At 37.7% G+C, this 203,895-nt stretch overlaps 4 protein-coding genes and 1 pseudogene across 12 annotated transcripts; 2 read left to right on the top strand and 3 right to left on the bottom strand.

Annotated features, from left to right (window-relative positions):
- Positions 1-964: 964 nt before the first annotated feature.
- On the bottom strand, positions 965-30,135 carry INTS13 (integrator complex subunit 13). Of its 3 annotated transcripts, none has more exons than XM_041736783.1 (17): positions 29,609-30,135; positions 28,391-28,572; positions 26,361-26,435; positions 21,623-21,825; positions 21,176-21,256; positions 19,431-19,521; positions 17,962-18,090; positions 16,366-16,450; positions 13,618-13,707; positions 13,318-13,407; positions 11,529-11,707; positions 10,305-10,475; positions 9,906-10,060; positions 9,316-9,546; positions 7,303-7,442; positions 2,102-2,237; positions 965-1,326 (listed from the first exon to the last, which is right to left on the bottom strand). In XM_041736783.1, the coding sequence occupies exons 2-17, from the start codon at positions 28,556-28,558 to the stop codon at positions 1,287-1,289; spliced, it is 2,064 nt and encodes a 687-aa protein (XP_041592717.1). In that variant the 5' UTR covers positions 28,559-28,572; positions 29,609-30,135; the 3' UTR covers positions 965-1,286. The 3 variants fall into 3 exon arrangements, with proteins under 3 accessions (XP_041592717.1, XP_041592716.1, XP_041592718.1); XM_041736782.1 differs by having other exon boundaries at positions 28,391-28,626; XM_041736784.1 differs by lacking the exons at positions 26,361-26,435; positions 28,391-28,572.
- Positions 30,136-30,265: 130 nt separating this feature from the next.
- FGFR1OP2 (FGFR1 oncogene partner 2) lies at positions 30,266-62,341 on the top strand. Of its 3 annotated transcripts, XM_041736613.1 has the most exons (8): positions 30,266-30,571; positions 48,543-48,691; positions 50,484-50,601; positions 52,497-52,639; positions 54,947-55,060; positions 57,851-57,964; positions 59,762-59,906; positions 61,904-62,341. In XM_041736613.1, exons 2-7 carry the CDS (start codon positions 48,557-48,559, stop codon positions 59,897-59,899), a joined length of 762 nt encoding a protein of 253 aa, XP_041592547.1. In that variant the 5' UTR covers positions 30,266-30,571; positions 48,543-48,556; the 3' UTR covers positions 59,900-59,906; positions 61,904-62,341. The 3 variants fall into 3 exon arrangements, with proteins under 3 accessions (XP_041592547.1, XP_041592546.1, XP_041592548.1); XM_041736612.1 differs by lacking the exon at positions 61,904-62,341 and having other exon boundaries at positions 30,267-30,571; positions 59,762-61,782; XM_041736614.1 differs by lacking the exons at positions 54,947-55,060; positions 61,904-62,341 and having other exon boundaries at positions 30,269-30,571; positions 59,762-61,782.
- A 2,507-nt stretch (positions 62,342-64,848) lies between these two features.
- On the bottom strand, positions 64,849-66,993 carry LOC121480219 (annotated as a pseudogene).
- A 2,157-nt stretch (positions 66,994-69,150) lies between these two features.
- TM7SF3 (transmembrane 7 superfamily member 3) lies at positions 69,151-107,117 on the bottom strand. 3 transcript variants are annotated; one of them, XM_041736548.1, is made up of 13 exons: positions 106,905-106,971; positions 104,966-105,036; positions 96,416-96,564; positions 92,143-92,293; positions 89,477-89,597; positions 88,494-88,665; positions 84,425-84,602; positions 79,872-79,958; positions 77,580-77,660; positions 76,792-76,944; positions 72,978-73,075; positions 72,224-72,386; positions 69,151-70,745 (listed from the first exon to the last, which is right to left on the bottom strand). In XM_041736548.1, the coding sequence occupies exons 4-13, from the start codon at positions 92,219-92,221 to the stop codon at positions 70,483-70,485; spliced, it is 1,395 nt and encodes a 464-aa protein (XP_041592482.1). In that variant the 5' UTR covers positions 92,222-92,293; positions 96,416-96,564; positions 104,966-105,036; positions 106,905-106,971; the 3' UTR covers positions 69,151-70,482. The 3 variants fall into 3 exon arrangements, with proteins under 3 accessions (XP_041592482.1, XP_041592480.1, XP_041592481.1); XM_041736546.1 differs by lacking the exon at positions 104,966-105,036 and having other exon boundaries at positions 106,905-107,117; XM_041736547.1 differs by lacking the exons at positions 96,416-96,564; positions 104,966-105,036 and having other exon boundaries at positions 106,905-107,053.
- An 8,293-nt stretch (positions 107,118-115,410) lies between these two features.
- Positions 115,411-122,274, top strand: MED21 (mediator complex subunit 21). Of its 3 annotated transcripts, none has more exons than XM_041735344.1 (4): positions 115,411-115,488; positions 119,878-119,992; positions 120,490-120,590; positions 121,798-122,274. In XM_041735344.1, exons 1-4 carry the CDS (start codon positions 115,447-115,449, stop codon positions 121,972-121,974), a joined length of 435 nt encoding a protein of 144 aa, XP_041591278.1. In that variant the 5' UTR covers positions 115,411-115,446; the 3' UTR covers positions 121,975-122,274. The 3 variants fall into 3 exon arrangements, with proteins under 3 accessions (XP_041591278.1, XP_041591279.1, XP_041591277.1); XM_041735343.1 differs by having other exon boundaries at positions 115,446-115,533; XM_041735345.1 differs by lacking the exon at positions 121,798-122,274 and having other exon boundaries at positions 120,474-120,556.
- Positions 122,275-203,895: the final 81,621 nt, after the last annotated feature.

Raw genomic sequence — 203,895 nt, forward strand, 5'->3', positions numbered from 1 at the left:
GGGAGAAGCACACTGGAAAGGGAGAAGCATAAGAGTACAAAAGGATCCCAATCTTTGAAGATGCATTGTGAAGGAAACATTTTTGGATGAAGAAATAAACTAGGGATTCCATGTGGGCATGAGTAGAAGACACAAAAGATCAGAACCCAAACAGAATTAAATATAATGCAATAATTCAGGATTGGATTATAGCTCCTTAAATTTTCAGGCCTGCCCATTCTTGTGTAGGATTTACACATGGTGGTAAGGATAAAAATGGCTCTATCTTAGTGGAGAGGACAGGGCTGAGACCAACACAGGAGTTGATAAGAGAGAGCAATGTAAATTTCACTGGCTTGACAAGGGAGCCTGCCGAACCCTTGTTCAAACAACAGGAGTTTTAATAGAAAATACTGAATCTCTATGTTTAAACAAAGCTTTTGTCCTCCTCTACTAAACTCTCAAAGAAAAATGACAAGCCTAGAATTAGCATTCAACACTGAAACACGTTTCTTGTAGCATGTTATGAGCCTCTAGCTGAAGAAGCACAAGAAGTCTCATCAAACATACACCATACAACCACGACATTTCTGAGAGGTAAGGAGATCAAGATTCTATTCTGGGCTAAAAAACAACCTAGTATCTTTCTTTTCTTCTAAGTCTATGAAGTAATCTTTATGTTTTCAATATGAAAAGTCAATGGACAGTACATTTTTAGCAGGAAAAAAACCCGCAACATTATTCAAATGGGTAAACATAAATTCTGCTTTTAAAAGGCCAATACATACACAAAATAATTTAAAGTAAAATATAAAATAAACCAAAACAACATTCTTATTTGGAAAAGCATTGTATATGTTGCAGACTAACAGGAAGGATTTTATATCAAATATTGCAAATCTCACCTAAATCCTGATAGTTTTAATTTTTAAAAATTGTTAGTCATTAAATGAACTATCTTTCTTCTAAAAGAATACTCCCAATATTTTGCATTTCAGAAATTTTAATAGTTTTATTTGGCAAAGAGAAGCCTAAGAATTTTTTAAAAAACATTTCGAGAGGGAACATCCTTTTACCATAAAATAAATTTGTGTGATTTGGGAGGACAAATTTCAAATGTATATTTTTTGATATATGTGCCAATTTTACAATTAATACAAAAAAGATAAAGTTAGTTGAAATATTTTAAAAATGTAAAAACCAGTCCAGGCAACGTAACTATACAATCTTGCTGTAAAAGTACTTTTATCAAATTCTGCCCAAAATATGTATGCAATATAGTAAATTTTAGTTCTTCAAGTCATTCTTCACTGCCGGCTGGCTTTGCCATTTTCTGCTGTCTCCATTCTGAAAAACAGAAGGAAAAAATGAGCTGGTAAAATAAAATGTTCAGTAACTACTCATATTTTTTCTCCAACTTTCACACGAAATTAAACTTTATATATTCATAGAACAAAAGAACATCAGTCCTCTAGAAAAGGACTACAATTAGGGTCCCTCTGGTTACTCTGCCTCCCTTGTTTCGCAGATGAATGAAAACTGAAGCTCAGAGAAATAAACTAATTTTGCCAAGGTTTCATTTCAAAGGTCACTTTTTCTATGATAACTCGTCAAGCTTAAAGCAAAGGGAAAAAAAACCCTACCATTTTGCCAAAAATTTATTTCCTTTTCTGCTAAATAAACTCATTTACCAATACATTTTCAAGAGGTCTTCCAAAAAGGATATTAAAATAATCAGAACTGACACTTATTCAATTAAAATCAACACTCCTAATACTGTATTACTTGATAGAAAGGTATTTCTCCCCTTTTTTTTCTCCCCTATTTTTTTTGTAAGATTCAGTATTGTACATTAAGTGTTCCCCGATTTTTCCGTCTATGATGTCTACTGAGCAATGAAATGCTCTAAGGAGTAAATACTTTCAGGGTTCCAATCAATATAATCAAGTCTTTTATAAGTACCAAGAATCAAAGAAGTTAATTTTTTCTCTTTATAGGTAACATGTATCAACTTATTATATTAGTAATAAAAATTGCTGAACACAACAAACAGCAGTGTTTACTACTTTAATTTTTAATAAAGCAATTAGCAAAACCAGCTTCTACAATATATAATACAGACCCATTTTCCTCTTTAAGATGTTGATATAATTCAGCTCTGTTATTAACAGAGTTCAAACGTCCAGCAAACTCCTGATGTTTTCTGGAATTGGCAGTATTGATTCTATTACTCCATAGGGATAATAAAGACACTGGCCCTGTTACATGTAAAAGAAGAGGAAAAAGGCAGAATAATTCATTACTTCAAGATTTACAAATTAAAAAAACTTATCTTTAATTCCATTGTTCATTTTATATAATTAAAGCAATATAATCCTTCCTTTATTCTAAATGTTTAGGGGTCACCAAGACCCCAAGACTACTAGTCTGGTGATTTTCTGGAAGGATTCAAGTAATTAAACATAAAGTTATAGTCTGAACTAAAAATCACTGCTGCAACAGAGTAAGGATATACAGCCAGAGCAGTAACAGCAAAAGATACACTAAGCAAAGGACAGAAGAATCCACTTGCAGGCTTTCTATGCTCTCTCCCTACAGTAGGGGTTTACACCAAGGGCACAGTCCCTCCAGCAGCAAAAATGTAGCCATGTGTGCACAAAATTTTTGCAGGGAAAGCCCGTGTAAGATTCAGAATCCTGGGTTTGTTTGTTTTTAAAATGTTTTATTTATTCATGAGAGACACACAGAGAGAGGCAGAGACATAGGTAGAGGGAGAAGCAGGCTCCATGCAGGGAGTCCGATGTGGGACTTGATTCTAGGACTTCGGGATCACGCGCTGGGCCAAAGGCAGGCACCAAACTGCTGGGCCACCCAGGGATCCCCAGAATCCTGGGTTTTTTATTAAGAGCTGGACACAAGGGCATTCTCCACCAAACTACAATTACCAAAAGTCCAGACTGTCAGGTGGAAAGCAAGTGTTCAGTTCAGATGTAAGACCAAATAACATCATCATTTAGGGAACGTTTTAAAAGCCAATTTCCCAGATGCTAACCAAAGGCCAAATTTGTAACAAATTTCTCTTTCCTGTATAATATGAGAAAAAGGCAAAGCACTAGCACAGCCAAAACAATTTTGAAAAGTAGAATAAAGAAAACCCACTACCTGATTTTAAGACTCTGCTAATAGTGATCATAAAAGTATCATATTGGCAAAAGGAAAGACACACGGACCAATGGAACAGAAAACCCAGAAATAAACTCTCACATATAAAATCAACTGATATCTGATAAACATACAAAGGCAACTCAATGAAGAAAAAGTAGTCTTTTCACAAATGCTGCTGGAACAATTAGGACATTACATAAAAAAAAAAAAAAAAAAAAAAAAGAACATTGACTCATATCTTACACCATATGGAAAAAATAAAAAAAAACAAACTCAAAATGGATCATGGCCTAAATGTAAAATCTAAAAGTACAGAACTCCTTAAAGAATATGTAGGAACAAACCCATGTGACTTTGGGTAAAGCAAAGATTTCTTATAGATAACACCAACAGCATAACCATAAAAATTTTTTTACATACTGGACATCATCAAAATTGAAAACTGCTCTGCAAAAGTCACTGTTAGGAGAAAGACAAACCAGACTGGAAGAAAATACTGCCAAATCACATACTCAACAAAGCATTTGTATTCAGAAAAAATAAAGAATTCTCAAAATCCAACAAAAAACCCTCAGCCCAATTAAATATAACCACAACACCTGAATGATCCCTTTATTATTAAATAAATATGTACGGATGGAAAAAAAGGAATTGGAACGAGGCTCCATCAGTCATGAGGGAAATAGGGATTCGAACCACATCAGTCATGAGAGAAATAGGAATTCGAACCACAATGAACTACTACTATATAACCAATAGAAGAGAAAAAAAAAATTCCAACAATTGCTCTCGAGAATGCAGAACAACCGGAACTCTCATTAACTGCTGCTGATACAATGATACAGCCAGTTTGGAAAAATGAGTTGGTAAACTCTAATAAAGCTAGTTATTTCAATGGGATAAAAAACCCTTTGACAAACACACAATGCAGATGAATCTCAAATGCATTATGCTATGTTAAACAGGCCAACCTCAAAAGGCAGCATACTTTGTGCCTTTTTCAGAATGACATATTAATGAAATTATAAAGTATGCTGCCTTGAGAAAACACCAATGGTTATGAGGGGCTGGGGGTAAGGGGAGTGTAGGATGATTACAAAGGCGCAGTCCTGGGCAGCCTGGGTAGCTCAGTGGTTTAGCGCTGCCTTCAGCCCAGGGCATGATCCCAGAGACCCGGGACCAAGTCCCATGTTGGGCTCCCTGCATGGAGCCTGCTTTCCCCCCTCTGCCTGTGTCTCTACCTCTCTGTCTCTCTGTTTCTCATGAATAAATAAATAGAATCTTTTTTTAAAAACAAAACAAAACAAAACCCAAAGGTGCAGTACTAGAGAATCTTTTGGGTGATGGAACTTTTCTTATACCCTGATTGTGATGTGGGTTGTCTTGCAACTGTATACACTGCCTAAACTCACAGAATTGCACACCAAAAAAGAGGTTAAATGATTGCATATACATTTTCCAAAACTATATTAACAAAAGTCTTTTCTTTTTCTTATTATAAAACTAATACAGGTTCATTAGATAAAATTTAGAAAACAACATATAAAAGAGGAAATAAAATCATCCATAATACCACTGCTCTAACAACTTTAAATATTCCAGTCATTCTTCAAGGCCAATCTATATCAAGAAAATTACATTTTGGTTTTTCCGTTACTGCATCATACAAAGAGAGCTGCAAAGATTTTCACCAAATCTAGAGGGCTTGTTTGGAATAGCCCATGTAGAGTATACATCAGGCACAAAATTCATTTTGGAGAGTCTTGGGAAGTCATTTTCCAAAACAAATGAAACTCAAGTATATAATAAAAGGCCCATAAATTTTGCTGATCAGAAGAGACATGTGACTTAGGTTTTAAAACAGAATGGAAGAAAAAACAAATTTCAAGTACTAGCCTTGAAAGGAAAGTTACAAGGTTTGAAAACAGCAATTTGCAACCAAGTTGCTTCTCATTCGGGCCACTCTATACAGTGCCTCCTGTGTGAAGCATTAGCAATCTATTTAATTTAAAGTGACAAAGAAATAAAGTGAAAAGCGGTTTAAGTGTGTATACAAACTTCTTTTTAAAAATAAAATGGGGATCATGGTATAAATGGCTTTGTAGCCTGCTTTTTTTCCCTTTACCTTCTATTTTCATTCATTTACTCATTCAACAAGTAATAGCTGAACTTTTACTATGGGCCAGGAAATTGAGTGGTAGTAACAGAACAGTAAATTTAAAAAGCCCCAGCATTTTGGGCACCTGGCTGACTCAGTTCATAGAGCATGAGACTCTTGGTCTGGGAGCCGTGAGTTCAAGCCCCACACTGGGCATAGATCCCACTTAAAAAATAAAAAGCCCAATCTTTTAAAATGTTTCAAAGTAGTAGTAGAGGCAAGATGTCAAGCAATGTCAGTGCAGGACTCTAAGTGCTACCCCTGTGTAATCCTGGGATGCAATCGAAGCACCTAACTTAATTATGAATGGAGATAAGGGAAGTCTTTCCTGAAAAATGACTTAGGTTGAAATCTGAATGATACACATTAGCAAGAAGGAACAATAATCATTATTCTTGAGCTATACAAATTCCACCCTATGGACACTGTTACTTAGTTATTTTCTTACTAATAGTGTTTTGGTTGCTTGTAACTCTTTGCCACTAATAAATAATTTTTACAATTCTATTTTCCAAGGAACATCGAAGCATTGTTTAAATTAAACCTAAATTTGTCATCCTAATCAACTGGTATATTTTGGCCTGTAAGAAATAGAATAATTTATCAAGACATTTATTTATTTTCTAGGCACCTTGGCAAATGCCTGAAAGGCAAATACAAGATTGCTCTTGAAGAGACATGTGACTTAGGACATGTAACTGATTTCAAAGAAATCAGTTATTACATGCATTATATATATAGGAAGAGTATACAAAAAATATTACATGCATTATATATACAGGAAGAGTATACAAAAAATAAACAAGGCATTATATATACAGGAGGAGTATACAAAAAATAAGGCTTTTCCCTATGTCCAGACCCCAGGTGTTCTTGCCTTAAGAGAAGCATAGTGGCAAAAAAACAAGACAATCTTTTGTTACACCATTTGCCATTTATCCTAAAAAGACTAAATCTAATTTATCTTCAAGACAACTAAAGTCTACAATTTCAGGAGCCCCCAAACCCAATTCATATCTCTGATACCCAGAATTCCTTCAAGAAGAAATTAAGCATTTGAGTTGATAAATAAGAGATAAAATGAAATGAAAATATTGTGGCTTTTTTCACAATGAAAACATTACTTATATACCTTTACTGAAACTCACTCAGTGACACCACACTGTAGGCAGGTAATATTAGATATTTCCTTAAGTTCAGAAGGAGTTTAAGGAAAAGAGTTTGTCTTCAACAAACCTAGCATACTTAGTATAGAGTCAGAACATAAATGAATTCAAGTTTACATAATTAAAATTTCCTAAAATACAGACTTTACAGTAGAAGTGCTTATTTTCCAACGGCTTCTTTAATGAAGGTATGACACTACCTTTCCTTTAATGCCAACAAATAGATTTTTCTGCCTGTATTTTCCAAGGCTGTAAAGAGAATCTCCCAAACAGCATCCAGGAATAGTTTAGTAGTTCTTCCTCATATATGCAACAATATTAAATGACACTGCAGAAAACAAACTAAATTGGAAAACTTTTTACACACACAGTTACTACCATAGTTCTACTCTTTTTTTTTCTTTTTTTAAAAATTATTTTATTGGGGATCCCTGGGTGGCGCAGCGGTTTGGCGCCTGCCTTTGGCCCAGGGCGCGATCCTGGAGACCCGGGATCGAATCCCACATCAGGCTCCCGGTGCATGGAGCCTGCTTCTCCCTCCGCCTGTGTCTCTGCCTCTCTCTCTCTCTCTCTGTGACTATCATAAATAAATAAAAAAAAAATAAAACATATATTATAAAAAAAAAAAAAAAAAAAAAAAAAAAATTATTTTATTTATTCATGAGAGACTCAGAGAGAGAGAGAGAGAGAGAAGCAGAAAATACAGGCCAGACAGAGAAGCAGGCTCCCCATAGGGAGCTCAATGCAGGACTTAATCCCAGGACCCCAGGATCATGACCTGAGCCAAAGGCAGATGCTCAACCACTGAACCACCCAGGTGCCCCTCTACCCTACCTTTTGATTTTTCTACTGGTGGAGTTTCATCCATGTCGACAAGGGGCTTTTTGTTTGGAGGTTCTGGGGAATCAGGCGAATCTTTTATAATTTCAGCTTCAGCCAATTCTTCTTTTCCACGTTCCAGGATTCCTTTTAATCTTTTAGAGGGACAAACAATAAAATTTAAAGTTTAAATTTTAAAAATCTGACTGGTTCAATAATTAAACTAGACTTTGCAAATTAGTTTTAAAAAAAGATAAGCTGTCAGAGGAAACCTAGAAACTAATCAAAAGATAAACTTCAACCTAAAATCAGGTAAGAGAATTTAATGAATTAAATACAAAGTTTCCCTTTTCCTTCATCATAATAATGTAATAATTCAGTAATATAGTTCTCTGTAAAATAAAACATGGGCGGAAAATTTAAGTTAAAATTAAAGATGACAGAAATGTCATCTTTGGAAGAAATGTTAAAATCCTATTTCAACTTACAAATAAGATTAAGAAATCTACTACCATTTGTGCTCTAGTTGATGTGCTGTGGGAATGTATTCACATTTCACAAATTAAGAACTAAACTCCATGCTCATTTTGAGTTTCATCAGAAGACAGAAACTTTCAGAATACATAAAAGATCAGTGGTGTCTAAACAAGAATACTTTCCCCCGCCCCCTTTTTAATGTGAGCTAATTCTGTTTCAGAAGTTCAGCAGCCCTAAGAAAGAAATGAATTTCTATGGTCAAAGAGAATAAAATGTTCTACTTATTTTTGGATGAAATGATATGATTTCTAGAATTAGTTCAAAATATTCCCATGTGGGTGGAGTGATGGTGGGAGTGGTGAGGTGAGTGGTTGTGGAATATATGAAATAAGATCTGCCATGAATTGTTAAAAATAAATGAGTAACTATTTGTTCTATTGTTATATATGTTTGAAATTTTCCATAGTAAGTTCTGTTTTGTTTTTAAGGGACTTACTAATATTGCCATCATAGTATTTACCTGATTCTTTGCCTGATTTCTGGCAAGGAGATGTAAGACAAAACCAGCTGAAAAGTTATGATATTTTTATTTAGAAGCCTTTATTACTTTTAATGTTTTTTAAAATTTAACCTTGACATTACCATATAAATCACAAACTAAGGAAAAAGAGTATATTACTGAGGAAGGTTTTCAGAAGTAAAACTATGCTCTTCCTCTATGTTTTCAAGGACATCCTGTGTCTATTTTTATAACAGCACCTTCCCCACACTCTGCTATACTCAATGACTTACATTTCTATCTCTACCATAAGACCGTACGTTCTTCCAGGGCAATAATCTTACACTAAATGCCTGACTGGGGGGAATCCCTGGGTGGCTCAGCAGTTTGGCACCTGCCTTCCGCCCAGGGTGTGATCCTGGAGTCCCAGGTTCGAGTCTCACATCGGGCTCCCTGCATGGGGCCTGCTTCTCCCTCTGCCCTGTGTCACTGCCCCTCTCTCTCTCTCTGTCTCGTATGAATAAATTAAAAATCTTAAAAAAAAATAAAATAAATGCTTCATTGGCATTTAGTATTTATTGAACAAAGAAATAAAAACATGTCTGTGATATTCATAACACATAAAGTGAATAGATACCAAATATGGTATATTATGATTTTCAGAAGTTCATTAAGAAAAAATTAAACACTACCTTTGCCCCAACAGTAAAAAAGAATTACAACGTTTTTTTTTTTTTTTGCGAGAGTGCCTGCCCACAGGGGTAGGGTGGGAGGAGTAGAGGGAGAGGGAGGCTGGATGTGGAACCTGACAAGGGGCTCCACCTCACAACCCTGAGACCATGACCTGATCTGAAACCAAGAGTCAGATGCTTAACCAAATGAGCCACCTACGTGTCCCTACAACTCTTAACCCCATGACATTTTAGATTTTAAAAATGATAAAATCATAGTTAAAACAAAATAAACATATATTTAATGAATGGTTTGAATGTGCTATACGTAGCATGCGACATGCCAAAAGACACCATGGAACTATATTATCAACAAGTCACCTCTCTGAATCTTGCCAAGATTTTTCCTGTTCATAATCTTTCACTGCTTTCTCTGATTTGTCCTCTTTGTCCTCCCTCTTTCTTCCTCGTTTCTTTCGTTCTTCTTCTTCTGGGGGTTTGCTCCTACATGCCATCAGACATTCCAAGACTCTCTGATGTTTCTCCGAGTTGTTGATATGAGCTCTGACAAGAGTTTCTAATTCATTCCACATGATACGGTATTGTTCATCTCTGAAGTAAAGATTTAAAATAAGGTTCTGAGAAATACTCTTTAAACAATATTGAAGTGGCACTTGCTACTGGTAAAATAAACTAAAAGGAATCATTAAACATGGACTTTTTCTTCCTAAGACAGTTCACAATGTGATTCTAAGTTATAAAATCCAATTCTGCTATTCTAGATTTTATACCATCTCACCTCAATCATATATGTGTGTGTGTGTGTGTGTGTGTGTGTGTATATATATATATATATATATATATATATACACACATCCAACCATATAATTTACACATGGAATAATTTAGCTTAAAAAACAGTATATATCAAATAAATGGGATATATCAAGAAAGTAAGAAAAAAGAATTACCTTTTAGGGCCTTTTCCTCTTGTACCAACTGTGGAAATAGGTAGAGGATCATTTTTCCTTTCCATATCAACTAAGTTGTATATTGTTTTTTGACAGTTCAACACATCTTCTTCTGTCAAAGATTCTTTTACAATAACACTGGCTAATGGAACTACCTGTTGGAATTTTTTTAAGAAATAAAAAGAAAATCTGTCTTGAAAAACAAATATCAAAGCATCTAGGTAGAATGTCAACTGATTTTAAACATCACCATGGTGAGATAACCTATAACCATCATTTCAATTTTCTAATTCTTTAACTGTAGCAGACTCATATATTCCATTCTTTGCTCAAGAAATGGCATCTGTAAAGAACATATAACTAATCTAGAAAAAAGGCTGAAAACTATTTAATACTTACCGCTTGCATGTTAAAAATGGTGGTTTGTGAAATGATCATAGGCCAGTAACGGGTGTGTTTTTCTAACTGATCTTTTGCTCGTTCCAAAGGGATCTCAAGACTTCCATCGATTTTATATCTGGGGTCTAGAAAAGGAGTTAATCTGTTTTCCCTCATAAATTCACCAAAATCCTAATGATAACCAAATAAAATAAAATTAGAAACTATTTCCTAATGTCTCAGTGTGGATTACATGTAATAGTCTGTTCCCCTGATGTCTTCTGCCCTGTGACATGCAATAGTTTTTCCTCTAACAGCCCCTTAGTAATCTTTTTCCCTTCTTCTGAACATGAAGCCTATCAGCCTTTATTATGGTAGAGATGAAGAAAGCCTCAAGCACAAAAGCATTTATAGTTTTCTACTTTTTAAAAGCCCAGAAACGCTCATTTTTCTTCAATTCTATAGTTTTACTCTTTTATATCATATACAAAGGAAAAGGTTAAGCATAACATCAAAATGTTAAAAGTGGTTATCTTTGGATGATGGAATTATAGGTAATTTATAGCCTTTGTTTTTAAAAGACATCTGTTATATTCCCTAAATCTTCTACAACAAATACTTATTAGTTTTCTTATTAAAAAAGATATAAAAATAATAAAGAAAAGCCTAATCAAAAATCATTACCTACAGCATACACTTTTGTGACTTACAAAGTACGTTCCTATACATTAATCACATTTGATTTTCACAACTCCCTCAAAGTAAATAACCATGAAATACCAAATATAAAAGAGGGGAGGGGGACTGAAAAATTAAAATCAGAATAGAATTTCCACCCCAAATAGACACAACTTCCTCGTATATACCGTTAAGTGACCAAAATTTAATGTTATTTCAAAGTAGCAGCAACCAAATACTGAAATGTTTTTATTTGCCATTAAGTTACTAGAAAATAAACTTCCATCTGAAATATCAGTCAAATCAATTTCCATCCTTTCTTATAATTCCAGATATCAAGGCTATCTGTATACTTCTAGATATATACTGAATATAGAAGAAAGACTACACAGTGATAAGTAGCTCTTTTAAATATTAAAGAAAGATCACCTAATTAAAATAATAAATCAGCAACTTCTCCAAACCCCATTTTGTCACAGATCTTAGCATGTTAATAGGCATTCAATAAGTACTTGCTGAATGGTGACAAGAGTCAAAACACAAAATTTATCAATATTAGAATCTTACTGTGATCCGGTAGTCTGTAACTCTGCCTCCACATCCTTCACTAATTGAAGGTGGATCTTCTAGAATGGATCGAGAACTGCTAAGGACATGCAAAAAAATCTCTCCTCCGTGGCTACTAAGCATATGACTAATGACTTTGGAACCTGACTTTCGTGGCTGTTCCAATAAAACAGAACGACCTGTCAAAAGCAAGATTACTCTATCAGTGATGAAGTTCAAATAGGCTCTAATTTTTTCCCTTAATATTTATGCCTAGATTTTTCATTTCATTAAACCTCACATTTTAAGCAACATTGCTAATTCAGTATATCTGCATTTCAAGTCCTAAAAGTCTAAATTCTAGCCTTAGCTTTCTCTCTTGGTCACTCCAAGCTTACATAATTACATAGTTTTCCAAAATAAGTATAGTAGTCTCTGACTACTTTTTTTTTTTTTAATTCTGACAATGTCTTTTTATTTTTTTACTTTATTTAACCATTATTTCTTTTAAAAAACAAGCACATGCATCACTTCTTGCACAAAGGGTACTATCTACAAATTGGTGGGTTTTTTTGGGGTTTTGTTGGTGGCGGTGTTTTTTACTTAAGAGAATGTCCCAGGGGTCACTCTGTTAACAGTACAGAGATCTTCCTCATTTCATTTTGCAAAAGGATCCATTTCTGGGTGGGCCATGGCTTAATCTGTCCCCCATAGCTGGACACTTAGAAAAATTTTGTTACCAAGTTTTTTATTAGAACAGGAAGACTCCCTTTCTTCTGTAATCCCAGAATCTTTGGTTACATTCTTCACACATTATAAGTACATAAATTTTTTCTCCTGGACATCAAGAAGAAAAGTGAGACAACTGCTGGATAACTCTCCAATTACCAAAGCTACACAATATTTGGGGGAGAAAGCAGTCTCCATTCAATTCCACAATACCTCCTATATACCAACATGGTTATCATAACTACTTTCTATTTCACATGACTGAAGATTATTTATTTTTAAGATTTTATTTATTTTAGAGAGAGAGAGAGCACAGAGGGAGAATGAGAGGGAGAAGCAGGCTCCCTGTTCAGTAAAGAGTCCAATGCAGGACTTGATCCTAGGACCACAAGATCATGACTTGAGCCGAAGGCAGACACCTAACCAACTGAGCCACCCAGGTGCCCCTACCGATTTAATCTGAACTTCATATAACTGATAATGAAATTTTGCTTAATTTTGATCTGCTATATCAGTGGTTTCAAAGTTAGTTCATCACAAGAATCACTGGGAAAGCTATTAAGAATTTAAATCTAGTAAATGGACTCTAATAATTTTTAATTTTCACACAAGGAAACCACAGATTTAAAGTCCTATGTGAAAGAATCATATGGCATAATACTAAAAAACTGTTTATTTAGATTAAGGTAAACTGTGCAAAAAGAAGCCCATATATACTACGCAATTCAAAATTCAGTAGGCCAAAATAAATAGTCTGTATTATTCTACCCAAAAAACCAACTTAGACTTTAACAACCAAATTTTTAAATTAAGTATATCAAGTAACACTTTTTTATATACAACAACCTGAAAGACATAAAGTCATCTTATTTTTAAACATTAGTAAAACTGCTAAAAGGGTACTCACAATTATGTAACTTTAGAAGAGTTTTGGGAGATAAAATATCTCCCAAAAGATAAAATATCCCAAAAGATAAAAGACTATCTTTAAAGAGCTTTCTAGGGTTCAGATTTTCACATCTCTTACTAATAATTTCACTTGTATTATTCTCAGACAAAACAATTAAATATTGAAAATTACCATTTAGAAGAAAATTAGTAAGGCAGGAGGAAGGTCTACTATTTACGTCTACAGGTGAAATTCGGTAAGCGCCAGTACAATAGTGTAATTCTGAAATGGAAGAAAATACTGATTTCAGAGAATACACAGGAATATTTCCACAATTAAAAGAGGATAAAGAATGTTCATTGAGCCCCTAAAACAATGAAAACCAAAAATTCAAAAAGAAACAGACTAATGAACCACACACACACACACATACACACACTTTAAGAACTTTTGGTTTATTCTTTTCTCTTTCAATTTCTTTAAAATACCTACCAATGTTATTTGTCCTGGGTGTGCACCACTTTAATGTTATTGTTTCCTTAAATGAACCTTCTCTACTGCTGCCACCTATGTGGGTATCACCTTTAAGAATAAACCAGAAAAACATTACTAAATAGGTCACAATCTGCAAATTGTTTACCCCAGACTTTCAAAAACAGTTTAAACTCTAGAAAAGAAAATACTTTTGGGAGAACATTATTTTTATACAGTCTTCTAGAAAAATACCAAATGGAATGTGGATACTAGCTCTGATTAAAATAAATATTCAATTTCCCTCCAAAATTTCTCAATAATTAATTTTATCATTTCAGTCATTGCACTGGAAGTCAACAGCAAAAATTTCAAAAAAAAAATTTAAGAATCTACAACTGCTCTCCTCTAACACCATTAAATAAGATAACATGGTTAAATACTGAAAGAAAGCTTCAGGAATCTAAAATACATGACTGATCATACTGAATCCTAATGAATTCATGAAAGGAAACATAAAATGAAGGGTCTAGAAAGTAAATATATAGAAAGATTTAACAGTGAGCATGTTTTGCCTTAACAGAGTTTACAGAAAAATAGAGTGAACAGATGTTAACAAAATAATAATGAACAAATGCAAACTATAAAGTTGACAAAGCTTTGAAGATGTACACAGTACCATGAGCATCTGCACAGATATGTGATCTTATTTAAGACATCAGGGAAGGTTTCTTTGACAAGTGAGAACTAGTTTCAGTCTAAAAGGATAATAGAAAATAACTAAAGAAATGAAGGAAAGAGTATTTGAGCAAGATGCCAAGATACTGTAACAGGAGGGAGCATGAAGAATTTCAAATTTCAGGTCTGCATGGCTGAAACAGAGGAGAGGAGTACACTGCGAGGAGAAAGGAGGACAGACCAGGCAATGCAGGGCCTACTAAGAAATTTAAATAGCTGGGTCTTTATCCTAAGGCTAATGGAAAAGCAATAAAGGATTGTAAACTAAGGGGAACATGGTCAGGATTAGTATTATGAAAGCTATTCTAGCTAAACAAGAGTAGAGAGACGATTTAGGGGGTGACTATGGGATACTAGGTAAGAAATTAATAGGTTGGATCAGAGAGATGGTAATGATAGTAGAGATATAGTTGTATGGATGTATTTGAGAGACACTTAGTAGATAAAATCCAGAAAATGTGATGATGGGCTACATATGAAGAATGACAGATGTCTCAAAGATGACTGAGGTTTCTGCCTTAAATAGCTAGACACACAACAGGGTCATTCACTGATAGGGAACATTAGAAGACCAAGGGGGTGGCTCAGCTGGTTAAGCATCTGCCTTCAGCTCAGCTCATAATTGCAGGGTCCTGGGATTGAGCTCAGCAGAGTCTGCTTCTCCCTCCTCTCCCTCAGTTCCTCGCCCCCGCTCATGGTTTCCCTCTCATTCACTCTAAATCAATAAATAAAATTTTACAAAAAAAAAAAAAAAAAAAGACCAGTTCAGGGGCAGAGCTTGTTAGTTGTTTTGGGAATGTTGCATTTTAGGTGCCTGAGAGACATCTAATAGATGTAATTAGGCAGTAGAATATGTAGATTTGGAGCTTAGATAAGATATGAGGGCTAAAGTGTAGGTCTACCCAGCTCTAATGTCATCTCTGTAAAGCTTGCCTAACTCATGGAGGCATAATCACAGGCAAACTCTGTGTTTCCACAGCACCCTGTTCCTATTGCCACTATAGCATTTTACACATGGTGCCCATGTGTCATACATACAACAATGGGTGAATCAATAACCATCTTAAAGAAATATTTTGTGTCACAAAGAACACTCTTAACATTATTTGTTTTAAAAATAAATACTTTAAAAGTTGATATTATCTCACAGGTTCTCAGTAATTTCCACATACTATATTTTCAAAAACAAGTTCTTTACATTCCTTTGTTAAACACTAATACATCCCTTTATCTTAATAGTTTTTCTCATGTTAGAAATCTGTATTAGATTAATTTCAAGATTCCTTATGTATGTAACAAATGTTACGATTGGTTGAAGGTATTAACTTCAGAAAAGATGCATACAACATGGTCAGAGTCAACCATATAGCATCAACTTACACAGAAAACATTCCAAAGGATTTAACCAAATGCCAAAACTTAAAGGCAATGCCACTGAATTTTAGGAATGGATGGAATATTACAGTTCATCTAATAAGTATCTTAATTTATTAAAATGTGCAGACTGAAGTCTAGAAACAGGGATGTTGCTAGCTGATGGGAAAGTGTTAGCTAAAATTCTTACCTACTATCTCCAGTTTTCTCCTTCAAACCATGCTGATACAGTTGCAGAAATATATGATTTTGGTGATGAGATCACTGACTCAAATAATTTTTAGGGGAAAGAAAATGAATTTAACTTTAAATTTCAAGACTGAAATTTTTCATGCAGGCAAGCTGGAAGTCTATCACTCTTTTAAGTCAGTTCTTGTTTTTGCTTTCCCAAACTGGTTTGCTTGCAAAATAAAAACTATGACATGATTATCATGGCTATCTTTCTCAGTATTGGTTCCAGTAGCTAGAGTTCCTAGATCATTAATAGGTAATACTATAGACACTAGTTCCAAGGTCATTAATAGATAATATTGAAGAACAAGTTTGAAGAAATGTACTACTGTCCATCAGGTTTGCTTACTGACAAACTTCTCAAAGTTGTTAGTATGCTTTCATATGTTAGATTTTATAAAATAGTTTCTACCATCCTTTACTTACCACTTTTCAGGAAATCCACATGTGCATCTTTGTGATGAAGTAGCTCCACATCATAATTGGCAGATGTGTTAGCATGTTGTTCTTCCTTAAAGCAAAATTTAAAATAACTTGGTTTTATTTTCAAAATAATTAAGTTATTAATTATTCATTTTGCTTTTTGCTCAAAGTGAAGTAAAATATACCCAGCATTAATTAGCTATAATGGGACAGCTTGCTCAGTAATTAATCTATTTAAAGATGCAATAGTTTCCAAGGCAATGAACTCTACTTAAAAACTACTAGCTATATATGTAATAAAGTATTTAATGATTTTTCTTACATTACATAAGAATTAACAAAATGACTCTTCCAGAACTTTAGAGATTTCTTTTATGCCAAATGCGTTGTCTTGCTAATACATTTTATACATAAATATTATTAACTGAAATAGTTTACACAAATTAAAAGTGAAATAGTTGTTTAAAGGAGGAAATAGCATCTTTAAATACCTTTAGGAAATTAGCAAACATCAATTATATAAATTAGCAAATACATACTAATAAACAAGTTTAGTTACTTGTTTTTACTAATTACTAAGAACTTCAATATTATCTATTTACAAGAAAAAGACAAAGATTGAAGAGAGTCACACCAGTTGCACACAAATATGATCAAATTTAAAAAGTAAGGTATCTGTCACTCTCAGAGTATTTTTCTTGTAACCCAAGAAATTACATATATTAAAATACATTATACCATTTTACTTGATAATTGCTATTGTATCAAACCATTCTATTGGATAAGGCTACAATTTCTATTAAAGAGCCAGCCATTGGTATAAGGAGGAAATTAATAAAGAACAGATCATATTTCTCATGAAATTTAGTGTTCATCATATGGTGGCAAAACAATGAAACTGGACTTAAAGCCAATTTGAATTTTTAGGTATGATGACTACTTCATATTTGCAAACATAACCAATAAAATTAAATTCAACTCCACTCAGTAAAAATTCATGTGAAGCTTATTATGGGCCAGGCATTGTCCTGGTCCTAGGCAACTTAATGATAAAATAATGGAAATGAACAGATACCCATAGATTCCTAATAAAATCCATGAATAAAATCATAAGACTTACATCTTCAGTTTTTCAGCTAGAATATAATAAACTTTTTAAAACTATAAGCTATTTTTCCTTGTGAGATCTACTAGTTACAAACATTTTCATACTAGATGAACAAGAACAAAAATATAGGAAATAGAAGATCCACTAGAATGCACAAAGTAAAATCTAGTAACATAATCGTCTGGAAAAGAATCACAGAAAAAGTGATCATTTAAGACACAGATTATATTTTAATGACAACATAGTTTAAAAGCTAATATATAGTGCTCTCACTAGAAAGAAAAATAGAGAATTTTGTTCTGTGATCCTTTCTTTGTTGCTTTTCACTATGTACTGACCTGGTCAAAGACACTGAATGTGGGCTAGGCAAAATAGAAAATATGATATAGGGAGAAAAAATTAAGGTTCAATTAAAATAAATAATACGTGTCAAACAAATACTTACAAAGCAAAGCAGAGCTTTCAACATAGCAAGAAAAAGAGCTGCCTACCTTCATTGGAATATTTGTAATAGTAGTTGAAGCCAAGTCAAAATGTTGCTGTACTAAAATATTTAATTTGGTAGCAAGGTGCCGTCCAGCACGAACACTATGAACTTCACTGGTTAAAACAGGAGATAACTATAAAAAAAGTATTAAGAAAAAAACCCATAAAACATTAATATAGTGTGACTAGTATCAAATACTTTACTTCAATCTATAAAAATTATTTTTACTTTTAGAATCTAGAAAAAATAAAAAGGCCCATAAATTAACTATGATCATTATTTTAGCAAAACATTTTCATACACTCACTCAACAGATAAGCACTAAGCAGAACTTACTATGTTATCTGCCAAAACTAGGTGAGTTGTTAAATACAGCAGTAAATGAGCAGTCTTTGTCCTCTTGAAACTCAGAGTGAAAGTCTTTAAGTATTTATTTTAATTTATAATTTTTACTTCTATTTATCTATATGCAAAATGGATCTGAAATGGCCCACAGAAATACTGTAGAAAAGTAATTAATTTTGTGGAGAGGAAAACCCATGTAAATAAAACTACTTATTATAATAAAGAATGTGGAAATTGTCATGAACATCATATTTCATCACCAATAAACGCGATTAGGCAGATTAGGCAGCCAAAAGTTACTTACAACAAGGTAACAAACTTTCACTCAGTTCAGGGTATAAGATTTAATGTAAATAAGTTTTTAGTTAACACAAAGTAAAGCCAACTTACCACATTATCAAAAGAGGCAAAAGGAAGTTAACCAAAAAAAGGCTTATGCTGGAAACTACCCAAAAACACAAGGATAGAGCTAATGATCCTAAAATACCACCTAACCATAAAAAACTCAGACTAAGGTAATACTTCACGTTTATATGAACTAGGCTAAATGAAAAACCAGAATATGAACATACACATTTAATATAATTCTATAAATACATAAATCTATATTTCTAAACATACCAATTATGGAGAATATTTTATGATGCAAATCCATTTAAAAATCACCACACTCATCTTTTCCTTTAAAATTGTTCAAATTTATTTAAAAAGTAAACCAAGATTAGAAATTAGTTTCAGCCTTCTGTCCTCTGGCTATGTAAATTATCTTATTAGAGTCTATTTTTTGTTAAAAAGTGTATTGCCTTTCTAAAGATGAAAAGAACTTTCATACAATAAAAAGTCATTAAAGCAAATGAAATCCATTAAAGTGACTGAAATTTTAGGAACAATACTATGTATGGTTTTGCAACACATTTAAACTTCAACAGGCAAGCAAAACAGAAAACATTTTAACATCTAAACTATAACATAAAGAATCAGCGTAGGTGTTTTTCCAGAGACTGCTTTGAAAACTCCAAATATCTGCTTGGCAGAAAATGTTGGCAATGTGATCAGTTTTATGCTAACCCTTCCCAGTGTTTGTTAATAAATAACAGTGATCTTTCCTTCCATTACCTCTGCACTTACCTCCTTTTTAGGACGATCAGATACAAGGCTGTCTTCACCAACTGCGTAAGTATGGATCAAGACCAGTTCACACTTCTGAATCTGCATGAGACTTAAAGAGAAACTTTTTACTTAGAATAAGAATACATAGTATGTAAAGAATCCAAGTAGGTAAACAATTATAAGTTCAATATATCAAAAAGTATATCTCTATACTCAGATATTACTGTTAACATAAAAGCTAAATATTTATTTATTTATTTAATTTATTTATTCATGAGAGACACAGAGAGAGAGAGAGAGAAGCAGAGACACAGGCAGAGGGAGAAGCAGGCTCCACACAGGGAGCCTGACGTGGAACTCGATCCCAGGACTCCAGGATCAGGCCCTGGGCTGAAGGCGGCGCTAAACCACTGAGCCACTCAGGCTGCCCCAAAGCTAAATATTTAGAAAAACTGTAATTGTTATATTTGTATAGCAATGACCATTTAATGAATATATGAATTTAATTCTAATGCAAAAATGATACTTTGTGTTTGAAAAATAAAGGAAAATGTCTTATAATCAGAAATAATTTTTGATAACTGCCACTAGAGAAACTAAATATATTGTATATTGGTTTCCCTTTTACTATTATTTTTAAGGACAAATCAGACAATAATAACTGAAAATAATCCTGCTCATTAACAATAATACTAGTACTCCACTTAAGAAAATTAATGCTAGCTTGGAGCACCTGGGTGGCTTGGTCAGTTAAGCATCTGCCTTTGGCTCAGATCATGATCCCAGGGTCCTGGGACCTAGCCCCACAGTGGGCTCTCTACTCAGCAGGGAATCTGCTTCTCCTTCTGCTTGTGCTCCCAATTGCTCTCTCTGTGTCAAATAAATAAATAAAATCTTAAAAAAAAAAAAAAAAGAAAAGAAGAAGAAGGACGCCTAGGTGGCTCAGCATTTGAGGGTCTGCCTTTCTGCCTTTGGCTCAGGGCAAGATCCCAGAGTTCTGGGATGGAGTCCTGCATCGGGCTCCCTGCAGGGAGCCTGCTTCTCCCTCTGCCTATTGTCTCTGTCTTCTCTCTGTCTCTCTCAAGTATAAATAAAATCTTTAAAAAAAAATACCTCAATCTAATATAAACTCCATTTTTCAACTGTCCTATACTTGTCTTTAATAGCTTTACTTTTTTTTTTCTTTTGAGAGTGGAGTTGGGGGAGCATGGAGGAAAGAGGCAGAGAGACAGAGAGACAGAGAGAGCGAGAACCGTGAACCCAAAACAGGTTTCATGCTCAGTGCTGAGCCTGACACAATCTTGATTTCACAACTTTGAGATCGTGCCCTGGGCCAAAATCAAGAATCAGACACTCAACCAACTGAGCCACCCAGGTGCCCCAGCTTTTTTTTTTTTTTTTTTAATTATAATGCAATTAGCTGTCATGTTTTGATTTAGTACATATTAAAAAATGCTACCAACAATCTGTTCATTTTACAAATTTGTAACGCAAAGTATAAGAGCAAGCCATCAAACCAATATGTTTTACAAATGTATTATCTTATCCTTCTGATCACCTTTCCTCTCAAAAAGAAGTAAAATTTTAAAGTGAAAAAGAAAACGGAAAAATTTTCTTATCAAACATACATTTTCTGGCTAACTTGTAGAACTAGTAGAAAATTCAAGGGAATGCCACCAATTACTATTACAATTATTGGAATAATTATGATGAGATACAGGACTATAAAATGAAATACTGATTTGACTTATGATTATACTCACTGATCTGAATTTGCAGCAAGCTTGTTATGCTCATGAATTGTTTCCTGGACACAGTCTTCAAGCATTCGCACATGACTATCACTACAGCATAAAAAAACAAACTTGAATAAACAGAGAAAAACATACTATTCAGCTGTAGTACCTTGTAATAGAGACTGAAAATTACTTCAATAAGGACTGTCTTTAACATGTTCGTTCACTCACAATATCAAAGAAGCAGCTGAAAAACTAATGAAGAAAAAAGTCAAATTAACCTATATGATGACAATCTAAACAGCTTTCAACTGAAATGAGTTATATTAGAACTGGATAAATATGGCTTTAATATTAGAAAAGCACTTGAGATATGCTTAAATGCTAACATGCTGTTCCTGTTTTTTTTTTTTTAAACTGTAATAAGACATTAAAATTCTCTTAATGAAAGGATTATTCTGATTAATGTCTTACCTTTTTGCATTAGTAATGCAAATTATTCGTCCTCTATTTCCAACACGTTCTGCATTTTCCATTAGTAGAGTACGAGCCTCATGTTGGTATTCTGTAATTTTACACAGGGTTTCCACTGCTGCAACCAGACCATGCAGAATGCTGCAGCATTCTGGGTCTGCTCGTGGATTAGGAGGCCCAACAGCAGCTAATGCTGCCATTAGCTAAAGTAAAAGAGAAAATAATTATGTTGGCAAGAGTATGTACAAGTCAGACACCACAAGAAAAATATAAACCAATGTATCTTACAAATATGGACATGAAAATCCTCAACAAGATAGTAGCAAACAGAATCCAGCAACACATAAAAAGAATTATACACCACGACAAAGTGAGACTTATACTCCAGGAATGCGAAGTTGATTTAACATCTGAAAGTCAATTCATGTAAATATCAATAGAATTTTTCAAAAATCACATGATCATCTGCATAAACACAGAAAAAGCATTTTACAAAATCCAGGACCTTTCATGATAAAAAAAAACTTAGCAAACTAGATATAGAAGGGAACTTTTTCAAGCAGAAAATGGCACCTATGTACCCTACGGCCCAGCAATTGCACTACTGGGTATTTACCCCAAAGATACGGATGTAGTGAAACACTGGGACACCTGCACCCCGATGTTATAGCAGCAATGTCCACCACAATCAAACTGTAGGAGCCACAAGGTCCTTTGACAGATGAATGGATAAAGAAGATGTGGTATATATAAACAATGGAATATTACTCAGCCATCAGAAAGGATGAATACCCACCATTTGCTTCAACGTGGATAGAACTGGAGGGTATTATGCTGAGTGAAATAAGTCAATCAAAGGACAATCACTCATACATGGAACATAAGAAATAGTGAAAGGGATTATAAGGGAAAGGAAGGGAACTGAGTGGGAAAAATTAGAGAGGGAGACAAACCATGAGAGACTCCTAACTCTGGGAAATAAAGGGTTGCAGAAAGGGAGGTGGCCAAGGGGTTGGAGGTAACTGGGTGATGGGCACTGAGGAGGGCACTTGATGGGATGAGCACTGGGTGTTATACTATATGTTGGCAAATCAAGCTTAAATAAAAACAAATGTAAAAAAAAAAAGAAAAGAAAATTGCACCTATGAAAAACCTACAGATGACATCAGGCTTAACAGTGAAGACTTGATGTGTTCCCTCTAAGATCAGGAACAGAAGGATGTCTTCTCTCATTACTTCTATTCCACACTGTACTGGAGGTCCTAGCCAGAGCAATTAAGAAAAAGAAATAAAAGGAATCCAGATTGGAAAAGAAGTAAAATTATCCCTATGTTGCATATGACATGACCTTGTATGTAGAAAATCATAAGGAATTTACTAAAGACAATTAGAAATGAAAAGCAAGTTCAGTATATTGCAGGATACATAATCAATACACAAAAACAAATTGTACTGCTACACACTAGCAATGAACCATCTGAAAATGAAAAAAACAATTCCTTATTTTTTTTTTAAGATTTATTTATTTATTTATTCATGAGAAACAGAGAGAGAGAGAAAGAGGCAGAGACACAGGCAGAGGGAGAAGCAGGCTCCATGCAAGGAGCCCGATGTGGGATTTGATCCCCGGTCTCCCGAACCACATCCTGGGCTGCAGGCGGCGCTAAACCGCTCCGCCACCGGAGCTGCCCCGAAGAAAACACAATTCCATTTGTAATAGTACCAAAAAGAATAAAATCTTTGGAATCAAATCAACAAAGGAAATGTGAATTTTATATTCTGAGAGCTACAAAGCACTGTTAAAAGAAATTAAAGATCTAAATGAATGTAAAATATCCCATGTTTATGGGCTGGAAGACTTAATATTGTTAAAACCGCAACACTACTCCACTGAACTACAGATTAAACTTAATCCATGTCAGAATTCCAGTTGACTTTTTTGTAGAAACTGACAAGGTGATTCTAAAATTCATATGGAATTGCAAGGGTTGGAGAACAGCCAAAACAATTTTGAAAGAGAACAAAGTGGAAGAACTTTGCTTTTATGTGCATAAAGTTACTCTGGAATAAACCATAGAAAACTAATAGTGGTGGAGATAAACAGTGATTTGCTGGTAAATCAGCTCTCCAAAGTCAGAGGTAGGAGGTAAGCCCTAATTAGTAGTGTTTGCCAATATCTATGATTAAAATAAAATACTCCCATAATGGCAGATTTCATGCTTCACTAAACACAAAGCTGGTAGGAGTTGAACATACTCACCTCGTGGGCGAGCATAAGTGGGATCTAGTACCACTAATTGGGTCAGGGAACTAATTGGAAAGTTTTCAAGGCTTAACTTTTACTACACATGCACATATGTATAAGTGTACATATGTCCCTGTGTATGTATATATGTAAACTTAATTTCTAAACTATATAGGTATTATGTATTCATAAGAAGTAATCAAAAAAGAAAGAAAGAAGACTGTGTAAATGACTATACAAAGTCCCTGATACATAGGAGAAACTCAGGAAAAAGTAGCTTTTTAGGGATGTTGTGTTCCAGGGGAAAGTAGCAGAAAGCAAGCTTAAGTTTTGTACTCAGACAGAAATGGCCTGAAATTCTGGCTCTGCCTTTTATTACTGAGTCAATCTCTCCTAACTTGAAAGTGAAAATAATAATATAAACTGTTCCACATTAGCATAATACTTTCAAACTTTATTTAATCACGTCTACAAAAACTAGACCCAAACTCCTCAACTCTGACAATTTTTGGTGGTAAAATTTAAGATATATAGGATAGAATTATGTCCTGTAGCAAAAAGAGCCCTGGACCCATGAACAGAAGTCAAACAACCTTTGGCCCCTGTGGGCCTCTGTTCTTTCACCTGCACAACGAAGGAGTTGAAGCAAAGGATGTTTACAATCAATCCTTCTAACCCAAAAATTTGTCTTCCATCTACTTCACTTGTTACTCATGATTCTAAATGATTTTTATTTTTTAATTATTTATTTATTTATTTATTCATGAGAAACAGAGAGAGGCAGAGACACAGGCAGAGGAAGAACTCATGATTCTAGGGAAAGGTGTGACACTGATAACCAAAGCTAAACACTAAATGTGTTAACACAGACAAGATTATACATAATTTATACAAAATGTCAATTATTTTACATAATGTTACACCATAGTGATCTGCTATATAGTTGCCTTCCTAATTGGAGTTTCTCCTTCTGTTCACAATTTAAAAGCAATCAGTGATACTATGTGCCTTCACATTCAGAAAGCAGAGGGACGTAGCAATTCTCTTAAAATATATATACCATTATCAAATGCACAACTTTTACTGCACTGCAGAGGTGAAGCAAGGAAAACCTATACAAATTTGTGATTTTTATTTATACACAGCTAGAGAGGCTTCAAGCTTCCTTCAAAGAACCTCTTAAAAGAAGTGAAGCAAAATACATGCCCTTTCAAAAAGACAAGGCAGAGACAATGTACCGAATCCTTAATATTATTTTTTAAAGTAAAGAAAGAATAAAGAACATTGTGGAGTAATATTAATGCAAAGCTAAACCAATTAAAGCCTACTGCTTGAGTTACCTCAAAAGAATAAAATATTAGGTATGTTTACATACTATAACACTAATCAGTGTTATAGTATCAGGGGTGGCAGCCTGGGTGGCTCAGCGTTTTAGTGCCGCCTTCAGCCCAGGGCCTGATCCTGGAGACCTGGGACTGAGTCCCATGTCAGGCTCCTTGCATAGAGCCTGCTTCTCCGTCTGCCTCTCTCTCTCTCTCTCTCTCTCTCTCTGTCTCTCATGAATAAATAAATAAAAATCTTAAAACTTAAAATCTTAAAACTGAAGTCTTCCATCCAACTGAACAGCAAAGAACATAATCTATCACAAATCTCAGTATTCTTAAACAAATAATGTTTAAAAAGCATTAGGCCTAGAAAGTAGCCAGTTCAAGCAAAAGACAGTGCTCTAAGAAGTTTTTCAAGAAAAAAAGAAACAGTCTAAATTTCTCATACATTTATGATAAAAATATTGATAAGTTTTGTAGAGAATGAGGAAAAGCAGCAACAGATACATATAAAATTAAGCAAATTACAAAAAAAGAAATGATAAATTGCAAGAATAAACAAAAAGTTACACAAGAAAGGAAAGAATATGTAAGTCAAATCATTGTGTTTTACACCTTAAACTTATATCGTGCTGTATGTCAATATCTCAATAAAACCTTTAAAAAAAAAAAGGAAATAACCACATATACTAGTTTAACAGGGAATAACACATTATATAGGTATCATAATGCAAATATGCAATTTGAAATAAACAAAAATTCTAATAACACTGAGAAAATGGGGGAAAGGAAGAGGGTGGGCATAAGGGCATGGGTGACAGGAAAGATAAAAGTTAAATCTTCATTAACAACAGTAAAAAAATAAAGTTTTAATTGAGAACTCTATCAATAGTAGTAAAACTATTAGTTTACTACTAGTTACTACTAATAGTAGTAAACTATCATTTAGAAATATGGAAGTAAATACTAGATGAGCTAGATTTGAAAGTTTGCTTCTAAGAAGTGGGAAAAGACTGGAATGAAGATAGCTGTTTTTCATTCAGTATTAGTTTTTTAAAACATGTGCAGATACTATATTGATAAAAAATCTTTTAAATCACTTTCCAAAAAAGTATTACCACGTTTAGATAATTTTCAAAAATGGCCACAGCTCAAAACCTAACCATACCTCCTGCAAATTTTGGTCTTCTTGAGTCCAAGAATTTAAAACATGTGCTCCAGAGTCACTCACAATGAAATTCACCTGATAGATTTCAAAGACATAATTAGTATTCACATCCAATTCCACTCAATCACATCATATTTAAAATAATATGCAGTCCTTAGCGCTGGCTTGCTGATTCATTCATTCACTTTATAGTTATAGAATACCTAGTATATGCCAGGTACTATCCTTGGCACTGGGGATTTGGGAATACAGCGATGAATAAAAGTTGTATTGCTCACAATATGGGGAAAGTCAGGGGCTGGGGGTGGGGTGGTAAGTCAGGGGCTGGGGGGAAGAATACAAACAAATAAATGCACAAGATAATTTCAGTGAAATTGGTTAGCTGCTTTAGGTTGGGTGGTCAGAGAAGGGCTCTCTGTGGAAGTGGCAATTGACCCAAAATCAAATGACCAAAAGGAACCAGACATAAATAGAGCTGGAGACAGAGAATTCCTGGTACAGCAAACAGCAAATGCAAAGGCCTCTAAATCCTATGTGTACACTCAAAAGGGTGAAAGGGTCAGAGCTGGCAAAGGAGTGGGAGATAAGCTCAGAGAAATAGGTAGTAGCCATAACCCAAAAGGCACTGAAAGTCAAAATAGTGCATTTGGACTTTATAATAAAGTAAAATGCAAACAAAAAATACTATCAAGAAAGAGGATAATGCTAGTAAGGATATATTAGAAAATATATAAAATGATGATTGCTCCCTTTTGAAGGAGCGTGAGATTATTTCTTTCCCCCAGATTATATGATCTTATCCATGATCTTTTTTCCTACCATCCATGAAGTGAGTTTTACATCCCTAATAAATTTGATAAGTAGCCTTCTCTTGTAAGGCTTATCTGACAGGGATATATTCTACTAGCCGCTTTAGTTATACTATCTCATTGAAATCTTACATCATAGAAAGAGGTATTAGGCTTACATGGGAGGAAACTGAGGCTTGGAGAAATTAAGCAATATGATCAAGGTCACACTGTGACACACTAGCTAATGATACCAGAATTTGAATCAAAGTCTGCACCCTAAATTACTACTTATCCTCCCTATCATGTTCTTTTACCCTACATAATGCATAATTTGCAGAGGGACTAAAAACACCTTACGTTTTAATTTGGAACATATCTGAAGGTATTAGATTCTCTATGCTCAGCCTTACTGTTACTGCCCTGCCTGTCCTAGGCTAAGAACTGGCGAGGTCCCATCTAGGCTGCTCCAAATGAGACAAAGCAAATCATCCACTTGTGGCTAACCAAATGACTCCCAAAATAAAACAGCTGAGATGATGAAACCTAAAGATAATTTTCATATTTGGAATCTATCAATCTTCAATCTCTCTTCTTGTGGAAAAAAACAATTTCCAGTTAGCATTCTTAAGAGCAATTTCTTTCCAATATGGCCAAATCCTACAGCAGTTTTGTGTGCATTTGCTGAAACTGTAAGCAGCCAGCCTGCTTAGGTTCAAATTCTGGTTCTGCCTCTAAAGGGCTGTGTGACTAGGAAAAGTTTTTGCTCTTTACCTCGATTTATATATCTCCAACATGGCAATAACAAACAAAGCTGATATTCAGATGGTACATACCAACACAATCTGACACTGCCTACACCCAACATCCCTTGTGCTTAGCCCCGCAACAGTTCTCAACGGTCAGTGCCTATTTTATTCTGATTATTATATACTTTGAAAAATTTCCCAGTAATTACAGTGGCTACCTTACAGGACTGTTCTGAGACTTAAGAAAGTTAGTGAATATGAAGCACTTTGGAAATGACTGGTACGTGTAAATGCTCCAAAACTGTTAGCTGTTATCATTGCTGTTAGCCCCAGTTAGATGCACACAGCATAATAATTCCAAGGAAGAGTTCTACATACATACATTTTTTAAAGTAGCAAACAGTTTTAAGTCAATCTATAGTACATTCTTACATAAAAAATGTAACAAGCCCATCCCCCCAAATCATGATTTTTGCTTGTATTTCACACTCACCAGCTTTTTGAAAGGAAATATATCATACATTATTCTACAATATTCCATGGAAGATTCTACTGAGCAAGTCCACAATGATTTAGATATGGGAGCCAAAGGGATGATTCCTTGGGTCCTATTCTTCACCAGCATATCAAACTCAACATGCTGTCTGCATGATTCTGCCATATAAGGGCAGTGATCTACAACAAATACTGTTTTATGAGATTCAGAAAAAATCTTCATTTTGTTTTAACCTGTAAGGGATAAAACATATTAGCCGAACGTCTTATACAGGACACTTAATATCCTTAAATTGTTCCTAATTAATGTCTTTTCCTCAAAAAAGGTTTGGTAGGGAACACGAACAATCAGTATTCAAGGAAATTTATCCAACAAAGGACAAGATTTAATGAGGTCATGACCAGAAAGTAACTATCAATTAGAGGGATAAGCCACACCATATTAAGCTGTCACTCTATCAGTCACAGGCAAAACTACAGTCCATATATACGCTTTGCTTTTTGAATGAACTTAAAATTGGCAGGAAAAAAAAAACTGTTTACAAATAATTGTACTTGATTCCCTTCCATAATACCAGACATAATAAACGACAAATACTCTGAAATACACTTCTGATGATTCTTGCTACCTGACATCAGTCACATATAAACCCCCAAACACAAGTCAACAGTTTGGACTTCCTTCGAAAGTCTCGAGACTTCTGAAAAAAAAAAAAGGTTAAGGTGGGCCAGAAGGAACAGGAAAGAGGAGTGACAGCAAAAGGAAAGCCCGAATTATAATAAACCTCCCCTAAAACAACCGCATCTCGGGTCTTCGCATTAGGATAAGGACCCCCAAATGCAAACTCTCCCCCTTAGCTTTCGTTAACACCCCAGTAATTTATCATGTAGAACAGAAAAACTTAGTGGCTACCCGTCGCATTGCTGGGGAGGAGAAACTTTTAAACTTACAAAAACTCCCTCGCTTCGCTAATAAAACCTTACACCGAATAGACAATTCACATTCAAAAAGCACATGGTAAGCAGAGCAGAAGTGTGCATCAAAACGAACGGACTTTTTACGACCTAGCTATTTTTCTTCTGCTTTCAAACGCATTTCCCCTTCATGCAAACTCTTCTTTGAGAAACCTAAACACACTCTACTGGAGGGTGGGGGGGGGGGTGGAAAGTACAAGGTGAGTGGATAGGGAAGACCTCGGGATCGAGGTTCGCTTACTTTCGTGCCTGGTCCTGCAGTGAAAACGAACAGAGGCTATGGACCACAGCCTCTCTGCAAAAGGCTGCTGGCTGGGTGGGGAGGGTCAGCGCACAGTCAGGAGTGTCTGGTACCAAACACGGGGGACTATGCTTTCCCCGCTCATCTCCAAGCACACCGGTCCTTCCCAGGCTTCCTAAATGCAGGAGCGCGCGCGCGTGCGCGTGAACACAAACACTCACACACTCGGACTCGCGCGTGCGCAGAGCCCTCTTCCTCAGCCCCGCCAAGCTGCCCTTCCCCCGTGGTGGGCCAGACGCCCAGCTCGCAGAACAGGAAGAGGGCGGAGCCAAAAAAAAAAAAATGCCTCCGACCCTCAAGATTTTCTACCCGCTAATTTTCCCAGTAACCCATTGGGAAGATTGATCCAGGCGACCTCAGAGCCTCTCCACCAGCGAAGTACCAACCACAGCACCGGCTAAACCAGCCACGGCCCCTTAAGCGCAAAGGCCCTCCCACCCGGCCTCCCCTTCTTGGTCTCTCCACCCAGGTCGGCTTCCCTTGGCAAAACTCGCGACACTTTGCGAGAAACCAAGCTAAAGCCTAAGTAGATCGATGGGGCGGGGCCTAGAAAGGACCCGCCCCCACCTCTCGCGCATGCCTGCGAGAATCCGCAAGTACCATCTCTCGGCTCTGCACGCCCGCGGTAACGTGAGGCAGGGAGTCTCGCGAGGTTTGAGCGCTCTGCGCGCTCCGGTCGGAGGCTCTCCGCGCAGGTTTGCCGCGGGCCGGGGATGGGGCTGAGCTCCGCGGACCCTTGCAGTTCCCCGTGCGCTGACTGTGCTCGCTGGCTTCTGTGTCTGCTCGCTGAAGAAGCTGAACAGGCGAGAGGAGTCTTCTCTTCCCTTGGGTGCGTAGGTCCCTGTTGGCAGAGGCTTTGAGTCCTGACGCTACAGCTGACGGCTGCGAGGGATTGAGACCAGAGTAAGTGGAATACACCGAGGGACGAGAGCGGGAGTAGGGACTCGGAAGTTTCCTTCCCTGGGTCGCTCTGGGGCTCTGCCCCCCTCGCGCTGCTGGCCCCCCGCCTGGCCTCAGCCCTTTCCCTGCGCCGGTTACCTGCTCCGTGGAGCGGTGCTCCCCTTGCCCGGCCCCCAGCTGTGAGCTCCTCTTTCCGGGTCTGAGATGCGGAAAGTTTCCTGAAGCCTTGGTCCCTAACCTTGTCCTGGGCGCATCCTCCGTTTCCCTTTTCTTCCTGCCTGAGCCCACCTGGGAGCTTGCTTACCAACGAGGGGAGGGGAGAGGGACCTTTCGGGTTTCAGTTTACAGCTTTGCAGCATATTACATGGATGGGACTATTACCGTCTTTCTTGAAACTGCCCTCGAAGGAATACTCCTGGTTTTCTTCCTGCCTTTCTTCGGTGTCCCATCCCCGATATTGGTACCAGTGTTCGTCCTCCTGTCCCACCTGGAAACCTTCCTCCTTGATTCTTCATTTGCACTCGCACTGCTCTATTACTCCTCCTTTTACCAGAATTTTTGCAGTTGCCCAGCACCTCCCCCCGCCCCCCCCACATTAGTTTCTCCACCATCATCTTTCCATAGAATTATCATCCTAAAATTTGTTTATGTCACTCCTTTCCTAGGGTTACTTTCCCAGTAACCCTATTCCTAATGGAATGAAGTCTTAATTGTTAGGCCTGAATGATAATTCAGGACCTTTCACTGTTCCACTCTGTTTTATGTTTTAGTCTCCTCTTGCTTTTCCTCCAGATACCTTAATATCCAGCCATACCAGACCTGGCTGCCCAAACAGGTCATGCACTTTCACAACTCTGTGCCTCTGTGTGTGCTGTACCATCTATCTAGAATGCTTTCGCTCTCTCTCTCTCTCTCCCCCACTCCCCACCTATCAAGACCCAATTCACAGATTCTTGTCTTCTCAGACTCCCCCAGGTGACAGTCATAATAACCATTGTGCTTCCAGAACACTTGGAATCGTTCTTCTGCAATATTTATTAGGTTGTATTATTTGTTCATGTATCTGTCTCTGTGTCCATTTGAGATTAAGTCTGGAATCCTGGCTTGTCCATCTTTGTAACAAAAGCTAATTCAGTGCCTGGGGGGCATAGCGGGCATTATTTGTGTGTGTATGTATATATATGTATATATATATATATATATTTGTAAATATGTCTACATACTCATAATGTGATAGTTCTAAAGATTCATAAAAGGAGTCCTTAGTGCTCTTAAAATCACAGGATTTTAGAGCCAGAAGGAACCTTGTATGTTAGCTAAAGTCTCCTGACCTGTTTTGAATATGAAAAACTCTGTACCCCCAGCACAAAAGTAATTGTACTTTTTAGTATTTGTTGATTGAGATTATGCATAATGGAAAAAGCTGTGCTTTTAAATGATTTTATTGTATGCTAGTATCTGTCTATATTTGAAAAATAGAGAAAAAGTCATATGCGTGAGAAAAAAATATTTTAGACTAAGGATCATACTTGGTGTGTGTACATCCATGTAACTCTTCCAATGAGTCCTTGGCCCTTAGGTTATAAATAACTGGTTTAGATTAGGTTAGTTCCTTGACTTGTCATACCTTTTTGAACCTTATACATAAATGAAACTTATATTTAGCTACAATTCTAAGGTTAAAAAAAAAATCCTGTACCTTCCAACTTTAAAAATTTATCTTCCTCATAAAGCTGCTTCTTAAAGCAAACGTGTTTATTCCATCATTTTCAAAGATGGTGAAAATTTTCTGTGCTTTCAAATATAGTAATATATTGTATAAGATGCTTTTCGATGTATGTAATTTGCATACATTTTTCTTATTTCTTTAGATGAAAGGTTTGTAAGAAAGCTATAACTGTCTTTTTATTTTTCTGTTTCTAAATGTATCTGTTAATATTATCTACTAATTAATATTTGCAGCACCTGCCTAAACAGTCCAATAAATTTTTTAACTGAACTAGTTTGTTAATATTTTAAGACAGATTTATGGTGTATGATTAGTCACAGTATTTCTGTGTATGTCCATCTATATGGGATAGTGGATTTGTGGATAAAAAAGAAAAGAGAGTGACTTGAATTTCTTTAAATTTTTCTTGACCAAAATGTAAAACTAAACAGCTGGCAGTTGCTATCTTGAGTGGGTGATAGTTTCTCTTTTATGAGCAGCAGAATGTTCTGAACCCTCTGCCAGAAGTCTGCCAATATCTTGGGTGGCAAAGTGGGTGAGAATGCTGGCAGGGGAAAACCTGCTTTAGAAAAATTTCACCTATAATTTGGGCCTACGTATAGAAAATAATGTAAGTGCACTGTGACCAGTTACGACAAGCACTATAAATATATGCAGATAAATGGAAAACACTCCCTTTTTTACTGGAGTCTATTTTCAAATATTTAAAACTTGTTAGAGAGTTTGGAAAACAGTCTTCTTCCCACTCCACTTACCAGCCATTAAACGGGGAGAAAGTACAATGACTTTCAAAAAAGGTGGCAAAGTATTATGCATGTTATAAAATATTTTAAACTATTCTGTTATTTCACATACAGGAAATGAACATGCAGATTCTTAGAAACTCTGTGTCACTGTTTTTCTGAAGCATTAACAAAATTACACTTTCAATTACCTGATGGTTATAATTCCTTTTCCTGAATAGGTGTATTTTTATAGTTACAAAACAAATTTTAAATATAGTTCATTTTGACAGTATTTCATTATGCAATCTAGAGAAGGTTTTTAAAAGTGGATGTTAATTGTACTTTCAAAAACCCTGTCAGTAAACATTAATTGGTTTTATAATGAACTGTGATGCCTAATTAAAGCAGATGGTAGGCTTTTATTACAAGGGGAAATATTTGGAATTTTGGTTTGTTTGTTTTTTTAATCTTCATTTATACCTCCATTTATTTTCTATTGCTGGCTTCATATGCAGTTTTTCCAATATCTTGGAAATTCCATTGGTGAAGCAGGTTTAGGGAGTTTGCTTTGTTTATTCACTCAGAGAGACAGATGGTTTTTACATAGCTAAAAGTAAACAGGGTCCTGAGGATCCACCTTGGTTTCTGAGTAGAGCACTAGAGACTGAGGATCAGAAATTCTATTTCTGGAACTAGCTTGGCTTCTTCCTTACTGCATGGTACTGTCATTCAGCTCCTTACATATGGGATGCCTGAGTCTTATTTCCTTATTGATAAAATGGGAATAACACTTGTGCTGTTGACCAAAAGGATATAAGATGGTATATAAGAAATCTGCCAACAGTTTAAATTAATTAATGCCTAGGAGTTTGATCTAGAGTGCCCTGAAGGTCTAGCTATTTTTTGTTTTTTATTTTTTAAAGCGGGGGAAGGACAGGGTAAAGGAGAGAGAGAATCCTAAGCAGGGCTGATGCAGCTTGATGCAGGGCTTTATCTCGCGAACCTGAGATCATGACCTGAGCCAAAATCCCGAGTCACCAGTCAGGTGCCCCTGGAGGGAAATCAAGAGTCTGATGTTTAACTGACTGAGCCACCCACGTGTTCCTCAAGGTCCATTTGGAATGAATTAGGGTGAAGAGAAAATTAAGAATAAGTAAAGAATTTTGAAGGAGAAAAGGGTGACTTGGTATGTCAGATAGTAAGAGTATATTTTATAAGTACAACAGTTGACACAGCATAGTATTGTTGTGGAGATAAAAAGACCCAGAGGTAGAATAGAGAGCTCAAAAACATTCCCATACATGTATTGAAAAAACAGTTGTGGCATTAAAATGAGTGGGAGTATTCCAACCATAAGAGAGAAAAAATGTGACATGATAAAGATGTTAATTTTTATTACAATGGCAATTATATTACAGTACATAAATACCAAATCAATATGGTGTACACCTTATATAATAGTATATGTCAAATATATCTCAATAGGAAAAAATTCAGTGCTGGAAAAATGCACTGTACAATAAATGAAGACGGGGGCAACTAGTTATCACCATAAGACAAAGGAAATATAAGTAGATAGCTTCCTTACACTAAAATGCAAATAAACACCAGATGAGTTAATGACAAAGACAAAACCTTGGGGACAGGAAGTATATTGTAGTTTTGTCTTTTAGACAGTGCCTTTTGAAACTCTCTTCTTTCACTCAGCATAATGCCCTTGAGATTCATCTCAACTGTTGTCTGTATCAGTACCTCATTCTATTTTTTTTTTTAACCTCATTCTATTTTATTGCTCTACTACAGTTTACTCATTTCTCTGCAGTAAATACAGGAAGTAGTATTGCTACTACTGTAGTAGTATTTCTACATTGTTATATGGTAACTAGATGTTTAACTTGGTCAGAAGCTGCCAAACCATTTTCTGAAATAGCCATACCATTTTGCATTCTCACCAGCACTGTATGACAGTTCCAGTCACACTGTATCCTTGCAATACTTGGAATGTCAGTAGTTTTTATTTTCGGCATCTTAATAGGGGTATAGTGGATCTCTCTCTCTCTCTCTTTTTTTTTTTTTTTTAAGATTTTATTTATTTATTCATGAGTGACACACAGAGAAAGGCAGAGACATAAGCAGAGGAAGGACCAGGCTCACTGCGGGGAGCCTGATGTGGGACTCCAGGACCCCAGGATCACGACTGGAGCCAAAGGCAGATGCTCAACCGCTGAGCCACCCAGGCGCCCCTGAATCTCATTGTTTTAATTGGATTTCTCTCATAGCTAGTGATGTTGAACATATTTTCATGTGTTTATTTGCCATCTATATATCCTATTTGTTAAATGTTAAAGTCTTTTGCTTGTTTTAAAAATTGGATGATTTTCTTAATTGTTAATTCTGAGAGGTTTTATGTATTCTAGATAAAGTCCTTTGTCAGATATGTGGTTTGCAAATTTTGCCTCCCAGTCTGCACCTTGTCTTTTCAGATAGTCTTAACAGTGCCTTTCCCAGAGCAAAAGTTTCTAGTTTTGATGAAATCTAGTTTCTTAAATCTTTTTTTTAATTTAATTTTATTTTTTTTTATCAATGAGGCTTCTAATATGTCTAAAAAAAATCTTTGCCTAACACCAGGTCACAAAGATTTTCTCCACTTGCCATTTTACATTTAGATCTGTGGTCCACTTAGAGTTAATTTTTGTGTAATGTAAGAACTATGTTGGGGTTCATTTTTGGCACATAACCATTTGTTGACAAGACTGTCTTTTCCCCTCTGAAGTGTCTGCATCTTTTTAAAAAAAACAGTTGACCATGTTTCTGTGTGCTTATGTCTGACTATTCTGTCTCTGCCAACACCATGTCGTCTTGATTGCTGTAACTTTATAAGTCCTAAATTCTCCAACTTTGTTGACAAAATTCTTTTAGCTGTTCTAGTTTCTTTGCATTTTCATAGATATCTTAGAATTAGGTTATCAATTTTTACAACAAGGCCAGCTGTGATTTTGATCAGAGGTTGCATTAAGTCAATAGATTAGTTGTGGAAGATTGACAAGCCTGCTATGTTGACATGCCTACTATGTTGAGTCTTCTAATTTATGAACGTAGTGTGTCTCCATTTATTTAGGGCCTCTTTGGTTTCCTTCATTAGCATTTTATAGTTTATCAGTGTGCACATCCTATATATGTTTTGTTAGGTTTATACACCAAAATTTCATGTTATGAACTATTATAAATGTGTTTTTAAAATTTCGGTTTCTACGTGTTCAGTGCTGAAAGAAAAATTTGATTTTTTTTGCACGTTTATCTTGTATCTTGTGACTGCAGAAGTCACATATTAGTAACAGGAGTTCTTTTTTGTATTCTTTGGGATTTTTTACATGGGATTTTTTAATAATGATAGTTTTATTCTTTTCCAATCTATATGCCTTTTATTGCACCGGTATGTTACTGAATAGGAGTGGTGATTGAGGACATTCTTGTGTTGGTCCTGATTTTAAAGAGGAAATAGTCAGTCTTTCACTTAAGTATAATGTTGTCTATAGTTCTATAGTGAAGATGCCCTTTCTCAATTTGAGCCAATCCCTTTCTATTTGCAGAGAATTTTTATTTTTATTTATTTTTTCTTCAAATGCACCAGTTAGTATGGTGAAGTTTTGTTTCTTTTTCTTTTTTTTTTTTTTTTTATGGTGGATTGCATTGATTGATACTTAAATATAGAAATAGCCTTGAGTTCTGGGATAAATCCTACTTGGTCGTGGTGTATTATTCATTCAATGTGTTGCTGAATTTGGGTTGCTGATATTTTCTTGAGGATTTTATTGGATTGTGGTTCTCTGTCTCTCTTTCGGGAATGTGTCTGATTTTGGTTTCAGAGTAATGCTGGCATCATTTTATGAGTTTGGAAGTACTTTTTTCTATTTTCTCAAAGAGGTTGTAGAAGATTGGCATTATTTCTTCTTTATATGTTCGGTAGAATTTGCCATTGAAATCATCCAAATAGAGATTTTTTTTGCAGATTTTTAACTACAAACGTAATTTAATAGTTACAGGACTACTATGGAATAGTTATAGGATTTTAGTAGTTATAACTATAATTACTATACCTAATAGTTATAGGACTATATTAATAGTTACCTATTTTCCTCTTGTGTGACTGCAGTTTGTAGTTTTTAGGGAATTAGTCCATTTCATCCAAATTATCCAATTCATGTGTATGGAATTTATTATTGTATTCACTTATCCTTTTAAAGAACTAGGAGTCTGAAGTGATACCCCTTCTTTCATTTCCAACATCAGTAATTTATATCTTCTCTCTCTTTTTCCCCCTTTTATCAGTTTTGCTGGAGGTTTATCCACTCTACTTCCTTTTTCAGAGAATTAGGCTTGGTTTCATTGCTTTTTCTCTGTTGCTTTTCTGTTCCCAGTTTCATTGATTTCTGCTCTTTTATTTCCTTCTTTCTATTTACTGTGGAGTTTATTTTGCTCTTTTTCCTGGTTTCATAAGTTTGAGGCTTAGTTAATTGATTTGAGATCTTTTTAATTTTCTTTTTTTTCTTTTTAATTTTCTAATAAAATAATTTAATGCTACAAATTTTCTTCAAAGTATTGCTATATATGCATGACAAAATTTTGATATCGTGTATTTTCATGTTTATTTAGATGAAAATATTCTCTGATTTCCAAAAAGACTTCTTTTTTGACTTCTGGATTATTTATGTGTTGTTTAATTTCCAAGTGTTTGGAAATTTTCTTATGTCTCTGTTACTTAGTTTAATTTCATTGTGGTTACAGAACATAATTTGTATGATTACAATTCCTTTAAATTTGTTAAGGTTTGTTTTGTTATCTAGGATAAAATCTATCCTAGTGAATGTCCTGTCTGTGCTTAAAAATAGTGTGTATGCTGTTGTTGATATTAATTCAACCCACCTCATTGATGGTGTATGTCCATGCTTTCTGTATCCTTGTTGATTCTCTGTGTAAAAATTCAATCAATTACTGAGAAAGAAATTCTCTACATTCTAGCCAATTTGTATTGTATCTGTCTTCTTTATTATAGCCATCCTAGGGATCCATGGGTGGCGCAGTGGTTTGGCGCCTGCCTTTGACCCAGGGCGTGATCCTGGAGACCTGGGATCGAATCCCACGTCGGGCTCCCGGTGTATGGAGCCTGCTTCTCCCTCTGCCTGTGTCTCTGCCTCTCTCTCTCTCTCTCTTTTTGTGACTATCATAAATAAATAAAAAAAATAATAAAAATTATAGCCATCCTAGTGGGTGTGAAGCATTTCATTGTGGTTTTGGTTTGCATTTCCCTGATAAGTCATGTTAAACATATTTTCCTGTGCTTGTTAACACTGACTATTTTGATTAGTGTTTGTATAGTATATCTTTTTCCATCCTGTTACTTTTAACCTACTTATGTCATATTTGAAGTGAGTTTCATATAGATTATATATTGGTGGATCCTGTCTTTTTTTTTTTTTTTTAATTTCTATTCCAGGCTTTTTCTTTTCCCTTTTTCTTTTTATTGAATTATAATTAACTTGCAATGTTATTTGTTTCAGGTGTAGAGCATATTGATTCAGCAATTTCATACATTACTCATTGCTTACCATGAGTGTAGTTATCTGTTGCTATATATTGTTACATTATTGACTGTATTCTCTATGCTGTACCTTTCAGCTCCATGACTTATTTACTTTATAACTGGAAGCTTGTACCTCTTAATCACCTTTATCTATTTTACCCATCCCCCACCCCTCTGACAACCACCAGTTTGTTCTCTGTATTTAAAGTCTGGTATTTTGTTTTGCTTTGCTTTGCTTGTTTGTTTCTTTTTTTTTTTTTTTTTTTTTGGATTCCACCATCTTAAATTTCTTTCATCGCTGTTTTACAGTTTAGAGAATTTGGGTCTTTCACGTCCTTGGTTAATTTTATTCCTAGGTATTTTCTAATTTTTAGAACAATTGTAAGAGGATTGTTTTCTTAATTTCTCTTTTTGCTACCTCATTATCAGTGTATAGTAATATAACAGATTTCTGTATATTTTTGTATCCTGAAGCTTTTACTGAATTCATTTATTCTAATAGTTTTTTGAATATTTTTATTTATTTGAGAAAGACAACGCACAGGGGCAGAGGGAATGGGAGAAGCAGACTCCCCACTGGGCAGGGAGCCCAATGTGAGGCTTGATCCCAGGACCCCGGGAACCATGATCTGAGCCAAAAAAGGCAGACTCTTAACTGACTGAGCCACCCAGGCACCCCTAGTCTAGTAGTTGTTTTGGTGGAGTAATTAGGGTTTTCTATGTATAGTATCCTGTCATCTGTGTTTAGTGGCAGTTTTACTTCTTCCTTACTAATTTGGATGCCTTTTATTTCTTTTTCTCATCTGATTGTTGCATCTAGAGCTTCTTGTACTACGTTGAATAAGATTGGTGAGAGTGGTTATCCTTTTCTTGTTCCTGATCTTGGAGGAAAAGCTCTACAGTTTTTCATCATGGAGTATGATATTAGCTGTGGGTTTTTCATATATGGCCTTTGTTCTGCTGAGGCATGTTCTCTCTAAAATTACTTTGTTGACATTTTTTTATCATGCATAGATGTTGTATTTTGTCAGATGCTTTTTCTGCATTTATTGAGAGTGATCATATGTTTTTTATCCTCTCTTTTGTTAATGTGATATATCATATTGATTTGCAAGTATCAAACCACCCTCGTGTCCTTGGCATAAATTCTAGTTGATTGTGTTGAATGATTTTTTTAATGTATTGTTGAATGCGGTTTGCTGATTTTTTTTTTTTAAGATTTTATTTATTTATTCATGAGAGAGAGAGAGAGAGAAAGAGGCAGGCAGAGACTCAGGCAGAGGGAGAAGCAGGCTCCATGCAGGGAGCCCAATGTGGGACCTGATCCCAGGTCTCCAGGATCAGGCCCTGGACTGAAGGTGGCACTAAACCACTGAGCCACCGGGGCTGTCCCGGTTTGCTAATATTTTATTTAGGGTTTTTGCATCTGTGTTCAATGGAAATATTGACCTGTAGCTTCTTTTTTTGTGGTGTCTTTGGTTTTGATATCAGGGTAATGCTGACCTCGTGGAATAAATTTGGAAGTTTTCCTTCCTCTTCTATGTTTTTTGAATAGTTTAGGAACAGGTATTAACTTCTCTGGTAGAATGTTTGGTAGAATTCACCTGTGGAACCTTCTGTTTCTGGACTTCTGTTTTTGGGAATTTTTTGATTACTGATTGAATTTCATTACTAATGCTCTGTTCAAATTTTCTATTTCTTTCTGGTTAAGTTTTGGACAAACCTTCTATGTTGTCAGAAATTTATCCATTTCTTATAGGTTGTCCAATGTGTTGGTATATGCTTTTTCCTGATTTTCTCTTTTAATCCTTTGTATTTCTGTGGTGGTGGTTGTTGGTTCTCCATTTCTGATTTTATTTGAGTCTTCCTTTTTTCTTGATGAAACTGGTTAAAGGTTTATCAGTTTTATTGATCTTTTCAAGGAACCAGTTCCTGGTTTCCTTGATCTTTTCTATTTATTTTTTATAGCTTTTATTTCATTTATTTCTGATCTGATCTTTATTATTTCCTTCCTCCTGCTGGCACTGGGCTGTGTTTGTTCTTTTTCTAACTCTTTTAGGTATGAAATTAGGTTGTTTGAGATTTTTCTTGTTTCTTAAGATAGGCTTGTATCACTATAAATTTCCCTCTTAGAGCTACTTTTGCTTCTTCCCAAATATTTTGTACCATTGTGTTTTCATTTTTATTTGTCTCTATGTATTTTTTAATTTTTTCTTTGATTTCTTGGTTGACCCATTCATTAGTAGTATATTGTTTAACCTCCATGTATTTGTGTTCTTTCCAGAGTTTTTGTAGTTTCATACACTGCTGTGCTTGGAAAAGATGCTCGGTATGATTTCAGTCTTCTTAAATTTATTGGAACTTGTTTTATCACTTAATATGCGAACTATACTGGAGGATGTTGCATGTGCAGTTGAAGTGAATGTGTATTCTGTTTTGAGATGCAGTGTTCTGCGTATATCTGTTAGGTTCATCTGGTCTAATACATCGTGCAAAGCCATTGTTTCCTTGTTGATTTTCTGTCTAAATGATCTTTCTATTGATGTAAATGGAGTGTTAAAGTCCCCTACTATTATATTACTGTTCACTTCTCCCTTTATGTCTATTAATAATTGTTTTACATATTTGGGTGCTGCTGTTTGGATGCATAGATATTTACAATTGACATATCCTCTTGATGGATTGATTCCTTTACTGTTATGGAATGCTTTTCTTTGTCTCTTGCTACAATTTGTGATTTAATGTCTGTTTCATCTGGGGCACCTGGCTGGCTCAGTTGGTAGAGCATGAGACTCTTGATCTTGGGGTTGTAAGTTCAAGCTCCATGTCTAAAGATTTCTTAAAAATCTTTAAAAATAGTAATAATAAAGTATTTTATCTGAAAAATTGGCATGATTATGTTTTTCCATTTTCCAGCCTTTCAGTCTGTATATGTCATTAGGTTTGAAGTGAGTCTCTTGTAGGCAGCACTTTGATGGGTCTTTTTTTTTTTTAATTTATTCATGTGCAACACAGAGAGAGACAGAGAGGCAGAGACACAGGCAGAGGGAGAAGCAGGCTCCACGCAGGGAGCCCGATGTGGGACTTGATCCTGGGTCCCCAGGATCAGGCCCCGGGCTGCAGGTGGTGCCAAACCACTGCGCCACCGGGGCTGCCCTGGGTCTTGTTTTTTATACATTGAGTTACTCTGTGTTTTTTTATTGGAGCAGTTAGTTTATTTATATTTAAAGTAGTTATTAGGGGCAGCCCTGGTGGGTCAGCGGTTTAGCGCCGCCTTTGGCCCAGGGTGGGATCCTGGGTACCTGGGATCGAGTCCCACATCGGACTCCCTGTGTGGAGTCTGCTTCTCCCTCTGCCTGTGTCTCTGCCTCTCTCTCTCTCTGTCTCTCATGAATAAATAAATAAAATCTTAAAAAAATAAAGTAGTTATTGATAGGTATTTGCTTATTGCCATTTGTTCATTGTTTTGTAGTTATTTTTGTAGTTCTTCTCTGTTCCTTCCTTCATCTCTTGCTCACATCCCTTGTGGTTTGATGGCTTTGTTTAGTCTTATGCTTGGATTCCTTTATTTATTGATTTTTTGCATATTAATAGGTTTTTGGTTATCATTAGGTTCATATATAGTAACTTATATGTATGGCAGTCTGTATTAAGTTGATGGTTGCTTAAGTTTAAACACATTCTAAAAGCCTAAATTGGTATTTCTTCCTGCACATTTTCTGTATATGATGTCATATTTTAAATCTTTTTATTTTGTGTATCCCCCAATTTTTGTAGACATATTTTATTATTGTTGAGTTTTAATCTTCATATTTTATAAGTGATTTATCTACTACCTTTATTAAGATTTGTTTTTACCTGTGAAATTTTTTCCTTATTTCTACTTAGGGTCTTTTCTTACCACTCAAATAATTCTCTGTAGCATACCTTGTAAGGCTGATGTAGAGTTGATGGATTCCTTGAACCTTTTACCTCTCTTTCTTTTCTTTCTTTTTGTATATTTTTTTTATTGGAGTTCGATTTGCCAACATATACTATAACACCCAGTGCTCATCCTGTCAAGTGTCCTCCTCAGTGCCCATCACCCAGTCACCCCAACCCCTGCCCACCTCTCTTTCCACTACCCCTTGTTTATTTCCCAGAGTTAGGAGTCTCTCATGTTCTGTCACCCTCTCTGATATTTTCCGCTCATTTTCTCTCCTTTCCCCTTTAATCCCTTTCACTATTTTTTATATTCCCCATGTGAATGAAACCATATAATGTTTGTCCTTCTCTGATTGACTTCACTCACCATGATACCCTCCAGTTCTATCCACATTGAAGCAAATGGTGGATATTCGTTATTTCTAATGGCTGAGTAGTACTCCATTGTATATTTATACCACATCTTCTTTAACCATTCATCTTTTGATGGACACTGAGGCTCCTTCCACAGTTTGGCTATTGCGGATGTTGCTGCTATAAACATTGGGGTGCAGGTGTCTCGGTCTTTCACTGCTTCTGTGTCTTTGGGGTAAATCCCCAGTAGTGCAATTGCTGGGTAGTAGGGTAGCTCTATTTTTAACTCTTTAAGGAACCTCCACACAGTTTTCCAGAGGGGCTGTACCAGTTCACATTCCCACCAACAGTGCAAGAGGGTTCCCCTTTCTCCACATCCTCTCCAACATTTGTTGTTTGTCTTGTTAATTTTCACCATTCTCACTGGTGTGATTTACCTCTCTTTCTATTCTCAATGCTAACTTTGCTAGGTAGAGTATTTTTGTTTGCAAGTTTTTCCCCTTTTAGCATTTTGAATATATCATGCCACTTTTCTTCTGGCCTGCAAAGCTTCTGCTGAAAAATCAGCTTATAGACTTTCCATTGTTTATTATTGCTTTCATTTCTCTTGCTGCTTTTAAAATTCTCTGTCATTACTTTTAGCCATTTTAATCATTATGTGTTTTCGTGTATACCTCCTTGAGCTAATCTTGTTGGGGCCTCTTGGTGCTTCCTAGATCCTGGAGGATCCCCATGTCTGTTTCCTTTCCCAGGTTAGGGAAGTGTTCAGCTATTCTTCAAATAGATTTTCTCTCCCTTTCTCTTTTCTCCTTCTGGGATCTCTGTTGCAGATGTTATTATGCTTGATGATGTTGCTGAATTCTCTTACTCTAATCTCATCTTCAGTTCTTTTTTCTTTTTGATGTTCAGCTTGGTTGCTTTCTGTTACCCCGTCTTCAGATTGCTGACCCTTCTTCTCCCTCCCCTAATCTGTTAATTCCTTCTAGTGTGGTTTTTGTTTCAGTTGTTGAGTTCTTCATTTCTTGCTGGTTCTATTTTATATTTTCTCTTTGTTGAAGTTCTCATGAGTTCATTCAGTCTTTTCTCACGTTCACTGAGTATCTTCATAACCATTACTTTGAATTCTTTATCAGGCATATATTGCCTTAGTTTCAGTTAGCTCTTTTGCTGTTATTTTTGTCCTGTTCTTTTATCTGAGACATATTTCTCCATCTCTTCATTTTGTCTAATTCTCTGTGATTGTTTTTGTGTATTATGACAGTCAGCCACAACTCCTTGTCTTGAATATAGTGACTTTATAGAGAAGAGGTCCTGTGGTGCCCTATAGCACAATGTCCTCTGGTCACCAGAATCAGATATTACAGCAGTATCCCCTGTGTGGGCTATATGTGCCCTCCTGTCGTGGCTGAGCCATGTTTTCTCATGGCTGTTAGCGTAGTTGGCTGCAGTAACCTGCTTTGCCTATTGTGGGAGCACTGGGCAGGGTTTAGTCCCTGAGTTGTTGAGAGCCAGGGTGAGAATACAGTTGGCCGAGAGGTGGGCAGGGTCAGTAGTCAGGCTGTATGTCTGCAATTAGCCTCTCTATTGGTAGCCTCTGGCTGCAGCTGCACCATATGGCAGAGCATTCTTCCTGTACTGTCTGCTAAAAGACTTGGCTCCTGAAACTGTGGGCAAGCTGGTATGTAGGATTATCCACCCCCTTCCCAGGGCAGGAGTTTCTGGAATGGCACCATTGTCTGCCAGCGCTGCTTGCAGGATGTGGAGGAGCAGGAGCCTCTTCAGAGGGATGCCTACCAAGGTGGGTGGGTTGGAACAAGCAGATGGCAGGGGAATGTGGGGGCAGGGCATGCAGTACCAGCAAAGGTGGAGAGTATTAGCGCTAGTGCCTACAGGTGTCTGGCTATCTAGGCTAGGGGAGGGAAAGAGAAATGGCCCCCACTGTCACTTTCTTCTTGGAGAAATCTCCCGAATATCCCTGCTCCTCCAGCATATGTTCTGAAATTAGAAAATATATCTCCTGCCTATATACCCCAGGCACTTTTCAAATTGCTGCTTCTGTGCCCAAATTATTGGTTATGCTTGTCAGGCCACATTTTGGGTGTCCATGATGGAATCTTTGAACTTCTCTGTAGATTTGTTATGATTTTATTGTTTTATATGAGGCCCTTTCATTAGGACTTGGAGTCAAAGAAATCTGTTTATAGTATAAGATGGTTATATAATTATACTATATATACTAGTACATACATAGCATACTAGCTCATATGGTATTTTTTTTTTATTGTATGTCTCTCTTATTTTGGGTAGTGTCAAACCATCAAATAGTTAATGTATTCATTGTTTAATAAAGGATATCTGAGGAACTTCTTTTCCTTTGCAATATTTCAAAAAAGTGAATCATTCCAAAAATGATCCAGCTATTAGTATAAACTTACTTTTTTTTTTTTTAAAGCAAGTTATTCTGTCATAGCTCCACTTAAGTCATTTGATCAATTTGGCTTCCAATAAGAAATTGAATTTTATAAGAGTGAAGTATTTACTGTATGTCGAGCCTGGTATTGTCACTTTTTATGTTTAATATAAAACCTATTAATAAGCAGTAAAGTCAAGATTAGGCCCTAGAGAATTCAGCAGTTTTGTTTTGGGTTTGGACACCTCATGATTTATGGAAACACAATCATGAAATTTTCTTTCTGTAGATTGGTGTTGGAGTAAGTGTGTCACTAGTGGATAGTAATATGAAAAGGAGAAAGTAACAGCATTTCATAATTATTCAACTAGTAGAAAATATGGAGTGGTTGCAACATGACAACATCAGGTTTAAAGACCTAGTACAAGTTTGGAAGGTGCTTTGACCAATGTAGTTGAGGCCTATAATTGCTCTGAGGGAAAAAGGATGTCTTAGCTATTCAATTAAGGCATAGGATTTAATAGGCAATGGTGCTTTGGTACCATGTTATGAAATAATATCCCCAGAATACAGTATAACTTTTTCATATTTTAAAAAGAAAGATTTATGATTCCCTAGGAAGAGTCCATCTAGATTCCTAGGACTCTTCCAGTTAATCTGTCAGTCTCTGTGGATTCTTTTATCCAGAGGCATCTAGGAGCTTAGTTGTTTTTTGTTTGTTTTGTTGTTTTTCTTTTCCCCTTGCGGGGGTGGGGGGTGGCTGAGAGGGAGGCAATTTACTGAATTTTACACCATATAGTTTTTTTTTCATGTGTATATCACCTATCATCTAATTGTATGTAGGAGCCTTAGTACATTCTCTTTGAAAAAAAAATAATGTTTATTATATTTGTAGATGTTGTATTACGCAGCATAAAGACGTATTCTTCAGATAGAGGTCCCAATAATATTAATTACAGGTTAGGACCTAGGATTGTTAGAAGTTCTTAGTACTTGAGTTGTTCTTATTAAGCCAAGGTAAACTGTCTCTAAAGTCTTTTCCAGTTTTCTCTAGGCTTTTTCTAAAATTTGTTTTTTTATTTTATTATTTCCTTTGATCATCTGTTAGAACCCATCTTCTTTACTGTAAGACAAATAGTCTTTTTTTTTTTTTTTCTCTCTCATTACAAGTCAATTTGCTCCCTCCTCTCTCTCCCAGTTTTGTTTCTTTGATTTTGTTTCTTTTTGGTGAGGGGGTGTAAATAACTTCAGAATTTTACTCTGAAAGATCTCATGTTTCATAGTAGTGGGGTTGGTTAATGGGAGATGTGGTGGCTCCCATATGAATAAGAAATCTGTATTATTATCCATGTATAAGTTTAGGTAATTCTCCTTGGAAGTTTAGAGAAAGGACAGATGCTGATGTCTTCCTTGGAGCAGCATCTTGGACAGATACTGGATAGTTGTCCTTTGTGTTTTAGCCAGTATGAGACAGTTGTAACTTTTTTTTTTTTTTTTTTGACATCTGTAACTTTAATGACCCTTTTGCTTTTTGTTTTTTCAAGTACCTTTTTCTAAACCTCTCAGATCTTAGGAGATCAATCTTTTGATTATTTTATCTGGAGAGCCAGAAATTGTATTAATTTCCAGCTTGTTTAATTTTTAAAGCTCCCTGGAAATGTCATATTGAATATTTTTCTAAATTGGCAGTTTTACATTGTAATTTTTTCTGATTAAATCCTCTTATTCAGGTTTGAACTAATACAGTAGAATTTAACAGTCTTGCATTCTGTAACAAATTTCTGTCTTCCTAAAGTTGATGAAATTCTTAATTATAGCCCTTAGCTTGGATCCATACCAGAGTTTTAATTTAACTTCTATAGACCTGGCTTCTGGCCTAGTAAATTTACAGTGTGATTTTACTTTTAGAGAAAACCCTGAAGAAAGGATGGCTCATATAGAAGGTAAGGTAAAACTTACCTTACAACGAGAAAAATCCAGAGATTAAGTTTCAGAAGATTAAAGTCTTTGAAAGAGATTATTTTAAAATTAAGATTTTGTTTTGAGGTCTCAGTACTAATTGAAGAAGCTAACTGTTGAGTGTTTCGTATTTTGTCTCTTAATTTTTTGAGCTCTTCTTAAAAACATTATTTATTGATTTTTAACATACCAAAAATTTACCGTATGGCTGGTGTTCTAAGTCATATATTTTTTTAACCACTTAATAAGGAAAGCACAAGACTTAGGATTATAATACTTCATATATGAAGTATTTCCTCCAGCGATGCCTGGGTGGCTCAGCAGTTGAGCAAGCCTGCCTTGGGCTCAGGGCAGGATCCTGGAGTCCCATGTGGGTGGGCTCCCTGCATGGAGCCTGCTTCTCCCTCTGCCTGTGTCTCTGCCTCTCTCTCCGTGTCTCTCATGAATAAATAAATAAAATATTTATTTATTTATTTTTACTTTTTGGTAAAATCTTTAAAAAAAAAAAAAAAGTATTTCCTCCAGTCAGGATGCCTGACTGGTTCAGTCAGTTAAACATCTGCCTTCTGCTCAGGTCTTGACTCCTGGGTCCTGGGATGGAATCCTGTATGGGTTTCCCTGCTCAGCAGGGAGTCTGTTTCTCCCTCTGCCCCTCCCCGCTGCTTATGTTCTTACGCATGTGTTTTTTCTCCCTCTTTCTCTTTTTCAAATAAGTGAAATCTTAAAAACATTTTTTTTAAAAAGTAGTTCCTTCAAAAGAAGGACACTCTGAAGGACACTCTGACATAGCATGACACATAGAGACGACTTTAGCTGGTCAATAAGTGAGTTGTGAATGGTTGGTGTCTCAGGTCACTTAACCAAGGAAAGGCTAGAAAGGATCTCATAGCTAGCGACTGACAATCATGGACCACAGAGTTATGGACTAATAAAGTGATCTTTTTCACAAATATCAGGAGAAGGGAATGATCTCATGAAGAACACAATTTCTGTATAATATAAAATGTATTTACTTGATTTGTACTTTTTCCCCACTATAAATTGTTTTAAATACACGCAGATTACGTCTGCAAATCATTTATATATGCTCTAATTTTTTAATATTATAAATTTACTTTTAAGCTTGTGCCCTCCGAACAGAAGCAAAACCACAGTGTTCTTACATGTTTTCTCTCCCCAGTGAACAATCCTGTAATAAATGTAGCTTAAGAAGCATATCGATGTTAACATGAAACTAAAATAGTAAGATGATAAGCTGGCTTTGGTTTTGAGTCTTGATTTTAATTTTATAGGTATTCCTTTAGAAATGAGTTGCACAATTGAGAAGGCACTTGCTGATGCTAAAGCTCTTGTTGAAAGATTGAGAGATCATGACGATGCAGCAGAATCTCTGATTGAGCAAACCACAGCTCTCAATAAGCGAGTAGAAGCGATGAAGCAGGTTTGATTTCTTTTCTTTCTTGTTGATTCCACTTTGAAAAAAGCAGTCAGATATTTATGTATTGCTTGAATCATAAATTTCTGCTTAATGCTGTTTTTTTAATGTTTTATAAAAATGTAAAAGTAGCTTGATTTGTATATTTTAATTTTATTTTAGATTATCATATAATTTTGTCATGTCCAGGTGATACAGATATATATATGTATATTCTAAAAACCATATATTTGATTGCTTGTTTTTCTGGCAGAGTTGCACATTGGAGTTTAGAAAATATATTAGGTTCTGATATATTAGAGACCAATAATATCTTTCACTAATAGTGATATATTTTGCTCTCTTATTTTTATAATGTAGAAATGTTTATATTTTTCTTTGTAAAAGTACTTAGGTGATGTTATTTAACAACAGAATTTTCGAAAATGGCATAAGGCGATATCTGGTTTATGTATTATGCAGTTGAATTTGTACTTCCTACCTTAATTTCCATTTAGTGCTACCAATTAAAGAAAAATTGAAAAGGGTTTCAGTTATTATCCTTATAATGTACATAGGAAGTTTCTTATATAAGAATTGTATATAAGAATTTTCCAGTGGTCCATGGGGTTAAGGTACCATTTTAAGCCTACTTATGATAAAAATTTTCAACTTTAAGATAATTATATAGTCTCTCCTTATGATGGAAATCATTTAGGGGGAAATGTATATTCATAGCCTACTCTTGTGAAACTCATCCATTTTGTAAAAGGAAGCAACCCTGGAATACCGCTTTTAACAAAGCTATTGGAAATAATAGAGCAAATTTACTTGTTTTGTTGCCTTAAACAGATTACATATCTCCCTAACTGTCCAGCTTGACTCATGCATTCCAAGGAACTAATATCTGGTACTGAGTCATAAAAACAAAGGAGTTTGACAACTAAAGAACCAGAAATGTTATAATGAATACATTACTAAGTAGCACATCAAAATGCCTTGAAAATGAAGGAGTACAATTTTAAAGTTAGATTCACATTTATTTCTAGGTTTTTTATTTCTTTTTTACATGTTCTTTTGCTATTGTTATTGAGATATAATTCACAATACCAATAAAGTTTACCCTCCTAAAGGGCATAGTTCATTGGATTTTAGTACATTCATAGGTTGTGCAACCATAATCACTATCTAATTCCAGAACATTCTCCTCACCCCAAAAGCTTACCTCCATTAGCAAGCTAGGTATGCCCTAGCTCTCCCTTCCCTCAGCCCCTGGCAACTAATCTTTCTATCTCTATAGATTTGTCTCTTTGGGATATTTCATGTGAATAGAATCATACAATATGTGGCTGTGGCTTTTTGTAACTTTTTTAAATGTAATGTTCTTGAGGTTCATCCATATTATAGCATGTTTTAAGTTTTTTATTCCTTTTTATTGCTGAATAATATTCCATCATAAGGATATAGTGCATTGTGTCTATCCATTCATCAGTTGATGGGACATTTGGATTATTTCTATTTGGGGGCTGTTATGAATAATACTGCTGTGAATATTTGTGTCCAAATTTCTGTGTAGACCTATATTTTCAGTTATCTTGGGTATATACGTGGGGGTAGAATTATAGTCATCCTGCTATACATTAGATTCCCCAGAACTTACTCATCGTTTGCCCATTTTTAATACATCATCATTAAATTATTATTATTATTGAGAGTTGTAAGAATTCTTTATATATTCTGGATTAGGCCCTTATATATATTGAGATATATATTTTCAAATGTTTTCTCCCAACATGTTCTTTTTTGATCTTTTCATTAGTATCAGGAGGAAATTCAAGAACTTAATGAAGTTGCCAGGCATCGGCCACGGTCCACATTAGTTATGGGAATCCAGCAAGAAAACAGACAAATCAGAGAACTGCAACAAGAGAACAAAGGTGGGGTCCTGAGGTGGCTCAGTCGGTTAAGCAGCTGCCTTTGGCTTAGGTCTCAGGGTCCTGGGATGGAGCCCCACATTGGGCTCTCTGCTCATTGGGGAGCCTGCTTCTCCCTCTCCCTCTGCCTGCCACTCCCCTTCTCTCTCTCTCTCTTTAATAAATAAATAAAGTCTTTAAAAAATAGAATAAAGGTAAGATATATAATTTTAAGATTATTAAGAACATATAATTGTAAAAAACAAAGGAGTTTGACAAATAAAGCTAAAAACCAGTAATGTTATAATGAATTATGTTACTAAGTGACTCAGCAAAATGCCTTGAGAATAAAAGAGTAGGCTTTAAAGTTAGATTCACATTTATTTAAAAATTTTTTCATTTCTTTTGCACATACTCTTTTATTACTATTGAGATATAATTCACATACCATAAAATATACTCTTTGGGAAGGCATAGTTCATTGGATTTTAGTTAAAATTAAACTTGGTTGACCATTTGCTTCAACGTGGGTAGAACTGGAGGGTATTATGCTGAGTGAAGTAAGTCAATCAGAGAAGGACAAACATTATATGGTCTCATTCATTTGGGGAATATAAAAATAGTGAAAGGGAATAAAGAGGAAAGGAGAGAAAATGAGTGGGAAATATCAGAGAGGGAGACAGAACATGAGAGACTTCTAACTCTGGGAAACAGGGTAGTGGAAGGGGAGGTAGGCAGGGGGAAGGGGTAACTGGATGATGGGCACTGAGGGGGGCACTTGATGGGATGAGCCTGGGTGTTATAGTGTATGTTGGCAAATCAAACTCCAATAAAAATATATACAAAAAAAGGGAAAAAATAAAACTTGGTTGAAAGAACTATAATATACAGTTGGACTCTTAACTTGGGATCAATTAATATTTTTAAAAACAGGGAAATGGGCAACTAAATTTCCTTTTTGGTATCCTCATTTCTGGTCCAAATGCCCAAATCATATGTAGTAGTCTTTATCCTTTCCTACATATGAATGTCTACCTTACTTGGAGTCATCTTAGATTCCCACTCTCAATATCCAGTTTATGCCGTTATTACCTATGAAGTAACTCACTTTCTTCTCTACAGAACAACTGCTTTAGTCCCTTGCTTAGATGTTCATGGTCTGTTGCCAGAACTATCCTAATTGGCCTCAATGATTCCAGTTTCTTTTCCCCCTCTAGTCTGTCTCCCAACACAGGCATCCGATTCATTTTTCAAAGATCTCTCTGATCATGTTATTCTTTTGCTTTAGAATCTTCATTGTATACTTATTTCCATATCCAGAAGCTTTCAAAATCAATTCCAAGCCTTTTTTTCTGTCTCCTTCCCATCCTTCTCTTCTCCATGAAACCTTCTTGCTGTCCTGAACCAGTTCTGAACCCACCATCTGCTTTCATGCCTCCCTGTGTAGAACGCCTTTTCCTTTTTCAGCTCAAGGAATGCAAGTTCATCTCAATAATGTGAAACTTTCACCAATTTCTCCTCACTGACTACATACATATATATATATATATATCAGAGTTCTGATCTGGACTTTACACGTTGTATTAGAATTATATGTATTTGCTTTCTCTTCTAGACTGAGCTCCATGGCCTTTTGGGTATTCCTAATGTAGAGCGTTATCTCGTACTTAATTGCTATTCAGTAAATGTTTGTTGAAATAATTCTTTAAAAATGAGCTTTAAATGGTCATTTCAAAAGCTAATAAAGGACTCTATTTGGTGTGCATTATTTCTTTATGGCAAGATTCTTAGATGTTTTCTATTCAAAACACCCTCTTTTATGTTGCTTTTCTGGTAAATATAGTGGGGAAGAGAATATTTTGTAGATCTTTAACTCAAGTTTGAGTAAAATAGACTATTTTTCTTGTTATTCTTGATAGAATTGCGTACATCCCTGGAAGAACATCAGTCTGCCTTGGAACTGATAATGAGCAAGTATCGAGAACAAATGTTTAGACTTCTAATGGCTAGCAAAAAAGACGATCCGGGTATAATAACGAAGTTAAAAGAGCAGCACTCCAAGGTAGTTCATTTTATAAATATAGTTTGAAATGAAAAAGAATCACAGTTGATTAACTTGTGTTGAGGCTTTTTTTTTAAATCACAGGTATCTAACATGATATTGAATATTCATCTTTCTGACGTTTTCTGCCTTTCCTTATTTTTGTCATTTCTTGCTGCATATTTTGTTCGATTTACTCTCCTAACTCCTGTTGTTCCCTAGTTCTTTAACATATTTTCAAAAGTAAATTTTATTTGGGAAGTACAGGTAAGTGTATTCAATTCAAAATTATTTTATAAGGTAATCTGCTTTTAAGAAATATTCTAATTTGTATGTTGCCGTTTGTTGCAAAAACAAAAACTGAAATGCTGAAAACATTTTCAGAAATTTGAAACCAGCTCAAGGTAGATTTGTTTTCCTTAAGACTGTTTTCTGAATGAAGCTAATTAATCCAGGCTGTAAATAATACTGATTATGATGGAAAAAACATGGGTGGGGCCAGTGGGGAGGAAAAGAACTAACATATTAAGATTTTGGACCCCTCCTCCCCCAATCATGTATCACTTAACATCATTTTTAGAGACAGAGCTGAACTGGTTAGAAATTAGTGTTTTTCCCTTTGTTCATTTACTTATTGACATCCCTGTGTCTGTTTCCTTTGTGTTTGTCTCTGTGTTCATTAGAAACTGCTATGAAGACAAGTAGAATAATCCTTTTCTATTTACATTTTAAGCTGAATTTTAACTGCTGGTGTGAAATAAAAATATTAGTATATTGTGATTTCTAACTATTACCTGTATTGGATAATGGTGAGCTAACTATTATAACTAACATTATTTAAGAAATCATTGTTTTAAGACTTGTTTTATCTTTCTCAATTATTGAAACACATTTTAGAGTCTTTAATTCTTCCATCGTGGTGCTTATAGGTACTTTTAAATTATTAATTATTTCTATTAAAATTAAATACCTAGTAAATAGATCTTTGTGTTACAACTTTGCACATTAAGAAAGTTAGTAATAGATACCTTTTGTGTCAGTTGAATAATTAATAACTATGGGTTTAATGTTATCTAATTATACTATTCATCTTCTAAGCAAAAGGAATAACGTTGGATGTTTAAGTGGCAATCTTTTGAATACAAATTTATCTATTGTTAATGAGATCATTATAAAAACATAAATTTAAATGTATAGTGTTTCTTTTAAAGGTACAAAGATGAATTGACTTAAATTATTGGTTAAATAAATACAATCTTGAGAAATTCCAAAAGGCCCTTCTGTTTAAAAAAGAAACAAATTTCTTGAGATCTAAAGAGATTGCTCTACCAAAAAATGTTTAGTATAAGATACTGCAGGTTGCTAGTTCCATCTGGTAGTAGCTATGCCAGAAGCAAATATTTTCTAGAACACGATAGATTTTACCAGTCATTAGAGCAGTTTTATTATTAGCAAAGTTAAACATTTCTTAATATAGCTGTAAACCATCCTTTATTATATAGATTGACTTCATCTAAGTGCTGATCCTTCCATAAAATGACTGTTCAATTCTTGTTAATTCCAACTAATACATATTAATGTTTGTGATTTTGATTTTTCCCAAAAAGGAGACACTTCAACTCAAACATTATTACATTTGCACTGGCTTAGTTATTATTAATAATAAGATGAAATAAATAAGTTCCATTAGTCTGCCATAGTAATTTACAGTATAAAAGGAGATAGATACAAACATAATATATAAGGTAGGATGAATCCTAAAATAGAGATATGATTTAATATGGGAATACTAATGGAAGTAAGGTTAGGTCTCTTGAGGAGAATCTGGGAAGGTGTCAAGAAAGAAAAATCTATCTAAATCTAGCCTTGAATTAATTACTGGGAGAGGAAGGTCAACAAGCAGAAGTGGATGAGCAGAGAAACTTGTATTATAAAGGTGTAAAAATATGAGATTCCAACATGTGTTTAGGTATTGATGCTCTGATGACCCTAAACACACAAAAAATTTTATAACACATTTAAGAGTAACAAGCAGGGTTACACATAACAGCATTTTGGCATAAGAGATCCTCTGAGACCACCGTAGTACAGAATTTCACCCTCACTTAGAAGTTTTGAGCACAGATTCAAAAATCAACATAAAGTTTGAGAAGAATTCATTTTTGTCCAAATACTCATTTTTACATTATTTTTGAACAGCTGCCTTTTTGGAAATCTTAAAAAAACAAACATTTCAAACAGTTGGCTAACACGCATGAACTAACACTCATTCAGTTTTTAAATTACGGATAATATCCGTATTAACATTATAATGACTCTATACTACAGATTGACATGGTACATCGTAACAGCTCCGAAGGATTCTTCCTTGATGCATCTCGACACATCTTTGAAGCATCTCAACATGGACTGGAGAGGAGGCACTTGGAAGCAAATCAGAATGTACACTAAATAAAACAGTCAACTTTTGGGGTGTGGATGGAAGGGGGGAGGTCCATTTAAAACCTTCTTTGACATTGAATTTTCCTGCCAGTTTAAATCAGCAAATAAATGAAATTGCTTTTAAAAATACTGTGCTTTTGATAGCCATGCAAAAATATTCAGCATTGAAACTTTAATCTGTCATTAATTCTGTGTATTATATCATATACAGCCTGTTAGATAATTGCAAGCTTTAAAGATTGGTTAAGCCAGCTTTTCATTTTGTTGCTGCAAAATTTTATAAACAGTTTTCCTCTTTGTGGACGTCAGAGGTGTTTTCTTGGAAGTCATTTTAATCTGATTTCATAAAAATTTTGTTTGAACTATTAAAGGAACAATTTTAATTCAGTTTTTGATCGTTTGTAGTCCTTTAGTTTGAGTTCACAATAACCTAAAAATGCCTTTGTTTAGGTGTTACATGTATGTGTTAGTAGTATATGCTATATTGTCTTTTTGTGTGTATATGTGTGTGTGTGGCAGATCACTATTGAGCAAGTTGAAATAACCCTAAACAAAAGTTACAAATGAAAGGCATTTCAAGAAAGTTCAAGAATTATATTACTGATAATCCAAAGAATATGTTACTGACACTTCTTGCCTTTCAGACAGTTTTGAAAGCATAGGTCTTGGCCTCTTATGTTCATTAAAAGACCTATGAAATTTCCCTAAGGATTTTAGTGTAATAAATGAACCATTGAACTGGGCCTATAAAAATACTATTAAAAAAATCAGTAGAATTTCATTTTCTTCCATCTTAAAAGCAAAGAATGATTTGCTTCCTGTACTGTCTTTTACCGTAAAAAGACACTAAAATGATAAGCTAAAGAAAGTGTTGGTATTCAGAATTTTTTCTCATACCCTTAATCTGCTGCTGCAGTTACCGGTACTTAACTTGCTTTTAAACATTCTGCTCCCGGGAATCCCTGGGTGGCTCAGCGGTTTAGCGCCTGCTTTCAGCCCAGGGCATGATCCTGGAGACCTGGGATCGAGTCCCATGTCAGGATCCCTGCGTGGAGCCTGCTTCTCCCTCTGCCTGTGTCTCTGCCTTTCTCTCTCTCTCTCTCTCTCTCTCTGTGTGTCTTTCATGAATAAATAAATAAAATCTGAAAAAAAAAATTCTGCTCCCTTCCCAGAGGGAGAGATTTTAATCATTTTTTAAAAACTATTTCGGATTATGACAGATGGATGTTTGTCTTGATACTATTCTTGCTACCATAATCTAATCCAGAACTGCCTAATAGCACTCTCTGAAATGATAGAAATGTTCTTCATCTGTGCTATTCATCATGGAAGCCACCAGCCCCATGAAGCTGTTGAGCACATGGAAGTGTCGCTAGTACAACTCAGGAACTGAAATTTTAATTTTTTAAAAGATGTTTAATTTTATTTAATATTTATATAGCATCATGTTGGATAGTGTAGATTAGTCCTTTTATTTTGCCTTCTTTTTGCATATACATTAGCATTGTATAGGTGTCCCCGTCAAAATAATATGACCTGCATTTTTGTTGGTTAGAAAGTACTAAATGTGTGGTAAGCCAAAGATACTATTTGTTCTCCATATTTCTTCCACAGTTCACTAGTTTTGTAGGTTTTGCAGGTTCTCTTCAAATCCTTTTTACAAATAGGATATATACAATTATTTAAGAGACAAGATTATTAGGGAAGTTTTTAGCTTTTACATTTAAATTTTGACCTCAATATAATAAAATCACCCTCAACTGCCAGTGAACAATGGTATAGAGAAACTGTTCATTGAAAAAAAATGATTATTCTCAAATTTCTGTTGATTCTTAAACCTCGTGTCTTTCACTTGACTCTAAAAGCTCCTTGAAATCAGGGAATGTGTCTTGATAGGTTTCATATTCCTATTGCCTAGCATAGTGCCTGGAATATCATAGGTGTGGAAAAAAATAATGGCATGAGATTGGAAGAAATTTATGCTGTCTGCTGCACCAATACATGTGGCTATTTTATACTTAAATATTTTGAACAGTTTGTAAAGGCCATTTAATATTTAAATGCTCAGGGGATCCCTGGGTGGCTCAGCGGTTTAGCGCCACCTTGAGCCCCAGGGCATAATCCTGGAGACCCAGGATCCAGTCCCACATCCGAGCATGGAACCTGCTTCTCCCTCTGCCTGTGTCTCTGCCTCTCTCTCTCCCTCTCTCTGTGTGTCTCATGAATAAATAAAATCTTCTTTAAAAAAATATTTTAATGTTCAAAAGCAGACTTCTGTTCATTTTATTCAATGTTTATTATACATTATGCACCAGACACAGGCAAATATAAACAAGATACAGTTCCTACTCTCAAGGATTATAGTCTGGAAAAATGTCTAGGTTGCATTGAGATTAATTTTTAGACAAGGATAATATAGAAAAGACTTGTAAATCATGAGGACATTAGGGGTAAAGAGACTGTCAATTTTGTCTTTCCCATTACTTTGTAGTATATGTAGGTATTAAAAAAACTGTTGATCATTTGTGGTGTAAAGAATGTGAAATAGAGCTAGTGGGTTTATATTGTGCTGCTTATCTTTACTTGTAGCCCTAACAGAAATCTGATTTCAAAAGCACACTGATGGTCAGTGAACTTTTTTGTAAATATGTTTGATATAGTACCTTCACGTTAAATGGCAATGTAAGAATATTACATTCATATTAAGTGGCAATGCAGATTTTTTTTTAAAGGAGAGAATCCAAAAATAAAGTATTTCACTGATTTGCAACTACTCTCTCTTTTTTTCAGGAATTACAAGCACATGTTGATCAAATAACAGAAATGGCAGCAGTAATGAGGAAAGCCATTGAAATTGATGAGCAACAGGGTTGCAAGGAACAGGAACGAATATTTCAACTGGAAGTAAGTTTTAAATTGCAAATGTGGGTGAAAACTGTCCATACAAAGATTGATAGCAGAAAATACACCCCATTTAAAAATATATGTATACGCTTCTCTGGAAAACTGGTAATGTTCTCTTTCTTAACTTGGATACTGGTTATATGGGTATATAATGCAAGACCATTTACATAGTAATACAGAAGTTCAGAATGAGTAGTAACTTAGAGCAATATTCGAGAAAATTGATGTTTTGATCTTATGTTGCTCCTGTTACTGGGCAAATATAATTTTTAATTTAGTAATTTTAAAAATTTCTTCATTCTGTTGGAGATCATTATGATGCAGGGAAAATTTTTTTAAGTCCACAAATATTCTCTGGGCACTTGTATTTTTCTGGGGAATGTATAAAAACCTTTTTGTCCTTTATTTTGTGATAGCAAAAGCATAAATCGTTGTTGAACAATTTAAATTAGTGGAATAAACTTTCATACTTTAAAAGCTTCATTTTGAAGTCATGGTGGAGATATTGGTTATAAAGGGCCAAAATAAATTTGTTTCTAAAATAAGGGTAAGCAAACTTTTTCAGTAAAGGACCAGATAGAAAATATTTTAGGCTTTGCAAGCCAGTCATTCCCTGTTGCAACTACTCACCTATGCCACTGTAATACAAAAGCAGCCATACACACAAAAAAGATTGAGCTTACCTATGTTCCTGTAAAGTTTAATTTACAAACAACAGGTCTCAAGCCAGGCTGAATGTAGTTTGCTGATTCCCTATTTTGTACCATTGAAACAGAAAGTAAGCCTGAAGACAAAGTGGTTGAGAATTATAAAAGTTATTTTTAAATACCTGCTAATTGGGATCCCTGGGTGGCGCAGCGGTTTGGCGCCTGCCTTTGGCCCAGGGCGGGATCCTGGAAACCCGGGATCAAATCCCACGTCGGGCTCCCGGTGCATGGAGCCTGCTTCTCCCTCTGCCTGTGTCTCTGCCCCCCTCTCTCTCTCTCTCTCTCTCTCTGTGTGTGTGTGACTATCATAAATAAATAAAAATAAAAATAAAATAAATACCTGCTAATTTTGGGATGCCTGGGTAACTCAATGCTACCTTCAGGTGAAGTCATGATCCTGGGATCCCAGGATTTTGAGTCCCACATCAGGCTCACCACAGGGAGCCTGCTTCTCCCTCTGCCTCTTTCTCTGTGTCTCGAATGAATGAATGAATAAAATCTTAAAAAAAAATAAGTCCGCTAATTTCTTATAGTAACTAATCTAGAAAATAGTTATCAAAAAAAAAAAAAAAAAGAGTTATCAGTGCTAGATCGGGTCACTCTCTTGAAAAACATCATGATCACTCAGCCAGCCCTGCTACTTTCAAATTCCAGTTGGGAAAACAAACCAAACCAGATGGCTTGTCCTACATTCCATGCTCTCATGGAAAGGAGTAAAAGTACTAAAGTACTAAGAGGTTCTAGTCCCAGGGTATTATTCACAGGCTTTGTTGGGTTTATATAAATATAAATCTAGGTGTTATTTCCTCATTTATACTGTGAGTGTAAAAAATAAGGCAGTTTTTGAGATTCTATCCACAGTTAGAGCTGCATAAATAAGGCTTTGTACTGGTGGAAAACGCTGAGCACAATTACTACTTCTTTATAAAAAGTATTCTCTAGATTCAAGTTGTCAACTTCAACTGTATATATCATTTAATATATGTCTGCCAATTATAGAACTTTGTCATACTTTTAGGTTTGGCTTAAGATATGTTTGTATTCTTGTGGCTGTCTTGGTAATTATGTCTTTCTTTTTGTCCTCTTTTAGCAAGAAAACAAAGGCTTGAGAGAGATTCTTCAAATAACTCGAGAATCATTTCTGAATCTTAGGAAGGATGATATGTCTGAAAGTTCATCTTTGTCAGCATTAGTGACCAATAGTGACCTGAGTCTGAGGAAGAGCTGAAGAGCCTGTAAGTCCATGAGTTTCTTACAAGGCTCCAAATAGTCACTGGGACTGGCCTACTAAAGTCAATGAATTAACAGAAAAATCTGTCTCAAGCTACCCTTGCTTTATTTTTTTTTATAGTATGTACAGTGCACTGGCAATGACATTCTTGAGATAGCAACAAAAAAAAAAAAATGCATAGTTAATGGTCATAGACTTTATTCCAAAATAAAATTTAAAACAAACTCTTGTTAACTGATGAACAAACTAAAGATTTTCTGAGTGACTGCTGAACTGTCAAGAGCTTTCAGCAGTATAGGTGGCACTCTGGATGATACTTGGATAAGCATGAATATTCCCAATAAATGAATGGGAATTCATAAAATTATTCAAATTTTAAAATACATAGTTTTGCCTCAGTTTTGTGAATGGAAGATCGTCATACTAAATTTTATTTCACCTCCCTGTTTGGTGTCAGAGTTAACAAATAAGCTTATGTACCATGAGACTTCAGCTTTAATGACTGTGTGGTCTACCTTCCCATAAATTTAAGTTTTTGTCAAAATTTAGTTAGGAAGGCTGTAGGAATGTTTCATATGCACCATAAACAAGAGGTAATTTAATTTTAGTTAATTTACCAAATTAAAGTAGCTAACAGTTGTCCATAAGTTGCTTACATACATGAAATATTTCAGGAATGAAAGAGAAAGAATATTACTTTCTAAGAAAGAAGATCTTATAAGAGACATATTAGTAGGTTAAACTACTCCTTTGAAAGATTAAGTTTTGGTTCTAAATAATGAAGATGAGATTTTTCTCTTCTCTGGTTGATCTTTAAGGATATTATGTAGCTCTTTTAGCTAACAGAGTTGAAATGTTTCATATAGCAAGCTAAGTGTGGTAATTTCAAAGTAAATTGGGAATTCCTCTGCCTCATTGAACCCTTTCCTTAAAGGTATTCTTAAGAGACACAGAAAGTAAATTAAATTTTTTTTTAAATTTTGTTTTTTGGATCTATTCTTAAGCTCTGTCTGGTCCTCATAACCTGTACGATTTTTCTTACAATCTCTCAAGTCAAAAGGGCTGGGGGGTAGCGGGGGTGGAAATCTATGGATTTATAAGTATTTGTTTGATTTTTTTACAAAATATATATCCAGTATGTAAATTTTTAAAAGCCACTAGACATAGAAATGTACTTTAACCAATTGAAATCTAAATTTTTCTTATTTTGTGATTATAGAATAAAATAGGATAAAAGAAAAATGTCATATGTGATTAAATACACTCATTTCTATTAAAATTAGCACAATAGAAAATTCTACTTTTGGGTATGTAATTTGTTAAATAAATATTCACATGGTAATTTTGTGTATAATTTCATATGTTGGTAAAATTCAAAACTACTTTTCACTTTGGAATTTTTCTACCTTAAGTTTGGGGTAAGTGGGGCTGACTGAAAAGGGCTTATGGCCCAAACACTGAAAAGATTTCTTTTCTCAGAGCCTTAATTGATATTTTATAAATGAAGTTTTTTTTTTTTAACTTTTCTATTGGTTTTGGGGAAAGTATCTGTTAATTTGGTGGCACATTCATTCATATAGTTTTTATCCCAAGTTAGAATTAAAGACAATAAGCTACACAGTTGAGATTAAATCTGAGGCAATTCATTGAGGCAGCTCTATTACAAAATGTTACTTGATAATTATTTTTATAACAAGTTAATTTATGCTTGGTCTTATTTGGATATAATTTTAAGATCTTGGTGTTTAAAGACATTTACTTTGTTATATAGCAAGATTTCCATCCATACTTTTTTTTTTAAAGCAGAACCTTAAATTTATGTCTGAGAGTGTACTGCATAGGAGCCTATTTTATCAATAAAGATGAGTGGTTGAAATTGATATGGTCTCCAAGTTAATTTGAGAACAATGCTTACATTCTTACATATAGTCTATTTTTATGGCATCTTATCTCTTACCATAAAACTAGTACTTAGCAACAACTTCTATCTGTATTTCTTAGGAATTGGCCAGCAACTTATTCCTGATCCTGCAAGCCTTTTTATTATATGCGGTGGGTTTAAGCGTTTCCCCGCAAAGGTATGTCCAGGTTCTAACCTCCTGTACCTGTGAATGTGACCACATTTTAAGTCTTGACAGGGGTAAGGACCTTTGGATGAGATCATCCTGGATTTAGGATGGGCCCTATATCCAATGACTAGTGTCCTTACAGGAGAGAAGGAATTTTGAAACAGGCACAAGGAGAAAGCCCTGTGAAGACAGAAGCAGAGAGTTAATGCAAGCCTCAGGGCCCTGAGGTGCCACCAGAAACTAGGAGAAGGGTATGAAATGCTACCCCTCAGAGCCTCCAGAAGGGGCCGACCCTGCTTGATTTCCCCCTCCTTGTGCTTTCTGGCTCTCTCCCCTCCCCCCATCCCAATCTGTCAAATAAAATTTTTAAACCCTGCCTTCTTGATTTTTTTAGAACTGTGAGAGAATAAATTTCTGCTAAGCCACCCAGCCTGTGGTAACTTGTTATGGCAGCCCTAGAAAACGGATATTTATCATCTGTCCTCTATACTTTTTATTTATTTTTTATTTTTTTATACTTTTTTTTATATAGGAAATACAATTCTAAAAAACTGATTATATACAACCTCACAGATAAAGTATTTTCTTTTCAAATTGATATAAAAATTTCCAAGTCACCTTTAAAGAGTATTTCTAAACTGCCTTAATGATTAGAAGATCGTAGATCCATTACCTCAAATTTTTGACGGTCAGAGTAAAATAGGAGTTAATTTTTCAGTGGAAAACATCAATGAATAATTTCTCATTTGAATTTGAAGGGGCTCCCTTTTTACTTCAGTGGCTTCTTTTGTTCTTTTTTCTGACTAAAAATTAGGGAGCCCTCGGCCTCAGTCCTTACTCCTACTCACATCCTTGGTGATCTCATCCAGTCTCATGACTTTAAATACCACCTGTAATGCAAAAGACTCCCAAATTTACAGCTCTCATTAAAACCTCTCCTTAACCCTGGACTCTTTCAACTGTTACTATCAAAGAGAAATCTCAGACTCCACATGCTCAAAGCAATTTACTCTCCAGCCTCCATATTCCTCCCCATCTCATCTGATGACAACTCCATCTTTTCGGCCACAAAGGCCAAAAGATGGTAGCATCTTTGCCTTCACTTCCTCTTTTATCATACACCCAATTCACCAGCAAATTCTACTGACCCTCCGTTCTAAATATATCAGAATCTACCATTTCTCACCATCTACACTGCTTCCCCTGGTTAAAGCCACATTATGACAGGTACTACAGTGATCCAATTATATTCAACCTAAATATCATACAATAGGGAAATCGTTTATGTCTAGATTATTAATTTACTATCAATATCTACGTAGTGCATATGGCTTAAAGACTCTAGCAATGGGGACAAAAAATGTACCTAAATTTGCATAATAAAAACCTTAATACTGAATTGCACATATAATTACAACCATGTAAAAATCAAATGCATAGGGGAGAAATGTCCAGAAGCAAATAATATCTGTATACTTCCAACTAATTCTGTTGTTTTACATAAACTACCCAGTAAGTTACAAAAAATTGTGGCTTGCTGGCAACAGAAACTTTGTTTATATAGATATATCATAACTTATTCAACTTTTTCTCCTGATATTCAGACTGCAATTTTTATTATTAAAAAAATGCTTCCTTAAACATCTGTGTACATATCTTATGTAGTGTACCTATTTCTGGTGTATAAAGCATCAGAAATTTGTTAGCTTATGTTCCTTTTTGTTATAATTTATCTTCTACATAAAGGAAAAAATAAATGTATACCATAAAAATCCAACATACAGAAAATATTACAGTTCAAAGTCCGTCTCTCTCTTCCTACAACCTATGTCTTCCCAGAGGTAATTACAAGTTTCTCGTGAATCAGAAAAACTTAATCTATAAACTTTTTTTCTATAAATGTTTTTTAAACATATACACACATTTGGAATCTCAGATACACCTTGTGGTATCCTTTGCAAGTTTTTATTTCCATATGAGGAAAAAAGGAATAAATCTACATAAAGGAAAGAACATAAACCTACTGCTTTGGAATAACTAAAGCCTTCAGGGGTACCTGGGTGGCTGTTAGTTGACACGTCTGTCTGCCTTCAGCTTGGGTCATGATCCCAGCGTCCCGGGATAGAGCCCCATATTGGGCTCCGTGCTCAACAGGGAGCGTGCTTCTCCCTCTCCCTCTACCGTCCCCCTCACTCCCCCGCTTGTGCTTTCTGGCTTTCTCCCCTCCCCCCCATCCCTGCTCTGTCAAATAAAATGTTTAAAAAACCTTCAGAAAATTCACTATATTGATATTAGCTAAAAACGTTCTAATCTTGAAACACAGGATGTATGTGTGTATACACACACACATACTTCTTGAGTATCAGATACTGCTTAGGAAGGCTACATTTGGGCTTTCTGTAAAACTAAAAAAGAAGAAAGCTGGTTAGAATCAGTGTTTCAAGAACTTGTCCCTGTCACGGTCCATAATCCAAAATCTCAGCACATTGCTTAGGTCTATATGTACAATTCAAGATGAATTCGGCTAGTCCTTGGTTACTTGAAAATGCCAAGGATTTACTAGGGACATCTCAAATTTCAGCACCACTCAGTGGTCCGGTCACTCAGTGCTATTAAATCAAAGTTGATGTGAGATCAAGTGAATGAATTCCTCAAATGTTAAACTTCTAGAATATGTTCGTTTTAAGACCTATCTCTTAACTGGAATTTAAATTAAAACTTTGTAAGGGGGCAGCCCTGGTAGCTCAGCGGTTTAGCACCGCCTTCAGCCCAGGGCATGATCCTGGAGACCCCGGATCGAGTCCCATGTCAGGCTCCCTGCATGGAGCCTGCTTCTCTCTCTGCCTGTTTCTCTGCCCCTCTCTCTCTCTCTCTCTCTGTGTCTCTCATGAATAAATAAATAAAATCTTAAAAAAAAAAAAAAAACTTTGTAAGGATTTTATTCCTAGTCATGCAGACTATAGACCTATAGAATACAAGACGTTAAAAACATCATTCAATAAAATATTCAGTAGAGAATCCCTGGTATGTATCGTTGAAGGAATTCAAGGAGAGAGCTGGTTTGGAAGAAAAATAGCTCTACTTTTCTTTTTTTTTTTATGTAAAAATAACACATTTTATTTGTTTTAAGGCTTCTTTAGAGTGTCTTTTTACAGCTGTAGGAAACTACAAGTTTATAGGAGATTACTTTGAAGTCGGTTTTTTACTTTTGGGTGGTTTCCTTACTGGGGTTTGGAATCACTTTATTTTCAGGGGTTGTAACACTACAGCCTGCTGACCTTCCACAAACTTCTTTTTATGTTTAGAGAGGTTTTCAAAGGAAGTCTCTAAAATCTCCTTGTCCTGGCTTTCCGGAGATTCAGTGTCTACATTTTCCCAGGCCTCTTCAGGCTGCCCATGTAGCCATGGTATATGTAAACTGGGTTTTTGGGGAATTATGGCTTTTACCTCCTCAACAAAAGCCGTGGTGTCCTTTCTGAACCCCAAAGCCAGGACACATTTTAAGCCAATGACCAGTGCGAGTGTCTCGCTGAGACGGGGAACCTGACAGGCACTGATCTGCTCGAGCTCAACTGAATCAGATGTGAGGTGATGATGGCAGGCTTGGCCGACTTACACACGAGGACCAGCAGCAGCCCATTCCTTTCCAGAGCTCTGGTCACTTCATTAACACGGATGGCAAGCTGCCTCCTGACAAGCACAGGAGTCTACCCTGACCCTTGCTCATTATCTTCTGGTTGTTTCTCTTTCAGATCCTCGCTTGTATCAACTTCTGTGCTACATTTGTCTGGGCTTTGTTTTTTTTTTTTAAACTGCTTTTTCTTTTCCTTCTTATCCTCAATCTTCTGAAGCCCAAGAGATTTAAATGTGTCTTGAAGTGTCTGTAATATGAAGTGCGTGTCTTCTCTCTCTAGAATAGTCCAGCAGATAGTATATGGGTACAAAAATGAAAGACTGTCTTCTGTTGAAAAACCTTCAGGCATTAATAAGCAAGAGGAGAGATTTTTTTCAGAGAAAAGCCTTTAATTCTGTCCATGGTAGTAGTCCTCTAGAACCCTAGGCCCAGCCCTAGCAATACATATATTGCAGTTTTAAGCAACTTTGATATATGGATGGTCTCCTGCTCCAAATGAGGCAGGTAGTTTTAAAAAGGTGTTGGGGCACCTGGGCAGCTCAAGTCAGTTAAGTTTCTGACTCTACATTTCAGCTCAAGTCATGATCTCAGGGTCGTGAGATCGAATTCCACGTTAGGCTTTAGTGCTCACTGGGGAGTCAGCTTGGGATTCTCCCTCTGCCCCTCACCTTGCTCACACTTTCTAAAATAAATAAAATCTTTGAAAAAGAAAAAAAGGTGTTGTGGTTCAGTTCAATTGCTGAAAACGCTGGAGAACTGGGAAGCAAAGGCTAAACACTTAATATGTCTCAACCACTCCGTCCATCTGCATCATTTTTGATCTTCTACCGCCTTCCTTAAAGCTCCCATGCCCTGCCCAATGTGCCCACAAGTTCAGGCAGGCCAGAGAACATGCATGCCAATCTGGATAATAGAGAATCCATTAGCAGGAGGAGCCATGAGCCTCAGGTGACTAAGCCTTTTCTAATCCTTAAGAACTTCAAAATAAAAAGGTAATTGTAGCCATCCTTTAACCTCCTTCCAAAGGAGGGAATTCACCCTGGGGGCAGTGGAGGCAGGTATGCTCCTATAGAGGTATACTGATAGGACTCTGGAACAGAAGGAAAAGAATTTGAGGACCATAGCTTGTGGATCACTCAAGAGTTCTGACTCACCTGCCAGGGAACAACTGCTAAATTCTAGGGGCTGGGGAGGAAATGAAAAAGAAAGGTAAATAAAAAGGCAAGGTATGCTCTGTACAGTTTTGTTGTATAGATAAAATTTAACGAGGAAAGATGGACAATAAAAATAGAACTACCATATACTCCAGCAATCCCAGTTCTGGGTATATATCCAAAGGAAATGAAAAGATCTTTTGAAAAAAAAGGCTAATTCCCATGTTTACTGCAGCATTATTCACAATGGCCAAGACAGGGAAACATCCTAAGTGTCCATCAGTGGATGAATAGATAAAGATGTGGTGCATATTTTATATAGTTATATAGTTAGTTATATATATAGTTGTATTTATAGTTATATATATAGTTATATTTATAGTTATATAGTTGTATATATAGTTGAATACAATGGTATATATACCATTTATATAACAGTATTATTGAGCCGTGAAAAAGAAAGAAATCCTGCCATCTTCCAACCACATGGATGGACCTTGAGGGCATTATGGCAAGTGAGGGAAGTCAGAAAAAGGCAAACACTGGATGATACCACTTATATGTGGAACCTAAAAAAAGCCTGATTCCTAGTAACAGAAAGTAGAATGGCTGATTATAGTCAATACTGGAGTAGATCTCATTTTCACAAAGAGAATGATAATTATGTGACATGACAGAGGCAGTAGCTAACTCTATGGTGGTAATCATTTTGTAATATATAAAAGAATCCAGTCAAGACCAGACATCTTAAACTTACATAGTATTGTATGTCAATTATAACTCAATTTTAAAAAAACGACATCCTTTCTGGGTCAAAATGGGAAAAGCTGAGAACGGGAGTGCTGACCCCACCAAGCACCAAAGTGAAGGGCTGCAAGGACTGGCAGGGCACACAGGTGAGAAGAGACTCCACTGAGGGCTCTTCATAGAGCAGGGAAGGCCTCAAAGCTTTTCTTTATGCTTTTAACCCCACTACGTGGAATGCAGTCAGTCTCCTTGTGGTTTGGTTACTCCTACTCCTCTTCCGTGTCAGCTGAAATGTCATTTCAAGGAATTCTTCCCTGACATCCCAGATTTTACCCCCTAGTCCATTTTTTTGTTGTTGTTTTTGTTTTTTGTTTTTCCCTAGTCCATTTTAAATTCCACTGCATATTGTATGTCCTGTGTGTGAACTATTCTAGTATCTCTTCTCACACTCTACACCCTGAAGCAGTATATTTTGCCATCTTCCTAGTACCCAAGGCAAGGCCTGGCACTCAGGAATTTTACACATATTTATGTAATGAGTAAACGTAAGATCCAAGTAAAAACTATTATCATTGTAGGTGAGGTTTTCTGTTCTTGGGTTTTTGTTTTTGTTTTTTGTTTTTTTTCCTCATGCCAATATAGCCTGATCTAGACCTGCGAACCTCCCCAGTGTAATGATTATATGATAGTCCCTGGGTTGGCCCAAGTTACCACTAGCTTGAGCCCCTCATTTTATAGCGGGGCCAGAATGTCCAGAGGTCTTTCAGTCAACAATCAGATTAAAATGACTTATAAAGGGTATTAGTTTGCTAGGGCTGCCATAAAAATACCACACATAGGGTGGCTTAAACAATGGAAATTTATTTTCTCACATTCTGGAAGCTGGAAGTCCAAGATCAAGGTTGGTTTCCACTGAGGCCTCTCCTCTGCTTGCAGAAGGCTGCCTTCTCACTGTATTGTCACCAATTCACCAGCAGAAGAAAATTGAAAATAATCCATGGTTTACATTTTCATTATGATACAGTGTAAAGCACGTTTGGATGGGAAGTCAGTTATCCCAAATTTTGATCTGGGCACTATTATTGATAATAGTGGCTTCATATAATTGATTCCTTGGTCAAGAATTTCCTGATAGAAAATAAGGGGTCAGATAACATGATCTCTAAGGTCTGTACGTGGCCTAATAGTCTAGTAATTTCCTTGGAAGAATCAATTTTCTATCCCAACCTTCTACAGAACTCAACTGGTCCACAGCACTAGTTAGCTGGTGTGGTTTGGCAATCTGGTAGCTAACCTATAACAAGTTAATCAAAACTAAAACATTTAAGGAATAGTATAACTAAGTTTCTGGGAATACTACTACTTCCTTCAATTGGACAAACCTAAAGTGCTAAGGACACCAACACAAATTAATCCTCAAAAGACATCAGCCTTCCTTCCAACAAGGGATATTTTTTAACACTGCCTCAGATTTCCTTCATTTCCTATTATTTATTTAGGCTTAAACTGAATCTTTAAAATAAAGATTTAATTCTCCATATTAAGTAACTATACCTATGAAACTTCTATCATGTTTTTGTTGCTGTGGTACAAATACAGTTGGTAAAAAAATTTCATAAAAATTTAATAATAGATTTTTTAGCATTTTTTTCAAAATAGGTATTTATTATTAAAAAATTATACAAACTGACTTTTTATTACTCAAATCATGAAAAATTTTAAACAATTTGTCTCAAGCCTCCGAAAAAGTAAGTTCTGTCTTTACATTCTTCAGTAGCAGTCCATTTTGATGGTACAGAAAATAACAAACATTTCATGTAACTTTGTTAGAATATACAAAGATTTGGCAGAGGCCAGAATCCCTACAAGGATGTAAAATTTTTTTTTCAAGTTTTAAGTATTACTAAAGTCATATAAACAGGATTACGGAACAGTAAACACCTGTATGTGATTTTCCAAAGCAACAATGATTTAGTCTTGTGTGTTTGCACTTTGTTTCAGCCTTTCCAAAACACTTTTAAATGCAAAAGCTGAACATTTTTCAGTTACCTGAAACTTCAAAAATTTGTATTTTGAAAAAAGAAACCTCTTAAAAGCAGCATCATTTAAATAGTGGTCAACTCATAAATGTAAATGCAACCACAACTCCTCTCACTATGACTCAGGCATGTCAGAATCACCAGCTTACAATCCAGAGGCAGAACCAGAGGCAATGTCTCTTACAATGAAGAGAAAAGGCCAAGAGGAGTAGGTATGTAGCCCAGGGCATCCAGGTGCTTGCTTGTGGGGAGAAAGGGTCAAAACTGAAGGGCCTCTTCGTACAGAATCCAAGTTCCCAATTCAAAGCAGTTCCTTTAAATACCTAATTCCTTTTTGAGTCCCTCCTCGACACTAAAACACAGATGGTACACAGTCTTTATACAAAAGAGAAAATTTTTGAATCTGTGTTTTACATCAATGCTAATAACAACCAATTTAGCAGAACTATGAAATTCGAATTTCAAAAGGAGCCAACTGGTTTCCTAAGAAACAATTCTAATGCACTTTAAATTAGAAATCAGATGTCAACACTATTTTAAAAGGCCTTTAAAGGAAAAAAAAATGAGGCCATTATGTCCATATCAAAGTTTTATTATCTATATAAGTTGACCTATTTTCAAATAACTGACATAATTTAATATTTAAATTAGCATTTTATGCAATAAAAGGCAAAAACAAAGTGCCTAATGAACTATACACTTTGATTCATACAGTAAATGTGCATTTTACCACAATTAAAAATAAACAAAAGGGTACCTTCTGATAATATATCAATAAGGACACCACAATATTGTGCAAAGCACAGATAGATAAATAAGCCTGTTTTCTTCTCAGACTTGAACCGCAGATGGCTGAAGCAGACTGGTCATACACACCAAAGCTGAGGTGATGGCTTGAGTTGTACTTCAAGATTACACTGACTAAGCCCTCTGGCATCTACAGAAGCAGGGGTGTTCTCTCTCCAGCTGGCTGTTCCTTCTGGAAGAGTTCTTTGATCTGGGTTAGTCGGCCATACAGCCTCTCTCTCAATGGAGGGATGTGGTAGCTAGGGTCCAGAATGTTCGTTACCCTGCGCTCCCTCTCTCGCTTCCATAACTTGTATGGGTGAGGAGGAAAAAACGGTCGCCCTCTTTCTCTTCGAATCTGTAATGTAATTCCACTTACAGCAAGCATCCCCCATACTGCCAGGATAATAAAGTCTAAAAAAAAAAAACAAAACAGCAGAAAAGCAGTTTGAACTCTTGTAATTTAAAACCTAACATAGCTCGAATACAGCCTTCCAGAGTTTAAATCTGTCATTCTTTCTTGGCAATATTAGACTTTCTAGTGAGTTCTTCACTTACAAACCAAGGAACTTGAATAAGGAAGCTACAGTCTTAAATTTTAAAATAGGAATTTTCTATGATAGCCCTTTGAAAGTCCAGAGAGGCTGTAAAGGAATCAGTTGTATGGATCCTTGGAATCCCAATATTCTATGAGCAGTGCCTGTAGGAGTAGTTGTTTGTTGTGTTTTTTGGGGAGGTGGGGTGGGGAAAAAGCAGTCCTCTAGATATACCTCACAAACACATCTTGGAACATTAAATGCCACCTTGCTCTCTTCCCATTCCACTCAATACGGGGTGCCACGCCCTGTCACTCAGAGTGGATACAGAAATGCATGAAAAGATTCAACAAACTGCAACTGAGCTTGACAAAGCCTTGACAAAATACTGTGTTGTATGTAAAACTTCCAAAATACATGGATTTCAAGGTCTCTACCATCAACCTCATCCAACAAGGGCAGGCTCAGGATGGTAGAGGGAAAGATTTGTCCTTAAATATTCACAGCAATCATGACTGTGCTTATATATCCTCAATTCCAAGGAATGCTTTTCCATCTGCCATATTTTAACATTTCTGAAACCAATACATCCTACACTTGTGAACATTCCATCACTTTTTTTTTTCTTCAAAAGTTAACGGTGGGGGGTGGGGGGACAGCCCAGGTGGCTCAGCAGTTTAGCGCCGCCTTCAGCCCAGGGTGTGATCCTGGAGTCCCGGGATTGAGTCCTGCATCAGTCTCCTTGCATGGAGCCTGCTTCTCCCTCTGTCTGTCTGTCTCTCTCTCTCCCTCCTGTGTATTCTCATGAATAAATAAATAAAATCTTTAAAGAAAAAAAAAAGTTAATGGAGAACCTTTAATGGGTAGAATCTTAAAATTACAGAAATAATAACACTGATCGAAAATCACTTTTTCACTTTCAAGTAGCAAATTATATGCTTCTTTAAAGGAGGGAAACAAAGCAATAACTTTAAAAAATCAGGCTGTCATTCTCATCCTTCATCCCCAACCAAGCAGCTTTGTTCCCAGGATTTTTCTCGCCACTGGGAATTGACCAGGTAACCTAAGTAAATCTGGTTGAGAAATTTCTTAACAACAACAAAACAAAACAAAACAAAATTTCTTAACAAAGTTCATTTAGCAGATTTTTAGAAGTATGAACTTGAACCACCTTACAAATTTAAATTCTTTGTTCCTATGATCATAAGCTATCATTAACAGAAGGTTCTAATAGCATCTGTTTAGACTGAGTTTCCTCCTTTTGCCCAATTAACCTTTCAATCTAGTTACCAAGTGCTCTTGTTAGCACAGGTGGTGCTACTTGAGTATCACTCTAGTTCTTGGATTTAGTCTTACCATTGGTTTGAAAAGGCACATTTGTGAAAGCTCTGTGGAAATCAACGTTGAGTGCTCTCTTGAGTACATTCAAAGTGATGTAAGAAAGGCTTGTGTACAAGTAACTGTCAAAGGCCAAGACCACGGAGTAGGAGCCAATGAATCCACAAGTCAGTATGTTTAGCTGTGGAAGAGTACAAGCGTTTAGACATTGCCACTGGTAGAACGAGGAATAGTTTCTAACCCTCCTCATTAGCCTCAATCACAGGGAATCACTTCTGCTCCCTCAGTACCCATGAAATGGAACAAGTGTCAGAGCTGAATAAAGGTTACCTGGAAGGTTAAACGAAAACCACCTTCCAGACCCATAGGAAATTCTTAAAACACAGTTTACCCTAGTCATAGGAAATGTCTTCCCTATGAAAGAACTTCAATAATAAAGTCTAATTAGATGAAGAACACTTCCTCTGGAGAGACCGCTGAAACTAATGACCCATCAGGTTGTGCATTTACAGTGAGCCCAACCTCTGCTCCCACACTTCAAAGCACTGTTAGTGGTGACCTGCCCCACTTGATGAAAAAAAAACCCACTGTGATAATTGTAATCACAACTTCTCTTGCTTTCACAGAAACAAGGCTACTTAAAATTAATCATCTCCTAAAGATTATCCCATAGCTCTCCCTGATAAATAAAACATGCACAATGAGGCAGTAAGTGAAGAACTGAGGACCTGGGACAACAGAATGAATAAATCTCATTCGATGAAACACTTACTATTCTTAGGCAGCCCATGAAAACTACTGGAATGAGAACAGCTATACAAGAGAAGGTCACCCAGAACACACCATCGTCATGAAAAACCTTTAGGTTTCCTGAAAAAGCAAAAAGCAAGCAAGAGTCAGTAATGGTAAGTTTACCAAGGTCAATTTTATTTTCTCAACATCTGAACACAGACATACAGCGAAGGTTTATTATAACAACCAGGGAATAGGCTGGCAATTAGAAATGAATTCTGACTTTTTTCATTTACCTGCCAATAAAATCCCCTTTGAAGGATGTGTCTTAGAAGGGTTAGGGGTGGGAGGTAAATCAAGCAGCTAAATGCTCTGCATTTATTCCCAGGAAAACTTAGAAGACGCTAAAATAGTCCAAGCTCTTCTCTTCACTAGCTGTGATGCTGTGCTTCAGTTTCCTAACCCATAAAATGAGAAGACTGAACTACTTGATGTCAAAGCTCCAAATCATCCTTTCTTGCTCTATGGTTCTATCACTCTGATTTTATACTGCAAAGTAAAAAGTGCAGGTAAATGGCATTCAGAGCTAACTATATGAACTCCTACCCAGTATGAGCAGCAATATCCATTTACTTGATTTTTACCATCAATGCATTTCCTGCCCAGCCACTGCATCCTGGAAGAGGTGATTCCTCATGCATCAGAAAAGACAGGAGCTAACCACTCACCTGCACTTCTACTAAACTCTTCTCCAAAATGTGGCACACCTGCGGGTAACCTGGGACGACTATATTAGAACTCCTATTTATAAATTTAAATAGCAAGAATATAAGCCTGATAATTAATACTAGTACTGGAACCATCATTCAATCCACTTGGAGGTGGCCCTCTATCTTAAGACCCATAAATCCCTAAAGAGGGGGGAGTTCCATAGTAAGAAGAGGTGACCTTGGGACCCCACATTCTCAGAAAGTGAACTGCAACATGTTGCAGTGAGGTAAATTTATGGATTATATTCTGTAGTTTAACTGTATTAACCCTCACAAGATACACATGTAGCTTAAGAAAAAAAAAGAAAACGGAAAGGAATCCAGGGATTAAAAATAGTTGCTGTGGGGGTGCCTAGGTGGCTCAATCAGTTAAGCATCTACTTTTGGCTCAGGTCATGATCCTGGAGTTTTGGGATCAAGCTCTGAGTCAGGTTCTCTGCTAGGCAGGAAGCCTTCTCTTCTGCCTCTCCCTCCTGCTTGCGCACTCTCTTGCTAGCTCTCTCTCTCAAATAAATAAATAAAATTGTTTTTTTTTTATTTTTTTATTTATTTTTTTTTTAAATTTTTTATTTATTTATGATAGTCACAGAGAGAGAGAGAGAGGCAGAGACACAGGCGGAGGGAGAAGCAGGCTCCATGCACCGGGAGCCTGATGTGGGATTCGATCCCAGGTCTCCAGGATCGCGCCCTGGGCCAAAGGCAGGCGCCAAACCGCTGCGCCACCCAGGGATCCCATAAATTGTTTTTTTTTTAAATAGGTTGTTATGATGCAAGCATGTGAAGACTGACCCTTTCAGAATAAAGCTCTTCGCTAGTAACATCATAAGATGAAAACAGTAGGAATTTAATTAGATCTGAGAAGTGAGCAAATATTTTTCAAATTTTAACGCTTAAAAAATACAATTTTGCACCCACTGGAGACACTGTCCTTCAACAATGAAACAGTTTATAAGTGAACACATCAACTATTAAAAATTCTAACCAGGGATCCCTGGGTGGCTCAGTGGTTTAGCACCTGCCTTCGGCCCAGGGCGTGATCCTGGAGTCCTGGGATCAAGTCCCACATCAGGCTCCCTGCATGGAGCCTGCTTTTCCCTCTGCCTGCCTCTCCCTCTCTCCCTCTCTCTCTCTCTCATGAATAAATAAATAAAATCTTAAAAAAAAATTCTAACCAGTCATCCCTCCATCCTCCAAACATTAACAAAAAAGGGAAGGGAACTCATTAAATAGTTGATTTAGCACTTTTAGAGTAGAGCCCTGAATCTGCATTTTCAACAAACGTCCCTGTGAATCTGTCCTTTAGCCAAATCTAAACATTGCTACTTTGCATCAGACTATCTAGATAAAAAACTTCCTGCAAGGGGGCCCATAGGAATGAACCTGACTGAGGTTTGGCTAACATCAGAACAAAGGGCCTTGGAATGGTCAGTAAACATACAGCTTGTCAATTCTTTCTGGTCCTGGGAAAACAAATCTTCAGAGAGCCATCTATGCTCTGTAAAAACCTTTAGGTTTCCTTTAGGTTTTGAATGCAAACCACCATCATGCATTCTCAGTGACAGCTTCAAGAGACAGCTCTTCTTACATCTAACGTTTTCATCAACTTTAATCTGATGTTGATATACATTATAGAAGAACTAAACAGGATCACAGGAAGGAAGCAGCCTAAAAGAGTACCTTAGAATATAAATACTGTGGGTTTTTTTGTATTTTTGATAACAGTCAGGAAATGTAAGTTATTTTACAACCACAAAGTGAAGGGGAGCAGAATATGCCACTTCAAAATGTGTCACTTTAGCATGTGGATTATTTTGAGTTGAAGGCAGTCAAGACCTAGCAGAGTCAGGAAAAACTTTTATTGCTTCCTTAACTGCCTAAAAGAATTTACATAGGGAGGCTGGCCCAGAAAGAGAGCAATTACCAGTGATAACTATTTTATCTGAAATACTTAACTGCCTGACAGGGCAAATATCTAATTACCAAATATCTGCTCTTCTTATTTTCTTGTGAATTACCCTCCCCAAGTACCTACCCCATACCTTAGCCCAGGATGACAAAGAAGCTTCGACTGCCTGACTGCCTTTGGGTCTCATATTTTTAAGGGGTTCCTATACATACAAAATTAAATTTGTTTTGCTCTTGTTAATCTGTCTTATGTCAATTTAATTATTAGACCAGCCAAAGAATCTTAGAAGGATAAAAGGAAAATTTTGCCTCCTCTAAAAAATAAAACTAACTTACAAGTTAACCACATTCTAAAAACTGACAGAGGGGCACTTGGGTGGCTCGTGGTTGAGTGTCTGCCTTTGGCTCAGGTCGTGATCCCAGGGTCCTGGGATCGAGCCCCGCATCAGGCTCCCCACAGGGAGCCTGCTTCTCCCTCTGCCTATGTCTCTGCCTCTCTCTCTCTCATAAATGAATAAATAAAATCTTATTTATTTTATTTTTTATTTATTTTTTAAAAACAAAATAAAGGGATCCCTGGGTGGCGCAGCGGTTTGGCGCCTGCCTTTGGCCCAGGGCGCGATCCTGGAGACCCGGGATCGAATCCCACATCGGGCTCCCGGTGCATGGAGCCTGCTTCTCCCTCTGCCTGTGTCTCTGCCTCTCTCTCTTTCTCTCTGTATGACTATCATAAATAAAAAAAATAAAAAAAAAAAAGAATTATTAAAAAAAAAAAAGCAAAAACAAAATAAAAACTGATAGAAATTGAATGACTTAAAAAAAATCCCCAGAACCATCCCTGCACTACCACCCTAGATGACAAGTAGGTATGTTAGAACACCCAGGATTTGGCAGACAGTGAGTGAAGGTTGGCGTATAAGACAACCAGGAACAAAGCACCAGGTTCTCAATTCAGCTGTCATCAGAGCAGTGCCAAGTTTATCTGTGGGATATACTGAGCTTCTGCTTAAGATTCACTTTGTACTGGCCCTGCCTAAAGTGCTACATCACCAATACAAATTTCCCAGACTCTACAGGCAAGGCTCCGCAAGTCTCCGATGAGGCAGTATTTGTACCTAGAGAGCCCAAATAAGGTCTTTCAACCAAGACTGAACACAGAAAACATGACACCTCTCCTACCCAGTGGAGTGAAGAACGTCACTGAGGAGATGAGAAAGCCCAGCACTAATCCAACACACAGCATGCAGAACGTGAGGATTCCAAATCGCCACCACGCAGCTACCAAGAGGATCCCACCAACGCTTCCCGTGACGGCTGTCAGAATCAGACGGACTGCACAGAAGGAGAAGATGAACCTGATCAGAGGTAGCTTTTCCTCCCACATGCTTTAGACACACAGTACCATTACGAGAGCCAGCCTTAGTGTTTGTGTAGGTCAGTGCCCTGCAACCAGCATGGAGAGAGGCCTTCCTGTAGGAGGGGCTGGTTAGAGCTAGGGAAGCTAGCAGATCAGCTAAACCTCCCAGGCAAGGGACAGGTGTGGTTTGGCACAACCTATAAATCGGAGCTAAGGAAGAAGGGCAACAAGCATTCTGTTAGATATGACAAGGAAGAATGGATTGCGTTTGTTTTAATGTAAGGAAAATCTTGATATTTTGATTGTTATGAACCTCCTATCTTTAACATACCACATAGCTCGAAAACAGGTTTATAAAAAACATGGCCCTTCATTTCCCTAAGTATCAAGGAATTCACCATGCAAATTAAAAACCCAGAAGGGGAAAAAAAAAAAAAAAACAACAGAAGAGAAGGCCTAAATTAGTAGTCTAGAAAAGATGTTTCAAGTATAGGTGGCCAATTATTTACACATATAACAGGATATCTATCACACACAATACTGACCAAACTATAGAAAGAAAGAGGGATTATGAGCACCTTTCTTCCCAAACTGTATTATTTTCACTTACCATCATACTTAATAAGTGTTAGTCTTGTAATCAGTATGTAGAAGAAGAATCCCATGAAGATAAAACCTATGAAAAATAATTCTAGTAGCAAACCACCAGAAAAAAAAAATACAAGCTATGGTTAGGTATTCTTTTCACAGTGCAATTTAAATTTCTAACCTAAAAATATTATGCTTAAGCTTTCAGAATTTACACATATTAGGACATGCTGAGGAAAGAAATAAATACCTGAAATAGGAAAAAGTTGGAAGTCATTGTGGGTAAATATTACTAAATGAATACAATATTTAAGTATTAACTATTAGATATACTTTCTTGCATAGAGGTCAGTTTCAATTGGTAAGCTATCTTTGAATCTCATAGCTCATTTTAACACCTTCATACTTTCCACTAAAAACAAGAACAGTATACTTTTGTCATTGTGTCTCATCTGAAACTATATGCTAAATTTCAAGGTTACACGAGCAAAAATAAAATAAAAGGCAAAGAAAAATAAACTATTCCAAAGCAGAAAGTGACTTTTATACCTTCCTTTAATTCATCATTTCCGTTTTAGGATAAATAATTAATCACTATCTTCACCCACTAAAATACCTAGTAGTATCTTTGCGACCTTGCCTAGAGCTTAGCAATTAAATTCTTTGTTACAGAATCATTCTACAGTTTGAGGAAGTAAACATTCTTCACAATATTTACTACTCAATCAAGAAAAAAATATAATAATGGAGGAGTTATATATTTCAATTTTTTTTTAAGTCGGCTCTAGGTCTAGTGTGGAGCCCAGTGCAGGGCTTGAACTCATGACCTTGAGATTAAGACCTGAGCTAAGAACAATGGTCAGATGCTTAACCAACTAAGCTACCAAGGCACCCCACAATTAATAATTTAATAATTTATTAAATTTAACAATTTAATAATTTACAATTTAATAATAATTTAACATTTAATTATAACATTTAATAATTTAACATTTAATAATAATTAACAATGTAATAATTTATTAAAGCAAGTTTAAAGAGTTTGAGATCAGGACTATTTTCTTATGTTGTTATACTCCTTATTAATGAACTAAATATGGAATTTTTTTTTAGTAATTGCAAACATTGTTACATAGCAGCTCAAAAATTCATATCAATTCAGTTAGCATAATTTATGTAGTAGTTCCCCCCTCCAGTTTCTTTTTTCATGGCTTCAGTTACCCCATGGTCCAGAAGCAGATGATCTCCTGTGGAGATCAAGGTCAACAGTACCTTAATACTATGTCATAATTTCTACCTACATCATTCACTTCCCTTCATCTCATCATATGGGCATTTTATCATCTCACATCAGCATAGGAAGGGTAAGTGCAAGGCAATCAGATATTTTCAGAGAGAAGGACCACACTGATAGAACTTTTATGACAGCATATTGCCATAATTATTCTATTTTATTATGGTTATAAGAGTTACTGTTAATCTCTTACTGAGCCTAATTTATAAATTAAAACTTTATCATAGGCATGTATGCACAGGAAAAAACATACTATATAGGGTTCGAGTACTGTCCGCAGTTTCAGGCATCCACTTAGGGACTTGGAAAGTATGCCCCGCGGATAAGGGTGGATCACTGTATTCCACTCCCTGAATGAGTTTCACTGGAAAGACCATGGAGTTCCTGTTTTCAGTCTGAAACTCCCAGGGCTAAGAAGACACTTCAATCTATGTATACCATAGCCCTGCAGCTTTATTTATTTGAAAACATGGTCAATTACTATCATCAAAATCCACAAATTCTTACACAGATGTCCTGATTTCCAACCTTAGTTATTTTTAGTCAGCTAGCTGACCTAGCAACTGAAGAAGTTTGCTGCTCAAACCCAATTTTGTGGGGCACCTGGGTTCACTGGTTGAGCATCCGCCTTCAGCTCAGGGCGTGATCCTGGAGTCCCAGGATCAAGTCCTGGGATCGAGTCCTGCATCAGGCTCCTGCAGGGAGCCTGCTTCTCCCTCTGCCTATGTTTCTGCTTCTCTCTCTGTTGTCTCTCATGAATAAATAAATAAAATCTTAAAATAAATCCAATTTTGTTCCCCTCTTAATAAGAGGGGTTTATATTCCAACTTTAAGAGAAAAAGTTAAAATGCACAGCAACTAAGTAAAATCTTTATGAAAGAACCCAGTCACAAATCCATGAAGATAGCTGGAGATACACAGTTGCGTCATCTCCTTAAAAGTCATAAATTCTCCAGCTGAATTTAAGCAAAAAAGAAAACAACCCACAAGGCACATAAATAGCAACTACATCAGTAATACCTGTTTTCCAGAATCTGTGTCCAAAAAAACAAATGAAGAGACCAAGCAGGGCAAAAAGGGTGAAGAACACTTTGGTTGATACTCTTCCTAAAAAGAATGAAAATTTAATGGATAATATATCAAATTTAATGCCTTGTATTTAAAGCTTCATGAATAAAGCAAAGTGAGCTGACGATAATTTATGTAGTTATTTTAATTCATAATATATATAACAAATATATACATTATAAACCTACTTTGGAAATACCCTTGCCACCCCTAACAAATTTTATGTGGGCAATGAATATTAATGCTACTGCTATAACAAAAAGAGTAACCAGACGATCTATGCTTCCTAATGAGGTATGCAGCACTACTTGTGACATATTCTTAGGGTGTTGTGTGTTAGAACACACATAGTTCTGTTTCTTCACAAACTGTAAGAAAAAAGGAGGGCAACGGGAGTGAAAACTAGGGATTAAAAGAGACTTAAAAGACACATCAGCTAAATACAATGTATAGACTTCATCTGAAACTTGATTCAAATTAAAAAAAAAAAAAACCTGAAAAAACAATTGGGATGATTAGGAAAATGTAAATACTGGCTGTTAATTTGATGCTATTAAGGAATTATCTTCAATATTTTTCACTGAAACTTGTGTTGGTGAAACTGTGGCTGTAGATTTTAAAAACAGCACTTATCTTTAAGACACCGACACACACAAAAACTTTGTGAGGAAAATGATGGCCAGGGATTTGCTATTTTAAAAAAATTCAGTAACAGAGGAGGGCTGGGAGGCAGCGACCCAGGTGGGTTTAGAGCTGAAACAAAATCATGGCCATGAATCAAATCGTTAAGGCTGAAAAATTAGTTTATGAAAGTTCTTTGAAGTTCTTCATCATAAAAGATTTTAACCGAAACTCACATTAAAATAAAAAAACATGTACTACACTGCAAGTCACACATGAGCAAATTATTGCCCATCTTCCTTACATATACTGCTTCTGAAAAAAATGTAGCATTATAACTAACAATAAAGCACAATATACTTCATGATGCTAAAGAATTCCAAATCTCATGGTCCTTACTTGGCACTACCTTAAATATAAATAACATGAACTGAAAGATACAGCTAACAAAAGAGAAAAATATACTCACTAAATTCACCATCATGACTCCTTTGAGATAAACATAAGAACATAATCCCTGAACTAAAAAAGACAACAAAACGCCTATAGAATCTCATGTGAAAAATGTTACAAACCTACCACAGATTAAAACACATAAAACACTTAAGAGTGCTCAGATGGAGATATCAGAAAGACCTATACCCAGATAAGAAACACAGCCAGAAGACCAGAATTTGCAGGGTATGATACATACCCACACAGCAGCTTTTCTGAGAACAAAGTGCCCAAAAGAAAGATGAAACAAAAGGTAAGAGGCCACAGTCTGCTTATTTCAGACCTGTGGTTGATGGCTGTTCTATCATTTAATCTTTATACCACAAGCATAGAGATTGCTGGGATAGTTTTTTTCAAGTGAAAATCGAGTAGCAGTTTCCAGCAAGTATAATCATCAGAGTTATCAAGATCTTCCAACCCAATAAAAACTGACATGCACAGTTAACACAGTCCTCCATGATATTAGACAGCAGAGAGGAATTAAATGGAATCCACCATCACAGTACTGGGAAAGGACAGAAAAAAAAATGATACAGGTAAAGCCAGAGAGCAGAAGGTTTCATAAGAAGTAGACTCTACAGACAACACAAGAGACAAAATGGGCACTTTTAGGGGGCAAACGAAGGCAACGTGGTGAATGGACTGGGAGGATAGAAGATAGCCCAAGTAGAGTGGTCTTTAATCATCACAGTCTCACTCTAGGCTATGATACACAAGCCAAGGTTTTAATTAAAAGGCAGTGTGGATACCTTCTCCCTACTTGAGCTCAGGAAAGATGTCCTCATACAAATCAAGCTTGAAAATGAAAGCAACAATAGGACCAACATCACTAGCACGGGTCAACTCTAGGTTGGAGGTATAGGATCAGAGCTACCCTTCCCCTCAGGAGTACATGTAGAGCCTGAAACCCAGAGGAGTGGGAGAGCTTTCTGATTAGGAGGGGCTCTGGTGCAGAAGAGCTCAAGGGAAGGGGAACAGAGGAACCCAGAAAAGATTAAGTCTATCAGTGAAAACTATGGAACCTTTATCTGCCTGGGTTTCCTACACTGTATCTCTCCAGGGTCCTGAGCATGGCAGTGGAAGACTGGATGGGATACAGCTCTACCAAAGGAGAAGGAATCCTAGTCCCTGAACACAATGGATAGACTTTATTCTTTAGAGTAAAACTCCTGGAAAGTGCTATTTGGACCTCTAAATACCAGAGTGCCCAGGGCTCTATCCTTAGACCTTTTCTACACCCTCACTCCACAGTAAGGTCATCTAGTCCATGGCCAAACACATGGCTTTCAAGGAAATCTCCAACTCAAACCTTTCCCCTGAATTCCAGCATACTTATAACCAACTGACAATTCAACATGTCCATCTCAATGCTTCCTAAGGTTCTCAAACTAACATGTCCAAACCTGAACTCCTGATAGGTCCTCCCAAACCTGCTTCTCCAACAATCTTTCCCACCTCAGTGAATGGCAGTTCTAGTTCTCTAGTTGCTCTGGCCAAAATGGTAGTCCTGTTTTACAACTTTCTTCAACTGCCTCATCCAACCAGCAACTATTACTGGATCTATTTCAAAATACACACAGCCATTCACTGGCCTAATATGAGGACAATTTAACATGAAAATAATGATAGTAATGGATTATAATCCAGAGAATTAAGAATCCATTGGTTTATGTAAATTATTATCTAAATAGGGGAGAAGAGAAATCTCTTCCTTAAAAAAGAATGCCAAAAAAAAAAATAGAATGCCAACTAATAACTTTTAAAAGATGATGAAATTAGAAAATTGCCATTTGGCAATCACCTAGTAATGAAAGTTTCAGGCACAGATCATGGAATCCTAAAACTAGCAAGTGACAGCTTAAAAAGGGGCTATCTACTTACATTCAGAGTCTCACCCAAAAATACTTAAAGGGAAAATAATTACTTTACAATGGAGAAACCTGGAATATACCACTAACCAAATATCCAAAGTTATCACCACCAGTAATGGGACAAATAGATATCAAGTGCCTCCTAAGAAGGGCATAATATCACTTTTTGGTATTCCCACCAAAAATGCATAATGTGGACTTAATCATGAGGCAACATCAGACAAACTCAAACTGGAGGATGTTCTAAAAAATTAGCCTGTACTCAAAAAAGGTCAAGGTCTTGAAAGACAAAACCAGACCAAGGAATTGTCCTGGATTACAGAAGACCAAAGACACATGTCAGTTAAATGCAACACATGACCAATTTTTTTTTTTTATAAAGGACATTAGTGGAAGAACTAATGAAATTCAGTAAAATCTGTTGATTAAAAAGCAGTACTGTATCAAAATGAATCATGTGAATTTGATCATGGTTACATAAAAAATAAATATTTATGGGAAAAAGGGCTTTATGTCTGTGACTTACTCTCAAGTGGCTCAAAGAATCGTCTATGTGTATGTACATTTGGAAAGTGCACACTCATGCACTCTAGAGAAAGAATAAAAAGCAAATAGCACGTGTTAACATTTGAGAAATCTGAGTGAAGATTATGTGGAAATTCTTACTATTTCTGCGTCTTATCTGAGAAACTATTTCAGAATAAAACATTAAATCCACACACAGAATGATCTTGCAAAACCTCCTGTGCCACCATCCTATTTAAACCATTGTCCTCTCACCTGAATTACTACAATAGCCTGCTCATCGATCTCCGTCTCTGATCTTGCCCCTGACTTTTCTCATAAAAGCAGCCAGAGTGACCCCATCAAAATATGAGTGAGATCATGGCACTCCTTGCTCAAACCCACCAATGCCTCTCCCTTTTTCTCTGAATAGACGCTTTCACCCACACAGTGACCTACCAGGCTGCACAACTCTCACCCTTCTCCGTGTCCTCCAGCCACTGTTCTCACTGCAGGTTTTCAAACACATCAAGAAGGCTCTGGGCTGAGGGCCTTTGTTCTCCTGCCTGCCAGTACTGCCTGGACAATGTGCATGGCTCCCTGCCTCGCCTTGGGTCTCCACCCAATGGTGAGCTTTTCCGCATGGGCTAGCGTGGTCATCCCTCTCAGAATTCTTCCCTTGTTGTCACTTGTTATCTACCTTTCCTACTTAATGTTTGCTTCTTTGCACACAGCAGTTTCTCCTGTGACATATATTCTACAAATTTATCTTGTCTGTCTCAACTCCCCTGCTAAAGCATAAGCTCCGGGAGGGCAGCTATTCTGTTTGTTTTGTTCATTGCTGTATCCCTATGCCTAGAACAGACAGTGGAACAATGTAGGGACTCAAAAGGCATATGCTGAATGAATGAAGTCTAAACAAAAGCAGTTTTTAATATTCTTAAGTTCTGTATTGGTTGACGTAGATTTGCAAAGCCAAAGAAGAAATTCCAAAGTTCAAATCCATGTACTCACCAAGGGAAGAACAATTATCCTCCTTGGCCTCAAAGCTGCAAGCATATGTGTGAGCAGGAACATAAGCAGCAGATGTATTTAGAAGTGGGTCTCGAACAATGACATTATAAATAACACCTTGTCCTCGGAGGGAGGAGAAGGAAACACTTGTCTTATCATTAGCTGTTAGGGTAACCACCTGATGCCAAAAATAACATGTGATTAGCGTTTAGGTTTTTTAAAAAAACTATTCTATTATAACCCTACCTACACGTGATATTAAATCATAGTATTATAATTCTTGTTTAAAATATACACCAACCCATTTAGCTCTGTCAAAAGATTGTCCTACATAGTTTTATATGTGCTAATATAAGGAAGTTCTTACACAAAATGCTTCTAAACTTTTCGTACAGCATCAAATGTTAACAATTTAAATAAAACATGATATAAAGTATGAACACTTAGCACAAAATAAAAAAATTTGTCATCTGCTAGACAGTAAACAACACGATGGCAAGAACTATATTTATCCTGCTCGATAATCCTTCTTTCTTCAGTACTTAGCACAATGCTTGGCACAGAATACATGTTCAACAAATGTTAGCTATTATTACTAGCTATGGAACTGTCAACAGACAAGCATTTATTAACTTCTCACAGAGAGGACCCATTTATCTTTGTCTAACAGACTGCAATAAGAAAACATTCCACATAGTTATGTTAGGCAGTGGTCCTTCACTTCGAAACTTCCTGTTTTTTAGATGGATAATATATGTTATGGAAGAAACAAAAGCCCTATTATAGTCGTAATACAGTAATATGTTCCTACTAATAAAAGTTAGAACATTTAATGTTGGAGTTTCAGGAATAATTACAAACCTCTCAGAAAACTTCTACTGTTTAAAAATATTGCTTAGCCTTCAAAAATATGGGTTCTGGCAAAGGACTGGTCAAGTTCAACAAAATGTTAACATTACCTCCTACTCCCATTTTTATTACAAAACATTCAACCTTATAGGAATTTGAAAGAATACAATGAATAAACTATATACTACCACCTAGATTTAACAATTCTTAATATTTTATCCTATTTATTAATTCCTCCTTCTTTCCCTCTTTTTCCTGCTGAACCATTTTAAAATAAGTTAGATACCGTGACATTTCACTTCTAAATACTTGTAGTGTGCACATCCTGAAACAGCGTTTCTGGATGTGCCTATAATCACTGGGAGAATGTGTTATAATTCAGATTCTACTGGTAGAGGAGGCACCTGAGGTTCCACTTTTCTAGCAATCTCCTAGGTGATGCCAATGGTACCCTCTATCTATCACACTCTGAGTAGCAAGGTATAATAAGGATATTCTCTTATATACCCATAATACTTAACTCAGCTAAGAAAATCAATAATCTCGTATCTAATACACAGACTATATTCAGATTCTCCCACGTCCTTTTTTTTTTAAGATATATTTACCTATTTGAGAGAGCGTGTGCACACACAAGTGGGGGGGAGGGGCAGAGGGAAAGGAAGAAAGAGAATCTCAAGCAGACTCCCCACTGAGTGCAGAGCCCCACAATGTAGGTTCCATCTCACAACCCATGAGATCATGCCCTGAGCCAAAATCACAAGTTAGAGAGCTAACCGACTGAGCGAACTAGGTGCTCCCCACTTCACACCATGTCTTTCATACCTTTTCTCACCCTTTATCAACCATTTCATGCATGGTACTTACCTCTATATCTAGGACAGTACCTCCCATCATCACTTTCTCCCACCTACTCAATGATTTTTAAAGAGATTAAAAGCAGTTGTCTTTTTTTTTTTTTTGGATGGGAGGGGCAGAATGAGAGGGAGAGACAAATTCTTTTTCCTGTACAATGCAGAGCCGAATATAGGGCTCAGTCTTATGACCCTGAAATCATGACCTGAGCTGAAATCAAGAGTTGGTTGCTTAACCTACTGAGCCACCCAGGTGCCCCAAGAGCAGCTCGCAAGGGCACCTGGTTGGCTCATCTGGTAAAGCCTGTGACTCTTAATCTCACAGTTATAAGTTTGAGCCCCAGGCTGAGTACAGAAATTACTTAAAAATAAAATCTTAAGAGGTGCCTGGGTGGTGCAGTTAAGCCTCCCACTCTTGGTTTTGGCTCAGGTTGTTATTTCAGGGTTGTGAGATCAAGCCCCTTGACAAGCCTCTCCTCATGCCCCTTGTCAGGCTCCAAACTCAGTGCTGGAGTCAGCTTGAGATTCTCTCCTGCTTTTCCCTCTGCTGCTTATCCCCCACCACCTACCTGCTCATGCTCTCTCTCTTTCTCCCTGTTTTTTGTTTTTTTTTTTAAAGAGCAGTTGTCTTATAGAACATTCCACAGTCTGGATTTGTCAGAGTATGCTCAAAGGTATCCAACTTTTGTTCCTTTATGCCACATATTTCCTGTAAACATGAACTCTGATGACTGAATTCAGGTTAAACATGCTTTGCTAGAATACTTCATAGATGATAGTGGTGGTGATGATGTCAGATTGTGTCATATGAGCATACAATGCAAGCTAACCTGCTATCGGTGAAGCTCACTGACCACATGGATAAGATGTGGTCTTATCTAATGATCTACCTGTGATCTAATGACCATCAGATCATTCCACTGGAAAAGTAACTTTTCCCTTTGCAATTAGTATTAATGTGAGCATGGTGGAAATATCCTGTTCCCCAACAGTCTTTCACCTGCTGATCCTTGCCTGAATTATTTCACTGAGGGCAGAAAATGGTGATTTTCTAATCCTATTATTCCTTCTACATTTACTGACTGGAATTCCTCTGTAAATCCTTCTCTCATCAACAAAGATGAATTACATCCTTTAAAAAAGACAATATAAATTCCTTCCCTGGATGGATTTCCAGAGTAATTTGGTATAGGAGTCTCCTCTAATGATAGCAATTTGTAAACAAGTACAATGAATTTTCTTATACCAGGCTCCTTCTTAGCATGTGATCATGACATCCTAGGTGACAGGGCAACAATATGAGATCTTGCTCTGCAACAGACTGAGGCCGTAGGCTAATCATATATGCCTGTTTCAGCCACTTCCTTCTATATAATCTGGTCACCTATCAACCTTCTGGGAAGAATCAGAGCAGTCAGAAAAACTCTACCCACAAACCATTAGACTGAAGGATGAACTTCTATATTAGACTGCAATCAGATATCTTTTAAGACATAAATCCTGTCCTCCACAAAAATGATCTATAGCATGAACCTCAATTTTAATATGCATAGGGATCACCTGGGGACCTCAAAATGCAAATTATGATTCAGTAAGTCTGGGGTGGAGCCAAGGAATCTGCAATTCTAACAAACTCCCAGGTGATGCAAATGCTGCTGGTCCATACCCTACACTTGATATTCCAAGAATTTACAGGGGTTCAAAAGGTCAGAGAAAACTTTTGCTTCAAGTTAGAGACTTCTGAGTTTGGGTTTAAATATTAATGCCAGGGGTGCCTGGGTGGCTCAGTGGCTTAAGCAGCTGACTCTTGGTTTTGGCTCAGGTCATGATCTCAGAGTAGTAAGATCGAGCCTGAGGTGGGGATTTTACACTCAGCACAGAGTCTGCTGCTTCCCTTTCCCCTCCTCCCTCTCACCACATGCACATGCATGCTTGCTCTAAGATAAATAAAAATAGAATATTTTAAATAAATAAAATATTAATGACAATGTGTATACCCTTAAATGGTTTCTCATTGTTTTTTTCCTCAGAACAGTATAATTTTTATACTCGCCAAAAATTTTTATCTAATATTTACAGGAGTACATAGAAAAATCACCACCCCCTTCCATCCATAGCTCAATATTACCAGGTCACGTATGTGACAGCAACTAAAATGTAAACATAATTTGCATGCACCTCCGCAGAACCCAACATTACCTTGGGAATTACTAGCAAGATGATAACAAAATGAAAGAGAATAAAGTGAGAACCCCAGGAAGACCAAGGAAACAGTAAAGAAATAAGCTCCTGGTAGCTTCTCCCCTTCTCAAGTCTTATAAAAGTGTCAACAATCTGGCCACACAAATTATAAGAACCAGATTTACCTTGATAGCATTGGCCTTCACCTGAGGAACCTCAGCCATCCTCTGCAGATGCTCTAGCAACCCCTCTTGGGTGAGGTCATTCTCGGGCAGAAAATACTGATAGACATCATACAGCAACCTCCACCTAGAGTCCCGTCCTGTCCCAATGTCACACGGCAGAGGATCTGTGCCTCTAAAGTCAACCAACAAAACTGAACATCAGTCTCTTGTGGTGCATGTCCCATCTATAAAAGGAACTAAAAGCTCAAATTTCAAACTTCTGCCATTGATTCCAATTTTGGCATTATGAAGAAAAGTAGCATAGTGAGAGGCAGTATGGTTTAATAACCAGATGTCAATGTCAGTCAGGCCCAGAGTGACATGCCAGCTTTGCTGTTTGTTAGCTCTGCATCTGTGGGCACATCACATAATCTCAGCAACCCTTAGTGAACCACTCTGGAAAATAAGAACCACCACCCCTTCTTCCTAAAATTGCCAGAATTAAAGAACACAGAGCATTCAGCACTATGGATGAATGACAGACAGCATTCAAATGTTTCTCAATGTTAGCTATCATTACTATTAAAGGAGAAACTAAGGCAGAGTTTTAATTAAAAAAATAAAATCCTAAAAATAAATAAATAAATAAATAAATAAATAAATAAATAAATAAATAAATAAATAAAATCCTGACAAAAATATACGAGTGCTTCATGGCTTCAGAATGCTTTCCATATTCAAAACTCTTTACCGAAACTAAACGTACTTCTAAGCTCACAATAGAGAGTCAACATCTCGCTCTTCCTAAGAATGGAGGGGGACAGTATTATTGGTAAGTGGCAGCTCAAGTATTTTGCAATGCTTAAATTGCCTCCATTCCAAAAAAGATTAAACAATCCCATTTTACTAAAGAGAACCATGGATTTTGAGAGTTCACCAAATCTACACAACAGTTAGTCATGCATGTCCTAAAAGCAGTATTAGGAGATAGGACACAGACATACCTTGCATAGCCTAGGTTTGCTGGGGCAAATTTAATAGTTGTGTCAAAGAAATTATATTCCAAGTAAATGTTGGGATCAATATCTAAATCAAATTCCAAATTACAGCCTCCAGGGACAGGATCTGGATGAAAAATAAGGAAGTTATTCAACACAGAATTTTTATATATTCAAATGGTACTCAGAAAAACAGAACTCTACTTTTATAAGAACTTTCCATATAGAAGTTAAACATAATAGAGCTTCTGGTTTTGTACTACCACCTCATGAACTGAGGTTAAAGAGGGAAAAGTTAATCGAGGTTAAGGGCTTTGCAATAGAGGTCAGCAAGACTTTTCTGTAAAGATGATGAATGTTTTAGGCTTCACAGTCCTGATGGTTTCTCTGTGGCAACTACTCAACCCTGTCCTCAGGGCAGGAAAGCAACCATAGTCAATATGTAAGCAAAGGAACATGGCAGTTTCTAATAAAACTTGAAGTACAAAACAGGCTTTGACCCATGGTCTGTGTTTGCCAACCCCTGCTCTAGAGTTGAAAAGATTTAGAGATAGATATTCTTAAGCTGGTACCAAAAACTGGCTTTGAGGATCTCATGAACACTGAAATTGTATGTCAAAGGCTGAATGTGTGAATTTCTTAAGGAGAGAGGCTTTTATTAGATTTTGGGGTCTATAATCTCATAAAAAGAGCTTAAGAACACAGGGATAGAGGGGGAAAAAACACTACCAAGGAGTAAAGGAACTCCATAAGTAGTAAAGAAAGGGGTGTTCACTTTTTACATGTTTCTTTCAACAAGAAGAAAGATGGTGTCATCCTCAGTGCTGGAAGACTCTTTGTGTGCACATAAAAGAGTAAAAATAAAAAAGACCTCAAAAGAGCCCCATGACCATGCAGTGGAATAACATTTGGATGTTTAATTAAATACATATTTTAGGTATTTCATTTACATTAATAATGTGGCTAAAACAGCTCCTCTTTTCTTATTAGGAATCGTATTCATGACCTTAAGCATGACAAAACAAAAAAGTCACTTGACATGAGCTCAATTCTATGCAAACAACTGTCTACAGTGGACTCAAGTGGAAAGGCTAAAATAAGAATAGGTCCAGGTAAACCAATTTAAAGATCTACAAGGTCTCAACTTCATACACCCATCCAATCATTCCCATAGTTGGGTCCTGGTTTCTATCAACTGTTGGAATTCTGGTGGCTGACTTGCCCCAGCCAGATAGCCAGATCTGGAACCGGGAAACTCAATGTCCATATGTTTCAATGTTGCTCCTCTTTCATACTCTCCTTTTCCTGCATTTACAGATCTTTACCACACCCGGGAAAATGATATGCATTGTAATGGAAGCTCTACTGTTTCTAATACTTCTTTGTACACTGTCCTTGATGAAAACCCAGTCTATGATTTTCTATCAGGTCATTCCCGTTTGCAACACAGAACACTGTGTAAGAGTAGCCTAAATTTCCTCACCTCACCTTGACTCCTCAATCACTGTAATCTAGTTTTTATCCCCATGTGCCACTAAAATGATTCTCACTAAAGGCCCCTGCTGACTTTTCATTGCACCATCATACAGACACCTTCAATCACTTCCTTGACCTCTGCAATGTGCTATTTACCTCTCCTTACTTAAAGCAGAATCTCGGGCTCTTCTCTTGCCTCCTTGTCTCTGTAGCGTTATGCTTATTCCTCAGCAGTTAGCATCGCCGAGAAACAGTGCCTGATACAGGGTAGGCACTATGAAAGCATCTGCTATTATTTTTCCCCTTAAATCTCTAAGTTCATGCCTGGACCATCTTACTTACTTCTATGGCTTTTACACAGAACCTTTCAGGCGGACATCTAACCTCGGGTCTCTACTCCACACCCTTAAACTCCCTCCCTACTACACATTTCCATCCAGATTTCCTATGAGCATTTCAGATTCATGGTGTCTTGAAGTCACAATCTACCCCATCCCAACTGCCTAAACTGTCCAGTACCACAACTCTATCTCAATCCTATTTTGCATCACTATCTCCTAGTAGCCCAAATGGGAAGCCTACGCTCCTCCCTTGTATAATCCATGATCATTGGCCATTGTGTCTCATCAATGCTACCTCCCAAACACCTTCTCACTCTGAGCCCTTAAAGGTACACAGAGTCTTGACCTTGCTATGCCCTCTCCAAACTACTCCCCACACTGCTTCTAGAGTTAACTTTCTGACAGATGAAATGCATACCATTCCTCCGCTTAAAAACTCTTTATGCTCCTTCAGAGTAGAATGCAAACCTCAAATTATATACAAGGCCCTTCATGCTCTGGCTCCAGCCACACCCACCATTCTGCCATTCTCCAAATACTCTCCATTCTTCTTCCATGCCTTCCTTGGCCTAGAATAACCAGCTAAAAGTGTTAAGGACTGTTTCTTGCCTTTCTGTTACTGCTTCTCCAAAGGCTCCTTAAATTTTTCTTGAATTAAGGACTACATTCTCCTATACCCCTACCTGAGCTTTTAATCATCACACAATTCTTTGGCTCCCTCACTGCTAAAATCTTTGATTCAATATATCATACTTGCAATAAACACTTTTAAAAGGATTATATTTTCCCCTGAATTTTCATGAATAAGTTCCACATTCTGGAGAGTTAATAGGGAGTTGAAGACAGAAAGGTTACCTCTTTCAGAGTAGGAGAGTGGAATGGCCATGTTTTGGACAGGCTTAGAATCTAAAGTCTCCAAGTACCAAGTGCACATACTTTCCTCTGGTCTAAGAATGAAAACCAGTCCTTTGTCAGTGCCTGTTCCTGAAGTATTGGGAAGGAGAGTCTGCAATAAGATAGAAAAGAGTCATCATGAATAGGGAGTTGAGCAAAATATCTCAACCATTTAGTGCTGCCTTCAGCCCAGGGCGTGATCCTGGAAACCCAGGATCGAGTCCCACGTCGGGCTCCCTGCGTGGAGCCTACTTCTCCCTCTGCCTGTGTCTCTGCCTCTCTCTCTCTCTGTGTCTCTCATGAATAAATAAAATCTTAAAAAAAAAAATCCAAGCTGGATCTACTATGCATGTCCTATTCCAAGCCTTCTCAAAACAAGAAGGAAGAAACACAGACCTTCCTTATAAAGAATTCTTTTCATCTCTACCTGCAGGGACCCATGCATACACATGGAAGAACTAGTTAAATATATGACCTTTGATAGGAATAGCAGATGCACAGTGAAATTTCAAAGTTTTTCAATTCCCCAAATTAAGATTTACTATGTCAAGAACTAAGACTGTCAAATAACAAAACAATTCAGTAAAGAATCTGGTGTCCTTTATTCAAGGAAAACAACACAAGATTAGGGGAGTACAGTACCTTATAAGCAGTGAAGAAGTACCTGAGGGATTTGAGGCAAAAAGTAAGTTTCATAGTGTAGAAGAAGCAAAACAGAAACAGGGGATAATTGGCTAGGAGGTCAGGAATTTCCTTATAAGGAAGACAGTCCTATTCTCTTAGAGCTAAGCAAGCTAGAGCAGAGTTGGAGGATGGAGGAAGGTGACTGTCATGTTAGATTTCCTTGACAGGCGTTACCCATAAGTGCAAGCTGACTCAGGTGTAAATAGATCCATGAACTGGGCCAGGCCACTAAGGCAGCCTCCATCTTGTAAGTCCAATATATAAATTAACTTTAGCACTACGGGGTCGCCTGGGTGGCTCAGTTGCTTAACCATCAGTCTTCCCCACAGGTCCTGATCTCCAGGTCCTGGGATCAAGCCCAGCATCAGGCTTCCTGCTGAGCAGGAAGCAGACTTCCTGCTTCTCCCTCTCTCTCCCTCTGCCCCTCCCCACCACTCATTTCTCAAATAAATAAAATCTTTATTTTATTTTTTTTATTTTTATTTTTTTTTTAAATTTATGATAGTCACACACACACACAGAGAGAGAGAGAGAGAGAGAGAGGGAGAGACACAGGCAGAGGGAGAAGCAGGCTCCATGCACTGGGAGCCCGACGTGGGACTCGATCCCGGGTCTCCAGGATCGCGCCCTGGGCCAAAGGCAGGCGCCAAACCGCTGCGCCACCCAGGGATCCCCTAAAATCTTTAAAATACAAATAAACTTATAAAAAATAAACTTGTAAAAAAAGAAAAACAAAACTTTATCACTATGAAAGCAAAAACATGATCCCTGCCCCTAAAGAATTCAGCTTCTGGAAAGTTTCGTGTTTTTTTTTTTTTTTAATGAACTATAATCAACATATAAATTACACATACAGAATATCATTTGATAAGTTTTGATATACGCAGACACTTATGAAGCCATCATCACAATCAGGATAGTAAGCAAACTTAGTCTCTTCTCACTCCTTTCTAATCCTCCCTCACACCCCTCCACTCCTTCATCCCCTAATGCCATCCATTTGGAAAACTTTTTGAATTACAAAATACTAAGTTAAGAGATAGTAGATTCAGAGTGTTTTGTTAAAGCTAAGGAAACGGGAAGAAAAAAACACCAGATGGGCTTCAATTTGACAAGCGTAAGGGAAAATGATTCAAATACTAAATGACCCAGTGCAGTGTCAACAGTTTCAAAGAACCAAGTGCTATGATAACCCAAAAAACCAAAGTGCCATGCTTCTTCTAGAAGGGTAGAAGAAACAGGAACTGCTCTCTTCACATAGACCACTCATTTCTAGATCTATGTGCAATTCTGGTCATCTTCTTCTCAGTAGTATAAATACAGTGAGAAGTAAGGGCAGCCCAAGAAAGAAACATTATTATAATTTGGGATAACTAAGATCCGCCTTGCATGAAAAGTGAGGCCCAACATGCTGTTCATTCAGGCCACTTCAGTCACAGTAGTTTTGTCAACATTACTAGCTCTGTTTCCTCCAATGTAAAAACATGCATTATAAGTACTTTGTTGAACTGTTGTAAGAATTAAATTAATTATATGGAAAACTAAATGCTAACTAGAAGCCCCACAGGCTCAATGAGTTTCCAGAGGTCTCCATGAAATTATACAAATGTATCCATACAGTGTGATGGGTGTAGAGTTTCCAATTTTAGCAGATTCAAAGTCTATGGCCCCAGGAGAGCTTAAGAACCACTAACCTTGCAGCCCCTAGTAGGCATGCAAAAAATATAAATGCCTTTTTTCCAATCCTTTCTCTTCCTTCAAATGCTGTCTTCCCTGTGATGTTCTGAAGGTAATCATCTGTGTAGCATTTTATTAGGTCTTCTATGTAAGGGCATGAATAGCAAGTTTCTTTCTAAATTTAGTGCTAGAAAAAAAGGTTGGCTTCCCTGAGAAACTAGCATGGTTTTTCCTTCTAAAAAAAGATATTTAACATGCTTTGATTTCTGCTCAGGATGCAAAGAACTCAGACAAAATCTGAGTGGGGGTCATAAACACTGTTAACTCTTGAAATTAACAAAATGCATTCCTTCCTCTTCCTTGATCAAACTCTTCCATTTCTAGTCTACTAAATTACCAAACACACAATTTCAAAATTCATGGTAGGCGCAGGAAGGCAAGAATAAAAACATGCAAAACATTTAGTTTGAAAGATAATATGACCAATGCCTATAGAATATATATGAATTGGGGGATCTCTGGATGGCTCAGTGGTTTAGCACCTGCCTTCAGCCTAGAGCGTGATTCTGGAGCCCCGGGATCGAATCCTGCATTGGGCTCCCTATGTGGAGCCTGTCTCTCCCTCTGCCTGTGTCTCTCATGAATAAATAAATAAAATCTTTAAAAAAAAAAAAGAATATATATGAATTGGACTAAGACTAAGCAATATGAATTGCTTTGTTTAGCAAATTCCAGAGTATTAAAAGACAGGCTTATAACAAGATAGGCCGAGGACAAATAAAGAGCAGCATGACTTCATACAGAGTGAAATTCATTTATTAGTCTAAGGGGTCATATAGGCTGAATATAAATAGATTTATAAAAGGTTACTATAAATGGCAGATTCTTAATGGGTTAAGCTAATCCAGGGCATCTGAAAAACTTCCCAAAGGTGAGGTTGAGGTTGAAGGGGTTAGTGATGATCTCTAAAATAAGAATCTTGGGCAGCCCAGGTGGCTCAGCGGTTTAGAGTTGCCTTCAGCCCAGGGCATGATCCTGGAGACCCAGGATCAAGTCACGTCAGGCTCCCTGTGTGGAGCCTGCTTCTCCCTCTGCCTGTGTCTCTGCCTCTCTCTCTCTCTCTGTCTCTCGTGAATAAATAAATAAAATCTTAAAAAAATAAAATAAAATAGAGTCTTAAACACAGGAGGCTGAGCACAGGGCTAAACGACCTGAATTTTGGGCTTCTTTTGTTTCCATGAGACTTCACAAATAAAGGTGATCCTGCAAGGGTCTTAGTAAACTTAGTAAATACTATATGGCTGAACAATGATGGAAACCCAATAAATAATATTCAAAGGTAAAAGTCATTAAGGACCCAGCAGAGTAAGAAAACAAGATAAAAATCATAAGCTTAAAGCTTAACTGCAGCCAGGAGAATTTGGTAGAGGCTACTTTCCCTCCAGATTCAGCACTCTCTCACCCCTTCTTTAAGTAAGAGGTCCCCACACTCAAGAAAGGCCTTACACATTTACCTCTTAGCCAGTCTAAACCACTACCTTGACAGGATCCAATCTTGACTTTTTTCTTTTAAGGACATAGTGTCAAACATAAAGAGGCATCAAATTGAAAATGTTTCTACTGGGATCCCTGGGTGGCGCAGCGGTTTAACACCTGCCTTTGGCTCAGGGCGCGATCCTGGAGACCCGGGATCGAATCCCACATCGGGCTCCCGGTGCATGGGGCCTGCTTCTCCCTCTGCCCCTCTCTCTCTCTCTCTCTCTCTCTCTATCTCTGTATCATAAATAAATAAAATTAAAAAAAAATGTTTCTACTAAATACAAGATCCCAAAACATGGAACTGGTGTTTACAGAAATAATTTTTCATACTTACGTGAGAGAAAGAAACTGTTGTATTCTGATATTGTGAGTGAATTTGGAAAATAACGAAAGAGACATTGCTTGAAATATGACGCAAAATGGCGTCCTCTGGCCTGTTGAGCTCGAAGTATCTAAACTTCCCTATGGAAAATTCAAGAACACCTGTAATGGGAGAAACATTTCACTGTAACATTTGCACTTGTAATATCAATTTGTAGAAATCACAGACACAGCATACGTGTGCTAATTTAATCCTCAGAAAAAGCTGGAGAGATATATATTATTACTGCCCCTACTTTACTGATGAGGACAATTAAGCTTAAGGAGGGGAAGCAGCCAGTAAATAGTGGAACGGAGCACTAAAAATGTAAGAAAAGTATTTCAAAAGATGCAAACAATACTTAAAGTGCTCAAGATGTCCAAGATGCCAGAAACATTCCCCACTGCAAGCAGCCATAACAATTCCATTCAAAACAGACCCAGGGGCAGTGCCCGGCTGGCTCAGTCAGTAAAGCATGTGACTCTTGGTCTCAGCGTCATGAGTTCAAGTCCCAAATATGGCTTAAAGTTTACTTACAATTTTTTTTTTTTTTATTAAAAAGAGACAAAACAGAAGTGCCTCGGTGGCTCAGTCAGTTGAGCATCTGCCTTCTTTCGGCTCAGGTCATGATCTCGGAGTCCTGAGACTGAGCCCCACATCTGGTTCCCCACTCAGTTTGGAGTCTGCTTCTCCTGCTCCCTCTGCCCCTCCCTCCATTCTCTCTCTCAAATAAAAAAAAAATAAAATCTTTAAAAACAAACAAATGCAGGATGCCTGGGTGGCTCAGGGCATGATCCTGGAATCCTGGGATTGAGTCTCACATCAGGTTCCTGCATGGAACCTGCTTCTCCCTCTGCCTGTGTCTCTGCGTCTCTGTGTGTCTCTCATTAATAAATAAATAAAATCTTTAAAAAAAATAAAAACAAACAAAAAGAGAGGCCCTGAATTTCAGGATTTAACAACCCTAAGGAAGTACTAAAAATTGTGAGTACACTCTAATTAAAAACAGAACTTGATCTAGTAAATTCTGAAGTCAGCCCAGGCCATAGGGATACAGGGTGCTTCAATTTTATCCCACCAATTACTAGCTGTGCTATTTTAGGCAGGTTATCTAATTCCCTTAAAGCTCAATTTCTTCATTTGTCAAATGGGACTATCTTACCTAGCTTGCAAAGTTAAGGTGCCATCAACACTGACAAAAATCTCGAGTGCCCATACTAGGTACTTTACATACAGTCATGAACCATAGGCATTCTGGAAAAAGGAGCTTTTTGTTTAAGGACCAAGTCCAGAGTCCACACTATTTTATAATTTTTTTTAAGGATTTAATTTATTTATTCATGAGAGACACACACAGAGAGAGGCAGAGACAAAGCAGGCTCCCCCAGAGGAGCCCAAAGCGGGACTCATCCCAGGACCCTGGGATCACGCCCTGAGCCAAAAGCAGATGCTCACCACTGAGCCACCCAGGTGCCGAGTCCACACTAGTTTTGCAGCACCTCACGTAGGCCTTCCTCATTTGTCTTGTTGTCTTGCCTCCTCTTGTGTTTCACTCAACCACTCACTGTGTCCTTCTCCTAGCTGCACCTGGTTCTTTCTTTCATCAACCTAATTCTCAAACATTCCACTAAACAGGTTGCTTTTACTTGTGTGGTCCTGGACGCCCATCCCATCCTCTACCCTATAGTCAGCATCTCTCTGCAAAAATAGCAGAGGAGCTCCCAGTCATTACATAAGCAGTCAGGGGGAGGGGTGGGTATTTCAACTCTACAAATAGAAAAAAAGACTTAAATTTAATAAAGATGAAACAGAGTTAATGAGGTAAATTATAAGTCACCAGAGTCCCACTGTGCAACTATTGTCGTTTTATTTTAGAAAGAAGTTAAGAGTCAGTGGGTGGTAAAGGAAAACACTCTAGACATTAAACAATTTCAAACTCACTTTTATGTACTATTTCCCAAATAGGCTAATTTTCAATACTCTTTTTTTTTTTTTTTAACACAAGTATTCCAGCTAGATGATTTAAAAAAAAAGGGGGGGGGGGGACTATCAACAATGGCTAACCAAGAAAGCCAAGCAGAACATATAAATAATGCTAGCCTGAGATCAAAGGTTATTCTGTATAAATTCCCCAAACCTTGTGCTGTTATATTAGCTTCATAATTTTTTTTATAATTGATAGAAAAAAAGTTACTGGTGGCTATGGTTTATTTCTAAAACTCCAGGGAAAATTTTAATAGTGCTAACAATGACAAATGAAGATGGTATATTTCCTATTTATGTAAGCAGAAACACATTTTAAGTTTAATGTAGAACAAAACTCTAGCCAGAGTAAAATAAAAATATTAGGAAGTATTTAATAGAATCTAGAAAGGGAAGTCTAGAAAATGTGAGGGAGATTTTTTTCCTATTTATAAAGAAAACATTTTTACATTTTCCAGGCCTTCCCATCATTATGATTATTTTATTAGGAAATCAAATTATACATAAAATTAAGTGGGTCTCAGGAAATGGCACTAAAAACGTAGCACATATTATAATTTACTTTTGGTCCCATCTTCTGTCTTCCAAGTCTTTTAAAAATATCCACAAATTCTAGTTTGTCAAACTAAGAGTAGTATGTTTGTTTTCCTAGGAACTATCTGGATTTCCATCCTTTTTAACTGTTCAAAGCACCCAACTAATATTTTATTTTGCTTTTTTAAAAATTCCAATGTAGTTAACATACAGTATAATATTATTTTTTTTAAAGATTTTATTTATTTATTCATGAGAGACACAGAGAGAGGCAGAGACACAGGCAGAGGGAGAAGCAGGCTCCATGTAGGGAGCCCGATATGGGACTCGATCCCAGGACTACAAGACCACACTCTGGGGGGAAGGCAGGTGCCAAACCACTGAGCTACCCAGGGATCCCAACTTATCTTACAATATAATATTAGCTTCAAGTAAGGCACTCAGTTTATTTACCAGCTGCCTTTTCTAGTTACATTTTCAGTCTTTCATTTTTCTTTTTTTCCCCTTCTTTCCTCCTTTTCTCTATTTTACATATATCTATGAAGTACCTGTTCTGCCTATTGGGTACTGTGATCAAAACTGGGACGGGTAAATTCATAAATGTTATCCAAGGTTTCTGTAATGCTCACTAAATTTGCCCTTAAGTATACCTTAGAAACTGTTCAGGTAATCTATGTTTGTCCCCCGTTACACAGGCCTTAAATCATAACTCTACCCAAAAGCTTTAAAAACTCTGAAACAGTGATACCTGGGTGGCTCAGCTGTTGAGCATCTGCCTTTGGCCGAGGGCGTGATCCCGGAGCCCTGGGATCAAGTCCTGCATCAGGCTCCCTGCGCAGAGCCTACTTCTTCCTCTGCCTGTGTCTCTGCCTCTCTCTATCTCTCATGAATAAATTAATTAAATCTTAAAAAAAAAAAAAAAAAAGGCCCTGGAAGAGATTAAAGTTATCAACTAGCAGAGTCTTGGTGTAAAGATTTTCTTAACCTTTCCTTAACCTATCACACAGGGTTGTGAAAATAAATCGCAGTCAGAAATACTTTGAGAACCAAAATGTACAGCGTTTTAAAAAGACAGTAAGAGGGATCCCTGGGTGGCTCAGCGGTTTAGTGTCTGCCTTCCACTCAGGGTGTGATCCTGGAGACCTGGGATGGAGTCCCATGTCGGGCTCCCTGCATGGAGCCTGCTTCTCCCTCTGCCTGTGTCTCTGCCTCTCTCTCTCTCTTTCAGTGTCTCTCATGAATAAATAAATACAATCTTAAAAAAAATAAGAAAAGAGAGAATCAAAAAATATATTATTAAACAACTGATAAGGTAAGTAGGGGAGTCCTGAAAACAGGTATCACTGTGAGTATAGCTTAAGGGATTTTTCTATATACATTTCACTATTAATCAAATTTTTATAATGATGGTGAAATGTTCTTATCAGAAAGATGCACATTTTGAAAAAAAAAACTCCATTCTTAATGTCCCTAAAACACAGATTCTACCTCAAGTCTTCATCTCAAATTTATAAGAATAGCAACACACCCTAGACAAAATGATAACACTCTCCTAACACTTTTGTCACTTGTTTTGTTCTTCCCTTAAAATGGTACTATCTTTCCAGATAATATATAACCTTTATTACAAAAAAGAAATGTAGACAAAATTATTTCCTACAGCAAATATACTGTTCAGAAATAATCACTATTAACAGTTTGGTATACATCTTTTAGGACTTAGGCAGATACCATAATGAGTATTTCTAAATACATGGAAAAATGTAAATATGTTTGCTATAGCCCATTGAACAGGTCCTAGATATCTCTGCATATCAACAGAAATAATTCAAGCTTTACCATTTTAAAAATTATATAATATTCCATTCTGTAAGTAACCATAATTATTCAACAAATCCCCTACTGGGGAACATATAGGCTGTTACCATTTCAGCATAAAAAATAAGAAATAGTTGTCTTTGTGAAAAAGTCTTCTAGAAGGCATATATATTTATCAGGTGGTAAAACCTGTATGAGAAGGTTTTTGCTGTTACAGTGTAACAGATCACTTTTGACCCTAAATGATTAAAATACCTAAGAAGTCTTTTTCTCATTAAGAAAATTAGAAATGAAAACAAATAGTCCGTATGAAAATATATAATGATCAGGATCAGAACATTAAGTTATAGCCTCTGCTTCTGACTTTAAGAAAAACACCTGGCTACAACTTTCCCTTATTACTTCCTGGATTTTCAGAAGCTAAGGAAAGATGACATCTCACTAACCCCCTTTCCCAGTCAAATACCTGTAGTAGGAACGTGACAGATGCAAAGATAATAAAAGAGACAGTGTATTTATGATTTAAAAATCTGATCACTTGACAAAGTACGTAGGGATATTAAAAGCAGGTGCCTCTGGGGGTGTATTGTTTTTAAGCTTTTATTTATTTGAGAGAGCAGAGAGCACGAGCAGGGGGAGGTTCCCTACTGAGCAGAGAGCCCTATGTGGGGCTCAATCCCAGGACCCTGGGATAATGACCTGAACTGAAGGCAGACGTTTAACCAACTGAGCCACCTAGGCGCCCTATGGTGTATTTTAAATGGTTTCTTTTTTTTTTTCTTTTTTCTTTTTTTTTTTTTTGCACATTTCCTTATTTTTCAAATTTTCTATAGAACTTATAAGGTATTGGGATGCCTGGGTGGCTCAGCAGTTGAGCATGTCTTTTGCAGAGGGTGTGATTTTGGGTTCCTAGGATCCAGTCCCACTTCAGGCTCCCGTGCAGGGAGCCTGCTTCTCCCTCTGCCTCTCTCTCTGTATACGGTGTCATTATTAGAAGGAAATTCTTATACAGAATGGTGATTATCCACCCTGGCTGCGCATTACAATCATCTGTAGATGCTTTTTAGAAACTATTGCTGCCTGGGTCCCTATCCAACTGGTTAAATAAAAATCCAAAGGATTAGGGTCTAAGTGTCAGTTAAAAAACATTTACTGAAATAACATTCATACAGAGAAACGCACAAAGTGTACACTGTCAGGTTAAGAAAGAACATTCTACCATTTTAGAGGTTTTGTGGTCCTTTCCAATCACTAAGTATTCCCTCCTGCCTAGAGACACCACAATCCTAACTTCAAACCCCAACGATGGACTTTGCCTACTTACGAAATTTAAGTGGTATCATACAGGATGAATTCTTTTGTTTGCTTTTTGAAGATTTTATTCCTCCATTCATGAAAGACAGAGAGAGAGAAAGAGAGAGACAGAGAGACAGAGAGACAGGCAGAGGAAGAAGCAGGCTCCATGCAGGAAGCCCGATATGGGACTCAATCCTGGGTCTCCAGGATCACACCCCGGGCCGAAGGCAGGCGCCAAACCGCTGAGCCACCCGGGCTGCCCAGATGAATTCTTTTGTATTTAGCTTTTTAAAAATCAATATCATACCCATGAAATTCATCCAAGCTACTGTCACCATGACTTACTCATCTTTACAGCTGCATACTTCATAAAAGGAATATACCACAATTTATCTATTCTTCTGTTAATCAACATTTGGATTACTTCTAGTTTGAAGTTATTATGAATAACCCCAAATTTTTTTTTTGTACATGTCTTTTGGTGAGCATATGTACACATTTCTTTTGGGTAGAAGCCAAGAGTAGAACCATCAGGTAACAGGGTATACTTATGTTCTGCTTTAGGAGATACTGCCTTACAGTTATTTATCCCCACATGGTTTTGTCAGTTTACACACCTATTAACTCATGGAAAAGTATTCCAGCTGCCCAACTATCTCACCAACACTTTGTAGCATCAGTGTCTCTGTTGGGTGCATAATAGTATCTCACTGTGATTTCAATTTGCATCTCCCTAATTATTAAAGATGTTAAGAATATCTTGTTTTGTTTATTGGCTACTTGGATACTTTCCTGGTAAAAGGGTCTATGTTCAAGACTTTGGCCCACTCTAAACACAGACTGTCCTGAATTTTAGTTCTTTAAACATCATGGATGTGACCATTCTGTCCTTAAATCTTCTCCCATTCTTGTAGCTCATCTTTTCCCTCTCTCATTACCTTTAACAGAAGTTTTCATTTTAATGTAGTCAAATTTCTTGAGTTTTTCTTTTATGCTTAGTCCTTTTTGTGTCATTCTAACCCAATCTTTGCCAACATATTCTAAGATCATAAGAACACATTCCCCATGTTAACTTTCTAGACCTTTGTTTTACTTGAGACATTTAAGTTTAAAATCAATCTAAAATTGGTTTTCATATAGAGTATGAGACAGGGGGTCAAGGTTCATGTTTCCGTACGTATATCCAGTTGACACAGCAGCCGTTATTGAAAATACCACCATTTCCCTTCTACTCTGCAATTCTAGTTGTCACATAAGTGACCATGTGTTGGTTTGTTTCTGGAATCTTAATTGTAATCCAGTGGTATATTCATTTAACCTAACACCAATACTACATTGTCTTCATTTCTGCCCTAAATTTGTTTTCTCTTCAAGACTGTCTTGACTATTTTAGCCAGTTTTCATTTACATATATATTTTAGAAAGCAGCTTGTCAATTTACACACACACACACACAAAGCTGCCAGGAATCTGACTGGGATGGCAATGAAAGTATTATTTTAGGGAGAAATGATATCTTTATAACATAAAATTTTCTAATTTATGTAATTAGTCTAATTTTCTAATTTATGACTGAAATAACCTTCTGCTTATTTAGCTTCTCAATTTATCTCAAGAATGTATGTTTTTTTTCTGTAGAAATCTTTACATAGTCCATTATAATTACTCCTAAATATTCTATGTTTAGAAAATAGATTTCTCTATTTTCTCTTTTAAATTTCTAGTTGTCTCTTCACCAACTTGCCTTTTTAAAAAGTTCTCCAGGTGATTCTAATGTTCAGTCAGGTCTGAGAATTCCTAACACAATGTTTGATGAATTAGGAAAGGATAAATATATTTTTTCCTATTCTTGGTCACCCTTAACCTAACTTCCGTATGAAAATCCTTTGGCAGTATTACCTTGGCAGTCTATTAGCCATTTCACAATTTTTATAGAAGATTGCATATTCACCAAACCAGTTGTGGTTTGACTCTTGGCTATGCAGGGCTTTGTTATATTTGACACACTGGTGTCTAGTACAGTACCAGTCACACAGCTGCCACATAGAAAAGGTTTGGTGAATGATGGTTGAACTTTATGACCTCTGGGCCTCAGTCTCCCCAGGTGAAATGGAGGTCATGTACTTCATACATCATTTGGCTGTTGAAATATAAAATAGGAAAAAAAATTCTTAACTGTCCAATGCTACACAATAAAGTAGCATTATTAACTTCCTGTAGCTTTCCAGGACTTCAGAGACTCATCTCGTTATTAAAAAAAAGAAGTCAGGCATTCTATATGGCCCTACAAATAAACTAGAAGAGAGAAAAGGATTATACATACCCAATATGTCCATCATAAACATCATAACGAGAAAGAGACTTCCATGGAGCAACACGGAAAAATATTAAAAATCAAGACTTTAACAGTATAGTCTGGCTATGTGCATTTAATTTCAACTTATAAAAACAGACACAGCAAGAGAAGACATGTATCCAAAATATATCCTGAAGAAGTTAACAGGCCATCTGGAAAGGGATTCACTTTATGAGGCATAATTAGATCTTATGACTTTGTGAGTGGGAAGGAAAAAGCACATCAAATGATACTGCAGACAAATGGCTAACATGGATACATAGCACTGAGGCTATGGCTCTCCTCTACAAAACAATGGCTCTGCTTTTTCTGCCAAAGATATTTTTTGCCATCTGACCCATAGCCAGGCACTCTCAGGTATTTTTCATACCCTTCCTCCATTCCTACCCAGAGTCATTTTTCTTTCCAATAATTTCTTTCTAAGAGCTGCCCAAACCTAATCTTTCCCTTTTCTTTCCCAATCAGATCCTAAACTTGAACCTTAAAATTATCCAGCTCTATTTTGGTGTTTTTGTTTTGTTTTTACTAAAATTTACCTGTTTATGCTTTGATACAACCAAATTCTAGATCTGGGGAAATTAAGTCTTCATAATTCTCTTCAGATCAACTATTAAAAACAAAAGCAGTTCAGATACTTAAGTTGGCTGGCATTTAGTTGGCCTCGTCATTTCTCATTTATATCTTAGGAGTTTTCATTAACCCTAAAAGCTAAAAGGAAACAGAAATGTACACATTATCTTTCACATACTTTTAAAAGAGATCACTTACAAGGAACCACACAAATGGCCTGCTACCTTAAATTTACTACCCGCAAAATACAAATACTAGAAGGCCCACATGATATTCTGCTCAACTCCAATTACTATGGAATTCCATGTAAAGTACTGAATACAAATGCAAAGAATGACATATTAAATACAAAAGTACAGAACTAGAACAGATGTGGCTCACAGCCCTCCTGACTCAAGAGCCATGATCAACCACAAACTGAACCTTTCAAATTCTTCACCAGTTTCAATGGAGATAGCAGGATGCCTGGGAGGCTCAGTCTGCTGAGTGCCCTCCTCTTGGTTTCTGCTCAGGTCATGATCTCAATAGGAAGCAAGCTCGGGATTCTTCTTCCTCTCCCTCTGCCCCTCCCCCTTCACGCTCACTCGCTCATGCTCTGATCTTTAAAAAATAAAATGAGAATAGCATCACCATTACCTCCCTCATGAGAATTCACAGAATTAAGTGCAACACACCATACTAAGTAAAATATTCTTATTGGAGAGCAGCTTTGTTGAAGTGGAAGGACTATGAAAATTAAAATTGCAGCAAGACACACTTGGGTTCAAATATCCTCTGTGCCCCTATTAACAGTTCACCCATGTAATGAGCATCATCTAGGGCCTCAGCTTCATCCTCTGGCAAGTGAGGAGGATAATCCTCTCCTAGAGCTGTGAGGATTAGATAACAATGCCAGGGAAAGCACCTGGCAGTTACTGCACACAGTGAAATGTCAGTGCCCTATTATTATCGAGGCTATTTTTCTGCAAATATATAACTGCCCTTTTCAGCCTTAAGTCCTGGGCAATGATTCTATGATTCAGTTTGCACAAGAGCTTTTCTCAGATGAGCAGTTAGGAACACAACCACATTATTCAGAAAATACATTGGTTCAGAACTACAACTGGTCTCTTAAGCTCAAAACGAACGTGATTAACCTCATGGAAAAGCACATGATTATCATCAGCCTAGCACAATTATTGCTTCTTTACGGTTTATATTAACAAATCACGAGCTATTACTAAAACGCATTCACCGAGCATATGACCTATACTATCCAAAGTCCCATTCTGGGTTCACTTTTCCTTTCAAACTCCGTAGAGCGTTTAACCAATTTGCAAAGCATCTAGATTCTGGAGCGTAAAGAACCGCAGCAGTTTGGAGGAACATTATTAATAAAGTCCTTAGTTCTGCACCGAGCCTCACTGTTGAGTCTCAGACATACCAGTTGAGAGCAAAAGGGTGTTTTATTTTTTTAAGATTTTATTCATGAGACACAGAACGCGAGAGAGAGAGAGAGGCAGAGACACAGGCAGAGGGAGAAGCAGGCTCCATGCAGGGAGCCCGATGTGGGACTCGATCCTGGGTCTCCAGAATCACAACCTGGGCAAGGCAGTGCTAAACCACTGAGCCACCCGGGCTGCCCCAAAAAGGGTGTTTTAAGACGTTAAATTCAACCTACAAACACATGGCTGCTACCTAAGAGAGATTAAAAACGTGCCTGCACAGGAGAGTTCCTTAACCTTTCCCAACTCCTCCGCCTAAATTAGGAGGCTGATGGAGAGGCCTCCTGAGCAATGAGTTTCCTACAGCAGGAAAGGACCTTGGTCCAGTCCCGCCGGATCCGAACTCACCACCTGCCCCGCGACCCCGCCAGAAACGCAAGCCTGACGCGAGGCTGCAGAGGCGCGGCGTCCCTAACCTTACCCTCGCTGGCATTCCCGACGGTCTCGGCGCCACCGGCCACGCCGGGCTCGGACGCCAGCACCGCCAGCACCAGCAGCCGAAGGAGCCCCATGGCAGCCAGCGCCCGGCCCCGCAGCCTCGCCCGCGCTAGCCCGGGGCGCTCGCGCCGGCTCCCATCCCTGGCCAGGCGCCCCCGCCGCACACCTGCCCGCCCCGCAGCGCCCGCCCAGGGGTTTCCTGTTCCGGCCCCAACCCCGCAGCCCCGCTCCGCGCCTCTCCCCGCCCCCTTTACGTCACCGCCGCGGGTCCCCCCCCCCTGCCCGCGCCACCGGGGAGCACCCGGGAGCGGCTCCAGCCCGCGCGCGCCTCCTCCCGGCGCCCCCGCGGGGTCGCTGAGCGCCGCGCCGCGCCGCCCGGAGTCTTCGCGGGCCCGCGCGCATCGGTGGGGGCGGGGGGGCGAGGGACCCCAGGAAGTTCTGTGATGTAACCTCCACTTCTCACTTTTGTACCTTTACCACTTACGAAAACCACCGTAACCTTCTGTTGCGGCCTAACGTCTGCACGCTCCTGTGGCCGCGTTTAACTGTCCTTTGCAAAAAGGAAGACTGCGCATCCTGACCTCGAAACCCACCCGCAAATGCGGGGGACGGGGGTAGGGGGGTGGGGGGTGGATTTTAGTTCTATAGTGACGAGCTCCCCATATAAAGATAGAGTTTCATTTTCTCCTAGCAAATATCCTCGAAGACTCAAGACCTTACCCAGCTTCCTCTCTCCAATTTTCCACCTGTAGGCCACGTGGCGGGTGACTTGTGGGCCAATTGTGGGATTCGAGATACAGACTCAGTTATTTAGGGGAAGAGTCCTCTGTTTTCTTCTCCCTCCTCTTTTAACTTTTCATTTGGATGTTTTAATGAGCAACTATCTTGAAAAATACAAATTCAGTTATTCCACTACTAAACTAAAACCCTATAGCAATCACCATAATTTAAACAGGCACGACCCTCTTCCTGTTTTCCCGCCACCTGATCCAAAGGTTCACAGCTCTGGTACCACTGTCTATCCCATCGGTGTTTGTTCACTGTCCCACACGTCCTCATTCCTAGAACTCTCAATAGATGAAATCCCAGAATGATGATGATAAGAGCGATTACAATAAAGGTAGCGTTTGAATCAATGGATGCACTTAATAAACTGATAACTGATTAACTGCACCCCATGGGGGAGGCAGGATTAGAACTTTATCTCACCCCAGCAAAATGAAATCCCAAAGTATTCATTAAAAGCATAAGAGAGTTGGAAGAAATGCATGCTTATTTGAAGATTTATTTGTTTGAGAGAGAGAGAAAGAGAGAGCAAGTACGAGCAGGGGGAGGGGCAGAGGGAGAGGGAAAAATCGAGCTCAGCTGGGGGTCAGAGGCAGGGCTAATCCCAAAACACCAAGATTAGGACCTGGGCCAAAGTCAGATGCTTAACCAACTGAACCACCCAGACACCCTGAAATATATTCCGTTCACAAAAAAACAAACTTGAGGGATCCCTGGGTGGCGCAGCGGTTTGGCGCCTGCCTTTGGCCCAGGGCGCGATCCCGGAGACCCCGGATCGAATCCCACGTCGGGCTCCCGGTGCATGGAGCCTGCTTCTCCCTCTGCCTGTGTCTCTGCCTCTCTCTCTCTCTCTCTCTCTCTCTCTCTCTCTGTGACTATAATAAATAATAAATAAAAAAAAATTAAAAAAAAAAAAAACTTGATCTCAGAATGGAAGGAATTTCTTTTAAAAAGAGTTTATTTAAGCAAAAATCTATTTGAATCTGGAAGCACCAAGCAGGAAGTGGTTAGAAGAATTCAAGAGAGGAACTTTCTAAGCAAAAAAAAAAAAAAAAAAAAGAGGAGGAAATAATAAAGGACGATATTGATAGATTTGGCTACTTAAAATTTTAAATTGTATGAAAGTCGAAAAATACCAACAACAATGTGAAAAGTCAAGGGGCACCATTGGGCAACTGTTGGTTTGGGCTACAGTCATAATCTCAGGGTAGTGAGATCCACTTGTCTTGGGCTTGCACTCAGGAGCCAGCTTGAGATTCTCTCTCCCTCTCCCTCTGCCCCTCCTGCTCCTGCTCCTGCTCTTTCTCTCTAAAATAAATAAGAAGAAAGAAAGAAAGAAAGAAAGAAAGAAAGAAAGAAAGAAAGAAAGAAAGAAAGAAGAAAGAAAGAAATCAAGTTAATGACTGAAAAAAAATAATAAGAGGAGAAGAAAACCAAATGGCCAATAAACAAATGAAAATCTTCCAAACTCACTAGTAACAAAAACCACAAAAATCAAATTAAGACACTAGGGGTACCTGGGTGACTCAGTCTATTAAGCTTTTAACCTCTTGATTTCAGCTCAGGTCATGATTTCGGACCTGATGTGGTGCTCTGCACTCAGCATGGAGTCTCTTAAGATTCTCTCTCCCTTGCCCTCTGTCCCTACCCCCACTTGCACATGTTCTCTCTCTCTCTCTCTCAAAATAAGACTTTAAAAATCTATAAATAAAAAAAAATTAAGACCTAAGTTGTAAACATTTTAGAAGAATATCCAGTGTGGATGCAAGAGCTGAGAAGTAGACATTCTAAGATAGGACCAGTGGGAGTATAAATTAACACACTTTTTAAAGCATAATCTGCATAAAATTTTTTAAAAATATCCATACCTTTGGTGTGATAATTCCACTTTAAGATTTAAGTATGTATATATGTACAAATATTAGATATCTGTACAAAATTAGTGCATAAAACTATCAAGGTATTAAATATTTTATTTATTTGAGAGAGCACATGGGTGTGAGGGGCAGAGGGGAAGGGACAAGCCAATTGTGCCCTGAGCAAAGAGCACCACGTGGGGCCCAACCCCACAACCCTGAGATCATAACCTGAGTCAACATCAAAGGTAGGACACTTAACTGACTGACCCACATACGTACCCCTTCATCAAGCTTTAGAGAAAAAAAAAAAAAAACTAATCTAAGTGTCCAACAATAAGGAATTGATTAAATAACCCATAATGCATCTATGTAAGAGAATACTGTGTAGCCCTTCAAAAATCATGTTTTTAGAAGGCAACTGTTTGTGAAGTGTTTATGAAAATGCAAGTTACAAAGCAATAAATATATGTAGTATGATCTTTATTTTGTTTTCATTTTATTCATGTTTATAAACATACAAGAGTTGAAAAAAATCAAAATGTTTAAATAGTTATCTCTAGGTGATTGGATTAAGAATGATTTTTTTTTTTTAAAAGCAGGCTCCATGCCCAGCATGGAGCCCAATGTGGGACTTGAACTCACAACCCTGACATCAAGACCTGAGCTGAGGTCAAGAGTCAGACATTTGACTGAGCCAGCCAAATGCCCCAAGCATGATTCTCTTTCCACATTTCTGCACTTTGGAAAAATTCAACATTGAATATGAATTGCTTTTGAATTAAACATTAATTTTTAAAAGATATGTATAATTTTAAAGATTTTCTTATAAAAGCATTCAGGATATCAGTCTACCTTCCTGACTATGACACAATGGTTTTAATGATGTAGCCTCTGTCCATCTCTCCAGGTTCATGCTGCAACTAAACAATTTCTCTGTGTTGGCTACACTGAATTAATTCCAGTTTCCTGAACTCACCCCATTGTCTACCCCACCCCACCCCTTTTCTTTGAATTGCAGTTCCCTTTGCCTTCAGAGGACAACTGATGACAGATATGTCAGCAATCAGAAGAGGACTTTAGTACCTTGACTTTGAAATGAAATACTGTGACAGCTTGGGAAGAATATTGGCTGAGGTTCCTTGTTCATGTCCCAGTTCCACTGGAAACCTGTGAAGCAAATGGGCTCAGCAACTTTGCAGATGAGTTTGTCATTCCTGGGAATTGAAATGCAAAAACTGAGAAGATTCCTAAATCCAAGATATAGATAACTAGAGCCTTAACATTTGCTTAAAATTTTGAAAAGGAAGGAAGGAAGGCAAGCAACCTATCCTAGACTTTTTTATGAAACACAAGATCTTGAATAGAGATGGGAACAGGACTCCAAGGGAAAGGCAGTGATAGGGAGAGCTAGGTAATCTTGAATGGCTCCCGCGGACAACAGAGAATGAGTAAAGCGATAGTTTATTAAGCAAAGATACAGAGAAAACTCTCAGGAGTGAGAGGGGTCCCGACAGGGCTGCCACTGAAGGCTTTTTGGCTGGCCTTTTATTGAAAATCTAACCAGGGAGCCCTTGGCCTTGAGATTTCTCTGCGTTTTCCTGAGTGATTGACATATGGCTGTTTTTGCTGCTTTATCTCTTGTTTCCTTGGGATTTATGGGAGTCTGACCCTAGGCCTTTCCCTTATCTTTCCCTGCATAGCCTCATCTGTCCCTAACTCAGCAGCCCTTTGTGAAACTTGACTATTTATCTTATCCCACTCTAATCTCACCTTCCCTCTGTATTTTTTTTTAACTCTTTTGTTCCTGTGGGTTACATTATTTTGACGATACTTACTAAATTAAATGCAATAAATGTTTACTTTGTAACTATTATATGGAAATCATTCTGCTAGGAAATGTATTCATTCTGTCCCCAAATATGCACTCATCGGCTTCTATGTGCCAGGCTAAATGCTGGGTGCTAGGTAATGGAAACACAGAGACAATTTTAATGATTCCTGACCACAAGCAGCCCATGATAGTGAGTGAATTAGTCATATATGAATAATTACATCTCAATATGCTAAGTGCAATAACAGAAGTATAAGGAACAATTGTGGTGAACATTGGGAGCGATGAACTTATTATAGGGTTTCAGGAAGGATTGTATTAAAAAAAGAAATGTTTAAAATAAGGTGAGTGGATAGTCAACAAAGGAACAAAGAGAGTCTGGTATAGCAGATGCTTATTTGTGGTATTTTAGCCCAGTGCTTGGAATGTTTTAGATCTTTAATAAATTGTGACTGAGTAGGTAATAAAGGTAGTTAAGAGTCTAGAATGCTAAGTTAAAGAATTGTTAATGATTTTTTTTCCTGAAAAAAAAAAAAGTCACTACAGATCTAAAAAAATCAAAATACCACAAGATGGGCTATGAGTTGATAAGTGAAGCTGGGTGATGAATACATGAGTGTCCGCCTTATTATTCTATCTTTTTAAATATTTTATTTATTTATGAAAGACAGAGAGAGAGAGAGAGAGAGAAAGAGACATAGGCAGAGGGAGAAGCAGGCTCCATTCAGGGAGCCTGATGTGGGACTCAATCCTGGGACTCCAAGATCACGCCCTGGGCTGAAGGCAGCGCTAAACCGCTGAGCCACCTGGGCTACCCTTATTCTATTTTTATATGTTTGAAACTTTTAAGAATATGAAGCTTAGGGATGCCTCGTGGGCCTAGTCAGAAGAGCTTGTGACTCTTGATCTACCCCCACACTGGGTGTAGAAAGAACTAAAAAAATAAATGAACTTAAAAAAATTATATGAAGTTTAAAAGAACATACTGACCAAAATTATGTGTTTAAGAGATATGTCATACTGGGTTTCTGCTCTTCAAACCACATAATCCAGTTGGGAATGCAAGAACAGCAAATGAGAAAACATATGAAAGAGTGTCAAAATCATAAAAGGGAAAAAGGAGAAGTCCATGTGGACTCCAGTAATTCATAAAATTTACACTGAAAGGTTGAAACTGTAAAAGATAAAGAAATAGCAGCAAAGAAATTACTTGGATAAGGGTAAAGAATGAGGAAAGAGTGATTCTCAATGGGAGTAATTTTGCCCTGCAGGAGACATTGGGGAATATCTGGAGATATTTTGTATTGTCAGAACTGGAAGGGGAGTTTCCATTGTCACTTCATGGGTAGAGGACAGTGATGATGCTAAACATTCTACAAGGCACAAGACAGCATTCTAGAACAACAAAAAAATCTGACCTAAAATGCCATTAGTGCTAATATTGAAAAATCCTGAGCTAGACATAAGAGACTGTTCTGGGCAGGTGGGTTTTTCCCTGAAGTTCACAGCTTCAGGAGGTTCATAAGCCCCTTAAAAATATACACAAAATTTTAGCCTGGTCTGGGGAAAGGGTCATAGCTTACATCTGATTCTTAAAGGTGTCTATCACCAGAAGAGTCTTAAGAAACCTGAAAACCAAGGGTTTCAGGGACCAAGGATGAATAATGTGATTTCACTCAGAATATTATTGGGAAAGGCAGCTGGATCTGTTTGCTGTACATCAACCTGAGGTCTTAGTGGAGCTACTGAAAACCTGTAAGAAGGTAATGATAGGACAAAAGTTGTGTCGTACATGAGTTGTCTTGAAGTGGTTCCTCTATGCCAGGTGCCCAGGTTCTTTTCAATCAGGCCACAAAACGGTATTCTCCTTTATGGGCTCTCTCATTCATTCCTCTATACCTAACCAGGCACCAACTCATGCTAACATTTCCTTCAAAACAAACCTTTCCTCTTCTCTTATCAGAGTCAACATCCTAGTCTAGGCCCAACCCATTCATTCTTGGAACTGCAAAGCCCTCTTCCTTTTTTTTTTTTTTTTTTAAGATTTTATTTATTTATTCATGAGAGACAGAGAGAGAGAAAGAGGCAGAGACATAGGCAGAGGGAGAAGCAGGCTCTCCGCGGGGACCCTGATGCAGGACTCAGTCCCAGGACCCCAGGATCATGCCCTGAGCCAAAGGCAGATGCTCAACCACTGAGCCACCCAGGTTCCCCCCAAAGCCCTCTTCCTAATGAGCCCCTGGTTTATTCATCTTTGCAAACACAGCACCTAACAAACTTCTTGGTAGTGGCAAGCATTCAGTGAATTGTACTGCCAATTGAGGATGAGAAGAGAGTCACAAGACTACCCCATATTAGTTAAAACAAATTAGAGCTATCTCTCATTACTCCCATTATGTGGGAGTAGGTTACTCACCTGGAGAGGTTCCTAATTAGGTCCTAGCAGATAATGTGGATTGGGGATTGAGGGGAAGGAATGGTAAAGTACAGCTTCCCAGCTAGGACTAGGGCAAATGTGACAAATTGAATTTTCTTTCTTTCTTTCTGTTTTTTACAAATTGAATTTTCAATGGATAATTCCCACCTTCCCCCAACTCCAGTAGGATAATCAGGGATAATCAGCCAGATAGGGAGGGTGTATAAGTCTATCCCAAGTCCACAAACCAGTCATTTGCTGATTCCAGGCTTATTTCTTGTCACAGTATCCCCTAGCTATAACTTTCCTTAGATACCAAGTTCTGTTTTTTCTTTTCTTTTTTTATTTTTTTAAGTAGTCTCTACACATCCAACCTGGGGCTGCATGGAACATAGGTCCGGGAGATCAAGTGCACATGCTCCACTCACTGAACCAGCCAGGTGCTCCAGATACCAAGTTCCTATTATCTTCCTTCACACTAAATCCTCAATAGGTCTCACGGCTAAGTATAAATTGCACACTTTATCTGTTTAAAAATTGTCCCCTCCCTTACCTACACATAAGGCTAATTTTCCAGGAACCTCCTCCACTCTCCTCTCCACCAACCTTCTTCTGTTCTTCCTCGCTGTCAGAGGAGCGAGATTTTTATTAGTTAACTGCATTCACACCTTACCTCTGAACTCCAGATGCCACTCTTCTGCTACTCACCTTTGCCTATAAAAACCTTCCTTTTCCAACCTTTTTTTTTTTTTTTTTTAAGATTTTATTTATTTATTAGAGAGAGGCAGAGACACAGGCAGAGGAAGAAGCAGGCTCTAAGTAGGAAGCCCGACGTAGGACTCGATCCCGGGTCTCCAGGATCACGCCCTGGGCTGGAGGCGGCGCTAAGCCGCTGAGCCACCCAGGCTGCCCCCAACCATTTTCTTCTTACGCGGTCAATACAGCTCGATTTAGTGCTTAGTTGTTTTGGACGCTTTCCATCCCATGTGTGTCAGCTTCCCCAGCACACCCACATTCAGAATTAAAGCACGCACCCAGTCTTCACCTGGGTAGTCCCATCACCCCCTCCACCCTCCACCCCCACCCCCCAAAAGGAGACACCCTAACACAGCCAAGATTGCCTGGTGAATTTTAATTTGGATTTGTTGAAGTTAAAATCGGGATCGCGACCCCCAAGTATTCTTGAGTTGGTTGCTGTGTATATATTTGGTGATCCACCTGGAAATCCAACGTAACGTAAGTATTCAAGGCAATATTTAAAAACGAATATGCACGGGAAAATGGGGGAAATCACTTTTAAAAATTGCAGCATCTAACCATCTCCGTAAAATTGTCTATCACCCGAAAACCTCGAGAACGAGTCTGCTGGACCCACAACGAAGGAACTCGGAACAACCTCCCCCCCCCCCCCCCCAAAGTCACTCAAAATAACCTCCGCGAGGCGCCTTCGCGGGCGGAGCTGGCCGCAATACAGCCTCGCCAAAGTCCCACCCCCGCTCTACTCGCCGGGCGTGGAGGGCCGCTGACTCCACCCCCTCCAAGAACGCTGGCCTGTGATTGGCTACGACGCGTCCTGAAGCTGCCCAATAGCGAGCGAGCAGCTGCTTTAGCCTCCGGAGCTTGCAGGAGGAACATGGCGGACCGGCTCACACAGCTGCAGGACGCGGTGAACTCGGTGAGCAATTTTGCTCTGTTGGTCTCTGTCTTCCCCTTTCTTAAGGTAAAACGGGGGGGGGGGGGGGCGCGGCAAAGGGCCCCGGGAAAAACACACGAAAGTGGGGAGCGGCCTGAGGCAGGGCTTCCGCAGACAGCGCTGGCGGCGGCGGGAGGCGGCGCGGCGTCCTGGGAGGTTTGAGGCCGGCTGCCGGCTTCGCGGAGAGCTGAGGGAGCGGCAGCCTCTTCACCGGAAAAGTAGGGGATCTCTCTGTCAGGACACTTAGGCGTCACGGTCCTGTCCTGTTCTCTGGGAACAGTTTTATTTTACTGCCAGTCGCACTTCTGGGCTCACTTCTCTTTCGGGGGTAAGGGGAAAAGCGGCAGAAGCTCCTTTTTTCCCTTATCAGTGTTAAGCCGCGAAGGAGAAACTGTGCTCCTGACGATTGGATATTTTTTTGTTAAATGTCAGCCGAGAGTATTCCTGCGTCAGGACTTTGCAGGTTGAGCCTGGAGTGATGGTGAGGTGAGAAATTCTGTTTCCTCTTCGTTGGTTCCCAGAGACAAAGGGTCTCGTTCCATCTCTTGGCGCTCCCTGGCATCAATCAGTTTGGGGGAAAACTGACATCTTTAGGAGAGTGAATCTTCTAATCCTTGCATATGTTCCCATTTATTTAAGTCTTTAATGTGTCGCAAAAAGTCTACTTTCTGTTAAGGGTCAGATCTTGTAAGCCGACCCCCTTACTTTGATCCTTATTATTTTTTCCTGTTATGCCTGACTGGAAAGTACATGCGAACCAGAGGATTCATGTGCTCATGACCATAAAGAGTTCAACAGTTTGCCATTAGTTATATTTCTCATTGTCAATCTGTTTTTTTTTTTTTAAAGGTTTTATTTATTTATTCATGAGAAAGAGAAGTAGGCTCCATGCAGGGAGCCCGACGCGGGACTCGATCTGGGGTCCCCAGGATCACACCCTGGGCCGAAGGCGGCGCAAAACCGCTGAGCCACCCGGGCTGCCTGTCAATTTGTTTATAATTTGATATCCCAGGTCAAATGTCTGTAGAGAGAGAATATGTTGACTGGAAAATCGAAGTATCTGGTCCCTTGCCAGTTTTTTTCACACCGGAAGATAAGAAGTTAGGATTCTTGTTGCATCCATCTTGGTTCACTTCAAGTGAGGGGGGAATCGACTTGTGAAAAACTGATTTACTCCGGGCGGCCCCGGTGGCTTAGCGGTTTAGCGCCACCTTCAGCCCGGGGTGCGATCCTGGAGACCTCAGGCTCCCTGCATGGAGTGGGCTTGTGTCTCTGCCCCTCTCTCTCTCTCTCATGAATAAATAGTATTTAAAAAAAATAAAAATAAAACTGACTTACTCCGTAAATAAAATAAGACCTTTTAGGACTGAGAGGGCTAGCCCCTAAAGGTTGATGAAGCCTCTAAGATAAATTCTACTTTATGGTGACATGCGTGGGCTGCCAGCCAACTTCTGGGAGATATTCCTTTGAGGCTCTTCAGAATCAAATTGTAACGATGCTGCTGGGCACAAATGTTATTTTAGGAGAAATGTTGCATATTCATACATGTGTTGTAACCAGAGAGATAATAGGAGACAGTGAATATGGCCTTGACTCCAGGGTAAGCATGCTGATAATTGGATTTTGGAGAGAAATCTCTAGGTTAACTAGTGTGAATGCCTAATGTGTATGTAAGCACTCTCATGTTTACAGAAAAATACTCCTTGAGGAGTTTACAGTCTAATTGGAATGATGTCATGTACTCAAGACATTTAAATAATTCAAAAGTAGGATTTTGTTAGGTGGTTATAATGAATCAAGCGCCTTCAAATGTAAGTGCTGAGGTAAATTGGAATAGAGAATGATATGAACTGAAGTAAAGGAAATCTTCTAAGCATTGATCTGAACTGTAATTATTTGTAAAATTATTAAAGTTATTTGTTTTACCCCCTGAGAACTCCATGAGGGCAGAAGCTGTGCCTTTGTTCATTGTTTCATTATAATGTTTATTACAATGCTTGTCATAGAGTTGATTTTTTTTTAATATTTATTGAATAAATGGATCTTGAGAGAGCTTTTGAAGAACACAACAGATAGCCACTGTGTTGAATATTTATGCTTGTGTGTTTTCTTTATTCCTCAGAACAGTGGTGTAATGTGAAAATGTTCCCAGTTTAAAAATTAAAAACTATACTCAGGTTACTAGAACCAGAATTGGAATCCACATTTGTATAGCTTCTAAGCACTTACTACTGTGCCATTACAAGGAGCAGAACATGAGCAACACAGTATAGTCTGGAATGAATTTATCACTAGTTAGGTATATATGAAGGAATTAGTAGAAAATGAAGAAGTAGAGTTGACTTAGATTATCGAAAGCTTTGAAATAGCCTGAAGGGTTGGCGATTAATCTTAAAGGCCATGTTGGGGTGAGCTCAAATTTAAAAAAAAATTTTTTTTTAAAGATTTATTTGAGGACAGCCCGGATGGCTCAGCGGTTTAGTGCCACCTTCAGCCCAGGGAGTGATGCTGGAGTTCTGGGATCTAGTCCTGCATTGGGCTCCCTGCATGAAGCCTGCTTCTCCCTCTGCCTGTGTCTCTGCCTCTCTCTCTCTCACTTCTCTGTGTATTCTCATGAATAAATAAAATTTTTTTTTTTAAAAAGTAAAGATTTATTTGAGAGAGAGAACACAGTGGGAGGGGCAAAGGTGGAGGGAGAGAATATTGAGCAGACTTCTTGCTGAGAGTGGAGCCCTACACAGGGCCTGATCTCATAACCCTGAGATCTCTACCTGAGCTGAAACCAGGAGTTGGACAATTAACCAGCTATACCACCCAAATGCCCCTGACCTCAGGATTTTTAAGCAGGGTAAAATAAGTAATGAACTAGAAAACTAGAAGGAGACTATTGTAACAATTCTGTTGTGAGATAATTGAACTCCTGCTGTTACAATGATGATAGAATGAAAAGAAAATAGAACTATTTGAAGATGAAAGGAGATTAAGAGTCTGAAGTTAGACTGGTTTATAACTAGAGTTATAAAGAGTTACTGAGAGTCTCAGTAAGATTAGATATTAAAGGAAACAGTTGACTTTGAGTTCTGTCATTTAAAAAATGGCAGAGAAACTTAGTGGAAATAGTTACTGATTGGAAATAAGTGAGATTCAATAGGTCAGGACTATTGAGGGAAGCTGGTGGAGAGGATAGGAGTTTTAACTTTGCCAACTGTAAGGAACTGGTATTCTCTTGTCTTCAAAACTGCTTAAGGAATACTGTTAGAGCACTGGGAGTTTACAGCTTGAGTCACAGAGGAAAACATTTCCAAGTACTTAAGGTAGAGGTTTTGTTTTTTTTTTTTTAATTGAGATATAATTGACAGAACATTAGTTTCAGGTGTACAACATAATGGTTCACTATTTGCATATATTGTGAAGTCACAATAAATCTAGTTAACATGTCACTGTACTGTAGTTATAAAGTTCATTTTTTTCTTTTGATGAGAACTTCTAAAGTAACTCTCTTAGCAATTTTAAAATATACAAACAGTATTAACCATAGTCACCATACTGTACGTTACATCCCCATGACTTAAGGGGATAGGAAGGTTTTTGACTCCCTTCACCCTTTTTGCCCACCATAAGCCCCACTTCACCTCTGATAACCATAACCATAACCATGATAACTACCCTTTGTATGTGAGCTCAGTTTTTGTTTAGATTACACATATAAGTGAAATCATGTAATATTTGTCTTTCTCTGACTTATTTCATTTAGCATAATGCCCGCAAGGTCTATTCTTGTTGCAATGGCAAGATTTCCCCCGTTTTTCTTCAATGGCTGAATGATGTGCCTGTGTGTGTGTACCACAGTTTCTTTTTTCATTCATGCATCATGGCCTTATAATTTCTTCAGGTGGAGTCTTTTCCCCACTATTTTTTTTATAGTTGTAACTACTTTAGTCTCAAAAAAGGGATCAAATACTTTGTATATAAATTACATATTTTAAAATTTATCCTAAGGCCATACTTACATATTTGCCAGTCAGATTTGCTTTCTTCCACCGCTACCCCCCAAAAATCCCTACTTATGCTTGTAACAAGTGTTGGCATATATTTGTCTTATCATTCTGTTACCTTGGGAAGAAAACAAAGATTATCTTGTATTTCCTTTTAACTGTTTCAACTATGTTGATACCAAACCTAGTTTCCTTGCATGATTAAACATTTAATCATTGTTAATAATAACTAGCTAATTTTATCCCAGATTCTTCCTGTTTTATTCCCTTGCTTAGATATTGTTATTATAGAAACTTATTTTTGTTGCTGTTACTGGTAAAATCTTTAAAACTGATCAGTCCTTTCTAACTCTGACACGTTTTCTTTGGCTTCAAGCTTGCAGATCAGTTTTGTAATGCCATTGGAGTGTTGCAGCAGTGTGGTCCTCCTGCTTCTTTCAGTAATATTCAGACAGCAATTAACAAAGATCAGCCAGCTAATCCTACAGAAGGTAAATAGATTTTCTTGGCTTCTCTTCATTTGACCCTTATAATCTTTATAATCTTTTAATATTAAATTTATTGAGAAATACAGCTTACTTATGGTTTGAGAATATTACTGTAAGTTTTGTTATAAAAGATGATTTCATTCGTCATTCTACATCTCATAATTCTGTTCATGACAAAAAGCAGATTGTTATTCCTTTAGAGCTGACTACATGAATTTAGCAGAATTTCACTTGAGGGGCCTTAATAAGGAAGGCATTCCATTTACATATTCCTTTTTTCAAATGACTGACATACTGTCCTAAAAAAACGTGAAGAATCTACATGCTGTCCTAAAAAAACATGTGATAGGGTTGGTGTGTTAGAATTACATTTTAATCATTCAGAGCATAGTACAGAAAAAGTTTATGACCTTCTCTGGTTTCATTAGGTTCAAATTTAATTTCTACTTCTGAAAACTTGACATTTCCTAATATTCTAAATGAGTAATATCTTTCTTTAGAATATGCCCAGCTTTTTGCAGCACTAATTGCACGAACAGCAAAAGACATTGATGTTTTGATAGATTCATTACCCAGTGAAGAATCTACAGCTGCTTTACAGGTAAAAATCTCTTTTCCTTTGAGAAATTTGCTAGTAGAGTATTTTGATTAAAGGGTTTTTTTTTTTTTTTTTTTTAAGATTTTATTTATTTATTCATGAGAGTGTGTAACACTGAGAGAAAGAGAGGCAGAGACACAGGCAGAGGAAGAAGCAGGCTCCTTGCAGGGAGCCCGATGTGGGACTCGATCCCCAGTCTCCAGTGTCATGCCCTGGGCTGAAGGTGGCACTAAACCACTGAGCCACCCAGGCTGCCCAGGAGATTTTTTTTTTAAGTTATCTCTACACTGAATCCATGAGGGCTTGAACTCATGACCCCAAGATCCAAGAGTCACAACACTCCTCTGACTGAGCCAGTCATTGCCCCAAAGATTTGATACCTTTTGTTACAATATTCAAAGTTTCCTTAAGATTAAGTTTCATTTATTTATTTTTGAAAGATTTTATTTTTAAGTAATCTCTACATCCAACATGGGGACCAAACTCACAACCCCGAGATCAAGAGTCACATGCTCCACTGACTGAGCCAGTCAGGCACCCCAAAATTAAGTTTTAAAATGGAAGTTTTGTTAATTGTAAACTATTGTAGTCTATTAAAGATCATGCTGAATATATATGGTTGTCCAATTTTGAGCTATAAGGAAACTTCTTAGTCTTCTCAGTTTGGCTCTTTTCCTAGCAAAGAATGAGAGGAGGGTGGCATTCTGGGTGTGGAGTCGAATAGTAGTGTCCAAAAGCAGTGTCACATCTGGAGTGTCACATCTAGACAGAGATCTCTAATTGAAAATTAATTCTTTTAAATAATTCATACAGGGAAAGCTCCTTAAAAGTTACCTGATTTTAGAGTTTCTTTTTTTTTTTTTTTTTAAGATTTATTTATTTATTTATTCATGAGAGACAGAGAGAGAGAGAGAGAGAGAGGCAGGGACATAGGCAGAGGGAGAAGCAGGCTCCATGTAGGAAGCCCGACGTGGGACTCGATCCCTGGACTCCAGGATCACGCCCTGAGCCAAAGGCATATGATCAACTACTGAGCCACCCAGGCGTCCCCTGATTTTAGAATTTCTGACACTTAAAAATCTTTCATAATGGTTGCAGAATCATCCAGATTTAAAAATAAATACTTCTGCAGTTTTTTTTCTTCTCAACTCTTAACTAATCTCCAAGTTTTTCATTTCTCAAAAGATTTTTAAATTTGTATCTTACAAAGGCTGCTAGCTTGTATAAGCTGGAAGAAGAAAACCACGAAGCTGCTACATGTCTGGAGGATGTTGTTTACCGAGGGGACATGCTTCTGGAAAAGATACAAAGTGCACTTGCTGATATTGCACAGTCACAACTGAAGACAAGGAGTGGTACCCATAGCCAGTCTCTTCCAGACTCATAGTACCGGTATCTACTATGTGGGTGAGAAAAGAACTATTTCAGTGCCATTAAGAGTTCTGCATCAAATTTAGATGTAAGCCTTACCAACAGTTACAGAAACATTAAGCACTATGACACATGTTACCTTTTTAGCTATTTTTTAATAGTCTTCTATTTTCACTCTTGATAAATAAGCCTCTAAAATTGCGATTGAACCAGTTTTAAACCATCGTATCATCATTTTTTTTATTATCGGAATGAAATTATTGAGGCAGATATTGCATTAATGGTTATATTATTATTAAACAGATGTACTTTAAAATTCTGTTGTGACATTTCTATTTTTATTTTTATCAAATTTCTACAGTCTTTTTTGCAAATCAAATATCCCTCAAGCCAAAGGAGAAATGGTAAATGTAGAGATATGGGACATTTCAATATAGATTGATACCCTTCTGCCTCTTCAGAGGTGACATTATATAAATTTGGAGTTTGAGCAAGGAGGGTTTCTGAAACCATATTGCTTTTAAGAAACTTAGGGTTAGTGTAGTTCGGTGAGAGATTAGATCACTTTTATGGAAACATTCCTCTTTTTCCAGAACCTCATACCCATTTTGTTTCATCTCCCATATGTGTTTCTACTGAGAAAAGCCTCAGGAGACAGAACAAGTTACAATATGATCGTCTTTCCTATCATAGAATTGCAATGCTATTATGAGAGGATTTTTCTTCATCCTGAACTATCCTTTCACATATTTTTTGACCTGCTTTTTTCATTCTTAATTTGCATAATAACGTATGTTCCCAGAGTTACTGATTCCTTCTCATCCTTTTTCTCTATCTGAAGTTTCGGTCATCTGATCTTGTTAACCTTTTAGTCTTTATTCCTGCATTCTAATCTGACCAGAACATAATTCTGCTACATCAGTTACTTTAATTCATTTTCTGCATTCTACCTTAGTTTATTATTGCTTACATTTGTATGAGTATTATCAAATATGATTGTGCAGCCAGCTCTTTATTCTTCTTGAATCCACTGATTATTTCCACTAGAATGCTGGAGTTGAAATGTATTCCATATTGTAACTTGTTCTGCCTCCTGAGGCTACAGTTTTCAGAATATGCTCAGCTACATTTCCTGCAATCTAGTACTACCCAGAGTTTAAGAAAGTGCAAGAACAATAGTCTGAGATTCTGTTACTCCCATCATAATCCAGCTCTTCCATAGTTCTTGAAAAATATTGTTTAGAGGCACATTTTAACTCCAAAATACAATTTATAGAATCATTAATTTTTAAAGTTATATTAAATGTTACCATACCAATAGATATTAAAATGTTTGCTTATTCTCTCTGATATCACTTAAAATGCATTTTACTTAAGTTTTTTTAAATTTTTATTTTTAAGTAATCTTTTGGGCTTGAGCTTACAGCCTTGAAGTTAAGAGTACGTGCTCTACTGACTGAGCCATCCAGGTGCCCCATGAGTAATCTTTCTTGCTTGCTTTCTGCTTTCTCTTTTTCTTTCTTTAAGGTTTTTTGTTTTAGTTTTTTGTTTTTTAATTTTATTTGAGGGAGAGAGAGAGAGAATGAGCAGAGCAGGGAGGAGAGGGAGGAGGAAAAGCAGATTCCCTGCTGAGCAGGGAGCCTGATGCTGGACTCAATCCCAGGACCCCAAGATCATGACCTGAGCTGAAGGCAGACTTTTAACTGACAGAATCACCCAGGCACCCCATTAAGTTTTACTTATTTAAGTAATCTTTATACCCAACATGGGGCTCGAACCCCAAGATCAAGAAGTACATACTCTCCTGATTGAGATAGGTGTCCCTTTAAAATTTATCAGAATTTTATCAGACACCTGGGTGGCTCAGTGGTTTAGCAACTGCCTTTGGCCCAGGGTGCGATCCTGGAGTCCCGGGATCGAGTCCTGTGTCGGGCTCCCGGCATGGAGCCTGCTTCTCCCTCTGCCTGTGTCTCTGCCTCTCTCTCTCTCTCTCTCACTCTCTCTATCATGAATAAATAAATAAATCTTTAAAAAATAATAATAAATAAATAAAATGAATTTTTAAACACTAGCATGAGGTAGAAGATAAGGAACTGACAAAAGAAAGTAATATTCAAAGTACTGAATAATACAATTAGCTGCAAGAAAGAAGTGTAAAAAGTTATATAGCATTAAGCTGGTAGACTACTGTTATCCTTACCTGAGATTTTTATATTTGAAATTACCTGTTTTTTTCTGGTTTAAGGTGTTATAGAAAAAGGGTAATACATATTCTGAAATATTCATAAAGATTTTATAAGATAAGTCATAAAGACTGTATACAGTAGCTTCTCTTAGCCATCATTTTGTGTACATGGCTGTTGGATGAGGAAGTCCTTAAAGCTGAAATGGTATGGGCAGTGATGATTTTGCTGCCTGGTACACGGCTTTGGGAGGACAGAAAACAATGGATATCTATGTCTTTCATCTTGCAATTCCTCCCCTCCCTCCCCTTCTACCCAGATCTAAGTTGTTTTAAGGAGAAAAATCCTTAAAGATGGGGCAATGGTCTTTCTCTTTGCAAAGGACCATAGTCCCTATGTCCCTGTTGGAATTTTCTGGGGGATTAAGGAAAGGAGGGACACAAACCTTCATGGCTTTGTTGGATATGGACACCCAGGTTACTATCATACTTGGCCTAGTAGGAGAGAGGACATGCAAATTCAACTTTGAGTCTAAGCAAAGTAACCAGTGAGGAAGTTAAATATAACTTTATTGCTAAATATAACTTAGGCTGACCTGATAACAGTGTGGTTATAGCTTCTGTGAATGTATTATTGGAATAGACTTCATGTACACTTATAATTCCCCACATAAATGCCAGAGAAGATACTCCCATTCAGGACATGCTAAAAGTAGAGAGGTAGTCTTGTGTGTGACATGTAAAACAGTTTCCAACCAATCTTTCTGTCCTTTGCCTATGGAGTGCCTGGCCAGTGACAGTTGAACACTGTGTTCCTGGAAAACAGTTAAGTTCCTCCATCCTATTGTATTTCTGTCAAATGGCTTCCTGCAAAGAACTACCTTTATCCCTCTGATTTTGTTTACGTGTGACAATGCTAGACCCAGACCTCCAAATTCCCATTCTTTGTCTCATAAAGGGTTATTTGAACTGTTGTCCCCATCGATCAATCTGGACAGAATGCCCTGTTACAACTGGATCAAACTTTAGTCTTCTCCCCTCAAAAACTCCTGAACTTTAATCAACCCTCAGTCTGAACCTGCACTGGAATGTGGAATAGTATCTCAGTGACACCTCCTGAAAATTAACTGACCATTAAAAAAAAAAAGACTTTCCCCGATCAACTGTCTCATATCAACTGCTCATCTCACTCCCTTACACTCAGATTTTTATATCATTGTTTACATACTCCTTCCTATTAAAGATAGTTCTTTTCCACCTGATATTTGAGACAATTGGAGATCTTATGGTCAGTGCATTCTCATTGCAACAACATTTTCCAATAAAGTTTTTCTGTACTCAAGTCTGGATTTGTTTTTACTTGACACCACTTGTGTAAAAATAAACCTACTCTTCTCTCATCACATAGCCCCAGGGGCTAAGATTGGGGCAAAGGGGGCTGAGGCACTCATTCACTGTGAAGTAATAAGAAATCTGTCTCTCAGAACATCTTATGTGTACATTTAGGATAAGATTCATAAAGAGAATATTAATATTAAAAACCCAACCCTATGAGATGTAAATAACTCAGAGTTGAAAGAGGAAATTATAACAGAGATTAGGACATAATTCAAAACTTAATGAAAATATTACACATAGAGACTTGGAGTGCAGCAGGCACGCAAGGGAGATGACCTCGAGGCAGGTAATAAATCCTCATTAGTCAAGATGTCTTCAGCACCTGTGCCTCCTGGCTTTAAAAAGGAACCGCACAAAGAGACAGACTTTGGAAACCCAGGGCTCAGGGGTCTGTACAACAACCTTATATCCAGTTGTGAATCCAGAGCTCTTCATTAAACCTAACCTGTAATGACTTTTGGATTCACGTGGCTTGCATTTGGTTATCTACATGCAACACGAGAATACAAAGAACCTTTCTGAAGCTATCAATAGGGACACGGTTCTATGAGGAGGAAAACATCCAGATAGGATTAATAGTGCTGGATACTGCAGATGGAGCTTTATTGAGGGCTCTGAAATCATCATGAAAAACTGCAGTCTCATGCTTCTTGTTCTGGAATGCATTGATGACGAAAGAAGGTAGCAGTTGCAACCAGACCACTAGAGTAAATTTCATTGTCACAGAGCTGCAGCCCTTCTGTCAGTCTCCACAGCAAGAGCTTCTCAATATTTTTCTTTTATTAAGTCTTTGAATAAAAGTGCTATGGGAATGGAAGTCATTTTTGTTAATTATTAAGTTAATTATTAAGTTATGAAGTACCCAGTGATGTTAAAAACTTGTGGCATTCTAAGCATTTAGGAAAAAAATGTAAGTATTACCTTCTGTGGTTATATTAGGAAAAAAGAGGCTGAAAATTCGTGAGCTAGGGTTCCAACTGAAAGAAGGAAGGAAATAATAAAAAATAAGCAAATAACCATGCCACGAGAAAATAAGGAAAAGCCCAAAGTTGGGCTTCAAAAGAAGTAATAGAATTGACAATTTAGGCAAGTTTGGTCAAGGAAAAAAAATGATGTAAATAAACAATAAGAGGTCATATGCATTGATTTTAAAATACTAGAAAATTTGAGTAATGTTATGCCAATAAATTTGAAAATTTTTGGTAAAAAGATGTATTCCTATAAAATGTAGCAAGTAGAAATTATGCTCATACAGCCTTTAAAAAAATTCAGTCAGAAGTCTCCACAAAGAAAACATTAAGTCTAGAGAGTTTTATTTTGTTAAACATTCAGAGAGAAAAACTCTAATTTCACATAAAGCTCATTATTAAAATTTCACGGACAGTACAGAAGTAAAAATTGAAACCAATCCCTCTCATGAATATGCAAAAATAATAGCAAATTAAAAGCCATTAGGTATGTATTAAGAAATACATACATTTGTATTTGTATCACAAATTTATGTTTAATCCCAGGGATACATGGAAGTTTTATCTTTGTAAGTTATTTTGTATTTTTATGAATTCTAAGATGCCCACCATTTTTTTTCTTAATTGTATCTTAAATTGGAATGTTCAGTGGGTGGTGGTTTTTTGCTTCCTTGTTGGAACATAGAATGGTACGTTTTATAATTGGTGGGATCTTTGGTTAAAAATAGTAATTTGTCACAGTAGGCCGAAATCAGAATCATATGATCATGTAACTTGTTGATAAAATTCAGCATCTATTTACGAAAAAACTTGGCAAAGGAGAAACAAAAGCATTTTTAAAATATGAATTACAAGTGTATTTTCAGTTTGAGAAGACAAGGATGATTGCTGTAAACATATCTACTCATCTTTGTGCTGATAGTCGTAAGCAATACATCTAGCTATGAAAAGGACGCAAAAATTATCAAAGAAAGGAAACGATTCGTATTATATAAGGATGAAATAATAACCCAGAGAGGAAATCAAGAGGATTCCATGGATATATTTTGGAATGGTTGTTGGATGTAACCACAATGCACAACACACCAGCCACAAATGGAAGGAAAATACTTAAAATTTTTTCCAGGGGCACCTGGGTGGCATAGTTGGTTAAATGTCTAACTCTTGGTTTCAATTCAGGTCATGAGATGGAGCCTGTGTCGGACTCTGGGCTCAGCGCAGAGTCTACTTGAGATTCTCTCCCTCTGCCCCTCCTATTCATTCTCTCTTTCTCAATAAATGAAATATCAAAAACATTTTTTCATACCATCAAAAATATTTCAAGGAATAAGTACAACTCAAATATAAGACAAAAATTAAGGAAAAATTCTAAAACTTAATTTTAAAACATCTTAGACTGAAATAGTAATACTATATGGAACAGAAGAGTCATTAAGATATGTCAGTTTTCCTCACAGATTCATAGATTTAATACGGTTTTAACTAGGTTTCCAACTGAGATTTCTCTGGAAATTGACAAGTTATTTCTAAAATTTATTGGAAGTCCCAAATGGCAATAGATCTCAAGATACTCATGAGGAAAACATAATGACAGAGCTTGCTTTAATAGTAATTAACACAGCATATATTAGTACAGGGATAGACAGATAGACCCATGGAAGAGAACAGAGACTCAGGATAGGACAGGAAAGAATTTTTAAAAATAGATACAAAAAGTTCACATCATAAAGGAAAAATAAAAATTATAAGCAATATGTGTCAGACACTTTCAAACTTACATATATTAACCAATTTAGAAAAGGTTAAATTCAACTGCATTAAATTTAGACCTTCTGTTCATCAGAAGGTTTCATAAAGAGTGAAGATGCAAACTCAGTTTGGAAGCAGTTATTTGCAATACTTGTAACTGCACAAGGGGTTAGTATCTAGAATATGTAAAGCTCTTCTATGAATTAATAAGAATCAATAGGAAAAAGATGAATAATCCAGTAGAAAAATTGCAAAACAGCCATTTCATAGTAGAGAAATAGCTGATAAAGAAAAAAAAAGCTCCACCCCTTTGGCAATCAGAACATTTTTTGAAAAGATTTTATTTATTCATAAGAGACACAGAGAGAGGGGCAGAGACATAGGAAGAGGGAGAAGCAAGCTCCCTGTGGGGAGCCGATGCCGGACTCGATCCCCAGACTCGACCTGAGCCGAAGGCAAGTGCTCAACTACTGAGCCACCTAGGCATCCTGGTAATTAGAAATTTTAATTTGGCTTTCTAGGTCTTTAGGAAATTAAGGTTTTCTAGGCAGGAAGACAGCATACTTTTTAATTTAACGCTTTGCTAGCTTGATTTAAATTTTATACATTTGGATATGTGGTCCATGAGTTTCCATGCATTCCTGACCAGGCTACATATGTTCAGGACAGGCCTATGAAACATATGTTTATATAACTCAAAAGGCGATTCCAAGGACAAAATTTAGGTCAGTTATTACTCTGGTGGGGAAAGGGATGACATTAGGGAAGAGCACAGCAGAACTTTTAAGGTAATGTAAAAATATTCTTGAACCAAGAGGTATGTATTTTAAGAAACTAATGCAAACTATATTTTCTTTATTTTAGAGAAAGAGTGAGAGAACAAGTGCAAGCGGGTGGGAGGGGCAGAGGGAGAGAATCTTAAGCAGGCTTCACGCCCAGTGGGAGCCCACACACTGTCATCTCTCTACCCTAAGATCACGAGCTGAGCTGAAATCAAGAGTTGGATGTTTAACCGACTGAGTCACCCAGGTGCTTCTAATGCAAGCTGTATCTAAAAGTCATGCTTTCAGTAAAAAGGTATAAAGCAGCACAGTTTTAAGCAGCATGATACGTTTTTTCATCTAAGTTTGAATTTAGGCAAAAGTGGCTTGTTCTTAGCTGTTACAGACACTGCTGGGAGAGGCTTTTCAATCTTCTTCCATTCATCCTGTCCGCCACACTCCTCAAAAGTTCAACAGTAGGTAGAATTTAGAAAGATGAACTTCTTGGGATCCCTGGGTGGCGCAGCGGTTTGGCGCCTGCCTTTGGCCCAGGGCGCGATCCTGGAGACCTGGGATCGAATCCCACGTCGGGCTCCCAGTGCATGGAGCCTGCTTGTGTCTCTGCCTCTCTCTCTATCTCTCTGTGACTATCATAATTTAAAAAAATTAAAAAAAAACAAATTTAAAAAAAAAAAAAAGAAAGATGAACTTCTTATTACCATGACCCTGCTCCTCATCCTGTCTCTGCCTATTTAGGGTTCTCTCTTTCTTTTTTTTCTTTCCGGATTGTCAAAGGGAGGCCTGAGAATAGTAGGAAATCTCCGTGAAGGCACTGATGCTGCGGGTTGGAACTTCTGAGACCAAGCCGATAGCAACTTTCACCACCAGAGGGCAGTTTGACCCTAAATTTTGGTTTTATTGAGGCAGTAGTTGGATAGGGTATTTTGTGACCCTGAGAGATACTTGAGGATTAGCTAGCTAGTTTGGTAGCAGCAGCCACATGTGCATGTGCGTGCGTGTGTGTGTGTGTGTGTGTGTGTGTGTGTGTGTGTGTAAGAGAAAGAGGCCACATATCAGAAATCAGCTACATTCTAGCTGAAGGGCAGCCCTATGTAATAAAAGTAATGTGAAAACTGCTTAAGCACTGCCACTTATTAGCTGTGTGAGCTTGGGCAAGTTAGCTGTGTCTTAGCAACTGTAAAACAGGGATAATCTTACTAATTACCTCATGGGATTGTTATCAAGGGTAAATGAATGTATATATGTGTGATAGTCCAGCATAATCCTCTAGGACATGTATGGTTTTTGTAGGAGCTAGACTAGTAAATTATATATAAGGATGTAGTGGGGATCATAGTCCCTATATCTTTCATGTCTTTAAGGGTGGCTTTAATTTCTCCCATAGTTCCAGGAAATATTGTTTTTTTTTGTTTATAATATTTTAATGACATTTTATAATATTTTCAAATGTTTACAATATATATTTTTATTTATAATATTGTTTTTAACTTACTGTCTTGGCCAAGGTAGAGTGGGAGGGACAGTTTCAGAGCTTTTATTTGGCTTTTTCCACTTCCATAGCTCTTATGCTATGGGCTGAAAAACTAAAGTGGAAGTTCTGCTAACTATAAAGCTTAGTGATGTGGAAAATGATCACTGGATGAGTCATGGAACTGATGAACCTACTATGTGTGAGATCTTGGTCAGGACACCATTTATTATTTATTATTAACTTCTGCAACAGGGGACCATGATTATCCTTCGGATTCTCAGGTATTAATGTCAAATCAGATCCTTGAACCAGCACTCCTCAAAATGCCTTGGTATTTCTCTTTGCCTTGTACACAGTGACCTGAGTAAAAGCCCATAGGTCCCTTTGGGGTTAGGTCTGAGAGAATTATCATAAACTTTGTTATGGTACATATGGTTTTCTTATGGGAGATCTACATAAAATCAGTGGGTTTTGAACCTGAAAGGGGGGTCAGGTTTGGAAATAGGGAAGAGTCCATGACCTTCTACTGAGGCAGGTGCTCTCAGGAGTTTAATTATCCATCCTTGGTTTCATTTGATTGTATTGATTGAGCAATGCTGATCATCTATTTCGCCCTTAAAGACCTGTGCTCTCTTAACAATCTCCATAGCTCTCTGAGTCAGGGTCCCTATTGCCATCCACCCTGACTTTGCCCTCATTTTGGTAATTGAGCCCACTGTGCTTCTGATAGGCCACATGGGCCCTACTTTTTAGGGACTTTATCATTCCTATTCTATCATGTTACCCAGTGTGGTGCCAGTGTCTCCTGCCATCAGCTTTAGCCACTGGTGTGCTAGCTCTTATCAGCTCTTACAAGAGCCAATGGTTACATTTTAGGAATTTTTTGTGCCAGTTGTTAAATGGGAGATGTTAAATACTATAGGACAGGAGAATGATCCTATATTGATAAACCCTTACTTGTCCAACTTTATGTTCTATCTTTTTGATTCTGTATCCTCCTGTCATGTCTCAGTCCCATACATATTTTCTTGGCTCCTGCCAGTACACCTTCATTAGGTCCTATAGCACCTTTTATTCCTCAGCAAACCTAACGTTTCTTCAACTGTGTTAGATTGTGATTGACCGTAGGTTATTATCTGGTAGCTGGAATATGAGGTGTGGTTATATCCTGGACAAAGGATGGAGATTGCATTTGTCTTGCAAAGCAGAGATTCTGTATCATCTTCCAGGGGGTAAGTAGAGCAAGCCTTCGATGGGGAGGAGTGGGATACTTGTGCAGGCCCAGAGGAACTTGATTTAAGATTTTTGAGTGCTTTAAGCCACAAAGTCCCCATTCTAAGTCTTAAGGCCAATCCTTTCTTTCTTTCTTTCTTTTTTTTTTTTAAGGCCAATCCTTTCTAATCAATGCCCTGACCTTGGTGAAGCTGACTTGCCTGGGTGGAGAATAAAATATTTCTAGAGCTTCAATTATAATTAAAGGATAAATTTGGTTCTCATCTTTTTCTGCCTTTAGACTACAAGAGCTGAGTGTCTTCTACCAAGGAAGACTTCTGGCTTTTATACTTTGCCTTAAATTGGTGATTAATACTTTTAGCCTTTCATTTTTTCCACCCAGTGCATTGAGTGATAGCACTTAGCAACAACAACACTTAGCACTTAGCACTCATATTCCAGTGCCCCCCTCTGGCTATTTTTCAAAAATTTTTTCAGGTACAATTGATAACAATAAACTATACGTGTGGGTGGGGGATGATAAGTTTTAACATATACATACACTCATGAAACCATTATCAAAGTCAAGATAACGTTTCCATCAATCCCAAAAGTTTCCTCCTGAGTCTTTTTAATTTATTTATCTTTTTACCTCCATCCTCAGGTAACTTTTGATCTGTTTTTCTTTTTTTGTCACTATAAATTAGTTTGTATTTTCTAGAGTTTTAAATAAATGGAGTCATACAGTATGTAATCTTTTTTGTCTGGTTTCTTTCATTAACAATAATGATTATGAGATTTGTATAGATTGTTGAGTTTATCAGTAATCCATTCTTTTTTTAATCTATTCAATCATTATTGAATAGTATTCCATTTAATGAATATACAAAATATGCTTATCCTCCTATCTACTGATGAATATTTGGGCTGTTTATAGGTTTAGTTTTTATGAATACAGCTGCTATATACAAGTCTTTGTATGGACGTTTCAATTTTTCTTGAATAAATATCTAGGAGTGGAATGGCTAGAGTATTTGTTAGGTATATATCTTACTTCTTAAGAAACTGCCAAACTATTTTTCAAAGTTGTACCTTTTACTTTCTCATCGACAGTGTATGAGAGTTCCAGTTGCTCCACACCTTCACCCACACTTAGTGAAATCTTTTAACTTTAGCCATGCTAGTAGATGTGTAGTAGTAACTTCCAACATTTTCCTCATGCCCCTTCAAACTTCTTTTATCCTCTCCTTGTAATTGTTTCTTGTCCCTAAGACAACAAACAATTTTTTGTCACTGTAGATTAGTTTGTATTTTCTAGAATTTTATATAAATGGAATCATACAGTATGTATTTTGTACAATTTCCTTCACTTAGCATAATTATTGTGAGATACATTCATGTTGCAGCATGTATCAATAGTTCATTCCTTTTTACCATTAGGTATTATTCCATTGTATGGATATACCACAATTTGCTGACTCATCTGTGATGGACATTTAGATTTTTTCTAATTTTTGTTCAACACAAATAGTGCTATGAAGACTTATGTGCAAGTGTTTGTATAGACATATGCTTTCATTTCTCCTGGGTAAACATCTAGGAATAGAATGGCTGGATCATATAATAAGGGTATACTGAACTTTTTAAAAGAATATGCAAAACTGCTTTCAAAGTGGTTGCATGGAAATAAGAATGAGAAACAAAATAAACATACAAAAAACCCCCACACATTTAACCTGTCTTTTCAATGGAAAGGGAACACTTAACAATGAGTGAGAATATCCATCTGCATTTTGAAAGAAACTCCTCTGTATAAAACATTTGTATACGTTAAGATACTGTACAAACACAGAAGACACTTTGATAACAGATGTTTGAAAATATTTCCATCATTGTGGGATTTTTTTTTTTTGCCAAAAGTGATTTATGTCATCTATAAAATTTTACTATCTAAACACTTAAAATATATTGAAAATAAAACTATCTAATCTGTTTTTAAATCTTCCAAAAAAGGTTAGTTTTGAACCCCTTTGTTTAAAATATGAAAATGCAAAACCTTTTAGTGTTTGCAAAAACAGCTTATTGATATTTGGAAAGATAGAAATGTACTACATAATGTCAAAAAATATTTTTATATAATAGGTAGATGGATTGATTTAGTAAATGAAGCTAACCCTTCAACTTGAATTCATAATTCTTTGCAAGATATTTTTTAGCTGTGAGAGCCATTAATACCAAATACTGAAATAAACTAAATTTGTAGCCAGAACTTCATATCACTTTATCCCATGGTACCAAACCAAATTTTATAGAAACAAACTATTCAATTACATTTCTCTCACCAACACTTCTTTGGTGACAGCAAAGAAATGTTTTATTTATAATAAAATAAGCTATTTTATAAGAATAGTGTTTTTACTTCTATCTCATCCTTTTAAAATTTCTATCTTTGGAGATGTGACTTAAAATGTATAAAATATATTACTATAGCACTACCTGTGTAGTTTATAAAGAGGTAAATATGCATATATCAGGGATATCAGCTCAACATTACTTAGATGGGGTGTCCAATGAAAAAGCTCGGGGATCATAGGCCTATATGATAACAAAACAACCCATATACCTAAGTAAATATCAGGTCATCTCAATGGCAACATTTAGTCAAAATATTTTTCTAGGGCGGTCCTCCTCTCAAGAAAAAAAACCTAGAAAGTGGTACTTTTAATTCAGATATTAATGTACTATATTGTTATTAGAGAACAGGTTTTTTAAAAAAGATTTTATTTATTTATTCATAAGAGACACACAGAGAGAGGCAGAGACATAGGCAGAGGGAGAAGCATGCTCCCCGTGGAACCCCGATGTGGGACTTCATCCCAGGACCTAGGATCACAACCTGAGCAAAAGGCAGATGCTCAACCACTGAGCCACCCAGGTAACCTAGAGAACAGTTTTTAAAAGCGTGGCCCATGGACCCCTGGGTTTGTGAAGTCAAAACTATTTTCATAACGATGCTGACATTACTTAACTTTTTAACTCTGTTGGCATTTGTGCTGATGGAGCAAAACAAATTGTGAATATAACTGCTGGAGCCTTAGTGTGAATTATGACCCTGGAACCAAACTGATCGTGATATTCTTTACTGTCATACACTCACAGGGACAACAACAAACCTATCTCAGAAGAATGCCCTTGATGAAGCAGTAAAAATTAATTTTGTTAATTAAATCTTGACCCTTGAGTGTACATCTTTTTATTATACTGTTATGACAAAAATATGAAGCATAGGAAGCACTGCTGCTGCATATCCAGGTATTATAGTTGTGTCAAGGAAAAAGACTTACATATTTTTTTTGACTTGTGAGCTCTACTAGCTACTAGTTGCTTTTTCCAGGGAACTTCAGTTACTAATGACTGAGAGACAAACTTGACTTTCAGACTTACATGACTTGAGATGTCTCAAAAATGAATCAAGTAATCCTGCCACTTCAAGGAGCACAATTGACAGTATTTATTACCAGTGATAAAATTTGAGTTTTCAAGTGAAAATTAGAATTCTGGAAAACTTGTATCTTCTGCATGAGCATGACAGCTTCCCAATACTTAAACACTTTTCCAATATCTTTCTGATGAGATCAGTGGTGATATTAACAATTATGATTTTTAAAATATTGTTTAATGAAATGTGTTAATATATGGAAAATCTGAGTGGCTCAGCAAACCAAATTTCCCCCAATTGGCCAAAGTTTGATGTTACAAAGTAATCTGTGGGTAAAATATCCATTCAGATGCAATGGATTTTAATCTAATGTAGTTAAGAAAGTTCATTGATAATGCTTTCGGATTCCACATGGAAACTGACGTTTAATAAACTGCCACTTATTGATTCTTAGTGCAGTATCAAGGAAGAATATTCATACTATCTGAAAAAGCAGTTTACTCTTCCCTGTTCAAATTGCATATCCAGATTTTCTTTACATACTTCAACCAAAACAACATGTTAGAATAGTTTAGATGCAGAAGCAGGTATCGTAACTCAGAATTTGCAAAATCTTTCTGTTCTCACTAATTACTTTTTTGTTGTGGAAAATGCAGTTAATTTCCATAAAAACTATATTAATGTATTTACATATAATGGATTTATTATTATTGTAAAATAAATGAATACTTGTTTCTCAATTTTAATGGATACAATCCACATGACCAAGAGTTCTTTGGAATCCTCAATAATTTTTAAGATCAATAAAGGGGTCTTGAGACCAAAAGGTTTGAGAACTGCTGTCTCAAAAGAAAGATAAGACAGGATGATCCCTTTACTTTGCTAAGATTGGTTAAGCGTAGGTAAAAGGAGAAGATGCTTACATCAAATAGTGATAGGATAGATACATCCTAAAAGTGGTTACATTTTTCCTTTTACTCTCTTCTCCTGTAGTTGATGTCTGTTATGGCTTGGTAGTTTATGTTAATTGTCTTATCATAGCAGGAAGCATTCTGACAATATGGATGAGCCTCCTAAGTCACATAACCCTGTTGAGGGTGAAAGTGGAGCATTTGCTTGTCAGTTATACAGACTATTTACATTCATCATGTTTATGTTTCAGATCCAGAACTAGCTAAACTTGGAAAATTCTTCTTAAATTATAATTTTCTTTTCCCACAATTCAAAATTTAAGAAAATCTGTAGATACTATGGTCATATCTATGATCTTGAAATTTTTTTTAAAGATTTTATTTATTTATTCATGAGAGACACAGGCAGAGGGAGAAGCAGGCTCCATGCAGGGAGCTCGACATGGGACTCGATTCCAGGTCTCCAGGATCACACCTTGGGCTTAAGGTGGTACTTAACTGCTGAACCACCCAGGCTGCTCTATGATCTTGAAATTATTGTTCTCCGCCCACGGTGAAGAAATTGCTTACTGAAGACAAGTCTTTAAAAAAAAATTCAATAAGAGATTGAATACGCACTTTAATTTTGGAAGAGAGTTAAGTTCCACCCTGACATAGGATGCCCTTTTAGATGGTGGGTTATTCTCAGTGCTTCAGCAAATAATGCAGAACAGTACAGTAAATTTCTATCCTTCCTAAGAGCCCTGCTGGGAGAAATTTCTTCCTAACCCTGGCTGAGGCTCTCTTATTTATTAGAGGGGTTAAGCTTAATTCCCTTCATTTGTACTTATTCTTTCTAACAATGGTTGATACACAGGAATTCAGAAAGACTTTTTCGGGTTTGAGATGCAAGTTCAATGTCAGCCTTTTTTTCAGGTTGGCCAAATCAAAACAAAGGAATAGTTGCCAACTAAAGCATACCATGCAGAGTGCAGGACTTTATATATGGTGACTGAGCATTGAATTTTACTCCCATAGTTTAGCTGGAAATTAGATGGAGCCATTGAAAAATATCAGAAGCACTGGCTTTAAGTTCAATGTATATAAGTTGAGCTTAGGAAAGGTAGAATCTTACTAGGCAGTCTCCTGATTATTGCTGCAAGAACTTCTTGGTTGAAAGATTATTGATACATCACCTTTGAACAGCTCTTTAATATCTGGAAGACAGAAGACATAATGACTTGGTTCATAGGCTGTGGGTTTGAACCCTGACTATACCACTTACCAGCCATGTGACCTTGGTTAAGGTACATTACTACTCTGTCTCAGATACTCTATCTATAAACTAAGGACAATAATGACCTACCTTACAGAATTATGTGGTTGATATGAATAATACATGTAACATATTCATGATGAAACTCAAAATTCTTAGGTCTTTTTTGTCCATTGAAGAAAAATACAGGCTTTGGATTGCCAGCTGCATTAGTCATTTTTATTTACCTTCTAGAAAAAAGGATAGGAGTGGCTGAGGTACACCTTTCCTTTGAAGTACTTTGAAGGGAAAAACTTGTTTCAGCTTGTTGACTCTTAGTACAGTGCTAAAATATGTATAGTCTTTCATCAGCAGATATTTGAGAACCAAAACTTTTACACTTTAGGAGCATTGCTTTATCTATGAAATGTTAGTTTCTCTTAGTGAGCTTCACCAAAGACGTGAAATTCAGTATCTGTATTTATAAATCTGATCTTTAAGCACACATGATTATTTATGCTCAAAGAATGTAAAATTTTACTCTATCCTCATTTTTAATTTCTTCCCATTTTCTCCTCACTCAATGCATTATTCACAACTCCTTTTTCCTTCTTAGTCTCTTACCCATCCACCCACCCACAAACACATATACAGATACACACACACACACACACACACACTCAGATAATACCACATTGATAGCCACTGAGTGCATGTTCCCATTTATATGAAACATTTGGAACAGGCCAGTCTATTAAGACAGAAAGTAGATTAGTGATTATCTAGGGCTGGAGATATGGGGGATTGGAAAGTGATGGCTGAGGGTTATGAGATTTTTTTTGAGGCAATGAAAATGTTGTAATATTGATTGTAGTGACAGACACCCACCTTTATGAATATATTAACAGCTATTGGATTGTATACTTTCAGTAGGTGAACTGTATAGTAAGTAAATTGTATCTCAATGAAGTTGTTTAAAAAGCTAAGAGAAGGAGGAAAATGGAATGATAATAGTGTGGTACAAGACAAGGCAAGAAAGGAGAAATAAAGGAATAAAAACTGATGGACAAATAAAAAAAACTGGTGGAAACGGTACAGTTAAACCCAAGCATTTCAATAATTACATTAATTTGGACTAAGATGCTCTGAAAAAAGGAATATGGAAATGCAAGGACCAAGAATGAAGGAGACAATCATGGAAGTAAGAGATTGGAACTTTAAATGATCATATATCAAGAATAACTTTAAAGCTACAATAAAACTGTAATATTGGGGCAAAAATGGGCAAAGAGAATGCTGAATTTAGACTAGGTCTAAGTATATATAGTCACATGGTTTACAGGCAAGAGCCCATTGGAATTCAGCAGGGGAAAGGGTGGTCATTTCAATAAGTGGTGCCAAATCAACTGAATACCTATATGGAAAAAATTAACCCTTATCTCTGCCTAAAAAGTTCCTTTGAGATGATCAAAGATCTGAATGCATCCCAAATAAAGCTTTTCAAGAAAACAAAGGAAAAAATCGTTTCTTGTCCTTTTGGCTAAGCTTAAGTGAAGAAAACAAAGGAAAATGTCCTCATGACCTTGGTGTAGACAAAAATATCTTAAGCTGTCCATAACAGAGAAGACTGACAAATTATACTTCATTAATGTTAAAAACTTATATTTATCAAAAGATGGAATCAATTGAGTAGAAATATAAACAATAGACTGGAAGAAGATATTTTTGGTAAATGTATCTGACAAAGGATTCATCGTGGATCATAAAAACTCCCACACTGATTTAAAAAAACCCAAACAACCTAATATTAAATAATGAGCAAAATTTATGCCTCACAGAAAGATGTCCACATAGTAAGTATAAAGGGTGCGCATTATGCTTAAATATCAAGAAAGCAAATATAAGCCATAATGGAATACCAAGGGTGAAATACCTGAATGTTAACACCAAGGTTTGATGAGAATGTGGAGCAAAACGGAACTCTCATACATTGCTCATGGCAATGCAAATTTGTACAACCACTTTGAAAAATTCTTTTAGCAGTATTTACTAAAGCCAAAGTGCATATACCTTATGACCCAGCAGCTTCACTTTTGAATATGACACCAACAGACATGAGTGCTCATAACCATCAAAAGCTATGTTCATAGTGGCATTATTTGTAATAGCTCCAGCCAACCATGGCCACTATGAGTTGAATAGATAAATAAGTTATGAATGAATGATAAAGTGGTATGATAATAATAATATGCCAATAAAAATGAGTAAGCCACTATTCCATTAAATAGCATGGATGAAATTCGCATACAAAATACTAAAAGAAGCCAGACATAAAGGAGTATTATTATATAATACCATCTATATGAAGTTCAAAACAAGCAGAACTGATCTGTGATATCTATACTACATGTATGTTACATAAAGATGTGTAAACGTTCATCAAGCTGCATATTTAAGATTTGTGCACTTAACTACATGTAAGTTACCTCAAAAGTAAATAAATAAGTTGGTTGAGAGTTGTATCTCTGTATCAGTACACAGAATGATGGTGAACAAAATAAACTTGACATTTGATCTTAAAGGGATCAATAAGAATTCTTAGGTGGAACATGTGAATGGAATATGGAATTTAATACTTAGGTCAAAAATATATAATACATCGTAAGGAATAATAGCATTAACAAAGTACTTATTTACAGAAGAAGCAACAACTAGAAAATAGAAGGAAGTTGGAGAAGATTTGGGCTGCTTGCATTGCCTAAACAACTTCAGGGAGAATACTGTAGTCATAAAAGTTGTTACGTTTCCTGGGAGGAAGATGCCATGTTTCTTTCTTTCTATGTGTTGTCAGAATAATAGAAACAACCCCAGATGTTTCCAACCTTTAACCTTGAATACAGAGACTTGTATTAACACACTTGCCAAAGTGTTAGAAGGGCTGAAAGGGCAGAGGTGAAAGGATGCTACCTGGATAACAATAACCCCAGGAAGATGCCAGCCCCTGAGGCTGGAGGAGCAGAAGGGAAAGGGGTGTTGCCCAGATTCCATGAGTGCTGCTGAGGCTTCTGGAGCACCGCTGCTGCCAGTGCTGTGATGCAACCACTGCAGCTGCTGCCCTGCAGGAAGCCAGGAGTCCCATGGATGGTTCAGGATGCTGGAAGCCACAGTCCCATCTGTGCTGACAGCCTGGCTGCTGCTCTTGCTGCTGTTGCTGCAACCGCGCCACTATTATAGCAATCTGCAGTTGCCTGGAATGGTCTGCCATTGCCACTGCCCAAGCCAGAGCAGAAGAAGGGAAACAAGAGCTCCTCTCCTTTTCCTGCTTTCTAACCTCTGGCCAGGGCCTCCCGTGCCAGCATCTGATCAGGAACCAGCTGATGAGACAGTCTGGGAAATGGAGCATTAGGCTTCCAGATCCCGAGGTATAGATGGGAGGATGGCATGGAGTTGAGCCAACAAATAACTAGAACAATACTCTATTAAGGATGGTCAAAGCTGAGTTAAAATGAAATCCATTTCTCTACTTCAGAATTTTCCAGGGGCACCTGGGTGACTCAGTCAGTTTAGCAGCACCTTTGGCTCAGGTCAGGATCCTGGGGTCCTGGGATCTCCAGCTCCGCATCAGGCTTTTTGCTCACCAGGGAATCTGCTTTTCTCTCTCCCTCTGCCCTGCTCCTGCTCTCTCTCTCACTTTCTCTCATAAATAAATAAATAAATAAATAAATAAATAAATAAAATCTTAAAAAAAAAAAAAGAATTTCCCAAAACCTTTAATAGGCTACTGTGCTTTGAGATTTTTCAAAAGGGAGTTCTAGTTTCCAGTGCTTCTTCATTTTACATGACTAAAGACCTGTTTTACCCCCAACAGAACACATTTTTCACATCTCAAACTAGGACCTCAGAGGAGGATAAAAAACAGGGACAAGAGCAAAAATACTATTGTTGAAGTGTAATAGGGACATAGGCAGGAAGATTACATAAAAGATGCTTTCCTAACATAAACTATAAACACTGCAGAGGGACAAGTTAGAGTGGTAAGGTAAGAATCCAAATATACCAACATTCTAAAAACCAGTTGTGCTCAAGGAATAACACTGACAAATCCTTACATTTCTTTTTTTTTGTATATTTTTTATTGGAGTTCCATTTGCCAACATATAGTATAACGCCCAGTGCTCATCCTGTCAAATATCCCTTCAGTGCCCGTCACCCCATCCCCCCACCCACCTCCCCTTCCACTACCCCTTGTTCGTTTCCCAGAGTTAAGAGTCTCTCATGTTAATCCGTACATTACTTGGATATTTTTCTATCAGTCATTTACTGTTTGGGGAGCTCAGTACATGAACATCTTTTTTAGGCAGGGAGAATCACAAGGAAGAAATAAGGAATGGAAGGCTCTGATGCATTACATGGAAGCTGAAAGTAAATGACAGTCTTTCTGGTTAGTAGTTAATTCTGGTTACGTCAGTATAGTTACTGTATCTACAGAGGGGCCATGAGTTAAAGGGAGGAGAATGAGTGTCCAGAGGCAGCAGATGCCAGCAGCACAGCTGTGACTCTCCAGCAGGTCAGTGCCAGTAGAACATCCAATGCAGATGATTCTTAACAGCATCTCGGCTGTGCTTTGTCCACTTCCATTCCTGCCCAAGTCTGTCTTTTCAGCTTTCTTGCCTAATGTGCGACCTTTAACACTTCCAAGAATTAGTTTTCTCCTTAACTGGATTAGATTTATTCTCTTTGTTTGCAGCCAAGAACTCTGAACTATTATTTGAAAGTAGAGAAAATCAAAGGGAAAACTTACATTCTAACTTGTTTCTGAGAAAGGAAAGATTGGTTCTGTGGGAGAAAGCTTTGGAAAGAATTGTATTTCTATTAGCAAAGCAGGTTTACAAAGATTCAAATGTCACATGTAAAAGAAAAATTCAAAAATAATTGTATAAATGTGAGTAATTTTAAAAAAGCAGGAGAGACATATAAAAGCATGACTGTGATAAAATGTTCTCTGATGTAGAAGAGTGGGTAAGAGAATGAAAAGAAAGGAATCTGTCCCACACAAATGTGTCTGTAAGAAGAATGTAGGGGGGCCCCTCCAGGACCCCATCTTCAGGGCCAGTGTACTCCTTTCCAAGCTGCTGGGAATATTAGCTGTTGCTGGCTCACAGGTGCATCCCTCATTTGAAATTGCTCTAGGCTGCAGGGGGCTGACCTGACCTCAGTTGACAGCTCTCCCAGATGTGGCTTATGCAGGAATAAAAAAAGGCAAAAAAAAAAAAAAAAAAAAAGCCTTTTCCTAATTTGGGATAATTCTAGTGCAGTCTATAAAAATCTGAGGCCTCATTCATGACCATTTCTCCCACTGCCCAATCCTGCCTTCCTCATTTCCTTACACGTTTATCTCCTGAGATCACTCTTCAGCAATTTCCTGTAGGAAACTCCTCAGAAACTATTTCTAGGGAATCCAATGTAAAGCAGAGATTAAAGTCTAGAATAAACATAAGTTTATGAATATTCTTTATTTTTAAAAATATTTTACTTATGTGTTTATTTAGAGACACAGCATGAGTGGGAGGAGGAGCAGAGAGGGAGAGAGAGAATCTCAAGCAGACTCTGCTCAGAGTTGTGGAGCCCTCACTGGGCTCAGTGTCACTACCCTGAGATCATTGCCTGAATCAAAATCAAGAGTTGGATGCTCAACCAACTGAGCCACCCAAGTGCTCCATTATTCTTAGTAAAAATAGACTTTTAAATCACAGTCTGAATAAGTAAAGGATAGGCCCATTTTTTGGGAAAGACAGTATAATGTTAGATGAAGGCAGAACTCATGAACTCCATGATCACCATGGTCCCTACCATATGTAGAACTTTATGATTATCAATTTGCTCAATTTCTATTTTTTCTTCAGCTTCTCTAGCGAGGATTGTCTTCAATCTGTACAGGGAAGAACAATCAGCCTAAAGAGAAAGCTCAGTCCAATTAAGACAAGTAAGATAACAAGAGCACCCCATTGCATTTTTAAATGAAATCAATAATAAAAAGAAGATAGATGCTCATTGTAAGAATGTGAGCCAGAGCCGTCATCAGCTCTGTCATATGAAAAAGTCCTTCCTGGAGTAGGTCAGAATGAAGCCAAGAAGCTGAAAAAATTAGAGATAAGAACTTGGAGAGAGTTCTGGAGACTCAAGTCCATTAGATTATAGCACGATCCCTGCCCTTTTCAATTACATGAATAAGTCCGCCCCCCTTTTTTTGCTTAATTGAGTTCCAGTTGGGTTTTTTCTTTTCAATAAAAAGGCTTGAAAAATAATAAATTCATAGATGAGGATTCTGGTGCTCATTAATTTATAAGAAGTAAACAGCAGATTCAGGCATCTGAGCCACACACCCATTCTTTCCGTTTGCCTCTGTTGATCAGTATTTCTCAATTTATCATCTGCTGAAAGGTACCAGGGTCCTATAGGATAATCCCCTATGTAGATTTTATGATTGTTCCTACTTATTTGCTCCTGTCTCAGTAAGAATATAAATCCTTGTAGCTTCACTGTGTGTGAATATGCATTTCTGTCTATGAAGCCCACTATGGGGTATTCTTAGGCTCAACTCAGAATTGATGCACAAAACTACCATTGGCCACTTTGGCATCAGATTCAATCAGAAAAAAATAGGACAGGAACCACAGTTTGCCAGCAGGGCAGCATCAGTTGTCCCTCTTTCATGGTAAATCAAATCACACAGCTGCCTAGGAATAACTCAAATGCAGGAAGATGAGATCCATCTGGGGCAGGTGCAGAAATCACTCTTAGAGTCTCGTTCCCCAGAGGAGTCAATATTTCTTGCAATAACTTAAGAAACAGAGCTTCTAAATCCCCTCAAGGACATGCCCAGTTAAACACCACATTCAGGGAAGCTAAAAGCTACATAACCTCCAGTAGGTATCTATAGGGCATTTATAGTTCCTCCCAGTCAGAGACCATTTTTATTATAAGCATTGTTGCAGAGGAATATTGCTAATATGGAACTCTAACCTGGGATTTCAGGGGAAACAAAGCTAATGATATAAATAAAGGTCAAATTCTTTAGCAGTAGAGAAAATGTCTTGTTAACCTTTTATCCAAACTGCCACACCTGAGAGTGGGTTTGATCCTATAACTTGCCTGACCTATAGAATTTAAGTGGGGTGACTCTTGCCCTTTCCAAGCAGAAGGCTTATGAGCCATTGCATTGTTCCACTTTTACCTTCTTCCCTCTGCCAAGAGACAAGGGTAGGGGCAACACTTTTGGCCTTTGAACCCAAATGAAGAAGACATTTGGAGCAGCGCCATAAAACAGAGCTGCAGTGGAATCTGGTAGATTTTGCAGCTGCCAGAAAACTTCCAAGACAGGTAAAGGTTTATCGTTGTAAGCCAGTGTTAATTGGAGAGTTGTTTGTTATTCCAGAATAACCTATTTATGATTAATATATCCCCTTTATTTTTTAATTTTTAAATTTATTTTTTATTTTTTTTATTTTAAAATTTTAATTCCAATATAGTTAACAGTGTTCTATTAGTTTCAGGTGTACAATATAGTGGTTTAACAATTTTATATACTACTCAGTGCTCATCAAGACTAGTGTACTCTTAATCCCCTTTGCCTATTTCACCCATCTTCCCACCCCCTCTGGTAACCATCTGTTTATTCTCTATTTTCTCTTGTTGTTGTTATTTTTTCCTTGTTGTTATTATCTATATTTAAGAGTGTGTTTTTTGGTTTGTCTCTTTTTCCCCCTTTGTTTTTATTCTTAAATTCCACATGAGTGAAATCATATGGTATTTATCTTTCTCTGAAAGACTTCTTTTTCTTAGCATCATACTTTCTAGATCCAACCATGCTGTTGTAAATGGCATGATTTCATTCTTTATGGCTGAATAATATTTCATGACAGACAGACAGACACACACACCCCACCTCTTCTTTATCCATTCATTTATTGATGGATATTTGGGCTGTTTCCATAATTTGGCTATTATAAATAATGTCTCAAAAAACAAAGAATGCATGTACCTTTTCAAAATAGTGTTTCTCATATTCATTGGGTAAACATAGAGTGGAATGTATTCCCTTCCAAAAGATGTAGGGTGGGTTTTATCACTCTCCAAGCAGGAGTCCCTGAGGAGAGCCTGTCAACTAAACTAGTTCTTTATTGCGTTATAGCTTTAATTCTGGCAATAATCCCTAATTTGAGAAGTTGATGTAAAGTTTTCCCCATTTTTGAGCACTTTGACTCTTAGGACAATTCATGTAATACCTGAAAAACACCTTATATGTGGATTGTGACATTTTATTGCTCTAATTCATCTTCCTGATGAAAAGAACTATCAACTAGGTATAAAATTGTCAACTTAGTAACTACAAAGGTAAATAGAAAAGCCTAATGTATCATAGTGGTAGCAACTTCAAGAAACTATTAATTACCTATAGTTGAGGGAACAAGGTCAAGAGGCTGGAATTACTAAAATGCAGAAACTTAGAGGAGGGGTCCTGGGAGCAGAAACTCAGCTGCGTGAGGAGTCAGATACTGCTCAGTGGTGCTAGTGTCTCTGAGTTTGGAGGAAGTGCCTCATTGAGTTGGGACCCACCTCTGAGGAAGAATCTGGTGCCTGGTGTCCTTAAGGGGGCACAATGCAACTAGTTCTTCAAGCGTTGGGAAAACCACAAACTAGATCTAACTGCTGCTATGGTGAGAAAGCGTTCATAAAACAAGAACCACAACAGGAAGCACACAGGAAGGAGCAAGTCCCTTCCCTGTTGTCGGAACTTAACAAAGAGCCTGCTGGCAAAGCTGAATCTTGGTTTGTAGAGTTCCAGCAAACCCCACTGTGATGAGTGCACAGGGATCCATGCCTGGCATCCTAAGAGGATGAGTGAGAGGATGAGTGTTGTCCTTGCCAAGCACTAAGCCTCTGTGTGGACCTGTGTCAGCCTGGTGTAGAATTGTCTTCTAATTTGCACACAGATGCCATGTAGGCTAGTGCACCCAACGCTAGCAATCAATCTTCCATCATTTAACTGGAGGTGAAAAGAATGTATTTTTTTAAAGATTTTATTTATTATTAGAGCACAAGCAAGGAGGAGGAACAGAGGGAGAAGCTGACTTCCCACTGTGCAGGAAACTCCAGGCGGAGCTCCGGGTGGGGATGATCCAGGACCCTGATAACATGACCTCAGCCAAAAGCAAATGCTTAACTGACTGAGCCACTCAGGTGCCCCTGAGAAGAATGTATTTTTATTGTAGTGTTCCAGGCAACTTTATAAACTTTTTAGTCTAGCCTTTCCTTGTATGCTATCAAGTATTTGTGCAGATTTCTTTGAATTGAAATCTTCTCTATTCCTCTATTTTTTCTCAAATTGACTACTGCTTTTGATATTAAAGGTAGCTTGGGTTTCTTCTTATTTTCTTATGCTGGACTCATGCTGTACACCCAGAAAGAGGCTTTTCTGTACCCAGTTTCCTTATATTTTTTTTTCCTGTTGTCATTTCACTGGAGTTGGGGTGGTAAGCCACTTTGCTCTTGCCCTTTCTCTTTCAGCCAGGCTTAACATATCCTATCAATGGTTTGACATTTTCTTTCTTTTTTTAAAATTTTTTTTCAAGACTATTAGTCTTTTTTTTAAGTTTTATTTATTTATTTTATGATAGACATAGAGAGAGAGGGGCAGAGACACAGGAGGAGGGAGAAGCAGGCTCCATGCCGGGAGTCTGACGTGGGACTTGATCCCGGGACTCCAGGATTGCGCCCTGGGCCGAAGGCAGGTGCTAAACCGCTAAGCCACCCAGGGATCCCTGGTTTGACATTTTCATTAAAGATTTAAATGAGGGCTTAAATGAAATTATTTTCAAAAGTGCTGATGACACAAAAGTTGGGAGTGGTTAGCTAAAATAACATATAGTAAAATCAGGATTCCCAGTGAATTCTGTAGATACGTATGCTGTGTTGACAGCAAAAAGATGAATATTATGAGTTAAAGGAAAAGCCTGGTAGAATTTAAAACAAGGATAAGAGAAAAAATGGAGTAAAAGAACTGAAATAAAGACAAACTTATATTCTTTCAACCCTGATGCCAATACTACTTATAAGGTAACTTTATTTATTTATTTATTTATTTATTTATTCATGAGAGAGAGGGAGAGGCGCAGAGACACAGGCAGAGGGAGAAGTAGGCTCCATGCAGGGAACTTGACATGGGATTTGATCCTGGGTCTCTAGGATCAGGCCCTGGGTTGAAGGTGGCACTAAACCGCTAAGCTACCCGGCTGCCCGAGGCAATTTTAGAAAGGTTGGTGCACAGTAGTTCTCCATAAACGTTTGCGTAACTCAATATTTGACAAAAGATGGAACTGGATCATGAATAAAATTAAGGGGAAAAATACAGTCATTGTTCTTACCAAACCACTTTATGAAAATTCTGAGGAAATATGGAGAATTATATATAGATATATGTAGGCCTACAACAAAATATTAATAGAAATTATCTCTGGCTCAGGGCCAGTAAATTTTCATTTTATTTTGCTGCTAAAAACCTTTTTCTTCTCTATTGTACATGCGTTAACTTTGTAATAAGAATAAACTGCAATCAAACAAACCCAACACATAAAAACTAAATGAAAACTGACCAAACATATTTAGAGTTTCAGGAAAATTTTTATAGAAGAATTATCTTTTTTACAATGTTTCAAAATAAATAATAAAGCAACAATTTTTGGAGCTAAAGATTATCTTATGCACTTCATTAAATGAAACATAAGTAAGGAGTCATTTGATTTAGGGTTACAGATTTCCAAAGAGAATTTAAAAGAATAAATTGGAAATCTATAATAGCTATATTTATGGAATAGATTGCAAATAAGAATCCATGAAACAGGGATCCCTGGGTGGCGCAGCAGTTTGGCGCCTGCCTTTGGCCCGGGGCGCGATCCTGGAGACCCGGGATCGAATCCCACATCAGGCTCCCGGTGCATGGAGCCTGCTTCTCCCTCTGCCTGTGTCTCTGCCTCTCTCTCTCTCTCTCTGTGACTATCATAAAAAAAAAAAAAAAAAAAAAAAAAAAAAAAAAAAAAAGAATCCATGAAACATCTTTTTTAATATAGAAAACATTTTAAAATGGTAATTCATTTGACAGAGAAGCAAAATGGTGAAAAAATGCTGGTTTTTGTTTTCACTCTTTTTTTCTCACCTGGATAATTTATGGAAATACCCAGCAGGTTGGTGAGGGAACCTCTAAAATGGATAATGCTTAGATGAGCAATGATAAATATTTCCTATCAGATGAAAAGGAATACTTTTTGTGGGGAAAGGCTCAAAATGAAATTTTGTTCTGCTCACCTTAGAATTAATAAATAGGCTGTGCAACTTACCACAATGTTATGAAAAGAGATTAAATCTTGGGTTATAGATCCAGCCAATTTTGGTTCTTGACATGTCGTTTGTTTCCTCAGATGCTTTGCCTGTTCCTCCAGTCTAGGTGAGGATCCTATTGTTTCACTCTTTAGGATTGTGTTCTTTTTTTTTTTTTTTCATAACATGAACCTCAATTCATAATTATACCCCCATTAGTGTGATTATTTGATTAATATCTGAATGCCCCATTTGACAATCAGCTCCATAATAGTAGAGGCTGTGTCTATTTGTGCTCATCATGGCATATGAGAGCCTAAGTGACTGAAACACAGTAAGCCCTCAAACATTTATTAAATAAATAAATAAGTGAACGCTGTTAAGTGTAAACAATTAGAATTGATTCCTGGGAGTGACAGGCAGGAGGAGGCAGAAGGAAAAAATCAGAGTTAACTTTTTAGACACTATAAAAAATAGTTTAAAGGTATTCCTTGGAGATTTACCAGCAGGAGATAAAAAGCCAATACATTTAAGGGAAACAGCATATCAGAATGAATATGAAAAACTCAGCTTTCCAGAAAAATTTGATAAATTTCTTATATAGATTGAAGAAGTGTAATACTTTCTATTTAGTATTAGTATTAGCTTTAGTTGAGTGTTTTTCTACAAGATTATCACCTTTTATATGGCATAAAGAGAGCTATCTGTTTTTGTGAGTAAAATATTTTCCTAACCTATTTTCACTAGTTAACAAACTGTCTTTATACTGTAAGGTTTGGAATAGAAAGGCTCATTGAAAATTTCAGTAAATGGAGAGAAAGAGGCTTTACCTGAATTTTTAAAAAACTCTTTGTAGTTTTCTTTGCTTTCTTTACTGATTCTTGGTAGATTTTCTAAGATTTTTGACATTGTTTATGCCTTATTCAATACTTATAAATAAAAAAGTACTTCTTGTCTCACCATCTATAGCTTTGGGGAAAAAATACTATAAGATTTCCACGGCAGGTGAACATTTTTATTCACTCTGGAAAACTGGGTCATCTTCTTTTCAGAACTTTTTTTTTTTTTCTAAATCTGAGAGTATATTCAAAGGAAGCAAGGTGGAAAGTTTTCAACAGGCTAGGAGGGAGTTCCCAAGAGGGACAAAAGAAGTAATATGTCTAGAAGTTGCAGAGTTATAAAGGTTGAAATAACTTTCTAGTCTTAAAAAATGTATGTCAATTAGAAGTTAATAGCTGATTTAGTTAGAGACAGAAATTAGTTTCTTAGTTTTGTGGGAGAACAAAAATCAATTTCCATTCAAGTATGACTTCCATCTGCCAGAAGACAGGTTGACTACCTGGTAAATGTGACAGAGAGATAAGCTTGGAGAATTTGTGGGGCTGTCACTTGCTTGGTTTCACTACTTCAGGATTGTCTCCCTAGATTTAAGACAGTTGAAGCGATGTACTCTGAATATCAACCTAGATTATTCTGTACATGACCTCAAAACTGAGAGAAAACGCAGGGTGAGAACTGGCAAACTGAAACCCATGTATTGGAAAATACTCAAGGATGGTTCCAAGCAAATATTCTCAAATATGTCTTTGTTGCTCTTACTTTTTTTTTTTTAAAAAAGATGAAATTGTCACTTTATTCATTCAGTCAATCATTCATTCAAATATTTGTTAGCTGATATTAAGTGCCAGGAACATCCAAAAGTGAGTAAGGCAGGTCCCAGTCCCTGAGGCTTTTAGAATCTATTGGAGGAAGCAGGTTCTGTCAGAATCATGCTCTTCCTTTTTTTTCGGGGGGGGGGGGGTGGTGTGTTAAAATTTAAATTCAATTAATTAACATATAGTGTATTGTTAGTTTCAGAGGTAGAGTTCAGTAATACATCCGTCTTATACCCAGTGCTCATCACACCATGTGCCCTCCTTAATGCCCATCACCCAGGTACCCCATCCCCCCCACCCTCTCCATTTACTCTGTTTGTTCATGATTATGAGTCTCTTGTGGTTTGTTTCACTCTCTTATTTTGCCTTGTTTTATTTTTCCCTTCCTTCCCCTATGATTCTGTTTTGTTTCTTAAATTCCACATATGGGTGAGATCACATGATAATTGTCTTTCTCTGATTGATTTATTTCGCTTAGTATAATACCCTCTAGTTCCATCCACATCGTTGCAAATGGCAAGATTTCATTTTTTTGAAGGCTGATTAGTATTCCATTGTAGATATATATCACATCTTCTCTATCCATCTGTCAATGGACATCTGGGTTCTTCCCGTAGTTTGGCTATTGAGGACATTGCTGCTATAAATATTGGGGTGCAGGTGCCCCTTCAGATGACTACGTTTGTATCTTTGGGGTAAATACCTAGTAGTGCAATTGCTGGGTCATAGGGTAGCTCTATTTTTCACTTTTTAAAGAACCTCCATACTGTCCTCCAAAGTGGCTGCACCAGTTTGCATTCCCACCAATAGTTCAAGAGGGTTCTCCTTTCTCCACATCCTTGCCAACGTTTCCTGACTTGTTAATTTTATCATTCTGAGAGGTGTGAGTGGTATCTCATTGTGGTTTTGATTTGTATTTCCCTAATGCTGAGTGATGTTGAGCATGAGTGTCTGCTGGCCATTTGTATGTCTTCCTTGGAGAAATGTCAGTGTCTTCTGGCCATTTCTTGATTGGACTATGTTCTTTGGTTGTTGAGTTTGATAAGTTCTTTTTCTTTTTATAGAATTTTTAAAAATTATTTGAAGAGAAAGACTGAGACAGATACAGTGACAGAAATTGCAAGAGAGAGCACAAGTGGAAAGGATAGGGAGAAGTAGACTCCCCACTGAGCAGGAAACCTGACATGCACTGGATCCCAGGACCCTAGGATCATGTCCTGAGCTGAAGGCAGATGCTTAACTGAGCCACTCAGGTGCCCCTTGATAAGTTCTTTATAGATCTTAGATACTTGTCCTTTATCTGATAAGGCTTTTGCAAACATCTTCTCCAATTCTGTTGATTGTCTTTTGGTTCTGTCTGTTTCCTTTCCTGTGCAAAAGCTTTTTATCTTGATGAAGTCCCAACAGTTCATTCTTGCTTTGGTTTCCCTTGCCTTCGGAGACATATCTAACAAGACGTTCCTGTGGCCGAGGTCATGAGATTGCTGGCTGTGTTCTCCTCTAGGATTTTGATGGATTCCTGTCTCACATTTAGGTCTTTCATCCATTTCTAGTCTATTTTTGTGTATAGTGTAAGAAAATAGTCTAGTTTCATTCTTCTGCATGTGGCTGTCCAATTTTCCCAACACCATTCGTTGAGGAGACTGTCTTTTTTCCATTGGATATTCTTTTCTACTTTGTCAAAGATTAGTTGACCACAGAGTTGAGGGTCCATGTCTGGGTTCTCTGTTCTGTTCCATTGATCTTGGTGTCTGTTTTTGTGCCCTTCCTTTTGTGACCATCTTTATCATGTAGGGCTTATTTTCTGAATTCTATTTTTAGCTTAGGCTTTTGGTAACTGATGGACTTGGAGACAACAGAATACAATAACAGCTATCATTTATTACTACTTACTAGATGTTTTACATATGTTATCTCATTTAAATCCTGACAACAGGCAGGAATGGGGTCGCCTACAGGGGCGATGTGCGAATTAGAAATACAAATACCTGTGCATGGTGGGAAGCTACACTGACCTGAGTCTAAGTGGGATGTCAGACACTTTTAATTTCTTCCCTAGGTACTTGTGCAGTTCACAGGTTGCACAACTGCACTCAGCAGAAACGTAATTAAAAACTAGTTACCATTGGGGCACCTGGGTGGCTCAGTCAGTTAAGTGTCTGCCTTCAGCTCAGGTCATGATCCTGGGATCGAGCCCCACATCGGCTCCCTGCTCACTGGGGGGTCTGCTTCTCCCTCTGCCTGCCTCCCCCTGCTTGCTCTCTCTCTCTCTGTGTCAAATAAATAAATAAAATCTTAAAAAAAAAGCTAGTTAAAGTATTATCAACCTCATTTCACAAAGAAGAAAACTGAGGTCCAGAGAGATTAAATAACTTACCCAACATCATTGTTAGTAACTGGTGGAGCTTTGACTCAAAGCTACATTAGTCTGGTTCTGAAATCCCATTATCCCTCTGCTATTTCAATTTGCCGCCTTGTTCTTTTGCTGAGGCTCACCAAATCTCCCACTGCTGAGACAATAATGATAGAATTCTCAGAGAGATTCCTTTTTTTTTAAATTTTTTTATTTATTTATGATAGAGAGAGAGAGAGAGAGAGAGGCAGAGACACAGGCAGAGGGAGAAGCAGGCTCCATGCACCGGGAGCCCGACGTGGGATTCGATCCTGGGTCTCCAGGATCGCGCCCTGGGCCAAAGGCAAGCGCCAAACCGCTGCGCCACCCAGGGATCCCCTCAGAGAGATTCCTATGCATGTTCTCTGTATGGTCTTAGAATCTTTCCCCTTCCATTCTCTCTTATTAACACTGTTTATATAGGTATCTCTTGCTTTTTGCAAGTTTGTACTATGTCACTTCACTTTTTTGAAAGACCTACACTGGTACCTGATTTTGCTAATGGAAAGAAAGCTGAGGATGAGTTTTGCTTTTATGAGAAAAGGCAAAAAGCAAAATAGCATTTTTTTTTCAGCCAACTGTTTGAAAGGCAGCCAGAGTGACACCACCAAGCTCCTTCTCTAGGAACTTCGCATCTCAGAATCAAGCTGCCATAACTTTGAACTGTGTCTGTGAGTATGAATTTTATCTCTATTCATTTGGTGCATCTGTTAGCAAGATGTGTCTTAAGATATCAGAAAAGTATAAGGGTTTTTTTGAGAGGGGTCTGAGAATGCTCAAAAATGTTTCAGGTATGTTAATGATAATTGCTTCTTTGCTTTCTGCCTTTTCAGCTTATGAAAGGTTTCATAGGAATGCATTACTTTTGAATAGTAGGGGCAACCTGTAATGTAAATACTTTGTTTTCATTATTGGTGATGCAATTTAAATCCAGGTAACTTAAACAAATGATACAAATGTTACTTTAAGCTCTATATAAATCTTGTGGGTAGAAGTAGCACATTTATGAATTAATATGTGAATGTGTATAAAGACAATTTAATCACTTTTTTTTAAAACATGTTCTGCCCATTTGGAGGATTTGCCTCTACCCTGTCTTTCAAGGCCACCCCTGGATGGAAATGTCATGGGCAGCAGACCACTGTCAACATATACCACTTCACCAAGCTGATTCATTTGTGAACAAGCATGGATTTTTCTTCCTTTGCTAGGTGGTCAGAGGGAAACTGTTATGAGGCAGAGATGTCAGACAGTGCACAGCACGGGGATCCTAAGGCCCTGGGTTATCTCTCATGCAGCTTGTTTGTGCTTTCTGTACTTTCTCAAGCATAATCTCCAGCTCTCTTACAATACATTGTTACTAGGCCCACCTCACCCTGTAACTTGGGTTGTTGAGAGCATCCAGCTCATGATGAATACTTCTGGCCACGTGGTCACTTGATTTCCTGAGTGAGGTATTCGAGCTGTATCAGGCCTGGCTCAGTAGCCTTTCAGGAGCTGAATTTTCTGTGATATATAGTTCTCTGGAGCAAATAACACAGCATTGCTTTGAGAACCCTAGATATCTGTACTGCAGTCCTGCCATTGGGAGTTGCCAGAGAGCTCACATGACCTCTCTTCCTCACAGGTATCCTTGCTCCCAGGGGATCTGCTGGCTCATATGACCCAAACAGCAAGGCTTCTTCTACTGAAAACGGCCTGTGGCAGAGCCCTGTCTTGTTCTGGGCTCTACTAAAGCTAGAAACCTTCCAGGTCACATTATAGGTGGCTTGAATCAAGTGTCCCTCAGTGTGGAATACTCTTCAAGCAAAACCTAAAGTGGCCTAAAAAGTGGTGTGCTTCTTTCTTACATGTGGGAAGTGAATGATGCGGTAACCTGCCCTTTACTTTGGAGGGAATATTTCTACATGTCCTGCAGTCATCTGGCAGGGCTTTAGATCTTCAGAGGGTTGATTTCTCAACCTCTGGATTATATATGTCTTATTAGGGCATTAAGAGTACATTATACATCTTGCTTATTAATGTGTATCCTCAAAAGAGTGGACCAATGTAATTTTTATAGAATGTATGTAAAGTACAGCCCCCTATGACAGAAAACAGGAGACTTGGGGCAAGCCTGTGAATGTATACTATTGTATATACTGCTTTTCATCCTGCTTTTTGATTGATATAGAAAGAAATGCACTCACCAGATCAATAATACCATGCTACATGCATGCCTGAGGCTGTGTTAATCTGCTCTAGCAAAGACACCACATCCAGCCTAGGAGCTGTGCGTGGGACTTCTCCTTTATCAAATTCAAGTAGTGTACAATCATTTACAATCTGGTTTTTGAGGATGCCAGGATGGTGTTTAATGAGAACAACACTCCTGCATTTTTTAAATCTTTGAGGTTCATTTTAATCTCTTCCATGCCCCTCTGAGATGTGATACAATATTTTTTACTGTCTTGACTGGATGGGGACATGGATAGTTTCAGGGCCTTCTACTTAGCCTTTCCTACTACAATAGCTCTTATTCTAAAAGAAAAAGAAAATAAAACTTGGGTTTTACTACATTCTTTTTTTTTTTTTAAAGATTGTATTTCTTTATTTGAGAGAGAGAGAGAGAGCAGGAGCAGGAGAGAGTCACAAAAGAAGAGAGAAGTAGGTTCCTCGCTGAGCAGGGAGCCCAATGCAGGACTTGATCCCAGGACCCCAAGATCATGGCCTAAGCTGAAGGCAGATGCTTAACCAACTGAGCCACCCAGGTGCCCCATTTCACCACGTTCTAATTTTTTTTTTAAAGATTGTATTTATTCATGAGAGACACACAGAGAGAGGCAGAGACATAGGCAGAGGAAGAAGCAGGCTCCTTGTGGGGAGCCTGATGTGGGACTCCACCCCAGGACCCTGGGATCATGCCCTGAGCTGAAGGCAGATGCTCAACCACTGAGCGACCCAGGCGTCCTTTACCACATTCTAAAGTTAGAAGAGAGTCATGACTTGAAGCTGGTATTTCAATCTCTAAATTTTATTTTTTTAATTTTTTTTCAACTTTAAATTTTATACAAAGGTTGGTAAGGTCCCTGTCTTTTTTGCCCCAGTGCTCATCCTCTCAATTCACCTTTTTTCCAATCTTTAGTTGTCTTCCAGTACCTCCCTCAGTGTTTGGGCTTAGCACTGGCTCTCTGCCCCAGGCTTTGTTGCTGTGGCCTGCAGGATGCCTGCAGCAACATTCTTAGTCCTTCTGGCAAAGGTGCAGACCAGAAATAGGAGGAATTTGGTGCCCTTGACGAATGGGGAAGAGAGCCATGGTTAAATCTTCCTGCCTTATGTCCCTCAGGCAGACAATGATGAGGTCCATTCTACCTGGCTCTTTAGAGAGGTTTCTAGAGAAAACACCTTAGTTTCCCACAGTGGTGAGCAGCATTATGACACACCCACATCTTCGAATTGGGTTTCCTTCTATCCCAGTTCCCTCTTGCATATCCCCACTCCTATTCCCGGGGGTGGGGGGTGGGGGGGGCTTTACTAACTGGAGTAACTGCATGCAAGCTCTTGTTTCAGGATCTACAGTGAGGCACTTTTAATGTTAGATTTATTGGCTTGTTTTGGAAAATCAGACAATACGTGTAAGCACTTGGAAAAACTCCTGTAAGATCTGCTACCCAGATCTACTACCAAGCTCTCTAGGCTGTTGTCTATGCATATACTTTTTAAAAAATGGAACCAGGTTTTTAAAACTTATTCTCATTTTAGTTTTTTATTTATTTAATTTTTTATTCTCATTTTTTAATATTACAGATATCTTTTCATGTTCTTCATGATCTTTAAAAAATGACTGCATGGGCATAGTATTCTATCATACAGTGCTACCACAATTGATTCAATATTCTCTTGCCATTTAGACATTAGAGTTGTTTCTCCATTTTGTTATTTTAAAGCAGTGCAATAATTTATATCCTAAAGCTATTTAAGAAGTAGCAATAGGTATGGTATTGTTTGTATGTGGACTCTAAAGAAAAAACCTGATTTCATAGAAACAGGTTGCCAGGGGTAGGGGACAGGGGAAAATAGAAAGAGTAGGTCAAAGGAGACAAACTTTCAGTAATAAGACCATGAACTTCCGAAGGTCTAGTGTACAGCATGGTGACTACATGTCACCATGTATTTTGTACAGATGGTCCCCAACATACGATTGTTAGACTTTCAATTTTTTTGACTTAAGATGGTGCAAAGGCAATACACAGTTGGTAGAAACCATAGTCCAGATTGTAAGTTTGGATCTTTACCCTTTCCCCAGGGAGTATGCAGTATGATCCTCTTTCATGATGCTGGGCAGTGGCAGCCAATAGACTTACAATCATTGCACATCTGTACAATCATTCTGTTTTTCACTTTCGGTATAGTATTCAATACATTACATGAGATATTCAACACTTGATCATAAAAGTCTTTGTGTTTAGATGATTAGCCCAACTGAGACTAATGTTGAGTGTTCTGGGCACATTTAAGGTAGGTGAAGCTAAGTTGTGATGTTCAGTGGGTTAGGTGTATTAATGCAGTTTTGAGTTGTGATATTTTCAACTCACAAGGGGTCTATCAGGATTTAACCCTATTATAAGTTGACAATGATCTATACTTGAAAGTTGCTGAGCGTAGATCTTAAGCATTCACACCATTAAAAAAAAACGTATTAACTGTATGAAGTGATGGAAGTGTTAATTATCTCAATCTTGGCAATCATTCTATGATGTGTGTACATATGTCAAATCATGTTGTATGCTTTAAATATGTACAACTGTATTTGTCAGTTATTCCTCAATAAAGTTGGAAAAAAGATTACTAGAAAAAGACATACATTTGGAAATTAAGAAATATGTAGATCAAGAAGAAATAAAGGTGAAAATTAAATTTAAAAAAAAGTAAGAAGTAAAAAAAATAGTAAGAAGTAGCAGTATATTATAATGGTTGAAAGCACAGTCTCTTGAGTTAGGCTGATAGTTTAAATTCTGGATACTCTTCCTATTAGTTATATAATTTTTAACAAGTTTTTCAACTTCTCCAAGCCTCAGTCTTCTTGTGTAAAAGTGTAGTAGTAATAACAGGTCATATATCAAAGGATTGCCATGAGTATTCTAAATTAATTTAAGTGAAGTACTTAGAATAGTGTCTGGTGCATAATAGCTGCTCAATAAAATTTAGCCATTATTATTATTCCATTAGCATTAATTCATAAAAGTATAATTTTTTAGCCTAATGGTAAACATTTTTGAGGTTTTGATATATAAACCACCAAATGTAAGCTTGGTATTAATATTCACAAATCAATATACATACTGTCATTGAAAACAGTGATATTTCCATGGGTTAAATATGTGTATTGTTTTAAATATAAAAGGCTAAATGTAACTATTTTTATTTTTATTTATTTTTTAATTTTTATTATTTATTTATTTATTTATTTATTTATTTATTTATTTAAAGGATTTTATTTATCCATTTGACTGAGAAAGAGAGCACAAGCAGGGGGAACAGCAGGCAGAAGGAGAGGGAGCAGTAGGTTCACCCCTGGAGCAGAAAGCCCATGTAGGCCTTGATCCCAGGACCCTGGGATCATGACCTAAGCTGGAGGCAGACTCCCAACGAACTGAACCACTCTAGTGCACCTAAACATAACTATTTTTAAAAATCACATATTTTTGATTTGCAAATAATTCCAGGAGCCATCTGGTTCCCTCTTGTGTCAACAAGGATAGATTAGTTTATGCTGTGGCAACAAACACCCCATAATTTTGTAATTTAAACCAACAAAGGTTATTTATTTCTCACTCATGCTTCATGTCCAATGTTAGTATAGTGATGGCACAAAGGAAGGTGTCTACTCCTTATAAATTGTGGATCTGGCTAACGGCAGTTCCATCTTGGTAGATGCTTCCATGACCTATGAGGCAGGAAAGAGAGAAGGTGACAATACGTACACTGGCTCCTGTGACACACATTAGTTTTGCTTATATTGCATTTCTCAAATAAGGCCCGTAGCCACACCCACCTCCAGCAGGGATAGGGAACTACAATCCTGTCATGTGCTCAGAAGCAGAGAAGTATCAAGTGATTTGTGAACTGACTTAAGACGACCAGAGATTTACTTGTTTTTTGGTTTATTTTTGTTTTTAAATTTAAATGTTATGTCTTTTTTGAAATAGGTAATATATTCATGTGGCTCAAAATTCAAAAGCTACAAATATTACAGAGTGAAAAGTCTATGTCTTTCTATATTTCTCCTTCCCTGAAGCCAACCAATATTAATAACTTCCTTGTGTTTCTTCCAGAAATATACTATACACATACTTTATTAGCAAATATATGCATGCATGTGCAGGTGTGCATGTGTCTTTTCACACAGATACATTATCTAACCCTTATGGATCTGCTCTGGGCCCCAAGGAGTTGACCTCTATGAATATATCAGCCATCTTCCCTAGCCCTCTGACTTACGGTTTGGCCAATGTGAGGCACCAATAGGAGACTGAAAAACAGGAGAGTGGAAAGTCTGGCCTAGTCCCCCCATCCCCAATTTCCTGTTCTCAAACTACAATTGTGGTGGTGAATGAGTCCCTCTATAATGATAGCTCTTGCTGGAAGCCCTCTGGGTCCCTATCTCTCACAGTGCTCTGGTAAAACTATTCCCTTCTTTTACCCCATAAAAATAGGGATGGTAATGGCTTTCTGCTACCTCTAGTCCTTGGGAGCCTCAGAATCTCTCTTTTTTATAAAACAGTTTTATTGAGATATAATTTACATACCATGCACTTCACCCACTTGAAGTGTAAAATTCAACATATTTTGGTACATTCACAGATTTCTCAGCATCTTTTTGTGTCTTCTTAGCCTTGATCATACCTTTTAAGAAGTCCCTACATTGGGTTTTCTTCAGAGTTTCATCCAGATGTGTTTTTGCTTCCTGGTGGGACAGTCTAATTGTATCCATTTATATGCACAACTGGTATGGTGCCATCTCATAAGTAAACAAGAGCCAGTTGTTACATTTTTCAGGAATTTTGGGAGTGGATTACCAAATACAATCAATATTAAAAAATAAGTAAACTTCCAATTAAGTTATTGGTAGCAATAAAAAGGTAACAAATACTAAAAATCACTTCCTAGTTATTAACAAAAAAGGTAACAAATACTAAAAATCACTTCCTAGTTATTTTATTATATTACACTGTTATATGTGTGTTATGAGATTATATGCACCTACTGTATCTATATGGAAGAAATACTATATAATGTTGTTCCTGTAGGTATGTTCATCCTTTCCCACTGTGTATTCAGGAGGTCACATTGCTAGCCTGAAGTTGGCCATTGGGGGAGTACTCCCCCCAGATAGAAATCAGCTAATGATACAAATCAGGACTTAATTTTTTGTTTCATTGATTGCCTGGAATTAAGAAAATGATGGTAAAATGTTACAAATTAAACCTAAAAATTTGTCCTTGTGAATGTAACAAATAATTGAAGAAATATTCTTTCTGTATTTAAAAATATTATCAGATTTGTCAAAGAAGTCACTCACTTCATTGATAAACCAGTAAAGCTCCAGAATACATCTTCATTATTTGACTTTCATCTACTTGTCAATCAACATTCACAGAACCACACTTAGGGAACTGGTGGTTGAAAATCAATCAGCACACCATAATACATGCACATGTATATCCTCACACATACATTAACACATGTAGTTTAGATACCATTCCATACTGATGGGGCTTTCTCAAAATTTTTTAAGTTTGTGTTATTTGATGATAGATTGATGGATTGATGGATAGACTACAATCTTTTGCTGTTACAAAATAATGCTGCTGTGAATCACCTATGAATCATCTGTAAATGCATTTGTAATTTCAACAGATATTGCCAAATTGCTCTCTGTGAAGTTTTACCAGTTGATACTTCTACCAGCAATAATGAGAATTTCTGTTTTCCTATACCCTCAGCATATATAGTATATGTTTTGTGTTTTGTCATTTCATCATTGTTACTTATTGTTAATTCATCTAAGATTTTTAAAAATTCAACTTTAGCTAATAAAATGCACTAATTTTTGCATTTAATAATTATTAAATTCCATTTTAAATGATAGCTTCAAAGTGATTTGTTTAAGAGAAGGTAACATTTATTCTTGGAGATACAATGTAGGAAGCCATCTTTTTCAGAAACAAACTGATCATGCCAGGAACATAAAAACTGATGATTAAAAAGAAATATTTGCAGGTAGCCTATCTTGGAAGTTGAAGGGCACAGCACTGTTTTCAAGAATTCTGCTGAAAATGGAATAGATTCAATAAACATTAATATTTTGCTTCTTCTACTTCAATGGCCGAAACGGATAATTTTTCCAGTAGGCCCTTTAGATCATTTTTCTTTTTAAAAATTTTTTAAAGGTTTTATTTATTTATTCATGAGAAACACACACACACACACACACACACACACACACACACACACACAGGCAGAGACACAGGCAGAGGGAGAAGCAGGCTCCATGCAGGGAGCCTGACGTGGGACTCGATCCTGGGTCTCCAGGATCACACCCCGGGCTGAAGGCGGCAGTAAACCACTGGGCCACCGGGGCTTCCCTAGATCATTTTTCCAGTAGACAAAAGTGAAAGAGAAGTGTCAGTTTACAAAAGGAATGTCCATATAAAAGTGATTGATTGGCAGTGCTTGACAATCCTATACTAACGTCCCCTGGGCTCCATGCTACAGCTCCTCTGGGAAGTGGAGGACAGATCCAGGCAAAGGCAGAATTGTTTCCACTAACGTGCACTTAGACCCACTATAAAGAACCTGAGGGATCTGAGCATGGCCTCCACTTATTTGCACATACTTATAAGCTGAGGTTTGAGCAGGAAACTGTGCATTTATATAATTTAACTCTCCCAGCATCTCTACCTTGCCCACTCTCTTTTTTACTTCAAAAAGAATGTAAAGTCTTCTGTACATAGAAGTGATGGAGGCTCAGTTCTTTAGACTATGCATAAAGATTCAGACCTAACTGGCCACCTTTCCTTATCCATAGTGTTTATGGGTTGTCACCATTCCCTGTGTAAGCAGGTGCAGGCAATTGCCATCAAAAGTATCTGTATGGCTCCTTGAGTTCACTGCAGTCAGACTCAGTCTCTGACCCCCAGATCACTGCTCAGTGGCCCTGCAACAGAAGGAAGTTACCAGACTTTTTGACCTTCAGTTTCCTCATCTATAAAATAGAGATGGTAATAGTTTCAACCTCAGAGAGCTATTTTGAGGAAATGAGACAATCTACATGAGATATAGAGGTGGTGCATGACATGTACATGCTATTGCTCAATATATATTATTCATTTTTATGGAGACACATATTCTAAATTGTACATACCCCTCTTTTTTAAAGATTTTGTTTGTTTATTCATGAGAGACACAGAGACATAGACAGAGGGAGAAGCAGGCTCCCATTGGGACCCCAGTGTGGGACTTGATCCCAGGACCCTGGGGTCATGACCTGAGCGGAAGGCAAACGCTAAACCACTGAGCACCCCAGGCGTCCCTGTATGTGCACTTAAACAGTGCAAATTCATTTGCTCATGAGAGATTTTGCTATTGCTCTTATGATATACTGAGCTGAAGAACTCTACTCGATATTCCTATACAGAGATCATTGTTGAAGTAGATCTTGACTGAATAGAGCAGGTGAAAGAAAAATGGTTCTCTTCACAATCACTGTAATGAGTTTTATTTCTGTCTGAGTTGGCTATGTGATATATTTGAGTTGATCCAGGCTTAGTTTTAAGTAACCATTTATTTTGCAAAACAAAATTAGAGCTTATGTGCATCTGTTATAACACACATCCAGGCCCTATTTAATCTCTTTGGAGGAAGAAATGTACTAAATGATACCCTGGTGTCTTAAAAGAGTTTACTCAACTGAGTAGGCCCTTTATTCACCAAGGGTAGATTAGGCATTCTTGTTATTTCTGGTGATTATACATTGGAATCTAGCTGACCTGGAAGTTGATCGTGTATAAAAAAACAAAACAAAACATGGAATTCCTTTCTTTTGCCCACAGTTTAATTATGCAGAAAGAATGAAAGAGAATTTTGCCATGAAAGCCTAAATATGGCCTAAAATACATTTAATTCATGGCAGAGATATTATCTCTCTCTCTCTTTCAGTGTCTCTTTCTCTCATTTAAAGTAGCAGAGTAACTAGACCTGATTAGAAGTCTGATCTTTGAAAAACAGGTTCAGTTGAAATTGAGAACTGTTTATTGAGGATGTAATTATCTGCAAGGCACTGAGCTGGTGGTGTGAATACTAAGACACAGAAGGTGATATCACTGCTCTCCAGAAGTCACCATGTAAGGGAATAGACAAATAAGTGAGGAACAGACAGTAATAAGTGGTAAATGCTACACTAGCAGTATGCAAAAACTGTCATGGGGACTGTGAGGAAGCCACTAATTCTACCAGGATGGCAGGGAAGAAAGAATTAAGAAAAACTTCATGGAAGGGACTTTTGAACTATATCTCAGAGGGTCTGCAAGATTTTTTGGAGTTGGAGTAGAGAGATAAAGAAATAGCCTGAGCAAGAGCAGAGGAGGTCCGTGGGGGAGACAAAGTTCAGAAGATTTCTAAGACCAGGTTATGAACAGGTTGGCAGTCTTCCTAGGGTGTGTGGGCTTTATCCTGAAGGCAATGGTAAAAATTAAAGATTCTTAGTTGGGACAGTGACCTGAACAGGTTTGGTTTGGGGAAGGTCATTGAAGGAGTCGTCCTTAGAATGGGGAAGCAGGGAGATAAACATGCCAGGGCTGCTTGTGGGCAAAGAAGAGGCCAGAATGACCACTCAGGAGAGCATCTCAGGGGAGACACGGAAGAGAGACAAGTGAGGTTGGCTCCTAAGAAGTGATCTTTAGAATGAAAACCCCAAGGTAAGCCTAAGGAAGCGAGAAAGAGTAAGGCAAGGAAGAGGAGTTGATCAGCAGTGTCCTTCGTTGCACACGGTTCCAGTGGGAAGGAAACAAAAAAGAAATCTGGTGGATTGGGCAACTAGCCTATTTTTAGTGGCCCTTTTGAGACCAGTTTCAATAGAATGAACGGAGGGGAAACCAGATACTGTGTCAGATATGGAAAAATATTTATAACATACAGGAAACTTACAGATAGGCAGGAGCTGATGCTGCCTCCCTCAAGGAGGGTAGTATTTAAGAGCAACTGATGGAAATCATGAGAAATAGGAGCCAAAAACGTCTAATGCCAAAAACCAGACAGACGAAAAACATTTGCAGAATGATGTCATCCTGCCTCCTCGGATGATATCACTTTGTTCCTCAGCTGTCTCACCCAGACTGTGTGAGTCAACATCTATATTTGGGCATAAGGAGAACTACCTTTTGTGCTATGTGCCAATTCAGAAGTCTGTTTGTGCTAGTCTAGTTTAGCTCTGCCAAATTATTTTAGGCTTATGACCTCACCAGCAGCCCATGGTAGTTAGTCTGTTTAATATCTCACAGCTTGAGTTCTAGCACATTCACTTTTGTGCAATGTGATCTCAATTGGTATTTTTCCTCTTTGCATTTGGAAGATGCTAGGTTATATTTACAAATCCATTCATAGCTGATAAACAAAAAGGTAAAAATGGAAATATCAGAAGCAATCATAAATAGATCTGAGAGATTAAATGGATTACTGGGCATGACTAGAATAATAGTAAGAGCTTCAATTAATTAAGTGCCAGACAATTTTCATAGATTGTCTCTAATTCTCACTGTAGCCCCAAAATGTAGCCGTGAAAAAAAAAAACTTAAGCTGTAAAAAAAACTTAACTGCCTAAGTTCACTCATTCACTCAGGTAGCAAACGAAAGAGTAGAGATTCAAAGCCATACCTGACCCCATGCTCCTGGACTCTTGCCACACTATGCTCTCTTCAAAATATCATGGTGTTGGGGATTCCTGGGTGGCTCAGTGGTTTAGTGCCTGCTTTAGGCCCAGGGCATGATCCTGGAGTCCCAGGATTGAGTTCCATATCGGGCTCCCTGCGTGGAGCCTGCTTCTCCCTCTGCCCGTGTCTCTGCCTCTCTCTATCTCTCTCTCAGTGTCTCATGAATAAATGAATAAAATCTTTTTTAAAAAACCCCAAAATATCATGGTGTCTGTAACTATTAAAAAAAACTGGATCAAGTCCTATCAGGTGTGTTCATGAGTGATGGCCTAGACATTCATTTCTGGAAGCTTTTACAACATAGATGCAAATTACTCATCTAGCTTTTATTTGGAGATAATATTGCAAATGATGTGTATTGACTAAACTTAATAGTGAGTGGCTGTCTTCAATGGGAGATCAGAGAAGGCAAAAAGACTATGTTTGCAGGGAAATTGAAAATTTAAGGAAAGCTGGAGATGGGTTCTTATAAGATCTTGAAGAGGCATAACTTTTCTAAACAATAGTGATTCTTTCCTTGACAAAATTATAATAAGATCACTTTTCAGAATTTTATATTCTTTATATGAAACTCATTTCTACAACCAGAAAGCAAATGTGCCATTCTTATTTAGGAAAGAAAAGGAAACTAACATTTAATTAGTGTCTGTCCCACTGCCTGGTACATGGTAGTTGCTCAGTAGATGTGAAAATGAATGAATGTCTGCGTTGTCCAACACACTGTGCTATGTGTTTCTATGCAGTGGTATAAGGTTTTCAATAGGAGTTAAGGAGGAGGACATTGAGGCATTGATCTGGGGTTTTTCAGGTTGGAATATTGAGTAATCAAACATATTATATGTGATACTATTATGGAGCTATTTCCAAATGAAGCATACCAATCAAAGAAATTATTTTGGGGAGGTCGTAGGGACATTAATGTCTTGTAGGTCTGTTGTGTCTAATGATTCAATGGAACAGTGAAGGGGAAGCTCTGGGAGGGGAGCAAGAGGAATGCTGCTTCTGAATGCCAGTACCTAGCACAGAGCCTGACATGTGGGAGGCAGTCAACAAATATTTGTTGCGCTATCAATCACTTTATAATCAATGCAAGTCATGCATCCTCAACTCAGCATTATGGGGTCACAGTTTCCTTTATATCCAAATGACACTCTTCAAACTCTCATTCTCCTTAATGCCAATGAAATTCTCAAGAGCAGAGGCCAGTCTCCTTTTGCTCAGCATTTTATCACTAATACTAACAAGATACTTGGCATATAGCAGGTGTTGGGTGAATGTTGTTGGATGAGTGAATGAAGGCTGCATCATTAAAGAATCTGTCTCCAAGTATTTCTGGGGACACCCAGCTGGTCCTGGTTTCCATTGTCATCTCAGATGGAGACTGCTGATCAATCTTGGCTATGTAGCAATTGCTTCTCTGGGTTGTTGTGATCTCTTCACACACTTTTTATTTTTTTATTTTTTATTTTTTTAATTTTTTATTTATTTATGATAGTCACAGAGAGAGAGAGAGAGAGAGGCAGAGACACAGGCGGAGGGAGAAGCAGGCTCCATGCACCGGGAGCCTGACGTGGGATTCGATCCCGGGTCTCCAGGATCGCGCCCTGGGACAAAGGCAGGCGCCAAACCGCTGCACCACCCAGGGATCCCCTCTTCACACACTTTTTAAAATCAGGGACCCAACTGCTCTCTGTGTTTCCTGAAGCACTTCCTAAGAGGCTTAACAAATTTAACTTAACTCTTAAGGATAGCATAAGGGATTGATAACATTGGAAGCAAACTAAAAATCGTATGGCAAATAATAGTGCTCCTCGACTCCACAAACTATGCCTCTGAAGAGGTCCCCACACTTTTCCTTCTTCTTGAGCCCCATCATGTTGCTGAGGTGTATTTCCTCCCATTCATGAGAGTTCTAGTTGACTCTGTCTATTGTGGATTGAATAATATCCCCCTCCAATTCATATTTACCCAGAACCTGTGAGAATGTGACGTTATCTGGAATGGGGTTTTGCAAATATAATCAAGTTACGATGAGGTCATGCTGGATTAGGGTAGGTCCTAAATCCAAACACTAGTGTCTTTATATAAAGAGAGAAATTTGGACACAGAGATACCGAGGAGACACAGGAAAGAAAGCCATGTGAAGAGATTAAGTTATACTGTCACAAACCAAAGAACACTGAGAATTGCTGCCAAACCACCAGAAGCTGGTGAGAATATGCAGAGGCATATAAGAGGCAAAGAAATATGCTTTCCTAGGGTCTTCAGAAGGAACTCGGCCCTACTAACAACTTGATTTTGGACTTTAGACCTCCAGAACTGTGACAGAATATGTTTCTGTTGTCTCAAGCCACCCAGTTTGTAGTAATTATTATGGCAGCCTTAGGCAACTAACACACGGTGCCTGCTTCCTGAAGTCCAGGGCTCTGACATCTCTGCTGACTCCAACCAGAAAAAATGGGAAAAAAAGAAAAAAAATTCACATCAAAAGAATCCCCCTAAGATTATTTCCTTTTCCTACTGCCACTGAAGAAGGCTTTTAGCATATTACATAACTGACAAGGCTTACCTTTGTAGGCTCACCTTGTGGGCTTCTCTTGGCATCAAATCTGAAGTAGCTCCCCAGCCACTCTCTAGCAGGTAACTGAGTTAAATATTCTTCATTGCAATACCTGAAATTATCTTGTTCAATCACTTTTTATTGACTGAATCACCCCCTACCTCTAAAATTTAAGGTCCATGAGAGCAGACCTTATCTCTTTGGTTCACATCTAAATCTAAAGTTCCCAGAAAAATGCCTGAAACATAGTAAATATTCAGAAAAAGTACTGACTTACTGAGTGAATAACATTGCCAAACACATAAAGTGGAGATGTTCACTCAAGAGAGAGACTCTGCATCTCTCCTAGAAGGAGGAAATAATCAGAGTGGGGAATGAATAGGTTAATAGGCTATAAAAGGAAGACTAGAAAAGATTGCTTACTACAGACATGGAGAGAGCTGATTATAAAGAATCTCCTTACTCCTGAAAGTGAAGAGTAGACCGACAGACATCGAATCTTGTCTTGGCCTTAAGACAAAAGGATATTTAGTTCAAAGCTTATTCTCTAAAACAGCAGACATGGGAAAGTTGTCAAATCATGTGCTAAATATATGAAGATAATTAAAATCAAATTAAAATGAATTATTAACTTTCAGATCTGATGAATTTACTAACTTTTGTCCATGATTTTTTCTTCTTTTTTTTTTTTTGCAGGTCAGAATTTTTAAAAAAGATTTTATTTATTTATTTGAGAGAGACTGAGAATGAAAGAGAAAAAGAGAGTGTGAGTGTGAGTGCAAGCAAGAGTTGGGGAGGGAGAGGCAGAAGGAGACAGAGAAACAGACTCCTTGCTGAACGGAGAGCTGGATGCAGGGCTGGATGTGGGCCTAGATGTGGGGCTCTATCCCAGGATGCTGGGATTATGACCTGAGCCAAAGGCAACTGCTTAACCGACTGAGCCACCGAGGTGCCCTTGCAGGTCAGAATTTTAAAAGCAATTCTGAATAAAGGGAAGTTTTTATCCTACTCAGTCTTACAGCATGTTAGAGTTCTGTATGCTGGAATGCTTCAAAAAGAGAGAAGTAGGATGGTTGGCACTCCTGGTTGATATGGCTGGGTGCATTTAGCGGATGCTTCTCATAAAGTCCATTTGCCCAGAAAATACAACCAGTCTCCACCTGTCCTGAATAAGGTGCATTGGTCAGAGGTACATAAGCTCTCACATGCCTTTATATTTCTCTCTAATAAATTCCTGCTTATTGCACCATAAGGCATGCTGATATGTTTTTGGACAAGTCATTGAAAAAGTATATCTTCTAATGAAAAATGATTATAGTATTGCTGAAGAGCAGGAAACAACATATGTCAAATATGTGTATTTTTCTATAGCACTTGATAATGTTGAGAATCATTTTAATAGCCCAGGCATATTATCAAAAATTGAACAACAGGAAAGCAAAGTATAAGAAGTTAAGTGAAAGAAAGCAATATGATTGACAAAAGAGGAAAAGTCACAAAGACTCTGGTTTTAGTTAATATAACCACGCTGTTTGTTATCTAATGCCAAATAACAAACCATCCTAAAACTTTGTGGCTTATAGCAGTTGCTCTATTTATTTGTTTATGACTTTGTCATTTGGTCAGAACTTGGTGGGCACAGCTCATGTCTGTCATCTGGGTGGCTCAGCTGCTATTGGAGGATAGAAGACCCACTTTAAAGTTAGTTCATTCCCATGGCTGGCAAGATGGTACTGAATGTCAGTGGTAGCCAGATGGTGTGTGTGTGTGTGTGTGTGTGTGTTAAAGTGGAGGGGCACAAAGTTAGATTGTTGAATTAGAGCACTGGGTAGTTAGTGGAGAATGGATTTGTTTTGTTTGTTTGTTTTAAAGATTAATTAATTAATTAATTAATTTTTGTATATTTTTAAAATTGGAGTTCGATTTGCCAACATATAGTATAACACCCTGTGCTCATCCTGTCAAGTGCCCCCCTCAGTGCCCATCACCCAGTCACCCCATCCCCCTGCCCACCTCCCCTTCCACTACCCGTTGTTCATTTCCCAGAGTTAGGAGTCATTCAGTGCAATCCCTATCAAAATACTATGGACTTTCTTCAGAAAGTTGGAACAAATAATCTTGAGATTTGTATGGAATCAGAAAAGACCCCAAATAGCCAGGAGAATATTGAAAAAGAAAACCAGAGCCAGGGGCATCACAATGCCGGATTTCAAGTTGTACTACAAAGCTGTGATTATCAAGACAGTGTGGTACTGGCACAAAAACAGACACATAGATCAATGGAACAGAATAGAGAACCCAGAAATGGGCCCTCAACTCTATGGTCAACTAATATTTGACAAAGCAGGAAAGATTATCCACTGGAAAAAGTACAGTCTTTTCAATAAATGGTGCTGGGAAAATTGGACCGCCACATGCAGAAGTATGAAACTAGACCACTCTCTTTCACCATACACAAAGATAAACTCAAAATGGATGAAAGATCTAAATGTGAGACAATAATCCATCAAAATCCTAGAGGAGAACACAGGCAACACCCTTTTTGAACTTGGCCCCAGCAACTTCTTGTAAGATACATATATGAAGGCAAGGGAAACAAAAGCAAAAATGAACTATTGGGACTTAATCAAGATAAAAAAAACTTCTGCGCAGCAAAAGAAACAGTCAACAAAACTAAAAGACAGCCTACAGAATGGGAGAAGATATTTGCAAATGACATATCAGATAGAGGGCTAGTATCCAAGATCTATAAAGAACTTATTAAACTCATCTGCAAAGAAATAAACAATCCAATCATGAAATGGGCAAAAGAGATGAATAGAAATTTCACCAAAGAAGACATAGACATGGCCAACAAGCACATGAGAAAATGCTCCACATCACTTGCCATTAGGGAAATACAAATCAAGATTTATTTATTTGAGAGAGAGAGAGAGAGAGAGTAGGGCTGGGGAGAGTGGGAAGGGGTAGAGGGAGAGAGAACCCCAAGTGGACTCCGTGCTGAGTACAGAGCTGATCTCATGACCCTGAGATTATGACCCAAGCTGAAACCAAGAGTTGAACACCCAACTGACTGAGCCACCCAGGCCCCCCTAGATAATGGATTTGAAGAGAACAATACTGGAATCGGGAAGGAAAGCTGGGGCCTTTGGGGGGGGGCCCAGATGAGAGATAGTGAGAAACTGAACCTGGACAAAGGATCATTGCTTGGAGAGGAAAGGACAGATTAAAGAGATATTTAGGATATATATGGTTATGATATGCAGAGTGTTATGTGAAATGCACAAAAGGAAAGGATACTAGATTATAAATTAAATTATCTTCCCCCTCTAGCCTTCTTCCTGGATCAGACCTAGGACTTCCATGCATAGGGGACAAAGCAGAAATAGGCCATGACAGCCAGAACACTGAGGTTAATATGCACAACAACAAAAAATGAGAAAGAGAGAGAGAAGGAGAGGATGAGTTTCGAAGGAGAAATGGTATCAGGGAAATGTGGGGGACTTTAGAGAGAGCACAATGAGTGGTTAGAGTGGACAGCAGCTGTCAGGCATCAGGCACCATCTGTTATGTGAGTCCGTGAAGATAGACTAGGCAAATAAGAAGTTTGGCTAGATATGGATTCCCCTGAATTGGTGTTCTTTGAAAGAACCCTAAAAGGAGTTGAGTTGTTTTTTATTTTGTCTTGTCAGACTAATGTTTCTTGGACTACCATTGTGTTTGAATTCAACTGTGGGTGGCTTGATGTTTTGCAACTTATAACTCACGTGCAGGGGAATCAAGACATGCGAGGGAATCAAGAAATATTTCCAGTGTTCAGTTTAGAACCTTAAGTAGTGTCCCCAACAGAGAATGGAGGAGGAGAAACATGTTGAGGGGTAAGTCTGGGACACGTTAACTTGGAGTGTCTGCGGTGATAGATTGTGATGGATATTTGAACAGATTTGTGAGTCTGAGGCCTTAGATGGAGGTGTAGGTTTGGGAGACGCAGCATTCACATAGCTGCTACAACTGGGAAGGTGTATAAGACCTACGAGGGAGGACACATAAAGCCAAAAGAGAAGAGGGCTAGTGAGAAAATGGGAGAATATCAAGACTTATGGAGCGGGCAGTGGAAGAGCTGCTTAGGAATGTGGCCACGAAAAAAGAGTTGGAAAGGTTTAAGAAACCTCAGGAAAGTATGGTGTCACCAAAGCCAAGGGTTGAGGATTTCAGGAAGCAAGAAATAATCCACAACATTATCCTCAGCAGAACAATTCACTAAAATAAGGACAAAAAGTCATCACTGGATGTCTCAATAGGCCACTGATTGCTCTGACAAACTGTTTTACTGGAATGGCTGGGATGGAGCAAGGCTGCAACTATGAACTGAATGGGAAGTGCAGAAGAGAGGGTTTCCAGCAGGTGTAGACTACTTTCAAAAGTCTGGGTTGGTAGAGGAGGAGACATATGGTGGAAGAGATTGGGAAGGTATAGGGTCAAAGGAAGGTATTGGGGGTTTCGACACATTTTTGAGAGAAAAAGATTGTTTTCTGTTCCATTTTGAGCAAGGAAGCTCAAGCAGCCTTACCTAAGACTGCCTCTTAGACTATTCTGGTGCATTGTTTTGTTTTTCCTATTAAAAATATTTTATGCAAACTATGGGACGCCTGGGTGGCTCAGTGGTTGAGCCTCTGCCTTCAGCCCAGGGCATGATCCTGGACTCCTGGGATCGAGTCCCACATCAGGCTTCCTGCATGGAGCCTGCTTCTCCCTCTGCCTATATCTCTGCCTCTCTCTCTCTCTGTCTCTCATGAATAAGTAAATAAAAATCTTTAAAAAAATATTTTGTGCAAACTAAATAAATGAAAACAAACACACAGAATAGAGTCCTTCATTGACCTATTGGACACGTTAGAAAAAGCAAATATTCTGATTGTGTTCTATTATATTTTATTTTGAATGATGGATATAGATAGGAATACTAGTTTAGCAAGACTTTATCTGCAGAACTATTTTTTAAAAAGATTTAATTTATTTATTCATGACACACACACAGAGAGAGAGAGAGAGAGGCAGAGACACACACAGAGGGAGAAGCAGGCTCCATGCAGGGAGCCCGACATGGGACTCAATCCCGGGTCTCCAGGACTACACCCCAGGCTGAAGGTGGCGCTAAACCACTGGGCCACCAGGGCTGCCCTATCTGCAGAACTATTGAGTTAAAGGCATATCCTCATGTTTCTAACTGATAATTTGTTTTCCTGATTGTAAAAGTTATAGATGCTCATTGGAAACATACATGCACACACACATCAGAAAAGGAATAAGAGGAGAAAAACTGCTTTTTAAGAACTGTTTATAAATGTGAAACTCTACCAGAAAGTCCATGGCAGAAATTCCAGTTGTCTATTCAAGAAAGTTCAACTACTTTTGGTCCGATATGTGTTTGTAACTATTGGAGTCTTTCTGCTTGTTCCTGAGTCTTCGTTTTTAAAATAATATTCAGAATGGGTATAAGTTTGGTGGGAATGTAAACTGTTATAACTTTTCTGTATTAGAACCTTTATTTATTTATTTTTCAGGGAAACTCTATCCCCAACATGGGGATTGAACTCACGCCCCTGAGATCAAGTCACATGCTCTACTGACTGAGCAAACCAAGCACCCTTGAATCAGAACCTTTAAAATTACTATCTTATAACACAGTGAGTCTAATTCTATGAATTTAGTGAAATAATTATAGGTTTTCACATTTAAGTATAAGACTCTTTATTGGATATCAGAAAAACAACCTAAGTATCCAATAATAAAACCATTAATACATATGGTAAATCCATATGATACAACTAGTAAACTCAGATTTTTCAAGAATATTTAATAGCTTGGGAGAATGTGATATAATAATAATTCAGGCTGTAGTTTTTCAGAATTATCTGAATTGAAAAAAAACGTGTGTGTGTGTGTGTGTGTGTGTGCGTGTGTATAAATGGTCTGTAAATAAAATACATCTAAAAAGGCAGTAAGATGCAAATAGTTCTATATCCAGTTAATTCTACTGTGGGTAATTTATATTTTCATCTTGTTCATTTTTCCATATTACTTAATTTTCTAAGATGACAATGCATTGTTTTTAATAATAAAAAATGTTAATAATAAAGATACATTGTATCTGGCGTTTGATTTGTAAATTCTGTTGACTCTGTGCCAAAACCCAGTACATTCTGACTCGATGTCACTCAAACCCAGGGTATTTGAAACTCTCTAAAAACCCTCAGAAATCTGAAGTAATATAATGTTGTTCTGTGAATAATGCTTTCCTTGGGAGGAGATCAAGCAATAATCCCAGTTTTTGTTTTGTTTTGTTGGTTTTTGCTGTTTTTTTTTTGTTTTGTTTTGTTTGTTTGTTTGTTTTGGGCAAGTGGCCTTTACAAGGGATGACTTTAGGAAATTTAGATTATCCCATTTAAAAATGGTAGGGTTGAGCACTGGGTGATATGCTATATGTTGGCAAATTGAACTCCAATAAAAAAATTAAAAAAATTAAAATGGTAGGGTACTGGGGTGCCTTGGTGGTATAGTCAGTTGAGTGACCAACTCTTGGTTTTAGCTCAGATAGTGATCTCAGAGTCATGAGATCCAGCGCAGCATCCAGCTCTGCTCAGTGAGGAGCCTGCTTGAGATTCTTTCTCCGTCTCCCTGCCCCTCCTGCTTGTGTTCTCTGTCTCTCTAAAAGAAATAGATAAATATTTTAAAGATTTATTTTATTTTATTTATTTATATTTATTTATTCATGATAGACATAGAGAGAGAGAGAGAGAGAGGCAGAGAGAAAAGCAGGCTCCATGCAGGGAGCCCGATGCGGGACTCGATTCCAGAACTCCAGGATCGCGCCCTAGGCCAAAGGCAGGTGCCAAACTGCTGAGCCACCCAGGGATCCCCAGAAATAAATAAATCTTAAAAAAAAAGGTAGAGTACTGGTATTTCACCTAGCTAAATAGTTTATTAAAACTGAGTTATTATGGCAGATGTTTGCATTTGTCCCAGAGCTGGTGTTAAATCAGGTGCAGTGGTGACGTTATTGCTAATGCTGACATTTTTTCCTTTTGTGGGCAGACTGCTCATGAGTCTGGGTATCTATAAAAATGACATAACTTTCCTTAGAATCAGAACATCTCCCTATGTCTGATTACTTTCCTTAATTCTTTATGTTTGGGTAGAAATTTTTTCCCATGGCTTTATTTTATTTAGAAATCTAGAATTCTGAGGTACATTTATATGTGGGTGGACATGTAGATGTTTCTTGTTTCCAAGTCACCCCATCTAGGAGGAAATGAGAGACAAACTTTGCTGGAGCATCATTATGTACAATGCACTGTGCTGGGTGCCATTCCTTCATCCTCAAAATGCCTGGGATCCAGTTTCCCCTGGTGGAAATGTGGCAGTACTCACCCTTGAAGAAAGCCTGGTGAGAAGTTGCTTTGATTCCACGTGCCTTTTAATAGTGAGGGGTAAGGTCCTGACCTTTGGGAAGCATGGCCTTCTATGAACTATGTTAGAAATGATTGCCATCCTCAGCTTGTGGCCGCTTCTTAGCTTTTTCTCACAGATGATCCTACCCCTGAGGATGTCCAGGGCTTTCACCACCTCACCAGTTCTAGATGTCCCTCAGATCCTTGTTCAGTAGTAGTCATGCTTGCCACACTACCCTGCTTGTATTTATTTCCTATTGCTGCTATAACAAATTACCACAAATGTGACAGCTTAAAAATGAGACGGGGTGCCTGGGTGGTGCAGTTGGTCAAGCGTCCAACTCTTAGTTTCAGCTCAGGTCATGATCTTGGGGTTGTGAGATCAAGCCCCTCCTTGGGTTCCTCAATCAATGTGGAGTCTGCTTGTGACTCTCTCTCTCTCTCTCTCTCTCTCTCTCTCTTTGTTTCTAAAATAAATAAATCTTTAAAAAAAATAAGAGATTTCTTCTCTTAGTTCTGGAGGTGAGAAATTCCAAAATTGCCCTTATTGGGCTTAGCCAAGGTGTCTGCAGGGGCTGCTTCCTCCTGAAGGCTGTAGGGGAGAATCTGTTTCCTTGCTTTTTCTAGCTTCTAGCACTGTATTTCTTGGATTTCTTGGCTCATGGGCCCTTTTTTTCATTTTAAAAGCCAGCATCATAGCATTGTCAGATCTTAAGCTTGCTCTACTTCCTTCTTCACATTACTTTTTCTCTTAGAAGAACCCTTGTGATTGCCTTGGGCCCGCTTGGATAATCCAAGACAATCTTCCCATCTCAAGACACCCAACTTAATCACATCTAGAAAAATCTCTCTGGCCATATAATGTAACAGTCACAGGTTCAGAGAATTAGGTCTTGGACACTAGGGCAGGGGGGGCATCATCCAGCCTACTCTACCATTTGATGCTGGCCAGCTGCTACTATTATCAGGTGCCCTGAATTCACACCAGTGCTTCTCAAGAGTGCTTTGTAATATGTTAACACATACATGAGGTGGCATTTTAACCTACACAATAGGGCATGAGAGCTGGAAGTAGAAACAGTTTAGCAGGATCTAGAATCACATTGTCTGGATTTTAATCCTGGTCTCTGTCCCTGAACCACTTACACGCTATGTGACCTCAGGAAATTTCCTTACCTCTCTCAATCTCAGTTACATCATCTGTAATATGACAACTGTCTGCCAGAGTTATTGTGAAGGGTAAATGAGACAATGTTTGTTAAGTGATTAGTGTGGTGCCTAACATGCAGAAAAATGTTCAAAAATTATTAGTTCTTAAGAGTATTATCAGTCTATCCTCCTTACTTTACAGATAAAAACAAGAGGCTTAGTAATACTAGGTGATTTATCTTTGCCTAACATTCTTGACCTCAGAATCTACAGACAAGGAGAAAACAAGTGAGATGTTAGAGCTATTTGGAACCTGTAGAGAAATTCCCTTCCTCTACCTGCCCAAACGCTGCTACTGTTACTTGCTAGTGCCAGTCTCTACCACATTCCAGAACATTCCACACATTCTGAACCATGGTGCCACCACTTTTACTTCAGTGCTTCCCTCCTGCAGAGTGGCTCCCATTCTTCTGTTCTGCTACTGGATAGGCTCTCAAAACTGTTTTGGAACATTTGCTGCAATTTTGATTGAAGTTCTATAAAATCTCATTCCTGCTGCCTACTAGATTTGGGTGTCTAGTTTTTATTTTTAAATTAACATGTTCAAGACCAAACATGTGAATACCCTTCATCTCACTGACTCCTTCCTGAATGATGCTCATCTCAATGAATGGTGACAACCTTTCCTCCAAGCTGCTCAGAACCAGTGCTTTAGTGATTCTTCTGTCTCTCACACCCTGTATCCACTCTGACAACAAGACTTAAAATTTTTAACTTCTCCCTTCAAATCTGACTTCTTCTTGCTACCTCTATTGACACCAGCAGTCCTAAGTGCTGTCCTCTCACATCTGGAGCATCACCATCGAACAAATATCCCTGCCGCTCTTTCTTACACTCATCATCCTACAACATAAGTCAGATAATGCCACTTCATGGTTCAACCTTCTTCAATAGGCTTACACTATTCTTAAACAAAATCCAAAGTCTTTGTCATGCCCTGCACAGTTCTGTGTGATCTGCCTACTTTCCTGATCTCGTTTACCACCATTTCTCCTTTACACCTCTTGAGCCACACTGGTCCTCTTGCTGCCTTGGGAATCACTCCAAGCATGTTCCCACCTCAGAAACTTTGTGCTGTTTCTTTAGCCTAGAATACCCTTTCCTCCGGATAACTTCATCAGTCGTATCCTCACTCCATTCAGATCTTTGTCAAATATTGTGCCACCGTATGTGAAAAAGCACTTTCATTACTTTCTTTAGAGTACTTGTTATGCCTTTGTTTTTTATACTGTGTTGTTTATTGATTTATTATCTCCCAAACCCACTAGAATAGGATGCTCCAAGTTCACCATTGTGTTTTTAGCACCTAAAACAGCATTTGACTTATAGTTGGCACTGGATGCATGCTTTTTTAAAATTTTGGTTTTTTTTTTTTTTTTTGAGGAAAACACAATATTTTTGATAACCATATTTGCATACATTTTTACATAGATAAGGTTATTTTGTATATGCAGTTTTTCATCCTTTTTTTCTTTTGATACATAATTTTTAATAAAATTAAAAAAATGTTTCCTTTGTGTTAGCATTCTATATCCTTTATATGTACTGATTATCTTAATCTTCCCAATAGCTTTATGAGATAGGTACTATTATTATCTTTCCTTTAGAGATGAGGGATGGCTCTCCTTCCTAACAACTTGATTTGGAAGCTTCTATCATTTCACAGTTACCTTTCTCTATAAGTATGCAGAGCATTGTATAGCAGTTCTTCTTGTGAATAGATCTGGCTGGTCTCAGCCTAAGTGCTTTCCTGGGAGAAAATTATTCAGGGCATTGTATGAACTCTGCTCCTGGCTGCTTCTACACGTGTATGGTTCCCCCAGTAAACTGTATTTTGTGTTCATACTGTATGGTACTAACACCTGGGTGGTTCAGTGGTTGAACATCTGCCTTTGGCTCAGGTCGTGATCCTGGGATCCTGGGATCGAGTCCCTCATTGGGCTCACCCGGTGAGACTGCTTCTCCCTCTGCCTATGTCTTTGCCTCTCTCTGTGTCTCTCATGAATAAATACATAAAATCTTAAAAAAATACTGTATAATAGTATGAGGTGTGAGTTCCTGACCCCTCTGAACAGTAGTTAGATATTTCTATATTGGGTTACCTTTGTTGTTCAAAAAGAAAGCATAGCAATAAAGCAATAAAGCAAATCAATAAAGTATGCCATAAGGGCAATATTGTATTTATGAGGTTCTTAAAATGTATTTTATCCCACTGATACCTTGCCTATCCTGTCCCATGCCCAAGCCTCTAACTAGCATTCTACTTCCTGGAAAAGTAGCATGGTAACAGATCCCTGAGCTTGACTCTAAGACTACCAATATCTCTGAGTAAAACTTGCCAGAAGCTCTGCTTTGCTTCCCATTTGGATTCCAGTGAATACTAACTTAACCAGAAAAAGGCATTATAAGGAAAAGTCAAAATCCCTTACTTTCTTTTTAAAAATTTTAATCTAATTAATTTTTAATCTTTTAAATATTTAAGTTAGTTAACATATAGTGTAGTGTTAATTTCAGAGGTTGAATTTAGTGATTCATCACTTATATTTAATACCTAGTGCTCCTTTCAGCAAGTGCCCTCCTTCCTGCCCGTTACCCATTTAGCCCATTCTCCACCAACCTCCCCTGCAGCAACCCTCAATTTGTTCTCTATATTTAAGAGTCTCTTATGATTTGCCTTCCTCTCTGTTTTCTTATTTTATTTTTCTTTCCCTTTGCCTATGTTCATCTGTATTGTTTCTTAAATTCCACATCTGAGTGAAATCAAATGATATTTGTCTTCCTCTGACTTATTTTGCTTAGCATAGTACCTTCCAGCTCTATCCACATTGTTGCAAATCGCAAGATTTCATTCATTTTTTTAAATATTTTTATTTATTTATTCATAGAGAGAGAGAGAGAGAGGCAGAGACACAGGCAGAGGGAGAAGCAGGCTCCATGCAGGGATCCCGACGCAGAACTCGGTCCCAAGCCCCAGGATCACACCCCAGGCTGCAGGCAGCGCTAAACCACTGCGCCACAGGGGTTGCCTGATTTCATTCTTTTTTTTTTTTAATTTTTTTAAAAATTTATTTATAATAGTCACATAGAGAGAGAGAGAGAGAGAGGCAGAGACACAGGCAGAGACAGAAGCAGGCTCCATGCACCGGGAGCCCGACGTGGGATTCGATCCCGGGTCTCCAGGATCGCGCCCCCGGCCAAAGGCAGGCGCCAAACCGCTGCGCCACCCAGGGATCCCTGATTTCATTCTTTTTGATCACTGAGTAATATTCCATTGTGTATGTATATCCCATGTCTTCTTTATCCATTCATCAGTTGATAGACATTTGGGCTCCTTCCATAATTTGGATGTTGTTGATAGTGATACTATACACATTGGGGTGCATGTGCCTCTTGGAATCACTATGTATCCTTTGGATAAATACTTAGTAGTGTAATTGCTGGGCTGTAGGATAGCTCTATTGTGAACTTTGTGAGGAACCTCCATACTGTTTTCCAGAGGGGCTGCACCAGTTTACATTCCTACAAATAGTGCAAGAGAGTTCCCTTTCTCCACATCCTCACCAACATCTATTGTTTCCTGAGTTATTAATTTTAGCCATTTTGACAGCTGTGAGGAGGTATCTCATTGTGGTTTTGAAAATCCCTTCCTTTTTATGTCTGAATGAGATACTGATTTTTTTTTTATTTTGGGGTAATCTTTGCACCCAGTGTGGGGCTCAAACTCACAACCCCAGGGTCAGGAGTTACATGCTCTAGCAACTGAGTCAGCCAGGCACCCCTGAATGAAATGCTGATATTCTTGAACTTTTTCATGTTCTCTAATGCCTGTCTTTCTGGAAATTACTTCTGCTAGTTTCAAACCATTTGGTTTATTTTTTTTGTCCCCCCCCCCTTAGAATTATGCTGGAAACCCTTTGCTCTTATTTGCTGCACAAATATGGGACACATAATCACACATTCCAGATATGTTCCCATCATCTGTTTGCCTCATGGGCCAGTTTATTTTTCTTCAGACACCAAGTCCTTTTAGAGGCCGTAATATCATCTATTGGCCTTTCTGCAGACAGTTTACATTCTCTGGTATTCCTTAGAAGCATTTACACTTTCCTATCGGATAGCATTTTGTCCTGTTGGAATTATATTTACAATATTTTTCTTACTTGTTTAAAAATAAAAACATAGACACAGTGAGTCTGTCTTTCTCTCCCACCATCTGTCCTTCTTTCAGCTATTAGCTTTGGCCTCAGAGGTACTCTCAAATGTAAGACCTTCCAGCACTGTGCCACTGATTGGGATGATCATGTTACAAAGAAAAAAAAAAAGCCCTAAGAGGTCAGCAAGCATGGCAAAGCTGAATGTTAACGTCCACGGGATGGAAGTGGGAAGTAGAACAAGGTGGCTGCTATGGGGACGTGTGGTGCGCAGGGTTCCCTCTGTCTCCAGGCTGGCTCTCGGAGGGCGTGGTTTGCTGCAGCATCTGGGAGCCTGGGGTCAGCAGTGGGCAAGATGAAGACCGTAACTAGGCAGCGGGGCTGGTGCAAGTGGTAGTAGGATGTCCTACTTTTCTTCTTTTCCTTTCTTTCTTTCCTCTCTCTACTCCTCACCTTTCCTTGAACCTCATACAACTAGTAAGAGAACTACTCTTCCTTAATGTAGAAGAAAACACTGGCATGAAAATACACTGTTCAAATAGTGATATGTATAATTGCAACAGAAAACCAGGGGCTGCTCAGGGAAAAAGTGGCAGTGGTGCAGAGCTGGCTTGGTGAGCTTTGCTCTGTGAGGTGGGCCATGACTCCAGCACTCTTCCTGACTAATGCAAGGAAGTAGGTGGGGGGAGGGGTACTTCTGAGATGAAGTCTGGCCCGCTCCAGAGTCCCTCTGCTTTCCTAAGCCTCTTCCACAGGGAGGCCCTGGTTCTTTCTTTTATTCATAGTATGTGCCTACTATGTGCGAAGTATTGATGCTGGGGATACAGTGACAATCAACGGAAGAACAATCCCTGGTACCGGCAATCTACAAAACTCTTGAGCTATTGCAAGTGTGATGAGTGATAACCAAAAGAATATTAATGATGTCATGGAGCACATAGTGAGGGAGTTAGTCTGATCCCCTTCACCTGTAGGTTCAGGCTTACCTATATGAGCCTTTGCCCATTGGTTAGTTAACTCCTAGCATTAGGCCTGCCAGTGATGGCCTAGAAAGCTGGATGCTTTGGGCATCAATGCAGCCCACCAGATTACAGCCTTCCCCAGCCATCTACCATGTTATTAGTCCTGGAAGCCTGAGCTTTGGTTTCAGGTCCATTGTCCTACACTCTAATTCTTTGCTTGTATTTAGATCCTTTTTTTTTTTTTTAATTTTTATTTATTTATGATAGTCACACACACACAGAGAGAGAGAGGCAGAGACACAGGCAGAGGGAGAAGCAGGCTCCATGCACCGGGAACCCGACGTGGGACTCGATCCTGGGTCTCCAGGATCGCGCCCTGGGGCAAAGGCAGGCGCAAAACCGCTGCGCCACCCAGGGATCCCTTTTTTTTTTTTTTTTTTTTTTTAATTTTTATTTATTGTATTTAGATCCTGTCACCCTTCTTAGTTCTTGCCAGGTCCCTCCCATCTAAGACCAAATCTTTCTCATGAATATTCAGCCACTGACTGGGCTTGGCTTGGGCTGGACTGCCCTCTGTCCACCTGACTTGAGTCTAGACTGTCACTTGGACTCCTCCTGCCATGCCGCACCCTCCAGACTAGACCAACCTGCCCAAACCCAAGCTCACGGAGAGCTTCCAGAGCTGGTCTGCTTGTCCCTTTTGTCCTTACCTTTCTGACTCCTGGTTTCTCCCTCCCCTCTCTCTCATTTTGCTGTGATCCGAAGGCTTTGTGGCTAAGTCTGAGTTATAACATTGTTACCCAATGTGCCCTGGTTTTGTTGGCAATTTAATACCTATTGATTTATTGATTTATTCTTTCTCCCTTTCACATAGAATAAATATTGACTATTGTAATTTTCTGAGAGCCTGCCATGTACCAGGCATTATTCTGAGTGCTGAGGGAATACCAGGGAACAAAACAAGATCCCTGTCCTTTTAACCATGTCCATTCTGTGCATGCTTTCTGCGATATAGATCTTTAATATCAAACACACACTGATGTGAGATCAAATGTATCCTCTACACAATGTATAAGGCACACTATACTTCCAAACCCCCACATTTCTCTAGATGAGGAGCCCAGGTATTTCCTTAATTCCATGCCTCTCACTTCTGCTACTGAAAATGAATCCCCCATATGGACCATTTCCAAACCACTCTGCTGGAAGCATGACATCAGCTCACAAATTTCTGCACCAAGTTTATAAACTACAACTGATAAATGAGTTTAGAGCTTGGAAATCAAATAATTGCCCCTCGAGACTTTCAGACTAGACAACACAAATTGCTCATTGCTGACACAAAGATTCCAAGTGAGGGTTTTCATTTCGGAGGCTTTAACCATGCTATTTAAGGGAATGCAAATTTTACTTTTGCTCTGATTAAAACCTATTATAATAGGTTTTATCATTGTTGGGTAAATACTCTTTTATCTCTCCTTCAAATAGGAATAGTAATTTGGTGGCACACTCACACATGCACGCACACACACACACAGAGGTTCTCTCTGTGTGTGGGGGTGTGTATAGCTATGAGTGTACATGTAATTGTGCAGTTTCTTTAGTTATTTTCTTCCATACTTTGCCTCTCTTCCTAGCTTCAGAGTACTCTTGTGGACTATCATACTTACTGAACAAAGAGAAATATTACCTATCTATCAAGAGAAATTATATTTCAGCAGAATTTTGGGATGCCTGGGTGGCTCAGTGGTTGAGCATCTGCCTTCAGCTCAGGGTGTGATCCCAGAGTTCCAGAATCAAGTCCCACATTGGGCTCCCTGCATGGAGACTGCTCTCCCTCTGCCTGTATCTCTGCCTCTCTCTTTTTGTGTTTCTCATGAATAAATAAATAAAACCTTAAAAAAATTCAGCAGAATTTTGAAATCATGTCCTGAGACTGACCACTTACCTTGAGACAAACATGCCCCACCCACTAGCTGAGCAGCAGACAAGCTGAGGTCAGGACTGTCTTCCAGGCTCTTCCAGGAACCACAGGGGAGTGCTGATGGTGTGAGGCAGAGCATACATCAGATAGGTGGAAAGGGTAACTGGCCATGTGGTGTGATGTGAGAGATTCCTAAAAACGGTACTGGATTAAGAAAGTCCTTCCTCTCTGCTGCAGACAGGGCCTGTTAATGTCCCTGAGAATAGTCCTCAACCAACCACAGAGCAGAATGGGGAAGGATGACTCAAAGATGGGTTCTACGTAGTCTCTCCAAAGTCCCAGTGGAACTGAGCTCCAGTCACCCACAGTGGCAATCTGCTCATCAACATACCCTGGGTGGGTTACTCTCACTCTACCCTGTTTTTCTCTCCCTTTACTTCCTCTTCTCTCTCCTTGTTTTATTCCTCTATTCAGGATTATCTCCAAATAAATCATGTGTATTCCAATCTCTGTCTCAAACTTTGCCGTTGTGGGAACTAAATCTGAGATAAGGGCCCAGATAAATTAGTGAATATTAATTTATAGTGGTCCCTATCTGCCAGGTTGTGATACTCTAACATTGTTTGATAGCCCAAGGGATGGGAAAAAATGCAGATAATCTAAATAAACTACAAAGGGTGGGAAACACCTGTTTTAGTAAATTTAGACATAGATTTGCAACCATGATAGTAGATGACTATAGAGTATTAATTGACTGTATTTTATTGTAGATGAGGAATTTGAGAATTCCTAAGACTGGAAATGGGATGATTTGTCCACATGGACATTTAAGTCAACTTGGATGATAGTCGTTTGGAAGACTATATGCCAGGTGCCAAACCTGTGATTAATAAGAGAAGAATTAGAATTGTGGAAACTCTGCTGGTGAGGACAGGAAGTGGTTGATTCAAGTAAATGGTGAGGCTTCAAAGAATCAATAACCAAAGCCATCTTTCTGTATTGATATAAATTTATATCATTCTTTTAAAGGGCTATATAGTATTCTGTGGATGCTGTACCATAATTACCTAGCCAGCTCTTACTGAGGGACACTTAGATTATTTCCTATTTCTAAAAACTATAAACAAAGTGTGAATACATCTTTTCATATTTGTGTAATTATTTCCTTGGAGTAAAGGTCTACAAGTAGAATTGTCACCAAAGAGTATATATATCTTATGTTTTATTATTTCTTGTCAGATTACCCTCTGGAAAACAGGTACATTTTGTATGTCCACAGAAAAAGCAGGAGGTTCATGTCTCTTCCAACCTTGTCAATGTGTGAGTTTGAGAAATTAAAAAAAATCTTTGCCAAGCTGATAGGTAAAAGTCATCTCAATACTGTTTTAATTTTCCTCTTTTTATATTAGTGAAGTTGAACATTTTTTTCATATACTTACTGACCATTGGTATTTTAATTACCTGTTTATGTCTTTTTGCCCATTTTTTTCTATAGGAGTTTAAATTTTTCTTAATTTGTACAAATTCTTTTAATATTATGGATAGTAGCCATTTGCCTCACATTATTATTATTATTTTCCTTAGTTTGTTCTTTGTCTCTCAACCTTATCTGTGATTTTTTTTTGCCGCACAAAAAGTTTTCAGTTGTTTGTTCTCAACATTATTTGTCTTACTTTTTCCTATTTCCTATTACTTTTATGTTTAAAAATGTTTACATTTAAATATTTGGCCTGTCTATAATTAAGTTATAGAGAGGTAACAATCTAATACTTTCTCCCTAATTACTGATCAATTTTCCCAACATTTTTGAATGATCCCTTATTTTCTTTGGTGATTTGAATGTCAATTCTTGTCAATATTTTACTAGCACCCAGTTATTTCCCATTTCCCTACTCTCTGTAAGCTGCAGCTCCATCATATTGTCAGAGTATGAGACCAAGCCCAACCCTCAGATTAGGCACAGCCAGGGGCACTGGTGAGCGCCACCTCAGTCTGAGTCCAGGAAGGAGGGGGAGAGGGTAGAAGGGAGGCAGTGTTGCAGCAGCTCTTAGGGAACAGGACTCTGACTCACACAGTGACTGGAACATTCATGGGCGGCTCCTTCGAAGCACAAAAATAAACGGGCATCTAACAGCACAGTGGCAGACTGCCTAGATCTTATTCCCTGGACTGGGTACTGGGATGATAGCTTCTCTTTTCTAGCCATTGCTTTAGGTGCTGGCATGATGCCCACTTGCAGTAGAACTGTGCCCTGATCCCCCAGGGTTCGGGGTGACTAAGGATAGCTTTCTTAAATCCTTCTACAAGCATCCTCTTCAAAGAGGAGTTATTTTTAGAGTTTTGGAGGTAAAAAGAAAGGAGACAAAAAAGTTTCATCTCTCTCAAAGCATTTGCTTAGCATAAATTCTTGATTTAAAAAAAATCCCAGCAACCCTGTTTTTAATTAGGCAAGACAAGCATGCATGCCCCCTCATCATGGCTGCGTCTTGACTCTTTCCATCACCCTCAGAAGCTGCTTATGCTCAGTGAGTGCTGGTCTCTCTATTCCCAGCTGTTCCTACAGCTTCAGGACCCAGCAGTGGGCTATCCATCCCTAGAGTGCTTTGAATTCAGTGGTTGTTGCCATTACTGCTACTGTCTTCTGTCACCAAGCCCAACCTACCACATGAGCCTTACTTTTGTGGATGCTGGAAGTCCTTGCTCTGAGAAGGGGTAGCCTGCCTACCCTACCTCCCTTTGGCAGGCTAGGGTTGCCACAGACACTGTGTTGGACCCTGTGTAAGGAGGCCTGGCTGAAGGTAGGTGGAGGCTGAAATTCAGCACTCAATACAGAAGGCCTGACATGCTGCTAGAAAGGTCAGTGGGTACTGGGTCTGCCTCAAGGAAGGTGCACCTTTCAAATTTGTACAAAGCCTCTGTTTGGGCTATCAGTGGTACTGGGGTAGGGCTTGGTGTAACTGTAAGGTAGCTTGGAGTTATAGCCTTTTGCAATAAGAAAATAGATTAAATCCCTTATAGTAGTTACTGGCAGGGTTCATTTCAGGTACTACATGCTTTAGGTGCTTAGCAGTTTCTCTCCCTGCCCTCTGACAGGAAGCCTATTGTCACTGACTATACTTTTGTACTTTGAATGAATGTGAACATTTTACCTCTCCTTGCCTTTAGCTGAGGGATACCTGTTCTGCTATGATGAAAGTCTATTCTCTGAGATGAAGTATCCAGTGTATTGTTCTTTACTAGCCCTCTTTCTTGTCTTTCCAGAAGCTTAGAGATTTATGAATAGGACAGCCCATGCCATGAAAAAGGGTAAAGGACATCTATGGAATTGTCAACCTCATACCCTTCTTCTAGGAACTCTCTCTCCTTCAACCTCCCTCCCTCTTCTCTTATCCTCATGGTTAAGTCAGGAATATAATTTCCATATATAATATATCTTGTTAGGTTTGACCCAACCTGGGCACAAAGGTTTTCCCTGTTTTTTTTTCCAATTAAAATTGAGAGGGACTGTTCATCTCTAAGAATAAAGCTCTAAGATTTTAAAAAGAAAAAAAATTGCGTATAGCTAGTTTTCCTCCTGATAGAGATAGATGATCTACATAGAGAATGACGGTAGCCTAAAGAGAGAAGTGGAGATCCCAAATAGAGAAGGAGAGAGTTCTGGAAGCTTTCCATTCTCTGTCCCAGAGGCTCATCTGCCTCCCAATTTTCCCCATCATTTGATTATTTACCTCCTTCTAGGATTTGGTGAACCAGTACCTCTTGCTCTCCATCCCTTTTGCTTAGGCAAATTCAAGTTGTGTTCCTGTCCACCTTACAACCAAGAGCTTTACTTACACAAAGGCAAATAAAGTACCCTAGAGTTTTTTGTTTTTCTAGTTAGACTCCATGGGGCCTGGACTATAAATATTACTTCACACAGATGAAAACTAAGAGGTCTATTGGATCATCTGTCATTTGGATTGTTAAATAGGATTCATTACCAGGCTGAAGTTTAACAGTGAAGTGAATAGTGAAGGAAATCAAGTCCAGAGGGTTTTCCGTTTCACAATAATGCTAATTTCCTGAGAAAACTGTTTGACCCCAGACAAGGCATTTACTTTTTCAAGAGAATTGTTTTGTCTCTTTCTCTCCCTTTTTTAAACAACAGAGTGCTATTGTATAATAGACATTCTTGAGATGATTTTCTTTCTGTACACACATGTGAGAAAACTAAAGAGGGGTATGAGTAGAATAAACAGGATTGAACATGCATATGTGTAAAGCACAGTATGAAGAATCTCTACTGAAATTCTGTTCATGGTTTCATGAGATCAATGTTACTGTAAACCTATTTTTCATGTTTGCGTTAATGATACCCATTTAATCACCATTGATCTTGAGAAAACTCTGTGGAGGCCACAGAGCTGGAGAAAAGAATTCCTTCCCACAGAGTGTTTATAACCTTAGTCTGTACGTATACTCCTGCAAAGAAATTAAGGCAAGGCCAATTGAAGTAGACACTGTAACAAAGAGAATCAAGTATTCTGGAAGCATTGAAGGAAGAGAGAATGATTCCAGCTGGGTTGGAACACAAATGGCAGATTTATATTACCCAAGCTCAGGGAAAACTATCTACAAATCTGAGAATGTTAGTTTATTGCTTTGCAATGATAATTATGTCCGACAGGTTTCTAGATGCTTCTTCGATTGTACATGAGCTTACTACAGGGCCCTTAAGTAACCCCTGATGCTTCCTTAACTGAGATTCTATTTTATGATGAATATTTCTCAAATACTTCATAATTCTAATGCTTGAGGATTTTATAAGATGAGAGGGAATGTAGTGAGTGGCTTGATGGATCAAGTTCAAAAGGCAAAAAGGCATCTCTTTTCATACTAAAAATGAGCAAGGATTAGCAAGCTTTGGGGTTTTTTGGGTGAAGGGCCAGGTAATAAATATTCTTGCCTTTCCAGGCTGTGAGAATTCTGTCACGACTACTCAACACTCCTCTGTTAGGGCAAAAGTTGCCATAGGCAATAAGTAAATGATGAACAAGGCTATGTCCCAATAAAACTTTATTTACAAAAACAGGTAGAGGGCTGGATTTAGCATGTAGACTATAGGTTGCTGAAACCTGAACAAAGAGAAAAGGAAAGGAAAAGGGTTATGAGCATTTAATGAAAAGGACCTACTGGTACGATGTTGTATATTGTGGGGAGATATAAGGATGTAAAACACATGGTCCAAAGTCTGGTACAGTGGAGGAAATCTGTAAACAAATAACCAGAATATGACATGAAATGGGATTTATTACATAAGCACCAAATATTTCTGGTTTAAAGAAGGCAGAAGACAGGATCTGTTCACCTGGAGAAAGGGAAAGGGACTGCAGCCAAGAGGAGCCTTATAAGAAAATGAACAGAGACAAAAGAACATTAGGAGGGAACAGGAACATTTAGAAGAAAGTCTGATACACAGTTATGTGCCCACACCTTGTTTTCTGTCTTTGCCTTTCCCAGAGCCTCATGATTGGATGTCCACTCTAGAATTAGTCTGGCCCTTAATAAGGACCTATCTTAGCAGCTGTTGCCTCACCAGAGTGGCTTGAAATAAAGTCATACTTCTGGAGCCCAGAATCTGGTGGCACCAGTGCTAGTCACCTACAGTTGTACCCCTCAAATTTCTTCATTGCAGCATTTCCCAAGCCTGGTATTTGCTCCTCAGCTTTGCCTTAATTTCTCCTCCTAAGTTAACCTGACTAGTACCTAAATGCTCCTTTGCAACTAGGAATTTGGTACCCACATTGGCACCTTCCAGACCATCTTTCCTGGAGCTGGATCCTGCTCCCAAAACTCTCTGCTCACAGGTGGTAAGTCTGTTATATAAGAGCAAAGATAATTGATCAATTTCTCACCTGACTTCCAGATTATACTGGGCCACTTTCTTCCTTCCCAGACTGAAGAAGCCATATGGCTTACTCTTCTTCCCTGCTGGCTGTTTGTTGCAGGAACTTCACATACTCTGTGCCTGAGCCCCCGAGTCAGTGCAGTATCACAAGCCTCATGCCTGCTCAGCCTGAAATGGGCCAGGCTGAAATAAGCTTCCAAACCATCCTTGTTGCCAGTTCACAATCAAGATTACCATTTGTCAAGTTAAAACAAATAAAAAGCCAATATTGATGGGATGGAAGCAGCTTTTACCTGGCACTAAACTGCTGAGCCACCCGGGCTGCCCCTAATCTTTAAAGTTTAAAAAGCTCTTGGCGAATAAAAAGGAGCCAACCCTATGCAACAGTTGGAAAACTGACACCATCTGTGTGCTCCAAGAGTGGATGGTTTTAATACAGGGAATTTGAGGCATGCAGATTTTGTAAGGCCAGCACAGGTAAGGATGCTATTGTCAATGATTTCAGCCTATAGCACAAAGTGGGTAGTTCTCAAAGGCTCCCTTAAAAGCTACGTTTAAAGTCAAGAATGTGTGGGAAGCTCCTGCAAGCCATCACAGTTGCAGCACCATGAAGGCAGTTTCAGCAGCCAACAGTTCTGAAGCAGTTCGTAGGGGTTCATCTGGAAACTACTAAGAACTTTGGGTCTACATTAGCTCACAGATCTGCCTGTGGTGGCCTCCAGAGAGGGATAGCTTTACCTTCTCTTCTATTGTCCACATCTCACTGCAGTGCTTCTCACTGGCAGACACTACCCTGCAACTCTTTGGGAAAGGGCTTCTGGGAGATTTAAACCTTGGCCCCTCTCGCTTATGGAAGAGCAAGGAAATGGTGTTGAAAGCAGACTATCCTAGGTTTGTCACTAAGCCTTTTTTTTTATTTTTTAAATTATATTTTGAAAATTATGTTTTTTTTTAAAAAAAATCTATGTTTCAAAACTGGGTTACTCAACATTGCTAGTGGGAATGTAAAATGGCGCAGCCACTCTGGAAAACTGTTTGCCAGTTCCTTGAAAAATGAAATATACAGCTACCACATATTCAATAATTACACCTCTGAGCATTTGTCCTAGGGAAATAAAAATTTATATCTACATAAAACCTGTACACAAATATTCATAATATCTCTATTTGTAATAAACTGTGGTATATTCATACCATAGAATACTACTAAGCCATAAAAAAGAATGGATAGCAAATGGAAAGCTATTCCATGTTCACAGACTGGAAGAACAAATATTGTTAAAATGTCCATACAATCTAAAACAATCTACAGATTCAATGCAATCCCTACAAAATGCCAACAACATTTTTCACAAAACTAGAGTAAATAATACTAAAATTTCTATGGAGTCACAGAAGATCCCAATAGCCAAAACAGTCTTGAGAAAGAAAAACAAAACTGGAGATATTACAATTCCAGATTTCAAGGTATACAAAACGGATATTCAAAACAGTATGGTGCTGGCACAAAAATAGACACATAGATCAATGGAACAGAATAAAGAGCCCGAAATAAACCCATTCTTGTCAATTAATCAATAATTAATAATTAATTATGTTAATAATCAATTAATCTATAACAAATGAGGGAAGAGTATGCAATAGGGGAAAGACAATCTCTTTGGCAAATGGTGCTTGAAAAACTTGGGATCCCTGGGTGGCGCAGCGGTTTGGCGCCTGCCTTTGGCCCAGGGCGCGATCCTGGAGACCCGGGATCGAATCCCACGTCGGGCTCCCGGTGCATGGAGCCTGCTTCTCCCTCTGCCTGTGTCTCTGCCTCTCTCTCTCTCTCTGTGACTATCATAAATAAATAAAAATTAAAAAATAAATAAATAAATTTAAAAAAAAAGAAAAACTGGACACGATTTCTTATACTGTACGCAAAAATAGACTCAAGATGAATTCAAGAACTAAATGTCACACCTTATACCTGGTGTTTGTCAGGAGGTATATATATATATATATATATATATACACCTATATATATATATACACCTATATATATATATATACCTATATACCTATATATTATATATATAATACCTATATATATATATATACACCTATATATATATACCTATATACCTATATATTATATATATAATATATATAATAGAATATTACATAGCCATAAAAGGAATGAGATTGTGCCATTTGTGACAACATGGGTGGACCTAGAGGATATTATGCTAAGTGAAGTAAGTCAGACTGAGAAAGACAAATACCATGTGATTTCACTCATATGTGGAATCTAAAAAAAAAAAAAACCCACACAAATGAATAAACAAAAAGTAGAATCAGATCTACAAATATCTAATACAAAATGGTTGCCAGAGGGGAGGTGGATGGAGGGATAGGCAATATGGATGAAGGTACAGTCTTCCAGTTATGGAATGAATAAGTCACAAGAATAAAAGGCACAGCATAGGGAATATAGTCAATAATACTGCAATAGCACTGCATGGTGACAGATGGTACCACATCTGTGGTGAGCTTAGCATAACACATGAGCTTGTCAAATCACTACTGGAAACTAATGTAACTTTGTGTTACATTACTGTGTTACAAACAGAATGTCAACTATACTTAAAAGTGTTTAAAAATAAAAAGAATTAAATATTGATACATGCAACTTGAACAGATCATCAAAGAATTATGTTGAGGAAAAGGTCAGTTTCAAAATGGTACATAGTGTATGATTCCATTTTTATAACGTTAAAATGAAAAAAATAGAACAGATTGTTAAGGGTGAGAGGGTTCTTAAGGGATTAAGGAATGAGATCTCTGTGGCTGTAATAAGGAGGCATGAAGATCCTAGTGATAAAGCTACTTTGTATCTTGAGTGGTAGTGAACAAGTAAGTCCATACATGTGATAAAATTGCAAAGACCTAAATACGCACATACACATAAGTGAGTACATGTAAAAATGGTGAAATCTGAATAAAGTGGATGGATTGTGTAAATACAATTTATGGCTCTGATGTTGTGCTATAATTACACAAATTGGTATCTTTGGGTTGGGGGAAAAACTATATGAAGAATATAGAGACTCTGCCTCTCTCTCTCTCTCTCTCTCTCTCTCTCTGTGTGTGTGTGTCTCTCATGAATAAATAAATAAAATCTTAAAAAAAAAAAAAAAGAGCAGCCCCCGTGGCTCAGTGGTTTAGCACCGCCTGCATTCTGGGGTGTGATCCTGGAGACCTAGGATCGAGTCCCGCGTCGGGTTCTCTGCATGGAGCCTGCTTCTCCCTCTGCCTGTGTCTCTGCCTCTCTGCCTCTCTGTCTCTGTCTCTGTCTCTGTCTCTGTCTCTCTCTCTCTGTGTCTCTCATGAATAAATAAAATCTAAAAAAAAATTAAAAAAAGAATATAGATAATCTGTATTATTTCTTAAGACTGCGGGTGGACCTACAATGACCTCAAAATAAAAAAGTCTAGTTAACTCTGGGATATAGAACCTTTAATAGGAGATTGAAGAAAAGATTCCAGCAGTGAGAAGATGGTAGGACTAAATAAATAAATGTCAAGACTTCTTCGAACTCTTAGGATTTCCATATTTCTCTTTTCTTTCATTCTCTCCTTCCCCTCCCTTTTCTTTGGACAGAGCATGCAAGGTTGGGGAGGACAGAGAGAATCTTAAGTATGCTCCATGCTCTCATGGAGCCCCATATGGGGCTCAATCTCACTACCCTGAGATCATGACCTAAGCTGAAATTAAGAGTGGGACACTTAACCCACTGAGCCACCCAGGTGCCCTTCCTTTTTCTTTTTTCTTTCTTCCTTCTTCACATTTACTTTTATTTTTAGCATACCAAGAAAAGTTTAAAACTTTTCATTGCTGTTGCTTTACTGATGAAATCCAAAGACTCCTCAGTTTGGCCCCAGGACTCTCCATAATCTAGTCTCTGCCTAATTCTCCTGCCTGAAAATCCAACAGTTCTCCTTCACAGTCCAGAAAAACCAAATAGTGAATATTACGCTGCCTTACACCTGCCAATCCCTCCCCCTACACCCGGCCTGTATTTTCTTTGACTTGCCTTTCTCTGGAACACTCCATGGTTGTCCTTGATTTCACTTGTTCCACATTCAAATAGCCCACTCTCAGTGTTACTCAGCCAGCTACATGGGCATGAATCTGGAAGTGGCATAAAACATGCCCTTTCCACCAATCTGGAAATTTGTTGCTGATAAACCTAGGTTTTTAGGTGCATCTCCTTATATAAGTGGAGAAACTGAAATTAGTCCAATTCTAATTTTAGTGCATATAAGAAATCTGTTAGTTTGAATTTGAACATGTAAGAAGAACATTTATTTATTATTAATAATCCTTCACCGACTTCTAAAGAAAATGGATCCCAATTAACTAGTGGATCAATCTAGGAGCCTTTGGCACACTGCAAGACTGGAATAAGTAATAACAAATGGTTGTTGTGCAAGTTTGGAACAAGAACTGGGCAGAGTGCAAGTGTTTGGCATGAGAGAGTTTGGGAGAGAGAAGGGGGGAGCTCTATGAAGCAGGGATAGTTGTCAGGAGGGCTTACTGCTACAGGGAGGAAGAGGGGTTTTAAAGCCAAATATAGAGATTTGAAAGAAAAGATACAGCTAAAGGACTCCCTTCCCTTTTCTCTTTTTTCTTTTTTTTTTTTTTTAATGAAAAGCCATGCATTATTCCCCACTGGAATTTTCAGAAAAAAATCTACTTGAATCACTTACCTTGTTTTTAAGTGGGGTTTTGTTTTGAGGGAACTTAAAGATGAATATTCTGCTGGCATAAGGGTTAGAGACATGAAGAAAAATATAAATTTCAATTTGCACAAATTAGTCTATGTGTGTGCATACACAATTAAGGAAATATCTTTAAGATATTGGTTTGAAGAACTACCAAGTGAGTACCTTACCTAGAGTTCACAGATTCGTTACTACAACCTGGACTTCACTTTTTGTGCATTGCTCTATAACACTTAATCTTCCACACACCAAATATGCCCAAGGAGTGAAGGACTTTTCATTCAGATACTGCCTGCTTATTATTGGATGACTCTATCATTTCTGTTAAATAGGACTTTATATTATTTTTAGGATATTTTAACTGCATCTGGTCTTTATTATTTGATAAAAATGAGTTGAAAACAAAACAAAACAAAATACCAGTGCTAACACTTGGATAAAGTATAAACCCATCAACTGAGAAATGAGATCAAGGATCTAGAAACAAAGGATCCACCACAAGAAATTGACAAATTAAGTCCCAGGAAGTCAGCCTGGGCCTAAAGACTAGTCAAGATTGGAGCAGAGGAATGGAGAACCAGAGCGGAGGGCTTTAAGGAAAAAAGGGGTTTGATTGAATAAATGATGTGTCTGGCATTCAGAAAAACTATTGCTACAAGTACAGCAGATTGATAGAAAAAAATAAGGATTATGAACATTGGAAAATAAGAAAAGGAAAAAATGAGGCAGTGGTTATTAACTCTAAAAAAAAAGATGTAAAAAAAAAAACATTACTTATCTCAACAGTAAACAAGTACATAGTTATAATAATACTGTTGATTTACCCTCAAATTGTGACCTAACTCTGTTGAGTGAATAAAGATAGGGAAAGTAGAGTTAGAGCTTATCCTCCATAAGCAGTCAATAGATTTCTAAAATTAGTAAGTCAAGAAATAGCCGCTGTGTAGGCATATTATTTAGAAATATGTTTTGGGTGCCTGGGTGGCTCAGGTCATGATCTCAGCGTTGTGAGATCTAGCCCTGTGTTGGGCCTGTATGCTGGGCATGGGTCTGCTTAAGATTCTCTCTCTGCTGCCTCCCCTCCCTTTCCCTTTCTAACAACAATGACAACAAAATGCCAAAGAAATAGATAAAAGGTCAAGAATCACCTATTATGTATTGGGGATTAGTGAATGGTAAAACAGGAAGTGCTGGTTTTTATTACAAGCCCGTTTTCACTATTTGATTGTTTTAACTGTACATGTATTATTTTGATAAACATTTAATGAATTCATTGAACAATACATATCTTTAAGTGAGGAACTGCCCATATCATTTCTTTTATGCCTTTCATCTATTGTTTAAGAGGAACTTTAACTATCATATGTTAGTTGCTCCTCTTTGACATGTAAAATACATGATATTGACAGATATCGTGACTGAACTTCCCAAGATAATTTAGCTGCTGGGTGTCAGCTAGTGGATATGTCAAGACCTACTTGTGGAGAGATATGTCACAGAGCAGCAGTCCTGTTGACAGCTAATTGTCATCTCTGCTTCTGCCCAAGGACTTTTACCCTTGTGTTCTGACCCTGGCCCTTTGGCTTGGAGAATTCTGTTAGTCCAAAGTCATATGGTTCAGTTCCTGGTACTTTGGCTTGGTTCTGTGAAAGGCTGTATCTTTCCTTACTCAGTCTAATCTAGTTTACATTCTCATCTTTCTGGAAACCTCTTCTCCTTTCCAATTTTTCTTTCAAATTCCACTTTTGCTCTTTTTTTAAAGCATGCTTTATTAATTCACCCAACAAGCATTTTTGAGCCACTATTCTGGGTCAAATCCTCTGCCACGACCTGGACACATGGAAGAAGAACATATGGTTCCATCTAGCAGAGGAGATAAAGTTTCTTAAGTTAAAATTTGGATTTCTTTTAGGCGATTATGGTGCCACTAACCTCTTCTCTTCTAGGAACATACATGAAAAGATCACTAGGCCAATGAAAAGTATATGCACCTTAAAAAGTATATGCATCTTAATCTAGGCAGTAGCCACAAATTCCCCCAAATGCAAGGCCGAGATAGATTGCAGTGTTAGAGACTACACTTTGAGTCTGGCTGTGCTGGAGTTTCCTATTTGGCACGCTGATTAATAGATCTCTGTCCCTGCATGTTCAGGCAAGCTGTTGTGAGGACATAGGCAGGACCTTGAGGACAGATCCTGAGTCCACTAATCCAAACAGCAGACAAAAAAGGACCACAAGCCTCTTTTTAAAACATGGGCTCCAGGCCCTGCCGGTATATGCTTGCCACTCCAACGGGAAGTAGAGTCTGTTGGGTGTGAGCTCAGAAGTGAATGAGAGAAGACAATCATGAACACTAGTGTTTAGCCTTCAACACAGATCTAGCCTGCCAGTGAAAGGAGCTCAACCATCGTCCTCAATTCTGACTAATCATTTCAGACATTCCTGTGAGGAGGAACCATGAGAGGGCGAACATAAAGAAGACAGAAATGTAGTAGAGGATCCCTTTCCTTGGGATTAAGGCAAACACGTGAGGAAAGGGTAAATGAAAGTCCCTGCCTCTTCCTTACTCATGTGTCTTCTTTTCTTTCCTTTTTTTTTTTTTTAAAGATTTTATTTATTTATTCATGAGAGACCGAGAGAGAGAGAGAGAGAGAGAGAGAGAAAGAGAGAGAGACAGGCAGAGGGAGAAGCAGGCTCCATGCAGGGAGCCCAACATGGGACTCGACCCCGGGACTCCAGGATCAGGCCCTGGGCTGCAGGCGTCGCTAAACCACTGAGCCACCCAGGCTGCCCTGTGTCTTCTTTTCTTAAAAATAATTAGAAGCACAAAGATATAGAAGTAGCTTAATGTTCAACTCAATCACAATTAAACACATTTCCTGTATTTATTAATGTGTAAAAATGCTAATAAAGAATATTTGTTAAACATATGCATGGCCACTCAAAAAAATGCATACATCAGGGAGAATTGACCTCAGGATATTCGAGGGCCCAGTCTTCTGGGCCACATAATCATATCACATAGTATCATTGGATTGTTGCAAGGATTGAATGAGTTAAAATGTGTAAAGTATGTAGAACAGTGATTGGCAGCAGAGAAAGAACATTGTTGTTGTTACTGCTATTATTACTAATTTATATTTGTGTAGCATGTTATAGTAATTATCTCATTTGATTTTTACAACTTCCTGTGAGGGAATAAGAAAAGTCCTATTATAGCCTTTACAGTGAAAGTTTTTCAGTATATTAGGTCTACAACTCACATTTCCTGATTTCTAGTTCAAAACCCCATGGGTGGGTAGCTATCTGGTTTTCCTTAGAAATTTAAAGGTTGGGTTTCTTGCCTTCTCATTGGAAACTCCCGGATAATGACAAGGTGGAAATTTGAAAAGCTTCTACTCTACTAGGAAAAGAATTGTTTGACTTGAATTATATGCAGTGTTTGGCTTTGCACTTTCCTGGGCAAATCAATATATATTTTATAATGCATAAAACTTATAAATATTTGCTTTCTGTCTTACACTAAAAAATATTTCACATGCTGATTATTTTGTTCCTCATAAGTTAAGTCATTACAGAAAAAGAGAGAGGGGTGAGCCTGATGTCATTCCCAATCCCCTTCTGAAGGAGGTTGATTTAGTCCATTTGGCTGGACAGGTGAATATGGGAAGTCCTCCTTTTTTTCTTAAACACATCTTCTAGCTTTATATAAATAAATTGTGTATAATATGTATAAAAACACATATACAAACATATGTATATGTTTTAACATATACATATGTTTTATATATGCACACACATGTAAATAAATAATTAGAAGCATGCTTTGCATATTGCTCTGTATCCTGCTCGTTTTGTTTAACAACATGATTAATACCAAGAACATTTCCTACCTATTAGTTATATTTGCATTCCATTGTAAAATGTGACATATCAAGGCTTAAACAAGTCAAGGGGGTTATTTGCTGCACAAAATTAGAAACCTAGAGGTAGGCACTCCAAGGGAGGTATTATCTCTTCATAATGCTTACCAGGTTTCTACTCTGGCATCTTTAGCATGCAATTTTAGACCTTTTGCTTGTTACCCCATTCTCACAAGATAGCTGCTCCACCCTTCAAAACACATCCATATCACATCTGTATCCCAAGCAGAATGATGAGAACATGCAAAGGGCAAAGGGTCCATGTCAGCTGAGCTGCTTCTGATTAAAGAGCTTCTCTAGAATCCCACCTAACCCACTTCCATTTGCATCTCACTGGCCATAGAGCCACCCAAAGCCACAAGGAATCTGGATATCACCTGTTGTGTTTAGGAAGCAGGTGCTGGATGGAGTTAGGAGTGCAAAAGGTTTAAAGAGGAGTAACACTTGTGAAAGAAGCAGGACACCAGATTGGGCAGGGGAGCTATTATTCTCTAACGCAAATCTGAGAAGCTCTGTCAGCCCTGTGCGCAGCCCCAGGGCAGAGATTGCCCATTAGGGAAGTCTTGAATTGGGCAGAAATGGTGAGGCTTTGTACTATCATCCTGCTTAGTCATTGGCTGGGAGCTGTCCCAGGAGAGCATGATCTCAGTTTGGAATTTGCTGGAGCTGATAAATGAGATTATCAGCTGACCACACTCCTTGAAGGGGGTAGCAAGTCCTTTCTTGAAGAAAGGGGCTCTGAGTGACACATCTCTACATATGCTATGCTGGAAAATGAAGGTTTTAAACTGGGCACAGTGGCAACCCAAAGATACCTGGGATTCTGTTAATAGAGAAGATAAAAGAATATTGTGTAGGTCATTGCTGTATCTTATATGTTTTAAGGTTTCTACTCAGGAGACAAGAACAAGCTTGTCAGATAAAAGCAGATTGTGAACAAACTTCTATGAATAGTTGTGTCCCACGGTGGAAGGGCATCAAGGAACAAATGTCATCTTCATTAGAGAGCTTCAGTAGTTCATCGTCCTATGGCATCAAGCTGCCTCTCGTGTCAGGTAATTCAAAAACAAATGGGGCTAGCTTATAGACAAAATGATGGACACAGGTAATGATACAAATAAATGAATATGAGTGTTGCTTTTTGTCTCTTCCTCTAGTTTTGTACTTTTCTAAAAGTCGCTGGTATAATTTTTTACGGTTTTCCCTTTGGGCTTATAAAGATTTGGCTCATTGATATTTTTAATTGGTAAACTGGGGAGAGACCAATTATTGAATCCTCTTTTGAGGTCGGATAATGCAGAGGCTCTTTGGATGATGCAGAGTCTCATTCAAAAACAGAATTCTCCAGGGAAAACTGAAACAAGGGGAGTAAGCAATTTAGGAGTTATAGATTTGTTCATTTAGGTTGTTTATTGCTCTCTGTTTTGCTGAAGTAGTCTCCCCTAATCTGAATATTTCTAATGCTACCAGAAAAATTCCTTGTCCCTTGCAGCAGGAAATATGTTTCAGGTTCTCCAGATACATTGAAGAATAATTATGAAGCTCAGAAAGGATATTCCAACCCTCTCCCTGTACAACTATCTGGACCTGTGCTTGGGCATGGATCTAGCTATTTGATTCATTCTGAAAGACTTAGTTGTGTGCATACACATAAAGTCTCAAAATATGGAAATGTGACATAATAGAGAACACACTTGGGTCTTAGCTAATCTTAGAAAACTTGGTGAATAATTTATTCTCCTAAGTAGTTTCCTTGAAGTCTAACCAAAGTTCGCTATTTACCAGTAATTAGCATCTCCATTTCAGCTCTTCTTACACAGAGAGAAATAACATGATCCGTTTTAAATTGATAGTAGTAATTAAAAGTTTTTCAATAATGTTTTTAATTTTAAAAAGTATGTATTTACTGTAGAAGATAGAGAAAAGTACCAGAGTGATTAAAATTACTCTTAATTACAGCAAGTAGAAGTAATCAACATTATATATTCTCAGCCTTTCATAATATTTGCACATTATGTTTTATATAGATAAAATGTGTGTATGTACAAAAATGCATATAAATTGGGACCATGCTCTGCACTCTGCTATGCTTAATATATCATGACTATTTTTTCATGTCATTAAGTTTTCTTCAATAACACACTTTTCAAAGGCTACATAGTGCTTTATTGAATATGTAATATAATTCATTCAGCAATCTGTTATTACTGAATGTTTCAATTCTTTCTGATTTTGCATTATTACAAATAATTCTCTAATGAATAACTTGTAACTCTCTTACATCCCTGATTATTTCCTAAGTAAATGCATAGAAGCAGATGAATGTTGACTATAGATATTCCTTGTTTATGACTGCCTAGAATGCCTCCCCCACTCCTCATCCTCCTCCCCTTTCTTCTTCTTCTCCTCCTCCTCCTGCTTCTGCTTCTTCTTCTTCTTAAAGATGATAAAACTGACCTTCTATTCCACTTGTCCATTTCCTTTCAGGAATTGCTTCTCCTTCCACCTAGTGGAAATTTTTGTTACGTGGTTGGAATTAATCACAGTGTCCTGTTTCCTATTACCCCAGACACAGTGACTGGTCCAGGAGTGGGAATATGATCCAAGCAGAGCCACTAAGAGGGAGTTCTAAGTCTGATAATGATGGATAAAGACATCTCCTTTCTTCTGAAATTATGGGCACTATAGGCCATTTAAGATTGGAACTGGCATGGGCCATCTTAGCCACAATGATACCAACACAGGAAAAAGCAGAGCTGAGAAATGGAAAGAGAAGGGAGATTTTGATGACATCATTTGAGTTTTTGGTTCCCCTAGACTTTCCCAATTACTTGATCTAATATATGCCTCTTTTTGTTTAGAAGAATTTGACCTGCCCTTCTGACTTTAGGCAACTTGACTAATGTAGATATTCTTGAGGTTTTGATAACATATTTCCAAATTGCTTCCCAGAACAAAATTGCTAAATAGACTTGTGGAATATGGAATTTTATTTTAGTTTTATCATTTATTTTTTAAGTGTTTTATTACATAATCTCTGTATCCACCCCACAAGAATTGCATACTCCACCGACTGGAGCCAGCCAGGTGTCCTTGGAATATAGAATTTTATTTTTTTTTTAATTTTTTTTATTTTTATTTTTTGGAATATAGAATTTTAAATAGAAGTATAGTTGATATTGCTGCAATTGATCAGTATAGAATTACAGTATAAATCAATCTTATCTCTTCTTTCCATATGCTCATCCCCTCCCAACTAAAAAAAAAATCCCAGTCAAATAATACTCAAGTGTGAATAAAGGTGGGGATGTGATGAATATAGATCAAGCTAGGGTTATATTGTGCCCTTATGTCAGGCTGAGTGAAAGCCCTTGCTGTTAGGGAGGGTGTTAGAAGGTTCATGTACTCCTTAGCCCATTTCATAGTGAGTCTTTTGACTTTCCTCCCCCCTTTAGAAGTGAAAGTCAAGAGAGGTCTTAAGAAGAGGCAGTTCAAGAAAGGAGTTAAATTATTAAAGAGTAAGTTGGCAACTTTAAAGTTAGTGAGCCAAGGAAGAGTATTTTTTTTTTAAATTTTTATTTATTTATGATAGTCACACACACACAGAGAGAGGGGCAGAGACACAGGCAGAGGGAGAAGCAGGCTCCATGCATCGGGAGCCTGACGTGGGATTCGATCCTGGGTCTCCAGGATCGCGCCCCGGGCCAAAGGCAGGCGCCAAACCGCTGCGCCACCCAGGGATCCCAAGGAAGAGTATTTTAGAAAGAAACTATATGATTAAACTAGGTGGGACCAATCTTTTGAAGCCAATTAAAAGAGGCAGGCTGGTGGGCAGCTCTGTGAAGAGGTGGATGGGAGAAGGGTAATTTTTAAAGGATGTAAAAATAACACTAGTAAAAAACAAATCAACTCAACATTTGACTGGAATGTATTGGAAAGCAGTGACTAACTCTGGTTTTTCTATCAATTGCTTATGTACTTAAGGAAATGAAAATTGGTTCCAGTCTCACTGAGGTAAGCACTGCCCTCAAAAGGAAATGAAAACAACACTCTATTAGCAACAGTCCACCTAATTTGGATATTTTTGAGATGCACATGTTCACTAGTGGTCAGCTGAAATTTCCTGAATCACTAGTGTCCTGGTGCTGTTTCTTGAGAAACAGCAAGTGGAATGTTTTACTCACCCCTTCATATACCTCCCAAAGTGTTTTCTGGTTCATAAAATTACAAATGAACAAACTGAAGAAAAAAGAGAACTTCATAAAAATGGAAACTGATTGTTAAATGCTTTTAGAACATTTCCTATTGGCGAGTAGTGGAAATGAATTAGCAAGTAAATGTTTTTAAATATACTTTTTATTGATTAAAAAAATAAGTTTATCCATCTTCTGACTAAATCAATGTTGAGCACACATTTGTAGAATATTTGCTTGTAGGGGCCACTTGACTTGACCAAGGTGTTCTGGGAGGTTGAGAGTGAGGGATAGGATATAGCAGCAAAGGTATCTTTTTTTTTTTTCTTTGAAAGTGAATAGCTTTTCTTTTTTCTTTTTTCTTTCTTTTTTTTTTTAATTTTTATTTACTTATGATAGTCACAGAGAGAGAGAGAGAGGCAGAGACACAGGCAGAGGGAGAAGCAGGCTCCCTGCACCGGGAGCCTGACGTGGGATTCGATCCCGGGTCTCCAGGATCGTGCCCTGGGCCAAAGGCAGGCGCCAAACCGCTGCGCCACCCAGGGATCCCTCTTTTTTTTTTTTATTGGAGTTCAATTTGCCAACATATAGCATAACACCCAGTGTTCATCCCACCAAGTGCCCCTCTTATTGCCCATCACCCAGTGACCCCAACCCCCGCCCACTTCCCCTTCCACTACCCCTTGTTCATTTCCCAGAGTTAGGTCTCTCATGTTTTGTCACCCTCACTGATATTTTCACTCATTTTCTCTCCTTTCCCGCAAAGGTATCTTTTATTTTAAGTTCCTAGATTGCTCCATTAAGGAGATATCTTTCTGGAGATCATCTGGGTAACCAGTGTTGCAAAAGAACAAACATAAGGACCAGCCAGTTACATATTTTAAATTTTGGAAGCATTGTACCAGGTCTGAGACAATGAGAAGGCATCTCCAGCCATCCATGGCTGTTTGGGTAAAGAAAGCACTTGGAGGAAACAGTAGCTAAAAAATCAGGCAAAGGATCTGAAAAACTGATGAAGTAATTACCTTATTCACCCACTAACTCATCCCTTCACCATCATTCCAAATGGTTTGACCTAAACACAAATGAGCTGAATTCCAGCTCTGCTCAGTTCAGTATGGGGAATCAGAGGGGAAATTGTATCCGCCCACAAATGTCTTCCTCAACTCTGATGTTCCAATGGAGGTAACTGAAAAACAAAACAAAACAAAACAAAAAAACCCCCACAGATATAACAAAACTTAAAAAGAGCATAAGTTGTCCATGTAGAAAATCTGAAAGAATAGACAAAAGAATCTTCTGGAACTAATAAGTTACTAAAGCAAGGTTGCAGGATACATGGTTAATATACAAAAGCCAGTCACTTTTCTATATACCAGAAGTGAACAAGTAAAATTTGAAATAAAATGCCCAATGTCATTTCCATTAGCACCCTCAGAAATACTTAGCTATAAACCTCACAAAATGTAAACAAGATCTATATGAAGAAAATTGCAAAACTCTGATGAAGTAAATCAAAGAAGAACTAAATAAGTGGAAAGATATTCCACATTCATTGATTGAAAGACACAATATTGTCAAGATGTCAATTCTTCCCAACTTTATCTAGAGATTCAATGCAATCTCAGTCAAAACCCAGCAAGTTACACTGACAAAGAAGCAAAGGCAACAATGGAGAAAAGATACATTTTCAACAAATATGAAAATATTTGCAAATATGCTGATACACTTGGACCATCCACATATAAAAAATTAAGTTAATTAATGCAAAACTATTAAACTTCTAGAAGATAACATAGGAGGAAATATGAATGACCTAGGGTATGGCAATGATTTTTTAAATACAATACCAAAGTCATAATCTATGAAAGAAATAATTGACAAACTAGACTTCATTAGAATTAAAAAGTTTTGCTCTGTGAAAAACACGGTCAAGAGGATGAGAGGACACTAGGTGGGAGAAAATATTTGCAAAAAAATATATCCTATAAAGAACTATTATCCAAAATATACAAGGAACAAAAGAAAAAACAATATAATAACAATCTGATTAAAAAATAAGTGAAATACTTGAACAGATTCTTCACCAAAGAATATGTACAGATGGCAATAAGCATATGAAAAGATGCTCAATATCCTATGTCATCAGGGAGTTGCAAATCAAAACAACAATGTG

Source organism: Vulpes lagopus, chromosome 21 (genome assembly GCF_018345385.1).
Source record: "Vulpes lagopus strain Blue_001 chromosome 21, ASM1834538v1, whole genome shotgun sequence".
NCBI lineage: Eukaryota > Metazoa > Chordata > Mammalia > Carnivora > Canidae > Vulpes > Vulpes lagopus.

Bases quoted from the DNA above. Each gene is read 5' to 3' on its own strand.
- INTS13 (XM_041736782.1), bottom strand. From the start codon at position 28,615: ATGAAGATTTTTTCTGAATCTCATAAAACAGTATTTGTTGTAGATCAC. The intron at 21,257-21,622 runs GTAAGACATTAA...TTTATGCTGTAG, and splicing joins TGCATTACTAATGCAAAAAG to TGATAGTCATGTGCGAATGC. The intron at 16,451-17,961 runs GTAGGCAGCTCT...TTTTGCTTTAAG, and splicing joins TTACAAATATTCCAATGAAG to GAAGAACAACATGCTAACAC.
- MED21 (XM_041735343.1), top strand. From the start codon at position 115,447: ATGGCGGACCGGCTCACACAGCTGCAGGACGCGGTGAACTCGGTGAGC. The intron at 115,534-119,877 runs GTAAAACGGGGG...TTTGGCTTCAAG, and splicing joins CTGTCTTCCCCTTTCTTAAG to CTTGCAGATCAGTTTTGTAA. The intron at 120,591-121,797 runs GTAAAAATCTCT...TATCTTACAAAG, and splicing joins AATCTACAGCTGCTTTACAG to GCTGCTAGCTTGTATAAGCT.
- FGFR1OP2 (XM_041736613.1), top strand. From the start codon at position 48,557: ATGAGTTGCACAATTGAGAAGGCACTTGCTGATGCTAAAGCTCTTGTT. The intron at 52,640-54,946 runs GTAGTTCATTTT...TCTATACTACAG, and splicing joins TAAAAGAGCAGCACTCCAAG to ATTGACATGGTACATCGTAA. The intron at 55,061-57,850 runs GTACACTAAATA...TCTTTTTTTCAG, and splicing joins ACTTGGAAGCAAATCAGAAT to GAATTACAAGCACATGTTGA.
- TM7SF3 (XM_041736546.1), bottom strand. From the start codon at position 106,995: ATGGGGCTCCTTCGGCTGCTGGTGCTGGCGGTGCTGGCGTCCGAGCCC. The intron at 88,666-89,476 runs GTATGTCTGTGT...GGTTGACTTTAG, and splicing joins GCAAACCTAGGCTATGCAAG to AGGCACAGATCCTCTGCCGT. The intron at 70,746-72,223 runs GTAAGACTAAAT...TTTTTTTTTTAG, and splicing joins TGTGCCTTTTCAAACCAATG to ACTTTATTATCCTGGCAGTA.